Source organism: Lepidochelys olivacea, assembly GCF_965140295.1.
Source record: "Lepidochelys olivacea isolate rLepOli2 genome assembly, chromosome: 17".
Lineage (NCBI taxonomy): Eukaryota > Metazoa > Chordata > Testudines > Cheloniidae > Lepidochelys > Lepidochelys olivacea.
Window position 1 is genome coordinate 17,094,414 of NC_140427.1, and position 244,887 is coordinate 17,339,300.

At 41.9% G+C, this 244,887-nt stretch overlaps 4 protein-coding genes and 2 long non-coding RNA genes across 9 annotated transcripts; 4 read left to right on the plus strand and 2 right to left on the minus strand.

Annotated features, from left to right (window-relative positions):
- Positions 1-15,298: 15,298 nt before the first annotated feature.
- LOC311532608 lies at positions 15,299-28,795 on the minus strand. Its single transcript, XR_014714413.1, has 3 exons — positions 28,331-28,795; positions 16,071-16,148; positions 15,299-15,651 (listed from the first exon to the last, which is right to left on the minus strand). It is a non-coding gene; the product is annotated as an uncharacterized lncRNA (long non-coding RNA).
- Positions 28,796-28,956: 161 nt separating this feature from the next.
- UBE2G1 (ubiquitin conjugating enzyme E2 G1) lies at positions 28,957-70,291 on the plus strand. 2 transcript variants are annotated; one of them, XM_084650632.1, is made up of 6 exons: positions 28,957-29,252; positions 52,188-52,290; positions 60,489-60,586; positions 61,807-61,985; positions 66,313-66,437; positions 69,203-70,289. In XM_084650632.1, the coding sequence occupies exons 1-5, from the start codon at positions 29,207-29,209 to the stop codon at positions 66,397-66,399; spliced, it is 513 nt and encodes a 170-aa protein (XP_084506758.1). In that variant the 5' UTR covers positions 28,957-29,206; the 3' UTR covers positions 66,400-66,437; positions 69,203-70,289. The 2 variants fall into 2 exon arrangements, with proteins under 2 accessions (XP_084506758.1, XP_084506757.1); XM_084650631.1 differs by lacking the exon at positions 28,957-29,252 and having other exon boundaries at positions 60,494-60,586; positions 69,203-70,291.
- An 8,139-nt stretch (positions 70,292-78,430) lies between these two features.
- ANKFY1 (ankyrin repeat and FYVE domain containing 1) lies at positions 78,431-135,125 on the plus strand. Of its 2 annotated transcripts, none has more exons than XM_084651146.1 (25): positions 78,431-78,463; positions 92,687-92,879; positions 94,592-94,710; positions 99,460-99,595; positions 101,591-101,714; positions 103,671-103,820; positions 104,912-105,077; positions 107,900-108,104; positions 108,981-109,049; positions 110,129-110,328; positions 111,244-111,341; positions 111,768-111,993; positions 113,408-113,506; positions 115,526-115,679; positions 116,868-117,036; positions 119,802-119,920; positions 120,835-120,991; positions 122,240-122,440; positions 124,394-124,570; positions 125,544-125,691; positions 125,937-126,027; positions 126,469-126,593; positions 127,510-127,656; positions 128,325-128,415; positions 130,236-135,125. In XM_084651146.1, exons 1-25 carry the CDS (start codon positions 78,454-78,456, stop codon positions 130,366-130,368), a joined length of 3,507 nt encoding a protein of 1,168 aa, XP_084507272.1. In that variant the 5' UTR covers positions 78,431-78,453; the 3' UTR covers positions 130,369-135,125. The 2 variants fall into 2 exon arrangements, with proteins under 2 accessions (XP_084507272.1, XP_084507273.1); XM_084651147.1 differs by lacking the exon at positions 78,431-78,463 and adding an exon at positions 80,959-81,198.
- Positions 129,061-149,202, minus strand: CYB5D2 (cytochrome b5 domain containing 2). Of its 2 annotated transcripts, XM_084651149.1 has the most exons (5): positions 148,937-149,202; positions 148,459-148,599; positions 146,837-147,020; positions 138,797-138,930; positions 129,061-129,665 (listed from the first exon to the last, which is right to left on the minus strand). In XM_084651149.1, exons 1-5 carry the CDS (start codon positions 149,196-149,198, stop codon positions 129,625-129,627), a joined length of 762 nt encoding a protein of 253 aa, XP_084507275.1. In that variant the 5' UTR covers positions 149,199-149,202; the 3' UTR covers positions 129,061-129,624. The 2 variants fall into 2 exon arrangements, with proteins under 2 accessions (XP_084507275.1, XP_084507274.1); XM_084651148.1 differs by lacking the exon at positions 129,061-129,665 and having other exon boundaries at positions 137,604-138,930.
- Positions 149,203-149,208: 6 nt separating this feature from the next.
- Positions 149,209-229,863, plus strand: ZZEF1 (zinc finger ZZ-type and EF-hand domain containing 1). Its single transcript, XM_084651145.1, has 55 exons — positions 149,209-150,009; positions 156,542-156,686; positions 158,460-158,654; positions 159,493-159,664; positions 160,583-160,782; positions 161,952-162,162; positions 166,043-166,159; positions 167,464-167,642; positions 169,211-169,309; positions 171,347-171,438; positions 174,566-174,714; positions 175,225-175,336; positions 176,564-176,776; positions 177,459-177,559; positions 179,153-179,322; positions 180,490-180,623; positions 181,563-181,633; positions 182,119-182,233; positions 182,925-183,084; positions 184,131-184,252; positions 184,355-184,477; positions 186,253-186,419; positions 187,040-187,121; positions 187,822-188,023; positions 189,748-189,896; positions 190,181-190,421; positions 191,829-191,908; positions 193,282-193,375; positions 193,856-194,372; positions 195,112-195,276; positions 196,443-196,562; positions 197,495-197,656; positions 198,453-198,582; positions 198,881-199,019; positions 199,968-200,133; positions 200,684-200,943; positions 201,917-202,089; positions 202,661-202,823; positions 205,398-205,534; positions 206,530-206,807; positions 207,978-208,152; positions 208,720-208,852; positions 210,950-211,146; positions 211,761-211,880; positions 212,895-213,080; positions 213,417-213,517; positions 214,105-214,240; positions 217,059-217,418; positions 219,105-219,248; positions 220,367-220,535; positions 222,608-222,706; positions 223,567-223,732; positions 225,290-225,443; positions 227,285-227,356; positions 228,719-229,863. Exons 1-55 carry the CDS (start codon positions 149,650-149,652, stop codon positions 228,791-228,793), a joined length of 8,952 nt encoding a protein of 2,983 aa, XP_084507271.1. The 5' UTR covers positions 149,209-149,649; the 3' UTR covers positions 228,794-229,863.
- Positions 229,864-233,362: 3,499 nt separating this feature from the next.
- On the plus strand, positions 233,363-237,919 carry LOC311532576. The gene is made up of 3 exons (XR_014714409.1): positions 233,363-236,132; positions 236,234-236,779; positions 237,426-237,919. It is a non-coding gene; the product is annotated as an uncharacterized lncRNA (long non-coding RNA).
- The last annotated feature ends 6,968 nt before the right edge of the window (positions 237,920-244,887 follow it).

A 244,887-nucleotide genomic window follows, 5' to 3' on the forward strand; every position in this document is an offset into this window, starting at 1 on the left:
AGCAGTGTAGTGTCTGGCCCGATGTGCAACAGTGAGGCAGACACTTAACCTCTATTCCAGGAGGAATAGCTAATGACATCATTGGTGAGCTGTGCGTAGAGACAGAGCAATAGGGTCACATTTTTAAGCGTTCAGTATCTCCCACTTGGGGCCAGATTTCTTTTGACAATCAGCACCTAGCATGCTGAATTCCTTTGACACTCTGGCCCCAATTGCAAGTGGACAAAAACTGCAATATTATGGTCTTGCTTTCTTGAAGATCTGGCTCTCTGTGAACCAGAGGGTTTGATTCTGCCCCTGGTGAAATGTAAGCAAGATTTTAGTTTTGCAAAAACTAAAGGAAGAACATTTTAATTACAAACTAAACATCTTTTCAATAGATATACTCTAAAAACTCATTTGTTCATAGTTCTTCCAAAACCTAATTCATAACATTTCTCCAGTACTGTCTCTCTGTACCAATTGCATATGACAATTAGAATAGCTTAATTTTGCCACAAGTATTCTGCTTCACATGTCACCCAACGCGGTTCGGAGGATATTTAGTCCAGTAACTAAAGGATTAACTATATTTTAGTGCATACAAGTGGTCACATTCCTTTTGGCTACAAATACCTGGGAAAAATAAAGGGTGAGAGAACCTTGTTGCAATTAAAGTAAGCTACCATTGTTGGTAATTAGGCTGGAGATAGCAATTCTTAAACTGAGCTTGCATATCTAAGTATTCCTAATCTAGACAGACTGCTGTTTTGATTTCAGTAATTAATCTTTCAACACAGTTAAGTTTTAAGGAAATTGAAGGGGGTGCTCTGATTTCAATCCTGAATACGTGTGAATGAACACCAATATACTTTTAGTTTGTTTGTTTTCCTAGGAAATAGCTATTTGGCATAATTAGTGTAGTTTAAGTCAACAGGATAGTGGGCCACCAGATGTCACTGAAGTACGAAAAAGCAGCATAAGATATGGAATGCCTTGTCCAATGTTCCTGTTGTATTTCATATCACGTTCACGCTTCAGTCACACAATGGGCTGCTGTGGGCCAGCTTCACTACTAATAAGTAATACACTTTTTAAAGAGTGTAACACTCAGAAACATTGACTGTTAATCTGCCCTAGCATTATTCAACTAAACTCAGACACTGAATATTACGGCCAGTGAAACAGTATCTCTGGGAGTGTTAGAAGTTTGGATGCAGCCATGGTTATGTTTTCAATAGCTAAGTTTCTCCTTTAAAGTAACACTTTAGTAATTTAGGTTTCAGTAGGTTTTGTTTTTTAAGGCAGCTTATGTTTCGGCCTAATATTACAAGTTAGTTTAAGGGTTTTCAAAAGTGTTAGTAAAAATATTGTCCTAGGGTGTTGGAAAGTCAAAAAGCACCATTGTTCTAGTGCTTAACCAGAAAGTGAGGCTGATTGTAAACAGGAAGTGAAACAGACCAGTTGAGTTTCACTGTTTAAGCTAAGCAAAACAAAGAATATATGCAGTTAACCAAAATTTAAAAATGAAAATTCCTTCATAGTTTTAGCTATCCATTGTTTTTATTTTAAGCATCCCTTCAAAACAAGGGCAAGATGGATCTATTGCTCTATTAATTGTATAGAGACACTGCCCCACCCTACCCAATTCATTACCTAATCGAGTCGTCTGTGCTTCAGGAGCAGGCATTAATGGAAGGCTACTCAGGACCCACCTCCACTTCTGATAGTCTAAATCCCCTCTTCCTCCCACACTCACACAACTTCAGGTTCTGTTGGCTCCAGGGTTTGTCCCGCATTGTCACAAGATTCTGAACATCAGCTACTGCACTTGTTGTCAAGTACCTCGTGTAAGAGATATATAGAACAGATATGCCTTGAAGGACCAATAACTACTAACTCCTTCTGGCCCTCAAAAGAAATTAGAAATGCTGTCCATCTCTACTTATTCCAAAATAGGAGCCAGAGCCACCTAGAAGTAAATAAAAAATGGTTCACACCATGTGAGACACAAGCTAGGGACCCACAAATCAGCCAAGGTCATAAATTCCTCTCCCCAAGAATAGAAACTAAAATGGCTAAATGAGAGTATTGTTAATCAGCAAGGCAAGAAATCACTCATAATCTGCATATTGATAAAACCTCTTTCTCCCTCCCAACCTAGCTAGAAAAAACTCCAAGTTACCAAGCAAGGGTAACATCCTGCTCTCCCATGGAAAGTAGCCCATAGCACATTGGGCCCATAATCTAAGGGTCATCTTTGACACTGCCCTCTCATTAGGTTCACACATCCAGGCCATATCTAATTCTTATTACTTATTTCTATTAAAATTCTATGGATCTGGCCTTTCCTCTCTCCACTCCACCAAAATCTCTCATCCTGGCCCTCATCTTGCATCTCAACTCTGCTATCTTCCACTGAAATTGCTGCCATTCGGATCTCACATGCCCTCAGATCCCTCCATCCACTCCTCTTTTCCAATGTCAGCCCTAAGTTTGTGGCCCTTCAAGGTTTAGCCTCACCCTATCAGTTTTTCTGGACATGACAGCCATCATCATTGCTCTACCAAAGATGCCAGCCTATACTGCCCATTAGTATTTCTCCCACAAAGACGTTTATGTTCTCACATGCTCCCATTAGGCATGGGGAAAACTCCATTAAAAAAAAAAATCCCCAAATTAAACTATCACCTCATGACTGATCTCTGCTATGACGCCTACAAAATGCTGCCATCTGATAATGGCTACGCAATACAACTGCTTGTTATACAACAGATTCACTTGTACCTAGTCATGCCCTCTCCTTATTTGTCTCTCTCATTCACACATCTCACTTAATCACAAATACAGAGTGAAAGTTCTGGAACAGATTCTCGACTATGTTTGTGCATTGCCTGACACAACAAGATGCCTAGGTATTAATACAATGCAAATACATAGTTCCTGACCCAATATCATACCTGCCCCCTTTGTTTTACTCTCCATTTGGGAGTTAAAACTTAAATAGCTGTGTCACGCAAAAGAGTCACCAACCATTAAATCCTTCTATGGCAGCAGAGAGTTAGAAACTGTTTATTCTAGGCTGTAGGCATTAATCCACACCTGCAGCTAGATATTTTCTTACAGTATTTTGAACCCGGGAGACACAACTGAGAATCTCCAGAAGAATATATGCAATATGTGGTAATAGCTAGACCAGGTCTCCTGCTACTCAGCTGGCCAAGCCGTAGAAGCTTTATGCATTTAGGAAGTGGGTTTGTTTTACCTGGGGTGATTAAATGACTGAGTTCAGCTTGGATACTGCTCACTGAAAAAGTGTCCTACCCACCCTGGCATCCACTTAACACCTGACCAGCAGTTCTGTTGGATCTTTGTGTTGCACCTTCTCAGAGTACCAAGCTACACAGCCTGAGACCTTCAAGTCCCTATCCGCACCTGACCACAACACTCGACTGCACAGCCACCCGTGTTAGGAAGAAACAGAACACCGGTGTAACAGGAGGCAGCTGATGCAGAGGTGGCAAGCCCACCAAAGCAATGCTAAGTTAGCCAGCTAAGATTTGTGGAAGACTCACACTATAGCAACTAGCAGTGTATTTCTGTCAGCTTCATTAAATCCAGTTAAAAGGCTGCTCTCAGACATGACGTGCCTAGAGACCTAGAGAGGAGAGTTTATAGACAACTGATGTAAAGACACCAGTTTTGCTTGAAATGATTTTCCACCATTTACTATCAATGCTTTTGAATATATTTTTGTCTACTTTTACCTTCTTAGGGCCAAATACTCTGCAATATTAGTTTGAGGCTTGCTGTTTTTGTGAGCAGTCTGGAAGGTAAGCCAGTTTGCCAGGACAGTCTCAGAAAGGTAACCCAAAAAAGCCGAAAAGAAAAGGAGTACTTGTGGCACCTTAGAGACTAACCAATTTATTTGAGCAGGTGCCACAAGTACTCCTTTTCTTTTCGCAAATACAGATTAACACAGCTGCTTCTCTGAAACCAAAAGAGCCAGTTTGTTTCAAATCACAAACAAACTTGAGAGTTTTTGCTGTATTCACCTAGCTCCAAATCACCTCCACTACACAGATCCCAAGACAGAGGTTAATTGACTCACTCAGGATCAAGCAGCAAAATCTGTAGCAGAACTGGCACTGAAGGGCTAGGAATGGATCCATCTCTTCTGTTTGCAAGAGGAAAGAAGACATATGCTCCCTATAACCTCCTTCCCACAGCTACAGCAAGAAAAGTTAGAGCTGTGCATGTGAATCCAAGGGCAGACGAGAATCAAGCTTGCAGTACTGAGGTGTTTAATTTTACTACACATTTGATAACAATGGGATAGAAGCTTAATTGTGTAAAGAGATTACCTGATTTTTAAATCTGAATCTCAGTATTCTGCTGCAATTACCTGCAATATGGGTGGCAGTGTGACCAAACTCAAGAGTTCACTGCATGGCAAGAACTGAAGATGAGGTGAAATGCAACACGGGGGAAAAGGCAGCCTAGTACATGAGGTGAGTAGGGGGAACTAACATGAAAGGTTCAATAGGAAGGTGATATATGGAAAGCAGTAACAACCACAAGTGAGCCAAAGAGGCAGTGTTTGAATCTGATCCGATTTACATGAGGATTTGGGTTCCACAGCCAAGATTTTTGAGATGTCACCTTGATCTGTATTTGAACCACATTTAGAAAATAGAGTCCTTCCAATTTTGGATCCAACTCAGCACCAAGAACATTGGAGCTGTTTTGGATCCAGACATTAGAATCTGATGCATGTTTGAAGAGATGGAAATTTGATTTGCTATTTGAACCAACATCTAGCAATGACAGATGTGGCAATTAAGAGGGACAGAAAGTTACAGAAGTCTGCAATGTGAAATGGTATGAAAGTGACTGTGATTTGGGACTTCAGAAGCACTATAGTGCAGAATGCCAATAGCCTCTCTAATTCCAGCAAGAGACCATATTGTAATACTCCAAGGTAACCGGAGTAAATCTCCAAGGTGACTGGAGTACAATTTGTGTACATCTTTCTGGCATTCAGGTGTCCTTCTGACTTACGTACATCTTTCAGGATTTTAGTCACATTGGAATAGGTATTGTGAGGGATGTGGTCAGTGCCATCATGAAGGTGTGGCTACAAAAGTTTGAGAACCTCTGGACTCAAAGCTTGCCAAATTTACCCAGCACTGATATCTAACATTGGACTACTCACTGGTGATGAAATAATGGTTTCATCTAATAATTCTAATGGTAATTGCAGTAGTTGTTTACATGGAAAAGTAGTACTAGGAAAATATTTAACTTTTAAAAATGGAATTTAGCAGCTGAAAATTGAGAACCAGCACAACATGATTAGACTACCAGCAAGTACCCTGCAGACCAGGGGTGACATTTTGGGAACCACTGTTTCAGTTCATTCAAGTCTTGGTTGATTTGGCTCTGCTTTCCTGGGCTATCATAGCATGAAATGAAGATGTGTGAAGGTCTGAATTGTGCAAGCTAGCAGACTTATTTCAAGTTAGTCTTCTGAGTACAGTACACTTCACAAGTAACATCTTTTTATAAAAATGTTCTGATAATACAAGAAGTCAGACTGGTCTTTAGTACTGACATATATGGGGAAAATATCCTCGTCAAACCAACCTTCACATTTTGTGAGCACGATTACTAATTTTTAGCCATCCCATCCTTGTTTGTTTTCACCATGCTCTATTGTGGGACAATTTCTCCTCCATTAGATTCATCAATCCCGCTGACTTCACTGGCATTACACAAATGCCAGACGGAATGAGATTTGGTTCTGTATTTCCAGTAGATAATTTTTTTGTAAAATTTCTAGTGTGCATGAGTTATTTGTACATATCAAGGAGATGGGCCTAAACTACAGGTAGAGACAAGCTTCAACAGAGTTAAGGGGATGTTTAGATCAGAGGATTTATTTCAGACCCATCTACTATTGCCAACGGAAAGAGAACTAAAATGTGACTTTACCAAAACTTTATGCTGCCTTATCTGAATAAGCCACACACGATGTTTCTTAACTACACCCATACAACTCTGACTTCAGTGGAGTTACATGTGTTTAGCACTAAAAGTTGCTCTGAATTCCCTCCCATCCACATTTAACACAAGCAAGCTCCCAACACAATCCCACTAGCCTTTTTCCCCAACAAGAAAAATCTTGACTGATTTGCAGTGAGAGCATTTTGCCATAACTTCAGCTGAAGGAGTATGAAGCTGGAATTCTGCTTTCTGTTCTATCTGGGATTCATTCAAGCATAGAATAAGAGCAAATGATAATTTATGTAAGCTAGTAAAGGCCATTATCTACTATGCCTAAGGATATTATTTTGATAACCAATGTAGCTGGTCTTCATGGGTCTCCCCATTTTGCAAGACAGCACTGGTAACATTTTTCAGCCTAGGACCACCATTTATCTGGTATTCACGTATCTAGCTGAAATAAAAACAAATCCATTTCTGAAAACTGTAAGGACGCCCTCTCGTCACAAATCAAAGTTTCAAAATCTAGTTGTGAAACTCACGTGGAAAGCCACAGCATTGAACGTCTTAACAATACTGCTTAATCTTTGTTTTGACCATTTTTGTACCAGGTGAGAGACTAAACCCTGGAAGGACCATTTAGAGATCACTGCAGTCTTAGTCACTTATCCATTGGATTCTCTCTTAATTAAGATGCAACAACAGATAAGGAGTTACTTAACATGACTAATGATGAGTTACCAAATTATCATAAAAATACAGGCTGTCCTCTAGAACAGCGATTCTCAACCAGGGGTCCGCGAGCCCTTTCAAGGGAATTGTGGGGTCCCATGTCTGAAACCCAGACCCTGAGCCTTAGCAGCCCCGGCGGGGCTCAAGCTTGGAGGCGTGGGGTTCACACCCCAATCCCCAGCACCCCCCACAGGGCTCGAGCCAGGAGGCGTGGGGCTGAAGCCCCGATCCCCACCAGTGCCCCCATGGGGCTGAAGCCAGAACTCTCAGGAGGCGCAGGGCTGAAGCCCCAATCCCTGGTGCCTGCCATGGGGCTGAAGCCTGATCCATGGTGCCTCCCGTGGGGCTGAATCCGGGAGGCGCGGGGCTGAATCTCTGAGCCCTGGTATTCCCTGTGGGGCAGAAGCCCTGAGCCCATAGGTAGAGTTGGGGACATGGAGGGCATTGCTCCCCCCGAAATTGCAGTGCAAGAGCACGGCAGTCCAGGGGGCAACTCCACACCTCCCCCGCATCCTCTCCCCGGGGCAGTGAGTTGTATGGGCCCATGGAGCCATGCTCCAGCAAATTCAGGGCGCTGGGGGCCTGGCTCCACCAATGTTCGGGGCCGAGTCTTTCCCCCGGTCCCACCTGCTGCCCCTGTGCACCTCCCCCGGAGTGTCCCCCAGCCCCACCCGCACGCCTCCCCTGAGCATCCCTGCCTCACCTGTGCCCTGGGCGGCTGCCCCTTGCAGCTCCACGCTGCGCTCCCTTGCCGGCCACTGGCAGCTCCCTGTGGAGGGAAGAGGCGCAGCAGTATGGCAGCCTACCCCCTATGACAGGCGACTCCGAGGGGGCTTATCCTGTCTGGCTCTCCTGAGCAGCAGCCTGGGGCTTGGGTGAGTGTCAGGGGGTGGAGGGAGGAGAGGGGGACCCTCCCCTGGAGCTCACTACTGCCAGCAGGGAGAGGGCTGGGGGGAGTCCTCCTATCTGGCCCCAGCCCCAGGGCAGACTGTCTGCTGTACCCCAAAGTTTGAACTCCTCATCCCCGGTCCAGCCCCACCCCAGAGCCCGCACCCCCAGCCGGAGCCCTCACCCTCCTGACCCCAACCCTCTGCCCACTCCTGCACCGTGAACCCAACATCCCCGGTTCCACACTGCAGCCCTCACCCCCGCACCTCAACCCTCTGCCCTACCTGGAGCCTCTTCCCACACTCCAAACCCCTTGGCCCCACCCCATTCATTTTGTGTAATAATAATCAACAATGCATAAATTCTTAATAAAGTTACCCAGAGAAAAAGAACAAAAGGGTAATTCAGCAAGTGACGGCCTCATTTTCAACACTCAGCTTGCAAAATGAAATTAGACAAAAGAAAGATCCGGCAAATCTAAAAGATCAGAAAAGGAGTTTTCATCAGTGTTGGCTGTCAAGATTTACTTGGTTGGAGTACAATAGCGAATTAGACTGAGTGTTTTGCTTTTGAGGGTTATTGATCCAAGAGTGCTTGGTTGTTTCTGTATTCAAAAGAGTATAAATAAAGTTGATATTCTTAGTTAAATACATTTTTCTTACAATAGTGATATTGTGCAATATAGGGAAACTGTTAAACGCTTACTGTTTCCAGTCCATTTTTACATTATTTTTAAAAATATATATCAGCTTACAAGGCAGGTGTGGTGAGGGGGCGGGACTTGGACCCATTCTAGGCACCACCAAATATGATACAAACCTGCCGCCACTGCTCTCCCCACCCCCTGGCCAGGTCGGAGGTGGGAAGACAGAACCGATGTAGTGGCACAAACAGATCCCCATGGCAGAATTTCCTATCTAGGTTGTACTGAGCAATGCCCACCCAAACTGAGCAGGCTCAGTAGGTAACTGCTATTGGTGGAAAAATGAACCAGCTGCTGTTTTTGCTGTTACACTGCGCAAGACGGGGCAGCTGCTGCTCTGGCTGGTGCCATGGAGCAGGCAGCCGCAGCGTTCCCTCCTCTCCTGCTGCTGCCCCAGGTTGAAGCTGCTCCTCAGCTCTGGAGTCCCAGCCCCCCTTGCTCCTGCAGAGGCAGCTGGTAAGAGCTGCCAGGGTGGGGAGACCCGGCTCCGTGGCTGGCAGACCCCTCTGGGAACAGGGACCACAGGGGAGCTCTCCCAGCACACAGCCTCTAGTACTCCTCTCTTACACCCTCCCTGCACCCTGAGCTACCCCCTGCCTACACACAGCCCTTAGCTACCCCCTCCTTGCACCCGCAGCCACCCCATGTGCACACAGCCCCAGCTACCCCCCTGCCTGCACACAGCCCCTAGCTACCCCCTTCCTGCGTCCAAAGCTGTTTTCAAACTTTTTGAGGTAAGCCCCCCACCGTTGAGTTATAATTTTTGGTTGCACCCCCTCCCGCAACCCAGACAGGCGAGTGGCCTGCTGAGATGAGTCAGGGCGTGGAGGTGGCACTCCTTCCCTGGAGCGCTGGCCCCGGGCTCCCCCCAATAGAAGTCAAACTATGCCTATGCCCAAGACCCTTGCCTTGAAGCCCCCACCGGGCCCTGGACTTTTTATAGCACATTGAAGGGGGCCTCAGGGAGGAAAAGTTGAGAACCCCTGCTCTAGAATGTTAGGACGCTGCAAGGGTAGAGAATAGAGCCTTCTGTATAGAACTATGTAGGTAAGCAACTGAAAACAATGTTTGTTATAACCTAATTGTGGCAAGTATTTAAACCAACATTAATTATAACTGAAGTAAATGCAAGTATAAGGTAAGACCAATATCATGTAGTGTTCCCAAAATGTTTTAATCCCTAAAAAGGTTTTAATTTTCCAGGTACAGACCATTAAGTGGCAGAACTCCAAGCAAGAAAAACAGTGAAATGTCTGACAACATCCCTGAAGAGCTAGCCAACATGGAAGTGGTGTCATATACATGGCATCTATAGTTTCACCAAGGAAAGTTCTTCCGGCAGCTCTTCACCAGGCCTTCTTGTAACATTAGACGTAACCAACCACACCTGTATTAGGTATGATTCACCATTGCATACATCCACCTTTGGAGATTCTTTTACATTCATAAAGCCTTTTTCATCCCAAATTCATACACAAGCTATATACAGCATCACTGGAAGGCAGCCATATCCAGTATGGAGGGCAGCCTACAATTTACTGCTTGAGAGTGAAAAGGAAAGGGAAGTTCTGGCCAGTGATTAGTGTACTCTATGCTTACCATTATACTGACCATGATTATGCTCTTTTCTGAAGCGTCCATTTTCTACACCCAGGTCATTGATTGATAAAGTTTAGAAAAGCCACAGCCAGTTAGAACGCAGCTATTTATGGGTAGTATATATTTTATTCCATAAACACAAGAGCTGTCACTTATAGAGGGGAAGAATGGTCCAAAAGCTATGGTGCAAGCCTGAGAATCTGATTCAACTCCCTGCTTTGCCACAGACGTCGTCTGACCTTGGGCAAGTCACTTAGTCTCTGTGCCTCAGGTTCCCATCTGTGAAATGAGGATAACCGTACTACCCTCAGAGGGGTGAGGAGAGGATAAATACATTAAACTGTGACACACTCATATGGTCCCCACTACTGTCTTCATCTAGCAGACTCTAAGGTAGAGCATGTTTTTAGAATTCCTTGCGTGGTTCTTAGTGCTTTGTTTTGCCTGTTGTTCATAGAATCTCAAGGTTGGAAGGGACCTCAGGAGGTCATCTAGTCCAACCCCATGCTCAAAGCAGGACCAATCCCCAATTTTTACCCCAGATCCTGAAATGGCCCCCTCAAGGATTGAACTCACAACCCTGGGTTTAGCAGGCCAATGCTCAAACCACTGAGCTATCCTTCCCCCTTAATCATAGAATATCAGGGTTGGAAGGGACCTCAGGAGGTCATCTAGTCCAACCCCCTACTCAAAGCAGGACTAATCCCCCATAGTTGCCCCAGATCCCTAAATGGCCCCCTCAAGGATTGAACTCACAACCCTGGGTTTAGCAGGCCAATGCTCAAACCACTGAGCTATCCCTTTTTGTATGAATTGTTGTATTGATTCTTGAAGAAAATGGTCTGCAGTATAAACCACAGATACATATCTAGGTTTTCAGCATTGCTATCACTTGCAAGCAAACAATCATTAACATGAACGGTCTGTTGACATCATTCCAGATATAAATACGCATGTGGTATACATTCAAACTTTCTGAGTGCTTAAAGGAAGTCTTCCTTCATCTGTTTCTCCAGGGAGTTGAGAACTGTCTCTGAGGATGTGCTATTCTGACTGGAAACAAATCAACACCTTGGCTGCAATCCACATGCCTGAAACTTAACTCACTTTTCTATCTACAATATATTTTTGCGCCCCCATTTTCCCTTAGTTCAGGTCTGCACAGGAGGACATCACTAGAGGGACCTAAAAGCAATCCACGGTAACTAGTCTCATTTCTAGAGTACTGTATCATTCCAGGTTATCATACTGTTTGTCTGCATTTGTCATCTCATACAATCTCAGTATTTCTGTGGCTGTAGAATTTTAAATACAATAGTGATAAATAAGCATTGTTAGGGATTTACTAATGTGATATGCTACTACGCTGTCTGCTAGATTCTTGTTTTTATCTTTCAGTAGTAAAAACCTATTTTCATAGTGTAAGCAGGGTCTGAATGAATGCTTCCCGGACAACTAGCTGGGAGAGAGAGAGACTTGGGTGTGTTTATGTAAATACAGTTTGCTCCTGCTCTGCTTAGATATTCAGCACATAGAGCAGTGTCAAAGTAATCAGTTTTGGTGGGTGTTGGTTACAAATCACTTTAGTACTGAATGCAGGGGTAGTGAAATGCTGTTACCAAAATGTTGTAATTATTGGGGGAGTACAGGGAAGCAGGACTGTGCTTAACCTGTCCCAAATGAGGGGGGTCACCTTCAGCTGAAAGGATGTCGTTAAGCCAGGGGCTCCAATGCCAGAGCCCTGTGAAAGTAAGAGGATGGTGTCAGGGATGATTCCCCACTCTGGCACTTTGAGTGCAGAAAGTGGGCACCTGCAAGGATTCTAAAATTTAATACTGACCACTCCAGACTTGTATTAAACCCCCAAAGGTTACAGCTTCTCTCTGACCTTGTAGGGGTAGATGCTGCCACCACCCAAGTACAAAAACCCCTTTTTGGCATCGAGGAAGGCATACTTGCAAATTCTTTCCTGTGTGATACCTCAAGTCCTTTCACCCACCCCCTACCGGGAAGAACTGAGAAAGAAAACAAAGAAAATCAGCTGTTGCCACCAGCTAATTAAACATCATATGCACAAACCTCTTAGGACACAAAAATCCAATCCTGTTCTTTAAAAAAAAAAAAAAGTAAATTTTATTAAAAACAAAAAAGAAAGAAAATACATTTGGAATTTAGGCTTTTTGCTAGATTAAAAAAAACAATTACAAGGATTAAGCATTAAGATCGCTCTTGATGTCCAATTTAAAGGTTACCAGCAAAACAAAAGCACCTGGGGTTAGCACAGAGGAGTCCACAAGCCATAAAGAAATAAAAGAGAGAAAACTAATCGTGTCTTCCTAGACATTTCCTGATCTACTTACATATCTGGGGTTTCAAATAAGTAGTTTCTAGGTATGATTTGATTATTTTCATACCTGGCACAAGCTTTTTACAGCATAGTTCCTGCCCTGTCACCTCTCTCTGGAGAACAACAGACAGACAAAGGGGAATTTTCCCCCCCCCCCCAATTTTTAGGAAGTTCTAGCCTTCCCATTGGCTCTTTTGGTCAGGTGCCTACTCCCTTCCCTTTATCTATGGACTTTTTAAACTCTTTTTAGGTAAACCAAGTAGAGAACAGCTACGAACAAGGATTTTATAGCTAACTGGCTGGCTGGGTGTTCATAAAAGGGAGCTACCCCCCTCCTTCATTTATCACAGGTGGGGACAGGAATCCCCACCCAGGAGGCTGCACACCCTCATCAAGGGTCCTACCTAGACTGGTTTAACCTGTTACTCCATACTGTTCAAAGAACAGAGCTAAATAGGCTTCAGTAGGAACCTCTTTCTTATGTTAAATGCCCTATCAAAGCTGAAATCAGTTGTGGTAGGACTGTGTTTTGGCTCTGCCTGCTAAGAGATAAAAATCACTGAGAGCTGAAATAACTTGAGAAAGGGCAGTGTTTCTGCCCAGCTTGCAGAAAATTACTAAGAGATTGATGTGCAGAGGTCACAGCAGAGAGGCAGGTGGCAGCAGAAGGTGACTGACAGTCAGCTGGTGAACGGGAGTGGCTGGTGCAGTGGAGGGGCACGATGGGGGCGGCTGATGGAGAGGTGTGGTGAGCAGGCAGCCAGCAGGGCGCAGGTGGACAGCTGCGCTGAGCAGCCAGCAGAGTGGCTGACAGAGAGGGGCAGCAAATGAGTGCTTGAGCAGTGGAGCAAATAAGGTCTCTCTTTACCCCACCCAGGGGGGGAGGTGAACTCTGTAGATACACCTCTGAACTCTGGGTCTGTACTGACCAGGGACAGCAACTGTGAGTGGGGTGCAGAGAAGTGTCGGGCATGTGAAAGGGACTTTTGGGTTGCTGGATTTAAGAATCTGAGGGGAAAAGACACTGCCCAACCTATTTGAGGGTGGGTCTTTTACTCGTGGTTTATGTTTATGAACTCTGTTTGCCTCGTTTTCCCAAATTAACACCCAGTTACTTCCCTCCTTTTATGAAAAGTTTCTTTTCTACACTCAGACTCTGTGCTTGCGAATGGGGAAGTATTGCCTCTCAGAGGCATCCAGGGGTGGTGTGTACATTTCCCAGATTATTGGGTAGGGGCTTGAGCCGGTTCTGTGTTGTATGAATGTTTCCATGGTTCTATTAGAAAGGAACCCCTAGATATAGAACCTGACCCTGGTTACTGCCGGCTCCATCTGGCAGAAGGGTTACAATAGCATAAGGAATCAGAGTGAGATATTGAGTAACTCATGATTATGGCTGCAGGACTGTCACAGTGGTGGGGGATGGGGGAGTCATGAATAGTATGGATTTTCCTATTTATCCATGGTGTGTGTGTGTGTGAATGTGAGAGACAGAGACTGACTCACCCTGCAGCAGTGGCTCCTATCCTGTGGGCTGGGCATTGTGACCAGGAATGCAGGACTGCAGCAACACTCAGGTTTGGCCTGGCTATCCCTCCATCAGGAGCTGGCCCTGTCTGTGCCCAAGGTGACTCTGGGGCAGCTCACTCTCAACCCCAGGGCCTAGCCCTGTGGAACACAGGAGCTGCTGCTGCTTGAGGTGAATGTGGGGCAGGCGCACTCTCCAGCTGTGCCCTCACCCCCACAACCCTTGGCCCCACCGAGGCCATGATTGGGGTTGCGATGCCAGGATGGAGGATGCTGTTTCAGGTAGGCAGTACCCCCCTCATTTGCCAGTGCATTTTTTCATAAAAAAATCACTGAGCAGTCACTAAACCCATGACTTTCATTAAATTTACCACAACTTCTCTGTACAAGTTTTTTCATGCAGTTGATAGATTTCCACTCCATACGGCTAAATGCAGTGCCTTGCATAATGACAGGTTTCAGAGTAACAGCCGTGTTAGTCTGTATTCGCAAAAAGAAAAGGAGGACTTGTGGCACCTTAGAGACTAACCAATTTATTTGAGCATGAGCTTTCGTGAGCTACAGCTGTATCTCACGAAAGCTCATGCTCAAATAAATTGGTTAGTCTCTAAGGTGCCACAAGTCCTCCTTTTCTTTTCACAACTTCTCTGTGATTTTTTATTTTAAAAAAATGATGTGACAAATCTGCCGTCCTACTCGTCATGAAACATCAGGCATGATCCCAGACTCAGATTGCTAGAATAGGAGCATGATCAGGCCCAGGATAATCTGCTGTTATGAGTCTCTGGTGGTCACAAGATATTATGTAGCAGGTCTTTGGGGTCAGCATACTAACCAAATAAAGAAGGAGGCCCACTGAATAGGGCACTAGCTGAGGACTCCAGATACCTGGGTTCAAGTCTCTGCTCTGTCACAGTCTCCCTATGTATCATAGGCAAGTCTCTGTGCCTCAGTTCTACATCTGTAAAACGTGGGTGTTGTGAGGCTAAACATATGAAGGACTGTGAAGTGCTCAGATACTATGGTGATGGGGGCAATATAAACACCTAAGATAGACAGACAAACCACAAAGAAAGACCTGCTGAGATTCTTATTTTGAGTGAGCTCTCATTTGGCCTTATTTTTAAAACATTTCTGAAAATATCTCACTCTCTTGGAACAGTGGCTTTTGCAGTGTGTGTCAACCAGAAATCAAAGTCAGAACACCTTGACAGCCCTGCCCACATGGCCTATGGTCAACTACTTGCAGGATCACTAAATACTCATAGGATTGGCTACCAAAGCAGACACTCCTTTTTTAATTTTTTCCACTTCCATCTAGCATCCATATCCAAATATAAATAAGTGTGAACATGGCCTCTGAAGGCACACTGTACTTAACACAAGATTACATACGATTACAGAAATTTAGGCATTGTTTTCTTCCCTACCCAAAGACATGTTGGCTGTTCCCCACCTTGAAACTGCACCAGACAATTGTTTTGTCACTGTTTTATTTCACGTTCCTGAAACAAAGGGTCAAGATGCCAATACCAGAATTTTATTGTCATGGTGTTTCTGCTACTTTGTCTCTAGCAGAGTAGTCTGCTAGAGTTTGTCAGGACAGAGTTGTGACCTGTAGTCTCTTTCAAGCATATAGAAGAAACCCGCATCCAAGTAAATTGGAAAGGCAGGTATAATAGTGTGGCTTACTTGTATTTTAAATGGAGTATTAGCAGGTACTTGCCTGCTTTGTTCTTGTGAGCAGGCAGCATACTGAGGTTTATGAGTGTAGAATGGTATATTTTCTTTTGGTGAAAAATGATGGTCTCTGCTACTGTTCTGACTCATTTAGGAATAGGCAGTTATGGTCTCCCTCTTTATTCCGTTTCTGTAAGGAAGGTCAGAAAACAGGCCTTATAAATAATCTACTCAATCACTGTCTCTAATATACCCGATTGGCTTCCAATGTAGTAATCCTTAGTTTTCAGCCATGCTACCTTGTGAAGCAACCTTGTTGTTTCATAAGCTAAAGATGTTCTAAAGCTGAAAGCGATCCATATGCTTGATCCTACAGCTTTACATAGTGACTACGGTATTGACTACAGTGGGACTACCTTTCTGAATAAAAGCTATAAGGATTTACCAATGTAAATGACATGTTAAATGGAGTTGAGTAGGACTTCGTTTATAAAGCCCTGGACAGTCACAGAAGATGAAAATTCCAATTTAGGAATACTCTGATCCTGGGTAAGTCACTTGGCCTCCATGCTTCAATATTCCAGTCTGTAATATAGTGATTTTCCTTACCTTACAGGGCTTGTACTCCTGTGGCTTACTTCACTTGTGTTGGTGAAATGTGTTCAGGCCCATTGCATGAAGATGCTCCTGGAAAAAACAGAAGTTAAGGAAACAAGTGTAAGCTGGTGGAGTGATTCAACTGGTTGAACAGACAAATATAACTCAAGCCACCTGTGTTTCTCTTCCCCCTTCAGAGCACAATAGCTGCGAAAACAAAAACACTAATTTTACATGACCAGAAATCAAGCCAAGAAGAACCCAACACTTGAGCATGACCTGAGCACCAAAGTGGCCAGATAGCAAACCTTCCTCCACAAGGCATTCTCCCTTTAGTTCAGCCCCCCGCACTCTCCCCAGTAGCTGACTTTATAGCGTTTCCTTCCCTCGGGCATCTGTGAAAACTGAGTCAGGAGTTACTAGGTCTCGTCTACACTAGAAAAATTTATACTGATTTAACCTTTGGTTAGGGATGCAATTTTTTACCTATATAGTTATACCAACGTAAGTGCAAGAGTGGAAGCAGTTAAACTAGTGTAGCTTATTTTGCTTCCCAGCCTGAAATAAGCACTTTTATGCTGGTATAACTGCATCCACAGTAGGGGGCTTTGCAGATTTAACTATACCAGTATTGTTAAAGTGCAAAATCTTTTCTAGCATAGACAAGGCCTCACTGCTTGCTGATGACCTCTTAGGGCTCTGCTATACAAAGTCATACCCAGAGCCATTGCTCCCATTGGTCTCTGTAGGAATACTCCTTGGTTACAGATTGAAAGATACTAACAAATACCAGGGAAAAAAGTTACTTGCCATGGATAGAAGCTGGCTTTTGTTTTGTGCACCAAGTTTGAGATAAACTGTTGACAATAATGTGTGTACTTTTTAAAAATATTTTTGTTTCTCCAAGGCTCTGTGCTACTGCAATAGAAGATGCAACTCATATTACTGTTTTTTAGTGTTATGTAGTCAAATGTCATTCAGACAGAAGATTCTCTATCACTGCAGTTAATTTTGGCCATCTATCATTTTAAAAGGTTCACAAGTTATGCCTGTAATGTACAAGGAAGACAAGCACTAGGGCTGTAAGTACAGTTATCTCTAGAGTGCATTTTTGGAGGAGATAATGGGTAACAAATTAATTCAGATTAAAAGAGGACAACAGTCCTAACTACCTAGCGCACTAGTATAGTCTTCCCTTTCTATAACTTTTCCACTTATGACATTTACAGGGAACTACTGCCTCAAATTTGGTGTCTTTCCTGATCACATGAATATACAGCAACATCCCCATTCTACAGAGACTTGAAGAATGCAAAATATTTTAACAAAAGTGCTTTAATCTACACAAAACCCCCACGAGCTAGATAATAATCCCATTATACAGTTGAGGAAACTGAGGAAGAGCTGTTAAGTGAACAGCCAATGACCAGAAAAGGAGTCAGTACCAAAGCCAGTATTTTAACTCCTGGCTCCCGGCCCTCTCGTCAAATCATGAGACCATGTCATATTCTCATTTACAGAAGTGTAGCCTCTTATTTTCTTCAAATGAGAATACTTAAATTTGTGTCCTTCTGACAACATAGCAACCTCAGACAAGCCAAATCTAAACACTGACTACTCCATATTTCTTCTCCTGAAATTCACTTGATAGATTGCAAAGTGCTACAAAACTGGATTTCTTTTGAGTTAGACCAGACTCTGTAAGTGAGGAAGCAAAAATCTTCCAACTCACCTAAAAAAAAAAAAAATCACAAGGTTACACCCATTGATTAATTAATTCTCACAACACTCTTTAGTACCCCCTTTTAGACATGAGGATATGATGAGATGTAATGGCAGGTCCAAGGACATCAAAAGAGTCAAACACAAAATTTCTTGTGGCTATTCCCCTCTAATGTACCCCAGTTTTACACTGATATAACCACTAACTTCAGTGGCATTATACTAGGGTTGTCGATTAATCACAGTTAACTCACACGATTAACTCAAAAAAATTAATCGCGATAAAAATTTAATCACGATTAATTGCACTGTTGAACAATAGAATACCAAATGGAACTGGGGACACAGCATTTCTGAAGAATCAAGACCAGGCTGTATCAAGTTGGACATCTGTCACACTGTCAGCTTATCCTGGTCCTGACATTCCTGGGTGGACCATGTCTCAGTTTCCCCATCTGTTAGTGCTTTTGGTGTAATTGCACAAACTTACCAGTTTCAAGGTAAGATCATTCTGGTTTAATGAAGTCTCAAACAAAGCTACCGCTCTTAGAGTGTGATTCACCACCACCCGGGGTGAAAATAACTTGAAGGATTTAACGGTAAATTGGAGTCCTGAGAGGGCGTGGCCTCAACTGAAAGAAGCGGGGCCTTTAAATCAAGATTTAAAGGCCCCGTCTCTTCCAGTTGAGGCCAATCAAGATTTAAAGGCCCCGTGGCTCCGGCTGTGGCTGGGAGCCCCCGGGCCTTTAAATCACCCCGGAGCTACCAGCTGCAGAGGTGGCTGAGAGCCCCAGGGCTCAGGGGCGAATTAAAGGGCCTAGGGCTTTAGCTGCCACAGAGCTTTGGGCCCTTTAAATCACCACAGGAGCCCTGCCGCCGCTACCCCGGGGCTCTGGCAGCCGGGCTCTGGCAGGGATTTAAAGCCCCGCTGTCAGAGCTCCGGCGGCACTTTAAAGGGCCCAGGGCTCCTGACAGCAGCTGGAGCCAACTGGCCCTTTAAATCACCGCTGGAGCCCAGCTGCCAGAGCCCCGGGGCCTTTAAATCACAGCTGGGGAAGCTGGTCCGGTCCGGCACAGCATACTGGACCGGCTTACTTTCACCTCTGCCACCACCATAAAATCTCTAGCAGTTCTTCAGACTATCTTCCAATTACCTTACAGTTCTTCCCCTCAAGGCTCCTTCTCACCAGGAATCTGTCCACAAAGCCTAAGCCCAAGGCTACATTTGCACATCATTTACTCCTTCTTGGAATTCTTCTCCAGACTATATTTATGCCTCTTTTTCCTCAGCTCCAAAAATCACTGCTCCTTCCAAGGCATTCTCCATAGATTAACCCAAACACAACACCTATTCTATCCAAGTCTCTCCCAGAGTAAGCATCAGGTTTTTCCTTTTATATCTGGCCTTGCTCACATGATCAGTAATATAACTCCAAGACTACATTCCCCAGAATTACTGGCCTTAAAGAGATAAGGCTTCACGGCCCATGCCTCAAGCACCTAGCACCCAAATATCGATGCACCCAAAATACGGCAGCTTTTGAAACATTTTGCATCAGTTTCCAGGAATACAATGGACTTTCCCCCTTTCACCAACTTTAAAATTATGTTTTTCCTAAGGGCACATTTACAGTTACATCAGCCTTTTAAAGGGCTTTAGGCTGCTTAAAACCAAATGGTTGTTTAAGATTCAGATGTTTAATTGATTCCTATCTGTTTTGAAACTGTTTCTCTGTAGAACAGCTCATCTGTAGTTACTGTTACATACTTACCAACATTTTTCAAACCTCATCAAAACAAGGATCAGAGGAACAGAAGAAAAGCTAAAATTCTAAAGCGATAGCTGCTTTGGTTATACCTCGTATATAGACAGGAGTACATATGAAAACAAATTTATCCCCCAAGAAATGTTGAATTCAGTGGAGTTATGCTGCAGATTCAGAGCTCAATCCTGCTTCACTGAAGTCAGTAAAGTTTTTCCATTGACTTCAGACAGAAGCAAGATTAAGCCCCATTTTGCCATACAGAATTTCAGGCCAGAATAGTTCTTTGTTGTAAGTGCTTTTATTGTCAAAAATAATCTTGTAGACTGGGAAAGGAAGGGCCAAAATGCTCTAGGTTTTATACTTTTCTCCATGTAAGGGCATGAGCAGGTTTTTAAATAAGTCTAGTGGAAGTAGCAACAAAAACCCACTCACAAGGCCAAATCCTCCAGAAGACAATAGAGTTCACTGGTAACTGAGAGGAGAATCGGGTCCACAGCTACTGATGACTCCCAAATCTATCTGTTTTGCTAATTCAGCAGGTCTGCCAACCATAATCACATAATACATCCATAATTTCCATAACACATCCCACACATTCAGCTATTTGCCAGCAATCGTGCTTAGATGTTCCCCAGAATCTTATGTAGAGGCTTCCATGGCTCTTTGAAGTAGGTAAGAGCCCTGCAAATCTGTCGATATCCGCAGACCATGTTTGCAGATTACGAATGGATAAATTTTATAGCCAGAGCCCTGCAAATCTCCAGGTATCCGCTTTATATCTGTGGATGCAGATGCGGCTATCCACAGACCATGTTTGGGGATCATGGATCAGACGCGGATACAGATTTTGTATCTGCGCAGGGCTCTAGAACAGGGATGGGCAAACTACAACCCATGCACCACATCCGGCCCGTCAGCCATTTTAATCTGGCCCTTGAGCTCCCGCTGGGGAGTGTGGTCTGGGGCTTGCCCCGCTCCGGCGCTCCAGCCGGGGAGCAGGGTCTCAGAAGCAGCGGCATGTCCCCCCTCTGGCTCTTACGCATAGGGGCAGCCAGCGGACTCCACTCCGCATGCCACCCCGCCCCAAGCACCGCCCCAACAGCTCCCATTGGCTGGGAACCACAGCCAATGACAGCTGCAGGGGCAGTGCCTGTGGACTGGTCAGCGCGCAGCAGAGCCACCAGGCCGCACCTCCGTGTAGGAGCCAGAGGGGGGACATGCCGCTGCTCTGGGAGCCGCTTGAGGTAAGCGCCGCCTGGAGCCTGCACCCCTGAGACACTCCCCACTCCAGCCCTGATCCCCCTCCCACCCTCCGAACCCCTCGGTCCAGCCAGGAGCACCCTTCTGCACCCCAAACTCCTCATCCCCAGCCCCACCCCCGTGTCCCAACCCCCTGCTGTAGCCCTGATCCGCCTCCCACACCCTGAACTCCTCATTTCTGGCCCCATCCCGGATCCTGCACCCCCAGCCAGTGCCCTCACCCCCTCCAACACCCCAACCCCCAATTTTGTGAGAATTCATGGCCTGCCATACAATTTCCATATGCAGATGTGGCCCTCGGGCCAAAACGTTTGCCAACCCCTGCTCTGAAAGTTCAGACTCCCACTTCAAAGGGGGCACTTCAAGAATCTGTGAAATGGTTCACTTCTGGCATCAGATAAGGACCTTGTTATAAGTGGCTGAGTAATTTTGCTTTAGCAGAATACTAGACGGCAGGGCTGGGAGCCAGACAAATACTGATAATCCCTTTGTGGGTTGTGGCCACAGGAGCAATAGAGAGAAGATTGCTTTAATTATGACCTAATCCTACACTCCTTTCTTATTGATTGCAATGGAAATTTTATGAAAGGACTAAGACTGCTGTATTGCCTCCCTCCCAACCCATCATCATCTTGTTGCTCTTCCTCCCAACCCAAGTCACTCCACTCTACTCTTCCCCTCCCCCCAAATGTTATTCTGCCAGAGAACCAGAAGAACTTGAGCAGTATGGAACACTGCTATGCTCATTAAGGCATAACAGACTGGTGCCAATTACATTAAATGCAAGACAGAAGTCAATATTCCGTGGGTATGTCTACACAGCAAAAAAACCTGTGAGTCTCAGAGCCCGGGTCAACTGGCTCAGGCTCTTAGAGCTTGTGCTGTGGGGCTAAAAAGAGCAGTGTAAACATTCGGGCTCAGGCTGGAGTCAGTGTCTGAAACTTGGCAAGGGGGAGAGTCTTGAAGCCCAGGCTCCAGCCTGAGCCCAAACATCTACACTTCTATTTTTAGCCCCACAATGTGAGCTTGAGTCAATTGAACCAGACTCTGAGACTTGCTGCCACAGGATTGTTTTTTGTTATTGTGTAGATGTGCCCTGTGTGTGTTAAGGCCCGGGCGTAAGACAAGAGCCAGTGGGGCACTGGATTGGGAGTCAGACCCAGCTTCTATTTCTTGCTCCAACACAGGCTGCTGTAAGATCTTGGGCAAATCGCTTCAGCACATTGTGATTGTTTCTCTTCCCACCCTTTGTCTATAAAAAGAAAAGGAGTACTTGTGGCACCTTAGAGACTAACCAATTTATTTGAGCATAAGCTTTCGTAAGCTACAGCTCACTTCATCCGATGCATACTGTGGAAACTGCAAAAGACATTATATACACAGAGACCATGAAACAATACCTCCTCTCACCCCACTCTCCTGCTGGTAATAGCTTATCTAAAGTGACCACTCTCCTTACTTATTATGCTCTAATAAATTGGTTAGTCTCTAAGGTGCCACAAGTCCTCCTTTTCTTTTTGCATGCTCTAATAAATTGGTTAGTCTCTAAGGTGCCACAAGTCCTCCTTTTCTTTTTGCGAATACAGACTAACACGGCTGCTACTCTGAAACCTCTCCTTACAATGTGTATGATAATCAAGTTGGGCCATTTCCAGCACAAATCCAGGTTTTCTCACCCTCCGCCCCTCCACCCCCACAAACTCACTCTTCCGCTGGTAATAGCCCATTCAAAGTGACCACTCTCTTTACAATGTGTATGATAATCAAGGTGGGCCATTTCCAGCACAAATCCAGGTTTTCTCACCCGCCTGCTTTTTTTTTTTTTTTTTTTCAAAAACCACACACACAAACTCACTCTCCTGCTGGTAATAGCTTATCCAAAGTGACCACTCTCCTTACAATGTGTATGAAAATCAAGGTGGGCCATTTCCAGCACAAATCCAGGTTTTCTCACCCCCCGCCCCCATACACACACAAACTCACTCTCCTGTCGGTAATAGTTCATCCAAAGTGACCACTCTCCCTACAATGTGCATGATAATCAAGGTGGGCCATTTCCAGCACAAATCCAGGTTTTCTCAACCCCCCCCCCCCCCCACACACACAAACTCACTCTCCTGCTGGTAATAGCTCATCCAAACTGACCACTCTCCTTACAATGTGTATGATAATCAAGGTGGGCCATTTCCAGCATAAATCCAAGTTTAACCAGAACGTTGGGGGGGGGGGTGTAGGAAAAAACAAGGGGAAATAGGCTACCTTGCATAATGACTTAGCCACTCCCAGTCTCTATTTAAGCCTAAATTAATAGTATCTAATTTGCAAATGAATTCCAATTCAGCAGTTTCTCGCTGGAGTCTGGATTTGAAGTTTTTTTGTTTTAAGATAGCGACCTTCATGTCTGTAATTGCGTGACCAGAGAGATTGAAGTGTTCTCCGACTGGTTTATGAATGTTATAATTCTTGACATCTGATTTGTGTCCATTTATTCTTTTACGTAGAGACTGTCCAGTTTGACCAATGTACATGGCAGAGGGGCATTGCTGGCACATGATAGCATATATCACATTGGCGGATGTGCAGGTGAACGAGCCTCTGATAGTGTGGCTGATGTTATTAGGCCCTATGATGGTGTCCCCTGATATTGGCACAATTGGCAACGGGCTTTGTTGCAAGGATAGGTTCCTGGGTTAGTGGTTCTGTTGTGTGGTATGTGGTTGCTGGTGAGTATTTGCTTCAGGTTGGGGGGCTGTCTGTAGGCAAGGACTGGCCTGTCTCCCAAGATTTGTGAGAGTGTTGGGTCATCCTTCAGGATAGGTTGTAGATCCTTAATAATGTGTTGGAGGGGTTTTAGTTGGGGGCTGAAGGTGACGGCTAGTGGCATTCTGTTATTTTCTTTGTTTGTAACTAAAGCTATGTTCTAAACTAAAGCATGCTCAAATAAATTGGTTAGTCTCTAAGGTGCCACAAGTACTCCTTTTCTTTTTGCGAATACAGACTAACACGGCTGTTACTCTGAAACCCTTTGTCTATGTCATCTGTTAGGACTCTAAACTCTACAGGGAAACGTCTTAGTACATGTTTATGCAGGATTAGCTCAACAGGGCTCTGATCTTAGTTGGGGCATCTAAGCACTAGGGTGATACAAATAAACAACAGATATTTCAGTGAGGTTCACTCTATTAAGGGATGTGCTGTGGTAGATGCACAGTTTTTTCCCTTACAGTTTGCCACTGTGCCTGCTCTCTGCTCTATTTTTCATTGGATACTTCTCCTGCTCTTCCCAGTGGAACATGAACCCAGCAACATTTGAGTAGGAGTTGAACTTTTGAACCTGTTATGCAGGAGTGGGTTTGAACTTAGATAAAATAGTTCTGACCATACTTAGTACTGGTCCTAGGGTCCAGCTTCCCACTTTATTTATAGATCAAGTTTAAGCAGAAAAATAACACAGCTTTTAGACCTTGCTGTGCTGTTATTCAAGCCATTGTATAAATCCCTGAAACAGAGTGTTGTATATGGAAGAACCCAGTGCTTGGCTATATTCTTTTCCCCTGAGCCCTCACTGACTGAAGAGTTTGCAGAATACTTGCTTTTGGCATGAAGCTGAGTATGCTTGCAAGGTTGAGGCCAAATGCTGCCCTCATACTATCTCTCAGAAGAAAATTTGGCCCTTATCACACACACAAGCTCATTCAGGTTTAGTCACTCAGATACCAGTGCTAAGGAATGCACTATAAAAAGGTAAAGGCTTAGAGTGGGTTTGCTTACAGCAGTGCAGCAAAATGGTCCTTTCCCTGGTGACTGCTTGGGTACGAGAACCTAAGCCTTTCTAACCATAAGGACTACAGGGGTTTTTTGTTTGTTTGTTTACTATTTATGTAACAAAAACTTCAGATTGTGAGCTGATGTAAACTGACGCAGTGGTGACTCCTCAAATCTGCAAACAGTCTGAAACAATAAGAGGTATGACATCCTCTCATTTGTCTTAGTGGGATTAAGTTTTAAGCCTAATTATAGTTATCAATTATGCAATTTAAATTTCATTTAATTGATCTCAGCATGCATGAAATACATTTGCATTACAGAGATCTATGCTATCTACTAAGAGTAGACTGTCATTTGGTGTCATGAGTATACAGAAGTTAGGTGTGGTAAGCACACCACTTTTCCCTAATCTGCCCCCTGCAGATAGTTATCATGGTCCTATTGGGAAAGATCATTACCCTCAGCTTCTGACCAAACAATCCTTGTTACTTCTACTAAGGCCAGGTCTATATTACAGTGGGCCATCTTGATTATCACTACAAAAGATTTTTTTTCTCCTGCTGCTAATAGCTCATCTTAATTAATTAGCCTCTTACAGTTTGTATGGCATCTTCTTACTATATGTTCCATTCTATGCATCCAATGAAGTGGGCTGTAGCCCACGAAAGCTTATGCTCTAATAAATTTGTTAGTACTCCTGTTCTTATTACAGAGCTAGGTCGACGTAAGGCAGCTGAGGTCGACCCAAGTCGAGGTATCTACACTACAGCATTGCTTCCAGCAGTGTAAGTCCCCCACTATACCGACCTAATAAGTCCACCTCCACGAGAGGTATAGTGTTTAGGTCAATGTAGTTAGGGTGGCGCAGAGCCTGTGTAGGCACTGTGCTGCCCGGCACTGAGAGCCCGTATCACAAGTCACCCCCATGAAACTCCCCATGGTTAAGAAAGAACACTTTGCCAACAACTGACCTCATGGCTAGGTACAGTATGATTTGGGTTATATTGTCATAGGCTACAGAACTGTTCTTGGAACTGCAATCTAGTAATAGACTTGTCAGAAATATGTACTCATGTCTGGATTGACAGCTAGAACAGAAACTTGAATTAATTTAGTACTGGCTTGACTGGCACTGAGAATTAAAGCTTTCTTTTATGCACAGAACATATATAGAATCCATACAAGCTTCACTTATGCTCCCCACAAACATGCCCTATCTCTGAGTTGGAGTGACCACTTCTCAGTGCGAGTGGGTAGTTCACAACACACTGTCTCCAAGTCTGCTAACAACAGTGTCAGTATGTGCTCACTGTGGTGATGGTTTCTCATGATAAGGACAGCTGAAATTTGAACTGCTCTCACACCACCAACTCATTTTGCATGTTGTGTACCACCAGCCATCATAATGCTAACTCAAACCGAGTTTAAAAACAACCACCTGTTGGGTAAAAGCACCATCTCCTATTACCACTCACCTGAGCCATCCAGCCACCCCACCCCCCCGAAATCCAGCAACATTTAACATCAAGCAAAAGGTTTCCCATACACACTGCTTTGGGTCAAACCACTGGTGTTTGTGTATGAGACAAGTTCTGACTTTTGTCTTTATCTTCTTGTCAGAATCTTGAAATTCTGTTTCAATTAACTTTATGACATGAATTATATAACTAAAATTTAGAATAGCCCTGACTATTATTGACATATTTCTGATCTACTCTATCAAAAATCCTCCTTACCTTTAGAGTTTGAAATTTTTTCATTAAAGATTTAATACATATCTTACCACATTTTTAACTATTAACCCACTGACCTGAGAAACATTCAATACCTCAGTCTGGATTGGCTAGTCTGGAGTAAGCCTACAACAATGGTCCTGCTTAATAATGGGTTTGCTGAAGTCCTTTCTACATTTAAGAATTATACCAGCACATCCACATTACCTATTATGTTTCAGGGTTACCAGTATAGCAGGCTCATAAAAAGTATTCCCTGCAACTGTTGCAGTATCACTGCATTCTGGATCCCTATCCCAAGTCCCATCATAGCTCCTCAAAAGTATCTCATTGCTTAGCACTATAAAGTGCAAAATGAACTCCCACACTAGAGACTTTTAACATAAAAATTAAAAAGAACTGAATGAAACTGACAAAGCGTTGCAGGTTGGGAGCTGTGTGAAATAAGTTTTGGAATCAGAGTCTACATCCCAATGAATGGGTGGCCATTTCCACCCCTCACAATAGGTCTCAGCTCTCTATCCCCTCAGTGTGATTCCCTCTAGTGATAACAATATTGGTGAAGGGAAGAAAGAGGGTATATTTCATCTGTGTTGGAAATTCTTGTGTTATCTCAGTTGAACTACATAAGAGGACCAAGCCTTGATCAAAATGATCAGTAGAGCGATAGCAGAAGTAACAGGGGGAGGAGGGGTAGTGCTAGAATGACCAATGCATTAGAGCAGCTGAATTGCCAGCTTTCAGGCCACATGTGGGGTTAGCTTCACTGCAGCATTAGCTTGAGGAGTAAGTCCAGGAATGCCCCTAACCAGACTCCCATCCACACACACAGACATTTCTAGCTCAACTGAAGAGGTGCTTTAAATTTGCTCTAACTGGCTCACTGGGGGCATGGGTTGAAGTTTGAATGCTTCTGAATCTTGAGCTCGTAAAGCAGCCAGGATTCAGCTACTCTGTGCAGATAATATAACCACTCTGTGAAATTTGACTGGTCTCACTAGGCTACCTCAAGAGAAGTTACCTTGGATATAGATGATTTCAGCTAATGCCACATAAGCCTTAGAACTTCAGTGAGGCAGAGTGATGAGATAGGAAGCAATAGTAATGAAACTCGCTGCACGCCTTTCCACTTTCAGAACTCAATGCAAGATCTCCCCCTCTGATGTGGCTTTCCCTTAGTAAATTACTGATTCACACTCTGTGGCCAACCCCAATTCTAGTGCCCTTCCATCAATAAGAAAAGTATTTTCCATAGTACTAGGAGACTTTTTTTGGGGGAAAAGGACCTATTTATTTATTTTAGAGAGCCATCACAAAGTAAAGCCCTTTGCAAATGTAGTTTGCCTTATCTTTGTAGAAAGACAGCTACTCTCTCAGTTTCTCCTCATTAGTTGTGTAATTCAGAAGTGAGCTGTAGCTCACGAAAGCTCATGCTCAAATAAATTGGTTAGTCTCTAAGGTGCCACAAGTCCTCCTTTTCTTTTAACCAAAGACTCTACTTCTTACAGGATTAAATAAACAATATAAATAATAAGAATCCAACAAAACATTTCACTATTCAGCATAGAGGCCTGCACCTCTTCTAAGGGCTCAAACAACCCTTTGAGACAATCACACAAGCAGCTCTTACTTTTTCCAGATTATTTACTGGATTTCTAGCTTAAATCACTTCCCTTCAGACAATTTCCATACTCCCAAGGCCCTTTCCTCAGCCCTTTAATTGTTGTTTTAAATCTGTTCCTAGATGTTTCATATAGAGACCCTACAACCATCCCCATTCCCTTCAACTACAAAGCAACACAATAGATTTTATTTCAGAGTAGCAGCCATGTTAGTCTGTATTCGCAAAAAGAAAAGGCGTACTCGTGGCACCTTAGAGACTAACAAATTTATCTGAGCATACGCTTTTGTGTAGCTCAGAGAGAACCAGAGCCGGTGACTGAGCTTGTCCTGTGCTACTTCATTTCCTTGAGCTCATTCAGAGAAAGCTCACATCACACAATCAATAAGCGAAAGTACATACACTTTGCAGCGCTCCCACACAGGGTAGAGAGGAAGAAGAGTTTTCTTCTAGCCGCAGCCATTTCCCTAGGCGTTGGCCCTCGCCTGGCCTCACGTTGAATACCCATGTTATTTTCTGGGGCTTTGGAGGAGGTGGTACTTGGGTAGGCCGAGGGCTGCAGGGGTTTGGTGGATAATTATCTAGGGGCAGCCCTTTTTTGCTGCACCCCTTTGAATAAATCAGTGCTTGTGGAAATGCAGAGTAACTGTCCTGCCCCGTTCCCTTGAGCTGCTGAGGTAGCTCCGCTGGGACCCCGTTCCCCATCGCCAGGCACACATGGCCTCAGGAGGCTGCTGGGCCAGGCTTCACTCGGGAGAGTTGTGTCCCCCAGACGTACTATCAGGAAGATGCAGGAGCGAAAGACCCCGCTCCACGAGGGGAGGAACTGGGAGTCCTCCTGGCTGCGGGCCACTGCCAAGGCCAACAGCAGCACCAAGCGTGGGCCTCCTCCTTCTTCAGGTTACAGTGAGGGCCATCGCCTGACCTTCTCAAAATGGCGGCGGGGGTGGATCCACCTGGACCCCCTCCCCAAGATGGCGACGCGGGGCGGCCGGCCGCCGGAGCCCGGTTGTGGGGAGTGCGCTTGCGCGCCGGGGCCTGGAGTGCAGTGAAATTCCGGGAGGGCGGGGGGAGGTGGCGAGTGAGCGGCAGACACGGAGCGACGGGCTTAAGCCCCGGTTAGGGACCCTGTGTGCTACGGCGGCGCCCGACGCGGAGCCAGACCCCGGGGGGGCCAGGAGCGGGCGGCGTGAGGGGGACTCGCCGCCGCCGGCCAGTTCGTTCGCCGCCGCAGCCTCGCCGCCGCTCGGACTCCCTCCCCGGGCAGAGAGGGGGAGAATGACGGAGCTCCAGTCCGCCCTGTTACTGCGGAGGCAACTAGCAGGTAGCCGGGCTGGGGGCTGGGGCCCGGGCTGGGGGCGGCGGGCCGGGAGCGCTGCTCAGGGGGGCAAGCTGCGTCGGGCCTGGGGCGGACGGGAGCTGGCCGTGGGGGGCGGGAGCATGAGGGCGGCGGGTGAGGAGGGGAGGGGTAAGTTACGGGCCGCCTGTGTGGACAGGCGTGGGGAGGGGGAGGAGGGCAGATTGGGGCACCCCTTCCCCCCCCCCCCACGCCGGGAGCTGCGGGAAGTAGGCCGCCGGGGGGAGGAGGGGAGCTGCGTGGGGATCCAGCGGAGGGGAGCTGCGTGGTGGAAGCGGGGGAGGGGCTCAGACTGGGGTGCTTGGGGGGGCTGGGGGTCGCTGTCGGGCGCGTTGGAATCTTTCTCCCCCCCCCAGGTGGTAGGCGGATGGGGGGGGGTGTCTCCTTGTGCTCTCTCGGGGCGGGGCCTAAAGAGGGTTTGAGGGATTCCCTTCTGCTCCCCCCTGTGAACGTACCCAGGGTCTCCCCCCCCGCTAGGTTGGGGTGCTGCTCGGCAACAAAGCTCCAGGAGGCGATCGCTTGGCTTGTCTGTGTGGGGCTGAGTCCCCGTTCCCCCCCCTTACGGGGAGGATCTGAGGGGCTGCAGCTGTCACAGCCCCTCTTTCCCCCGGAGCAGCGGGCATGGCTCTCCCCCCGCTTCGGGGAAGGGTGGGCATCTTCCTCCTCCCTTCTTTTGTCTTAAGCTCTAAAGTAGGAGGCTCGGGGGAAAGCGGGGGGGGGGGGGAGATGGATCTGACAAGCCGGGGTCTGGGCTGGAGGCGTGTGGGTGCCAAGTGAGGGTTGGGGGCGCGGGATGGAAGAAGATAGCGAGATCCGGCTCTGCCCCAGGTGTCTTGGGGGAGGGGAGACGATAGAAAAGGTCGGGGTCGCTGCTTGATTCACTTTCTGACTCGCGTCTGGATCTCCCCTCCCCCTTCCTTTGTCCCTGGCCTGACCAGCCTTGCATGGCTAGCCCAGTGTGCCTCAGCCACTGCTGCTGATACAAGGGGACCTGGCTCGGCTCGGCCTGTCCCGGCGGCAGCGCCGAGCATGCGCGGGGCCGCCCGGGCGGCTGGCCTCACAATGCAGCTCCATGTGCAGCTCGCTGCCAGATTTAAAGAGAAATGATCCAGCAGTTGTGGCTGTGTCGGCTGCAGCAAGCAGCGTGTCATTTTCGCTCTTCTCCCTCCCCTACGGAGCACAGGCTCCCCCTTTCTAGTTTCCTGCTACCAGAATGAAGTAATCATCTTTAAAAACAGATTTACCCGGTATTTGACTAAGGTGTTAGTCAGACCTAATGGCCTTCCTCTTGTCTTGTGCAAAAAAAAAAAAAATTGCTTCACATCATAAGGAAATATATGGCACTAAGTATAACTAAACTCTGACAAAGGAGGCTTTAGAGAGTGGAGGAGTCGCACAGGGGAAGGAGTCATTCAGTGACAATGGAAACCAAAGTGTAGCTCTAGTGTCAGAGGAATTACTGGAATTAGACTTGGGGGAGAAAAAGCAGTAGAAATCATAGTGTACCAGGGCAGTCCTTCTTTAGCAGAATGAGGAAGCAAGATGACCTGTAGCTTTCTTCCAGTATTAATGCCTAGCTTGTGACATTAAACAATTTTTAGAATGTTTTATATAAAATTTTTTAAAATGCAACTTCCTGCTTAGTGTGTCTAGCTTTTAGTGGGTATGTCTAAGTTGCAAAAGAATGCATGAATTTGGGTTAGCTAATGTGAACTAAAACTAGGGTGACCAGATAGCAAGTGTGGAAAATCGGGCAACTTTTTTTGGGGATGGGCCGGAGGGGTTTAGTTGCATGTATGACAAAGCCCCTAATATTGGGAGAGTCCCAATAATATTGGCATGTCTGGTCATCCAAGTTAAAATAACAGTGAAAACCAGGCTTTTAATTCAGGTTAGCAACTAGAGTTCAACCCCTGGCTCCTCTAAAGTTTGAACTCCAGCTGCTAAGCAGATTAAAAACCAAGTTCCTGTGTGTTCACTGATTTAATGAATCCTGTCTGTCTGGTAAACTACACATGTGTAACAGTGTAAACTAGTATATAATTTCTAAAAGATGGCGTGATAAAAAAGTTGTAAGGAAGGTGTCCAGTGCATAATGTGGCTAAAACTAAGTGTTAGCAATAGCAATGTTAAATGTGTATCTGTTCCCTTTCGTGGTACTGAAAATCTTACGGTGTCTACACTCAGTGTGAGTGCCTGCTGAGATACATTAATCTTGATAGGTATAGACTTGTCCAGAAATCCTATAGCTCCTTAGAAGGGCTTAGTAGTTACTATCTTTTTGTGTATAGACATTGAGTGTATGCAGTGAAAGTGGTCTATTTTGTAGTAATTGCGAAGCTCAGTAACTGCAATAAAGACTTGTTAGGTTGAGAATTCTCCAACTTTCTGCTTCGAGTCACTGATGCTTATCTGACAAAATGAATAATCAAATGCCTCAAAAACATGGCTTATGATCACAAACCAAAATTTCTTGGTTCTATATTATGTAACTTAAGAGTTACAAGACCAAATGATGGCCTAAATCAATAGACACAGTACCTTACTATTTTGATGGCATTACTCCTGAAGATTGCATAATTTGATATTGGATTTCTTGAAAGAATGGTAAAGAAACTATGTAGATTTGATTTCTGTAAGGAGTGTCTCTGAAATCCTGGGTCGCTCCAGCATAAGGCTAACAAGAAAAAGTTTGGGTAACTTCAGAGAATGGGCACTTGAGCATACAGGTAGAATTGGTTTCAGTGCTTTGGGCTTTGCTTTTATGCCCTTTCTGTTGATGAACTCCTGCTTATTTGAAACTTCCGTCTTTAAAAAGATGGCTAGGGAGACAACTTTAAAACTTGTCACCATTGCCATCACTAATTGAACAGTATTGGGAGTAACTGCAAATTCTCTGTAATAGTACTTGGAACAGATCTAACCCACAGTGTTATATGATACAGCTGGTAGCTCTTCCCCACATGGGTTCCCATTGTAGGATTCTGTGGTGCTGAACCTATGGTAAATGTCTAAACGTTTGGGAGGTAGAAGGGGCAGGGTAAAGGAACCTTGGAGTCTTCAAAGTACTACTACTTTGGGTGATTATCATTTTGACAAGTAGGACACTTCTCCACATTTTGATAGCATGGATGGGATTTCTAAAAAGCAAATTGAGCAGAAACCTGAGACTCTCAGACAGTGCTCTCTTTGATAGCAGGCCACTTGAAATCCTAATGCAGAGAGGTTGGACTTTATTTGTCTGTCATCTGACCCACTGTTGGCTGCCTCCTTCCAAGTCTCAGTTTCATTTTTTCACACCACAATATTTGCTGTACCTCCAAACAAAATGTAACAAACTAATGTTCTGATATTACTGTTTGCTTCTGGTGGGACTAATACTTCACACTCAGTGCTATGCATAGTAGGAAGGCTGGTGAGTCACAGGATGGGATTAAGGGCAGGGGCTGAGTAAAGACAGCAAATACATGTCTGAGATGCTTTTTGTGATCAAAGTTTGATTAAAATAGCTCTAGATCATACTCATATCCTTTTAAGTAGTGGTACCTGAGCACAGGAGGTCTGAATCAGAGCTGTTAGACTTGGAGCAAGGGGTGAGTGAGGTAGGAGAACTGAAGGTAGAGAAACAATTAGTGGATCTAAGAGCCATTAGTCGGGCAAGGAGTGGGATAGAGATTAACTGTATTCTCCAATGTAGTTAGGCGAGAGAGAAGTGAGGTCCTAGATAGCAATTATAAGCCCCTAGGATTCTTCTTAGTACCCATCCCATTTTCCTTCTACTGGCAGCAAAGTACTTGGTGTATATGAAATTGTTTCCCTCCTCCCACCCCCCGATCTGTGGCAAAGTACCATAGACTGCAACAGAAGCTGGTTCATGCTGTATGTATCCAAGAGCTGCTTTAGACAAGGGTATCACTAGCTTTAAAGTAAGCCATCTTCCCCACCAGCTAGAAATGTAACTTTTTCTAAAAGAAAATACAAACTTGAGCAGAACCTTTAATTAAATCTTTAACCATGGCGATGTAAGGACAATAGGGAAAGCTGTAGGCACTCTTCACGTACAATTGGCAAAATATACTACCCTGGTTATCTTTTGCGTTGTGGGAAGTCTAGCTACCAGAATGCTGGTTCCCAGTAGTGCTGTAACTTGAGCTGCTGTCAATGCTCCTGTCAGCTGAAAGGGCGATCCTCTTGCCTGTATGAAAGTAGTAGTCGTAGTCCAAGTGCTAACCCTTTTCTTGTCCTGGATAACACTAACATCTAAAGCTATATATGTGTTGTAATTTCTCAACCTGACTTTGGATGTGAATATATCTGATTTCATATCCAACTTTCTTATCTAAGATGCTAATAGATCTTCTCTGTCTCTCTTCAATGTGGACTAGACAGTCCTGTTTTTTGTAAAGGATGCATTGACAGAAGGAATATAACTTTTCACATATCAAATCACAGACACTGTCAGTGTTATCAAGTGCATGTACTTTCAGTATATCAACTAGATCCTGGACTAATACAAGAAGCTGTCAAATCTTGACTAAAGGAGTCCTGTTGTGTAACAGAATATTAATAGTCAAACTTAACATGAAAAGCCTTACTTTAGATGGGACAGTCAGATATAAGATTCACATTTAGCTGGTAATTAGTTGGTGGTGTCCAACTTTGATTTTGTTTTTTGAAGGGGAAGCATTAATTACTATCGTCACCAGAGCAGCAGTATTTCTGGGACAGCTGTACCAGAGAGCAAGTAGTGACAAAATAGGAACAAAACTTTAGTGGATGGGCTTTTTGACTCCAGTGGCCTTTCCTCCCCAGCAAATCCTTTGTCTGGGAATATAACTTAATTAACACTAGTAATTTACCTTGTTGGAAGGAGAGGAAGGGGAAGCTAAGTGGCCAGACATCAACACAGCCAACTCAACAATGTTCTGGTTGGATTTTCTAATTTCTGGTGGTGACAGTAACCAAGGTGACCATTAAGAACTCTTTTTCTCTTCCTCTTCACACCACAAAAAACTGTCAGAAGCAGTTTACCCTTTTCTTTTGAGTTGTAATACCTGAAGTATGAATAACTCTAGATTTCTGATGGTGGTGATGTCTTTACCTCTCCTGGAGAATAGCAGAAAGTTGGAAAACTACATGACTAGATGGAAAAATATGACAGTATCTAAGGCTTGTACAAGACATCTCACTAAGAACATACCGGGCGTACTGGGTCAGACCAAAGGTCATTTAGCCCAGTATCCTGTCTTCTGTTTGTTCCCTCTGGAGCACCTGGCATTGGCCACTGTCAGAACAGGTAATCATCAAGTGATGAAGTAGTAACAAGGGATACTGTGGAATGAGGAACAATCATAGTGCCTTCTCGGTGCCCACAATGAAAACTTTTTGTTTTGATACTATTAGGTAGATCAATTTTGGGGTGTGTTTTCACCCAAATTCCTTGAGGAGAGAGCCTGACTTCCAGGTACCTACCTGTTCATGTTGATGGCAAAAATTCAGTCTCCTCTTTATTTCTAAAACAGCTAACTGATTCAGAAATGTGCTTCACAGGAAATAGGCTAACTTGTATCATAGTTTCTTTTTGAATATAACTTCATTGTACTTGGTCCATCTTTCCTTAATCTTCATTTGAAAAAAAGCTACTTTTTTATAACTAACCAAGACTGCCTTCTGCTTGTGCTGTCTTGTGTCTTTCTAATGGAAAACATAACTACATCTCCAGTTCAGAAAGGATTAAATAGGCATTTGTTTTAAGCTTTTTTTCTTTCAAAGCTGTAGTTCTACAGCTGTAAACATCCCAACTGAAAATAACTGTTCCTCATAAATTAAACTCTTCTCTGCCAGAAATACCAGTGTTCTGGATCATTTTCCTTTTTGTAGAATGGCTACTTCAAACTCTCATCTCTTGATCTAGGCACCCTTGCTGGGACATTTTCAGGGTCTTAACTTAGCCTTGAAATCATGGTTCTAAAGCATGTCAGAACTATTTCTGCAGGAATAACACTAACTTTTTATGCACTCATCTTAACTCATGCCAGATCCTCTTGATGCAACTTTGTCACTATTGCTGGTATTGAGGACCCAGTATAGTTAAATTGAAACTGGAAGAAGTAACTTTTGCTTGCCGCTCTGAAAGGCCTTTCAGAGTGGCAGGGTTAGTGGGATAATACAAATGTCAAACAGACTAAATATGAAAATAAGTAAAAATCTAGAAAATAGTGGGAAGGAGAATTCTCATCTTATGCTTGATCTTAGAATTGATGTGTAAACTAATTATGTTTAACCAGTTTGTGTAGCGATTTAATATCAGTCCTACCGATCTATCTCCACTGCTTTTTTTTTTCATACTGTAACTTTGCTTCCACTTGTACATCCTTTCAGGTAATGGTAGGAATAGGCTACCATGCCAGTGGAATTCATGCTTTCTTAGGGCAGGTCTACACTAGAAGCACTACATTGGTGCAGCTTCAGCATGTCTGGTGAAGATGCTCTATACTGACGGGAGAGCATCTCCTGCTGACATTGCGCTGGTGCAGACAGCACTTAAGTCACTAGCTTTTGTCACGCAGGGGTGTCTTTCCTCCTCTTCTTCACCCCCCTCCCCCCGTGCCCCACACACCTAGGTGATATAAATTAGATCAACTTAAAGTGGTAATGTAGACCTTCCCTCAGACTGAGCTTTGGCAAGATCCATTTGATATTGCCAAAGGCAGGACCTTCTGATTTGGTGATCTAAGCCACCCTGCAACACTCATGCTTATTAGGCATAAACTTCCCTGTGCTCTTTGAGTCCAGGGTAGATCAACTGGAGCACTGATCAGATGTCTAGCCTCTGTAAGAATGCTAAGTATAGCTATCTAAATGTAATAGGATTCCATAGAAATAACTGGATCTCCTAATAACAAATTACTCAAATGATAGTAATGCTTTTCCTGGCCTTGGTAGAACTGGTAAAGGTAGTTTATATCTTCTGAACAAGAAGGCTGTAATGTGATTTCCTGTAGGAAATCAACTAAATACTTGAGAGCTAAAACTGGATAGTCAAGCTAGCTGCAGTGACTCAAACCTGGTATTCACAAACTGTATTCTGAAGAGTTGCTTGAAGAGAGAACCAACTTGTCTTACAGCAGTTCTGAATAACAATGCAGCCTAGAACTATGAATAACAGGTTTAGTGTTTTGCTGTTAGCAAGGGAAAAGAAGCTGAAAAGGTGCCTTTGAGTTCTCTTGTGCATGTTATGGGAAATGTTGCTGGTGCTATGGTTGTGTGGCTTTTGTTTTTGGTATTTTGGGGCAGAGTGCTAGACTGTTAACATCTCTATATGGCATATTCCTGTGTGCTGTCATCCCGCTTCTGGTGGGTGGATTCCCTGGAATGCATGCTGCTATTATGTAGAACAGCATAAAGCGATGCTGGCTCAAGTTTCATACTCTGAAAATCAGTGGGTTCGACCACTTTCATAACGAGTATGTTATGGGTTCATACCAAAGACCTCAGATAATCTGAGATAGATAGTAAGCGAGACAATTACTTTTGCAACTTCTAAGGATTTGAATTTGTGACTACCTTAATCTGTTTCCTAAATGTACCAGTAGCAATTTGCCATAACTTGTGCCTGTTTCCTCCTTGCAGGCAAATGAACTAAAATGTCAGACTTGGTTATTACTGGTAGTAAACCTTGTGGAAATGATGTGTTCAAGTGAATTATCTTGCTTTCTGGGAAAACAAGACCAGATAGTTCAAATGGCTGTTTTGAACCTAGAATGCTTACATGTGATGAAGGCCTTCAGAGATTCATGGGTATCCTAACTCTTTTGCTAATCCCCCAGTTTGCTCTCTGATTTGGGGGGGCATACATCTGTCAACTTGTACTCCTTCCAAGATGGAAGGGAGGGGGTAATTATAAAATCTCCCCTTTAATTTTTGATGCTATTTTCTCTTAAAGGAAGATAGAAGAGGAAACTCAACAGTAGTGGTCCTATGCCATTCTTCACACTTAAAGGATTTTCTCAAATAAGAAATATAAGATGATGGGGTGTGTGTGTATTGAGGATGGAAATATAAAGAGCAGTGCTTCAAGGCAACCTTTACAACAGCCTGATCATTTAGCTGTTTTGGGACTTGACTAGACTAAGCCACAGAAAAGTATCACCATAACAGGACGTTTAGGATTAGTTGAAAGCTTTCTTGGCCACATTTCCGCATTCAGAAACTAGTACTGTACAGAAACACAAACTAAATGCAGTGAGGTAAAACCAAGGTTGGCTTAAGTCTTCAACTTGTGCAGTAGGTGCTACATTAACTAATTTACTGTGATAATACTACCTTTCCTTTGTCATACAGTGGATCAGTTCTGTTCTGTTCTGGATTCCACTGCTTGTCTTCTAACATGGGTCTGTCTTATCTACTAGTACACTCAAAGAACATTACAGTGTTTATTGGGTGGCTCTTGGCCTGCAAGCCTTCTGTGTTCCTGAGTTACTCAAGGAATCTTCTAACTGCCCCTTTGTAGATCAACTTAAGGCATGGCTACACTTGCAGCTGTAGAATGCTTTGAGTTAAACCAGTCTTCGGAGAGCGCAGTAGAGAAAGCGCTGCAGTCTGTCCACACTGACCGCTTCAAGTGCACTGGTGTGGCCACACTTGCAGCACTTCCAGTAGCATTGGGAGCAGTGCATTGTGGGCAGGTATCTCAGCATGCAAGTGACTGCAAGGTGCTTCCCAAATAGGGGTGGGGTGGAGTGTGACAGGAGTGTGTTGTATGTATGTGGGGGAGAGTAGGTTTTTGGAGGGCTGAGAGTATGTGAGCATGCTGTCTTCTAAGTTCAGACAGCAGCAGACCCCCCCCCCCAGCATTCCACAGTAATGGTTACTTTGTCTCCAAGCAGATAAGCAGCCGACTGTCAGAAATTGATTTAAATCACTAGTCGGGGAGCCTCGATTTTTAATCATGGAATTTTTTTTTAAATACACCCTGGTCTTGCATGAGTTGCTTGTGTTGTGATGAGAGCACCTACCAGCTAATTGCTTGCCTGGTGGCTTTAGGTTAAAGCTGCTCCTCCCAACTAGTGAAATAAGGGTTGTGCAATACAGTGTTGTAGCCTAGTTTGTATCATTAAAATGGTCCTGCGTCTTTCCCAAAAAATCTCCTCAAGCCCTATACCCCCTTTCCTGGGGAAGGCTTGATGATAATCCTCACCAATTCATACAGGTGAACACAGACCCAAACCGTTGGATCTTAAGAACAATGAAAAATCTATCAGGTTCTTAAAAGAAGGGTTTTATTTTAAAAAAAAAGAAAATCATCTCTAAAATCAGGATGGAAAATATTTTAGAGTATTCAGATTCAAAACAGAGGATCCCCCTCTGGGCAAAACCTAAAAGTTACAGAAAACAGGAATAAACCTGCCTCTTAACACAGGGAAAAATCACATAAAACAAAAAATAAACTAATCTGCCTTGCCTGGCTTACCTATACTGGTTGCAATATTGGAGACTTGCATTAGGATGGGTTGGAGAAGATGGATTTCTCTGGCCTATCTCTGTCCCAAGAGAACAAAACTTAAAGAGCACAAATCAAAGCCTCCACCCTGTGCCCCCCCCCCCCCCCCCCATTGGTCCTTTAGGTCAGGTGCCAGCCAGGTTAGCTGAGCTTCTTAATCCTTTGCAAGTAACAGGATGTTGCCTCTGGCCAGGAGGGATTTTATAGCACTGTATACAGAAAGGTGGTTACCCTTCCCTTTATGACAGGCATATATGTAGAGCATTATAATATACCTGTTTTGTGACTTAATTGGGAACTATCTGAATTTTTATTAGTGAATCGGTAATAACTTGTCTAGCATCTTACCAATTGAAGAACAGTGAGCTTGAAAGAGCTCAGGTCTTCCAAGCTCAAGTCTCTTTACAGATAAAATCTCACTTAAACCAAACAGATTACTGATAGTGTAGGAATAGTGGTGTACCTAAATCTAAACCTGCATAAGGACTTGCTTACTGAAGTAAAACCTGATACGATCTGCTGTTGAACCAACTATATTTTGCAGAAACAGAGTGTAGAAAGGGGTATGAGAAGAGTCTGAAGTAACTTCTTCAAAGCAGTATAAAACCACTTATTCATAAATGTACATTTGCACCACCGTTGGCTTGAACTTTCAATTGCTGGTCAAATAAAATTCAAATATCTTGAAGAATCCGGGGATTAAAAGTACTAATCAAATCTGAGTACGAGAACTCAAAACACTCTACTGAGGCAGATAAACATTATTCCAATCCCTGAATCGAGGAGTGAGGCACTGGAAGGGACTCCCAAGCAAGCAACTAGCTTAAGGTAAACTCCTCAAGCGGAGGACCAGGTCAGAAAAGGTTCCCAGGACAGTGGGTAGCACACACTGTTCCAAAAGGCTATATTTAACGGGACCATGTTGACTGGACCAGATCTCTGCAATCTGTGGGTTGAGCCAGCACAAGGTGGATATAGACAGTCTGGCATGTTCCAGGAACGCTTTAGTGGCAGCAGGAAACTACGTAAGCGTGTGGCACTGAAGAATCTAAAGCTACTCAGAATGAGAACCAGTAGCTGTGTCATTGGGGGGGAGAGACAAAGAAGGGATGCAACAGAAGACTCAACTCTTAGTTATATCCTACTGTAATTGAGAACTACTCTGGTAATAGTCACAGCTTGATATGGGAAATACAAGCTGCTAGAAAATGAGACTTCAGTAGTCTGAGCCCTAGTCTTCAACAGTGCTGTATAGGTGGCTGTAGACTGGTATCTCTCACCCTGGGTTTAATCCACTGAACCTCTTAATGAGATCTTAAGACCACTTGTTCAATAATCAAACTACACTCTTAAATCTAGTATTAAGCAGAGTAATGACTCTTTAACGTAGTGCAGAGTACTCTGACTGAAGTATTCATGTGCAGTGGTGGGTTGTCTGAGTAGAAGTTAAAAAGTTTAAATACCATACATAGCTGCTGCATTTAGCCATGGGGCTCTTTCTGCTTAGTCACTTTGATACCTCTGCCTTGCTTTTGGTTTTGTCTAAAGGGCTCTATGCCTGTCTAAAGGGCTCTAGGCCTATATAAAGGAAGGGGAATGCTTGTAGTTTGGTGTGCATTTAATTAACACTTGAACTAAAGCCACAGCCCATGTAATACTTGTATTAAAGGCTTCTTTCTGGCTGATTCCATAGGTGCAGCACAAACCAAAAACACTTTGTACTGCGGAACTGAAGGCTGAGATACCGACAAAAGACTTAAATTGCATCTTAATTGAGGCATAAAGATTATGAATATAGTTAAAACAGAATTGCAAACTTTAATTTCAGAAACTTAAATACAGAAAACTAATCAAATCAAGAGGCCAAGGAAGACAAGTGAGGTGCTTAAAACCAATTATTGGTTGACTCCTGCTGCCTAGTGGTACAGGGAGGCTTCAGGCATTGGAGCCCTCTTTTTTTTTTTTTTTTTTTTTCTTCTTCTTAATTTGTTCATGTCACTACTGGGCCATGTTTCATGGGAGTTCCTCTAACTCCCATGCATCTATACTTAGGAACAGTTTACCCCATCTGTAAGCAGTAACTACTTCAGGTGGGAATTGACATACTTATAAATCACTGTAAAACAGGTATGTTGTCTTCATCTGGCGCCTTTAAATGCGGAGTCCTTCAATCACTAAAGGTTCCAGCCAGTACAAGACACAGCAGCCCATATGCATAGCATTAGAGCTTGCTATGAACACTCTGTGCATGCTCCCTTCTCCTTGCAGTTGCTTTGCTCTGTTCAGTGGGGAGTTAATTCAGAGATGAGTCAAGAGAGCCTGATACTCAAAGTCCTTCATGGGACTGGCTCTAGCTATCTGGGACTGCCTAGTCCTCCATGATGGCTCACAAGTGTTGGAGCCAGCTCTTCTAACTGGTTATAGACTAGACCAGGGGTCAGCAACCTTTCAGAAGTGGTGTGCCAAGTATTCATTTATTCACTCTTAATATAAGGTTTTGCATGCCAGTAATACATTTTTAACATTTTAGAAGGTCTTTCTAAAAGTCTGTAATATATAACTAAACTACTGTGTGTAAAGTAAAGTTTTTAAAATGTTTAAGAAGCTTCATTTAAAATTAAAATAAAATGCAGAGCTTCCTGGACCGGTGGCCAGGACCCAGGCAGTGTGAGTACCCCTCAAAATCGGCTTGCGCGCCGCCTTTTGCGTGTGGGCTACAGGTTGCCTACCCCGGACTAGACATTGGACTCCTGCAAAGTGAGTGACTAAGGACAACACCACTTCCAGAACCAAACACAATTAAATTTTTCTGACTTGCTCTCCCTCAGTCTCATCGTGCACAACACATCCACCCACTCACTGATAAATAAAATCAAGCTATTGCTTCCATAGCCTGTAACTTCAGGACCAAAGTTAATGCCTGAAGAAAAGGTTAGACCAAGGACTTGTCTCTACTGCAGAGTTAGCTCAGGCTAGCTTAACTAGAGAGAGTGATCACAGTGCAGAATAACACCTGATCAGCACAGTAGCTGAATTAGCAGAAAAGAGGTGGTGTATCCCCACTGCATTACTAGCTTAAGCAACAGCAGTGCTCAAGGCTCACCTGAAAGGAAAGGAGTCTGAATCTGATGCTTAAAGAGAGTCGGGGAGGGGGAATAGGATGTTGGTAGGGTAGATTGATAAAGGCTTGAGAGGAGTCCAGTAGGTCACATGAGACCCATGACATGAAGCATCTCATCAATGAGGATGTAGAGATGCAAGTGCTTGATTGTGAAAGAATGAATAAGTTTTAAGCTTGTAAGCCTAAGGGCCTGATAGTTCAGAAATGCTGAGCCCTTGTAGTTCGTTTAGGCAGTTCATGGGGACATTAATTTAAATCTCCAATTTGAATAATTTAAATTAGTAGAAAACCTTGATTTTAAATCTATTTTAATTGTTTTGTTTTGTACGTGGTCTTCGGGGGGTGGGGGCAAAGTTGATTCTCATTGGCTTTGAACTATTAAGACACCTTGATTTGCAAATAAACATAACCTTTAGACGAAAGTTGTATTTTTGTTTTGCTAATCAGGAGGATACAGTATATCTATACACACTTATTTAAACAATTCTATAGCTTCACTTGCGTTTATATTCAGATAGGTGAACTATGCATTATTTATTGGATGGTTTAACTAATTGTGTTCAGCACTATTTGTATACAGATCCAAATTCAGTTAAATACAAACTTATATATATTCTACTGTGAATGTGCTGGATACTTGAGTCTACTAAAACCATTTTGTGTTTTGAAACAGCTGTATTTATAGTGAATTGTACTTATTGTGTCTGGTCACAAACTTCAGTATTTTTGAACTAGTTATCTCAGTCTCTTATCTCCTTTTTCTTCATAGATTGGAAAAGAAAAACCAGCTTTTCTGCCTTTTTAACTCCCACTTGTTTTCGTAACTTTAACTAGTCATTGAACCAAACTAGACGAATAGACTAAAATGAAGAAAATATTCTCTCTGCACCTGCAGAAGAGGCTACTGCTATCAAAAACATTTCAACACACTGGTTCCAGGTGCCTATCCAGTGACTTCCACTAGTTTAAAACTTTAGCAGGAAACATGCTGCCTTGTGGGTTTCTATACTGAGTTTAAATTTTTTTTATTAAGTTTAGGCCCATCATAGGCTGATCCCTATTTTAATTTAATAGGGTTTTTCTAAAATCTGTTTAAAATCTTTTTTTGGTCTAAAACTTTTTTAAAAATCCATCCTGCCTAGATTTCAGTTAGAGTTGTCTTCAGTACCTCCTAAAAATCAATCCATAAGCAGTTGGGAGGATAGAAATGTCAATGTCTCAGAAAAGGAGAGAGTAGGAAATAGGAGAGAATTCCTTAATTTACTTCTACTTGGTCCATCTCTGCCTTACAATAAAAGAGGTGATATAGGAAAGAAGCTAGGATGGAGAAGTCATCCTCCTAAGAAGTGATAAACAATGGAAGTGGATGACACCACATGCAGAAAGGAGAGTAATACACACATTCCTACTTAATATGGCAGTTTCTATAATGCCTAACACTGAAGACAAATCTCTAATAGTGAGGTGGATGAGATTGCTGTGAAGCAGTTTACTGCTTGCTTGCTTCAGGGAATTCTGCATGACTTTGCAATGCAGAATTTGTGCAGAATTAATGATCTGCATAGAATTTCATTTTCCTATGCATAATTGGTGCTGCAGAGCTGCTGGCTGCCACTAGGGGCCACTGGACCCAGCAGGGCCCAGCTCTTCAGCTTGCAAATATAGGACACTTGGCCGGAGGAGGGGGGAGAAAGATGGGGAGCTGAGGGTTCTGGGCAGCTGCAGTTCCCAGCATGTTCTGAAGGAAAGAGGTGGTGTGCAGGAAACTCCATACAAGCCCAGGACCCAGCCTCAGTCAGTTTCTCTATCTGAATCCCTGGACTTTGGGCAGTGGAGGGGGAGAGCATGGCTGGGCTCTGGGGAGTGAGGGTGCCTGAGACTGGAGGGATAGTTTGTTTTTTTTTTCCCCAAGACATGGCCAGCTGGCACATGTGACACACCCAGACTGAAGGGACCAACAAAAGCATAACAGAGGAAAGAGGAACTGGGTTGTCTTAAGTGTTTCTTTTAACTCTCTACTCCTGGGGGAATCTTTTTGTTGTCTGTATTGTTAGACATACTTGCTGACAGGTATTTTGAAATTTACCGAAATAATTGGAAACTGGTGTGATGATATGACAAATAAAATATGCAGAACTCTAAAACACTCTGTACAGAATTCCCTGAGGAGTACTAACAGTATCTTTGGGATAAGTAATGGAGGAAAAGCCATTTTGGTATGTTGGTCCCAATGAATTTGGTTATGACCACACCTTTCACATTATCGTACTGCCCATGAACATGCTGGGACTACTAGGTCTAAAGCCCTTTTTGAGACAGCTTTTCACAAGCACATTAAAAATATGTCATGATGTTGTTACCTATTAATGCAGCATAATTTCTTGGCTTAGTATCCTGGTTTGATTATTTGGGGAACAGTTCTGAATTTAATCAGCCCATGCTTGAGTTGTGGTGGTGGCAGTGTTACTGACTCCTCTGTAAAGGAAGTTAGTCCTCTGTAATACTGGTGCCAAACCACATCTTGTCCATCCCTTCTACGTTTGAATCCTGCGGCTTCTTTGTGCTAGTGGAAGGCAATAAAGAAACTGAAGCTGCATGTGGCTTTTATGGGCTGGAGGTCCAAACATCTAGAACTGTAACTTGATGCTCAAGAAGACCCTTTTGCAACATCTCTAGAATTGTTGTAGGTTTGGCACTGGACATGCAATCCCGCAAGCCTCCAGAGATACAATGGACTAATATTTACAGAAAAGCTGTAATCACAACTTCATTTAAGATACTCCACTACACATAATGGAATCCTAAAGATGACCTTGAAAGGAAGAGAAATTGGGGTTGACCTCTTCTGTAGAAGTCAAAGGTGTGAATATCCTTATTTAAAATCCTTCTTGGCTTTTTACATTGGACTTACATGATTTTTTTTTTTTTTTCCTACCTTGGAAAATACTAAGCCTTGCATCAGATATCTAGGAAGCAACTCCTGGTTAGCAAAAAATATTTAAATTTGATAGCCGCCTCTTTCTTCCAAGGAAAGGTTAAGGCCTTGTTCATACAACACAAAACGAAGGACGTAAATCCAACTTTGTGTCTCCATTATTTTTAAGAGATGCAGGCATTTCAGTTCATGCAGTAAGCTTTAAGGAACTGCCTTTTTAAGTATCCACATAGATTCCCACCCCCGGTGCATACGCACATGATGTGCATGAGTTCAGAATGTATCTAACCAGCAGTATCTGTGAAGGCAGTAGCTGTACCTTACACACCCTCATGCCTCTCAAGGGCATAAAGGGTGGAGCCATCCAGATGCCACTCAGTTTCTTGCCACCCATGACAATGAGATGGAACAGTCTTGGTGTTCTCCTTCCAAGTACACTCAGTTTGAGGTGAATTTAAAAAAGCTTATGAAGGGACCATTTGACTCAAACTGTTCCACAAGTCTGTTGTGCACTCCTTAAACAGTCAGCAAATGCTCCAGATATTAGAGGTAACCCCAGGCTGTGGGGATTAGAGACTTTAAGCATCAAAAGAGCTATGCCTCAGTGTTTTTCGTTCGTTTTACCCTCCATGTCCTGATCCTCAACTTGAGCGACTTTAGGTTGAGGTAGCTGAATTGTTTTGAGGTTCCGGTGACATAAGGGATTTATGCATAGGAGCAAGATGTCCCAAGCTATATGGAACTACAAAGTGAGAATGAGATGCCCAAGGTGGCCAGGATTGCATCCTATATTGAGGCACGTTGGGTGAAGGAGGAGGCATCCACAGGAGTTGAGCTCTGTCCACCTCATGCTTATGATTAGATAGAATGGGATGTCACTTTTCCTCAGCTCCTCCGTGTGTGTGTTGGGTGATAAAGTAGCAGCTTCTAGAAGATGCAGGTTAAGATAAACAATAAAACTTGCCTATGGGTGGTGCTAAGTCCTATGGAGTAGCAGGACTCCATGAGAAGTCAGTTCCAGCAAAGAGGGGTGTAACTCAACTGGATTTAGAGCCTACAGATAGGAGTGAAACATCTAGCAAAGGAGACAGGGCTCAGAAGAGATCCTCAAAGCCTAGATGTTGTAAAGGTGGGTGGAAATGAGGTGATTTGTGCCAGGGTAGAGTGATACTGCAGACTCGTGCAGTAATGTCAAAAGTAGCAGAAAGGAAATTCTCCTCTGTTCAGTACCAAGCCAGATGCAATAGAGGGTACCAGGATTGATGGTACCACAGGTTGTCAACTGTCAGCAAATGACGGGGGCAGAGTTGATGCCAAACTAGAAGTGATACCTACTTAGGTGTACATTCCCACCCAGTTAGTGGAGCTCATAGGAGCAATCACTTACTCAACAGTGGCAAAAGCTTTTCTTTTGACAAGGTGGTTTTTTTTTTTTTTTTTTTTTTTTTGACAAATCATCAGATCTCCAGGCTCATCCAATAACTTAAGTCTGCCTCAAATAACTCAGGCACATGGCTTTCTTGACATCAAATGTCTGAGTTCACTTCAGACCACTGTTGTCTTTCAACCAAGCAGATACAGTATGAAATTATAGGGGGTTGTAGGAGTTTGACTCCTGAAGGAAAAATTGGGGAGCAAATGTGCACCTCTCTCTGACTCAGGCTATGGGGTCCCCTGTGGACTCAGTCTTACAAATATCTTTTGAAATAAGACCTGCAGATAGCTTCTACCCATTGTGAAGGGAGCAACTATTCAGATCCTGACGGGCAATACTGCAGCAGTGTATATCAACAGGTGAGGAGTATGCTTTTAAAATTGGCAGATGACCCTAAACTGGGAGGGGCTGCAAGCACTTTAGAGGACAGGATTAGAATTCAGCAGGCTCCTGACAAATTGGAGACCTGGTCTTAATTCAACAAGATAAAATTGAACAAAAACAAGCACAAAGTACTTCACTTCAGAAAGGAAAAATCAACTGCACTACTACAAAATGGGGAATAACTTATGAAAAGGATCTGGGGGTTATAGTGGATCACAACTTGAATAAGAGTCAATGTGGTGCACTTGACAAAGAATACTAGTCTTTTTTCACATGTTAACAGGAGTGCTGTATGTAAGACACAGGAGGTAATCGTCCTGCTCTGCTCAGCACTGATGAGACCTCAGTTTGAGGTACTGTGGTGCCCAGAATTGTCTTCAAATTTGTCCACATTTTTCCTAAAGTGTAAAGTCCAGAGGACAGCAACACACAACAAAAGGTTTAGAAAACCTAATGTATGAGGGAAGGCTAAAAAAAGTGTCATGTTCTGTCTCAAGACAGAACTGGTGGGAGGGGAGAACCCAGGTTAATATATTAAGGGTGGCTGTAAAGAGGTCTGTGAACAGTTATTTGGCATGTCCACTGAAAGTAGGACAAGAAGTAGTGGGCTTAATTTGCAGTAAAGGAGACTTACAACTTTCTAACTATAAGGCTAGTTAAGCTCTGGAATAGGCTTCCAAGGGAGGCTGTGGAATCCCTAACATTGGGTTTTAAGAACAAGTTAGACAAACACCTGTCAGGGATGGTCCAGGCATACCTGGTGTTGCCTTAGCATTGGGGGCTGGAGTAGATGACCTCTGAGGTCCCTTCCAGCCCTACATTTCTATGATGCTAAGGAGGGGCATGATCAACACCTGTCAGGAAGCAATTCTTCTGTAGGAACAGTGTCTTCAGAACTACATCAACCTTTTAGCTCTATATATTGGGGGACACAACAATCTGGTTCATATCAGAAGAAATAGCTTCTCTAATGCACAAATGGACTTGAGAGCCATATCCTATTGGGGTTCCCACTCATGGATATCTTTGACCATCTAGAAGGCAAAATATGACCTCTTCTGCTTGGATGAATGAGTCAAGCTCCAGCTAAGATGCTCTTCTGATTCACTGGGACAGCCACTTCATATAGGCCTTCCCACCATCTCCACTAATTCCCAGAGTCCTTTGGCAGGATGAGATGAGGGAACCATTTGATACTCCTAGCATCAGGTTGGCAACACCAGTTTTTACTTATTTTTATTTTGGAACTCTTCCATCTTGTAGTTAACCACCTATTGTTACCACCTCTTCTGGACCTGGTTTCACAAAACTATCATCTAATCCTTCATCCAAATTTGCAGTCTGTATCCAAGTTCCCTCTAAGCTGCATGGCTGCACAGCAGCCTATTAAGCACCGCTCAAGCTGCAGCGGGGGGAGATGCCCCTCCCTCTGCCCAATCCCAGACCTGCCATGGCCAGGGGAGAGAGCTTGCGGGGAGAGGGGGAGAATTCTCTCACCCCCCCCCCCCACCACCACCACCAGCCCTGAGGCAGCTGACACCCCTGCATCTCAACCCTCAGCCCCACCCCCACCATATGAATTTTATGTGCACCAATATGGAGGTTGTGTCCCACACAATTAATTCTGCACATGTGTCTGAAAATTACAGGGAACGTTGGGCTGAATCTAACAACTTGAATGCTGGTTGGTTGACCTACATGGGTAGAAGCTGCTTGGTATAGTTTCAGGACTTTCTGATTCAGAGCAGGTAAGTATCCATCAGGTTAAGATAGAGAAATGTTTCCTTTTGTGCCTGAGTGGACTAGTAAACATTGCCTTCATCCGCTGGAGACGTCCATTCCTGACACCTTGAGCTATAAACTGGTTTGAGTCCACTTGGCCACAATATCAGCCTCTCATCCTCTCATACAAGATTTCTCAGTCTGTTTTCCAACAGTACCTTGATTTCTGAAACTGCAAATGTATTTCCTCTGTCTAGCCATTCTGTATGGGATTCCATTATTGTCCTTTCTTCTGATAGAACTGCCTTTCAAATAGCATCAGATTGTTTTACCTATCGAGTAAGACTGCTTTCTGAGTGGCCACCAGTTCAGCTTGCAGGAATGAGTGAGATTCAAGCCGTGGTGGTGGTGATCATTCTGCTCTGTGTGTTGCAAGGACAACTTTGAAACAACCTTTAGGCAAGGTCTTATGCTTTCACCTGAGCAATACATATTTATGCTTTCATTTCAAGGGGCAAAACTTCATATATGGATAGTGATTTCTTTAATATTAAAGGAATACTTTGGGGAATTATGCCATAATGGGAGACCCTAATTTCCTGGATAGGGATGGAGAATAAATGCTACCAGCACTGGTAGGGCCCCTTTACCTGTGGGTGTGATAGATGACCATCTTTTCTTTACCAAGCTGTCACTGAAGTAACGAGGTGGTGCCATTTTAGACCTGGTTTTAGTAAGTAGTGACAGGTTTCAGAGTGAGAATATCTTAGAGCTGGCTGTCAGAAATAACCTTGGATCAAGAGCCAATTTGGTAAGAATGAAATAGAAGGCTAATCAAAACCATGTCATCAACTGGTGGTTCTTTTTTTTACTTCAAAAGAGCAGACTTGGGGAAATCAAGGGAATGAATTAAAGAAGTCAATTGGGCTGAAGAGCTCAGTGACTTAAATGTGAAGGAGGCTTAGTTTTTGTATATCTGGTTTGAAGAAACTCGATCTGAAATTTTCATCCCAAGCAAGAGGGGAAATTTGTAGGGAAAGGCTCCAGACCCCACTGAATGAATGACCACCTCAGAAGTTTAGGAGTAAGCAGAGAGCCCATAGGGAACAGAAAATAATTGATCTGCAAAGAAAACTACATTGCAGAAGCTAGAAAATGTGGGAATAAAGTAAGGTTTGCTAAAAGTCAAGATGGATTAGTGTTTATCGAGGAAATTAAAATGGTGGTGGCTTTTTTTTTAGTTGTATGAACAAGGATGGAGGAGGTTAAGTTGCTATGCTGTGTGGATGAGAAGGAGATTAAAGATAAACTAGATGTGGTCCAAAACCTAAATGTGTCAGTTTTCAATAATATGGAGCATGAAGGCAGTGCAGCTGATGGAAATGAGTGTCTAGAAATGGAAACCAAGCTCTTTTTTATATATATATATTTTTTTTTCTTCCACCTCCCAGAATACTGAAATCTGGCATGTTAGACTGATGGTCAGTAGTAGTGGAGTTCCTCAAGTACTGATCTTTAGTGAAAATACTTATGACCTTGGCACAAAAAGTAGGTGTGCTAATGAAACTTGCTGATACCCAGTTGGGAGGCATTGTCAGTACAGAGGAGGATGGGAATATTATACAGGAAGATCTGGATGACATCAAAACTTCACCCCATTTCTCTCCAGTCCACAATAGACACACCTGGATATGTAGGTCAATATCAAATAACCATGAGCAACCAGTGTGGCTGAAAAGGCAAGTGCAGTTTTAGGATTGCATTAGGAAAGGCATTTCCAGTAGAGAAAAGTATGAATGCTGTTGTACAAGACATTGGGAAGACCTCATTTGAAATACTGTGTAAAATTCTGGTCATCCATGTTCAAGGGAAAAACAAATGAACTGGTACAGAAAGCTAGTAGGATGATTAGGTGAATGGAGGACCTATCGAGGAAGACTGGAAGAGTTTGGCTTGTTTAGGTTGGCAGAAAGAATGCTGAGAGGGGATGTGATTGTTCTTAATAAATATATTAAGAGGGGTAAGTACCAGGGAGGGTGAAGAGCTGCTTAAGCTAAAGGACAGTATGACCACAAGAACAAATGAGTATAAACTGGCCATGAATATATTAAGGCTGGAATTTAACAGAAGGTTTCTAACTACAAAAGAGGGGTGAGGTTCTGGAACAGACTCCCAGTAAGTTGTGGGGGCAGACAACTTGCTTAGCTTTTTAAGGTCACTGGACAAATAAGATTCAATTGAATTACAGGGTTGCTTGTGATGGTAGAGGGCAGGGCTCAACAGCCTTGGGGCTCACTTCTAGTTTCTTACATTCCTAAAGTTCAGGCTCTGGGGTTTCGATCAGGAAGGGCTTCTTTCTTCCCCCTCCAAAATAAGTTCTGGGAAGCTTATCTCCTTGCCCTGAAGCATCAGGAATGGCCATGGCTGGAGATAGAGCTCTGGCCCACCCCACCTAGAGCCCTATCTGTGTCATACACTTAGTTTGTTGGTTTGTGCTCTCATGTTTGGGTCAAATTGATCACGATTTCGGGTTGGGGAAGGAATTTTTCCCCTAGGTCAGATGGGCAGTGACATTGAGGTTTTCACCTTCTCTGCAGAATGTGGGTACAGGTCACTTGCCAGGGTTATCTGAATGTACTTCACTTAACCATTTCTCTGGAAACAAGGGGGCTTTGAGCATCCTCCTGCACCCCCAACCTCCTTCTGACAACATAAATTACTATAGGTTCAGTTCTCCTGCCTGGGGTCATGAGTCTGTCAGACTCCCACTGCCCTGGGTGGGGAGCCAAAGCCCAAGCCCCACTGCTGTGGGTAGGGAAGGGGTCAAAGCCCAAGGGCTTCAGCCCCAGCCAGGGGGCCTGTAAACTGACAGCTGAATCCCTCAGGCTTCAGCTTCCACCCTGGGCGGTGGGGCTTGGGATTCAGCCCTGAGCCCCAGCAAGTGTAAGCCAGCCCTGGCAACCCCATTTAAATGGGGCCATGACCCACTTTCGGGTTCTGACCCACAGTTTGAGAACTGCTGCCATAATGTATATGGCCAGCCTGGAAGCACAACAAGCAAGATACAAATAGCCTCCCAGTCGATGAGGGGGACATAAAATAGAACCCCTGGCACTAGTTTCTTCTAGTCTTTTTCCCAACCCTAATCCCACTAGACTACCTTTGGTCCTTGTGAACCACTACCTTGTGACTAAGTTGTAGGGACACTGACTTGTTTCTGCTACTCTTCTGGATCCTGAAAGACTTTTCAGTTCCTTCAAAAGAAAAAATACTGGTTAGAAATACTGACTTTTCAAATACAGCAAGAATAGTCTCCCCATCTTGCTCCTGTGCTCTGACTCATAAGACTAAAATATACCCTCCAACACTCAGGATACCACACTACATAGTAAGTACCCTTGCTATTGTGTCAATTTTGAGGTCTGCAAGACTGACTACTAAATTACAAGTCCTCTGGCATTGCCTGTTGAGCCTCAAACTTGTTCTGGCACTTACCTTCTCAGGATTTCCCTCCTGGATCTTTGGCTTCTCTTCTGAAGCAGGCAGATTAGGGATCATGATAGGAATTTAGTCCCTACTAGATACTGGACTGAGCCTAGGGACATACGACATATAAAGTGAGTTGTAAAATTTTTTTGCAGGTGGTGATGAGGATGATGAGTTAAGGGACACCAGACCCTGACCAGTGACTATTTATTTTTATAACCAGTCCTCCTCCCAACCTCTGTATGCTAGTTAAGTATGCAGATTATATTAAAGTGCACAAAGGTTCACAAGTTTTTCTTTTCTTTTTTTTTAAACAGAGCTCAACAAAAATCCAGTGGAAGGTTTTTCAGCAGGTTTAATAGACGACAATGATCTTTACCGATGGGAAGTCCTCATTATTGGTCCTCCAGATACATTGTAGTAAGTACTAGCAATCCTAGTAAAACAGCATACCCTGGCTTGTTAAAACTTCTTGCTGAGATTTTAATCGCAATGTGTAGTTAGAGAGCCTATTCCTTCACCCTCTCTCTTCCCTGGTCCTTCTCGCATGAACAGAGAGCAGCAATACCCAAAGGTGCAAACAATTCAGTGTTTGTTGGGATGAACTTCCAACAAGCAACAATTCCAATTTCCTTCCTCAGTGTTCCCCTTCCCAGCTCTGATGCCACAGAGCCTTGCATGTGTCCCTGTTCCCATTCTCCCCTCCTTAGCAAAATATGATTCCAATTTCCCCCACCCCTGTTACACTATAGTCTGCAGTCTATCAGGAAGTAACTTGAATTCTGCTTAGCTATACTTAAATTTCAGTAAAATGATTTGTTAAACTAACCAATCCTAACATTGTAACATGATTATCTAACTAATTATATCCCACCACTTTAATTGGTTTAAACCCAACAAAACTAATTATACAGCAGACAGAAACAATCCCAGAACCAGACAGATTATACAGACAAACAATAGGGAAATGGGGATGACCGTGATGGAACAACAAAGAAATGAGGATTTCACACCCCAGCTATTGATAAGTGAGTTCCTGCCAGACAGGATGCTATCAAACTAAATTTTATTTAAATCTTCTAGGCTCTTCTTTCTCTGAAGGTGATAGATTGGATCACTTTTTTTAACAGTCCAAAACTGCCTTATTTCAGTGTGACTGGTGAAGACATGATCATTCGCTTCCTAGCTTATGGCTACCTCTGCTGCTTAGCCAAAGATCTTAGCCTAAGAACAAGGCCTCAGACTATCCTAGGGAGAGAAGGCCTATAAGCAGGCAGAGTGATTTTGATTCTTGTTTAGTACATCTAACTGAGAATTTAGGTACATACGTTTATCATTGAGCTAAAGTATAGGCCTTTGCAGACAGACCTGAATATCTATATCCTAACAGTAGTGTTCACATTAACCCTAATTTAAGAGTAAGGCTTTAATGACTTGGTGCTCTTTTTACAGCAGACATAGCTGCATTACTGAATGTGTGCTGCATCTTACATTGCAAATACCTCTCATAGCAAAACTATTTGCAAGTTCTAAACAGGTTATTTTCTCTGTGGAACATGAAAAATGATCCTTCGTTGTGCATTTATTTGACCCCTCTTTGGGGAGGGAATAGAGGAACTTCTGGAATCCTCTACTTGCTCATAAGAATGGTCATACTGGGTCAAACCAAAGGTCCATCAAGCCCAGTATCCTGTCTTCCGTCAGTGGCCAGTGCCAGGTGCCCCAGAGGGAACGAACAGAACAGGTAGTCAAGTGATCCATCCCCTGTCACCCATTCCCAGCTTCTGGCAAACAAACTTATGATTACCATCTATGCCCAAGCTGGCTAATAGCTGTTGATGGACCTATCCTTCATGAATTTATCTAGTTCTTTTTTGAACCCTGTTAGTCTTGTCCTTCACAACATCCTCTGGCAAAGAGTTCCACAGGTTGACTGTGCATTGTGTGAAGAAATACTTTTAAAAAAAAAAAAAACACAAAAACCTGCTGTCTATAATGTCATTTGGTGATGCCTAGATCTTGTGTTATGAGAAGGAGTAAATAACATGTCCTTATTTACTTTCTCCACATCCATCATGATTTTATAGACTTTATCATATTTCCCCAGTCATCTTTTTCCAAGCTGAAAACTCCCAGTCTTATTAACTGCTTCTCATATGGAAGCTGTTCCATACCTTAATCATTTTTGTTGCCCTTTTTCTGAACCTTTTCCAGTTCCAATATCTTTTTTTTGAGATGGGGTGATCACATCTGCATGCAGTATTAAAGATGTGGGCATACTATGGATTTATATAGAAGCAATATGATATGTTCTGTCGTCTTACCTATCCCTTTCTTAATGGTTCCCAACATTATCCTTTTTTGGCTGCTGCTGCACGTTGAGTGGATGCTTTCAGAGAACTATCTGCAATGACTCAAAAATCTTCCTTGAGTGGTAACAGCTAATTTAGACCCTCATTTTATAATTCTAGTTGGAATTGTTTTCTAGTGTGCATTCCTTTGCATTTATCAAGATTGAATTTCATCTGCAATTTTGTTGCCCAGTCACCCATGTGCACGTAGCCCTTCGTCTACAGCAGATCTCTCAAGCTATATGTTCCCTCCCTCCAATGCCCAACAGGGCTCCAAATAACTCACTTAAGGATTCGGGGGTGGGGCTAGAGGACAGTTGACTTGTGTAATGCAAGGTGCTCCCTGCCCATGAATCTTGGGACCCAAATTTAAAATACTTATTCCTCTTTCCAGTGCCTGGAATCGCTCAACCTAGAACATGCTTATAAAGTAACACTTAGAAGCAGTCTGAATGTACTGATATAAATGGATGGGTAACAGTTGTCAAGATAGTCAAGCCTTTACCCTGAAGACTACTAAGATGCCCTTATGGCAAGTCCTAAATCTTTGTTTATGGAAGTAGAAGCTGTATTGAAGAATTAAACCACTGTCTTGCCATTACTCTTGCTTCAAAGGGTTATTGGAGCATGCACTTTTAATTGATGGTACTTCATTTAACCAAGTGAAATTTTGACCAGATAAATTAAGCAATGTCAATAGCTGACTGAAACCTTTTGAGTGCTACAAAAATTACTTGGCTCTAATCGTAGTAAGTATATCATTCATAGAATATCAAAGACCAGTGGCACAAAAGGTTGAGACAACTGGTAACTTGGTTAGCTGCAGCAGATAGCCACTGATGTCCTTTGTGCCTTGTCAAGCCTTATGTATTTCATACTGTATTTAGTGTCTTTCCAAAGTCTGCTAAAGAAGACTTAGTATGTTTGAGATAGGCATTTCCCCGCATGGCAACCCTGTACCTGGTTTAGCCTGCCAGTTGAACCAGTGTCATGGGGCATGACTGCTACTGCTGCCTACTGGCAGCTACTTGGGGTGTAAAAGAGGTAGTACCTCAAAGTCAGGACAGTCACATTTTTCATTTATTTATTTATTTATTTTTTTGCACCAAGCTCTGACATAAAAATGGTCATAATGGGTCAGTATCCCATCTTCTGACAGTAGCTACTGTCCTATGCCTCAGGAAAATGAACAGAACAAGGCAGTTATTGAGAGATCCATCCACTGAGCCACAACCGTAGTGGTGGGGTTGCATGCCTGACCATCTTGGTCAATAGCCATTGATGGACCTGTCCTCCATGTATTTATCTAATTCTTAGACCTTCACAACATCCGCTGGCAAAGAGTTCTATAGGTTGACTGCATGTTGTGGTAAGTACACACAGTGATTATTAGCCAAGATGGTCAGGGATGCACACCCCATGTTTTGGACATCCCTTAAACCTCTGACCTCCAGAATCTGAGACTGGATGACAGGAGATGGATTGCTCAATAAATTGCCCTGTTCTGTTCATTCCCTCTGAAGCATCTGGCACTAGTCACTTTCAGAAGATGTAATAGTGGGCTAAATGGGCCATTGGTCTGACCCAGTGTGGCCATTATTATGTGAGAGCTGGCTGCAAAGTGAGGATCAGTTTAAAAAGAAACTCGGAGTGCAACTGCCCTGATTTTCAGAAGTACTGCTTCTCCTTCTATACCCATAAAATCAAAATCTGATAGTGGCCTCTCAAACCATTTGCCCCCCATATCTAATGGGGTGAAACCAGCTGCATGCTGGCATCAGTCCTCTTGAGTCTCCTTCATAGCCATTCTGAATTATGCAACGGACAACCTGCAAAGGGGCATTTACGTAAGTAGGGCCCTACCAAATTCACAGCCATGGAATAATGTGTCCTAGTTAATGAAAGTTGGCCTCCCCCTGTGGTCTTTTTGTGTGCTTTTACCCTACTTGGGGGCGGGAGACCAGTGTTTCTCAAACTGGGGGTCCTGATCCAAAAGGAAGTTGCAGGAAGATTACAAGGTTATTTTATAGGGGTCATGGTATTGCCACCCTTACTTCTACACTTCCTTCAGAGCTGGGCAGCCAAAGAGTGGTGGCTGTTGGCTGGGCACCCAGCTCTGAAGGCAGCACCCCACCAGCAGCAGTGCAGAAGTAAGGGTGGCAATACCAGACAAGGCCACCTTACTTCTGTGTTGCTGTTTTCAGAGCTGGGCAGCCAGAGAGTAGCAGCTGCTGAGGGCCCAGCTCTGCAGGCAGAAGTAAGGGCGGTAATGCCATATCATGCCATCCTTATTTCTGTGCTGCTGCTGGCAGTTGGTCTGTCTTCAGAGCTGCGCTCCCAACCAGCAGCCACCGCTCTCTAGCGGCCAGACTGTAAAGGCAGCACCGCTGCTAGCAGCAGCACAGAAATAAGAGTAGCAGTATTGTAACCCCCCTTACAGTGCCCTTGTGAACCCCCATCTCCTTTGTGGGTCAGGACCCCTACAATTGCAACACTGGGAAATTCCACATTTAAATAGCTGAAATGATGAAATTTACAATTTTTGAGATTGACCAAAATGGACGATGAATTGGGTAGGGCCCTGTACATAAGGCAAAACTGATAGAAAACTCTTCAGTCTCAAAAAGCTTACAACAAAAGTCATTGAGGAACTAGTATGTTTAAGTCCTTTTTGTGGATCATTGTGCTCTACTTAGTCATAGTGTAAGTGATCTACAGCTTATTCTGGACAGGTTTTCAGAGGCAGCTAAACAAAGCTTGTGCTCAAATTGGTTAGTCTCTAAGGTGCCACAAGTACTCCTTTTTTCTTTTTGCGAATACAGACTACAATGGCTGCTACTCTGAAACCTAAACAATTTGAATTCACCATCAACCGGGGGCAAAAAATGAAATCCTTTTCTAACCAGTCCCATCAACCACTGCGCAAACATCCTCCTCAATGGTATAAAAAGCATGTCAAACGCTTCACATTGTGGTAGTACCATCTCAAGTGATAGTTCCCTGATTCAAAAAGCCTGGCTTGCCTTTATTTTGTGTTTGGTATTTCTTGAATCATTCATCATAGGATACTCTATCAGCAGATCATCACTGTTGTCAAAACTGATATTCAGTGTAGCATCCCTTTATACAGGTGAGAGAAATGCTGTCTTTGCTCTCTTCTGAAGGTCTGCTGGCAAGACCAAGTATCAAACTTTTCATCCGGGGGGGGAGGGGAATGGAACAAACCACACTGAGACAATGGTTATCAGAAGCTCAGCTTTGATTGACAGGTCACATCAGAAGTGGGGGTGCTGGACTTTTTGGGGGCATATAAGATGAGCTGAAACTCAAACGCAGCAAGGGGTGGTCAGTGTAACTGCCTCTGCCACCCTTGAGCACCATCTCAACTCGTGTGGCATAAGTATTTCTCTTGGCAAACAGAGCCAGGGACAGACCTGAATGGGGGACAACTATTAAAGGTTGTAAACATTTTGAGTGACTGTTGGGGGGGCGGGGGGGAGGTGAGAAAGAAGGACCAAGCATCGTGCTTTGTCTCCAGTGGGAGCATGCCAGTAGGACATCTGTTAGCAATCTTGCTGCTTGCAAATCAAATTACACAGATGTGAGAGTGCACAAGATGCCATGACCTAATCTTCACAGTAGCAAACAGCCATATGTAAATCATAGTTCAGGGTGGCACTCTGTAGCTGTTGATTTGCTTATAACTACCATTAGGGCAGAAATCTGGGAGCTGTAACTTGTTAGGGTCTCACCTTTTGTTTTCTTTCCTCCTTCTCCAGTGGGAGAAGGGTAACCACCTTCTGCTGGATATTCCCTAGGCCAGGGGTTCTCAAACTTTTTTGCTGGGGTCCCCTTTGGAAATATTTCAGGCAGTTGACACCTCCAATATCAGGCCACCCTTACTTCTGGCAGTGGCACTGCCTTTAAAGCTGGGCACCTAGCCAGCAGCTGCTGATCTCTGATTGCCCAGCTCTAAAGGCAGCACAAAAGTAATGGTGGCAATACTGTAATTCCCACACACACACACACAGGCTTTGTGACCCCCTTTTGAGTCAGGATCCACAGTTTGAGAAATGCTGCCTTATGCTCAAGCAGATTCAAACGAAGTGGTGTCCTGCTTTCTCTGAGATGCTTCCTGCCCCCATCCCAGCCTAGCAGTGGAGCCGCCAGGACTAATCCCTTGCCTATAGTACTGATTTGCCTGCTGCAAGGGACTGCTGAGCATCTGCAGCAGGGAGAGGATAGTAGCTGCTTCAGTGAGGGAGGCATTGCCCCTACTTGACTGATTCAAGCAACTCTCTAAATTTCAGGGCTCAGAATGATGAGCTTACAATAAGATTCTGTCTCTTTGCAACTTAACACCCAGGTTGGACGCCACTGGCTTAATTTCACTGCTGCACTCGATTCAATTTCCTGATCTCCAGAAATGTCCTATTCTGACTCAACTCGGCTGACTTCAGATGGGAACTGAACAGCTTGTTTAAGGTCTAAGTGAGTCTGTCTGGATCAAACTAAGTGAACCCTGGGTGCTTGACTCATTCTTCTGCTATAATCATTAGACTGCAACTTATGTTCTGTATGAGCAAAGTCATTATCTTTCTAGCTTGCTCCTGTAAGCATCTGGATTCAGCAGCCAGAGTCCTGTCTTGTCAGGGCTGTTCACTATGCCCAGTATGAAATGGGAAACTCCTATTATGAGTCACAACATTTAACAGGGCAATAAGTATAAACTGCAAAGGTGTAGTTTATAAAGGTACATCAGCTTGTATATGGCAATAGCCTTTCTAATTGAAAGGATTAAAGGCTTATTGTTGGCTTAGTGTATGACTCAAAATACTGCATTCTCCTTTAGGGACTTCCGTTCTAGATATATAACTCTTTTTTTTTTTTTCTTTTAAACCATCAATGTTGCAAAAAATTTACTGAGGGTATTGAGCTTTAAAAGGCTCTACAATTTACAGTACCCAAGCCCCTAATTCAATTTTCTTTTCCTCTCAGGATTTGGGATTTCTTGATGCCTCTGCACTAGTTTTATATTAGCGTGCTATCAAGTATTTAGCCATCTCTTCCTGAACACCACTCTGCTACTTCAGTCTGTCTTTCTTATATTGAGGCAGTAACTTGCCTATCATGAGTGTCCAACATCCAATCAATGTCTCAATTGTAGTGTGTCGTCGTCTTTGTTAGAAGTCCAAGCCTCTTTAAGCTGTAGCTGACGGCGATGGCAAACTCCTCTGCAGTTGCCATAGTATTCTACTCATAGCACTAGAGTCTCCACAACCTCTCTCCCAACTTCCAATGCCAGGCCTTCTCTACTGAAACTCTACATCTACTCCATGAAGTAGTAGGAATAAGGGCAGTGTGTGGTAAGAGGGGAAATGAACTTTTTAACATGACATGTTTGCTTGTTTCTTGCTTTTCTATCTATATAGGGATTCACACTTACCAAGACTGTATCTTCCTTGGCTTCAAACTGCCATACTTAAACCTCCAGATCAGTTAAGTTTTGAGTCTAGGTGCATTTGTACCTAATCTATGCTAAATGGGACCTCTCTCCTGTTTAACTCCAACCCAGTTAGATTGGTCAAAATATAATTATCTCTGTTAATGCTAGAAAACAACTTGGCTGGGCTGGTAATGAGCCCCTTGATATCAGTGCAGAAATCTGATATTGGAAGTATTGGTCAAGAATGATGGTACTAAGGGTCCTGAGAACACTGTTTAGACTATTGATTTGGCAAGCATTCCTGAGATTCCTTGACTTAATAGGTACTCCTAAATCTAGTACTGCACCAGTAAACCTAGCTATAGAGCAAGCCTGTCAACTGATGAGGTGACCCACATGTGGAACATGAACAGGTATCTGGGTTGTGTGCTTGCTTTTCTTCTGGGAGTTGAACTGGGGGTGTTGATGGGATCCCCAGTCATGAGAAGGCAGTGGGAGCCTGGCAGGTGACTTCTAAGCAGTGAGTCTAAATGTTCAGTTGTTCACTTAGCTAGCTGAGAGCTCTGTGGAATTTTGAGTTAAAATGACACTTTGTCCTCTGGAAAAATAAAATCTCCTAAACATTGTAGTCTGAGTATTTGGAGGGGATGGCAAGTAGCTTGTAAAAAGTTCTTATCCATCCATTGTGTAAGCTAATGCTATTACCATGAGTGCCAGTGTTACAAAATGTTTAAGCCTAATATAGGTTAGTGTCATCTGACTCAATTTTCTAGTGTTGGCCTTGCAAAGAACTACTTACTGATAAGTCTTTAATTCCCCAGTGAAGGTGGCGTCTTCAAGGCTCATCTCACTTTTCCAAAAGACTATCCTCTCAGGCCGCCGAAAATGAAGTTCATCACAGAAATCTGGCATCCAAATGGTAAGAATTGCTACAGTTTTAGTTTTCTGTAATTGTAAATGAAATTGAAGGTGTGGCTAAAAAAAGCCAGAGTTGAGACATCCTGATATAAGAAACCTGTAACAACCCCACTGTTTAGCTAACTGCCAGATCTTGTTATATACTATTTCTCCTCTCCATACTTGACACTTCAGGGGTTTAGAGGTCTGCTCTCCAAGCATCTGCATCAGCCCTCCCAGGGTTTAGGCAGCATGTATTGATGGGCTGTGTCTGACCCAGAGAAACAGGTGGGGCCTTCTCCTTAATGTAAGTCTTTGGTCTGGGAAAAGAAAAAAAACTGGGTCCTTGGGTTAACTTTACATCACTGGCTTGGCAGATACAAGCTGGAAGGTGAAAAGAAGTGACTTTGTCTTCAGAAGACGGAAGGGAAGTTTCTATAGTCACACCTATATTGGGCTGAAGAACTTTACTGAGTTCCATAAATCTGTAGTAAAGCTTAGCAGCAAACCAGCACAAAGTGCTTCCGTAATAGGGGAGGAGGGGGAAGAGACGGAGGCCTAATAGTGACATCAAGTCAAATCCCAACTTTCACATACATTGACTGACATCCACAGGGAAGACACAGCTTTATACCTATTCCTTAAGGTACTGATCACCTGCCCTGCCAGGGGGGCTTGCTGGCTGTACATCGAAGACTCTCTGAACTCAGATTTATGCATTCACAAGTGTGTGTGGGGGGGAAATAGCCACTAAACTGAAAATGGAGGTATCAAAATGGTCCACAGGACCATTAGTTTTCCATGTGTTTCATGGATGGATCAGATCAGTGATGTGAATAGTCTACAGTTCTACTGTAACCTTTTTGGTATGAAAAAGGTGAAGATCTGATTTTGTAGAAATATGAAAGGGCTACAATTAAACTGAACACTTAAACTGTCAAAGTACTCAACGTACCCATATTAAGGCAGATATTTGCTTTAAATTAAAGTAGACTAGGGCAAGCCTGCTGTCTTGCAAATTTCAGTTTTTGCAGTTTCTTTGTAAAGTCCTTGAACAGTGATATAAACTTGACAGTGTCTTGAAAGAAAGTGTCTTCCCTGAAACTTCCCACAGCTAACTGTTTTGAAGGTACTTGGATAGAACGCTTGTTTGGATGGAGAATAGCATCCCCATATAATACCTTGAAGCCAGCAATTTAATCAACACTAAAATATACCTAATGTGACTGCTTGACTTTGTAGTTGACAAGAACGGTGATGTCTGCATTTCCATTCTTCATGAGCCTGGAGAAGACAAATATGGCTATGAAAAACCTGAGGAACGCTGGCTTCCCATCCACACAGTGGAAACTATAATGATTAGTGTCATTTCTATGCTGGCAGATCCCAATGGTGACTCTCCTGCTAATGTTGATGCAGCGGTAAGACTCCTGGTTCGTAAATACAGTGGTGCTATGTGTAGCAGATAGCTTATTTATTGTAAAGGCAAAAACCTGAAGGACCTATTTTATGACTTGGTAAGCATGGTATTAGATGACTGGTAAGCAAAGACTGTACTCTTGCCCAATAAAAATGTACGTGTAATGAAGCTTAAGAGCTAGCCTTAAAGGCTAGCGTCTGAAATTCACCCCAGACTTGCTTTGTGGATTACTTTTTCTTGGTAAACAAGTATTTGTTGCTAACTACAGACAAAATCCTCCTGCTTCATAGGCTGAACAAGGCAGACGCTGAAGCCGACTTGTCAGATAGCAACTTATACAGGAAACAGAAACAGGCAGGGTAGAGACTTTCTGCATTAAATTTTGAGGTTTGGTTGCTCAAATGTAATAGCAAAATTTCAGCTGTCTCCATAGACATGAAACTTGATGTAAGTGGCTATGGCTATGACTAGATACAACTTGCCAACCAGTGTCAACCAGTGATCTGAAGATGTAAAATACAACTCTTGTAGCTCACAACTCCTGTGTCTTTGTCTATGCTGGAAACCCTTTCTGATGGTTCATATGCTACTTAGCATGTAGTGCAGAAAAGGTTTGTTTAGGGAATCTTTAGTGTCTTGGATGAGACTAACCATAGAAACTGATGCAGGGATCTCAGCAGGAAAAGTTAGTGATAAAAATGTATCTGTTCTTCCTCTTGCCCCTAAAACGTCAGCCTATGAGTATAGAGTTAAACAGCATATACATGGGAGTTAATGCCTTCTTTTACAGACTTTAAATAGTGGAGGAATTGCCACTTAAAGTTGGGAGAGGTGGAGGGGGAGAAAGGACTACCCAGGAGGGTGCAGAAGATATCTAAATTAAGATGAGAAGGTCTTTAATAATGCAGGAGGCTGTAGGGATGTGTGTCCAGTGTCACTCTGCTGAAGTGGGAGCTCAGCTTTCCCAGACTTGGTACAGTATGAGGGTCAGTCTTGATTAGTAGACTTGTTCTCATATCAGTGGTGGAAACAGTCTTTTCCCAATACAAAATAGTTATCAAAGAAAGCAGTTCTTGGTTATTTTTCTGTACACATCCAACCACTCATGCTGTGCATGCTGGAGACTTGAGTATCCATTGGAGACTTGAGTATCGAGGAGACACAGATCTTTCATACAGCAAACTTGAATCCTATGGAGGAGCAAACTGGGCTTTAAATGCCCAATAGTGTGTGGTACATTTTAACACTCATCTGTAGCTGACTTTTTCTGGTTTCTACATACTTATCTTTACACACTACATCTGGTGATCTTTCACCAAAACTTCCAGTAACTCGCTTCTTTGAAAAGTGTGCTACTGCTTTCCCAGTAGGTATTTTGTGAAAGGGACACTCCTTTTGCATATCTATAAAAGCACATGCTAGACTAAATGTCCAAACTTGTGAAAGTTATTCCAAAGGTAGGGAGAAAATTGCTGGCAAGAAGTTGAAAGGCTTCAAGTTTCATCCTGTGGTATGCTTCATATTAATTTCCACACAAGTAGTGTGGGTTTGTCAGGTCTCTTAACTCTTTGAGCTGGGTTTGTAAACATGCTGTGTCTCTAGAAAATACCCTCCTGGAGTCTAGTCCTTAAATATAGGCATTTTGCATGGCCTAGTGTAATAGGACCAAATGCTACTGCTATGCAATACCCTGAATTCCCATCCACACACAAACATGCAAAACTTTAGTGCATAGTCAAAATACTCATTGATGTGAAACTTCTCCCCTCCCCTCCCATCAAGATAGTGGGATTTTATTGTGCTGTCCAGGAAGCCCAGTATTTCTCACTGGATCTTGTCTCACTTTCTTTGCTTTTACCCCTTGGCCAGTGTGCCCCAGAGAAGGGAGCTTATAGATCGCTTTAAACAGCTCATCTCCTTAGGTCTCTGCTACACTGGTGTCTTCTGTTTAACTTCTGCTTTTGGTTTGCCCAGCTTACTGGCTACAGGCAAGACTCAACATCTGGCTCCCTGATTTCCTGATCACTAGATTAGTGTATCTTCCTATTGGGGAATCTAGAGAACAGATGGCTACAGACAAGAGATGGCTGATGGCTGGCATGGTGGGAATGAAAAAGCAGTGTCTGAAATCCATGTTGCATTTGTTGCTTAATTTGCCACACATCTGGGGGAGGTGAGGAGGAGTCCAAAGGGACCTGCCTGCTATGTTTGAGGCAGTTGATGCCTTTCAGAGCTCTTGTTTCAGGTCCTCTGACTTTGGAAGGCATTCCTGCTTCAGTTGATGCTCTAATGTTTGAGGTCTCTGCACCCATAAGGATTAGAAAACACTTTTTTTAGCTAAGATTTTGGAGCACAACTCCTTAGAAAGATGGAATTCTGTGTCTAATTCTGCAGTTGAACGCACAGGAGGCCATACAGCAAATGCCTGCCTCCTTGGGAGTGTGCATTTGCTGTACAGTCTATTGCTTGTCATCTCTTCATTCTGGGTCTTAATTTCAATTCCTCTATGTCATATTTAACAGCTCTTACGTTTTTGTTTCTCTTTCTTACCCCAAAAGGGAGGGAAACATGAAGCCCCTTCAAAGAGCCACTAGCTGATGGCTTGACCAGCTGGAGTGCAGTAACAGTAGTGAGACTTCATAAATATCTTACACAGAAATACCCCAAACACTTGCTACTGGAAAGAATGGAGAGGTCTCCTGCATGCATGGCCTACATGGTGTCTGTACAGAGCAGTTATCAACACTGTACACATGCAGTATAAGCAAGGCTTGGAAATCTAAACTAACCCCTCTCCACAGACTCAAACTTATGAGGGAGTGGGCCATTCAATATTGATCACTCACTAATTAGTGTCCAATTATAAGTCAAGTTTCTGCTCTCTTCACCTTCTATGAAACTAGCAACCCATGGTGCCTTGCTCCCCTGTATCTAACTCTTTTTTTCTGTTTTTTTAAAACGTGTGTGGCTTTTCTTCATAAAAAGCACTTTCCAAATAGGCACAAGATCAAGCCAGTAACGATGCATTTGTACATATGTTTGCAGTGGCATCATGCTGTACAAATACCAGGCTCAAACTTCTTGCTTACCTAACTTCCTCTTTACCTCTTGTCTTGGAAAGGGCTGCATAGGTGAGGAATAGAGTTGTCCTGGTCACCTTGCCACCTTAGGATGCTCAGATTTCTAATGGAATTTTGTATGTGCGCACTCTTGTCCATGTCTGGCTATTAAGTATCTCTTAACTTCCTGCATCCTCTAAATGCCATAAGGAAATAGGCTTTTTCCTTTCCTTACTATACCCCTTGAGTATCCCTTTAAGTGGCAGGATAATGGGCATAACTTCCATGTGGATATCGATAGTATCAGCTTCGGCCTGTAGTTTTTTGCTAAGCACCATTGGACAACTGACTTATTTCACAACTGCCCATGAGATTCTGAATAGCAAGTGTGGTGTTGACACCAGAACTGGAAGACTGAAGTTAATAACTCGGGGAATTTTTGATAAATTGGAGAGGGTTCAGAGAAGAGCTATGAGAGGGAGTGAAGAATTGGGAAAACTTGTCTTAAAGCAGCTTAGTCTCTTCAGCTTGAAGAGAGATTAAGGGCCGACTTGATCATTCTGTAAGTACTTACATGGAAAACAGAAATTTGAGAAGCCCTGTATCAATCTAACAAATGTTTAATGAGCTAATGGCAGGAAGTTGAAGCAAGACCAACTCACAATTTCATAATAAAAAAGCAAATTTCCAACAGTGAGGGTAACTGTAAGGGTTGTAGTGGATTCTCCATCATGAGCAATTAAATTAAGATTCTATTTTTCTAAAAGATATAGCTATGCTCTAGTTGAAACAAGAATGAATTCAGGGAAATCCTATAGCCTATGTTAAGCAGGAGATCAGGTGAGATGATCATAATGGTCTTTCTGGCCTTCTCTATGAATCTGCTGTTGCTTTGCAGATGCTTTGGAACAGACCAAACAACTCACTCTAGTCTCTTGGAATCTGGCTCCTGTTTGGAAGAAACTAGGTGGAGAGAAGGGTTTGCAACCACAAGGGCTAAAAACTTCTACTGATGAAAGCTCAGACTGTAGAATGGCCTAGGTGTCCATAGTTTTAGGGACAAGCTTTCCAGGAGCCTAGGGTGATCTTGCATTCTCCAAGCCTTGAATGCCACGACTACTTCCAGGAACAGGTTCGCTAGCTTTAAACACCTTTTAAGAAAATCTCTTGGACTCAGAACACCTAGGTACTGAAAACTTAAATATGAAACTTCTTGCTAGAATAAGCTTATCGCAGCGCTAAACTCAAAGTTGTCCTACTTCTTTACAGAAAGAATGGAGAGAAGACAGAAACGGAGAATTCAAAAGGAAAGTTGCCCGCTGTGTAAGAAAAAGCCAAGAGACTGCTTTTGAGTGACACTTATTCAGCAGCTAGTAGCTTCACTTTTTTTCAGGGTAAGTAGTAATTTCTTCAAAGAAAGACCCTTCACCTCCATTAGTAGGAGGCTTGAAGGACAAACTAACAGTACAACACAGTCTGGATTCAGGCATAAATACCTTCCCCCTCATCTTTCCAAAAAACTTGGCTCTTTTTCTCCCAATTACTCTCCGTTGCAGTGGCAATATCTCCACAGCCTCATGTCTGTAGACCAGCACTGCCAAAGACTACAAGGCTATGGAGACACTGAATGTAACTTTTTTTTTCCTTCATGCATTACTGTCTACCAACCCAGACAAAGAATTTAGTAAACTTGCATTATTTTATTAGCATGTCTTCAATACACTGCCCAAAGCCTGAGATTAGATTTGGTTTAGCAGTATTTTATACCAGTTCACTAATCTCATTAGTGGCAACAAATACACTTGTAATATATTTAGCATCAAAAGTGGACATCCACTATAGCTTCCTGCCCAAGCAGGCTTCCCAACAAGCTTTAAAATTCAGATGTCCGTTGCCAGCCCAAAACTGCAAATGTTGATGTACATGTGGTGTCAATCTGTGCACAGATGCTGATAGCAAGGCCACTTGCAGGCTCCATCTATTTTTAGGGTCTTAGGATCAGTCAGTGGTTGGGAAGACATGTCAGCCTTTTTTAAGCTTTCTCTTGAGTTAAAGATCTTATAATACTTCTAGGATTGATGGAGATACATATACAAAAATTTTTCCCCCTAGTCAATCTCAACATATGGCACCAAGAAAGTGTCTTGCATTGCCCCATAGTAGTAATACAAGATGCTTAATTTTAGTAGCTCCTCAGGGAAAATAAATCCACTTGACAACTCCTCGTGGTAGTCGGCAGTAATTCTGCTTGGGAGCTGAACTTTATAACACCCTTGAATTTCTCTCCAAGCTTTAACTCTGGGATTAATACCACTTGTCAAATATTTATTGCCAACAACCACAGGCTGAAGACTGAAAAAAGTCTCTTTCCACACACACCCCCAACAACTTTTGATTTTTGACTTGAGTTCTTCAGTGTAACTTGAAACAAAGAATTCTAATGCTTTTAGAGATGTCTCACAATGATTTTTACTCCTACAGTAACTTCTCTGCAGAACAGAGGCTAGACTTCTGAGTACCAAATGAGTTGTTTTTTAAGACCTTTTCCTTCTGTAACTCTTACGCCCTGAGATCAGAAACCTCAGGATGGAGAGGTAGTTAAACCATTGCCCTTAAGCAACCTACTTCTGATACAAGGGGGATGCTGAACTGGAAGCTTCCATTTAAAATGTAAACTGTGGCAGGCTGCAAGACCTAATGCTATAAAAGGACAAATTGTGTTACAACTTATATAACCATGACTAATTGTCAAAGTACTATACTCTTAGTACTTTGTAACTAGTCTCTAGGTCAGTAAGGTGACTAAAACTTTCCTGTTTAGTGTTCTTCACTGCTGTTGAATTGTATCTTCACCTGAAAAGGGTTTTAAGCCTTTTAACTTGAATTGCAGCATGCTCAGGAGTAACTTCTGCATTCAGCTAGGTCAGTTGATTTCCAGAGTGAGATGTCACTTAGAAGTCTTGTGTTTAAATGGCTGATTTGGCACAAATATTCCTTCCAGTCTGTAAGCCACATCTTATCCACCACAATACACCTGTATTCCTTGCATTCAGTACCCTGAACAAAGTTGCATGGAAAAATAGAGCTGCTGAATGCCCTCACTATGGGAAGGAATTGTCTTAACTAACTGACCTTTCAAGGAAGCTTTCACAACTTGGAACAACTTGTGCTAGTTTTTGTTTCTTGACCTACTGCTTTTAACATTAGCAAATCTTTTCTAAAGGTTTCATGTACTCTAGCTTCACAATTACTCAAGTCAGTCCCACTTGATACTGGTGCTGTCCATAGCAAACCATCAGACAGGATTGACTTTAAATTTTGAAGTGTGTGCTTAAGAGCAAGTGGACTGTTCCTTCTAGTAAAATCTAAAGGAGATAGATGGGAAACATATCAATAACTTACACTGATATATTTCTCCCTCAGGAGATAAGGGGAACAGACCTAGAGCATGGGAATTCTCTAACTGGAGTGGGTATAGCAAACAAGGTAGTGTGCTGCTTTCAAGGTACCATAGTAGCCCCAATTCACTTTAAGAGCATGTTGCCATATTGAACAAGTGCAGTAGTGCAACTTGGCATGAATGATGTCCAAGAGTAGAAGGAAATAGTAAGCTGGCCATCTTGCTTATGGAAGGCAAGTTCTTTAACATTGAGTTATAGCACTGTGATGACTAAGAGCCTGGCTCCAATGATGGACCTAAAATAAGCGCACTCACTTTTATAACAGTGATGCTTTATGCTGTAGCTCATGCTCCGTTCTGTAAAATACTACTATACTGGACTTCGGTCATTCAATAGCTAAAATGTTTGCTATACGAAATACTCAACTATAGCCTAGTCCTGGATGCATATGAGAAACCTACATATATAATGTATGCACATGCTTAAGACATTTTTATTAAAATCTGACAGAGGTTTTGGGCTCAAATTTACCACCAGTGTTACAGCATTGCACTGGTTAGACTCCTCTCCTTGAGATGACTGCATAGTTAATGCTAAACACCAAGCAAAAGACATACACATTCAAGTAAACTGGCTTTGAGCACAGACAGCCATAAATAACTTTCTGTTGGGCTACAAACACTGTTTCCCGTCTTGGATGAAATGTAAGATCTTTAGTTGCTCAATATGGTAATACGGCTTTATCTTCTGTATTGTAGGTCTCCAGTTGAGAAACATGGCACTGTTTTTTCCTGCACTCTACCCACCTATTGCTGGACTTCTGTTGTAACATGTTGGCAAACACTGGCTGGAACTGGGCTGCAATAAAACATGCCAGTTATCAATGCTGACAAGCCTAACAAGTGCCAACATAAAAAGATGATTACGCATTTTGAAATCTAATGAACTGCTTTAACCTTCAGGAAGAATTGTAAAGATGTGTACATAGCACAACATGATCCGGATAATATATATACTGTTCATGTACATCCACAAATACACATTGTACCAAATAATGCTGTCTTGTAGTTAGGATAAGAATCGTGTACATTCTAAAAGATTTTAGCAAATTCTTTCCCTATTCATTGTTTTTTCTTATCAGTTTTTTAAAAACAAAACCTCTTTAAGCATGTCAAACTAAAACCGATTAGAATTAAAGCTTTTTCCATTTTATTTTTCTTTGAACAATTGAGGCTTAATTAAAAATTTTCACTTATTAAAGATTAGTATCTGTTTGGAAAAAACACTCCCTCCTTACCCTGTATCTCTTCAAAGGTTCAGATTTTTCCTAATCAAACACTGAAAGGATCTATAAGCAAGTATCTGACTCTAATGACTTTTGACAACGAAAGTCATTTTCCTGCTCTCTTTTTCTCCCCCCCCCCCCTTTTTTTTTTTTTTTTGGACTCCGTTGCACACAGTTCCTGGATTGGGTGTAGCAATAAAACTTCTGGCTATGGAGCACCCTTGAGCCTGCTATTTTTTCAAAGGGCTGAGAGCTTTGGTTTGAAAGTGATCAGTTAACTAAGCTCAAGATAGGATAAGCTGCTTTCTCTGGTTTTTTGCCTCTTGCCTTTGTTTTTAAGTTTTGGATTTAAAAGGTATGCACACTTGTAAGCTTTCAAATTAGTAAATTCTGGGTTTGGTATTGGAAATACCATTTCCCTTCTTATCCCTATTCTCTCTCCTGTGGTCCTTCATATTTTTGCCTTCTATTCTTCTACTGCAGATTTTCCTCACCTAATGTACAAAGAGAATTGCGATGTATATTTTCATGTAATTTGATTTTGGAATTCTGTCACCTTCTGTAGTGAGTTCTTCCAAAATATAATTTTTTCCAATAATTCTGTGTCAAGTTGGCTTTTTTTAGTATTTGAGAAGTGTAGTTAGAGAAGCTTCAAACAGGTCATGGCCTGAGTAGGTGCTTTACTTCCGTTGTAATGAGATCGTGTTTTTTCTTCTTTTTTTTTTAAAGACCATATTGGGTGCTGTCTATATTCTACTGAATGTTTGTAGTAGAACCCAAAAGCCATCATACAGCCCAGTGGGCGTGGCATCTGCTCTGAAGATTCAATACTAGCATGGACAATCTCAAAGAAGCAAAAAATAGGTTCTGCTTCAAGGTTCAGAGCACTCAGTGCATCCTCCAGTAAGGAGAGACTTGTTACTATCAAATTATTAAAACCACGGAGAGGAAACTAACATTAGAGATTCAGTAAAGGAGGAAATGTAACAAGGCACTAGAACTTCAAAGCCAGTTCCTCTCTAATCCCTTACAGAAGGATAGTAAGTAGAAGGTGTGTGATGGGTGGAGGGAGACGTGCACAGAAGGCTCTATACTGTGAGGTATACGCTGTAAGACATAGAATATGTTCCCTAGATACAGTTGGCTGAGGTCTGGTGCCAAAGTGGTGTTAGTTCAGAGCCTTTTAGTTAGACTTTACTAGATCAGAAAGGGAAGAATTTCCAAGTCAAACTATGGAACCCTGTGACCCTCTTCAGAGGTGATAGGTCTTTTCATATGCTCTGTCACATGTGACCTAAGGTGCAACGAAGCATGCTTTATAAACTGAAGTAAAAAATGCAATCTCTCCTTTTATACAGCCAATTGTAGGCCTCCGATGAGCAGTAATACATACTACCACACAATGTTACTTAAATATCTCTCTACCAAGATAAACCTTTAGTATTTAAGATGTGACAGCAGAGTAAAAGTGTTGGCACACTCTTTCCACTAGAAGTCTTTCTAGTACAATAGCTGTGATGTGTTAATTGATAAGCCACACTTTCAGTTTGACTAGTAGTCATCCTGCAACAACTCCTTGAATAATCATTGGACTGAACAGTTGGCTGGACTTAATTCTAGATTGTAGCTTCACAAAAGCAAGCACCAAAAAAAGCATATGGCAAGCTTCTGGAGAGGAGATGGAGGTCAGGGGGTAGTTACTGCACTAATTAGTAGTGCTACAGCAACCACACTGTAAAAAGCCAATTAGCAAACACTAATTAAAACGTAAAATGGAAGGTTCTTCCTATGGCTTTAGATAAATGTAGAAGTACTTACTGTATTATCTACGTTTCTATATTTGGTCTTTAAAAATACTTTAGCAAAGCATGAATTCAACTGTTTTTAATTAAGTGGCCTCTTCTCGTAGGAAGACAGATGTATCTGGTGCTTCAGAGCTGTTAGTGCCCAGACACAATAGCTGATTTTTAGACATAAGCAAATGAGAACCAAAATTGCTTGGCTCCTGCTGAGGAGGATGAGGCTTCATGCCAGCCAGCTGGCTACCATTTGCTCCCTTTCACTTACATAAGAAGGCTCAGGATTGTACTGCATCCCAGCAGCATGGTGCCATCTATTCCATAATTAAAGCATTAAGAAAAATCCACTGTTTCTAGGACAACTATTGTGACCTAAAAGAGAGGTGTCTCCAGAAAGCCAGCTGCACCCAGAATTAGCCAAATAGCTGCTGTTATAGCAGGTTGAGCTCTGTGTTCCTACAAGGCGGTTGCCCATTTAAAAACAAATGCGTACATATAATCATAACTACGTTCACAAATAACTGAGTCAATCAGTTTAAGCTCAAGCTAACTTTTAGAACCTATGCTCCACATACCAGAGCTACTTGCTTTTTGAAGAGGGAGAGCTAGGACAACCTTGCCTTGGGTAGCTGGCATGTTGAACCATTGTAATATCCAGCAACATCAGAAAGAGAAACAAGACAATGAATTCTTTTGTGGATTATAGTGCATAAGTGCAAAAAACATGAACAGGGGCCAAGTAGAATGTTTGTGTACATCTATTATCTGCCCAGAAAAACAACTTTTATCTTTAAATGACTTAAAAAAAGAGAGTCTGCCCTCACCCCTATTGGAGCTAAGAAGGTCATCCATACTTGGTAAAATATGAGTTAAATGCTTAAGTAAGCTATCCTACCACAATTAAAAGAGAAATTAAATGTCCCTTGCAATTTAGAGGCTGCACTATATGGCAATAGTTCTCAGTTTTACTGGCCTAGAGCAAGGTTGCACGGAAATCTGGATAACTGCTAAGTTTCTGGGAGGTTGGCCTTGTGTGGGGTGATGTTAGTTAATTACTAGAGATAACACTGCCCTTATCTCAATAAATATTTCAAATATGAAATTTCCAATAGTTGGTTCATCCAGCTTCTTGTATGGCTCTCTCAAAGGTAGCATCTGAGCACTTACCTTGGGCTACTTAATCTAGCAAATACCAAGACTGGTACTAGGAGCTTGTTGGGAATCCTGGTAATGCTCTTGTTACGTTCTGGGGCATCCAGAATTTTTAAACTAGTGATCCACCATAGGTTTTATTCTATTACTACTGTGACATCTGCTGCTGTGTAGATGTGAGACACTACAGCAGATGTGCATCCCAATGATGTATCCGAGTTAAGAAGTTATTAGTAAGGTGGGTCACTATGTATATTTTGAATAAAAATCAATATTTGCTTGTACTTGAGTCTGCCTTGATAGGTGAATGGAAATGGTCAGTTTGACCTGGTCAAGAGCAGTAAAAACTTACTCCCTCAGCTTTGTCTTCCACCTACACTCGCAGGGAGAAGTTGTAGACACTGCTGCCAGATCTAGTGAGTATCACTGATGTAGATGCCAGTGGGTGACCTTGTGACACCATGTCCTACTGTAAGCAGCTACAGTAATTACAAACATTGTCATCTTCACAGAATAATGCCATGCTATCAGTGAGCGCAAGGTGAATTACTAAAGTAATCTGTGGCTCACAGTTATTGCCACTTGTGAAATCTGGCAACCAGTACAAATTTTACATGGATCTCCACTGAATTAGGCATTTGTTATTTAACTACACCTTTCTTTGGGTTTTGGAGTGGGAAAGACTCCTAGTTATTTATAGTGCTTCTGTTTCCTTTCTAATGAGATGTAGAGACATGACTGAAAAATACAAAAAGCATGAGCATTGGGGACATTTTAATAGGTATTTTAACTGTTTCGATTTCCTCAAAATGTGGTAACCACACTTATCAATGTCCTTTACACTTTCCACCAGGCTGCCCCTTAGGCATCAGAGGAGCTTGCTGTAAAAATCTCTGAGGCCACTGCACTGCTCTCCTATAAATCTGTCCTTTGCTGCAATGCCTAGAAAATGCTCACCAAGGGCTAGGCAATTGGTAAATAGTGGCTGGAGAATAGTAACAGGGAGATAGTTAGGATAAGTATACTGTGTTGTATCCACCTCTGGTCTACACTGGGAACTTACAGGAGAATAGCTATGTCTCAGGGTGAATCTGCAGCCCTGAGAGACATAGTTATGCTGACTTTACCTCCAGCATAAAACAACACTAGGATGATAGAAGAATTCTTCTGTTAACCTAGCTATCACCTCTGGGGGAGGTGAATTACCTATGCTGACAGGAGAACCCCTCCTGTCGCATAAGGAGCATCTGTACTGAAGTGCTACAGTGGCACAGCTATTTCACTGCAGCTGTGCCTTTGTACTTGTTTAAGTGTAGATGTACCCTTAGCATGTAAAAAAAAAAAAAGAGTACTTGTGGCATCTTAGAGACTGACAAATTTGTTAGTCTCTAAGGTGCCACAAGTCCTCCTTTTCTTTTTGCGGATACAGACTAACACGGCTGCTACTCTAAAACCTTAGAATGTAAGTTTCCCTAGAAAAGGGACTGGTCTTCGTTGTATGTGTAAAGTGCTTGGCATAATAGGGCTGAAGCACATAGGTGCGATTGCAATACAAATAGTGCAGCGTCCCATGTCGTGTGATATTGTATCTCCATAGAGGGTTGCACTGGTGGTGCACTCCAAAAAGGGAAGGACCTTGGGATTTCAGGAATGAGGAAATCTAAAATACAAATATTTCTCCTATCTCCCTGCATTGTGCCCTGTGAAAGCGAAGAGACAGGATTGCTGACCGCACTCCTTCCTAATGTATAACATATAATCATGCACAACCAAAGTGACCTGTTTAGTGATTATTAATAAACTAATGAGACCAAAAGTGGCCACATAGTGACCATTTTTCACAGCTACATCAACCAATCAGTTAGTGATATGCATAAAGCAGGGTGATGTATGTTGTGTGCATTGTAAATTATGTAAATAGCAAAGCTGTGTAACCTGCACCTCTTTGGCATACAATTGGGGTGTAAAACAAGTGTAACTTACACCCAGAGAACCAAAGGAGATGTAGCAAGGAAAGTCACTTGGATATCACCATATAGATGACAGACCTTCTCTGTTATTCTCTGGATACTTATATATCCCTTGTCATAAGCACCTCACACTTATGAATGGATTTTATCACATCATTCATGTGATGTAGAGAAGTACTACAGTATTCCTATTTTTACATATGGGAAACTGAAGTACAGGGTAGCTTAAGTGACATGCCCAAAATCACACACAGGAAGTCTGTGGCTGAGCAGGGAATTGAATCCAGTCCTCAAGTCCAATTCCAATGCCTATCTACTAGTCTAGACCTCCTCCCTTAAATAGATAATACAGAGTGGGAGGGGAAACAAAGGCAGAGAGGTGAAGTGACTTACCAAAGGTCAGCCAGCAGATCAGTCGCTGAGCCACAAAGAAAACCCATAACACCCAATATCCAGTACAGGGGCCTATCCACTAGATCAGGCTGCTCTCTCCAGGTGGACTGCCCTGACAGTGGAGATCAGGAAAGGTGCTCTTGCTACCAGTCTCTAGAAGTTAGGATCTGAAGATTGAAGCCCATGTCCTGAGTCCTCACTTCTAGAATTAGCCTCCTAACATAGCCTGAGACTGCTGACCTCCAGGGCAGCATATACAACAGTGGAAAGTATAAAGTATTTGGAAAGTATACACATCGTGTCCTAAACTAAACTGTGATGTTTACTGGTCCTATGCACTATTAAATTGTTGTCATGTTACATCCCAGACATGGATGGATTTCATTATGTCTGGAAAAATTACTTTATAAAACCATTGTATCAGTTTGTCAGATTTCTAAAGGATTTTCAAATCTTTGCAGATGAAATGCTCTCTGTATAGATGTAAACTGTTATTATGTGCCTGGATTTTTATCAGCATCTTTGGGTGACATGTATAATCTCAGGCTATGTCTGCATTAGAAACATTGCTGAAAAATTCTTCTGTCAACCTCGCACTGTCTACACTGGGGGTTAGGTCAGCTTAATTACATTGCTAAAGGGTATGGATTTTTCACACCCCTGGTATAGCTGGGTCAACCTAACTTTTTAGTGTAGACCTGGGCTCAGTGAGCTTCCTTCCATATTATCACCAGAAGCCATCAGTATTAAAAACAGTCTTCTCTTGTGCAGGTGGGTTGAGCTCATTCTCTCAATAGAATGTTGTGTAGCATTGCCAGAGTTGTCATATTCCAACCCCAGTAGTTATCTGTAGTGATACCTGTACATATAGTAAAGAAGTAAAGGCATAGGGAGTGTGGGGGTCTGGAGATTTGATTTGTATGCCCAACCTCACCACACAATTTTCCTGTATGACCCTGGGCAGGTCACTTACTCTTTCTGTGCCTCCATTTCCCTATCTGTAAAGCAAAGACAATACTAATAGGGTGTTGTGAATCTTAATTATTTGCAAAGTGCTTTGAAATCAGTGGATAGAAGGTGCCATACATGCACAACGTATTATATTATCATTCTGGAGGCTGCAAAGACCTGTAGAAATGTTATTTTATTTCCAAATGATCCTTTGGAAATAAAAAGGGAAAGGTAGCGAGCTAGAGTTGCATTGCTCATCTGCTCAAAAACATGTTCATATTACTGTTACCTCATCCTCCCTGTCTTCGACTCTCAGACATTTGTTTATTTCACCCATCTGTTGTGTCTTGTCATTTACCAGGATTATAAGATCCCTGAGATAGGAGCTGCATTTTTACTCAATGTTTGTTCAGCATCTGAAACAATGACACTGCTGGAATACAAATACATATTGTTGCCCCTTTTCAATCAGGGCGGCTAGTTAAAGTTCAAGGCCTGGGGGCACGTTCCACTAGGAAGTAACTGATGGAGTCTGGTATTTTCTTTGATGCTGTCTTTTAAAGAAATGTACAAAGTCTTGTGTCTCCAAATGCAGCAGGAACCAAGAACACAAGAAGCATTTTCTAAGGCCTTGTCTACACTGGCAAGTTTCTGCGCTGTCACTCCTGAGGTGTACACACGGCCAAGCCACTCTGTGTGCAGAAACTGCGCAGTTGTAGTGCTCTAAAAAAACCATCCCAAGGAGAGGAGTACAGCCTTCTGCGCTGGGGCTACAGTACTGCGGTGCCAGTGTAGACACCGTGGCAATTACAGCGCTGCGATTGGACTCCGGGAGGTGTCCCACAATGCCCGTTCTCGCCTCTCTGGTCATTGGTTTGAATTCTACTGCCCTGCCCTCAGGTGACCAACTGTCTTCCTCACCCCGTACATTCCTTTGCAAATTTGCAAGTCCCCTTCCTGTTTGCTTGGTGATGCATGCAGTGATCTCAGTGCATCTTTCCAGGTGGCCATGGGGAGTGTCCCCCAGGGGGGGATGGGGATAGTGCCCGAGGTGGGGGATGGGGAGTGTCCCCCCCGGAGAGGGATGGGGATAGTGAGCCCCCGCATGGGGGGATGGGGAGTGTCGTCCCCCCCCCCCCGGGAAGATGGGGATAGTGCCCGAGATGGGGGATGGGGAGTGTCCCTGGAGGGGGGATGAGTGGAGTGTCCCCCCGGAGGGGGATAGTGCCCGAGGTGGGGGATGGGGATAGTGCCCGAGGTGGGGGATGAGGAGAGTCCCCCCAGCAGGGGGGGATGGGGATAGTGCCCGAGGTGGGGGATGAGGAGAGTCCCCCCAGCAGGGGGGATGGGGATAGTGCCCGAGGTGGGGGATGAGGAGAGTCCCCCCAGCAGGGGGGGATGGGGATAGTGCCCGAGGTGGGGGATGAGGAGAGTCCCCCCAGCAGGGGGGATGGGGATAGTGCCCGAGGTGGGGGATGAGGAGAGTCCCCCCAGCAGGGGGGATGGGGATAGTGCCCGTGGTGGGGGATGAGGAGAGTCCCCCCAGCAGGGGGGATGGGGATAGTGCCCGAGGTGGGGGATGAGGAGAGTCCCCCCAGCAGGGGGGGATGGGGATAGTGCCCGAGGTGGGGGATGAGGAGAGTCCCCCCAGCAGGGGGGGATGGGGATAGTGCCCGAGGTGGGGGATGAGGAGAGTCCCCCCAGCAGGGGGGGATGGGGATAGTGCCCGAGGTGGGGGATGAGGAGAGTCCCCCCAGCAGGGGGGGATGGGGATAGTGCCCGAGGTGGGGGATGAGGAGAGTCCCCCCAGCAGGGGGGGATGGGGATAGTGCCCGAGGTGGGGGATGAGGAGAGTCCCCCCAGCAGGGGGGGATGGGGATAGTGCCCGAGGTGGGGGATGAGGAGAGTCCCCCCAGCAGGGGGGATGGGGATAGTGCCCGAGGTGGGGGATGAGGAGAGTCCCCCCAGCAGGGGGGGATGGGGATAGTGCCCGAGGTGGGGGATGAGGAGAGTCCCCCCAGCAGGGGGGGATGGGGATAGTGCCCGAGGTGGGGGATGAGGAGAGTCCCCCCAGCAGGGGGGGATGGGGATAGTGCCCGAGGTGGGGGATGAGGAGAGTCCCCCCAGCAGGGGGGGATGGGGATAGTGCCCGAGGTGGGGGATGTGGGGTGTGTCCCCCGAGGGGGAAAGGGGATAGTGCCCCCCCGCAGGGGGGGTGGGGAGGGGGATGGGCAGTGTCCCTGGAGGTTCCCTTCGGTCCCCCGGCGACGCTGCAGCGCCCGCTGCATAAAGGGGCAGGCCGGGAGCTGCCCAGCCCCAGCGGCCTCTAGACGCCAGACGTAGGCTCCCGGCCCGCGCGGGGAGGGCGAGGTCGGGTCGGGTCTCAGTCTCGCGAGAGTGCCTGGCCAAGGGGCCCTGCGTGGCGGCTCTCGCGAGAAGCGCAGGCGGCCGGACCCAACATGGCGGAAGGTAGGCGCGGGGGAGGGGGGCGGAAGCCCTGGGCTGGGGCTGCCGCCGCTTGCCCCGCGACTGGCCTGTGCCCTGCCCGCTCCCGGCCGTTACGTGGGGAGAGGACGCGGCTTCTCCCGAGGGGGAGGGGGCGTCTCCTCTGCGGTGGGCTCCCGCCAGCCTGGGGGGCGTCCCTGTCCGCCCAGAGGGGCGAAGTCTCTCCTCAGCCTGGAGGGGGGCCGCTTTCCCCAGCCGTGTCCGGGGAGGGGGGAGCAAGCAGGTGTCCCCCCCCTTCCCGTCTCTCTGGGTGGAGGGAGTATCTCGCCAGCCGGGAAGGAGGGGGGCTCCTTCCCCTGTCTCTATGTGGGGGGGGGGCGGTGTACACGTCTGGCTGGTGCTTTGCCAGCCCCTGCTCTGCATCCTAGCTCCTCATTCGGGCTGAGCTGCTCTTTCCCTCCACCTGGTAGTGAGGAAGAGACTGTCGTCTCCCCCCCCCCGTGCCTTGGGGACCGTCAAGTCACTTCTAAAGTGAGAGGGGGGTGGGTGGGAAGGGATTAGGATTAGAAACCTCTCTGCTGTGTGTCTGCCTCACACTGCTTCCATTGAGCTGTTACAGGGGTTCAGTCGCCTTCTCTGTCTTATTTCCATTTGCTCTGTGTGTCAGGCAACTGTGGCGTGCCTCTCCCTAGTCCCTTCCTCCAACACTTGGATGGTAACTAGCATTGCCTTACCTTGCTCCTTTCCCTTCTCCAAGGAAGGAGAGAATACAGGATAGTGTCAGTTTCCTGGTTTTCTTTTCCTCCCTCTCTGGAGGAGGTGGCGGTGATACTGGGGTTCGCGTGCATCTCTCTTTTCCTGAGTCAGGGTGTGTGATATCGACACAGTTGATTCTGGTTGGGAAGCTTTCCACAGATGTAAGATTCAGATAATTTAATGTGGTGGCTGCTGGCATGGTACAGGTGAGATGGTGTTGTGAAAGGCACCCAGTTTCAAACTCACTGATGAATCATTTATACCAAAAAGTGTGCAGTTATAACAAATTCAGTAAAACTTAATGGAGTGGTGCTCTCACTTATCAGGCCTTCTGTGGAAAGAGAAGTTTGATATGATCTTTTAGAGCCACAAAACAATCCACAATTATTTTATTTTTATTGGAAGAAAATCTAATCTTGGGAGAGGCAGTAGAGTAGCCTCAAATTTAGCCCTTGTTAGGCTTTGCAATTTCTAAAAACAGAGTGTTAATTTTTTGCGAGCCTAGTTAAAAATTCAGTCTTGTTCTTTTAGTATTTAAAGACACAACCTGATACTTTTAGAACTTTAACTTTTAATAAAATCCACTTTGAGAGCACCTTTAAATAGTGTATCCTGAAACTTTTTATTTAAAAATATTTATAAGGGTTCTACTGATCTTACGTTGGTGTTTAGGGATTTTGCTGATGTTTTCAGCAAGGGAGAACCTTTCTGTATTCCTACATACAGAAAACTGACTCAGTACAAAGAGCTGTTAAGTGCACAAAGCAAACTGAATAAAGATTCTTTTGGTTAACTTTTCGGTTTTGATAAACTTAGGTTTGTTTCAGAAAAGTAAGCACTATTTTCAGACAAATGTGGGTGTTTTAAAATAGTCCTGGGGAACAAATTCCTATCTTTTATCTATGGGCAGCTAAGACTTCCAATTTGGTTTGTGACTTAAATGGTAGGCAAGTGTATTTTTTTTTTTTTTTGAAGCAATTGTTATTACACCACCTGAAGGTAATTGATTTGAGTGTGTCCAGCCTACCAACCCTTGTTCTTTGTTAGGTGTGTCCCCAGTAGGGCTGCCTTTTGTGGAGTCAGGTGAAGTGGTTGCCAAAGATACAGTTGCTTAGTTGTCCAAGCGAGTGCTGCCATGATACCATGTCCCCAGTAGGCTCTGAAATGCCTCTTCTGTGCTTCAGGTTTTTTGACCAGTGAGCCGGATGTGTATTGTTGGCTGAGACTGCACTCACTAGTTTCTGCTAGTAAGGAGAGATTCATGCTCCTCAAAGGACCTCCCTGAATGAGTGAATTCCCTTTAGCTTTGACCCAAAAGCACAAAGCCAGTGATTTGCAATTGGATTGCAGTCAGTTTATAATAAGGTAAAGCAAGGGCCATGGTGCAGGCTGATGGTAGGGGGCAGACTGGCTCCATTACCCTAAGTGTGCCCTCTACAAGGCCAGATTAAGAGACTCACTTTGCCTCATTAGGGTGATGCTCTGTTGGAGCAACACCTCCCACTTGATTGTCAGTGGGTTTCTAGCATTTCAAGACTCAGCTGGCAATTTAAGGAGACTTGTTGACTGAGGGGGCTATCAGCTAGCACATAGTCATCTGAGCAGAAGCTGATCAACACTTTTCCCTACAGGTTATTGGTAACTTCAGTTGATTGCATCCACATGAAAGATTATTTCAAGGTGCAGTCCAGTTGATTGAGATGCTACAATCCATGTCTCTAATGTAGACAAGACTTACACTTGGTTCTGTGGCTGCTCTGTCAAAGAAATGTGTTGTCCCCTTTGATAGAACCCAGCACCACCAGAGGGAGCTAGATGAGACATGAGGATGTGCAACACTACAGCTGCTGTTGGACTAGCACATGAGGGTGGAGAAATCCTGGATAAAGAGGAGATGGGAATAGGAGGAAGGAGTACTGGACAAAGGATGGCGGAGTGGGAACCCGGATAACAATGCAAATGAGAACAAGCCTTGTGTAGAGAGCTGAGTTTTGAGGGAAGAGGTAACTGATACTCAGTTCAGTTTCAAGTCTATCCGCAAATAGTACAAGTTTGCCAATCCTACTCAGATGTACACAGATTCTTGTTGGGTTACAGATTTATCAGTCCCTTCATCAGAGAGCATAGTAATAAGTCTAGCTTTCTGTGAGCATTTGAGATGCTACTCTAAGAAACCTGCCTTGGGAAGGTCTTCCACTCCATGAGTGATAAAATTGATCCATGATTAAAGCCACTTTTTCCTCCTGCAAGCTGTAGAGTTACCAATGTCTCTGCAATCCAGTTTAGCAAATGGGAGCACTGGTAAAACTTTGCTCCATAAGACAATACAAGGAGATCTAATTTAGTGATATCACCCTTGTGGGCAAGGGACACATGGTTTCTGTCCTTCTTTACATGTACGTGATTGCTCTGCTCTTATGTGAAAATTGGTTCTCACAAAAGAACTGGCCTTATCCAAGACTTCTTGTACTTCCTGTGACTTAAACAGCTTCATCTGTCATGAAAACTATTGATATTTAGGTTACCATGAATCTTGGAAAATATTAGTGCATTTCTTGTGTTGTATGGTACCACGTGCTTTGTGCTTGCTTGTCCCCATGGTCTTTAATAATGCCGTCTGCTGATTCAAGGATTGGGATACAAAAACAGGGTGGCTTGTGTTCTATACACTTTCAAAATATTTTTATTCAATCAAGATACAATCTTCCTCCTGAAATCAAATTGTTCTGAAACAAGAAGTAATCAAATTATAGCTTACTTTTGTAAGGCTACTGTGACTTATCTGGAAAATTAAACTGCTTGCTTTTCTATCAGAAATGATTGCCTTTGAGATAGTTGACTAGCTGACCAGCCCAAACTTTTCCTCTCCCCGAACAGAACGTACTTGGAATGAGGCTTGACCTCAGCCATGCTCAGGAGTGAATTTCTTGGTCCCACTTGCTTCTCCCAAGGAGTTACTTCTATGGCTGATACCAACTAGGTCCTTCCCCCTCACTGTCTGAATTACAGTTCAGCTCTATTGCACTAAGCTTTATTGCTTACTGTGGTAGTAACAGCTAATCATTCCTTAAATTTCAGTTTTGACAGTGTAATTTGAAGCTCCCTTACTGGAAATTTTCCTTTAATTTCTGGCTTCATGCTTAAATATCAGTGTGCTGTGTTTTAGGCATACTTAAAAGGACATGGTCAACTCAGAGCTGGCTGAAACATCAAGTTTTTTTTATACAATTGGTGTTTTTTAAACCAAAGAGTAATAGAAATTTTCCTGACTTCACACATTCCAGGTGAAAGCTTTCTAAACAAGTTTTCCCTGTCATGTTTAAAGCCTGAACAATTGAACCATTCAGAATCTGAAAGTGAAGCTTGCTTACATTTTCATTATCCAAGCACCAAACACCAGACTCCGAGTAGTCTAAGAATCATAGTATCCTTTGTTACATCTCAACAAAAGGGCCAGAAATGCGCACAGTATCAACATTAGTATTAAAATGTTCACGTAACTCTAGTTAATGTTTTTCTATAGGTCCTTAAATGTATCTGTGAAACTCAGTAGTACTCTTCTTGCTTTCTTATTGTGACTTTGACTGTCCTGCTTCTGCAAAATGGTACTAACCATAAATTGTATGAAAGCGTGTTCCACAACTATCCTGGAAATCGGATGCAGGAGAAACTTCATACTAATGTATAGCTGTAAGGAGATTAATGTACAGAGTTGATGCTGTCAACATTTGAATGCTACTATGTGCTTTCTGAAAAATTACTAGTGAAATAACTATATGGTGGAAATTGGCAGTCTCACCATGGACCAAAGTAGCATTTTTGTGACAAACTTTTGTGAAGTTTATATTTCTAGATTGCCATTATCATTAGTGGCTGGATATTCAGGGCTTCATTTTCATATTAAAAGCAGCTGTGTACTACTCCATACAACTCACAAGATTAATACTGTGTATGCCTGTGAATGTGCAGTAGCTGACTTTTACAAACATATAGGGTGCACACACCCATGCATGCAAGATAAGTGAATGCCTAGCTTTTGCTGTGCAAATATTCTGGTGAATTTGAAGCAAACAATGAGAAATAATAGTGGCCTGTCAAGGCTTGACTAGTTCTCTTGTCCCTGGTGAGTGAGGAGATATAAACTGTTGATTTATAAGAATAAGGTTTCAGTTTAAAAACACAAACCAAACCCTTTTTTAGGGTGTGAAAATAACTAACCAGTGTAAGCCACGGGTAGAGTGGTCTCCCAAGCTGAGGGAGACTAGAAAGACTCTGGTCAGTTTCAGGTTTTATTCAGAATCTTGTGGACAATGGTGACTGTATCAAGCTTACTAATTTCATGCTTCTGTTGGGGCGGGGGGGATGCCCTGAGCTGCATGAAAGTATCAATTAAATTATTCAAAGGGGAGGAGAATTGGGCATGTGTGTTTGGGAAGGGGGAGGTAGAGGAAGTAGCAAATGTTGGGTTTCCCTTCTCCTGGTGATGGTCAGGGAAATCCTGGGATTTCTTTCCCCATCCCTCCTAGTCTCCTGATTGCAGAGGGTTTGTGTGTGTGTGTGGGGAGAGAGAAAAGATGATACAAAAAAATATCAGCAGCTAGAAGGAGGTGGAGTGCATTTGACACTTATGACCACCAGCCAGAAGTCAATATGAAAGATGGCCCTCATGTATAGTTCAGGGACAACATTGTAGTAAACAGTATCTTTCTTGGCAGCCAGACATGGCAAGGGGGTGGGTTTTTCACAAATGTGTTGCCCTTGAACCTAAAAAAGGGCAATCTCCATCCCTCAGTCTCTAGCTTGGCCTAGTAGTCTCAGATAAACTTTCAAAAGCTGCCAGTAGTAACTGTTATGGCAGTCTCTCCTTGTATTGTATACTTATCCAAGTTCAATCTATCTTTGAGTTTGATTTTAAGAGACTTCAGGTAGGAGAGAAGGACAAGTTTTGATTATTGTATATAGAAGTCTTTACCTGTTAATATACCATACTAGTTTGAGGTGGTTTGCTTTTGACATGAGGCTTTTTTTAGGTAATAGTAGCAACTTAATGCTTAAGCACTCCTCCTCCTCTAAGTGGTTCTGCAAACATCTATTAGTCAGTTTATTGAGACGTGTTTGTCAATAAGTGTTTCAATTTATAGGTGATGAATTTGAGGTAGATAGGGTAAATGACTTCTCCAAGGCCAGAGAAATCTGTCAAACAGGATGTGAAGAGATTCCTGGCTTCTGTGTCTGTCTGCCCTTCATAAAAATTTAGGCCATACTTGAAAAATGAAAGTATGTGTGTGCTGTTTTTGAAACTTACCTCATGGTGAGAGGGGTTATAAATAGAATATGTGCTAGGAGGTGTCAAACATTTGAAGAACTCTTGTTTGTACTCTTGCCTTTTAATACTTCCGGTTCAGTCTTTTCTTGCTCCTAACACGACTACTGTAGACATTGTAATGTCTAGTCTTATTTTTAACTGACCTAAAATGACTGACATACATTGCTTCCTACCTAATTCTGCTGTCCTGTGGTTTAAGTAATCAATAGGTCTCTTGTTGCCTGTGGATGTGTCAGTGTCAATAGATTCCAAAGCCAGAAGGGACTGCTGTGGTGATCTGATCTATATAACACAGGCCATAGAAATTACCCAAGATAATTCCTAGCATGAATCTTTTAGAAAAGCATTCAATCTTGATTTTTAAAATGGTCAGTGATGGAGAATCCACCATGATCATTAGTATGTTGTTGCAATGGCTAATTACACTGTTAAAAAAATTATGCCTTAATTCAGACTGGAAAATAAGTTCAGTGGCTGGAAGCTGAAGCTTGACAGTTGCTCTCTTCAGTCTAGCAGAGAGAGATGTTAAATATTTATATCCCATGTACCTATTTATAGACTGTAATAAAGTCACCCCTTAACCGTCTCTTTATTAGGCTCCAGGAGCCTAATCCATTTAGCTTATCACTATAGGGCATATTTTCTAATCCTTGGGTCATTCTCGAGGCTCTCCTGGAAACCAATGTCCTTATCTCTTATCCACATCCTTCTTGAGTGTGGACACCATATTCCAGCAACGTTAGCAGTACTAAATACAGAGGGAAAATAACCTCTATCCCTACTTGAGATTCCCTTGTTTATGCATCCAAGGATTCCATTAGCCCTTTTGGCTGCAGTCTCTCACACAAGAAGTTCATGTTCAGCTGACTATCTGCCATGCCCCCGAGATCTTTTTCAGTCACTGCTTTCCAGGATTAAAGTCCCTCATCCTATAAGTATGGCCTACATTCTTTGTCCCTAGATGTATACACTTTACATTTAGCCATATTTAAAATGCATATTGTTGGGTTATCCCCAGATTACCAAGCAATTCAGATTGCTCTGGATCAGAGAACTGTTGTCTTTTGTTATTTACTACTCGCCCCATTTTTGTCATCTGCAAACTTTATCAGCAATTGTTTTTCTCCAGGTCATTAATATCTTTAAATAGTGTAGGGCCAAGAACTGACGATTGCAGGAACCCACTAGAAACACCCATTTGATTCCCCATTTACAATTATATTTTGAGACCTATCCATTAGCCAGCTTTTAATCTATGGCACACATTACATGTTAGTTTTATATCTTTAGTTTTTAACCACTGTCCTGCAGTACCAAGTCAAATGCCTTGTGAAAGTGTTACTGTAATACAATTATCTTTATCAGCCAAACCTCTTATACAAAAAAAAAGTTAGTAATCCTTTTTACCCTTTTTAAACTTTGTCACATCAGCTTTATTCCAGTCTTCTGGAACTTACTGAAAATCAACATTAACTGTCCATGAGCTCCTCAGCTAGCTCTTTTAAAAATGTTGGACACAGGTTATCTGGGCCTGCTGACTTAAGTGTCTGACTTTAGTAACTGCTGTTCAGCATCCTCCTGAGATACTAGAGGAAATGAAAGTGTTATGTTTTTTTCCCTGAAATACTATTGAACACTTCTGCCTTTTGTGCATTATTAAGTCTGCCATTTCCATCTAGTAACAGACCAATACAGTCATGTTTCCCGACAACACACAAACTGCTTGCTTATGAATTACATGCAAAGATGATCCAAAAAAGGCTGGAAGCTTGTTCTTAATGATACATCCTTAAGGATGTGAGTGTAGGTTGCAGCTTTCTGAAAGACCTTAATACATTCCAGTTCAATCTACTTCAACAAAACAAAGGAAGATCCACTGAAAGTAACTAATGAAGTAAAATAGCTAACATATTGAAGTACAGCAACATAGGTAGCTGCTGCCTGTGTTGTGAAATGAGCTTTCCTTGTTAAAGAATAAAACAATTTATGATCCTCTTTAAAGAAAGGTCACTCCAGATACTGCTTGTTACCTAGCAGACACTTAAGCTTGTACTGTACTTTGTAAAACAAGTGATCGTAAAGGCTAAGGTTTTTCGTTAAGCTCCAAATCTCACTCTACCTAGTTCTAATGGCATAGCTAAACTTGGCAGTGCCCCCAGTGAGCCTGCTCTGTAGTTTGTGTTTTACTCTTCATGGCAAAATATTGGTGTAAACAATTGCCTTATTGGATGAAAGGTTATGTCCTATTTAAAGAACTCTTAAAGCAGCATTAGTCACAGGGTCCCTGGGCAAAGACTGAATGTTGACATGATCTCTAAATGGTGCATTCTATCTGTAGTCAAACTAGATAGGGGGATGATTTGCCCTAAGGGCCGTGCCTTGCAGGATTCTCAAAAGCTCAGCTGAGTTCCTGTCTGTCTAGGTCTAAATACTACGTAATAGAATTCAGTTCTGTTGATCCCTGCTTGTAGCGATAACTTAGATATTGATGAAACAGTATTTCCAAAACACACTTCCTCTTGATGCTAATTGTCCCTTTGTACTGATCGATGGCTCTGCGGTTGTAAGGGATAGAGTAAAAGTGAATTCCTGTTATCTTCTAGGCTGAAAACATTTGGCATCTTTGAGTGTGACTCGTTGTCCTCTAAAGAACGTTAAAGCTTGTAGAAGTACTAAAATCCATTTAACAGTTTCTTTGGCATTTATGCAATGGAAAATATACTGTATATCCTCAAAAGATGGAGTGTTATGCATGTACCTTATTTGGAAACAAGTTTCAGAGTGGTAGCTGTGTTAGTCTGTATCAGCAAAAAGAATGAGGAGTACTTGCGGCACCTTAAAGACTAAAATTTATTTGGGCATAAGCTTTCATGGGCTAAAACCCATTTTATCAGATGCATGGAGTGGAAAATACAGTAGGAAGATATAGATAGAGAACATGAAAAGTTGTGGGTTGCCGGACCAACTCTAACAAGACAAATCAATTAAGGTGGGCTATTATCAGCAGGAGGGAAAATAACTTTTGTAGTGATAATCAGGATGGCCCATTTCAAGCAGTTGACAAGGTGTGAGTAACATGTGGGGGGGGGGGGGGGAACTAGCACTCTCTCAGATCTTGGGAGACAGGCCAGTCTTTGCTTACAGACAACCTGAAGCAAATACTCACCAGCAACACCACACCACACAACAAAAACACTAACCCAGGAACCTATCCTTGCAACAAAGCCTGTTGTCAGCTGTTCCCACATATCTATTCAGGGGACACCATCATAGGGCCTAATCACGTCAGCCACACTATCAGAGGCTTGTTCACCTGCACATCTACCAATGTAATATATGCCAGCAACGCCCTTCTGCCATGTACATTGGCCAAACTGGACAGTCTCTACGCAAAAGAATAAATAGACACAAATCTGACATCAGGAATTGTAACATTCAAAAACCAGTCGGAGAAGACTTCAATCTCTCTGGTCACTTGATTACAGACCTAAAAGTTGCAATATTACAACAAAAAAACTTCAAAAACAGACTCCAATGAGAGACAGCTGAATTGGAATTAATTTGCAAACTGGACACCATTACATTAGGCTTGAATGAAGACTGGGGATGGATGTCATTACACAAAGTAAAACTATTTCTGCATGTTTATTTTTCCCCCTTACTGTTCCTCACACGTTCTTGTCAACTGCTGGAAATGGCCCACCTCGATTATTGCTACAAAAGGCTTTTTTTCCCCTCTCCTGCTGGTAATAGCTCACTTTACCTGATCACTGTCATTTGAGTGTGTATGGTAACACCCATTGTTTCATGGTCTCTGTGGATACAAAATCCCCCACTGTATTTTCCACTGCATGCATCCGATGAAGTGAGCTCAAATTTATTAATCTCTAAGGTGCCACAAGTACTACTTTTTTTAGGTACTACTGTAACAGATGTATGTTTGGTAGGAATCTTTGGTCTGCTAGATAAATGGTTCTGTGTATTTATGCTTTTTTAAAAAAAAGCATGCATTTCTCTGTGGGTAATGGCTGCATTGTGCAATGCCAATGCACAAAATCTACTTTCAAAACTAAGTATACATCCTTGCTAAGGCAAATATAAGAGCTGTAAAGCTCTCAGACATTGCTGATAGGCACTGTCTTACCACAGAGCGACAGGGCAATGGAAATTGAAGACTTTTCTTGGAATATCTCGTGATGTGCTTTCGAGAACAAAGCTGTCACAGTGAACATCCGCGCCTCCTCATGTTTAAAATCAAATCCAAGTAGAGCAAACAGTCTTGTATTATCCTCCATAGTATAAGGGTCGGCGTTATTCTTGTTCTTTCCATGCGTTCTATTAAGCGACTTCTGCTCTCCATGTAAGATATCTACATATTAGAGGAGAAAATGGCATTTTTGGAAATTTTTTTTCTATCTGTATTCTTGGAGAAGTTTTGTCTAGTGATTGGAGCTGGTAACTCTGGAAACAGAACCCAAATTCGTGCTTGGCTATGTGACTTTGGGCAAGTCACTTATCTCTATTTACCCAACTGTACAGAACATTAAGTCTTGCATCTCTTCTAGGTTTATGTCACGTGAGACTGTCTCATGGAAGGCTCTATATTAAACGCACAGTAAGGCTATTTAGACTTTATTAAAAAAAAAAAACAGCTCTGCTTTTATCTAAACTTTACATGGCAAGTGAGAGCAAGTAATGTGAGCCTGTGGCTGATCAGACAGAGGTAAGGTTGAACAGATAAGAGCATCTAGCCCGGGGTGGCTAACCTGAGCCTGAGGAGGAGCCAGAATTTACCAATGTACACTGGAAAAAGCCCCAGGAGTACATCAGCAGCCCATCAGCTCTCCCACCCACCGGCAGCCCTGCTGATCAGTGCCTCCCCATCGGCTGTTTTGTGGTGTGCAGGAAGTTCTGTGTGGGGAGCAAGGGCATGGCAGGCTCAGGTGAAGGGGTGGAGTGCAGGCAGGGCCTGAGACAGAGCCAGGGGTTGAGCAGTGAGCACCCCCAGACGCACTGGAAAGTTGGCGCCTGTAACTCCAGCCCCAGAGTTGGTGCTTATACAAGGAGCCGCATATTAACCTCTGAAGAGCTCCATGTGGCGCTGGAGCCTCAGGTTGACCACCCCTGAACTAGTGTGATCAAAGGAAACTTCCTAAAGTTGTCCCAGGTTCGTTAACAAGTATATTAATGATTAACCCACCTGTCTTTTCGTTCATTAAAAAGGAATGTTCTCTTTAGGACAAGGATCATGGGGACCATTCAAGCCATGGTGCTTGTTAAAAGCTATTTAGAATATTTGTACGAAAGTGTCAATATCTGCATGTTTGTCCATGCAAACTAGTCTGAGTGAAATGCTATTGTAGCATCTTAAACTATAATTAGAGAAGACCTCGGTCATCTAATCTCTTCCCCTGTCAGTATGGGATGGATTGTTTCTCATTTTTTTTTTATGTTTGGTTTATAATGTCTTTGTCAGTGCTCCATCCAGACACGGAAGAGACATAGTAGTCTTTTTAATTCCAGAAACCACATACATGGTCTTAAAATACAGAATCCCATTAAAAAAATGGCCTTAGCTAGAAACTTTCTGGATGTATTTCAGAGTAACAGCTGTGTTAGTCTGTATTTGCAAAAAGAAAAGGAGAACTTGTGGCACCTTAGAGACTAACCAATTTATTTGAGCATAACCTTTCGTGAGCTACAGCTCACTTCATCGGATGCATACTGTGGAACTTATGCTCAAATAAATTGATTAGTCTCTAAGGTGCCACAAGTACTCCTTTTCTTTCTGGATATAGGCACATTCACAATCTAACTCCTCCATTTTGCCCATGCTGGGAGATGGGACTTCTGTTAAGTTAAATTATAATAGCTGACGGGCGGGGAACAAAATTTCGGCCTTCTGTTCCTAGGCAATTAGGTGATAGTAACTCTGGAGAAGTTTTAAAGTGGGATATATGCATCCTTTAGTGACTTCTGTTTTTGTGCAATACTCCCTCAGCATGATTGATTGTGGGATCCTGAAGAAAGGTACTATTGAGCCTTTTTTAGTCTCATATCATGGTGACTGCAGTAGAAACATCTAGATCTTTGGCTTTTGGGGGGGAGATAAGGGGAAGGTTTGAACCACTAATCTCCCGTAGGGGAGAAGTGATCAAACTGAGCTTGTACTAACCCCAGTGCTCCCCAGAGCATCAGACTTGCAAAAATTTCAAATGTCTGCTTTTGCTTTCTGTCTGTAAAAGATGTGGTATAGTTTTGTTTTGTGGTTTTTTTTTGTTTTTTTTTAAGCTTGTTGATGCTTGGGGATTTTGTCTAATTAGTGTTTAACCAATTGAACTATTGTTTTGGAAAGTGTTACCCAGGGTGGATTTGATTTAAATTAATTTGATTTAAATCACTAGTCAGGAAGACTCTATTTAAGCATGGATTTCTACATAAAAGTGCATTCTTGTTGGTTGTTATAACCTTAATACATATTCTTCACAACTCGGAGATAGATGAGACACAAACTGGGGGTCTCTTACAACCTGCTGCCATGATAGATTTTTCCCTTCTCATGAGAGAAAGATATGGTAGATCTCCTCCAGTCAATGAAGGCTACGCTCAGAAAGACCTCAAGACTTCTGGAATATGCTGCTCAAACAGTTTCACTTCCGTTTCTGCTGCCTGTCCCTCCCTTCTCACATTTCTCTCCAGACTCCTTCCCCTTGTCGAGATCTCTTCCACCCCCAACAATTCATTGAACTTTTTGAAAATTTGCACTTTTAGAGAGAGGTCAGGGACTGACTGTACACAAATTTGCAGAGGGAAAATAGGGTTGAGGTCTTATTTCTCATCTCTTTATATTTTTAAAATATTTTTGCTGTTAACAAGCATGTTATCTCTGGAGACACACACATCCACCGTTTTTGAGAACTGCAAAACTAAGCATCTCGGATGGTACCTTCTAGACTGAGCACTGAGTCCCATTGGGTAGATAGAAGGATTAGCCTAAAGCTATACAGAAGCTCCTGGAACCCCATAAGATTAGGTCCCTAATCCATGAACTATTGGAACTCCTTTACATTATATAATTATAACATTATATAAACATTACATGAATATACAGTCTCCTACTCTAGAATTAGGATTTATAATCCCTATTCCATGACGAGCTATCTTTGAGCTATATAATGTATCTTGATCTAAAACTATCTTTAGATAGGTGTCTTCCTTTAAAAGCATTTTATCAAAAACTTCTGACTTAAATAAAAATTGATTTTAAAAAAAGCATTTTTATCCACCCTGGTATTACCATTAAATTGGTATAACACTGTGTAGGCCAGTGGTTCTCAATTTTTTTTTTTTCCCCATGGACCACTTGAAAGTTGGTGAGGGTCTCAGCGGACCACTTAATCTTTCCAAATGTTTGTACTGTTGGATAACTATTGTAAAGTGCTTTGGATAAAAGCACTATATTAAAAGAACACTTAACTTTTTTGTTCTACAAATAAAAGCACACAACTCATATTTTAATATTAGTAGTCTTACCTTTCTAGTGCGATGGGTGTGCCCTCTCCCCTGCCACAGCAGCCCCAAGCTGGGGCTGGGAAGGAGGGCCGGCAGCCGCAGCCCTGGAGCTGGGGAAAGTTGCCTCTTTTCTCTGGCTGCCACAGCCCTGCATGTCCCAAATTCCCCTCACCCCACTGCCGTCTCCCACCTATCCCCTATTTTCCCCCACAAGGCCACCAACTCATCTTACATGTCTTCTCCAGGGTCCAGGCACCTAATTAGTGGAGTCACGCCTGTGTGGTTCCACTAATTAGGTGGGTGGCCCTTCATTCTCTTGTTTGCAGCCACTCAGGCACGCACCTTAGAAGGAACTATCCCCAGACCACCTGAATGGAGCAGTGGTCTGCTGACCATAGTTTGAGAACCTCTGGTGTAAGCATTCACTCTAAGGGACAGGGCATGACTGGTAAACTTCCATTTGACCAGCCGTATAAAAATGAGTTTAGTGATGATTACAGGTAGATAATGCTAGTGAGCAAATTAAGGCGAACAGATTTGCTGAAATAGAAATAGTAAATTGGGGGAGGGGATATCATCACAGAATTTCCAAAAGAAGTGTATTAAGGCTTTTGTTCAGCCTTTCAACTGAACTGCATGTTTCTATTTTGCAGAGGAGGTGGCCAAATTGGAGAAGCACCTAATGCTTCTCCGCCAGGAGTATGTAAAACTGCAGAAGAAGCTAGCCGATACAGAGAGGAGGTGTACTCTGTTGGCTGCCCAGTCTAACAAAGAGAATGCCAGTGACTCCTTCATCAGTCGACTTCTCACCATTGTAGCTGAGCTTTATGAGCAGGAACAGTATAGGTAAGAAATGCATCCTGGAAATAGAAGCTATATTGATGAAATTATAAATCTCTTCCTCACCAGCTATTTCAGATTCTGAGCTCTAAGGGGGAGAGACTGTCTGTACTTAGTATGTGGCTTTTTTTTTTTGGTGTGGCTAAAATTAAGTATAGTATCAGCCTGTCTTTTATTTTTTTTCCTGCCAATTTTGGTGACACAGCTAAATCTAATCAACCAGTTGTCTTCAAACATGGTATGCTTCAGGATAATTTAATGGGGAACTTACTGTGTGAAGTTTGATGCTGGCATCTCTTATTTTTGTTCAGATAACACCTGCTTTATTTTTACAAAGTGTTCTTAAAACCAACCATCTCTCTTTTTAGGCTTGTCTACATGGCATAGCAATGCAAAAGGAGTGTGATTTTGTAAAGCACCTGAATGTGGTGTGCTTTAACTGTTCTTCCCCGCCCCCCTCCCCCTGTTTTACCCCACCATTGACCCTGCTGGTGTCCTTTGGCCCTCCGTAAATGGTATCTAATTTGACCATTAATGTGAAAATACCCTTTTAGAGGGAGCCAACAGGATTTACACAGGGCAGTTAGAGCATTTCACAAATCACATCCCTCTAGTGCGCTTTGCTGGCACTTGGTAGACAGTCTCTTATCTGAGACTTGGGTGATCCTGAGAGAGCATTCCTTGCCGGTTTTTTGGGGGGGAGGGGGGGTGTTTTTTGTGTGTTGTGGGTTTTTTTTAAAGACAGTATGGGGAAACTAGTAGAATCAAATTTGCAAAGTAGTATTTATTATTTCTTGCCATGTATATTGTACAAATTTATGCAAGTGTGATAGCCAAAAGAGTTTGTATGAAAGCACTGATACACAAAAAAGAATCTGAACCTAGATCTGCTCTGCTTTGAGTGTTCAGGATTTCATAGCCTTTTTTTACATAGGAATAGGGTAGTGGTCCAAATATTAGCTCCAAAAAGAAATGGTTTCTTTTGGGAATAAGCATTTAAGTTCCCAAGTAAGGCTTTGTTTGTTTTGGGGTGGGGTGGGGAGTAATGGTGGTGAAGGTTAAAGTATATAGCTTTAGTTAGCAAGAACAAGTGGATGAAAAATAATCCAACGTGTTTAAGAACATAACACCTTAACTATATAATGTTAGATGGAGGAAAATGATCAGTCTGTGTACTGTTTCTGAATAAAAAGAATGCTCTGACTAAAAATGATCTGTGCGATCAGTGTTCCCTGACAGCAGCTGTACTGGAAATGGGGTATTTCTGGGTTTTTACTTTTATACAGGTTGACTGTTCTGTCAAATGTGCTTTGATAGTCCTTTAAGTAATCTTGCCTGAGCCTGTCTCTGGGCTGAATTGTGGGTCTACACACTCCCCATCTTGTCAATTACTGATGTTGGTCTGTGCTGTATGAACTACTTACTGAATGAATATATTTTTTAATGAACGTTCATCACAGGGCTGAGCTTGCATTATCCTTGTGGTGATAACAGTTGGGTTACTCTTGAAAATTTCTTTAACTCATTGAAAGAATGAACCTACTGTTTTGTCTTTAATATATTAATGCAAGAGACTTTTACCTAATAGTAAACAATTCAGTGTAAAATTAGATACTTAAATGTTATTACATTGTAGATATTTGAGAGATGCAGAGTCCATAAGTGCCTAAGCACAAGGGATATGTTTGTATATACATGTGTGCTTTTTCATCTATCAGTGATCTGAAGATAAAGGTTGGGAACAAGCACATCAGAGCTCACAAATTTGTGTTGGCAGCCCGCAGTGAGACTTGGAGTCTAGCCAGCCTAGTGTCAACTGAGGAACTGGATCTGTCAGGTTAGTTGCTGCTTGTCGGTGTGTGATGCTTTGAATGTCTGTGAAACAACTAATGAAAAGGCCCTTTGGGAAAAGGTTACATCTCATCATTCACAATACTATTCTGACTACAGAGTTTTTTTCCATTAATTATGAAGCCTTGACTCTCTGTAACAGACTTGCAAATTTAATGTTAGTTAAATCAATAACCCATCCTCTCCATTTTAATGATGTGGAAGGTAAGTGCAGTGATTCACTCCCTTTCTTGATAGGGAATTAAATATAGTGCGGGGGTGGGGTGAAACAAAGCTGTCTGAAAGAGCCAGATTACTCCTTTGCTTTAAGTATTCTATTAATTTAGCCTGTTTGATATCTTTGAGGACGTGTGCCCTTGCACATTGTCTTTAGAGACCTATGGTCAAATAGCTTACCCAGGCTGAAAAAACAGCACTTACTGCTCAACCCAAATGGCATGTGAATTTTCTCTGCGATGCACTCTCCCTAGTTCTGGTTAAAAAGGGAGTAATCACCTTGCCATTCACAATAACATTTCTGAGTTTAAGGCTGGATATAGCATCGACTTCCGGAGCGTTGCACTGTGGGTGGCTATCCCACAGTTCCTGCAGTGTCCGCTGCCCATTGGAATTCTGGGTTGAGATCCCAATGCCTGATGGGGCTAAAACATTGTCACGGGTGGTTCTGGGTACATATCGTCAGGCCTCCCTCCCTCTCTCCGTGAAAGGAAGGGCAGACAATCGTTTTGCGCCCTTTTTTCCTGAATTACCTGTGCAGACGCCATACCACGGCAAGCATGGAGCCCGCTCAGGTAACTGTCACCGTATGTCTCCTGGGTGCTGGTAGACGCGGTACAGCATTGCTACACAGTAGCAGCAACCCATTGCCTTCTGGCAGCAGACGGTGCAATACGACTGGTAGCCGTCCTCGTCGTGTCCGAGGTGCTCCTGGCCACATCGGCTGGGAGAGCCTGGGCAGACATGGGCACAGGGACTAAATTTGGAGTGACTTGACCAGGTCATTCTCTTTAGTCCTGCAGTCAGTCCTATTGAACCGTCTTATGGTGAGCAGGCAGGCAATATGGATTGCTAGCAGTCGTACTGTACCATCTTCTGCCGAGCAGCCATGAGATGTGGATGGCATGCAGTCCTTCTGCACCGTCTGCTGCCAGCCAAAGATGTAAAAGATAGATGGAGTGGATCAAAACAAGAAATAGACCAGACTTGTTTTGTACTCATTTGCTTCCCCCCCTCCCCTCTCTAGGGGACTCATTCCTCTAGGTCACACTGCAGTCACTCACAGAGAAGGTGCAGCAAGGTAAATCTAGCCATGTATCAATCAGAGGCCAGGCTAACCTCCTTGTTCCAATAAGAACAATAACTTAGGTGCACCATTTCTTACTGGAATCCTCCGTGAAGTCCTGCCTGAAATACTCCTTGATGTAAAGCCACCCCCTTTGTTGATTTTAGCTCCCTGAAGCCAACCCTGTAAGCTGTGTCCTCAATCGCCCCTCCCTGCGTCAGAGCAATGGCAAACAATTGTGCATCTGAGTTGAGAGTGCTGTCCAGCGTGGTCACAATGGAGCACTCTGGGATATCTCCCGGAGGCCAATACCGTCGAATTGCGTCCACAGTACCCCAAATTCGAGCCAGCAAGGCCGATTTAAGCGCTAATCCACTTGTCAGGGGTGGAGTAAGGAAATAAATTTTAAGAGCCCTTTAAGTCAAAATAAAGGGCTTCATCGTGTGGACGGGTGCAGGTTTACATCGATTTAATGCTGCTAAATTCGACCTAAAGTCCTAGTGTAGACCAGGGCTGAGAGTGAACATTGGGAATTAGCTCCTTGAAAACTTCCTTCCTCTGCTGTTTTGCTTTCAATATCTGAAGAACTAATATTGATCAAGTAGGTTTTTAGGTGTTTCATCAAAACACTAGAAACTTGTTTGACTACCTCTTTGTGATGCTCAGTGACAGTGTTGCATGAAACCACTTTTCAGCAACACTGGTACAATCAACGCAAGTCTTGGAATTGCCAACTGACACAAGCTTTCTTAAATGTAGCTTTCACATGATGAAAGTGCTTTATATTCAATGCTGGACTGAGTAAGTAATTTTCTTAACTTCTAGCTTACTAACTGGATGAAAACGTTGATAAACTCTCTAGAGAACTGAAACTTAAGGGAAGGCTGGGCAGTGTCCATTTCACAGTATGAGTAGATGTGACTAGAATGATACCACATCTATTGAACTAATCTTACCTGTTAAAGATAGTACCTTGGTTCAGGGATTGTACATAGTTCCTCTGTTCTGTTGCCATGGTGGTCCCTGATAGCTGTTTAGAAAAGTTTGTGCACTTCTTACCAGGATGTCTTGGCCCCAACCTGATCTAGTAGAAGGAAGGATAATTTTATCCTTTGAGCAAGAGCAACTTGCAGATGGAAATGAGAGAAAAATTTAAAGTATGGCTTGTCAGTCTGCAAGACTAAACTTCAGGCACTGCTATCAAAGCCTTTGATTAATCATGAATCCTAGAAACAATCCATATTTTGGGAAGAAGCAAGCCATAGCAAATAAGCTTCTTTGCAGAAGCTTCACTTCAGAAAAGTTACCACACCTTCCTGCTATTCAAACAGCCCGAAGATCACTGATGCCAAGAAATAGGTCAGAAGATATTGTATTACATAAACTGCTCTTCATGCCAGTTACTGTACTTCTGGTTGTGAGAACCTTAGTGGGTGTTCCAAAGCTCCTGATACAAAGTGTTAGGATAACTTGCGTTAACACTTTATTGGGAAGTCTCAAATTTAGCCACTGAGAGATTAAGGCATAGCAGTTTTATATCCTCACTTCAAGAATTGTAACATTCAAATACGGAATATCCAGTTAACATTTAAGTTGAAACTGTAATAAAAGGAAGCGCTTTCCCTCTGGACAGAGTCCTCTTTATTAAGTGTCTTGAGTCAATTGTACATGGTCATGATGCTCATTAGGACTATTACACTAGGTGATCCAGAATCTTTGTTAGTCTGTCTTTGAGAGCGAGAGAGAGACTTATGCACCCAGTGGTTGGAATGTGCATGTTAAATTAGTCTCATCTGTTTCTGAGCCTATTGGCTAAATTTCATAAAAGCCTACTGAACTTGTCTAAATAGTACAGTTCCATAGTCTATATGGTAAATATCTGGAAAACCTCAAGATGAAATATTGAGACTTAAACATAGTTTAGGTTTTCCTTTTTTGGAAAAGGAGATGCTAAATGACAATGTCCAAACTAAAGAGCTGTATAAAACTTACTCACTAGCTGCTTGCTATGTTGGTCCCAGGATGTTAGAGACACAAGGTGGATGAGATAATACCTTTTTATGGACCAGCTTCTGTTGGTGATAGAGAGAAGCTTTTGAACTTGTGCAGTTCTGTGTAAGGTTGAAAGCTTCTCTCTCAGCTCAAAAGCTTCTCTCTCTCCAGCAGAAGCTGGTCCATGAAAAGATACATTACCTCATCCTCCTTGTGTCTTCAGCTACTTTAAAATAGCTTGGCCTGTTCTGCTTGAGGTGTTTACCTTACTGTTCTGGCACAGAGCACTGTTGCTTAGAGAGTTCTGTACCAGGTGGCATCTGGAAGAATACTTAATGCATGGCCTGTAAATACAACTTGGGTCTACAGGATACATCTATTTAAAACTTCCTATGTGAAAATCTTAACACTGTATGGAAACTCTGGGATTTCCCTACTTATGCCCAACAAACCTGATTTTTAAAACATTTGCTTATTCAACACAGAAGTAATTTATTAAGTGTCTTGCCTAGTTTTTTTAAAAGCCACTCAGTTGATGGAACATTGCTAATAGTATCTTTATTACTCCAATTATGAGGGCATGCATGTTACTACTCACCAAGCTCCTGTCTACACCTGTATTAATGTCTTGTTATCGGGAGCAAGTTTAAACCTAGCTTAGACAGCTTCCTATTACAACTCTTTTTAGAATAGGTAGCAGTTTGCAGTGTTACAAGAATTGATACCTCTGGCCTCTTGTGGCAATGGGTTTCATATACTGGAGTGCACGCACTGTAAGAGTCCTGCAGAGTTAAGAAATTTAAATCAAATGTCTTCTACTAATCTAACCATTTAAAGATAGATTAAAATATCTTGCCTTTCTCAAGCACCTTTCTTATGGAAGGATCACAAACAGCATTGTAAACTAGATATAAGAATAGCTGCAACCACCTCTGGGTGGTAATAAGCAGCTATTAATAGCATGCAGCAACACTATAGCACAGTATGGGGCAGGAAGAGCAATTTATACAAGTGAAACTGCCATGTGGGGACATAAGTTGGCAGAAAGTAATTATTCATGTTGGAATTTGACTAGGACATCAGGGCTAATATCCTCTTTCAGAGAAGAGATGTTGGCTCTCTTGCAGTAAGGTCAACTGCTGTCTTAATAGGGTAACTTTGAGCGATAGTATCACATAACATTGAGTTGGATCAGTACTGACAAGGAAGGAAGCGTGCCACCTTCTGACTTGCAATAACACTGCTTACAGCACCTTGGGTTTTCTTTGATCCCTCAGGTAACTGTTGACCTACCTTTTTCCTGCATAGTTGGAGGTCTAAGATAGATGGTATGACAACAGACCTATTGTGTCCTTTAAGAAACTTGATTTTGGGTGGTAAAATTACAGTGATTTCTGTTGAACTGCAAATATTGGAGACTTAAGTAGCTGGATTTTTCACCTGGTCACATTTTTTCACCAGATGCTGACCCTGAGGTGACCATGGCAATGTTGCGTTGGATCTACACAGATGAGCTAGAACTGAGAGAAGATGATGTATTCTTGACAGAACTGATGAAATTAGCTAATCGGTTTCAACTACAACTCCTCAGGGAAAGGCAAGTTGCTGTGAATACGTTCAAGCTTCTAGAATGTTGTGGCTGGGCTCTAATTAGCCAGGCTCTTGGAAATCTATTTGTGCTAATGTAAATAACTGTTACATAACATTCTATTGCTAGCAGATATTAACTCATGGATGTGAGTTAAGATGAGAGGTATAATTAAAAGAAAATGATTTTGTTTTTAAATTGTAGAACAAGAATTTCAGCTGGTCATAAGCAGAAAAATCAAGCTTGTCCATATACTGTTACACACAAGCCACTCCCTTGATTAAAGAGTAAACTATTCCTGTATATTCCCCCTAACTCACCAATTACCCATAAGCCCATGCCTCTAATGTGACATGACTAGAAAACCTGAGTGAGTGTTACTGTTGAGTTAGTTACCTTTCCTGACATTTTTTTCCTATAACAAAGCAAATCTGTTACAGTATTGACAAGAAATGGCTTTTGAGTTACTAGACATGAAAGCTTCACTCTTTAGCTCTTTTTTTTTTCTTTCTGCTGGTTCAGTGACTGGCTAAAATGAAAATGCAACCTTATCAATAGTAGCAATATATCTTGAACATATTGGCTATTTTAAATGCCAAGTTTGGGTCATCCTCTTAATTATAAATTTCTTCAGATTTTTAAAACTAAAAATAATATTGCTAAATGACATGCTTGGGGAGAATGGAGAGTAGGAGGGAGGCAGGGCAAAATGACCACAGGGATTAATGTTGTTCCTCACCCACTCTTCCAAAGACTATATAAAGAGGTCTGGACCTTCCTTATGAAATGACCCTAAAGGTCAGTAAATAAAGCATAGTCTTATTCTGGACTTCTGTCAGTTATTGCTGAAATGGCCTCTCAGTTTCTTCCTTTTTTTTTTTAACCTGCTAGCAGGCATTGGCAGCATACGGTGAACATTTTCCTGGAAAACAGAGATCACTGGCTCAATCCACAGGAGCAATCTTCCCTGATCTAACTTCTAAGTCGTATATCCTGTCAATTAACAAACTGCAGTTTTGTACCTAGTGATCTTCCATTGCTTTTGGCCCTGTTACTGAGTGGTGTCTTAAGTCTAGCACTTAACTTCATCTTGGCACTTTTTTCTTCATTGCGGTGAACACAAGCCAAAATTTTAAACATTTAAGCCTTTTATTGTAATTGGGTTTTTTATAGTACTAAAAAAAATCCAGTATACTAATGATTGATATCCAGTGTCTTACTACAGCCTTAGCAGAACTGCAGGTACTTTCTGGTGTCTTCTACCATGCTTCTCCATTTTTGCTAGGTAAACTTTCAGTAACTGATGGGAGGCAATGGTATAATTATACAAGTATGCTGATAGCCATTAATGGTGGGTCCAAAATAACTAGATCTCTTGACTATGTGAAAACTACTTTCAGTCTCCTTAGTGTATACAACATGCTATTTTGTAAGTTTGTAGGATTTGCAAACATGCATGTTCTTGTACGCCCAAAAAGTGTGAAGGGAATGACCTCTTCCCAAGGATAAGTCTTCACTTTCCTGTCTTCCTCACAAATCTGCATTTTACAGTACTTTTTACAGTGTTCATTCTTAAGTGTGAAAGCTGGAGCAGCTCCACTGGGTGTCAAACTCGGTAATGTGAGACTGTTGCAACTACTGTCCTTACAACAGCAAATGTATTTCAGCCTACCTCAATGGGAAGATTGAGGGTGTCCTCCCTTACTTTGGAGGGAACTCTTTAACATGCTGCTCTCTCCACAGTGCTGTGAAATACACTATTATGGGAGTCTCTAGGTTGGTCCGTTTCATAAAGCCATTTCTGTTGAAGCTTTTCTAAGGAGGCAGTTGTATAAATAACAAGAATTTGTATACTACTGGTAAACATGACATTGCTTCACTGCTAGCCTTCAGATGTTCCTGTATCTGAGTGACCAGCTTTTGTTGGAAATGGGAATCTGACCTTTCAGGAAAAATCTTTCTTTCCTGATAACTGATGCAAACTCCATTTTTTCATTCTGGCAGGTGTGAAAAAGGAGTCATGTCACTAGTAAACGTCAGGAACTGCATTCGTTTCTATCAGACTGCGGAGGAGCTAAATGCTAGCACTTTATTGAACTACTGTGCTGAAATAATAGCTAGTCACTGGGTAAGTACTGTAATAGAACGGACATGGGAAAGAATAGCCTGTAGGCTGAAAAACTTTGTAAAGATTTGAAACTTTAAATTTTAGTGTTGGATTGTATTGATCTATACCACTTTCAAACTTCATAATAGCATTAAATGCTAGTACTGTGTTAATGGATCCAAACCCACACTGTTTTAAGACTTGCTTTTCTGTCTCGGAAAAGATTGCCTCTTTATCACATCCAGTGCCTCCCTGGAACAGGCATACCTTGTTGTGGGGGAGAAGGGGAAGAGAGGAGACGGACCCTCTTTGTGCCTTTGTTTTCAACCAAACCTCTTCCCTGAAAGTTTGACCGTTTGTAGAAAGCAACCCAAACAATGCTTTCCAGTTTTTATCTTCCTGTGCCTGTTCTCTTCTGGGATCAAAAGTGCTGAAACTGACTTAGTAGAAATGAAACTATGGCAAGAAGTTAGCTATTGAAATGGCTTTCCAGCAAGATTCAGTTTTCAGCCAAGTTTAATGGGTCCCACCAGTTCAGACTGGTATAAGTATAGCGAATTCTGAACAGTCTGAGGTTTGCCCATCGTTGGACTGTGGGGAATTTGGGATTCTTGCTTTTACATAAACAGATTTCCCCTCTTAAAATTGCCATCAGAAGTAGTAGCCAAGCCATAAAAAGCTACATACTTCGCTTCCAATTTCTTTTCCAACACAGGAGTTCTAGGCAATTTTGCATTTTTGATATACAAACTTCTACTTCTCTCCAAGGTCAGGTTATGAAAGTTTGTCTAACCAAGTGACAAAGGCTTGTTCATAACTGGAAGTCTTATTTTATCTGCTAACAGCAAGCTCCTATATATGGATTTACAAGACTTACAGTAACCTTCAGTGTAACTTCTGGAAATCAGATTTATCTGGATTTTTATTTTCTGTCTGAAAATACCATCAATAGTGAGTGCATTTTTGGCAGAGGTTAATCTTCACTACCTTAGATGCTGAAGGCTTTTGTATTTAACCATGCAGTACAGCTGTTGGCAGCATCTATGGGCCAGAAACAAAGAGCAACTCTTGATACATAATATTATCTGAGCTTCAGGGTGGCACTTCTTTCATCCTAGAACACACTGGGCTGTTCACTATTACTTTCCAAAAGTGAACTGTTCACCTCTGCTTTCAAGTAAATAGACTTGCTTATCAATCCTGAGGGCAGGATCCGAATCTCTCCATGAAAACCATCATTCTTCAGTGGCCAAATGGACCTGTGTCTTTAGAACAGTCCCAGTTACTAGAAAGACCTTCTGGTATTTAGATTTCAGGGTATATACTTTCTCCAAATATTAAATACAGAAAAGGAGTGATGTTTATTCATTATCTACTTTGGAAAAATGAGTGTTTTACAATTGTGTGAGTAGATGGGAAGTGTGAAGTAGCAAACTATGCTCCACTAGATAGGTGTGCAAAGGCTGTCTTAAGCAGACAAACTTTTTGGAGGAAGGCCTCTAACAATTGTGGAACTCTTACTAGTTCAATCTGTAATACCTTTACATGTTTTGGTGTGTGTGTTTTTTTTTTTTTATAAAGTGCCCTTATTTCTCAGAAGGAGGATTTAAAAATGCATTTTTCAGGTCTTTCTGTAAGTGTGCAAATTTAAGCAACTTCCATTAGAACTAATAGTTGAAATTTCAAAGTAGGTAGATGTAAAATCAGAACATTCACAACTATCTCTTCCCAGATTTACAGACTTGTTGGATTACCACTGGATGGCAGAAATCTGTTAAGACAATTCCCGTGAGCCCTTTGTACATGTCACACACCTCTCCAAAGCAGAGCCAAATGGAGCATTGAAATCAGTTATCTTCAGCGTTCCGTACTACATTACTGTGAAGGGCAAACAACCAAAACGCTGCTTAATACAAAGTACGAGCATCAATATGGAAACAAGCCAATTTCACTTTGATTTCTTCTTGTTACTCACAGGATGACTTGCGGAAAGAAGACTTCAGCAGTATGAGTGCTCAGCTGTTGTATAAAATGTTCAAATCCAAGACTGAATATCCTTTACATAAAGCTATTAAAGTGGAGAGAGAAGATGTTGTTTTCCTGTATCTTATTGAAATGGATTCACAGGTATGGTGAGCTTTACTGTATCTGTTTGAAATGGAGTGAACTAGACCTATTTTTCTTTGCTAGGTATGTGCTTGGGCATTTTAACTGTCAACTTGAAGGACTGGAGAGTGACATACTGTGAAGGAAGTCATAGAAGTTTTAAGAAAAGAAACATACTGAGAGTTGTTTAGAAAGCACATAATGTTTAGCTACCTATCTCAAAGGTACTGAATTCACTAGTTAATGTTTGCAAAGTGCTGTATAAAAATACCATGTATTAATAGGAATGAGGATGGAGTGTGCTTGTCTGGCATGATACAAGCACTTCAGCTACAGGTGTTGAAATGACATCCATGGACAAAACCAGTATAAATCCAGTACCTTTAATATCCTTTACACGATAATATAACTTGTATTTTTCTTGCCATTATGACTATGGTAATAGTGTGACCTACCTTTTAGTTAATTTTTTTAAATGCTTGCTCAGTTCCTTCTATTTTTCTTGCCATTACGACGACTATGGTAATAGTGTGACCTACCTTTTAGTTAATTTTTTTAAATGCTTGCTCAGTTCCTTTCTATTGTATATTTGCCACTTTCTTTGAAACCATTATTTCTGAAGAAATAACATGTACTGCTAAGTCTCTTCTGAAGTCACAAAACACATTAGTTTCCTTATGTGATTCAGTATAAATGTATGGCTTGAGAGCTGTTGAAAATCTAATTCAGTATCTCCACTTACACAGCTCTGACTAGTAGAGAATCCCTGAGGGACAGATTCTGCCTTCTCATAAACTTGAAGACCAAATTTCAAAACTAATTGTTTCAAAACTAACTTCAGGATCAGCTTTCCAATTAGAGAGGACTTGCTCTCAGTTGTGCTTTAATTCAGTCTCAAGATAGTCTTTGTTTACTCTGTGTATGTAAGATAAGTCTCTAAAGAGATTTAATTAGATATAGTACTAGCATTTGTTACATTGAAACTTTCCTTTAACAGTAATCATCGTTATCCAATATGCAACTTTAAGTTGCATATTCTGAATGCTCCCCTGCATATATTTGTCAGCCCACTAAATTGTGGGGTGTTTTTTGTTTGTGGGTTTTTTTGGTAGCTGCCTGGGAAGCTCAATGAACTGGATCACAATGGAGACCTTGCTTTAGATTTAGCCCTCTCTCGAAGATTGGAAAGTATTGCAACCACACTGGTCAATTACAAGGCTGATGTGGATATGGTGGACAAGAAAGGCTGGAGTCTGTTACACAAAGCCATCCAAAGAGGTAAGGATATTGAATACAAAAGTTATCCTATACTGTAATGGTAACTTGCTTTTGCAACTTTTTCCAGTAGTAAGTATATCCTAATTGAGACTGGTGTGTGTTTGCTTTTTTTTAATGCATCTCTTAATATCTTCTGCCAATGACTCAATTTTAGTTTCAAAAGTTCCTTGGCAAAAGAAGGCAGGTGAAGTCCCAGGCTTAGGTTAATATAAATATATTAACATGAATAAAATGACAACATTAAGCTTCATGAAAAGGATTCTTTTTGGAAGCAAACACCTTGCTTGCTGGGTTGGCAACTGAAATGAAACTGCTAGTTTCTCATACAAACTACTTTGGTGTTGTCCTAGAAATAGTGGGGTGGGGTTGAGGGGGCAGAGAATTCCAAACCTGGATGTTCAAATCCTAATTCCATTTAATGGAGGAGTGACTCTCAGTGCCTAGTAAGTTGTTTAGACTGGCTAAAACCTCAATAGCTCATGCAGATATATCTAGGAGAGGTGAGAAGAGTCTCTTCCCTATTTTTTTAAATTTTTTTTTAAATTTAAAAAAAATTTTTCCCTCCCCCGCCACCCCCCTTTCAGGATTGCATAGCTAATAGGGAGAGTAGCTTCTCACCCTTTCTGCAGACAGTAGTGGCCTGCCCCCCAATCAGCTGGTTAGAGGAGGACCCTAGTCTTTTATGACAGTCAATAGTAGGAAGACATTTGTATAGGTGATTAACTTCAAGTTCCAGTGGGCAATAAAGTATCATTGGTACTTGAAGACTCTTGAGCTGCTATCAACGCGAGAAGAAGGAAAGCAGATATATGTGAGTATTCACAGAACCCAGTAGGAAGCAGTTGCCATGGCAGTAATGCTCAGGAGGCTTAAGAACAGAGAAACACCTTCTTGGCTTACATCTTTCCTGACCAGATAGGGCTGCATGAGTCTCCAGTATAAACCCTAGTGACCTCATTGTATGTTACTTAGCCTTTTGTTGTTGCAGTCATTATTTCTTTGCTTTGACTGGCTGCAGTAGGATGCTGCTGTTGCTGCTTGCGTGTTCACTTGGTGAACAGTAAATTAATGCTTCCCACAGGGATGTTCCTCAGGTTTCGTATAAACAGCTTATCTACATCTGAAGTAGTTTAGGAGCTCAAAAGGCCAAGCAAAGCTCCTTCATTAACTAACTACAATTAACCTAAGGCTAGTCACACTAACTCTACCAGTAGAGCATGGCGGGGAGGCATGATCCTAGGAAATGCCAAGCATGACTTGCAAGAGAGCTGATTACTCTTGACTCCCACTGCCAAGGCCTTCTAGGAACTGGCTTTTTGTGATTTTATTAAATGCTGCCTTCCCACGTGTAAACCTTGCAGAAGGGTAACTCTCTCAGGGCTTCACCACTGTCAAACTTCTTAATTTTAGCATTTAAACATGAATACTTAAGTTGTATTTTCTTGCCAGTTACTTTGAAACCGATCTTTCAGTCTTGCAGTTGACTACTTCCTGGTACTTGAAGATGCAATCAAGTAGTTACTGTTTTATTTGTATTACTATAGCATCCTGTTTTGACTTTAGTTGTATTCTGGTGGAACAGACTGTGAGTCAAACCAATGATCTGACTTTATTTCCAGGATCAGCCTAACTTCTCCTGACTGAGAGGGAAGTTACTCAGATTCCTGAAAAATTACACTTTTTTAATGGGACCTTAACTATAGAGAGAGCATACAAAGCTGCTGATGTAAGATTCGCTGCCATATCAAAACTGCTACCTGTGAACCCTTTTTAGAAGCATGCAGAGGAAAAATGTTTTTAAAGACAAGTAACTTCTGGAAGTGCGTTCTTGTACTTAACCAAACATGGCAGGGGAAGGAAGGATGGTTTTAAGGCACTGGACTGGGACCTGGTATTTATGGGTCAATTCCCAGGTCTCACACAAATAGTCTCTGACTGTGGAAAGTTACTTCATCTCTCTGTAAAATGGGGATACTACTTTTCTCTGGCTTGTCTGGGCAGTTTTTAAATTCTTTGGGCAGGAAATCTCTTAAAATGTTTAGGTACAGTACCTACCATGATAGGGCCCTGATTTCTGTAGGCACTACAGTGTAATGTAAATACCTTAAATAACTAGAGTAGTGGCTCAAGCTGTTCCACATACCCAGACTCTCTCCAGTTTAGCAACATGATGCTAGCAGCCTCTGATACCTGTCGGTGTCACCCAGACTGATAGCTTCTGAACTAGAGGGAAGTGTGAACCAAAATGACCTATAGCCTGTCATACAGACTTACACTCTGAAAAGCTTAAGAATAGCTAGAATGAGACTTTCCTATTGCTTTATATAACAAACTTTAACTTGTGTGAACCACTCCTATCTGTTGCTGTTGTCCTATGACTCCATAAAGGATCATTGCCATAGCAGGACAATGGGGAGAAGAACCTTTTTCTCTAACTGACACGACACAATTTTGGCATAGGAACTAAGGAACTCGCTCCAGTATACCCTAAAACGTTTTGGCCAAGTAATTACGTTCTAGTTCAAACAGACTTAAGTTAACCTTCCAGTAGCAAACACTGGCTTTCTAAGGAAGCCCCTTACATTTTCCCCCTTAGTATCTTTTGGAGGGGCCAGCCTGACATAAGCTTTACAGTGTACATTGCAGCTGTTGGCTTCTAGCAGGGAGGAACTTAATATCAAGCAGCACTTTTATACAAGAACACATTTCATGATGCCTATGGAACTAATGCAGATTGCAACCTGCTGAAAATAGCTTATGTAGAGCATATAATGAATCTTAAAATCAGATGTGTAATCTATCCCTTTTGCCCGTCCCAAAAGGAGATAAGTTTGCTGCCAATTTTCTCATTAAAAATGGTGCCCGTGTGAATGCTGCTACGCTGGGAGACCAGGAGACTCCTCTACACCTTGTTGCATCGTATAGCCCCAAGAAGCACTTGCCAGATGTGATGTCAGAGATGGCACAGATTGCAGAGTCCCTCTTACAGGCTGGAGCCAATCCAAACATGCAAGACTGCAAAGGAAGGTGAATATATTGGTAGCAGTGTCTAGCTTTGGTAACCATGTCTATCTAATCAGTGTGCTGCAGCTTACTGAGAAGGCTCTGTACCTTCAAGGGAATAGACCAGGAGATGTCTCAAAAAAGATCAAGCTGGATTATTTCAATGGGAGACCTGCAGATACCCTCATCTCACTGGTAGACAGTGGTATTTTAGTAAGTAGCATTCTTCTGTCAGGCGTTACCGAACGGGAGGCAATGCCTTGGAAAGGAGGTGAAGGGGGGAACTGGCTGGTGAAATACATGGAGAACAATTGTACACTTTACTGACTATCAGCAATATATAGTCAAGCAATGGAAATAAGAGGTGAGACAAAACAGCGAACAGTTGTCACAAAGTGTTTGGGATCCCCTGGATATCAGCTTAGCTTGCTAACAAAGATACAGTTTTTGCTAGGTACTCTGGGCACAGCCACACTTTTGAGTCCTATATGCAAAAACATTTTTGAAGCTTTCTTTTGGTAAGGTAACAAATGTCATATCAAAGAACGGTAGTAGGCTGTGGAATGTGAAAGACTGCTAGATCTGAGTACTAGGAAATGGACTAAGGTAACAGTCTGAAAGACCCAAATTTACCATTAGGGGAAGTTAAATCTTCAGGGTGCTGCCTAAGATTGACAGAGCTAAACTGCTTGGGTCTTCACCAATCCAAACAGGCTTCTGGTACCTCTTTTCTGTTGAGACATATTTGTACTTGCCCTTTGACTTTGAAAGTCAGTGGGCAGGTGCTGGAGGAGCAAAGTCTGACCTGAGTCTCCAAACTTGTATGGAAATGTGAAATTAGATCTTGATGTCAGAAAAATGTCTTCCTAACTGTAGTTGTCTCTCTCTCTCTCTCTGCAGGACCCCATTACATGCATCAATTGTTGTTAGGAATGATCCTGTATTCAGTCAGCTTCTCCAGTGCAAACAGTAAGTCTGTTTATTTTTTAGGTTTTAATTTGAATAGGGTACTCCAAACCACATCATACAGTGGAGAGGAATGTATAGCTGTAAGCTATTTCTTTTGTTAAACAATAATCCCAGCCATTCAGCATTCCTTAGATGCCAGATTCTGTGGATGCGAAATTGTGCAAGTCTGCATGAGGTAATGAGGCCTATGACACTTTGGTTCTATTTCTAGCTTTGTTGCTGGGTGACCTTAGGCAAGTCACTTCACCTTTTCTGTGCCTTCATTTTCCCCATCTGTAAAAATGGGGATATTCTTACTGACCTCCTTCTGGAAGGCGTTATGGAGGTCTACTGATAAGAGCTATGTAAGAGCTAGCTATTACAAAGTTTCAAATGGAAACTTGTATTGCTAAGGAAGTTGGTCTTCTGGCTTGGTATAGAGGAGGCAAAAAAGCTTTTTCCCCCTCTAATACTACCTTAGTTTGCAAAGAAGTGAAGTGCACAGCAATGTCTTTGGGGGTAGGTAAAATAAAGCAGTACTACTCTGAACTAGAATTGCAAAATGGATGAGCAATTATCAAGCTCTTGAAATAGCTAGTCTGAAATCCTTCTTGAGTCCAGTTCAACTCCATGGGGAGTGACTCCCATTAACCTTGGGAGACTAATAGGGCCCTTCAGATGCCTTAGGGAGAGCGGTCCCTTCATGCATGCTCTAGGTAAAATGTGTAGTTACATGTGTATAGAATCTACAACTGAGTCTTTAGTGCTATATCTCCAACAGAAACCTGCCCCTTTTAAGTGACTATCTTAGAGTGGTCATAAGACAGGCTTCACTGTAGCCTCAGAATTTTTTTCCTTTGTGCAGTTTAATTTCACCATTCGTTTTAAAAGCCTGTAAATACAGGTCTAAGGAATAGTGGTCTTAGTAAGACCTTAGCAGTTGTGGTTATAAAACTATGTAATGGTGGTTCTTTTTAATGGAGTCTTACTTATCAGATTCTTGGAAGGTGTTCCTTGGTGCAGTGTGTGTGTGTGTGTGTGGGGGGACTTTACAATTTTTTTAGAGGCTATCTAAAAATCTAACTTTTTTTATTTGTTAGATTAGACTTAGAATTGAAGGATCATGAGGGAAGCACAGCTCTGTGGCTTGCAGTTCAGTATATCAAAGTGTCTTCTGACCTGTCTATAAACCCTTTTGACGATGTCCCTGTTGTAAATGGAACCTCCTTTGATGAGAATAGCTTTGCAGCAAGACTAATCCAGCGAGGCAGCAATACAGATGCACCTGACATAGTAACAGGTAAAAGAGAGGTTTGTATTCATGGTTAGGCAAAAGGTTTGGATGACCAGATCACAAATGCAGCAATTAGAATAAAAGCTCGTTTAATAAGAACATAAGAGTGGCCTTACTGGGTCAGACCAAAGGTCCATCTAGCCCAGTATCTTGTCTTCCAGCAGTGGCCAGTGCCAGGTGCCCCAGAGGGAATGAACAGAACAGGTAATCATCAAGTGATTCATCCCCTGTCGCTCATTCCTAGTTTCTGGCAAACAGAGGATAGGGATACCCTCTATGCCCATCCTGGCTAATAGCCATTGATGGACCTATCCTCCATGAATTTATCTATAGCATCTTGCTTCAAAGTAAGGTGGGGGGGAAAGGGGGGGGGTTGGTTCTACTGAGGTCTGAAGTGCCACAGGCCCTATTACTGTAACCTTAATAGGGTAGAATTGGTCCAAGATCTTTAGAGGATAGACTTGGAAGGCACAGTGACTCTAAACCCTGCTATATATTGTCTAGAATGCAAATTCATAGCTGCACACTTAAGCTAAAATAACTTAAACCATAAATGGCTAAATAAAACTTTGTAAGGAGTTCATGTATATGCTCCCTGATGAGAATTAGATGCTGTCACAGGGGGAGGCTTATAGAATGGGTGGAAAATACTGAGATGGTGCATGAAGTCAGGAATATTCCATGCTGTTAAAGTCCTGGAGTTGTCCTCCCTTTCCAAAATGTGTCGCTTATTCTTTAGTGGCAGCTTGGAAACAAATGTAATGTTGAAGGGGCTGATCAGACATGCATATCCTTCAATAAGTAGCATCTCTGCTACAGGTCTTCCAAGTTCTAAATCTCTTGGGGGTAGGATACTAGAGATGTTCCAAATTATAACTTTAAATCAGTGGATAGTACATGCATTTTCATATTCCCTTTTAGGAAATTGCTTATTGCAGAGAGCAGCTGGAGCAGGAAATGAGGCAGCTGCTCTCTTCCTGGCAACCCATGGGGCAAAAGTGAACCATAGAAACAAATGGGTAAGAGAAATGTAGATTTTTATTGCCCTCCCCCCCCCCCCCCCCCCGCCACGCAGAATCCAGGTGTAACTAACCCCACCATACTGTATGTGGTGTGTGGGTGGTTTTTTAAACCAATTGATGAAAATCTGGAATGCTAGAGTGATGATGACCACATTATGGTGTACGGACAATTGTGCTCTGTTCCCATGGCATTACATACTGCAGTGATGTGTTAACACGTCTCTCCTAATAATGCCTGTCAACAGTCCATGTTGAGAAATGCTGAAATTCAGTTAAAATTAGGCTAGTTGAGTATAGTGTTTACTAGTACACAATAAACAGAAAGCAGTCTTGGAAGCTGCTGTACACCATTCTAATTGAGGGGGGCTTCCTGTTTTAACGGTTGGTTTCAGAACTCCTAAACCTTTTTTTTTCTGTTTAAAGGGAGAAACTCCATTGCATACATCTTGTCGGCATGGCCTATCAAATCTTACGGCAGAGCTTCTACAACAAGGAGCCAATCCTAATATCCAGACTGAAGAAGCAGTGTCTAGTCAGAAGGATGCATCCTCACCACCTGCATCAGAGAATGTGTATCTGCAAACTCCCCTTCATATGGCTATAGCATATAACCACCCTGATGTGGTGTCAGTCATACTGGAGCAAAAAGGTAGGCCTTTGTTCAAACTGTACTGCTGCTACTAGATGGAGTGATTACGGCAACCTGCATACCATGGCAAGCTATGAGTCCTATTACATGAGTCTTCTCTATCTCCCTGTAGGCTGAGTTATATTTAGCTTCACTGTTTTACAAGAGTAACTTCTCAGTAACTTCTAATAGGGCCCTTCAGATGCCTTAGGGAGAGCGGTCCCTTCATGCATGCTCTAGGTAAAATGTGTAGTTACATGTGTATAGAATCTACAACGGATGAAACTTTGGAATGTCTAGTTCTGTATTTTCCCATAATTTAATATATTCCCCTGCTGTGTAAAGGGAGTGCCAGGATAGATCTGTAGTCTTGGAGGCTGGACTTAGAATGTGGGAGGTGGAAGACACCCACACAAATACTGACTCCTTCAGTTTCTTTCTTGCCCTGTGTTTCAGACTAACAATAGAAAATTGTAAACTCGTGTCACCAAGAAGAAAAATGTTCAGTTCAGGTGGATGGCAGGACTCCAGGCTAGGATCTTTGTAACTACGTATCACGGGGGTGTGCAAACTTTTTGGCCCAAGGGCCACTTTGGGATTGCAAAACTTTTTATGGCGGTCCGGGTAGGGAAGGCTGTGCCTCCCCAAACAGCCTGGAGCCCGCCCCTTATCTGCCCCATCCAACCCCCCCCCGCTCCTTTTCACCTGACTGCCCCCCATGGTACTCCTGCCCCAACTGTCCCCCAGGACCTCACCCCCTATCCAACCTCCCTGCTCCCTGACTGCCCCGACCTCTAACTGCCACCCCCCCAACCTCTGCCCCATCCAACCGCTCCCTGTCCCCTGACTGCCCCCTGGGATCCCCTGCCCCTTATCCAACCCCTCCCCGCCCCCTTACCACGCCACTCAGGTTGGCAGGAGCTCACAGCCATGCTGCTGCCCTGCCCGGCAGGAGCAGCAGGCCAGAGCACCGGTGGCACAGCATGCTGAGGCTGCAGGGGAGGGGGCGGGGGCTAGCCTCCCTGGCCGGGAGCTCAGGGGCTGGGCAGGAATGTGGCCCGCAGGCTGTAGTTTGCTCACCTTTGACTTACGTCTAGATGTCTAATTGTAGCAAATACATAAGGACAGTGGATGGATATTTCTGCTCTTCCTTGGGAGGCAGGACTTGATTAAAATCCTGGAAAGTTATTGGCATCATATTATTTTTTACATTATGGGTGAAGGATGTCGAGCATTGAGAATTGCCAACAAATTTCCCTTAAATATCCTAAGAGCTACTTAACTTGGGGAAAATTTTTGTAACGCTTCCAAAAAGTGACTTGGTCATTTGGGTCCGTTGAAATCCAAGTATAGCAAACAGGTTTTGAGATTGATGCTTAAAAATACAGGAACGCATTTTTAACCTTGGTTCAAATTCTGTGGTGTTGTCTTTCAGCTAATGCCCTTCATGCTACCAACAACTTGCAAATCATTCCTGACTTCAGTCTCAAGGACTCTAGAGACCAGACAGTATTGGGACTGGCATTATGGACTGGTAAGGATTTATAAATTCTCAGTCTTTGTGGGAAAAATAATTGAGACTTAATGTGAATCCTACACACAAGTCAGGAGGGGAACCGTATTGACAATCACTCTTTTCCGTTTATGGAACTACTGTATAGTCAAGGCCCTTTGTGTTTTTGTTCATTTTGTTTAAAACTTTGCAGGAATGGATAGAAAAGTGGGTAAAACTGGTGCAAAACATTTCAGTTTTCTGAGTAAATATCAGGGTTAACATTGGGACAAGGAGACAGAAAGAAAAAACTAACAAAACTACATGTTGAAAGTAAAAGCAGTTTAATGCTCTGGTTTTAATTCTTGAACTGTTCATTAATAGTGCACGTATACATGCACGGATATCTTCCACTACACTAACTTATTTAACACTTACATTTATATTGCATTTACACTTAACCTAATTTTTTAAGGGGAGTAAACCTAACATATTGGATTTTCTTAACATAATATTGTCATTTACTCGAGTGGCCCAAAATTTGGGTGAAAAATCAGTAACAAACAACAAACGGCTTTTGTAAAACTGAGGAATACTTTGGGTAAAAACTAAGGGCCTTATAGTACAGTAACTGTCCAACTCCAGGCTTCAGAGACTTAGTATATTCTTCATTGTTGGGGGAGGAAGGGTGTTTTTTTTAAGAAACCTTGTTTAAGATTTTATTTCCTTTAGTTTATCCGAGGAATTAATGGAAATTCACTGTAGTTCCATGGTGCAAAGTTCAGAGAACACTTAGGGTTAAGTTTATAGCCACTTTTTAAAGCCTTGTATCTACTTTGCATGACACATCTGTCTTTTGGCTTGCTTCGTACACTGAGAGTAATGAGCCAGCAGATGGAAAGACTACCCCCTCCCCCCTTTTCAGGCACATGGAAGGCATAGTGCTGTACATGTAAAAAGGAATACTTACCCTTTCCTCAATCTAGGGGTGGATATGTAGATATGTTCCCTTTCCTCTTTTTCCAAAGCTACTTTCCCCTTAAATGAATCCGACAAGTCCATAACTCCTGGCTCTGACACTTGTATATAGCCATCACTTCGTTTGTGTTGCCTCCGTGTACTGTAAGATAGCTTTCTGGCTCTTTGTCAGTGAGATCTGAACTTCATCAAAGACAAGCCAATATGCTTAATTTTCCTTGCAGTCAGACATTTTGGTACACAGCCACTTGAGACCATGTAATAGCTGGGATATTTATGCATTATATTGAGTGTCCTATTTTGGATCAATTTAATTATCTTAAAAGCAAAAGGGTGATAGCCAAATAGATTCTATGTATCTTTCTTCTAGCTTGGCATTTTTAAGTGCAGTTCTGGAACTATGGCAGTGCAATAGGTTAGGCACCTAAATACTATAGTGACGGACACGTAGGATTCTAGGAGTGCCAAAGATGAAATGTCAAAGTGAGATGTAAAGCTGGTGCACTAAGCTTTTTTTAGCCAAATTCAAATCCTGTCTTCAGTTAGAGGGAAAAACAATGGTCTCATTCTAGCTACATTTTTATTCACAACATAAATCATTACAGTTTAGCTGTTGTCACCCTCTGATCAGGAGAGGCCTAGAGTTAGACTAGCCATGGTGATGAAGGTCAAGCTAAAGAAGTATCGTCAGAGCTATGCTGGAAGCCCCTGGCTCTACCTGGCTCCAAGTGTTCTAATATTCATGAATACTAAATCCACTTTCCATTTAAGACAGACAACCAACCTTAAACAGGGGTGGCTGATGGAAAAATTAACCACCTCACGTACTTGTGAAGATAATTGTACTAATGTTAAAATTAGCTAGTGATGGTTTACAGGTAGAGACTGAGTTTTTTACCTATTGCTTTATATCAAAATAAAGATTTTCATTTCAATTTGAAGCAAGTTTCAGGCTAATTTTTTCACTATATTAAAAATTGAAAGGTCTTGATACTAATATCTTCATGGGTAAAGCTTTACAGAGGATCCTTATTGTAACTCAGTTTCTGTTGGGATAAATATTAACAAGCTGTCACTTTCCAGGCATGCACACGATAGCAGCTCAGCTACTTGGGTCTGGTGCATCCATCAATGACACCATGTCAGATGGACAGACTCTGTTACATATGGCAATACAGAGACAGGATAGCAAGAGTGCTCTCTTCTTGCTGGAACATCAAGCAGATATAAATGTCAGGTAAGATGATTTTTTTTTTTTTATTTTTTATATCTGTTGATGTAGCTCTGAATTGGAAGAATGCATGGGAAAAGTGGTTGAATTAAGCTGCCTCTAAATGAACAGCTCAAGAGTAAGAAGTACCTAATTCTTGATCTCAATTCAAAGATATTGGGAGTTTCTCATTGTGGGAGAAGCTGTTATATTTTTAATTATGGTTGATGGACAACCTACAAAGTTGGTAACACATACTATCCTCTATCCATGTCAGATTTCCTACAGATAGCAAAGGGAGGCTTGCCCAAAGATAAGGGTTAGAACATGACCTTAGCATTAACTCAACTTTTTAGTTACTATCGGTGTTTGTACTTTGAGTCACTCAGTGTAGTGATATGGGGAGAGAGGGTCATGAAATTCTTTCAGTGCTATATCTGCTCTCTGTTGAAACTTGTGTGTGCAGGTGCCCAGGTCTAGTAACTTTACAAAATCGTGTGAATCCTTAAATCTGAGAATCCAGTCTTCAGCAATAGGTTTCAAAATTTTCACCCCAGTAAGAGGAATGGAAGCACCTCAGGTCTTTAGAGCTGTTAATGTCTGCATACTCGGGAAGACCACTTAGCATTGGTTTACACTTGATTCATCCTTGGAAGACATTCTTCCAAATCATTATGGCCAGAAACATAAAATAATGAAATGTAAGATAAACACCTCATGGGTGGGAGCCAGTCAACAGGCCAAGTGACATGGCTGGACTAATGCCAAACCTCCCTGTCAATCCAGTGCCTCTGGTTCACCTTTGCTCTGACGTAGTGGTTCATTATGGATGACTCTGCTCCCTGGCAGTAACTTCCCTAAAAAGCAATCTTTGGTTTCAACAGATCTTGTTATCTAAGTGTACAGGAGACAGACATGCCCAACAGCATCTTGATGCTGTTCATTAATAGAGCAATTTTAACATTATGGCAGTGATGATTTGTTGCAAAAAACAATGAAAAGACACAGTAAGCTTGTGGATAGTGACTAAATGTGTTGATATGCCCTTCCTAAGTGTTTTAATCTAGATGTTTTTTTTTTAAACCAAGGAGTTTAAAACCCAAGTATATGAATCAAGAGCTGATACTCATTGGTCTGCCAATAAATCATTGCAACAGAATGTCTATTTTTAATGAGGTAACAATAGACCTTATACAGCAACTGTGCATATTACAGAACTCAGGATGGAGAGACAGCTCTTCAGCTAGCTATAAAAAACCAGCTTCCCCTTGTGGTTGATGCTATTTGTACCAGAGGGGCAGACATGTCTGTGCCAGATGAGAAAGGGAATCCTCCACTATGGCTTGCCCTGGAAAATAATTTGGAAGACATTGCATCGACTCTGGTAAGACAAGCATTTTCACTGTGTCCTTAAATTGTTTACGTTTGTCAGATTTTGTGGTTCACAAGTCATCAAATGCTGTTGAGAAGCCAAATTAATTTCTAGTATGCTAATGGTATAAGAATCAGTAGCAACATATGGCTTCTATAGCATTGTCAAATCTGGTACCGAAGTAAGCTTTTAAACTTTTTTGGAAGACTTCTTCTTCAAACTCTTGGTTTTGTTTTTAGTCAAAACTTAAATGCCCCCTACCAGCACACACCTCCCAAGCTTTCATGACTCTTGAATCTATATCATCCTTTGCCCTCCCTAGTGTTTTTAGGTTCCTTGAACTTGTTGGAAAATGTCAAGAACCAACAAAAATGTGGTACTGCAGGAATTAAGTATTTGCTGGACCACATGCTCATCTTTCTGTATGGGATCTAGTCTGTAAAGGTGCACTAAAGCTTATACATACTCTCATGTAACTCTTACTGCTGCATCAGGTTTTTAACATGTTTGGTGTTTTATAAAGTTTAACAGGCTTCAACTTGTCATTCCCCGCCCCCCCCCGCTGACAAGATTTCATGCAACCATTAGGGGATCTAGCAATGCTCTCATTGCTATTAGGTCCTCTTTGTTGGAGACATGAGGGTATTTCAGAGGTTACTTCCGCAAGGGACCTGTAAATAGAAAGAGGAAAAGAACTGTAACTCTAAATTAGAGGGTTTTTTAAAAAGCTGACAAGTTGAGAAATTTTGGCTTCATAACTGTTCTCCATAAGGATGCTTCTTTTAAGTCTATAATTTTTTGTGTGGGACCAATACATACTGTATTAAGATGGGAAGACTAACTTTCAAATAAGTAAAATACTTGGTTATTACTGTAGAGAATGGCCTAAACATAAGGCATATGATGAAATGGCAGTGAGTATTAACGAATATATCTGCAGTACAGCACTACTAAAATCAATGCAACTTATCTGGAAGGATCTAAAAGCTTGTTCTAAAGGGTTCCAGTATATGAAGATAAAATGTAGAACCATAAATATATGGGTCAAAACTGGAAATGTAAAATTTTCAAAACTCTGAAATGCAAGTGGCCTGACCATCAAAGGTGTTGACCCCTCCAACTCTCATTACTTTCCTGATAGAGTGAGCACCCCCAACTCTAAGGGAAGCTAATGTCACTTTTTAAGTCCCTACATTTGAAAATTTAAAATTTTCTATCCGCCTCCTTCAGATTATGAGAGATGTGATTTTTCTGAAATTTAAGCATTGTCTTGTGTTCATGCTTGCCTAGCAGAGCAAGATTCCAAATACCTATTAATATATGGTAAATGGTCACTGAAATTTAATTAGTCCTGTTTTTACTATTTTCTTGGGGAAAACAATGCCCTAAATGTGCATGGAATTTGAGGCTATATTAGGAATATTCAGCTGCAGCTTTTTTAGAATTATTCCTGCAAGTCAATTAGTTACTCTCATTACTGACCCAATGATACAATGGGGAACTTTGGACCAGTTTTTATGCCAGTCGTCTTGCTGTATATGTATGTGAAGTTAGGAAAGGTAAATATTCTGCAAGTTTTTATGCAGCCAGTTGTTAAATAGCAATGTCTCCAAGTTGTCTCAATTGCCAGAACTATTCTTTAGACACCTTTGTAGTTGCATAACTTGATCGCTTTTGCTACAATATTACTTAACAAGCAGATCACTTTTAATAAATCATAATAGCCATTTAATTTAAAAATTACTTATGTCAAACTCCAGCTTGAAGCAATTTTTATAGCCAAAGTTAACTCCTTAACAAATGGAAGTGCAACAACATTATTCATAACAAGACTACATTATTCCAGTGAGCTTACTTTAATTTTAGCTTAGGTATGTTCCTGTGGTGTTAAAAAGGCTTTCTTGCTTCTTGTTGAAAGCTTATGAGCACTTAATACATCTCAAAACACCTCCTGAGAGAACTGGCTGGCCAGCTTCTCTCCTCCTCTTCCCCCCTTACACTTTTTTTTTGAATTTTTTTAAGCCACAGGTTCAAAGGAGCTTTATCTTCAAGTTTTTTCCCCCTATTCCAGAAGATCTTGTTCCCAAACAAATGGGGTTTGATGTAGCGATTTTAAGTTCAGACAGAATTGTAGATTACTTTCTACATGCATAAAAGAGTTGGGGCAGAGTGATGTCATCTTTCTGTAAAGAATGAGTGTCCTCTAGCAATGTCATTTATAGTTCCGAATGATTTTTAACTGACCACTTCTTCCATTCTTGCATAGAAGGGTGCACTTACATTTGGTTCCTCATCCTGCTCTAGGTCCCTTTTCATTGAGCATGACTAGTAAAGTTTGACGTACAGCTAATTTCCTTGTGAATGGGGTTATAGGAAGTGGTATTAGATGTCTTGGATCTCCCACTTACTGCTGTGTGTGGTGAGAGTTACCATGGATCTGATGAGCTGGAGTTACAAACCATCTTCCGCTTACTGGATGGATGACCCATCTGGTCTCAAACAAATCTGAAACTTGTTCCCCTTATGGCAGTCTCCTACAAATATTTCACAAGACTAGAGACAGCAGTTCCTAATCCACCTTTTCACAAGGGAAATATATTACAAAAGCCAAGAACTAATGAAGGAATAAAAAAATTTAAAAAACCTATATTGTGATAGCACCATCATGGTGGGGAGGGAGGCGTTTCATTGCTACTCTTTTAAAAAAAAAAATAGCCAAGTGACTGTATAACTGAGATGCAGGCATCTTAGCTTATTGTGCTTCATTGTTAATTCAGGTAAGACATGGCTGTGATGCAACTTGCTGGGGCCCGGGACCAGGTGGATGCTTACAGACCCTTCTGCACAGAGCTATTGATGAAAACAGTGAACAAATAGCATGCTTCCTTATTCGCAGGTCAGATATGAGTCTGTTTTACAAAGTGGTGTAGCCATGTCAGTCCCGGGATATTAGACAAGGTGGGTGAGGGCAATATCTTTTATTGGACCAACTTCTGTTGGTGAGACAGACAAGTTTTTGAGCCACACAGAGTTCTTCAGGTTGGTGTAGCTCAGAAGCATGTATCTCTCTCCAACAGAAGTTAGTCCAATAAAAGATTACCTCACTCACCTTATTGCGCTGCGAAGGAAACTTTTTGTTTGTGTACACATTTCTTGTTTAGAACCTTCAGACAGCACTGTCCATCATACTGGAGAGTGGTGCTTTCCCAGTGGATGCTGTGTTCGGCATTACCCAATGTATCAGTTTGGTAACTTTTTTTAATGTACTCCAGAAAAGATGCTTTTAATGTCTGCAAACAAAGCATAGGTGCACTGGCAGAGGGTAACTGTACATCTTAATTTTGTTTCGAGCTAACAGTGGGTATGCACATGTCACTAATCTTAATGAATTGATCATTCTCATTAAACTGTCTTTCTTTTGTTTAGATCTTACTCTTTAGTGTGGAACAGGCTTTATTTATGAAGCACTGATCAAAGCTACCAGGTACACACTGCATGGTAGCTCGCACAGTTGCTGTTTTGAATTGTCAGTTTCCTTCAGTAGTCAAACAATGAAAAGCTCAACACTTTTGTAGTAAAAGTGCTTTTCCCCAAGATGAATGTTAATGTATAAATTCTCACTATTGTTGCTACTGTAACCATAGATGAGGGTAAAATGAACTCTTGCGAGAGGTTCGTTAACACATGCACATGCAATAGCTGCTAGTGAAGGGCTTGTAAGGAAAGAGCTTTCCATATTGGTTCGGAGCTGCTAGTATCAATTCATCCATGGAAGTATATTTGATGGGTACGTTGCTGCTTTCCTTCTAGTGGTTGTGATGTAAATAGTCCTAGACAGCCAGGTGCTAATGGAGAAGGAGAAGAGGAAGCTCGTGATGGACAGACACCTCTGCATTTGGCAGCTTGCTGGGGGCTGGAAGAGGTGGTACAGTGCCTTCTAGAGTTTGGTGCCAATGTAAATGCACAGGTATGTAGAAATGTGTAGGTTTTATTCCAAAAAGTAAAAACACTCTATTGTAAGCTCTCTCTTCAGTTAGCTTGAGACTTTTGATTTAACATGGATCTTTTTTGTCATTATTTTGCATCTTTAAAATAAAACAGAATATTCAGTGCTCAGCCTTCCAAATGTATGGGTAGGAAGGGATTTTGTCTGATTGGACTGGGGAGATCTACTCAACTGTCATACGTGTGTGTTCAACTTCATAACAGAGATGTTTATCTCTTTCCATATATTGTCATCCCTCTCTGGATTATAGAAACTGACTTTTTAAAAAATAATAAACCATTAAGAATTCTTTTAAAAAACAAAAAACAAAACCCTTAACTTAGAGTGCACATATGCCCTAAAGGTCCTGCCTGACTATCCAAAATGTTCTGTTTGACTAGATGTGTGGCATTGGTTTGTTAGAACTGCAATCCCATATGTACCTACATGCATGTAGGTAGTGATCCATTCCAAAACTTCCACCAATCTGAAAACGCATCATAGTATGCATGTCAGGTAATCCTGAAAGTATCTGTTTATATGTTGCATCAATTAAGACCCTTTTAGATCAACTTTTTAAAGCATTGTTTGCTTGATCCATGGAATTTTCTGTTATTTCAGTGCTTATTTCTCCTCCAGAAACGAAGTCCTAAATGCCTCAATATCTAACACAAATAGAGTAGATAAAAATAACAGGTAACTAAGACCCTAAAGTAATTATCAATGTGCTTGCATGATGCAGGAAGTGCAAAGAAACCACTTTTTAACTTGAAATAGGCAGGTGGGAGGTGTGGGGAGGGGAATGTTCAAGTAGTCCATAGCTGAAATAGTAAGTCTTACTGATATTTGCTTGATGGTTTCTTTAGTGGCCACATATTGTGGACACAACTGCTAAATACTCATTACTCCAAAAATGTGTGGCTCTTAGGGGAGAGGGAGAAGCAGTATTTGAGAATCTGAATTGGTTTGTTTGAACAGATAGTCCAGATTATTAAGGTCTATTTCCCAAGGACAAAGCCAAATAACAAATAAGACTCAATCTGTGTTGCTGTTAAAATAACAGAGGCTTTAACTGTTTTCTTAAATCATTTAGTACCTTTAAATCTCCCCATCAGGAGGCTCTATATCCCACTCTTGCTGTACTGCTTTTGTCTGCTTGGAGACAAGAGGAAACTTCTGCCTATTACTGTATCTTTGATATGCAATGTGAACTTGATGGTCTCTTTGTAGGATGCAGAGGGAAGGACTCCAATCCACGTTGCCATTAGCAACCAGCATAATGTCATCATTCAGCTGCTGATTTCACATCCAGAAATCAGATTGAATATGCGTGATCGGCAGGGCATGACGCCATTTGCATGTGCTATGACCTACAAGAATAACAAAGCAGCAGAGGCAATCCTGAAGCGGGAGGCAGGAGCTGCTGAGCAGGTAAGGTGGGGACATGATATTCATACTGGGTTCTTTAAACTGTACTAGATGCACAGGTGTGTTCATGCTTTATTTTGCTCTTAACTGGTTTATTCCAGATATTAATCCAGTGTGGCATGCAAGCAAGGTCTGCTGGGAAACCAAAGGCTGCTTGTGTTGAAGTGGTGTGCTGAGCCTTGGTGTCCACATTGTTCTGTATAGTGTCTTGTCAGTTCCTATAGCCATGTTATCTCAACATCTTCCTCAGCATAAATTGAAGGGTGAGCTCAGACAGATGAAGAAAAAAAAAAAAAAAGCCAAGAGAAGCAGTGCGTTAAGTCTTTGTAGTGAAATAAAACTTGTTTCAAGCTGTCTTTTATGTTATGGACTTCTACTGAAGTAAACATGCTAGAACAGTGTTATAAATGATTCTTAAAATTAAACTCTTTTGTTGGTCAAGTACTGGCATTTGGACAGCTTGTTCTGAAGCAGGAAAACACCACTCTTAATTATGACTTAGCAATGCAATGTAAAACTGTGGAACCTTCACCTGTATTGTCAGGCTTCTTGGTGGAAATTTCGGACATCTGTTCAGCAGTCTTCTCCTTCTACCTTGTGTAAGTTAACTACCTATTAAGTATTTTGGGTGCACAGTTAAATCTGTTACCTGCACTATCTAAAACCCTTGTTTTCTGTGAAGTATAACCTCATCCTAAAATCTGTGGTGCACTACTTAATTCTGCCTTTAAGGCACATGTAAACAGTGGTTTTCCCCTCTGCCCCACGAAGAATAATCATGTAAGCACATCTTGCATTAGTGTGCGAGGATTGTATGTTGCCTTCCCTTGCATTAACGGTTATACTCCTGTAAATACATTTAACCAAAATAATTTTGTGTTCCACAAATAACAGAACTGTTAACCTGTTTTGCCTATTTCATTAAAATATTATCCATCTTGCAATTACACCTAGAAATTACAAGATATGAGATGTAGAAAGATACAAAAATATGAAAGAATACAAGCTTGTAAAATACTGGTTTGAAAATGGAGGACCTTTTTAAGAGCTAGCAAATGCATTCAACCATATTTCTTGGCAACTTTGTATCAGTTGCAGGGAATTGATCTATCCAGTAGGTCTCCTCCATCTCTAACTTCTGATTTAATAGTGGAAAGAATGAGAACTGGCTCTGTGCTTGCAGGTAATGACTGAGATGAGGGCAGCAGGTTGCTTGTATTTGTATTATTGTAACATCTAGGAGCTCTGATTGTTGACCACGTTCTGTACAAACAGAACAAAGACAGTCCCTTTTCTCTGTGGAGCTTAGTCTAAATATAAGACCAGAGAAAAGATGTGGATATAGACAGACAACACAAGGAAACAATGGGGCATTATTGGTGAACATGATGGGCAGATGTCTCAGTACACCAGCAGCCTAAAAGATTGTCAAGTTTTATCTGTGGGCAGCACAGCTCAGTTCTCTTTAAGGAGAGATATGAAGAAGGATAATGAGTTTTTGTAAATGTTTACAGGGAACTCCAGCATGGGAGAAAACCGTTCTTGTTTGGAAGCTTAACAAGTGGGCAATGGAGGCTGGCATCACTGGCCATTTCAGGGAGAGGCTGACAGGCTGTGAAGGGCCTCGTAGGTGAAAACAGGTAGCTTGTGTTTGGTATGATAGAAAGGGAACCAGTAGAGGGATGCATAGAGAAGGGTGATGTGGTCAAAGTGACAGGGTAGGAAAATGATCTTTGCCATAGCATTCTGAAAGGACGTGAGTGGGGCAAGACTGCATTTCTCAAAGCCAGAGAAAAGGATGATTCAATAATTGAGACATTGTGCCTTGGAACATACGTCTAGTTAAAAACAGAGCTCAGTGATCATCCAACAATAAACTTGGTCTGTCCTGCTCTTCAGGAAGGCCTTTATGTAAAGCTTCATTGTATACGTGCATGCGCTCTCTCACTGCTTCAGGTGGATAACAAAGGTCGGAACTTCCTCCATGTAGCTGTTCAGAACTCTGATATTGAGAGTGTGCTCTTCCTGATCAGTGTCCAAGCAAATGTGAATTCTAGAGTCCAGGATGCTTCTAAGCTGACACCTTTACATCTAGCTGTACAAGCGGGCTCAGAAATCATTGTGCGCAATCTGGTATGTACTCGAGAGGATTCAAATGATAGAAGCTTTATGTACTTGACTTTCTTCAAGTGTCTCAATGCAGATTATAAACCTTTCTAAAATAGCTCAAGAGTCACCTAGAGTCTACAGCAGAGGTGGGCAAACTACAGCCCGTGGCCTACATCTGGCCCGTGGGACCATTCTGCCCGGCCCCTGAGCTCCTGGCTAGGGAGGCTAGCCCCTGGCCCCTCCCCTGCTGTTCCCCCTCCCCCACAGCCTCAGCTCACTGCACCACCGGCGTAATTCTCTGGGTATCAGGGCTGTGAGCTCCTGGGGTGGGGCAGCACAGCAGCCTGACCCAGTCGTCTGTGTGGTGTGGCTGCCTGTTGGGGGGCAGGGAGGGCGGTGCGGCTGCCTGTTGGGGGGGCAGGGAGGGTTGGATAGAGAGAAGGGAAGTTCGTGGGGTGGCCAGAGGGCAGGGAACGGGGGTGAATGGGGGTGGTCAGGAAGGAGGGGGGGTGGGATGGGGCGGCAGTTAGGCAGGGGTTCTGGGGGCGGTCAGGGGACAGAGCCGGGGCGAGGGGCATGGATAGGGCAGGGGTCCTGGGGGGAGAGATGCAGCGGGGGTTGAATAGGGGGTGGGGGCTGGGCCACACCTGGCTGTTTGGGGAGACACAGCCTCCTCTAACTGGCCCCCCCCATACAATTTCAGAAACCCAATGCGGCCCTTAGGCCAAAAAGTTTGCCCGCCCCAGTCTACAACATTAAACTGGGAGTTGAGATCCATGTGTCATAGTACTAAGTCTTGGTCAAACTTCATATGACCACTTAATCTCTGCCTCAGTTCATCTCTGTATAATATTTGCCTCACACCTAGAGGTGGTGTAAGAACTAATTGGAAAGCATTTATGTAATACATTGAAGTGGAAATTATCTAGTGTACTGGCTGCTAATGTTCTCAAAGGAGACATTTTAGGGATCTCTTCATTCTCATGTTTTCTAACAGCTTCTTGCAGGTGCAAAGGTGAATGAGCTGACTAAGCACCGCCAGACTGCTCTCCACCTAGCGGCTCAGCAGGACCTGCCCACAATTTGCTCTGTCCTTCTAGAGAATGGAGTGGACTTCGCAGCTGTGGATGAAAATGGAAATAATGGTAAATGTATCTACTTCTAAACGTTTGCAAATCTTTGCAGTTTAGCAATCCAGCTCTTGGTATCCTCTGGTTTGGGAGCTGGCTGCTGAGTGGATTCCAATTTTTTCAAGGGTATGAAAGGGACAGGCTAAGTCCTAGAAATACAACTTAAAAAGTGTGGGTATGTGACTTTGCCAGGCTTCCTAACTATTCTGGGATGTCAGGAATGCCACTTGAACCTTGGATTTGTCTTTCCCCCTCCCCAGCTCTTCATCTGGCCGTGATGCATGGTCGTCTAAACAATATCCGTATCCTCCTGACGGAATGTAATGTGGATGCCGAAGCCTTTAATCTTCGGTAAATACTGCTGTTGCATACTACTCTGCATGAACACAGACTTTTTAAAAGTTGCTTATGATCTAATAATTGCATATATATAAATGACTGCATCAAAACTTTTAATTCTGTAGATCTAGCTTAGAAGTTGACAATTGATGCACTTTGAAAGTGCACAAAGCAAATGTTCAAAATTCACTTTATTCAAACACCTCTTAATTCTTTCACTATCTTTTCTCAGCATGAATTAACCACTTAAATCACATGCATTGAACTCTAAATCACTGATTCAAGAAAACAATGTAAACTTTATTTACCCATGATGTGCTTTAAAACTGGCTCCCACACTGCTTTATGGACAAGTCAGTCTGACGCTGACTGAAGTAAATATAGTATAAACACATCTTGGTCTGCATTACATGCAGATCTGTTCCAATATCTGAGTGTCTTTTGTGTTGTCAGAGGTCAGTCACCAATGCACATTCTGGGACATTATGGGAAAGATAATGCAGCAGCCATCTGTGAGCTCTTCTTAGAATGTATGCCAGAATATCCCCTAGACAAACCTGATGCTGAAGGAAACACAGGTAACCAGAATGCAGTATGTCTAGAATCTGAATGTTGCTGTTTTAAATACTATACAATGGATGTGAACTGAGAAAAGCAAAACTAGTTAGCATTACACTTGTAAAACTGAGATGCACATATTCAGTTAATAAATTTTAAATCTACTACTTTGCAAGACCAAACTAAAGGTTGTCACAGTTTCAAGGTAACTGTACCTGTGATCACTTTATGGGCTCTTACAGGGTGCCTCCCTTACACTCCAGACCTTTAGCTATCAGGACCACCTCTCTCCAGAGATTTAGGCTGCAAACTCCTGCAATTCATTGATTATATCAGCAGGTATGACTTCAGTTCTGCACCAGTACTCCTGGGCTTTCAAGGATAATGACAGGGTTAACCAGTGACCACCCCAGTTTCATAAAGTGAAATACTATTTGTAAAGATCCATCTTCTCTGTAAATACTTTTCTCTGAATAAAGAGCAGGCCTAGCTTATCAGCCAGTTACCTGTCTTCTTCCTAGGGATTCTGATAGGATTAAAGTAGTGCAAGGTTTGTCTCTCTTGGTCATAGTTCCATATCAGTTCTTGGATGCAGTGTATGTGACCTCTCTATGTCATACATTTGTTCTTTGCTTGCCGGGCCTCTTGAACCAGGTAAAACTAGTCTCTCCAATTTTCCCCCAAGGATTGAGACTTTTTTTCTCCAGAGTTGTTACCTGTCTAGGGATTTGCACTAATTTATTCCCTAGTAACTTCAGTTCCTGTAGGAAACCCTGTATCTCCCCCATTGAGTTAAGTGTTATATGGGCTAGTGATTGTATTCTTAAGTTGACACAGTAGTCCTTGAATATTCCATGTGTCCATACTGTCTGTTACACAAGTATCTCCACATGTTGCATCTGTAAGTGTGGGAAAATGTCTGCCTCTGCTTTTCAGTGCTTCTGTTGGCCTATATGAAGGGAAATGCGAACTTGTGCCGTGCTATTGTGAGAGCTGGGGCTCGTCTTGGGGTTAACAATAACCAAGGAGTCAATATCTTCAACTACCAAGTTGCTACAAAACAGCTTCTCTTTAGACTCTTGGGTAAGTACATTTGGCACTCAAGGCATAACAAAAGCCTAGGCCTTTTTTTATCAGTGAGACCTGCTTAAAGTTGAGACCCTAAATTAGTGGTCTGACTTTGAGGGGACCTGGGCTCATACAGATTTCACTGAGAGTTGCAAGTGCTCATATCTTTGCTCAACCTCTTCAGTGGATCTGTGCTTCACTTCAGGCACTTGGGCTTAAACTGTGGCCATAACTCTTTACCTTCCCTTTCTTAAAAGGGGGATATTTTATCTACTAACATCACATTGGTTTTCAAAATGGAACATTTGTTAAATATACCCCTTGACCACTTGCAGCATGCTCTTTGCACATGTCTTGGACAATGAGAACTGTCTTTCTGGTTCTCATTTAATGTTGCACTCTAGTTGCAAACATTTTCAGGAGGGTCCAGCTTCCATTTACTTCAGAAAATTCTACTAAACATTCTGAACTTTGGCACCAAATATGCTAAATACAGTTTCATTAAGGTTGGTGGGCAATTGTTCAGCTGTTTGAGTCTGTGATGGCAGCGATCTAAGCTCTGAAAGCAGGGGCAAGGTGACCATTCTAAATGTAGTCATAAAAATGTTTGAGCTATGAAGGGGGAGAGACTTGTTTCAAGGGACATACAGGTACTTTAAGGATTTATCTTGCCTTCCTTACAGATATGCTGTCAAAAGAACCTCCCTGGTGTGATGGCTCCAACTGCTATGAATGCACTGCCAAGTTTGGAGTCACAACAAGGAAGCATCATTGGTAACTAAATGTATTAAACATATTACTACAGAAGTAGCGCTGCTCCGCTCCCCCCCCCCCCCAAAAAAAAAGAGAAGCCACAAAAACCAAAAAAAAAAACCCAGCTAATTTTCAGAATATAACTGGCTTGGTTTAAGCAATCTTGGAAGAAGCATAATCTTCTGTAGTGCTATAAAATACATGTGGATAAATGAGTACTTGATCCCTCTGAATTAAAGCCCTCTTCCATCTCCTACTTCAATTGCTAGGTAGAAGAGGGCTTTTTCAGAGCCCCGTGGCCTGGCTGAAACAGCTCTCAGGTGCAGGTTACCATCTGAATGACTAGCTGCTGGGCAGTAAGCTGCCTGGAGTTGCATGTAAGGAAGGAGGTTGCCTGTCAAGGGAACTCCTTTTTCATTGGGGCAAGAAGCCACTTGCTGTGTTTGTTGGAGAGGGAAATCTGCTGTAAGATGTGTAGTTGTAGCCATGGTGGTCCCAGGATATGAGACCAGGTAGGTGAGGAATATCTTTTACTGGAACAACTTCTTGTCCCTCACCAACAGAGGTTGGGCCAATAAAAGATATTACCTCACCCACACTGCCTTGGGAACCTGCTGTCAGTTACAGCAGGGCTCACAAGCTGTACCAAAGAAGGAAAACCATAGGGACTCTGAAAGCAGTCTGACAGTTTATTGGATTGTGGTCCCGTACACATTTTTGTAGAACCTCAGTTACGAACTTTCCCATCAACCACACACCGCATTTGGAACCGGAAGTATACAATCAGGCAGCAGCAGAGACGAGTGGGGAGGGGGGAAAGCAAATACAGTACAGTACTGTGTTCAATGTAAACTCTAAAGAACAAAGGGAAAGCAGCATTTTTCTTCTAAACTGTGAACAAAACGTTTATGGTTCTTTCAAGAGCTACAAACATTTCAGTTACAACCTCCTTTCTCAAGATGTTTGTAACTTTTCGACTGTGTGAAAAGTGCTTGAAATGCAGGTGTTTCTAGCAGGAGTCTACCACGGTTTCTTTGACCTATGTGGCCATAGATGCTTTTTCTGAACTAATCTGCAAAGCTGATGTAGGCTGCTCTTGGCTAATATTTTTCATTGGGTTCAAAGTGAGAGCTTCTATGTCCATGCTCATCAGGGAAGCTGTAGTAGAAACCCAATCGTAATCCAGGCTTGCATAGGTTGGCTGCTATTAGGCCTTTCAGTAGGGACTGATCAGTCATACAGCCAAGATGCATGTGAGGGACAAACGTCACCTAGATGGGGAGATGAAAAGTTGGTGTTAACAGCTGTAGCTCTCTCGGTGGGACTAGCAGAACGGTTTCCAGTGTTTAAGGATCAATATCCGTGATCTCAGGAATTAGGAACAGACTCCAAAAATGGGAGGACTTCCTCACTCACTTAGTATTCACTCTCCTCCGATTAGGCTGGAATGTTTCTCTAAGATAGAACTGATTCTAGTTCGTGTTTCATACAGAAGATGCAATTGGATTCTAGAACAGTATTGGTATGGGAAGACCTGGAGCTATTAACTCTGCTCATGTAATAAGTGTTTTTAGCAGGAGGATGGCTCCAAAATCCACCCGTGGTTGGTAAATAACTATAGTGGAAGCAGTTTTCTGCCACCAGACACTGGGGTTGCTTTTTTTAATAAAAGAACTGCCACTTACTATGAAGGATGACTCTTCTTTTTGTAACCTCTCAAACACTAAAATATTGACTCTTCACTCTCACCAGGGTATCTGAGCATACAACATGGTCTTCATTGTTTGATGTTGAGATTATAAACAACTAACTCTCTCATGCTTTTCTCCCTTCCCCCGCAGCCGGCACTGTGGACGTCTGCTCTGCCATAGATGCTCAACAAAGGAGATTCCCATCATAAAATTTGACTTAAACAAGCCTGTTAGAGTTTGCAACATCTGCTTTGATGTCTTGACTCTGGGAGGAGTCTCCTAGTATGTTGTGGGATTAGGGGGATTCTCGGTCAGTGCTCTTCAGACAGCAGCTCTGCTAGCAAGCCCTGTACACAGGAAAGGGGGGGCCTATACATGCCTTCCTTTGGCAATAGACTGAACTAATTAAGGACCATGTTATGATATATTCCAGTGTAAATGATTTTGTATGACTATAAATGTGTTGGGCTGTGATAGACTTCACTGGTAAATGAATTGGAGCGGATCAGCTAAAATTGTGATAAACCTGAATTGAGTTAGACCCTCCTAGTTGCCACAGGCATGGACATTAAAATTGCATCAGCCTGCTGTCCAGTGCTGATCAAAATAACACAGGTCTGTGCTTGCCCTGATGTATTGCATTGAGTGACTCTAAAGTCTTGCCATTTTAGGCTATTAAGAAATGGCACTAAGCTTCAGGGGTAAATAGTAACTTTTTGCATTGTCTTCAAAGATAGGTGTTCCCTTTCTCCATAGAAGGCTCTTTTTATAAAACTAGACTGTGCTGTGACAGCCGTGACCCATTTTGAGTTAAATCTTTAAACAGGGTTTAAAGGGGCATAGCTGAAGAATCGTGGCCTTACAAGAGAGAGCTTTACAATATCTCTGATTATAAAGGACTCAGAATTGCAGTTCCGCATATTGATACCTCCTTAGTAAATGTCTCATTAGCGCCAGCATGTTCAAGAGGAAATGCAGGATCCTTTTAATTGGCAGACCTTCTTCATGGCTGCTAGAACTGATTAAGTCCACTTTTTTGTTGTACTATTTGCATCAGTGGTCTTTCTGGCTTCAAAACAATTCTTGTGTAATTTAAGTGCTCCAAGAACAGATCTAAGCTTACACTAATTGAAGACACACTAAAGGAGAACAGATTGGGTCGCTGTACTTCCAGCAGAGGAATAGTGCTGGGGCTGCGTTGTGAATCCTACAAGAGACGCTGGTTACTAGTAGCATTTTTTCTTGGCTCTAAAGACTGTGGTTAATCAGGGCACGAGGGAACCAGCCACTCCACTGATACAAAGCGTGGTGCTTCTGCACTTCTAGACTGTCAGAACAGGACTCCAAATCCAGCAGAATGGTCAGTTACTGGCAGTATTTGGAGGTTCACTATCAAATGGTAGGCGGTTGGGGTTGCAGGGAGTTCTGACTGCACTGTGAAACAGCCTGACCTTGGCACACTTTAACTGCAGTGGGTTTTTTCTGGCCTGGCTACGGTCCCCTCTTAAATAGGTTGAACCTATGAAACAATGACACAGGTCCCCCCCCATCCTCCTCTGCCCCCAAAGTAGCCCATAAATCACTTAGCTGCTAGTAAGCACTTACTTACTCTGGTGAACTGACTGTTGTATGATAGGCAAAGATGTCAGTCAGTTTAATTTGTACTTAATTAAAATGTCTTGCCTTGTTAGTTTTTTTTAAGCCCTGGGAGATAAATGTAGATCAGACTAAATGCAGCATTCCCATCTCTGCTCCACAAACAAATCAGTTGTGTATATATTTTTTCAGTGTTCATTAACCACTACTTTTACGTGATACAGTGTGTGCAATAGGGGTGCAGATATTCATAACTTCAGTTTCCCTGTCTTCTGGACTAGTGACATGTCCAGTACCTATTGCCTATATATGTAAAATGAGCTGATAAACCAGAGTGCTACTTTTTATATTTGTTATTTATAGGATATTTGCTTTGCTAGGCAAAATCCGGGCTTGTGCATTAAAACAAAGACCTGACACCCATCTAGTACATTTTAGATGGAATCTTAGTTCACTGATCAGTCTTCCAACATATGGGGCAAAAACTGGAACCCTGAACTTAGTAACACTAGAGTGAAATAATGGACCAACTTAATTTTCATTCTCTATCAGTGCAAATCATGTTGGTTGTAATGTCAGTAGCCCTGTTCTTTCAAGAAATGACAAGTACTAGCACTTTCTTAGAAGGTGGTATTCTTCTCTAATGTAAAGAGCATGTACCTTCAGCATAACTAACTTTTTGAATATCAACTTGCAGCAGACTTGTTCTGAGACACTTGAGAGGGATGGCATGAATGAGTCTCCAAAAGCACTTAATTACAAAACATGATAGTTTAAACTATCAAAAGAAATCCTGGACAATCTAAGAATAATCATGTATCACTTCTGATCATGTTTTAAAATGTCAGTCAGTCCATCATGGGTTTGCATAAGTTAAATTCCCATTTACTGTGGTAAAATTGCAAATGGATAAAAGAAATGATTGTCTTGTTAGTTTAACTGGTTGACTAACCACATCCAGTGATGAAGTGTAACTTTTCACGTTTGCTTGCTGTCTTTCCCACTTAAAACCTGTCCAGAGGAGGAAAGATGCAGCACTAGAGGATAGGAGTGGTTATTCCAGAGTCATTTGCATAGTGATTCATAAATGGACTTTGTTAGAAAGCTGACAAGACTTGATCTGTCTAGTGCTTTACAGCAATTAGTCTCAAGGATTAGAATATTTGACTTGTAGAATTGAGTTTTGGCCCTGTACCATTATCAACAGTCTTTTTTTTTAATCCACTAAGGCAGATTTGACTTCCAGTTTTACTTCACTTTGGGAAGGCCTCTGAGAAGTGCTTGGCAGTCTTTAGAGTAGATCCAGAGCAGGTTCAGTTTCTTATACTAGCCTATGCTACTGTGTTGCAAACTCACTTTCAAGGGGTGGAATAGAAATTAATGGTGGCTTTAAAAATGCAACAATCCTAAATCCACTGATAAATCCTACCTAGCACTTTTAAATTACACCAGCATTCGTTCTGAAACTGTCCTCTATTCCTCATTGGAATTTAAAGGTAGGTATGAGTATTAATAGCCCTTACATGTACAACCTGAAATATGCATCTGAGAGCAAATTCAAAGTAACTACATTCTCAACGGAAATTTGACAAATTTAAAGTGCCTTTGCTGTGAGTTTTCTTGGCAACTAGCTTAGAAATTATTAAACAAATTTATAAACATTGTTCTCTGTCAGATTAACGCCCCACAAAAACAGTTGAGCAAAAGCCAGCCCAAACTACCTAGTATCCCCCCCATCTTTTACCTCATAAGTAAAACCCTGTTTACAATCTTTTTTTTTAAGGGGGTGTTTACCACACCTCAGCTTCAATTCCTGTGAACCCGATCTACCTGGTGTGCATTTTTTTCCTCACAGCTCTTCGTGTTAGGGTTGGTAGTAATACTCTGAAAGGGCACAAATCAAGTTAAAGCTCCTGAAGATCTCTGGTGGTAGTCAGTACATTTCTAACTTGGCAAACAAATAATGCACTTCTTCCTTTATGTGGTATATTTATGACTGTGACCAAAAACACCCTGCCACCCCTGCTGTTTTTGGATACTCACAACTTAGAAAATGTTAAATCCAGTCTGCTTGCAGATGTCAAGGGTTTGGTGAGCATGAGATTGAACTCCCTTCTTGGCCCTACATGCAATTTTTTGTTAGGTTAGAGTTTCAGGCACTTATGGCTGAATGGGGAAAATTTGTGGTGCCTGTTCTGTAGTGAAGAGGAATTCAGTCTCCAGCATAGTCAATCCAGCCCCTCATCCACGCACAAAACTCATTCTAATTTAAAATTAGCAATCGAAGTAAAAGTCTGGGGGGTGGGGAATAACCTGTTTCACTCTAGTAAATGAGAATGTGTTTTGTAATTACTGGTGTTAAAGGTACTAACAAAGCATTACTAATTAACTTGCTACAAGTTTACAGATGCCTTAAAGACTTCCTGTATGGAGACCAGTGGCTTCTACAACTTCCTTGTCACGTAGCATATATAAGATCCGCAGTATAACAAATGAACATGGGGAGTTTTTTGTAGACCAAGTGTAGTTTATATTTTGATGAATTTCCCCTCTTAACAATTTGCTGCAGACCTGGATATTGCAACAAATTTACTGTTGCGTGTCTTACTGAGGTGTAAAAGTAAAATCATTCGAAGTTTACTGGTGGTCAAACTATAATGTGAAACTTTTTGCTGTTTCTGAAATAAAGTCTTAGAACAATGGCATTTTCTGTTCAGTCCATTCTAAAAATGTATCTTTGCAATATTCCTACTCTAATGAATCCTTGTAGTAAACTGAGGATAACTAGATAAAATACATCCAGGGCTATAAACCTGGATACAAAAATACATCCTCTATTGCATCAGTAATGACAAAGTGTAGTAAGAGAAGTCTTATACCCTAAGTCAGTTTCCAAGCAAGAAGGAAAATGTTTATTACCAGTAAACCCTGGGAGAAAGATTTAATTATATTTCCACTTACCTTCTGTTTTGTAAATGATTATCTTAACCAAATAGTGATTATTCCAGACATCATGTATTGTAAAATTCTTGTATAATTGCTTAACTAGCATTATTTTGGCAGACTTACTCTGCTGTACTCCTAACTGATACCAAATTATGCACTCATCAAACCCCTTTCAATAGGCTTGGCTGCAGTCATTCCTGTGTAGTTCTGATTTCCTGTACTGCCCAGGTCTGGACCTTCAATCAACCTCCCAAACCAATTTTTAACTTCAGATGCATTAAATGTAGTAGAGTTGGAAGTTAATTGAAAGGAAATAAGCAAAACCATGAGTGCAAAGTCCTGTTACACTTGGCAGATGCCACTTTTAAGTGTCGTCTAATCTGTGCAGCTTTACTTCAAAAAGGGAAGCTCCGGAGTACCTGTAAAACCAGCCAAAAGCATTTTGCTAGGATTATTTGTGATGCATATGTTTTAACAATAAATATTTGCTAAAAATCACTAATTGAGATGTTATGAACTTCATTGAAGAACTATACCTTGTTACCATTGATCCATCTGATTATGGAAGTAATTCCCTGAACTATATGCTACCCTGCAGAATAATATAATATAGAGTGTATCTAAGTGCTCCTTGCTTTATCATCCTGATGAATTCCCATTATCCTTCCTGGAATGTTAACCAAGCCCTCAGCTGTAGAATGCAACAGCCTCCATGGAAGTAACCTGTTAAGCTAACTTTGTTTGCTGTAGTCCAAGCATCAGGCTAGATAATTCAGGTGGGTAGAACACTGCAAATACTAAACCCTCCTTGTTGTAAATAGTATGTGCATAACTGAAGTGAAAGTGCTATTCTTAATACCTCCCTCTTCCTCTCCCCACCCCCGAGAGTGGAGGATATTCAATGACTACTAACCACCTTCATCTAGTGAATTCTTGCTCACTGTTGGTGTTCTGTCACTTTACAGTAGCTGAGCATTAGTTCCCAAGAGTATAGTATCACTCCTTTCACCTCCAATATGAACACTCTCTTGAATGGATATCTGATTTTTGGTATGTATCATTAGGGTTGCCAACTTTCTGACTGACACCTTTGCCCTACCCCACTCACTCCATCCCCTCCCTCTGTTGCTCACTCTCCCCCACCTGTGCTCACTTTCACCAGGCTGGGGGAGGGTCCCTTTTAGACCAAGAAGTCTGGTTGAAAACCAGATGTCTGATTCATGATGCAATTTCTAAGCTAGCTATTATGGATTTCATAGTGCACTCAGCAGCCTCCAACCTACACTCAGATGAAATGTCTGTCTGTCTCTAGTTAAAATCTGTGGGTTTTTTGTTTGATCAACTCAGCCTTAGGCCACAGTTTTCCCCTGAAGAACTATTGCACAAGTACTTGAAAGGATCTTACTGCTTCCTTTCTTTATACAATTCCTGTTCTTTTGTGGCACTTAATTAACTGGTTATTAATCTCACTCCTGTCCTCAGTTGTCACTAGGATATAATACTAAGGCTCTTAAGGAATCTCTGATTATTTCTGCTCTCTAAAAGCAGGAAGGGCTGTACAGCTGAGGACTCCTACAGTAATGTGTAGGTTTCAAGGTTTAGTCAGGTGTTCAGCATTAGGGATTTACTGTCTGCCTTGTTCATTTTGTTGAACAGATCTGTCCTCTAGCTGTACCTTTTTGGAAGCCTGCTTTCACACTATCTCCAGTCCTGTTTCTTGTTAGTTGCCCCTGGGGCTGGGGCAAAGATTAACACAGTTCTACTGGGGTGTAAGAAGTGGCTTTCTGCTGCAAACCAACTCCCCTCCCCCCCTTTTTTGGGGGGGCAATGATATAATGAAATGCCATAGGCTTCCTAGCATGCAATTATACTGCACTGGGTTAATAACCTAGTCTCCATTGGGACCTGCTGCTATCAGTCAACCCAGGGAGAGGCTTGCAGGTTTATTTCACCCCATCAGCTTGAGCTGCTTATCTTCTGCAAAACATTTCCTTGAGACTGAAATGAAAATCTCAGAACAGTGTGCCATTAGACACCTCGGTACAGCTACCATGAAAAAGGCAAGCAATGTAAGTAACTCACTGTTACAGTATGTAATGTTTTGGATAGCCTGTCTGTATTTCAGTTGTCCACTATATACAGTTCACATTCTGTGGGTCATGGGAGAAAATGAATTACCCTTATCTGGACATTACAATCTAAAGTTACCTTCAGCCCCCCAATATCTGAAGTGTCCTTTGTTTGAAATGTGCACCAGAAATCTTGTATCACAAATGGCAGAAAATGCAAAATGTGGAAATTCCTTTTGAAGCATTTTGTTTTCATTTTGCGTTACTGTCCTAGGCCAAGTAAAGAGGATTATCCTGCTTCAAGGGGACAATGGCAATCTTTTTTTCCAATGGTAGACTGCCATTTTCAGGGAGTCTGCATCATAGTACTCATCACTACAAGGACCATGACTGTCTATTGTCATTTGCAGTTTAGTGAAGATTTTGCAAAGCTTGTTATACTGAAGTCTAATTTGGGCACATCATAAGATGTTTCAGAGCCATATCCTAAGAGTTTTGCCCCTGTAACAGATAAACAAGGTAGTTTCAGCTACTTGTTTCCAGTCCAGCAGACTGAAGGTGTAGTAACTTCAGTTTCCCCATAGAAGCTTTGGTTGGGGGCAAGAAGCTTATTGGAAGCTTCAAGTCTAGGAGACAGAAGTACCATAAAACTTAGAGGCAACACACCTAGAAAAACAACCTTTAATAAATTTATAAACCACAACCATATTTGTTGCTGTACACCATTTAAAAAAGCCAGCCTATAGTGAACCTGGTGTGCTAGCTCTAAATCTTGGGGGGTACATAGCATGTTCCTTAAGTGAGTTTTTGAATACTGCTTTGCTGTCTTCTGCTCAGGCAGGAGTGACTTGCACTAGTTAACTATTTTGTGGTGGAGGGGAAAGAACTGGGCAAGGGAGACAGGAAGTTTTCTTCTTTTGTAAAACAGTTTAATGCACTAATTTGTACAGAGTAGCCCTGCACAGAATAACAGTAATTTGCATTAGTATTTAGGCAACACACAACACTATTGGATTTTGCAAATTAGAACACTACATGGGTTGGGTTTTTTCAAAGACCTGATTTTTGCCCTAAAGACTTTACAATCTAATTAGAGACAATGCACCATGTAGAGGTAGTAAATGAGAGTAAGGGAGGAGGAGGAGGAGGAAAGATGGATTATAGTAGTAAAATCAGTTACCTGCCTGTGGATCACTTTCATGGCTCAGTTAGAACAGGTGACTCATGGCTTGTAAGTATTATGGAAATAGCAAGTCATAAGAAGCATTTGGAGGGAGAGGATAGAGAAGGTCTGGGTATACCTTAATGTTTCCTATACCCAAAGAATGGTGGAAACACTAATGGAAGAAACACTGATAACACATCACCTAGTGTCCTGGGTTCATTTGACAAGTGTAGCTTTTGGATAGTTTAAATCATACAGGCTAGTAGATGTTTAATAGCATGACTACAGAAGTAACTGAAGCCTTTACAGTGCTAAGTCATTTCTCAGCAAGTTGGTGGTGGTACGTGAAGATTGGTGAGCATTAGCACAACTCTGTAAGAGCAGCCACGTTGTGATGGGACAGAAGAGGTGGGCTGGTTTGTCTGCTTGTCAGTGACAATGGGTCTGCAGTGTTGTGGTGTGCTAGCTCAGAACTCTCCCCACATGAGCTAGTATACCCACCAGCACCCTTCCATACATATGTCTACTTCTTGATTGCAGAAGAAAAATTTCCTTGACAAAAGTACCAATGCACCACCAACAAGCTACAGAAACAGCTATCAGCAAAGATGATTTTCTGCTTTAACATTTTCCTTACCATACTCCCCCTCTCATTTCCATTGCTTATACTGGCATTTTTGCATGGTGTTTATATATACAAGTATAATTTATACAAACTGATTCCTGTTTAAGTATCCCCAGTCTTAGATACTAGAGAATCCACTGTGAAGCTCAAAACATGCATTTTTTTTATTGTACCTAATCAACTGTTTCATTTTAGGACAATAAATGCATATCCAGTCCAACCTGGCTATTCCCTTAATCTTTTAACACACACCACTCAGCTAGTGTATAGCATCCCTTGTATTCTTGCAAGTTAGGATTGTCCAAGTCACCTCTGTCACTGTGCTCAGAATCCAATTGTCCAGAGGGAGGTCCAGTAGTTCTTACACACACACACTGACTGTCCCTGGAACCAGGCTTGTACAGCTTCCTGGGGACTCCAATCCAGTCTCTGTTCACTCCCCCACTAGGGACAGAAGAGTATGATCAAATACAAGTTAACAGTTTAAATCAACCTATATTTCCCACCCTCAGTTGAGTGGGAGACCCTTCTGAAGGAGGGGTGGGGGGCAATTACACATACAGTGAAACCTGGGCTAAGCGTTTCTAGAAGCCAGCAACCTTATTATCCAGCATCCACAAGCTTTCTGGTAACTTTTGTTGGACCTACTGAGCAACAAGTTGTTGGCTGGGCCCTGTAAAGTAAGTTTCACTCTGGGTACTCTCACCCAGCGAAGAGCAAATGACTAACATTCATCCTTTATTTCTCCATTTCTTAAAATCCCCCCAAACACCACAAGAATAGCCATACTGGGTCAGACCAAAGGTCCATCCAGCCCAGTATCCTGTCTCCTGACAGTGGCCAATGCCAGGTGCCCCAGAGGGAGTGAACTTAACAAGTAATGATCTAGTGATCTCTCTCCTGCCATCCATCTCCACCCTCTGACAAACAGAGGCTAGGGATACCATTCCTTACCTATCCTGGCTAATAGCCATTAATGGACTTAACCTCCATGAATTTATCCAGTTCTCTTTTAAACCCATTATAGTCCTAGCCGTCACAATCTCCTCCTGCAAGACATTCCACAGGTTGAGTGCAGAACTTCTTTAGTTGTTTTAAACCTGCTACCCATTAATTTCATTTGGTGGCCCCTAGTTATATTATGGGAACGAGTACATAACTTTTCCTTATTCATTTTTGCCGCACCACTTAAGATTTTATATACTTCTATCATATCATAAACAGCAGACACCCCTCCCCACCTTTCATATTCTTGTGGATAAACTCTCTTGCAATAAAACAATGCCTTTTATTATGTATACCATGGACTCCTGTAGGACTAGTGCTGAAGTTACTAAAGAAAAGGTCAACTTAATATACTATTGCCTCTTCTCAGGCCTGGTACTGCAAGATGCATAGTTCCTTAACAGCTGTGTTTTTTTAACCAGGAGCTGAATGCACTGTACACCATCAGTATTGTGTCTAAACATTACCCACAGGAAAATGCTATGGGCCTCAATTCAACAGCACACTGGAATATAGAGAATCCTAGAAATGTAGGATGGGGAAAGAACCTCAATAGGTCATCTAGTTCAGGCCCCAGCACTAATATGGGACTGAAGCCTACTCTACACTCCAGAGCTAGGTCAACATAAGGCAGCTTACATCTACCTAACTGTCTACACTACAATGGTGCTCCTGCTACTGTAAGTCACCCAGAACATCAACATGACTCCACTTCTGAAAGAGTTCTATGACTTAGGCCAATGGAATTAGGGCAACAGGGTCCACGTATTCCCTGTGTTACTTCCATTGCTTGTTAGCTGTCAGTCCCCAGGTAGGGCTCCGGCTGTCAGTGCCCCACAATGCCCCACTTCAGTCAGTGGAAGCACTCCTGGTGGGGATGCACACAGCTGACAGAAGCAGCACAGTGTGCACAAGCCATGGTTTTAATTACTGTGGTAGCTGTATATCAACTTAAGTTGACTTAATTTTTAGTGTAGACAGGCCTGAAGTATTAGACAAACAAACACTCATCCAGGATGATCTAGATAACATGTTCTTAAAAATCTCCAGTGTGACTGAGATTACATAACATCCCTAGGTAATATGTTCTAGTTCTTAACTACCCTTACAGTTAGGAAGTTTTCCCTAATGTCTACGTTAAATCTCCCTTGCTGCAATTTAAGCCTATTACTTCTTGTTTTCCTTGACTACTGAGGACAGGACAAGTACCCTCCTCTTGATAAAAACTTTTACATACTTGAAGACTTATGTCCTCCTCAGTCTTCTCTCCTCCAGGCTAAACAAACCCCTTCTTTTCAATATTTCCTCATATAGACCTCTAATCATTTTTGTGGCTCTCCATAGAACTTTCTCCAATTTGTCCATTTTTTCTGAACTGGACTTAGTACTCCAGTTGAGGCCTTATCAGTGTGGAGTAAAGCAGAAGAATTACTTCTTATGTCTTGCTAAAGACACTGCTGCTAATACATCCCAGAATTATAGTTTTTTTTCCCCCCAACCCTGTTACATTGTTGATTTATATTTAGTTTAATCTACTGTAACCACCAGACTCTTTTCTACAATACTCTTTCCTAGGCAGTCATTTCCCATTTTGTATTTGTGCAATTGATAATTATGTGGAGTACTTTGCATTTGTCCTTACTGAATTTCATCCTATTTAATTCAGACATTTCTCCAGTTTGTCGAGATGATTTTGAATGCTAATCCTATTTTCTGAAGTGCTTGCAACTTCTCCTAGCTTAACTTTTAAGCATACAACCTATTCTACTGAAGTCTCAAACTACTCCATGCATGGATAAGACACGATGGTATAGGGAGGAAGGGTTTAGATTTAATAGGAACTGAGGGAAATGTTGGGAAAGGGAGAGCTGATACAAGAAGAATAGGCTCTACCTAAACCAAAAGGGAACCAGATTGCTGGCACTTAATTAAAAAGCTTGTAAAACAGTTTTTAAACTAAGGGCTGGGAGAAAGCCAAGAGGTGTGGAGCAGGCACATGGTTCAGACAGAGACATCCCTTAGGGGAGGTTCTAGAATGGAGATTCTTTGTGTCCTAGGAAGGAGGAGAGGATGGAAGATGATAAAATATGGGTAGGATCTGATGAGAAATAGTCAAATTAAAGAGAACCCCGTTCAATATCATCATGTAATGGCAGACAGCTAAAAAGTGACAAGTTTTTAAAGTGCATATATACAAATGGTAGAAGTCTAAATACCAAGATGGGTGAACTAGAGTACCTCCTATTAAATGAGGATATTGATCTAATAGGCATCACAGAAACTTGGTGGAATGAGGATAATCCATGGGACACAGTAATACCAAGGTACAAAATACATCAGGAGGACAGAACAGGTTGTGCTGGTGGGGGAGTGGCACTATATGTGAAAGAAAGCGTAGAATCACATGAAGTAATCTTAAATGAACCGAACTGTACCACAGAATCTCTATGGATAGTAATTCCATGCTCTAATAATAAGAATATAGCAGTAGAGCTATATTACTGACCACCTGACCAGGATGGTGATAGTGACTGTGAAATGCTCAGGGAGATGAGAGAGGCTATAAATTTAAAAAAAAAAAAATCAACTATCCCATATTGCCTGCATACATGTCATCTCAGGACAGGATGCAGATAAAGTTTCTTGACACCTTAAATGACTGCTTCTTGGAGCAGCTAGTCCTGGAGCCCACAAGAGAGGCAATTCTTGATTAAGTCTTTAGTGGAGCACAGGATCTGATCCAAGAGGTGAATATAGCTGGACTATAATATAATTAAATTTAACATCCTTGTGGCAGGGAAAACACCACAGCAACTCAACACTAGCATTTATTTTCAGAAAGGGGGACTACACAAAAATGAGGAAGTTAGTGAAACAGAAATTAAAAGGTAAAGTGCCAAAAGTGAAATCCCTACAGGTTGAATGGAAACTTTTTAAAGACACCATAGTAGAGGCTCAACTTCAATAAATACCCCAAATTAAAAAACATAGTAAGAGAACCAAAAAAGTGCCACCGTGGCTAAACATCAGAGTAAAAGAAGCAGTGAGGCAAAAAGGCATCCTTTAAAAAGTGGAAATTAAATCCTAGTGAGGAAAATAGAAAGGAGCATAAACTCTGGCAAATGAAGTGTAAAAATATAATTAGGAAGGCCAAAAAAGAATTTGAAGAACAGCTAGCCAAAGACTCAAAAAGTAATAGCAGGGTTTTTTTAAAAAAAATACAGCAGAAGCAGGAAACCTGCTAAACAACCAGTAGGGCCACTGGACCATCAAGATGCTAAAGGAGCACTCAAGGACAATAAGGCCATTGTGGAGAAAATAAATCAATTCTTCGCATCCGTCTTCACAGATGAGGCTGTGAGGAAGATTCCTAAACCTGAGCCATTCTTTTTGGTGACAAATCTGAGGAACTGTCCCAGACTGAAGTGTCAGAGGAGTTTTGGAACAAATTGATGAACTAAACACTAATAAGTCACCAGGACGAGATGGTATTCACCCAAGAGTTCTGAAGGAACCCAAATGTGAAATTGCAGAACTACTAACTAGTTTGTAACTAAAGCTATGTTCTAAACTAAAGCATGCTCAAATAAATTGGTTAATCTCTAAGGTGCCACAAGTACTCCTTTTCTTTTTGCGAATACAGACTAACACGGCTGTTACTCTGAAACCAGGTATTTTTAGTAAAAGTCACAGACAGATCACGGGCAGTAAACAAAAATTCCTGGCCCGTGACTTATCTATGACTTTTACTAAAAATACCAATGAATAAAAATTGGGGGCAGGAATAGCTTCCCAGGGGCCCAGCGGGTGCTGGGGGACGATGGGCAGCAGCGCATAGCCAGGGTCCCCCCCACTAGTGCTAGGGCAAGGATGGCAGGCCCAGCAGGCTCCCTACCTAGCTCCATGCCTCCCCACTGCAGCAGCAACAGAGTTTGGGTGTGGGAGGGGCAGAGGGTTGGGGCATGGGACCAGGTGAGGTGGGCTCTAGGCGGTGCTTACCTGAGGGGCTCTCCAGAAGGGGTGACATCCCCCACGCTCAACTGCTAGGCAGAGGCATGGCCAAGCAGCTCTGTGTGCTGCCTCTACCTGCAGGCACCACCCCAGCAATTCCCATTGGTTCTGGTTCCTGGCCAGTGGGAGCTGCGAAGCCAGCGCTTTGGGCAGAGGCAGCTCACAGCTGAGCGAGGGGGATGTCGCTGCTTCTGAGGAGCTCCCCCTTGCCCCCAGGTAAGCACCACCAAGAGCCCACCTCACCCTGTCCTGTGCTCCAACCCCCTGCCTCCTCCCACACCTAAACTCCGCTGCTGGCTGAGGGGGTGGGCGCTGGGGGCACGAGACTGCCCCAGCAGCGGCTAGCGCGCCTGGCACAGGGGCTGCCTGAGCTTCCCCTGAGCCAGGTACGCCGCCCGCTGCAGAAGTCACGGAAAGGTACAGAACCCGTGATCTCCGTGACAAACTTGTAGCCTTATTTGTAACCTATCATTTAAATCAGCTTCTGTACCGAATGACTGGATGCTAGCTAATGTGATGCCAATTTTTTAAAAGGGCTCCAGAGATGATCCCCAATTACAGGCCGGTAAGCCTCACTTCAGTACTGGGCAAACTGTAAAGAACAAAAGTAAAGAACAAAATTGTCAGACACGTAGATGAACATAATTTGTTGGGGAGGAGATAACAGTTTTTGTAAAGGGAAATCATGCCTCATCAATCTACTAGAATTCTTTGAGGGGGTCAACAAGCATCTGGACAAGGGGGATCCAGTGTACTTAGATTTTCAGAAAGCCTTTGACGAGGTCCTTCAACAAAGGCTGTTAAGCAAAGTAAGCTGTCATGGGATAAGAGGGAAGGTCCTCTCATGAACTGGTAACTGGTTAAGAGATAGGAAACAAAGAGTAGGAAGAAATGGTCCAGTTTTCAGAATGGAGAGAGGTAAATAGTGGTGTCCCCTATGGGTCTGTACTGGGACCAGTCTTATTCAATATATTCATAAGTGATCTGGAAAAAGGGGTAAATAGTGAGGGGGTAAAATCTGCAGATGATACAAAACTACTCAAGATAGTTAAGTCCCAAGTAGACTGTGAAGAGTTACAGAAGGATCTCACAAAACTGGGTGAATGGGCAACAAAATGGCAGATGACATTCAATGTTGATAAATGCAAAGGAATGCACATTGGAAAACATAATCCCAACTATACATATAAAATGATGGTCTAAATTAGCTGTTACCACTCAAGAAAGATCTTGGAGTTATTGTGGATAGTTCTCTGAAATCATCCACTCAATGTGCAATCAAAAAAGCAGACAGAATGTTGGGAACCATTAAGAAAGGGATAGATAATAAGACAGAAAATATCATATTGCTGCTATATAAATCCATGGTACGCCCACATCTTGAATATTGCATGCAGATGTGGTCACCACATCTCAAAAAAAAAGGTAGATTGGAATTGGAAAAGGTTCAGAAAAGGGGCAACAAAAATGATTAGGGGTATGGAATGGCTTCCATATGAGGACAGATTAATAAGACTGGGACTTTTCAGTGTGGAAAAGACGACGACTAAGGGGGGGAATAGGATAGAGGTCTATAAAAGCATGACTGGTGTGGAGAAAGTAAATTTAAAAGAAAAAGTGTTATTTACTCTCTCATAACACAAAAACTAGGGGTCACCCAATGAAATTAACAGGCAGCAGGTTTAAAACAAAACTAAGTAGTTTTTCACACAACACACAGTCAATCTGTGAAACTACTTGCCAGAGGATGTTGCGTAGGCCAAGACTATAACAGGGTTCAAAAAAGAACTAGATAAATTCATGGAGGATAGGTCCATCAATAGCTATGAGCCAGGATGGGCAGGGATGCTGTCCCTAACCTCTGTTTGCCAGAAGCTGGAAATGGGTGACAGGAGATGGATCACTTGATGATTACCCATTCTATTCATTCCATCTCAGGCACCTGGCATTGGCCATTGTCAGAAGACAGGATACTGGGCTAGATGGACCTTTGGTCTGACCTAGTATGGCCATTCTTATGTTCTCATATGCTTAAAGTTAAGCACGTACTTAAATGTGCTGTTGGATCAGGGCCATAGTAGAGTACTGTCACCAACTAAGAATTGTTTTTTTTTGTTGTTTTTTTTAATTTAAAAATCAAGTGCTTAAGGGCCATGTGTACATTTCTGTAAATAGAGAAAAATGTGTCTTGCCCTTGGGCTCTGGTATCTGTGGCAGTGTTTGTTTCTCTGCTGATTTTTATTAGAATGCAGTTCATGCTGGTTACATCTGCCAAACTTCAAATGAATTTTATCAGACAGATACTGTCTCCAACATTCACTACATGGGCAGAACTGCTGGGAAACTGCAACCTTCATTTTGTACTAATGCTTCCATCAGATCCTTGCAACTGGTTTCAGTTGTCGGAATTGCTGCACACGCACAGGTATCAACTCGCCTACTTAGACTGCTATCTTTAGGTAAAAAGCCCCAACAGAATAGTAGTTAGTATAAACAGCATTTTACATACTACACAGTAGAATCTTAAGGTTAGCTTCTGTACTTTCTAAGTTTATGGTTTCTGAAGATACCACTTCCCAGGCTATGTTAATGCTAATACAGAATTCCTACCCATTCTACTAAGCTGAGGCTTGCCAGAGTGAGCAAGTACTTAGAAGGCTCCGACTTCCACAGTGCTGTACGAGGGCCTTGCTGAGCAATACTTGCAACACTCCTGCGTGTTAGATATAATTCACTGACAAAAAAGCTTTGCTACAATTGGGCACCCTTAATTCTGTGTTATCTCAGCCCATCCAGAATGGGAGTTCAGCAAAACTCAAAAACTTCTTAGAATTAGGAATGGACGAGTTAAGCTATTTCAAGTTTCAAGGAAAGAAGCTCAGCCCATTTCCCCAAGAGGCACAGGGACCCGCTGGTCTCAACTCACATGAAGGGAGCAGGGAAAGGGGCTCAGACCCCCCACCTCAAGGAACAGGGGAGGGGAGAATGTAGGGAGGATCCAAGTAACCCCTTGCAGGTTTTAGAGCACTTAGCATCAACCTGCAAACAGAAAGGAGTTCTTAGCTATAGCAGAGTTCTCCCTCTGCTATAGTTTACTTAGCTATCTCATCTGTCGGATGGGGATAAGAGGTTAAGTGGCTTACCCAAGGCCACACACTTATACAAAACAATCATCTTTGCTGCCTGGCCAAACTACACCAAAAATGATTTCCGCTGGATCTGTGCCAAAACTGTCTATGGTACTTAGACCAGCATGGATAAGATCTCAGATCAGAGATGTGAAAGTGCTTGGCGCTGCAGAGTCCGACCACACCAGCAGGAAGGCAATGTTTACCTTTGTTTGGAACACCAGAATCTGCTGCCACTGGTTGAGCTCCATTCAGAGTTACAGGGAGGGAACTGCTTCTTCTCATCGTTTTGTCCATTGAACTTCAGCACTTCTTCGATGACAGCCTTGGCCTGTTCCAGAGCTTTTGTGGGGGCCCCATTTTCACCATAGAATCTTCCTACCAGTTTGCCTTTTGAGGGAACAAAAAGAGCCACTAAGACCGTAGCATTTTTTTTAAAAATGCCTCAAAAAGCTCTAGGAACCCTATCAAAACCAGCATACTGTATTATGTAAGTGCTGCTTTGGGAAATCCCACATATATTGTTTTAGAAATAACATAATTAAGTGTCCACAACTTAGTCCCTTCTGAGCAGGAATCTCAAAACATTTTACAAACATTAACATATAGACATGATGGAGATGATGAATTAAGCCTATTTTACAGATGGAGAAACTGGCACAGATGTTAAATCACACACTGAAGATCAGCAATAGAATCCAAGAGTCTTAACAATCAGTCCTCTTATCTAACCACTAGACAACACTGCTTCCCACATTATACAGTGTTTTCTCACAATACTGCTCCTGAAATGCCAAATAGATTTCTGTCAGACTATTCTTATGGTTGCAATTTTATCACATTTGTGTAGCAGTAGAAAATAAAATTTACACTCCTCATTTAATTCCCCTCTTGTTGCAATGCTCCCCAAACCCAATTACTTGGCTAATGTACAGAGTAAGATGGATGTACACATAGTGGATCCTGGTGTCAATGGGACAAATTTCTGGAACACAGGAAATTTCAGATACTTTGAGAACATTAGTCACTATGTCCAGTGTGAAAAAAGATTAATTGATCAGAAATAAAAACCAGGTTTACAATTGTTGTGTGTGAAGGTAAGGTTACAGAAGTCAGTCTACATTTTCAGCCAACAGCTCAGGGAAGCTCTAGTTTATCTAAATGAAAAGGTCAATCCTCTTGCCTAATTCCTTTAGTCACAAATACAAGAGTCACGGTTGAGTTCCATCATGTATTCCTGGCTAAGTGTAAACAGGTCTGAGATAAAATATGTTTGCTGTGAGCAAACAGTCTCACTGAACTCAACAGGATTATTCAGATGCATGTTTATAAGACTGGGACTCAAACATACCCATTTTCCTTCAACTCTCTCCCCCACCTGTTACAAGCTTCTTAGGAGGAATAATCAGCAAATTTGGTATATTCTTCTAAACTACAAACAGACTTTTGGTACATCACTCTCTTCTACTTTCAGTGGCATGTTACAATTCAGGAATTAAAAGAGTTTGGTGCAGCTTTTAGCTCTCTGTATTCACTACTGATATGGACCACATTACCGTCCTACCTGCTTCAAAAGGAATTTTTTGTTGCTTTGCATGTGGTAGCCCAAACTGTAACTTTGCAATACTAAAAGAATGCTTTCCTTGGAATAACAACACAGCTAGAGAAGCGAGACAATTGGCCGGCCCATTACTGTATGGATGCAAGTGTGTCCCTGCTCATCTGCTACAGTATTAAGCGTTGATTATATAAACCAAACAAGGCTTCTGAGGATTAAGCCAGGTATGCTGCTATATTACTTTACTCTGCTATGCTACAGATCACGTACCAACACAAACGTAGTTCTTGCCGTAGAAAGAGAGCCAGTTTTGTATCGTCAACATTTCTGATGGAGATAACCCAGAAACATCATCCACAAGGCCGGTGGGGGTGAAATCTCCCGTCACAAAAGCCCTGGAGGCATCTTTCCCTGTAGGACAGGCATGATGAGCATCCAGCTGGGATAGGCTTCGGCTCGTGGGTGCGCAGACGGACCCCCCCCGAGACTAGCTAAGGATCCGCTCTGTAATCCACAGCGCGCCCCTTGCCCCCCGTTTCAGCCAAAGAGGCCAACAACCTACCTGCCCCCGGCTACGGGATCCACACGGGACTGCGGGGGGTGAGCTGGCTCCAACCCTGCCGCCAGCAGGAGCAGCGGGGCTCTGGCCCTGCCCCACGGGGGACGCGGGGGGGGGGGACGGGACGACGGGGACAAAACCCAGTGGCATGGGGTGCTCTCCCCGGGATCCCGCGCCGACAGGGGATACCTGCGAAGACACTGTAGGCCCCCCCCGGCCCGTAGTGCTTGTGCCCCCGGCGCACGTCGAACACCTGCCCCAGCACCGCCAGGTAGAGGCCGGGGCCGCCCTGCGCGCCCGTGTAACGCGCGAGCTCGGCGGGGCTCAGCAGCCGGCCCCGCCCGGAGAAGAAAGGGAGCGGCCAGGAGCTGGGATCGAGCCCGAGAGCTAGCAGCCAGGCGGCAGCCGCAGCCACGCCCAACGCGGGAACCACGAGCCCCCCTAGCCCCATCGCAGCCTGCCTTAAAAGGGCTGTAGCCGCCCGTAATCAAAATGGCGGGAATGGCAGCTGGCCTCACCCCGTTTCTTCAAGGGTGCGTTCAGCCGCCATTTTGCCCGCGGGCCAGTACTTTTTGCCTTAGCTTTTACGACGCTTGTGTCGCTTTACGGCAGCGCGTTGTCGCTGGTTATGTCACGACGACCGCACTCGTCAAATTACGGCAGCGTGGCAACGGCGCCGCCTTCACCCCGAGGACGCCCCTCGCTTTACGGTAATTTGGTAAAAACGCCGACGGGGTGGTGGCTTTACGACGCCGACTGTCGCTTGGCGGCTGTGTGACTCCCCTCCCTCCGGGATTGACAGGTGTCGGGCGGCCGGGGGAGGTTGCTGACTAAGCCGGGTCGGTCGGAGGCGGCGGCTGCGCGAGGCCTGAGGGCGCCGCCGGCAACAGCGCTCCTGGTCCATGGGGAACGTGGCGAGCCACAGCAGCGAGATGGGGGAGGAGGCGGCCGAGGAGGAGATGGAAGGGACGGCGGCAGCCGAGCAGCCCGGGGCTGCCTCCTGGGCTGGGCTGGGCCCGCACCCTCCGCTGCCGCCGGCCACGGTGCTGCTGGAGCAGGCCCGGCTGCGGGAGGCCACGGCCCGGCTGCGGGAGGCCGCCCTGCCCGAGTCGCTGGTGTCCCGCCGCCACAGCACCCTGGTGCGCTGGCTGGAGGAGCGGCTGGGCCGCGGCGAGGAGGCCGTCAGCCTGGAGCAGTTCTGCGAGGTGCTGGAGAGCCGCGCCTCGGGGCCGGCGGCCGGGGCCCGCAGCGAGAGCGAGGAGGTGAGGGCGGGGAGGGGCGGGATGAGGGGGTAGGTGGGGAGGGAGATCGGGGGGGGAGGGGTGGGGTGGGAAGGCAGGGACGGGTGTGGGGGCGGGATGAGGGGGGATGGAGTGACTGGGGGGGCGGGATGAGGGGGTAGGTGGGGAGGGAGATCGGGGGGCAGGGGTGGGGTGGGAAGGTAGGGATGGGTGTGGGGGCGGGATGAGGGGGGATGGAGTGACTGGGGGGGCGGGATGAGGGGGTAGGTGGGGAGGGAGTGACTGAGCGGGGGGGTGGCAAGGCAGGGGGGTGAGGGAGGGGTGGGGTGGGAAGGCAGGGACGGATGTGGGGGTAGGTTGAGGGGGGAGGGAGTGACTGATCGGGGGGAGGGGTGGGGTGGGAAGGCAGGGACGGATGTGGGGGTAGGATGAGGGGGGAGGGAGTGACTGATCGGGGGGAGGGGTGGGATGGGAAGGCAGGGATGGATGTGGGGGTGGGATGAGGGGGGACGGAGTGACTGATTGGAGGGGCGGGATGAGGGGGTAGCTGGGGAGGGAGTGACTGATCCGGGGTGGGTGGGAAGGCAGGGACGGGTGAGGAGGGTGCGGGAGGGGTGCGGTGGGAAGGCAGGGACGGATGTGGGGGTGGGATGAGGGAGGGGTGGGGAGGGAGTGACTGATGGGGGGGGTCTGAAGTAACCAGATGGAGATCAGTGTTGAGGGTGCTGCAGTGGGGGAGATGAGCTCGAGAGATGTGCAGGCAGTGGGAGGATCAGGATAGGCTGAGAGAAATAGGAATGGAGGAAGGCTGAAGAGGTTTATGTAACAAAGTGGTGCTTGGGGCATTGGGAGCTAGCTGAGTGCACAGGAGTGGGGATGGGAGTTGTATGGGGATGGGGGGGGAGTCATGTGATGATTGGGGTTAGTGAGGGAAACGGGGAAGTTGTGGTGACACTGGGGATACAGAGGATGTTAGCTGAGTGGAGGTTGTGGTGAGCAGAAGGACTGGGGCTGAGGAATAGGAGTTGAAGGGATTAAAGGCAGTGAAAGAGTTCGGACAATGGGGGATTGTAGGAACATTAGGGTAACTATGGGGGCCAGTAGGATTAGAGGTAGTTCCAGGGGCTAGGGATCATCAGATGCATTTGGGGGTTATGTGTGGGCTAGAGGAGCTGTGATGGGAGGGAACAGGTGGGACAATGAGGGCACTGGGATGAGGGAGAAGAATCGGAGGAGCATATAAGGAACTATGGAGTGTAGGGATTGGGAGGATTAGAAGAGGCCAGAGAAGAATAGGAAGTGGTATAAGAGGAAATGCTGCACAGAGATTTGTAGCACCACCTTTATAATCTAGCCAGCTGTGTAGTAGGTGGGTCTGCCAAGCACTCACTGTGGCCTTTCTTCCTGATGTTGTCATGCTTTCTCTCCACCCAAAATGGCAAAACAATTATATCATATGATTTTTTTTTAGAAATGATGGTTTCTCTTAGGCTATGGAAACTAGCTAGTCTTTCTAGTCTGTACAGCTGAAGGCACATCTCTGGAGTTTTAACTGGAAAGTATTGTATGTTCTAAATGTAAATGAACTGACAGAGGGCTTGAGAAATATAATTACTAACCAATAGTGAAATTTATCTGGTGAGTAACAGAGACCTCTTCGGCAGTTGCTCCATTCTTAGGCCTTGTTTACACTAAGTTTTTTTTGTTTGTTTTTTGCAAATATATAAATCTGGTATTGTTATCAATGATGGTAGCACTAGTGTAGACAGGCTGTCATGATATTTTCCCTTTTTTTTAGACCTGTATTGAGCAATGTTAGATGGATGATATTTAAATCACTTACGACTGCTGGGTACTCTACTTACACTAGGACTTTCGTTGCTGCTATCTCTAGTGGAGAGGAATTGGTGGTAGCAAAGATAGGAAATTATTGGAAGAATGCCTAGTGCTATTCCTGTGGGAATTCTGCACCACTGCGCACGCACAGAATTCATGTCCCCCAAAGATATTTTTTTGTTTGTTTGTTTCCTTGCAAAATAATAGATTCTGATGGGGAAGCAAAGATAAGCCACGAGAGGAGTCTTGCGCCTCTCCCTGGTAGCCATTCTGAGTGGGCATGTCGGTTCGGGCAGCTGGGAGAGATGTAAATCACTGTCTGAGGAGGAGGCAGGGCTGGGCGTGCGTGCAAGACTTTGTCCCTCTTGCTTGCTATCGCGGTGCACCTGCTGTGGAGGGGCAGGCCCCGGGGTGTTACTGGGATAGGCAGGTCAGATGCAGCCTCACTGCCAAGTCTGTGTCCCAGGGGGTGGGCAACAGGGTGGTCTCCCACCTCTGTGCAGCCGGTTGCCTGCACTCCCCACTGGGAGGCAGTTTCAGTGCACACCCCTTGCCTCCATTGCTATGCACACCCTGCAGAGGCATGGGGCTGACACAAACAGCAGTGGGGAAGCCGCTGTGAGCCTTGGCCAGGGTGCCATTTAGAGAGGGCAGGGGGGCACCTACCCCCCTCCAGTTTTGTACCAGAGGTCTTCTCGTGGCGCATGCCCCAGGCAGAGTTCTTACTTGCAGCACTGCACAGGCAGGTTCCTCTCCTCCAGGGGCCGGGGTTCTCTGACTATGTCTCTCATGGTTAGTTTCCTCTGCTGTGTTAGGGCCTCTGGGGGAGGGGCAGGCAAGGATTCAGGGTGAGAGGGGGGAACATAGGGTACCCTCTAGTGGGTGGGGGAAGCATAGGGTAACCTGTGCTTGTGGTGGGTCACAAGGGAGCACAGGAGCCCCAATGGTTGGTGGGGCGGGGGGGGGGAGAAGCAGAGGGTCCCCAGTGGTGGGAGGTATTGGAGCCTGGGGGTGCCAGTGTGATGGGAAAGGGAGCCAGTTTCCAGGGGAAGGGAGAGGTGTGGGCATAGGGCTATGCCCTGAGGGAGGGGTCAGTGAGTGTGGGAGGAGCAGCTGAGGGGGCACAGTTCCTGGGGCAAGGGTCCCAAGGGAGGGGGAGCTGAAGAAGGATGGGAAGCTAGGAGCAACTAAGTGAGTCTTGGGGTCTGTTTGCCCTCAGAGAAGTAGGGAGCACCCTCACCTCTCCCTGAGAAAAGACCAGGGACAGATTAAGTTAATGCATACTCTCAACTGACTAATCTGCTCTCTGCCTTCTTTCCCATCTCTCCTACTTCAGGGTACTTATACCTTGATCCTGAAATGAGGATCCATGTGGATGCAGAAGGTTGCTTTAACTCTACTCCTGGGGGAATCTTTTTTGTTGTCTGTATGGAAATAAATTACCTGACCGCAGGATGTAAAAAAAAAAAAAAATCAGAGCGTCAAGAAATATATTTAAAAATCTCACCTATATATTGTTACCTGAAGCAATTAAGATAGAATAGCTGTCAGGAGATCAAGCCTATTACTCTCAGGAGCTGTAAGTGTCTTCTTAAACAGTAGTGGGCTAAACATATTCTTATATGGGATTCTGGAAGCTACAAATATAATTCCAGGTTTACTGCTGGGTGGAAGAGTCATTAAGTGATTTCAGGGTGTGTGTTTGATTCTTCATATTCAGGGCATGCCCTGTTAACAGCATAAAAACTGCTTGCTCCCAGTATTAATAAGGATACACTATCTTTTGACTTCAAAGGTCAGGAGAAAAAGTCTTATTAAGATAACAGTTGGTTGACTCTGAACTGTACTTTGAACTCTGTTTTGACAACCTGAGTAATGTTTGATAAAGTTAATTCCCACTGTATTGTTCCACTCAGCAACAAAGTTCTAAGTTTCTTGCTTTGCTGTTGCACTTACTGCCATAACCTCACTACCACTGAAACTGTGCTAGCAACAGTGTTTGATCATTGTTGCTAACACATTCTCAGCTGTAGGAAAAACTGAAATCTCTAACACTCCAACTGAAACTGGGCTATGTGCCATAGAGATGCTGTCAAGGCTTTTAGGCTCCTTATTTTAGGCTTCGTCTTCTGGAGTCTACCTAGTTTAATGACAGGTTTCAGAGTAACAGCAGTGTTAGTCAGTATTCGCAAAAAGAAAAGGAGTACTTGTGGCACCTTAGAGACTAACCAATTTATTTGAGTGAACTTTATGCATCCGATGAAGTGAGCTGTAGCTCACGAAAGCTTATGCTCAAATAAATTGGTTAGTCTCCAAGGTGCCACAAGTACTCCTTTTCTTTTTACCTAGTTTAAGTAGGTAATGGTTACTTGGCTAGCTATCTTGAGCTAACTAGTTATTTCAAGTGACCTCTCTCTAATGCAGTGGTCTCCAACATTTTTACACTCAAGATCACTTTTTGAATTTAAGATCAACCCAGGATCTACCCTGCCCCCTCTCCGAGGCCCCACTCCACTCACTCCATTCCCCCCTCACTCACTTTCACCAGGCTGGGGCAGGTGGTTAGGGTGCGGGAGGGGGTGCAGACTCTGGGCTGGGGCCAAGGGGTTTGGAGTGTGGGCAGGGAACTCTCAGCTGAGCCTGGGGCAGTGGGTTGGAGTGCAAGCTCTGGGAGGGAGTTTGGGTGCAGGGGTCATATGGTCACACTGCACCTAATCTCATAGAATCCATTGGACATTTCATGAGTTTTACTTTTTATTAGTGTCATTTCTGGTTTATAGATCCGAAATCCTTCAGGGATTGGTCACAAATCACTGTAATGGTCTCAACTGTTGGGTGTGCATTGGCTGAGCCTGGGGCAGGGGATTGGGGTGCAGGAGTGAGGGGTGCAAGCTCTGGGAGGGAGTTTGGGTGCAGGAGGGGGCTCCAGGCTGGGACAGAGTGTTGGGGTGCAGGAGAAGGTGAGGGGTGTGGGCTCTGGGAGGAAGTTTGGTGCAGGAGGGGGTTCCGGGCTGGGGAGGGGGTTAGGGTCCATGAGGGGGTGTGGGCTCTGGGAGGGAATTTGATGCAGGAGGGGGCTCTGGACTGGGGCTGAGGGTTGGGATGCAGGAGAGGGGTACGAGGTGCAGGCTCCGGCTGGGAGGCACTTACTACAGGTGGCTCCCAGTTTGCCTGCCCTGGTCCCGGCATCATGCCGCTCCTGAAAGCAGCTGGCTGATGGCATGCTTCTGCGGCCCCTTGGGGGAATGGGGCCATCGGGTCTCCATGCTCTGCCTGCGCCCACAAGTGCCTCCCCCGCAGTTCCCATTGGCCAGTTCCTGGCTAGAGCCCCGCTGTGCTGTCGAACTTTTAGCGGCCGGAGATCAAGATCGACTGGCAGAGGCTCCAGGATCGACCAGTCAATTTTGATGGATGGGTTGGTGACCACTGCTCTAATGTTATTTTTAAAGGCATATTAAGTTTGATATTCAAACAACAAAACAAGGGATTCATACACAAACATCCTCTCCCCCATTAAATTTGATTTCTTGTATTTCCTACACTGTAAAAATAAGACAAGCACCTGGAGACTTGTGTAAACTGGCTTTGACTGACTTTGAAATATGTAGGTCTCCCAGCTAAGTTCTTCATAGTTAAGGTTAGGGTAATCCTCTACATATTTCAAGAGAAACAGATCTTCCTGACATTTTGCATGCTGCATTTCCAGTCATAGTAGTTGGGTTTTATTTTTGTTTAGTTCTTTTGGGGGGCAGTTAGATAAAAGTTAGAGTTCTAAAGCTCTAATTTTATGAAAATGCAACTATAGTTTGGATTTTTGCAGAGGGAGAGAACTTTTTTTTTTTTTTTTTTGGTTTGTTATGTCTCTAAAATGGCTTAGTTTAGACATTCCGCATTTGTTATTTTTTATAGGCCGCCTTCTTGAACACAACTGCTTTTTGGTGTTTTGGGGAAGAATAAAAGCTGGAGATGAGCGTTTAATATGTTATAAAGATTTAAGTGTATAAAGAACAGTATTTAATATAAACATTTATAATTTGCATACATATACACTAAGGTCAACATACTGGGAGACTGGAAGTCGCTTGAATAAGAAATGGAATCTTCTAAACACCTGTTATCTTCTTGTTTGTGGATATTTTTGCGAACTTTATTTGGATGTAATGCTTAGTTTAGGAGCACAGTGTATAGTGGAAGTTTAAAAAGTTTCTTCTGGTTCTAATAATATTTCCCTTCTTAAATATAGGGAACATCTCTGAGACCTTTACTATCGCAAGAAGTTCCTTCTGGTTTGAAGGGCACCAACTGTAAATTGGGTGTGGTGATAGTGAGTGATGGATTTTTGTGGCAGTGGGGAGCTGACTTGATCTCCTATTCGTAACAGATTGACAGAGTTTTCCTGTGAACCCACCCTATTAGGAGGAGATGCTGGGAGATGTTAAATTGTCCTGCTGACTCTCTGTTGCAAATGGCCTGTTATCGCCCTAAGATATAACTCATTAATTGATTTTGTGGGAGAGGCGCACACATGCCATAGAGTTAATTGACATCTGTAATCAGCTAAGTTACATTTCCTGTTGCCATGAATTTAGTTTTGCAGGAAATGTTGATTTTTTTTTAAAATCCTTTTAGAATGTTCTTTTGTTCAGTATATCGCATACGGCCATTCTTTTTCTGTTTGGAATAAATACCAGTCTTGCTTCATTCTTCTTTCTTGCAGGCCTTTGCACAGTTTGATGCTGAGGGAGATGGCACTGTGGATGTGGAGAACATGCTGGAGGTCCTCAAGAATTCCAGTGGAGCCAATCTTCAAGGGGAACTTAGTCATGTAATCAGACAGCTGCAGGCTTGCTCTCTTGTTCCAGGTGAGTGGTTTCCTCATCCTCTTATGTCCTCCCCATTTCCCCGCTGCCACCACCACCACCACGGAGGCTATTGCAATAAACAATGTAATTTAGTGGTTTTCGTCCTAAATCCTTCTCCCTGAACTGTTTTCACTCCAAGTAGTTAACATTTCCTCAAATGAGAAATGGAAGTGAAGTTTTTGAAGACTCATGATTTCCCAGAATTACCAGCAAGCTAGCTTGCATTAATACATTTTTTTCCTCATTGTGAGTGGGAAATTTCTTTATTTATATGGTTTAAATCACAGAGAGAAAACAAGTTCCTCATTGAACTTGGCCATCACAGAGTGATTTTTCTGACTAATGTCATGTAGTTGGCAATGCCAGCATCACACTTGGTAATTGAGATATCCTCATCTATCACTCCATCTGACTAGGTCCGCAGTCATGTCATCCATGCTTTCACCACCCAACCCTCTTTGTATAACAGGCAGTAAAAGGACCCATTAACTACTATCATTGACTCTCTGATTTTTGTTTTCAGTCCTGATTGATGTGCATCATTTGCATACAGTAGAACCTCAGAGTTACGAACATCTCAGGAATGGAGGTTGTTCGTAATTCTGAAATGTTCGGAACTCCGAACAAAACGTTATGGTGGTTGTTTCAAAAGTTTACAATTGAACGTTGACCTAATACAGCTTGAAACTTGACTATATAGAGGAAAAAATGCTGCTTTCCCTTTTTTTAGTAGTTTACATTAAACGCAGTACTGTATTTGCTTTTTTTTGTGTGTCTTTGCTGCTGCCTGATTGTGTACTTGCAGTTCCAAATGAGGTGTATGGTTAACTGATGAGTTCGGAACTCTGCAGTTCATAACTCTGAGGTTCTACTTTGTTTTATTTTCCTGAGTTACTTCAAAGATAATCATGACTCATGAGTAATTTTAGCTTTCATACTGCTTATAGTAGCTCAGTTTGTACACACCTAAAGTAAATATAGTAAAGGTATTAGAGAGAGATAGAACTCAAACTGCCATATCCTGTTAAGTGTCTAAGAAATTGAACTATTCATTATAAACTTTAATATGCAAGAGTTTGGAGTTCTGGTAGTTAATGTTCTAATGTGTAATCCAAAGAATAACGTATATCACAATTTCTTCTGCATATCTTCCAAATTTCAGATGTTTGAAACATCTGTCACTTTCCAGACTTTAGCCTCCTAAGGCTTTAATGGAATATGTATCAGTCACTTAATTTTCTTCATAATTGTAATTATCCTTCTCAGGAAGTGCTCAATGTAGATGTAATTAATAGGACTAGACAAGCGGCTTTTCATGCTGGCTAACAGAAGAGTGAGAGTGTCTGATTCTGTCCACCAATGTAGCACACTGTTCAAGTCAAGTTAGCATTCGAATCTGATAGATCAGTATTAAAATAAATGCACTGGAGCCCTGTTAAAGTCATAATGCTGGTCACTGAATAACTTTTTAACTGTTCTTTTTAATCTGAGACATCAAAATAGAGAATTTAGAATCATAACACTTGTCAACCCATCCAAATCGTTCCAGTGACTGGAAACATATTTGTGTGTTTATGCTTTTCCTAGTCAAGTTTTAAATGTCTTAAGCTTGCACCATTTCTTTTGGAAAACTCTTCTACAAGCTGATTCATTAGCTGATTTAAATGCAGCTGGTCGTGATAAGATATTGTGGTGAGGGAGAGGGTGATGTTTGGTTGCTGTAGGGTGAGGTAGGTGGTACAGGAAACAGAAGTAACTTTTATGTCTCTTCAGGTTTTATTGACATATTTTCTGAATCGAAAGAGCACCTTGGTCTTCATGCTTCAATGATACTGAGATTCTTGCATCGGAACCGCATTTCCAGTACTGTCATCCCATACCCAGTGTTGGAGTACTTCAATAATATTTGTACTATGCGGTCTTCAGTACTGAAGGATTCTTTAGATAGGCTTCTACTAAAAGAAAAGGGTATGTGAACTTGCTAAAATATCTCTAATGATGTGGTTGGTGTAACTAGGGCTTGAAGTAGGAATTAAAAACAACAGCAGCAACAAATCCCCCTAAGCTGTTTCTAAACTTCTACTGGAAGTGACTTCTGAGGCTGACACACATGGAAATGTGCGTCAATGTTTTCTAAAGCAAATTGTCAAGTAGAAAAGAAGTCTGTTAACTTGTTGGCTACGTGTTTTCTGTGGTTACACAAGTGGCATATTGTATGAGAATTTGAGTAAGACTGGCACTATGTTAATAGGTGTTTGACATTTTAAATAAAAAGCTTACTTCACTTCCTAAATTTTTGTCTTGACTTTGTACATTTTCTAGTCTTCCATACTTGATTATTTTCTCCAAGTTGAAAAAATCAGGTAGAATTTGTGCAGGGAAGCAATGAGCTCCGTTCCCTCTCTAGAATGACTGGCTAGGTTTTCCTCATTTTGTTAGTTTGCTTTTTTCTCACCATTTGCAATCATGTGTAATAATAAAAAAAAATCTGACCATTTTTATTTCAGTGTAAAAGACTATGGTAAAAGGTAATGCCTGCAGATCTCCAGGCAAAATATAGAAATACTTCACATCGAGAATGGTAGATTAAGATTAAGCCTTGGAGCACACTCAGTGTACTACTAAAGTGTAATGGTGCTTTGCTATCTTCTGTTTAAATATGGAACACACTTGCAGAGAATGTTTTACAGGAGCTGTGAATTATACCCTCAATACTACCTGTTTTGGGATATTTGATTTCTTTTTGTGCACAGTATTTGTTTTTAAAAGTTCTTATCAGTGACTTATTTTTTCCGTGTCTTTACAGAATGCCCTAGTGATCTGAATGGTAACCAAGAAATGGACAAACTCAAAATTGTCACAAAGTGCTATATTCACATAGAAAGCTCATCAAACTCTGCTGACATTGACAAGATGACGAATGGAGAAACCTCATCCTTCTGGCAGTCAGATGGGAGTGCTCGCTCACATTGGATACGGTGAGTAGCATAGTAGTAGGCCCCTGGATTTTAGGGTTTCAGCCCTTAGGATTTACAGTGGGAAGAGATTATTTTGCTGTTACTGGACTGTAACTTTGAGTAGTCTGGCGCAAACACATGATTTTTGGAGATCGGCTACATCATCTTAATCTTTACGCTGGGATGAAAAGCATTCACTTTGATTTCAACTGGCTAAAAAGACCTGAAGTTAAACCTTAGGGTTTTATATGTATTCCCTATTTGTTTTTGGGTATGCAGGAATGGGCTGGGGGGAAGAGGGGTTGTTGCTTTTTAAATTTTTTTTGCATCTCTGGGATTTTTTAAAAGTTTTTGAGCTGTAATATGAATGTTAATATACCTGTACTTGTTAGTGCTTAAAGGTAACCTCATTATGTCACAGTCTTGAAGTAAAATGTAACGCTGCTTCTGTAAACATGGACATGACATTTAATATAGAGTGGAAGATAAGTTTTTATAAGAACAAATATCATCCATGTTGAACTGTCGTGTAAGTCAGTAATTACATTCTATTTGGTACTAGTGTACTGTGGAAACAAAACCTGACAGTCCTATTATCGTGCTGTTCTGCTTTCACACTCCTGTGATGGCCAAGATAGCACAGTAAAGATTGTGCTGAATGATGTAAAGTTTCAGGACCTGATTCTCAGAGGTGACTTTTTTGTATTTACGGGCTCAAATAGTAGAAGTTAAACAATACCTGATTGCACCTGCAGTTGAAGCACTCACATGCTATGGTGATGAGGTACGAGTACCTAGACAGATAAATGCCATTGCAGTTGCTTATGCTTGTAGAAGTGGAGGTTGGCAGAGGCTAGGCTGAAAGTTGAGCCCTTAGCTCCTAAAGAGAAGAAAATATATATGTCTTTCTCTCTCTCTCTCTCTCTCTCCATCTTACAGTTTAAAGATGAAACCAGATGTTGTTCTGAGACATCTGTCCATTGCAGTGGCAGCTAATGACCAGAGTTATATGCCGCAGCAGGTTACGGTAGCAGTTGGAAGGAATGCCAACAGTCTCCGGGAGGTCCGAGATGTTCACATTCCCAGCAATATCACTGGCTACGTGACATTGTTGGAAAACGCTAACATTAGTCAGATGTGTGAGTCAATAAAGACACAATTGGTGTTTTCTTTTTTGGTTTTCTGAAAGTGAAAGGCTGGGTAGCTTGCTGAAATTTGTGTTGTTCATGCTGAGGCTTCTGGCTAAGCCCATGATTCCAAAAGAGTTTTGATTGTGGTTCCTGGCTCGCTTTGCAAAATCTTTTTGCATAGCATCTGGTTTTAATTTTTGTTAAAGGTAGACTACTGAAATAATTCTGGATGCAGTTCCAGCATCTCACTTTGAAGATATGAGGGCATGCTGAAATATATATTTCCTTTTATGCAGTGCCACAATATGCTAGATGCTAGCATGTAGCAAAAATCCCACTTCTGCTTAAAAAACATACCCAAAAAATAAATTAACGTAATTCAAGTGTTATATCTCACACCTATGTCAGTACAGGAGTGAGATGACTTTTGTAAAGTGTTAAACAAAAAGTCAAATATTTTTATGTTAACAAACTATATTTAGTGTTGTCATCTTAAGCATGACAGATCTGTGGCTGCCTTTTTGGAGTAGACCCCAATGACAATTTCTGAAGCTTTAAAATCTTAGCTGAACAATGGTTTTGTTCAAATGGGTGTTTTCCATTTTTAAAAAAATAATTTTTTATAGCTTTCTGACGTGCCCACAGAGGGACCTCCTTTCTCAAAACTAACTCTGAAAGTATATTGTCTATGCAAAGGAACTAAGACAGCATGTTTAAATACTTATATTCTGATTTTGAAATAATTAGCATTTCACGGTCATATGATGGAAGTGCCAGAGAGTCTCCATTTTCCTTCGAGGTATAGCTATTTGGTAAAATACATTGATTATTTGCGTTTTGGGGAGTATTTTGTTTACTTTTTTCACTTATAATTTGTGAGCCCAGGTAACCTCACGTTTTGTGTGACAGAAGCTACTGTTTCAGGTAGTTGGTCATGCGAGTCCACGGAAGCCTAAATTTTCCAAATCGGTCTGTTCATATGTACGCTCACGAGTGCGATAGTATTGCACACACGGTCACATTCATACTAGGTTCTTGAGTTATACATTTTTGTAATGCAGATAGATCTTTAGGAAGTTCTTCTTTTGAACTTAGTGATTCTCTTATGTCTATTATTATTGTTAGTAGTGGCTGGAAGAAATTACCTATTTTTTTTTCTTGTTTGATCTTACCAACAGATGTACAGATAAACATCAAGCGTTGCCTTAGTGATGGATGTGATACTAGAATACATGGGCTCAGGGCTGTTGGCTGTCAAAGAGTTAAGAAAGTTGGCATCTCAGTGTGTGATGCTTCAGCTATCTGGTACTGGTCTTTGCTGACCTCATTGGTAACGGCTTCCATGGAAACCAATCCAGCATTTGTTCACACTATCCTACAAAATACTCAGTAAGTACCAAACTTTCATTGCTTTTTGATATAAAAAGTTTATAAATGACAGAAACACAGTCTTGTATAACTGGTTTCCAGTCCCTCCATTAGGATATTTAAACATCCCCTTGGTTACCAGTTTGTTAAATTTACAAATGGTCATTCCTGTGCACTGTAATACATGGCCAGTACCCAGACGTAATCTGCTTAGCCCAGCGTTTCTCCAATGCGGCCACCAGGGACCTTTCTTGTGGACGCAGCCTTCTGGGCTGTGACAGTGGGGGGAGGAGCAGTAGCCCCTTCCCCTCCCTGGTGCTCCTAAATGCACTGCCTTGGTTGCTGGGGCCGCCAGCAGGGGATGGGCCCTGCCCCCCTCTGGAGACATCTGGGGCACAACACTGAAGGAGCAGGCAGACAGTGAGTTCCCTACCTTCCCAGGGGTGGTGGAGCTCAGGGTTGGGGCTTCAGCCCTGGGGTGGGGCGTTGGGGCTTCAGCCCTGGGCTATGGCTGTGCAGTGGCAGGCCCCAGGCTCCGACTGCATGGATTCGGGCTATGTCCCCCAGCTGTGGGGCTTCAGGTTCCAGCCTCCTGCTGCCTCCCCAGGCCATGAACCCCCTCCGTGCCTCCCCCCTTCCCCCATCGTCCCTGGCGCCTGCTGCCTCCCCCCAACCCCCTATCTAAGGCTTAATTTGTCCCCTGGCTTGCTGGGCTGAGTTAGTCTGCTGTGAAAAGTGATAGTTGTATATTTATTATCACTTTTCCAACAGACTTATTGCTAGCAATAAATAAATTAAAAGGATTTGGATGTATATCTGTGCATATTTATTTGTTGCATTTTCTTTATGAATGGAGCTTAATTTAGTTTAGTTGTTGTTTTTTTTTAATAACCCTCAGTCATGTAGAGCCATATCATGCCAAAATGTCTGTTTATGCACCAGCAATTAATGCCAGCACAGCTTTGGGAATTGCATTTGCAAGTAAAAGTCTGCTTTCAAGCCAACAGAGTTGTAATTTCTCAGGAACGGAGTAGTTCTTAAAATAAAAGAATACAGTTAAAATCCCAGGGATTTTTTCCATTGGATTGTAATTTGTAGTATAGAATAGGTGAGATATTTGGACTCTCATTCCTGACAGTATCCTTTCAGTCCACTCAAGCTAATAATTATTCACGGACATGTTAGCTTAAAAAGTACAGTAGAAAGTTAGTTAGGATCACTTCGGGAATGGAGGTTGTTCGTAACTCTGAAATGTTTGTAATTCTGAACAAAATTTTACCGTGGTTCTTTCAAAAGTTTACAACTGAACATTGACTTAATACAGCTTTGAAACTTTGCCATGCAGAAGAAAAATGCTGCTTTAACCATCTTAATTTAAATGAAACAAGCACAGAAACAGTTTCCTTACCTTTTCAAATCTTTTGTTAAACTTATTTTTAGTAGTTTACACAGTACAGTACTGGGTTAAATGTACTGTATTTGCTCTTTTGGGGGGGGGGGTGTCTGCTGTCTGGTTACGTACTTCTGGTTCCAGATGAGGTGTGTGGTTGACTGGTCAGTTTGTTACTTTTGTGTTCATAACTCTGAGATTCTATTGTAGTCTCAAAGAGCATATAGTGGTTGCTTCACATCATTCAAATATTTTTGTAGCTTTTAACTGTGTTAATGTAGACTGCTTAACTCTACAAGTATATTCTTTTTCTTTCTTATATTCTTAATTTCCCTAATACCCAGTGCATGTTGATATATTAATTATTCTCAAAATAGCCAATACCTATATAAGATTTTAATAGTTTATTAAAGCATCTCCTTTCATGGGAGAAAAGGCTTCCAAATTTTTATGCCTTTACTATCCTAATAGCCATTAAAAATCTTGAATATTCTTTGAACATATCCAGATATTTCAGGCACTAAAAAGGCACTGCGACCCATGTGGTATATGGAATGAGCAGTCTGCAGTTATGCCATTTTCATGGATAGATGGTATCTGCTCTGATGTGTAAGTGTCTACGTAAATGCCTTGATCCCATGAGTGAAAATATGTGGAGAAGACCCCCTGAAACACTGCAGTTAGTGATAAGCAGCCCCTCCATCCCTGCTCTCATATCAAAGAGGCAACATAGCAAAGTATTAAAATTCTTCCGTGCTGATGAACAGGTTTTTATACAGTGGCAAAAAGGAACTAAACACATTTTGCCAGGCACGTGACAGGCAAAAATCTGTAAGTGCCTTGTTTCTCATCAGTGTGGTGGCCTGTCCCACCTTATCTTCAGGAATGATTTTCAGTTTTGTTTCTCCTCCAAATGCCTATCTCCCAAAAAAGGTTTCTTTCCATTAATATAGTGCAGAATATTTCTGGGCTGTGGTAGGGTATTTACAGTATTTCAGTGCAGGCATTCCTTTTGTGGTGACTGGTTGTTTTGCTGCATAATGTTTCCTTGAATAACTGTCAAACTGTCATCTGCTCAATGACTTCACAAAGTTTGAAATCTTCCTAAAATCATAACACAACCACAACAGCGTTATGGTATTCAATTTTCATGTGTTTTTTAAAAAACACCACTACTTCACATGACAAAATCCTTGAAAACTTTACCTCTAATTTGCCTAGTTTATCCTATGCACAGACTTTGAAAGCTGTGTTATACATCTGAGTAACTTTTATGCATGTCAGCAGTTCCATTGAAGAAATTCCTCGAGCACAAACATTTCTGGGATTGGAGCCTTGCGTTTACTACCTTTTAGATATTCAGAAAATGACACCCTGTGAAGTGTTTTGTACAAAACGACTTTTCTGTGTAGCATAAACCCTGAGCTAGATACTGTACAATCAGAAAATAATTCTATATAAAAATAAAATGATCATGAAACTAAGGCCTATTCTACACTTAAAAGTTAAGTCAACCTAGCAACTTAGGTAAGAGGTGTGGGAAAAAAAACTCAACCCTGACCCAAATAGCTATGCCAACCTACCTTCCAGTTTAGATACAGCTATGCTTTCATCAACGTAGTTACGGTCATTCAGGGAAGTGGTGTTCCTATACCAATAGGGAAAAAAACCCTTCCATCAGTGAAGGCTGAGTCTACACTTCAGGGTTATGCCATAATTAGCACAACATAGTTACACCAGTATAGTTTTGATAGTGTAGACAAACCCTAAGTACTTAGAAGTTTTAGTATAGTATTAATAATTAAGACTCTGGCAGCCTGTCCTTTCTAAACTTCCAATTTTCAGGGTCTTATAACTCTGCCATAAGAATTCATTTTGGCCTGGACCAGAAAGTGCTCCTTTTGTGTGGAACTAGAGAGTAAGCAGAAAAAATTATCCTCACTGGTGTGGAAGCTTGACTTATGGAAGCAAGTAAATAGATTTTTATTAAAGTTTTGAAGGGTTATTTTGTATTGCTGTTTTGAAAGAGAGAAGCTATTTTTACATTTTTAAATGAATGCGTGCACATCATTAGTTCTTAATAAGGGACTGCTACTTTGTTTTAAAATATGTTTCAAACAAGGAATTACTTAGTGTAAGACTTCTTTTTAGGTAGAAGTTCATAGAATTTTCATCAAATGGTTTTGTTGTGCTCTATCTCACTAAACTAGAGTCTGCCTGCAAGTATTCAATTGCATGGTTGAGGTTTGTGTGATATTTGCACAGCCTCTTTTATTAAAAAAAATTCCATGCCCTACTTTCTCCATCTAGAAGCCAAATGCTTTGCATTTCTAATGCAGGAAGAGCATTAATAATGCACCTCACACAGTAGAGAACATCTACCCTAAACACAGAGATCCAGCCACATAAGCATAAAGATTCTGAGTGGTTCTTCCTTTTTTGAAGCTTGTGTCTCTTCAGTTCTGTCTGACTTGAGTTTATTTCTAATGTCTTGCTCTTTTCCCTTTGTAGGAAGGCATTGCAGCACATGCCGCCACTGTCTTTGACGTCGGGTTCTACAGACTTCTCAAGGTTCTTATCTCCCAATGTTTTGGAGGAAGTAGATAGTTTTCTTATAAGAATAACCAGGTAAATTTCATTAGTGTTCTTGTATGGTAAGCAAATGATAGAGTAAATGGGTACTGCAAAAATAGATTCCATTTGTCATAGTCCTTATTTGTTGTTGTTGTTGTTTGTTCATACATTGACAAATTCAAAGATAAATATGAAAAATTGTTTCCTCAGCTCTTCAATTTAAGCATTTAGCTGACCTAGAAGCCAAAAGCTCATTCCTCCATCTTTGGCATAGTGCTGAGGTATATTTAATGTTAAGTTGGCGTGACATTAGATCTGCAGTGAAAACTGTTTATGGACCTTCGGAGGAGATAATAACATTTTTCTCCTTTCTTCCATTGAGAATAAATTCTAAGCGATTAATCCAAAATGTGTGCGCTAGAAATAGTGAAAATCTAGTCCCAAAAGCAGTCATGAGGTACCATCGTTCAGCCTATTTTTTTTTTTTTGTACCTTAACTGCTGTTGTAATAAGGAAGTATATTGCCCTCATGAATAGCTTTTAAGGAATTACTTTGGTATACAGACTAATGTGACTGGCCCTATCCTGCTCCCACTGCAATCAATTTGAAGTTTTGCTACTGGCTTCCTTTTGTTTAATGTACTTTACTTTATTAGAAATGTTTTCATGTGATCAGGGACTAGTCAACCAGGTCTTAAGTTATAAAGAAAAAGATCGAATAAATAATATGTTTGCAATATATTTACATAAAAACCCCTCAACTGTTAGGTATAAACACATTTCCCATACGAGTGTACTTAGAGACATAGTAAAACAAAACTTCAGGTTATCGGGTCTGCCTACACCAGGTTATTGGGATGTGAACTTTTTTGTGCTTCCTAGCTATGTGGGTGTACAGAAAGTAGAGAGAACTATTGGAAGAAATAAAGAGAGAAAATATAAGGGAATGAAATAAGGGTGCCAAATGGAGGCTCTAGACTGATAAAGTTTGTAGTAGCGTGTACTAGTAGGAGCATACTCCTTTAAAAGAACTATATCCCAAAACCTCAAATACTGAACTCCTGTGATAAAGCTAAATTGCCTTTTTTATCTTCTAGCTTTTAACTAGATAATAAAACATTTTCAATGATTCTGTATAAAAGAGTGGATGATTCATCCAGTGTTGATTTCAGCAAGTGGAACAGGATGATTTAGCTATCAAGTTTTTATAAACAGATGGCTTAAATTGCTGTATAAATAGGCCATATCATAAGTCACTGGTATTAATTGAAATTATTGATGTAACATTTCATGTACTTGATTATGAAACTGCAGGTTTCCTTTCTTATATATTTATACATGGTCTTTTTATCTCCTAGTTGTTGTGCCACTCCAGAGGTTGAACTTACATTGTTGGCTTTTGCCCTAGCCAGAGGGAGTGTTGCTAAAGTGATAAGTTCACTTTGTACTATCGCTGATCATCTGGACACACTATACAAGGCTTCTTCGCTCATCTCTTCCATGGCAACTGTTAGACGAAACCTGCTTTATAAATACGGTAAATATTTCAGGGACATCTTTAAAGCTACTCAGATGAATAGTTACTGCATCCTTCAGAGAATGAGAGAGAGAGTGTGTGTGCGCGCACGCAAGAGAGAGAAATCAATCCATCACAGACAGCTTTCCAAATTGTCTTTGTTTGTAAAGTGGTTGTTTGATCTTTTAATCAGGGTATAAAAGGATTTTATTTTAATGAATATTACCAAGCTGAAAAGAAAGGTATGTCTCCTAAAACAGTACTTGCATCAGAGCAGTGCTAGCAGTAGAATTTGAGATCCTTGTGATCCTTCCAAGAACCAAAGGTGATGTCACCTTGGAGAAGGAATTCTGTAATCCTGCGCTCAAGAACTGCATGGGCAGTTGGCTCTTTAGTAAAATAGTAAAGGTGTTTGCATCTTTATTAAGTTTATCTAGTGGTATTAGTCTTTTTCTTCCTACAAAAAGTTCCTGAATTTTTTTCTGTCCAGTTTTACTGAGAGTAGAATGACATTTTTAATTTTTGTTAATGTTTTTGTCATAGCTGTATCATGTAGTGTAACTCAGACCTAGGTCTAATTCTTTTGTTTTCGCTTTCAATAAATAAACTTGTCTGGATGTTGTTTGTAGGTTTAAACATGAACCTGGTCTAGCATAAGGCAGTAAAATGTCTTTCTGTGGGTATCAACTTAAGCTTTACTTCTGTCAGACATGTTTTAGCCTCTGTAGCTACAAATAAGGTTAATATGACTGAAAGTGATGGTTTTTTGTTTTTTTTTGGAGTTTTCAGTTTGTATACTTTGCTCATTCAACAGTATTTTGTGTATGGTCAATATCACCATTTCCTTCTGTGTAGTCAGGTTCCATTTTGTTTGTTTGTTTGGATTTTCACTCAGCAACATAGGAAAAAAATTTTTAAATAGGAAAATGTGATTGCAAAACCAAAATTAGCATGCAGACTTAGTAACAGGTGTAGTACCAAAAATAATTTTTAATCAGTTTTTTAAAATTGACTTCATCTCAGGTTGATGGTATCACTTTAACCATTTTTTTCCAGTCCTGAATTACTGGACATTCGTAGCAGGCATGTGGGTGTGAACCTAATGTAGAGAAATACATTTACCAGACTCAACCGCTGGTTCTGGTGTGTGACAAATGTAAATATGTTATGCATAAAATATTGTTTCTACAACATTATGCTCAGAATTCTGGAAAGTCACTTCTGTTTCCCACAGCAACTGTAACTCTGGCTCCTCATAATAAAAGTGGTATTTAGTATTATTTCATGGACTGTGAACTCTTTAATTCAAAATGTGTGTATTTTGACAGTTATGGGTCCTTCAGCTGTAACAATTCTTAATTTCTTGTCTTTGTACACTTAAAATTTCAACTGTAATGTTGCAGTAACATGGATTTTGCATTTGTTTCCTTTATACAAGGTAAAAAGATCCTGTGGTGGTGTGATTCTCTAATTTTTTTTTCTTAATTTTTTACCTTCTCTCTGTGTAAAGAATTTAGAATGCCATTGGCAAACAGGCTCTATATTGTTTGTTTTATAGTTCTGATAAACCTGTTGATTTGCTTGTTCAGGAAAGCCGCTACAGCTGACCCTTCAGGCATGTGACGTAAAAGGAAAGGAAGATAAATCAGGGCCTGAAAACCTCCTGGTTGAGCCATGGACAGGGGATGGTAAGTGTATAGTCTTTTGTTTATGGTTTCTTGTAGTGGTTCAGATCTGTACATTTTCACACTGCTTGACAGCTAGAAAAAAGGAACTACGGTGGACATAGCGCTTCTAAATTGTAATTCTCACTCACAGGGAATTTCTCTTAGGAACTGTTCCTTCTCCTAAAACAAGTTTCAGAGTAACAGCCGTGTTGGTCTGTATTCGCAAAAAGAAAAGGAGTACTTGTGACGCCTCAGAGACTAACCAATTTATTTGAGCATAAGCTTTCGTGAGCTACAGGTCACTTCATCGGATGCATACTGTGGAAAATACAGAAGATGTTCTTATACATACAAACCATGAAAAAATGGGCGTTTACCACTACAAAAGGTTTTCTCTCCCCCCACCCCGCTCTCCTGCTGGTAATTATTTACTGCCTCATTTATACTGTTGTTTCTGATTTTTAAGAATATTTTGACTAAGAGACATCAACAATTAAAGGATTGTTGACTCTTGAAAGCAAATATTCAGCCACCCAAGGATATTCTATATCATTTTCTCTTCCATCCCTCCATCAGTGTTTGGGAAGCCCCTAGTGATTCAGAGCAAAATGCTGCTCTGCTGTGCACTTCTTCACACCAGCTTGCTATTCACTTTCAGCCAATGCACCAATAACCCGACCTAAGATACCAAACTTGTTTTACAAAAAGAAAAGGAGTACTTGTGGCACCTTAGAGACTAACCAATTTATTTGAGCTACAGCTCACTTCATCGGATGCATACTGTGCAAAAGGCTATTACCAGCAGGAAAGTGGGGTGGGGGGAGAGAAAACCTTTTGTAGTGGTAAACACCCATTTTTTTTCATGGCTTGTATGTATAAGAACATCTTCTGTATTTTCCACAGTATGCATCCGATGAAGTGAGCTGTAGCTCACGAAAGCTTATGCTCAAATAAATTGGTTAGTCTCTGAGGCGTCACAAGTACTCCTTTTCTTTTTGTAAAACAAGTTTGGTATCTTAGGTCGGGTTATTGGTGCATTGGCTGAAAGTGAATAGCAGGCTGGTGTGAAGAATTGCATAGCAGAGCAGCATTTTGCTCTGAATCACTAGGGGCTTCCCAAACACTGATGGAGGGATGGAAGAGAATATGATATAGAATATCCTTGGGTGGCTGAATATTTGCTTTCAAGAGTCAACAATCCTTTTAATTGTTGATGTCTCTTAGTCAAAATATTCTTAAAAATCAGAAATAACAGTATAAATGAGGCAGTAAATAATGGCTCTGCAAGTCAAAGCAACGTGCACTTTTCTAGAACGCCTTTTGAGGGGCTTAGCACACAACATACTGGGGGGCATGTAAGTTGTGCATTGCAGAGGTGGCATGCACACTGGAAATTGGTTTGTCTTTCTTGGGTAGTTTGCAGTCAAAGTTTGGGGGTGTTTGCATTGAAAAGTTTTGTTTCTTCAGCTTCTCGCTGAAGTAAACAGGTAACATTGTCCTGGTATTTTGCTCTTGATGCCACAGATTAAAATTCAGGATATTGTAACAAAAGGAGTGATTTATAGCTCATGTTCTTCTGAGGTTTTTCTTTCATTTAAGAGGAAAGGGAGGAGGTAGAATGGTCTTGACAGTGTTATTCTGGCTTCAGAAAAGCTGTCATTTAGATAAGTAAACACGGTCATTCAGTGATCCCAGTAACATTCAATGGGAGTGACTTCTCACTAAACTTAGCAGTTGTAAGAATTTTCCTGTTACTAATAGTACAGTCCCAGGAGAGACTGTGGCTGTGAAGACAGGGTCCTGAGGAAGGATATACTAACACAACACTGTGTTGTATGGACACCTTTTGATAGAGCATCATCTTTTATAAGCAGAATTACGAATGCCAGCATTATAATTTACTATTTCATTTGGACTCTCAAGTCTCATTCACTGGCTGAATCTTTGTTATAGAACAGAATGCTGGGTTTTGTTTTACTCCTCTCATTATAATTCTGTATCCATTTACTTTAAGGTGACAGTCCTCTAAACCTCATCCTATTTTCATTGTTCCTTTAGGTTTCCTTACTGAGACTGGAAAGACCAGAGCAAGTATCATTCTTTCTGCAGGAACTGAATCTACATTCCAGGTGACACAAATTAAAATAAAGGTAAGGAACTTGTTTGCATTATTCGAGCAGATTCTTGGATTAATGCTTTTTTCTTGGTGGTGGAATTTAGACAATTATTCACCTTTGATTGAATGTACAGCTTTGTGATTAATTTGCAAGAAATTTGAGCCGCCTCATGGAGTGACAGCAGTTTGGGTTTTGTTTTGTGTTTGCATGAGTCACAGGAAACTGCAGAAAAAGGAAAATAGAAATTTCATCTGGTTACAGAATGCTGCCACAAGTGTACTCTGTAGAGCATTCCGTCTATTTTATGTTGCTTTTGTCTATATCTTATTCAGGCCAATGAGGTATTTCTAGTTCTTGTGCACGTAGTATAATGCTTGCCATGTATTTAAACAGCAACATTACTTTGGTGTGGAATTAAAATCTTATGCCCCAAACGTTGGTAGAATCTCATAGCAGGACAGAAGCTGTGATGAGGTTTCTACAGCTTGCTTTTCCATTGTTTAATTTTTTTTATTAGCTTTTTAAAAAAACCTGTAGCTTACTTTACCAAAGCATGTATACATGCTTTGTAGTGCCCACCTGAATTGAGGTTGACTAGACTCTTGTGCTTATACGTTCTCATCAGTTGGGGATGGAGGAGAGGCCAATATCTCAACTGTTTAAAAATTATAGTGCAATGATACCTGGTTATAATTTAAAAAAAAAAAAAATTTGCCACCACTTTTTGTATAAAACAGCAGAAAAGCAAATTGACTCAAAGTTAAGTTGGAGGTTCTTATTTCTTGCTTGGCTCCAGGCGAGATGGTGGCTAAAATGAAACTTCGCTGTGAATTTGATCCTTATTCTTTCAGAGATGTTTAATCTTTCTGAAACATTTCTTCTTCAAGTGCTTGTTCATGTCTATTCCAATCAGGCGGGTACGTAAATGATGGCTGGAAGATTTTCCCTTAGCAGCATCCGTTGGGTCGGCCTGGGTGCCCCCTGGAGTTGTGCCCTTATGGCACCTAATATATAGCCCTGCTGACCCACCACCCCTTCAGTTCCTTCTTACCACCAGGGACAGTGGCTGGAACTTCCCTTGGCTCTTGCTCAGCAAGTTTTCTTTGACATTCTGTCATTTGTCATTCTTTGTCATTCTGTTATATTTAGTTGTTAGTAGTACCAGTTTAAAGTTTAGTATAGCATAGTTGTTGGCGGTTCCCCCCATTCCGGCCCCGGTGTCGTGGCATGGGATTTAAGAACTGTGTGGCTTGCGCCAAGTGCATGCCTAAGAGTGATCCCCACTCATCGTGTCTTCAGTGCCCGGAGAAGACTGATCAGAAAGATCGTTGCAAGATCTGCCACGAGTTCTGCCAGAGAACTTAAAGACTGGGAACCGCGGCTGAAGGTGATCCTCATGGAGGCAGCCTTGCGCCCCCACTCTGGTATGGGCTTGAGAGATCCAAACCCGATGGTGTCGTCCTCGACGCGGAGCACCCCGCGCCTTCAGCGACCCTGCCGCTTTTCCCGGACCTTCTCATGCAGGATCATGGGCAGCTCCAGCACCCAAACCTGCAGTCGCTACATCTCACAGCATGGAGGCTCTATGGCTGAATCAGAACAAGTCAGACAGGTTCTCCTGGGAAGCAGGAAACCCTCCATTAAAACCACGTACTTGGCCAAGTGGAAGATATTTTCAATCTGGTCAACTCAGCGCGACTTTCCCCCAGCGCTAGCCTCAGTGCCCCAGATTTTGGATTATCTTTTCCACCTAAAGCAAGAAGGTCTCTCCTTGTCTTCTATAAGAGTACACCTGGGTGCCATCTCAGCTTTCCACCCAGGGGTACAGGGCCGCTCAGTTTTCACTAACCCCCTGATCAGTTGCTTCCTGAAGGGCCTTGACAGATTGTACCCCCACATCCGCCAACCGGTTCCTGCTTGGGACCTTAACCTGGTCCTCTCTAAGCTTATGGGAAATCCCTTTTAGCCTCTAGCAACATGCTCCCTGCTCTACCTCTCCTACAAGGTCGTGTTCTTGGTGGCGATAACTTCAGCCCGGAGGGTGTCTGAGCTTAGGGCTCTAACGTCAGAGCTGCCCTACACAGTGTTTTTTTAAGGGCAAGGTGCAGCTCAGACCCCATCTGGCCTTCCTCCCGAAGGTGGTATTGCAGTTCCACATCAACCAGGACATTTTTCCTCCCAGTGTTTTACCCCAAGTCTCATGCAAGTAGCAGGGAGTAGAGACTCCATGCTCACAACATCCTCAGAGTGCTGGCCTTTTACATAGAAAGGACGAAACCGTTCAGGAAGTTGGTACAGCTTTTTGTCGCAGTACTGGACAGAACGAAGGGCCAGCCTGTTTCGGCACAGCGCATTTCATCATGGATTGTGGCCTGCATTACCGAGTGCTATATTCTAGCAGGGCTCCCAGCGCCCCCGATAATGGTGCACTCTACAAGAGCACAAGCTTCATCAACAGCCTTCCTGGTCCAAGTCCCTACCCAGGAAATCTGCAGGGCAGCGACCTGGTCATTGATACACACTTTCACCGCACACTATGGAATTACTAGACAGGCCAGAGATGATGCAGCCTTTGGTAGAGCAGTACTCCAGTCAGTGGACAGGTCTTACCACACCGCCTCCTAATTTTGCTTGGGAGTCACCTGATTGGAATCAATATGAACAAGCACTCAAAGAAGAAAAAACGGTTACTCACCTTCTCGTAACTGTTGTTCTTCGAGATGTGGTGTTCATATCCATTCCAATACCCGCCCTCCTACCCCTCTGTCGGAGTAGCTGGCAAGAAGGAACTGAACAGGTGACGGATTGGCAGGGCTGTACATTAGGCGCCATAAGGGCGTGACTCCATAGGGTGCCCAGGCCGACCTGACGGATGCTGCTAAGGAAAAATCTTCCGGCCATCGTGCATGTGCGTGCGCACACACCTGATTGGAATGGACATGAGCATCACATCTCGAAGAACAAGAGTTACGAGAAGATGGGTAACCGTTTTCTGTGTCATGTTCCTTTAAATAAATACATAATATGATTCCAAAGAATCACAGATCAATTTTGCCAGTCTCTGGTTCGATTTGAGTAACTCTTCCTTACAAGGAGAAACATTGTTTTGTCATTATCCTCATTTTCTCTGTGTTGCTCTAGCATTACATTCTCCTTTCAGGTTCGGAAAGGTGCTATTGGAGCCCAGTGTGGGTTGGTGTTTGCTTATAACAGCTCTTCAGAAAAATTTCATGCAGAGGAACATTTTAAAAAATTTGAAAGCTATGACAAGTGGAAGCTACAAGAATTCAGGCAATTTTTAAAAAACAGGTAAAGGTGGGCAGGGTGGCAATGAAAATTTTTTAAGATTAATGTTGCAGCAAACCTTTTCTACCCTGTTATGAAATTCAGAGTGTGGATGAGGTGGGAGAAGTAGTCTTTAAGTAATATTTCTTTGTGCCTTCTGCTGTAGCTGCAAATAAAGTCACTTGCCTCTGATCACCTAAAGGTCTACATTTAAAACTTAATCATGATCAGCCCAGTCTGAATGAAAATCTCAATTTGATGTTTTTGAGAAGCTGTGTCTATACAGAGTGCTGATTTCTAGTAGCTGTATTGTTGCCTTTCTCTACAAGTATGCTATAAAATTATTGACTTTAAAAATAAAATAAATTTATGGCAGATATGCATTTGCTGGAGTCTGTGCATGTAAAATGTTTCTGCTGCCTTTTCCTGAATCTTTAATTTTTCTAACAGGTAAAAATAGTTGGGTAACATAGCAGTGGGGCAATCCCTATGTTTTTTTAATTATAACTTTGGTTAATCTGCTTTTATCTGCAGAAATGATTGTTCATGTGATGAGCTGGGAGAGGATGATCCTGTTGGCTGGTTTGAGATGGAAGAAGATTGGGATGAAGTGGCTATCAAAATGCAGCAGTGCAGAATTTCCCAAGTAAGAAATAATTAGAACAGACTGACTCAGGTGTGAATGAGGAAATGATTATCTTCCTGCTTTCTTGAAGACCAGCTAAATAATTATCTGGTTTCTGTTACCCAAGAAGAGGCCTTGACTAGAGCTAAAAAGTCAGTGAAAGCCATGTGTGCTAAGGCCACAGTTTATATATATTTAGCATGGACATTACTGTCTAAAAAGTATAGAAAGTTTCCACTCACTTTATTGTGTCAAGAGGATGAGTTCCACTGTAAGCCTAATGATTAGAACATGAAACAAGCTGTGCAATCACAGTTCTTCTGTATTCTAATTTGCTCACTTTTAATTACTACAGAATAAAGACTAGATTCTGCAACCGTTATTCATGATAAGTAGCACCTTGTTCCTTGAGTAATTCCATGGATTTGAATGGAACTAATTGAGTACTGCACTACTCAACATCTTAATTTGCAGCAATTAAAAGTGAAACTTGTTGTCTTCCAGTTGTTTTGGGTTCAATTTTAATTTGGTTTCAGGATCCCAAATCTCTTCTTCCAGGGGGGAGAAAATACCAGAGGTGCCTGCCCAGGGACAAAAGTGAAAAGTCCTCATTGCATAATGGAATCCGGAACATGCCATTTCCTTATTCAGTAGCTGTCTAAACTGTTATGCATGTACTGTACATATTCGTTCCCCAAATTTTGTGATAACAGGATTAAAAAAATACCTTTTGGACTCTGGGGATGCATTCCTTAATGGATACTCTCGGCTTCAGGTTCTTTATACTAATGTGGAAAGAATTGCAAGTTAAATGTGTGTGCATGTGTATATGTATATGTGTGTATATTATTTATATAAATTAAATAAATATAATTTACATTGAATGTTTATCCTCTACTTGGTTTTTATATTAAGCTAATGATTTTCCACTTGCAAGGAAACCTGGCGCTATAAGATTAAGAAATAGAACACGGTTTACAAAATGAGTTAGATTGGTAATGAAATGACTGAGTTTGCAGGTGAACATGGCAGTCACAGAACCTCCTAGTATGTAGCTCATATAAAACCTTGATATTCTGTAATGCTGTTCTAACTGTGGATTTTGCTAATGTTGGCCTTTAATAATGAAGCGGTGCTGCATGGGCAAGCAAAGTATGGAGGAAAATACACATAACCTGCACAAGATGTGAGACTCTTGAAATCAGGATTTATGAACAGCACTTGTGCTATTTTTATGTCTCTATCCAGTATTTAATGGTGAAGTTCTTGTGCACAAGGCAAGACACAGCAGAGCGCCTAGGAGTTCAAGGCCTGAATGTTCTGGGGTATCTTCGGCCTGTGGTAGGGGAGCCCAACAGAAGCATGAACTGTCTGAAATGCAAAGCAACAGATGATGGCATTTGTGGAACAACCCTTCTCCTGAAGACGCTTCATTTCATCCAACAAGTTGCACAGGACCTGGTATGTTTCTCTCCACATTTGTTTACTTCTTTAAAGCATGTGGTCATGTTACAAAAATAAATGGTGGTACGCTAAAGATAAACCTAAGAGGCATTATAAAATAATGTAGTGGCCAAAGAAGCAAGCTGAAACTACATTCAGTGGTAATAATATGCAAGTCATGAAACTTGAAGTGTCTGGAAAATGACTTTTAGTATACTATGATGCCTTCTAAGAGGGCACTTTAAGTTAGGAATATGTCTTCTTTAGGGAAACCAGAACTGAACTGCATTTCCATATCTCACACATTATGATAAAGTGCTTAGTGTGATTAATGCAACATATATAAAAGTTGTGCAGCCTTTTAAATAGCCCTGCTGCATCTCTTGGAAGCATACAGGAGGATTATAACAGGTGTATAGACTAGAACTTGTTCTCCACTATTTGAGTGAGATAGGTCTGTGAGAAAGTTGAAACGTACAAAAGGAAGTGAAAATTGTTAGTCTGACTCAACAAAAAGAAGATCTAGTTGGTTCATCCTAATGGGAGTCTGACCATGTTGTGTCCTGAGCTGCAGTGGCATTTCAGATGCAGCTTGATATTTCTTTCATACTCCCATATGTTGCAGTTTTCACTGTGTTTTTGTAAACATGCATTGTGTAGAGTGAATTCTTTAATCCTATATGTTCTTTGCCTCTTTTAGGTTCATCAAAAAGAAAGTGGATTAAAGTACAGATCATTCTTGGACTTCACAGGCCTTGACTTGCAGCTTTTCTGGAATTTTTACAATAAACTACACCAAAAGTAGGGCCCTCCTCCATCACAAAGTTAGCCATAAATATGTTTACAAAAAGTGCATTTTATTCAGCTGATGTTTTCTGCCATTAAGCTGAAGTAGTCGATATTTTCCCTTCTCTCTGTTTTTTGTCTGGTTTTTTTAGATATAACATTAATGATGTTTGTAACCTTTAAGTTCCGGTACAGTGAGTTTGATTCCTGTTTAGGTGTTAGGGGTTGTTCTTTTTGAGTTCTGGGCTGTGTTTTCTTTACTCAGAGGATCTCTTAGTGCAGAGGTGGGCAAACTACGGCCTGTGGGCCACATCTGGCCTGCAGGACCGTCCTGCCCGGCCCCTGAGCTCCCAGCCGGGGAGGCTGGTCCCCGGCCCCTCCCCTACAGTTATGTTGTTGCTGCGCAGGCAGCATGGCATGTGCGTGCCCGCCCACCTCCCAGGCTTTCCAATAAGCCTGTCCTGCGGCTCTGAGCAGCATGGTAAGGGGGTGGTGGGGAGGGTGGGTTGGATAAGGGGCAGGAGGTCCCGGGGGGCAGTCTGCGGACAGGGGGCGATTGGATGGGGCAGAGGTTCGGGGGGGGGTCAGGAGACAGAGAGCATGGGGGCTGGATAGGGGGTGGAGTCCCAGGGGGTCGGGTAGGAACAGGGAGCGGGGGGGTTGGATAGGAGGTGGGGTCCTGGGGGGGAGGTAGTTAGGGACGGGGGTCCCGGGAGGGAGCGGTGGGGGGGAGGGAGCGTGGAAGGGACGGGGGTCCCGGGAGGGAGCGGTGGGGGGGAGGGAGCGTGGAAGGGACGGGGGTCCCGGGAGGGAGCGGTGGGGGGGAGGGAGCGTGGAAGGGACGGGGGTCCCGGGAGGGAGCGGTGGGGGGGAGGGAGCGTGGAAGGGACGGGGGTCCCGGGAGGGAGCGGTGGGGGGGAGGGAGCGTGGAAGGGACGGGGGTCCCGGGAGGGAGCGGTGGGGGGGAGGGAGCGTGGATGGGACGGGGGTCCCGGGAGGGAGCGGTGGGGGGGAGGGAGCGTGGATGGGACGGGGCAGTCAGGGGACAGGGAGCGGTGGGGGGGAGGGAGCGTGGATGGGACGGGGGTCCCGGGAGGGAGCGGTGGGGGGGAGGGAGCGTGGATGGGACGGGGCAGTCAGGGGACAGGGAGCGGTGCGGGGGAGGGAGCGTGGATGGGACGGGGCAGTCAGGGGACAGGGAGCAGGGGCGCCGGGGGCCGTGGATAAGGGTCGGGGCAGTCAGGGGACAGGGAGCAGGGGCACGGGGGGGTTAGGGGCAGAGGGTCCCGGGAGCAGGGGGGTTGGATGGGTCAGGGGTTCTGAGGGGGGCAGTCAAGGGGCAGGAAGTGGGAGGGGGCGGATAGGGGGCAGAGGCTAGGCTGTTTGGGGAGGCACAGCCTTCCCTACCCAGCTCTCCATACCCAGCTCTCCATACCGTTTTGCACCCCAATGTGGCGCTCGGGCCAAAAAGTTTGCTCACCCCTGTCTTAGTGTCAGTGTCTCGTAGAATAGAGACAGTGATGCTTGCTTTAGCATAGCACTGTGTGCTGGAAATGAGCTCTTCCTGTGAAGATTTTACTCCTGTTTGTTTTTTTGTTTTCCTTTTAGCCCAAGGGAAGAGTGTCTCTCTGCCCAGACTGTGCTACTGCAGCTTCTTCAAAGCTGCTTCTCTGTACTTACTGGAAACAATAAATCTATTCAATCTCAGGAAGTTTCTCAAAGCAAAACTTCTGGCCAAACAGAAGCTGCAGTACAGCTCTACAAGCATTTGTGTGAAGGTTCGTTAATATTATGCTGTCACTTACTAACTTTGTTATTATTGTTTTGTTTTAAAGAAGGAGTTTATACTAGTGTGAACTTGGAAAATTTTTTTTCCAAAACCCAAGCCAGCTGCTGTTTCAGATTGTTGTGCTTTATTGCTATTTTAGATCAATGGGTTTAGCTGAGAGCTTGCTTCTGTACTTTCTTTGAGCCTCTGAAGAAGTGATCTTGAATCTGTCCTGTTAATATGTTGCCTGAAAGTGGTTGCAATGGCAAATTTTATTTCAGTGGAGCTGTATCTACTTGCACCAGTGGAGAATTTGGTCCTTTGACTTCAGTATTGGAATAAGTAGAAGGATTAGATTGGTTTATATTGAGTGTTTCTAACCTCATCACTGTGCTAGAATGAATCCACATGGTCGGAAAAGTACAAGTGAAATCCTGGCCTCATTGAAGTCGATGGGAATATTATCATAGATTTCTTTGGAGCCAGTATTTTGCCTTGTATATTTAAGAACAATGTTTTCAGTAACTAGTATACGTAGTAAGAAATTATGAAAAACAAGGAATAGATGAATGACTTTGTACTGAGTGTGGTACGTTTCGGAAGTCCGTCCCCCCCCCCCCAGTTTTGATAGTTGGTCTTATAAATAAATATAACATTGAAGGTCCTGAAGTGAATCAAGTCATTTGAATCAGAGGTCTTCTCGTCATAAGATCTTTCTTGCTAGAATTCAAAAGGCTTTCTCACATGTTTGTGTAGACAAGCCTTAAGTAACATTTAGTTTGCAGTAAGCTGGGTTGAAATCTGTCCTTTTTGAGTGTGCTGTCCATGTGGACTCTGCTGATACACACTAATAGTTCCTCACTGCGCCTTTTGATCCTACTCCCTTATCAAAGTGGGGTAGATCAGAGTGGACTAAGGAACTGTTAGAGCATGTTAACAGGGTCCATATGGACAGTTGTTGTGCAGCAGACTACCTCAATGTAAATTTACATCCCAGCATGTTGCAAGATTAATGTTCTTGAAGATCAATCCTTACGTGTGTGTGTGTGACGAGTATTTTATGTGCTTTGGAAAGACTAGTGTCATGGAAAAGAAATGAAATTGTATAGTGTATTAAAGATATATACTTGGTTACTGATTTGAAATTGTAACACAGTTTCCTTTTTTTTATGAACAGTAGTGGACATGAGTGATAGCAACTTCACATCCATGACAACGCTAAAGCAGGAAGTTAAGAACACATTGCTCAACGGAGCAGCTATCTTTTTCCCAGATAGACAGACCAGACAGGACCAGCTCTTCGCCATGATGGTAAACCATGCAATGAGAAATGATTGCTTTTGGTTTTGTTAGAATTATTTTCTAAGGTATCTTATCTTCATGCAGAAAAGAAAGCAGGTATCTGTTTATTCCTCTCTTTTTCTCCACAATCACTTCATTCCAGATGAGGAGAGCTTGCCTTTAGCTTTCCATAAAGTAGTAGTTTCAGTTCAGATGGTCTGTCTTAGAATGTCAGCCGTCAAAGGAAGGCTCTCTTATAGTCTCAAAAGTTAACCAGGGAACACGGCATTGTGAAGTTACATATTCGTGGTCTTTAAGTGATAGGCTCTGCTCACTTTACAAATAAATCTTGTACATATAATAACCCCTATTTTATATAGGAGGAAACCAGAGGCACAGAATGCAGTGACTTTACATATGTTCTAGTGTCCAAGTCTGTGTGAGAACTTAAAAGAAGACTGTTAAAATATTTTATGTCCTATTTTTCCTCATGATTTAGCACCTATTGGAATACTGACAGTATAAAATTCACGTGCTGTGTTTTTTTTAACTCTTGCGTGTGCATATGGATCTGTAGGATTTCTTATGTGTGATGGGATACTACATTTATGGTATAAAAATAAAATTTTGGGTAAGCACAGTAGCATTTAGAAAAGACACAATTAGGAGATGCGAGGAAAAGTGATTTAAATGCCATTTTAAAATCAAGATTTGCTTAGTGGCAGAGAACTTACAGATCCAATTTCAATGGTGACTGAATTTTGTTTAAAACATTTTTACAAACCAAGGATAAAACTCAGAAAATGGGTATTTTTCATAATGAAAATGCAGACCAAACATCTCTTGGAGTTGTGTAAATACTAATCCTTCTGTAGTCCACAAAAAGTATTTCCTGGTCCTGTCATTCTTTGTAATTCTTTGCTATTATAAAAAATGGTTTTTTAAACATAAACCTCTTCCATTTCCTAGAAAAACATCACAGAACAGGAACATAAGCAATCTGTGCATCTCACCTTCAGATCCCTGTGTATATACTTCAGGTAAGGCTCTTTGATATTGAAAAATAACTTTTTTCTCTGATTATCTTCATCCTACTGATCCTTTTCAATAATTCCACATTCTTCTGAAAAAAGAGATGCAAGTCAGCAAAATTGTTAATGCACTTTCTCTTTCAGAGAATAAAAATCTATACATCTTACTAATATTGACTGGCTCAAAAGGCAATAACAAAAGATTGCCCAAGGGTAAAAATAATTACTGAGGTTATGGTATATTGCCCAGAGTCTCTGAGCAGCATTGTTTACTGTTTTATCCTTGATCAATTTTTTTCAAACTACTGTTGTCCTTGTAAACAGTTGGTATTGTTTATATCTTTAAATTTATCAGTGTGGAGGTATTTTATAGAACATTTGATTTTTCCTTCAGAAATGATGTGCAAATGATCTCTGCAGATTATCATCACAACAGGGCGTCTGTTTCAGACTTCTGTCATTAGCTGTTACTCAGTAAGCTCTATTTTTTGTAGTGATCAGGATCCAGGTGGACTTTTATTGTTGCCAGATAAGGAAGTTTCTGAGGACTTTGACATCAGCCAAGTGCTGTCAGTCATGGATACCCTTCTGTTGGTGGCGGCGAGAGAGGTAGCTATCTTTTGAGATTGTCTGTTCTCACTTCTCCTTTTCTAAAGTATGTGGTATGCTCTCAAAGGCATGTTGCACATGAAGAGCTTGAAGCCAGTAGTTAACAGGACTATTCATATGAGTAAAATTAATTATGTATGATTGTAGGATCGGGCCCCCACTAATTTAAATATTATATGTTAAGCAGTAACAACGTTTTAATATTAAGAAGCAAGGCAACATACTGAATAGGTTGCCTTAGGGAGTTTTTCCATAGAGTTCCATAGTAACTGCCTTGAAGCTGTAAAAGAATTGAGCTAATTAAACCAGATTGAAGGGTGGGAACCATTCATGGTACCATAGGGTAAAGACTTGTGCTTGGGAAAGTAAGGACTTTTCACATGTGAAAATAATTAGCCTATGTTACAGAATGTGCTGAAAGCCTTAATTGATTGCCCCCAATGTAGTTGTAATGACTTAGACCTGTTTGCCGTTCATCTTACTGAGTTACTGAAACAGCTTTCAAATATTGCTTCTTTATGAATTTTTTTAATCACTAGCAGTTCATATATGACTGGTCTCTTGCTTTTCATCTTTTTTTGTGGCTGGTGGTGTGCGGTGGGGAGGAGGGTGGTGTATCGCATAATCTGTCACACTGCAGTGCTGTGTGTTGTATTATTGTAACAATCATTGTTGTATTATTTCTTTTCAGTGTGAAATGATGATGCTGGATGTTGCCCAGCAAGAGAGTGGCACAGTACTGTCATCCTTATTCTGGTCTGTACAGGGAAGCCTCCTTTCATGGTGCTACATACAACTTAAGGGCAATGATAATACAGCCAAGAGTCTTGCCATAGAAATACTTAAAAAATGTAAGTTCCAGAGTGGAGTCAGTGCCTAGTGTACACAATATTACATGACTTTAAAATATGATCTCAAGAAGCTGATTCGCATTTTTATCTCCAGACACTTATCATGGTATCTGAAGCATCCTTATAATTCTAGTGCTCCGAACAAATTTCAAAATTTGGCCCAGAGCCGTCTGGACCAATTTACAGTAATCACTATGGTTAAAGTTGTTGGATTATTGTTATGCAGGAGAAACTAATTTGAACCAAAAATTTCACTGGCTATTGAACCTATGAAGAAACAAAATTTAGTTACAGGCTTCCATTTTCGATATTTTTCTTTAGTTGTCTGTTATTAGGGCATCTTCCCTCCATCTCCCTCAAAAGTAATACCCCCCCCCGGCTGAGGCAGCATGTGGTTTTGGTAAATCTGGGTTATCACAAGAAAAGCTGAACTCATTTTGTCTGTAGTACGACCTATTAATGTAGGTATTTTTCAGGCGCATATCACCATAGCATGCTTTGTCTCAGCACAGCATCCCAAAGTTACTTGAATAATTACTTGGGCCATAAATGTAATGGTTGAGTGGTATTAAATTTGTATTTTGTAATGTTGAGCTATTTCTAAATTCAAACCTGGATTATATTCTATAGTTTTTATTTTTATACTAGTTAACTGAACACTTTAGATTGACTGACTGAATACCTAAAAGTTGCTGGCCTTGCTCATAATTCATGTTTCATTCCTTAGTGTAACAATAATCCAGGAAATCAGAGTAGGGTTATTGAAACAGGGGTTTTAGCTCAAGGAGATGTAGTTTGATTACAGTGCTAGCTTCTCTATGAATTGTGCTTTTGGTGGTGTTAGTGACAGAGTGTCCTATTGCCAGCAGTGGATATGTGCATAAAATTGTGTCCCAACTGCCTTGTTTTGGGGCAACACCCGTCTTTCTCTATTTTGCACAACATCAATCCCACTAGAGCTGCACAGTAAAAACACAGACTCCCAGTAGTGAATCCTCCATTTGGCTAACTTTCTATTACCTAATGTTTTTCTCTTTCTTTTTTAGATGTGGGCCAGTTCCTGTCAAATATCAGAACAATTTTAGAATCACTTTTGTCCCAATACAATGGAAAATATATAGTAGAAAAATTAAGTAACTCTGTTTTTGCCATGGCAACCCGTCAACTGGTAGGTGAATGACTGGAATGTCCTACCATTTTCCTTCTATGTGAATATATTTAAGAAGGCTTTGTAACTTTTAGGTTGTTTGTTTTTTTTCCCCCCCCTTAGGTGACTTTCTTGTTGGATTTCTGCACTTTAGACATTCCACACTGTACCCTACTTCAGGGTTTCAGTACCCTGACACAACTGCTGAAGAACCTTTGTAGTGAACCTGGAGAAAGTCTTAATAAGGTAGCCTAAGATAGATATAGATACTTTACACCTCTGATTCTCTGTAACCTTTTGAATTCTGCATCTCCTTTGCCCACCATCAGTGTATCCGATGAGCTCCTGTCCCTTCAGGATCTCTCTAAAGTGATTTTTGAGCAGTTTTTTCGCTGAGAAGTCACATCTACAAGTATGCAACCAGGTTACGTAAGAAAATTGTTCAGAACATACTACCCTTAAAGGGACTATGCATTCACATCACCTTATTTCAAAAGATCACATTTACTTACGTAAAATGTGTTGTAGATCAAATGAAAATGCTATGGTCACTTAGTTCAGTGGTTCTCAACCTTTTGCAGACTATTGCACCCCTTTCAGGAGTCTGATTTGTCTTGTGTACCTCAAGTTTCACCTCACTTAAAAACTACTTGCTTACAAAATCAGACATAAAAATACAAAAGTGTCACAGCTCACTATTACTGAAGAATTGCTTACTTTCTCATTTTTGCCATATAATTATAAAATAAATCGATTGGAATATAAATACTGTACTTAAATTTCAGAATATAGTATATAGAACAGTATAAAACAAGTCACTCTGTATGAAATTTTACTTTGTATTGACTTTGCTAGTGCTTTTTATGTAACCTGTTGTAAAACTAGGTAGCTATTTAGATGAGTTTATGTACTCCCTGGAAGACCTCTGTGTGCCCCCAGGGGTATGCATATCCCTGGTTGAGAACCACTGACTTAGAATTTAACAATGTGATAAAAATAGAATCGCTTCCTAGATTAAGAAGTTAATGTGAATTAATACTGTGGATTGCATCATAAATATATAACAAAAGAGAGGACTCTTGTCCTGGGAGCTTACAATATAACACATAGCTCTATGTTGGGAAAATTAATGGGATACATTGGTTTAAAGGAGAGAGTGGAAGTTTTTTAAAGGTTACTGTAAAGTTTGAAACAAGGTTGGGACCCTACTTCCAAGTATATGGAGCTGCATGATGAAACGCAGAGCCAAGAGTGGGAAATGTATATCTGTTCTGGTTCTTATACCACACCAGTCATTGCGGTATGTGAGTTTATGAAAGTGGAGAAAGGGAAGGGGAGAGTGGACTGCAAGGGATGGAGTTGGAGGAGAGTAAGAGGAAAAATACGAGCAAAAATATATTTAAGGGTGAAAATATGCTTTTGTTCTGAAGGTGGGAATGAAGAGCTTGCACGTGATTTAGTTAAACAAGGTGGTGAAAGATTTTGAGGAGTAGTGATGCAATTGATATGGCAACAGAGGAAGATTGTTTCAGTGTCAGCATTCTGGATAGACTGATTCTGGAAGAGATGAGTGACTGGGAGTCCAGAGAAGAGATGATTTATAGTTAACCAAAGCTTGAATAGATAGGAAAGACTGGGTTTTGGAGGTGATAAAAAGGAAGGGGAGATAAGGTTTCTTGAGAGCCTGGGTATGGGAGGAGGAGAGATAAGTAGATGATGACACTGAGATGATGAGCCTGTAAAATACATAGGACAGTGGAGAAGGATTGAAGACAGGAGAGAGATAAAAGAGGAAAAATAAAAAGTTAATAAAATTCTACTACATGCTTCATAATCTTATTTAGCGTCATTCTTTATAGTGATGTAAGTAGAGGGATAAGTGCTTATGGTACATGTATGTGTGTATATGGCTACTTTAAGCCATGGACTCAAGTGTGAAATAATGTAGTGCTGTAATCCTCCTTCTGAATGCTTTGCATTTGTACCCTGTAAGGTGAAAGTTGTTGTATTTAATTATACAGGTGGCCATGGAAAGCTGGCAGCAAGAACAACCCGTGGTGCTGCGAACATGGACAATGGAATCTCCTCACAACTATGAAAATAATTGCCATGAGGTCTCCGTCTTCCTTTGTCCTGGGGCAACTTACTTTGAGGTGGAATTTGATGAAAAATGTGAAACAGAAAGGAGGTAACTTAATAGTGTGCCATCTCTGACTCCAAAAACTATTCACAAAGGGGCAAATCCTGCACTGTGTGCAGAGAATCATTACCTACTGCACCAACTCTTCTTTGCACCAGTGCTTAAAGATTCTTGATGCAGCTGAGCTCCGACTTGAAAGGGTGCAGGCAAACTCTTTGCACAGGCCCTGAGTGTCAAGGCTCTGCTCCCTCAGGCAGTGGAACTGTGCTTTCCGTTGATTGATCTGGTATTAGCGCTTGAAAAACCTGTGGCTATCATTGCATGTTCCCAGCATTCACTTTACCTTACTTGAGCACAACTATGCCAAAGTTCAGTCCTTTCTGTAAGTTACCTCTGTTTCTTTCGAGCTTGCCACTTAGAAATGCTTAATATTTTAACTTGATATTAAGGATCAGGGAGCTCTGTTGTAGAAATGACCGTATGTGCTGTATGAAGTAATGAAATGTTTATATAATCCTCTAAAGCAGTAAATGTCTCTGAAGGGAATGTGTCTACATTGCTGAGTCTCCAGAGTGGGGTGGTTAGGGAAGTATGAGAAATTCCAAAGTAAACTAGCCCCAAAATTTTAAAAATAAAAATGAGTAAGTAATGAGTTGCACTCTCCACAGATATGATTACCTGGAGTTTACTGATGCCAGAGGTGCAAAAACTCGTTATGATACAAAGGTTGGCACTGAGAAGTGGCCCAAGGTGAGTGACTTTAAAATATTGTGCAAAATAAACATATGTTAATATTAGGGTATCCTGGAACTCTGTGGTGTTTTAGCTTCATAGGTAAGAGGTTCTGCAGAGACCTTGTAATCTGATAACTTCTTATCTTTGGTGGGGTGTGTGCCCACACCTGCCTCTAATTCTCAGAGGGAGGGGGGTGGTGGTGGTGGGAAATCCTGTAATTCCACAGTGATGCAAATGAATAGAATGAATGACCCAGAAGGTCCTTTCCAGTACTATTATGATTAACTCCCTACCTGTTAGTATGTAGAAAACCATGTTTCACTGTAGTTAAACATACAGTTGAAATTGTTCTCTGATCCCCTTGTACCTCATTAATTTTAAATAAATCTTGAGATGGCAAGTTGAATTCATTTATTATTTTCTTGTGGCCACTCAGGTGCTACTTCATAGCTACCCCAGTGTAATCTTTCTCTGCCATTATATTTTTTTTAAAATCAAAAGCTGTTTTGTGGGCTGAAACTTTCAATTATTCTTGTGAATAGAAAGTTGAAACTTTAATTGCTGTAGGCTTTTGAGTCATCTGATGGGATGCTAGCGCATATTACAGAGAAAACATGAGAATATTGACAAACACAATTGCTGAAGGAAATTCATGACCCCGAAATGTCTTCCTGTCATGTACATTTGGCAAAATGATTGTTTTGTTGCTCTGTAGAAAGTGACCTTTCAGGCTGGCCCACGGCTGCAGTTTCTCTTTCACTCTGACAGCAGTAATAATGAGTGGGGCTACAAGTTCTCCATCACTGCTTATGGCCTACCCGATGTCGCAGTTACTTGGGGCTTGGATTTGCAGCTTCTTGTGTCCAGGTTGATGGGGCGCTTGGCTTCGCGGAGTATGGCACTGAAATCCCAACTGGGTAAGTTTTTGAATTAGTTTCTCTAGCAGTCATGTTTCCATGATAGGGACGAGGTGCAAGAATCTAATATATTATATTCTTAAAAGGAATACAGATTGTTCCAGCCCACTCATATTTGAAAACAGAATGTCCTAACAAGGTTGCCAGTTACAGACCAAGTTGGTAATAACCAAATTTATAACTCTTTAACCTTTTCTCTGGGAACGTTACAAAAAAACTCCATCACTACTGGCACCCTTTGCAGTCTTAAGAGGCCAGGAGTAGAATGGACTTGGAGACATAACTACTCTGACCCCTGGCGGTGGTCATGTTAAGTGTTAAAGCACATTGTGGAGGGGGAAGTTTTCATTGCCATTGCATATGCTGTGTCTTTTCTCTGGATTTCATGAGGATTTCGTTCTCCATGGTTTGGCAGCATTACATTTACACCAGAAAACGGAAAAAGTAAAAATTTATAGCACATAATTTATGCTGACTTTAAAATGTTCCGTTTGATCATTTGGAATTTCTTAAATCTAAAAGCAGCTGGGGGAACACTTATTTCAGTTCTTGTACTGGAGCACCATATGTCACCATAATCTATAGTTTATTTACTAGACCTCTGAACCATAATGCAAAATTCATTCTGATATTAACTTCTGCTTGTGTGTGTTGAGGGGTCAGTATGAAACTTCATGAGTGCTTTGTAGTGTAGAATCTGTCCATGTGATTTGGCCAGATTTCTGTTCTGTCTACCTAAACTTTCCCTGAAGTTTTCAGTCACAATTCTATGTTTGATTGTTTACATGTATTCTGGTATCACCCACAATATATTAAGCTCTGTCTACACACACAGGGAAGTGCAATCCCTGCCCCAGAGAGCTTGCTATTTAAGGCCCTGGTGCCACAATCTCTTATGCACATATTTAACTTTAGTCATATGAGCAGTGAATTCAATCGGGCTACACACATAAGTAAAGCTAAGAATGTATGTGTTTGCGGGGATTTAGGCCTGTGAAGATAGACAGCATGCAAAGGGTTGGCCACAGGTATTAAAATCGTATATGTATGTTTCATATATGAATTAAGATTTTCAAAAAATGGAGCCCAAAGATAGGAACCCATGTCTGTATTTAGACATGTGCTTTATTTTTCAAAAGTGCTGAGCATCCTGTAGTTCTCATTGAGGTCAACAGGAGCTTTTAAGTTGTCAGGACTCCAGAAAGTCAGGCAGAGGCCTAGCTTTCGGTTTGGGAACTTACGTTTAGGGTTTCTATTTTTGAAAATCTGTACCTCAATGTATATGTTTTAATGCATTTTGTTGCATGCTAGGGCTTATGGCAAGTCAGTGATGGATGAAGTAATAACCCTGTGTCTGTAGCTTGTAAAGTGCTTTGAGAACCTTTTTTAATGAGTAGTTCGATACTGTGGTCATGAGTACAGTATAGATGGGATACATACATTCAGGGCCTTTTACAATAGTAACATGCTGTAGCATTGCATTGGTTAATCTGCATTAATGCCAGCAGTAAGACGGTACAGGAGCAGTGTGATGTCTGTTGCGTATGTGGCACTAAACAACATGAGTAACTGTTAATCTAAGACTTTTTTGTTCAACATGCCATTTCCTTTTTTTTTCCTTTTGTGGCAGGTTTTTAAAATTGTGCATTTTTGCAATCATATAAAATTGAACAAAAATATTTAGTATTGAACATAAATCCACATCTGTCTTGCTGTTTTTGCAGAGCTAGGTAGTGAAGCAGAGTTGCCTCCCTCAAAAGTGACATCAGTTCTTAATTCTCCTTTATGGAAACCTGTCTTCAGGCATCAGATGTGTCCTGAGGCGACTTTGGAAGCAAATGAACCCAGACAAGTGCACCAAAATAAAAAAGAGGTATTTAGGCCACTGTTTCTGTTTTATGGGTAGGAAAACACTATGCATGAGAGTGGTTTTGTTCAGGCTTAATGAGCTGACACATCTCTAACTGTACACTGCTAGGCTGAGGCTGCCATCTCATGGGCTGTTGAATTGTCAAATAAGAGAAATTTTTGTTCTGTACTCTTTATATTGTCATTTTGACTGTAATGTCTTTCTGAGGTGTGGGTTGTTCAAATATATAAATGAGATGTGAGCGTTTTTAAACCGATATTAAGTAAATGCTTAAATACTCTTTCCAGATGAAGAACTCTCATGCAGATGACTGCCGTAACTTTCTTCTCGACTTTGCAAAATCAGATCCTTCCCAGGATTTTTGTGGGCAAAATTCTGAGCTTTTCAAAGGACTTATACAGGCATGTAAAAAACAGGCCCCAAAGACAGATATAGTTGCTGGTTCCACTGTTGATCAAGCTGTGAACGCCACATTTGCTGCTTTGGTGTATCTCACTCCAGATTTATACGGGAAGCTACAAAAATATGGTAACTCTTCTATTAGTGAATATATCAATAATGAAGGCTGATACTTTGTAAGAAATCCTATTATAATTCAGTTGTAAAACTTGAAAAATGTATTTAGTTTCATAAATATTCAGAAGGTTAGAGGTTTCATCCTGTACAAAGAAGATATTACAGTGCTGCACTCACCAACTAGGCAGACCTTGCCACAATAGACTGTAATAAGATTATAATGCTTTGTTAGTGTTTTTCATCATCACAGCTCTTTACAAAGGTTAGCTAATCATCACAAATCCTCTGAGTAGGATAGGCAAATAAGGTTATCCTTGTTTTAAACATGAGTAAACTAAGTCTTTTCATAGAACAAGGAGTAATGGTCTCTAGTTGCAGTGGGAGAGATTGAGGTTGAATATTAGGAAAAACTTTTTCACTGGCAGGGTGGTGAAGCACTGGAATGGATTACCTGGGGAGGTGGTGGAATCTCCCTCCTAAGGTCAGGCTTGACAAAGCCCTGGCTGGGATGATTTGGTTGAGGATTAGGTCCTGCTTTGAGCAGGGAGTTGGACTCGATGACCTCCTGAGGTCGCTTCCAACCCTCATATTCTATGATTCTAAGCCAGAGATGTTGTGATTTAACCAAGTCCACAGGGACATTGGTTTTTGCACGGGGATTGTAACTCAAAGGTATCTATCTTCCCACCAGTTGTGCCACTAGAACACAACTCTCTAATTCAGCCATTTTTAGCTCTCGTTAAATGTTTCCTAAACAGCAAGGAACAAAGTATTTATATTTTAACAATACTGTTTGGGGAGGAAATGCAAATTAATCCGCTAAATATTGTCACGCTATGGAAAGTGAGCTTGCAACCCACTGTGGTTTTTAAGTTAATATTCTGCTCCTAACTCATGCAGTTGGCTCTCGGTATTTCAACTTGTACCTTTCCAGAGAGTAGGGTTGCCAACTTTTCTTTCTAATGTGCAATACATTACTTCTATGTCACAACATGCTATCTGAAGTAAGTTCTCATCTGTTGAATAAAAATGTGCTATTTGGACTCTCAGGGCCTGATTCTGAGGGGTACTGAGCACATGCAACTCCCATTGAAGTCCTAGGAATAGCCTCTGTTTGTCCTGCCTGTACATTTGCAGGACCCATATGTATTGACCGTAACTGTACATACTCATTCATTATTCAACTTTGCAAATAGGTCTGCAGTCAGGGTACAATAGATGGTTTTAATGCATTACCAGCCTTTATAGTATATCTGTAAGAACAACAGGGAACAAAACCTGCCTGGCATCGCCTTAAGAGGTAGTTGATAGGGTCTATCACAGCCTTTTGCAGGTATCTTATTTTATTTTAAATCCTTAAGTGATGTGAAACTGAAGCAGTGAATAAAAGGACTTTCCTCTTTCTTTTTGTTTTTACAGTCATCAGTGGAGGCAAGATGCCTCTGAATGAAGAGTTTGCACAAGTATATTCTCTGGCTGATGGGATTAGAATATGGATGGTAAGGTTATTCAGGATGATTATTTCTATTTGGGTTTTCTTCTTTCACATATATTTTTGCTCCTGTGTCCCAGTGCAGAGTCTGTGTCACTGTACCTTGAAATGCCTTTTAAAAATGGTTTTGTTGTGGGGAGGGGTCTGTTTTTATTTTCTCTCAATGATTGCAGATCAGATTTGTTCATCTTAAAAGTAAAAACATATTTTTCCTGACTGCCAGCCCTGCAGTCAATTTTGGCTTTAATAGTCCAGCTTTTAGGCCTTTCATGTCATGCATCATTACCAGTCTTTAAAGATTCTGCAAGCCAAGCTCTTCCCTAGGCTTTTCAATGAAGGTGCAGGGGTAGAATTTTGACTGGCAATTGGAATTTTTGATTATAGTATCCTAGAAATGGAGGGCTGGAATGCACCTCGAGAAGTTATCAGGTTCAGCCTGTTGTGCTGAGGCAGAGTTTCCATAATGACAGCCCTACATTTCTATGATATTGACAGGTATTTGTCTAACCTGTTCTTAAAAACCTACAATGACAATCACCCCTGGAAGCCTATTCCAGAGCTTATGAATCAGCCAGAAAGAAATATCTCCCTCACATAGTTATTTTGGCTCTATTGTGCTAAACGGAGGAGAGGAAAGAGTAGTAAAATAATTGTGGGTTTTTTGTCATTTAAATCACCAGCTGTGGTTGAAGATATGCACAGGGATCAGATCTCTTCACTGAAAAGAGAAGACACACACCCACACCCACACAGTTACTTTTACCTGATTTAACGCTTGTGCACAACATGTCTGAAAGAACTGGGATCATCAGCTTAGCTTTCTTTTGGCTTGAAAGAGTCAAGCTTTTCAGTGGATTTCACTGGGTTGTGCCACAGGCTGACCAGCAAGACATTCTAGACCAAGGGTAGGCAACCTTTGGCACGCGTGCCAAAGGCGGGGCGCAAGCGGATTTTCAGTGGCACTCTCACTGCCCGGGTCCTGGCCACCGGGCCGGGGGGCTCTGCATTTTAATTTAATTTTAAATGAATCTTCTTAAACATTTTAAAAACCTTACTTACTTTACATACAACAATAGTTTAGTTATATATTACAGACTTATAGAAAGAGACCTTCTAAAAACATTTAAGGTTTCGCGTGCCAGTAATACATTTTAATTAGAGTGAATAAATGAAGACACGGCGCACCACTTCTGAAAGGCTGCCAACCCCTGTGCTAGACCATAAAGGACTAGTCCTGTATTGGAGGCTTAGCATGTCTTAAGAATCTCAGGAGTGGACTAATGAGATTCTCTAATTGTGGTGCAGTCTTTGTGCTGCCATGCCATCTGGATAGGCAGGATTTCACGTCTTTAATTAATTTAATTAATATCCTGTCTACAGTTAGAAATGAAGCAGAAGTTCCTGATGGGTAAAGCAAATGATACAGCAGAGAAACAGAATGTAGAAATAAGTGAAGTGAACCCAGAAATCCTTGGTAAGTGTCTTTCCTGATGGCTTAGCCTAACTTTCTTATGTAGCTCTTCTCATTTTTTCTGTGCACAAGGAAATTAATTAGCAATTTAGGCTATCTTATGTTTAAAACTTTGTGGACCGGGATAAATTAGCTGATTTAATGTGCACTGTCTCCAGAGATTTTTCCTAAAGAATGAGAAAACAACCAGTGCACTGGATCGTCTGACTGATGATTGAACTGTCATTTTAAAAACTTTTTGTAATGACACTTCACATGTCGCTGCTTTGTATAGTTGGTGTGAATATTTTGAATAGGCACTTGATGTTGGGTGATCCAGACTCACTATCAAGGGGCAGGAAACCATACTTTCAGGACTTTCTGGCCAGAAGATAAAAAATTAAGAGCCAATTTTTACTTAAATTACATAAGAAAGGTATTACACAATATGTGATATGGTGATTCTACTAACTTGCCTTTTCCCCCTCAATTTTTATGCTGCAGCAAAACACTGTATTCAGAAGAGCTTATTGTTGTTAAAATTTTTGCCTGTGAGAGCAAAGGCAAAAGATCTTGCTTCTGATAACTGGGTTGCTTCAGAAGTAGAGGATGTCCAACAGTACCACGATGGTAAACGTCAAAGGACTAGTTCTATCGTAGAAGCAGATTTTCAAGCAGCAAACTCATTGTCTTCGAATGGAGTAACTCATCCTGCTTCTGCAGAAAGGGGTCAAGTGGTAGACTCTGACACAAAGATTAAGCAAGTGCCAGACCCACCCCAATCCGAAGTAGCCTCTGAATCTCAAAGTAAGCTCCTTGAAAATACAGTTTCACAGCAAGAGGACACAGCATCTCCTCCCTCCACTCCAACTCGCAAATCTCAGTTCAGCCGTGGAAGACTAAGGCTGTTATCTTTTAGATCAATAGAAGAGCCTAAATCAGTGCCCACTGTGAAGGAGAAATATCCTGTACTGAAAAATATATTAGACTTTATTAAGGATCAATCACTTTCTCATGAAAGGTGAGCAAACTTGAAAATTTGCAGTCTGTCATATTTAAGGTTGAGAGATTTCAAAGGTTTCAGATGATGGGATAAAGCATATTTTTATCTTACTTTAGTAATATTTCTCTAATTTCAGGTTCTTGAAAAACAGTCCATTATATTTTGATATCAAAGCATCAAACTTATGGCTCACAACCTACTTTAGGCTCCCAAAGAATATTTAATCTGACTCATTTAACTCACATAGAATTTCAGGATTATGAATAGTGATTACATTCCCTTGCTGTCCCTATGCTGCAGTTTGCCCTGCTTCATCAAATCTGCTTGTGAGGTGGTGTTGCGTCCTGTCTGTGGTTGAATGGGGAAAGAACTGCTTCTGGAAATAACAACTGCCTAGCTGAGTTAGTGGGTCTTGGATAACAGATCTAGAACAGTTAGAGAAGGGATCTTCAAAGGGCCAATATGCAAATTTTAACTGGAGGACATTCTTCCAGAACCAGCCCAAGGTTTAGAGGTTGGAACAGGGAGTTGGGAATCCTGGGTTCTGTTCCTGGCTCTGCCACTCACCCTGCGACTTTGGGTAAAATATTTGTAAATAACCCATTATTATTACCAAGGTGTTCAAGGCAATATACAGTACAGTTAATTTAGGTGCCAACTCATCAAACTTGTTTAACTTCTCAAGTGTTGATTGCATTATGAGGTACTGAAGAACGGGTGTTTTGAAGTCGTCATTGGGAGTTTGTGTTTTTCCTAGTATTTTAAAGGTCCTTGTTTTGAGAAAAGCTCAAGCCCAAAGTATCCTAGAAGTGCTGAAGACAATCCGCCAGTGTTTAGAATCTCTTGGGCAGCCTCACTGTTTCCATCCACCCTGTGTACTCTTTCTCTTGGAACTTCTGGCCTGCCAGAAAGATTTTACAAAGTAAGTATCTTTCTTAGAAAATTGGAGCTAACACTATTCTGTATAACATGTCTGCACGCCCTGACTCAATACTGATTACCCAGGGTGAAAAGAATATGAGAAGTGATGCTCTTGTGAATACAGATACAAGAGCAAGTGCATATTTTGTGCTGAGATCAATATTTAAGTTTGTGTGCACACTTCCTATGGTGCATTTTGATCGTTTACATTTTCATCGTGGTACTTGGAGAATTAGTTGCGGTATTCCTATTTATACCAACAGGGGCCAGCAGCTTACCCGCAGCATATAGCTATTAAAATGTTCCCAGTTATCTAACTGGATGACCGAAAACACAGAAAATGAGACTAGACTAGTCTTCAGACATTCACACTCTTCAGCTTTGTTTATTATTTCAGTTTAAACTGTTGCCTAAATAGGATCAGTTATCTTATTCCTTCTATAAGAATTTAAGCTGGAGCTCGGCTAGCTGGGTTAGATTAATTTTAGTTGCTCTGTCAGCAATACTTGTTTGGGAGAGTTCTTTTCCCTTTTGTGACTTTTCTCCATAAATTAATGTATTAGCTAATCTGCAGTTAGATACTTTGTTATGGAACTAGCTTCCTCTGGCAATGTCCTGTGACTAGTATTTTACCAACTCTCGAGGAGTCAAGTAAGGCACATTTTTTAGCCATACAGTTGCTTTGCCATGAATGTTGGGATTTGAAAAGATACATTTATTTTAAATATGACTGATAGGTGTTCAACATAACTCTTAAAAGATAGTGGTTATAATGTTAGTCTACATAGATTCTGAAGCTGATTGCCTGTGACTTGCTGCCCAAATGAGTTCTCATTATAGAGTGTAAGAACTGTTAGCTGCTTTCTTGCTTTTTTAAATTTATTTGAGTTGGGCTTTTCAGGCCCCAGTGGCCAAATGTTATGAGTCATCTTGATACTTTTGACAGTTCCATAGGAACAATCTGCATTTGGTGTCCTGTTTTGCACCTCACTTCTAACTCTTTTTTTGGAATAGCGCATCATCTGTTTTGTGGTTTTTAAAACTGAGCTAAAGTCCTCTTTATTCATGATGGTTTTTATTAAATTGCTACTTGTATTTGAACAAAGCGTGCTATGTGAAGTAAAGTGGTGGATTCTACATCTGCTAAACTGACTTTTTAACTTTTAGTTATTTTGGACACTTGGAAGGTTGTGGTGCTGAACTGCACAAAGAAATTCGAGAGTCCTACTATCAGCTTGTTCTCTTTTTGGTCAATGCCGTGAAGGGATTTAACAGCATTAATGACAGGTACAGAAAATAGCCTACCTATATAACATGGAATGTTATTTTTGTTACCTTTGTCCTCCCTCACACCTTCCCTCCTATTATTAGTTACTTTTATTGTCTTGCATCAAAGAAGAGTGTAAATTCCTCTGTTTGTATGTAGCTCTAATTAGGGCTACGATTTTGTCACGGAGGTCACGGGGTCCATGACTTCCAGAGATCTCTCTGACTTGAGCCCTGCAGCGCTTGGGAGCTGTAGGGTCCCCCGCCACCCCTGGTAGCTGGGAACTGCAGGGACTGAGCTCCGGGCCTCCGCGGGAACCCCCCTGGGTGGTGTGGGGAGCCTATAGCTCCCCATTTTGTCATGCATATCTTTAGTAAAAGTCACAGATAGGTCACAGGCTTCTGTGAATTTTTCCTTATTGCTCGTGACCTGTCCCTGATTTTTACTTAAAATATGTGTGACAAAATCTTAGCCTTAGCTGTAATTATTATTGGGGCCTTTTGGTGCTACTGTAATACAGAAAATCACTTTTTACTTAATTTTGCTAATTAAAAAGGACAAGGATAAAATTCAACAGTACTGGATCACTTTGTTCGTTTATTTTGATATATGTAATGTAACTTTTGCCTCTTAGTATACACTTTGAAGTATCGGTAATAGTAAATGTACTGTAGCATATTTGGCAAGAACAACAAAGCATTAGTGACAGGAGACAGCACCACAGCACACACTGCTGTTAAAACTGCACAGTGAGACAATCAACTTTTTGACGAGAACTATTGGAATTTTGAAAGCTTGTGGGTTAGTAAAGTAAGGTTCTACTGTTCATTTAATTTAACACACAATAACTTATTATTTAAGGCTTTAGTCATAAATCCTTTATTCTTTTCCCCCAAAATCATACTGTTTCAACTTCAGATTAAAGCTGTCATGGTTTTCCCAATTTGTTTAGATCATTGCTCCCTGCCTTATCCTGCGTGCAGACATCCCTCCTTCACCTCTTGGATATGAGCTGGGAACCAAGTGATCTTTCCTTTTTTGTTGATATACAGTTACCACTTCTCCTTATGACTATGTCACAAGAAAACATAAGTGTTCATGACAGTGTGATTTGGTAAGTCAGTAAGACTATCATTTTTATATAGAACTAAGTTTTTGTACAGTTTTTGGCAAGAATGAACTCTGAACTTTGAAACAAGTAGTGAAGATGCTGAAGACAGGTGAGGAAAAATTTTCAAAAGCACCTATGTCCCATTTTTCAAAAGCTTCAAAATCATTTAGGCTCCTAAGTCGCATTGTCTTAAGTGCTTTTGAAAACTTTACAGAGATGTGAAGAGTAGTAATTTCTGCACTAGCAGAAAGTTGTTTTTAAACTGACTATTGCCAAGCAGTGTCACGCTACTGGCAAGTTACCAGCAAGATAGTCATCATCTTACTCCTCTGGCCGGGAGCATCACATCTGCATGTCTCCCAGAGTGCGTTCAATTTAACCTTACCCTTTTGCCCGTGGCTTGTTTGTTCTATAAGGAAATAATCTTCATATGCCTATATTCTGTCATAGTTACCCAACAGCAGTTCTATGAGCTTGGATTTCCCAGGTGATGTGCGTTCTCCCCAGTGTGTGCACACTTGTTTGTTTGTTTGTTTGTTTGTTTGTTTGTTTGTTTGTTTGTTTGTTTGTTTGTTTGTTTGTTTGTTTGTTTTAAACAAAACAAAAAAACCAACAACCTCCTTTGTGTGGGGGAAAGGTCTCTGGAATATTGTGGCAGTGTTTTAATTTTTAGGTGAAATACATAGTCTTGTTTTATTAGCACATTGTGTCTGAGTTTTAGTTTTTAAAATAAACTATCCCAAAGTGCATTATTAGGAAGCCTGTTTGCATTCAAACTTTAATTTTGAGCTTTTTTTAGTCAGTGGAGTGAAGAAGATGAAATTGCAGACTACAAGCAAAACTCCGAGTGGATGGATGAATGTCAGGATGTAATGTTTGAGACCTGGTATGAAAAGATAGCCCAAGCTGATCCAGAGAAGCAGAGAAAGGTGACCTCATGATTTGTTTTTTATTTTTTCATGCTCCTTGCTTGTTTGAGGAAGGGGTTAAACAGGAGATTTTTTTTCAAAGGCACAAAGAAAGAGACTAGGAGCTCCCACTGGTTTTCTGGGAGTTGGGCACCAAACTCCCCTTTGTGCCTTTGAAAATCTCCTTGGAAATGCACATGTAGATATCTCATCATACTTTCTTGCAGAAGGGAACATTCTGCTTTGTGTTTAGAAAGGGCTTTCTCAAAACCAAGGAAGATTCAACATGTAAGTTTTTTGTGTCCATTTATTGTTTCAGATGCACATGTTTGTTGCTCGTTACTGTGACCTATTGAATGTGGACATATCATGTGATGGTTGTGATGAGATTGCACCCTGGCATCGCTACCGTTGTTTGCAGTGCAATGACATGGATCTATGTAAAACTTGTTTCCTAGGTAAGGATCTTGTCAGAAAATACTTCTGGAGCCAAAACAGTGTCTTTCCAGATCGTACATTAGAAAGCTTTCTATGAAATGAGTGAAGGGAAAGATTTTTCTTTTGGAAACTTCCCAAGATCTTAACACTTCTAGTTTTTCCTTTGTTTTCTAATCTGAATGTCACCTGCCTACATTTTAATATATATCTGAATCATGTGCTTTTTAATGGACACGCTAACATAAGTACAACTAGAGAAGTGATTTTGAATTCACAAGTGCTTGTAAGATTCAAACTTGCAAGTTGCCAGTGTCATCTGAACTTGAATTTGGCATGGAATTCTGAACATAAAATTTCTCCTTTGTCTTTTCTCCTTCCTTTTATCTTTGATTTTTTTGTCTCCCAAACAAAAATGTAACCATATTTGATTAGTGTGGATTTCTTTTGGAGTTAATTCAATGGGTTGTACTGGAACTAGTCATATTGCAATATTCTACAAAAGGATCATGGTGAGCTGGAAAAGAGAGAATATAAGTGTTGTGAATGACATTGATCATTCAGTTCATAAAGCACAATATACTGTAGATCCTATGGTAAGGTTAATTTATATAGTAAAATAGGTTTCTCTAATATGGCATATCTGATCACTGGCTGCAACTTGTACATACCTTCACAACTCCTAGAGACTCTTTTTTCAGCGAACTGCTAGCAGAACTTTGGTGTCCAGAACTTAAAAATTAGGTGTTGACGACCATTGAGTATCTAATGCTGCTTGTAGATCAAGCTCTCTACTTAGAGGGTTAGAGTTCTCTAGTCATACGTACTCCTCTAATCAATAACCATAAAAGAACAGAAAAATGACATAATCATATACTGGCATTACATTATGAAAAGAATAGGAAGATACAGATACTGTACCTAAAGGTCATTGCAGATGCAAACTTTTTTATTTTTTTAATTCTGCATAGGTGGCGTTAAACCTAAAGGTCATGAGGATGACCATGAAATGGTTAACATGGAATATGCCTGTGATCATTGCCAAGGGGTTATTATAGGTCGCCGGATGAACTGCAATGTGTGTGATGACTTTGATCTTTGCTATGGGTGTTATTCTGCAAAGAAATACTCTGACAGGTATTGGTCTACGATTCCATACTCACCAGCTTGTAGGCAAGAACAACAGTAATTAACACCTCCTACAGACAGTCGCTCTAATGTCACTCCTTGGGAGCCTGTGTCTGACTCCAGAACATCTAATTACCATCCTTAGGAGAAAAGTAGCAAATGTTCAGCAAAAGTTTTCAGCTCTAAATCCTACCCCAACCTTCATAGTAGCTTGGTTATAAATCTTTCACACCTTTTAGTCATAAGTGTTCACTGCCCAGAAGTATGAGAATATTGAGATAGAGTTGGTGAGCATGAAAGACCCTCCTTACACATATGAATATTTACTTTCTTATTACCTCCACTACTCCAAGTTTGCTACCAATGTTGTTCACATAAACTTGATTTGTAGAGCTGGAGTTCTAGGGGCAGATCTTCAACTAGTGTAATCATCAGCGCTCCTTTGAGCCTTGTAAGGATCTGCAGTTTGGAAGTTTGAAACATGCTTTCTATTCTTCCTTTTTCAGAAAGAAAACTTGCATTTAAACTTAAGTTCTAAACTGTAAACACTTTCTTTCAGTCACCTTCCCACGCACAGCATCACAATATATCCGATGGTGACCATTCGAATCAGTGACCGACAGAGACTCATCCAGCCTTATATCCACAACTATTCTTGGCTACTGTTTGCTGCCTTGACTCTCTACTGTGCAGACTTGGCAAGTGGGGATGAAGTAGGAGAGAAACTTGATTCGCAGATTCTCAGTCATGCTAGAGTTCTGCAACATCAATGTATACAGCTCATTGGAGACTGCCTGATGAAAGCACAGCATGGAAAAGGTGACCCAAATCCTCTCTTTATTGAAACACAATAGTTGTTAGAGTGACCCTGGTGCAAAGCCTCTGATTAATCACTTTGCAGTTTTCCAAGGAAAGAAAAGCCTAGCGTAATATCAGAGGGAAGCTACATTTCACTAATAGTACAGAGAATGTTTTATAACTGACCATTTAGAAGTCCTATTATTAGAGTAACAATATTCTCAGTGATAATGGAACATGTGATGGAAAAACAGAAGACTTAAGAAAATTAGAGTAATATACTGGGACAACTTCTCATAAATTTTCAGTTTAAGACGACACACTGTCCCTAGATGTGGAAGCAGTTATCTTGTTTACAGGGGCCCTGAGGAAGAAAAAAAACGACATGGTTAAAAGTGTTTCTTGACCTTCACTGTTGGCCAGATAGTTTTAATCTTATTCATGATGTGGAATAAGGTGCTGCAGAAACAGTCCCATTGACTTCACTGAGACTTTCTCGCAGAGTAAGATTCTACTCTGTGTGACATAGGATGGCAGAATACAGCTCTATGTAAAATGTGTTTTGAAAGTTAAAGGTTTTCTTTAAAAGTTGGAAAAAGCTTGTTCTGTCATGCAGGTCTAATTTATAAAGTTTAAAAAAGCCGGAAATGGCTGAGAACCTAAATTGGATGGTAACAGACTGTGAGTACCAGTGATGAGTGAACCTGGTGATATTCTAAGCTCTCAACTGTGCTTGTAGCTGGTTCTGGCCACTTCAGGGTTACAATCCTGGAATCAGAGTAGCAGCCGTGTTAATCTGTATCCGCAAAAAGAAAAGGAGTACTTGTGGCACCTTAGAGACTAACAAATTTATTTGAGCATAAGCTTTCGTGAACTACAGCTCACTTCATCAAAATCTGAGTCTCTTGCTAGCAGCTACCAAATTTTGGTTGTGAAACGCCACATGTCTTAGTATTCAATCCTTAAATAGATGTTTGTAATCTTTTCCCCTCAGGTTTGAAAGCTTTAGCTCTCCTCTGCATGTTGCCAGAAGGTGAATCTTTCTCAGGGAATGAGACCACTTCTGTGAGCCCTCCAAAAGGTGGCGCTATTGAGGGCCATGCTGGTGATAAAGCAGCCAACAGAATGAATAAAAAGCCAAGGACAGGCTCTTTTGTATATTGCAATGTAAGTACTGCTTTACGAAATTCCAAAGTACAGTTCAGTTGATGCCCATTCTTGTATGATCCTCAACAGTGATAAATATTTCCATTCTTTGCTCCAGTGATCTGGGGTACAGTAAGTGAACTGGCACGTTATACCTGCATTGCTGGGTCACCTCACATTTCTAAAGTTGACTTTGATTCTGAAAGCTGTGTGTGAGAAAGACAAAACAACATTTTCCCTCTGAATGGGCCGTGGGTGCCTAAATTAGTTTTCAGGGATGTAGTGCCCCTCCCCAGGGCTTCCAATTCTGTTACAATTCGATTTCATAGGCCAAATAGTTTCTCATGTAAGAGAAACTTGTTTGTGGATGTAATATTACATATAACATAGGAAAAAGTGTAATTTTCATTTTGTATATGGAATCTTAAGGCCTGAACATAGCGTGAAATATATCAATGAAGGGTTTTTGTAATTTAAAATAACCTTTTTTGTCAAGTGAAAATTTATTGACTCAGTTTCTTTCTGTGGCTTTTTAACTCGGTGAATTAAATTCTTCAGTCTCTTGGTATGTATATTTTTGTTTTATTTTTAGGGGAAAGGAGATGTTTGTGATGAAATTCAGTCTTCTATAGAAAAACAAGATAGCCAAAGCAATCCTCCTAGTGCTCCTTTATCAAAGAAAGATGTTTTGAGCCAGGATTCAGAGACACTGACTCTTAATTCTGTAGATGATAGCATATCTTCACATCTTCCAGGTAAGAGATTTCCCATTTCATCCAACATACACATACTCCAAACATATACACAGCTGTATTTTTGTGTCCATCCTTATCTTGTACATGTGTAAATAGATTCCGTTTCAGTAAACAGTCTACTACATCAAGACCTGATCATCTTATTGCTTTGGAATACCCATACATAGAGCATTTTACCTGGATTTCAATTTGTACAGATTGCCACACAGCTAGCAGTAGGTTTGAAAGATCAACCTGAATTGCATACGTTATGTGATTTCGGTGAAGTATATTACCAATTATAGTGCTATTAGATCTAATACATTACAAAGATTAAGCATGCTTTCTTGCTTAGTAAATTTCTCCCTGGCATTTCAAACCCATTTCTCTACATTACTCAAGTGAATATAGTCAATATAATCATTATCTGCTTGCCGTGTATTAAGTTGCAGAGATGATTTAAATCTTTTTCTCTTCCTTCCCCTCTCTGTGTTCTTCGTTTTCATTTTTCTACTATTTTAAAGTCCATTCCTTCCGTTTGTGTTCTCTTCAAAGTGTATGTCAAAAGTTGTGCTGTGCCTATGATCTTGTCTTTTTTTAAATTTTTCGTATAAAATTGGAGGTTTTATAGAGATGTCTTTATTGATTAAGGTATATAATAGAAAGTACTGCTTACATTTTTAAAAAACTAAATAGTGGTTAGTAAAATGACATAATGGTTTAATAATACCCTTGCATAATACAAGTTATTTGTTAGACATAATTTTAATGATATTTAAACAAGATTTAAGATCCCATGCACAGTATTATCCATGTGTGGCTGTATTCACAAGGGACTGGAGAATCTAATTACAAGCCAATGTTCTCATAATGTCAGTTTTTCCTCCCTAAGCCAGAAATGAAGGGTTTCCTAGGGTGAAAATATGTAGAGGCAATTCTCAAAAGAGAAAGAAAGATGACTTAACAGTACTGTAACTTCATTTATCTCTGCAAACCCATTTCTCACTCCTTTTGGATTGCTGTTGACATCTTTGCATCAGTGAGAAGGAAATGGGGACAATTGTGGAATCAAGTCTGCCCATAGATGACAAGTTGGGAGACCACCATATCATGGATTAACAGGCTTAGTGCTACACCCCAGCTTTTAAACAGTGTCTCTTGGAGGAACCTCTTCAGTGTGGCAGATCCCCAGAGAGTCCCACTTCTTCCTTCAGGGTAGGCTCCCAGTCTCCTTGCCTCCCCGACTCAAGTCTCTGAGCTCCGGTACTCCTGCTTCAATACTGTGAGCTCTGCCCAGCAAGTCCCATTGAGGTAGACTCCTGTAGAGATTTGTGTACGCTTCAAGAATGCACCTCGGCAAGTATTTGCAGTGGCACCCAAGCTACATTTTCAAAACAGAGCAGAGTAGGATTTATTAGTCAACTGGAACACAGTATTGGAAGTCCTTGGGTTAGCCTAGAGAAATAAAGGATGAAATGTAGTGCATTCTGGTCAATACTAAGCAGTTCACTAGCCATGCTGTAGTGAACTCCATGTCAGGCTCTGTCTCTCTCAGACCTCCTGAGTCAGTTCCAGGGGAGAGCAGCCAGCCACCTCCAGAAACCAACTCTTTGTCTCCTGGAGGTCATCTCTGTGCTTTGTTCTTTGGGCAGGGCCATAAGGAGTTCACAGACCCTGCTGAAAGGCAGAGAAAAGCTCCTTCCTCTGGGTTATTGGTTGCTAGGTGTCAAATGTTCTGGTGATTGGGGCTTTCCATTGTCTTCTAGGGTTTTCCGTTTATATGGGCTGGCCTTGGTAAATCCTTTTAGTGACCCATTCAGTCCACTCAGATAGTTAGACACACATCTGTCTCTCTCCTGTGTCTCTCGGTCTGCCCTGAAAGCAGTCTTAATCATATTTCCTACACTGGGTAGCAGTGCACAGTATAGGGGGAAACTGAAGCACACAGAGGATACATAAAAATACTTCCAAAAAAATCATGCTTCATCACAACCCATGCCTTAAAAGCAAAGCTTTTTGATTTAGTCTGTCTTTTCTAGCTATACTCACCCACTCATTTCAAATCACGTATAGGTTTAGCAGTCAGTATTTCTGAGAACCCATGAAGTGGGAAGTTAAATGTTTTTTGCAGTATTTAAAAGCTGGGATTCCACCCATTCATATTGTATATGCAGCAGTGATTCTAATTCTAGTAGTCCGAGACACACAAGCTTCTGAAATAAGGTTTGATAAAGTTGGAAGAGGAGACACAAGATGGTAATCAGAATGATGTGACTTTAAATTATGTGAGCCAGCTTACTAGGTGTAGGGTTTGTTATAAAGATGCATTAATGTAGTATTGTTTGAAATGAGACTATATGTTAACGCACACTAAGGAACTTGTAGTGCAAGCCAGCAGGGTCCACGGAGGGTGCACCTCATGCTAGTGTGGTCTAGAATTGACAGCCTGCTGGTGTGCACTAACACACTGTGTAGACAAGCCCATCATCTTTATATTTGTCTATTTATACTTACTGTTTCAGACTTTAAATGTCAAATTTTCACTTATGTTCTACAGTTTTACTGTTTTTAAATTCATATTTATTTAAAACACAGATGTTGAAAATTCGGAAGATTCATCCCAAAAGCAGGCAGAGAAGGCTCTAATGCCTAGCCAGGAGCAAGTCTTTGCTGAATGCTCTCAGAAGAGGATTCTTGGCTTGCTGGCAGCTATGTTACCACCTTTCAGATCTGTAAGAATGAAGTACAACCCCTTCTACCCTACCCCTCAGGAAACTAGTTGATTGTGACACACACTGATGAGAAAAATGGGGAAAATTCAAGCTGAAACAAATGATGTAATGGGAGAAGGAGAGGCTGGGAAGGTGCGGGCAGGGAAGAGCTACTCTTGTTCTTCCTTTTTGCTAGCTTATGTCAAAATGCTAATGTTGAAGTGTTTTATTACATTATGTAGTTACATTATTAATTAACCACCAACCATCAGGTAAAGTTCACATTTGTTTGTTGTCTAACTTTAAATCAGCCCAACTAAATGTGATACTAACATTTTTGCTCTGGGCTTATGCACCAGGTTTTACCACAGAGTAAATTCCTCTCCTTGCCACCCCCCCATCCTATTTTATGGGAAAAGTATTTCCAATATAAAAGAAACATAACTGAAAGCAGCTTGAAAAGGCCACAGGCCCTCTTCCCCCATCTTCTAAACACCTTGCAAGGGCAACAGGAGTTGTTTTCCCTCAGTTCTGGTTGTCCCTATTGATTTGCACCAATGAGTAGGCTTATCACTATGCAGTTAATTTGTGTCTCAGTTCTTTTCTGGGTGCACACTTGGTAAGCTTAGCTAGAAAAAATTCACTGTATCCAGTATGACTTTTACGGGCGCTTATCTCTCAAATCAAAAGCAATTTTTTCTTTAGCAATGGATGTATCTTCTCAGCCAGAGCTATTTCCATGCCAGACTTCACTTTCTACATGCCAGAAGTTCTTAAACTTTTTTAAAAATTGTGTTTTTGTTTACTCCCTCATGCTGAGAAGTGGTTGAATAATTTTCCCTCACATTTTCCACCTTTATGTAGATACAAGGCTGGAAAAGTTCAGCCAAAAAGGTGAAGGTTTCTGAGCATTGAGTAACTAATAAGTTACTCGAACCCTCATTATACTGTACAACTATGACTAAAGGCTTTGCTATATTTTCTGTTCTAATGAGATTTTTCTTTCTTATTTATAGGGATGCACAATGTCTTTGATTAACCTGGAACAGATCCTCCCACTGATGTTTCAGGTTGTAATCTCCAATGCTGGCCACTTAAATGAAACCTATCATTTAACCCTGGGTCTTCTGGGCCAGTTAATTCTGAGACTTATGCCTGCAGAAGTCGATGCTGCAGTGACAAAGGTCCTTTCAGCCAAACACAGCCTGTTTGCAGCAGGAGATGGGTCTACAGTGCCAGAAGGCTGGAAGACTACTCATCTTTTGTTCAGTCTGGGAGCTGTATGCTTAGACAGGTGCTTTTTTTAATGTTAATCTTTAAGAGAATTCTTGATTTTATATGCTCAACAGGAGGAGGGGAGGAGTGTAACCTGATTTGGGTTAATTCTTGAGCCCAGTCCTGTGAAGTGCATATTAGCCATAGCTCCCATTGAAGTCAACATCTCTTAGGGTCATGCCACGTGATGCTATCAACTGGGAGATGGGTAATTTTCAGAGGCTTATATAGGACACTGTTGTGGAAGAGGTAGGATTTTGGGGTTTAGAGAAGAGCAAGGGCCAGTCCTACTACCTAAACGTTTGATGTGACCTGTTTCCCTATCCTCCTAATTCCAACATGTACCTCAGTCCAGGAGAAGGTAGATCATATCAAAAGGTCAAGCTGGAAAGAACCAACATGGGGAGGCAAGGCCTATAGTGAAGGATAGAGGGAGCTGTCTTTGCAGAGGAGTCTAGAAAGGTAGAAAGAAGTCTTGCATTCAGGGAGAGATAATAAAGTTGCTTTGAAGGTACAGTCTTCAGTACCTTAAGTGGAAGTAGAACACTCTCTTGAAGAGTGAAGGTTAATAGCATGCTTTGTTAAATACTGTGTTAAGTATTATTCTTCACTCTAGGTTTTTTTTATTTGGGAAGAGGGATTAGACAGGTTAATAAACCGATTAGAAAAGCATGCAGATATAAAGATAGAATACACAGAGAATCTACTGGTCTTATAAAGAGATTCATGAATCAAGGAAATACACAATCCTTTGTATTATGTGAAGCTATTTTGGCATCCAATTATATCAAAATATTGTCAGCAAATTAAATCTCTAAAACAGATTTCCCAAGCCTGTCTTACTCATCTGCAAGGAGAAGCAAAGGAAGGAAAGAAAATTTCCAGTCCTAAACTAAAGTGAGCGAGACCATGTGTTGCCTTGAATTTCTATCAACTTTTTTTATTCATTGTGGCCTTCAGTCCTATTTAAGATGGCAGGCCAATGTGATTTTTTTTTTTTAATGATTTAATGATGAGTGGAATTAATAGCATTCATATATCTGAATTCAAATCCTCAAGCGATGCTATGAAAAAGTAAGATCTTCTGACATTTGGAAATAATGTAATAATGATTTTGTGTTTTGAGGGAAAATAGTTGTGTAACAGTGTGTAGTCAAACCACCTAATACAGTCGAACCTTGTTTTCCAGCCGCATAGGTCTGGACTGGGCATGCTCCATGGCGGATATTCTTCGAGCTTTGAACTCCTCTGCACAGTGGCATAGTGTGATTGCAGCTTTCACAGACCATTGTATTAAGCAGCTGCCCTTCCAGTTAAAACACACCAATATCTTCACCTTATTGGTACTTGTTGGATTTCCAGAGGTAATTGGAATACTGATCAATACATAATGATTTGAGCTATGATAATTACAAATTCTACTTTTAAACACTAAACACTACACTTTCATGCCATAAATTGACAAAAGCCACAAAACTCAAGAGATATGTCTGAGACTTCATCCTTCGTCTCTTGCACAGTTGGTTGTAGTCTTTGTCTAATGGAAAACAATATAATTACATTTCATTGTGGGCAACTTGTAACCAGCAACTTGAAATCCAGAATAGCATAACATTGAACATCAAAAAAGGGCTTTATACCAGTATAAAACAAGCCATTATTCTTAATATTGGTATCTCTGATATATCACCAGAGTACCATTAAGTTGTTAATATGCACCTGAGGTATTTTGTTACAAAAATCTACTTCATATGTCTAAATACCAGCATATATTTGGCAATGGACAATTGTTTAAATAACAAGTATGGTATTAACTGTAACCAAAATGCAGCCACATATATAAGATAATGTAAAAAATAAAAGTTCTAAGTATTATACGAAGTTAGACTGGTAACTGAAGTCCTTTGTCTCCCTTTGTTTTGCTAATGCAGGTGCTGTGTATGGGAACTCGCTCCGTGTACATGGATAATGCCAATGAGCCTCATAATGTTATCATTCTAAAGCACTTTACTGAGAAAAACAGGGCGGTTGTTGTAGACATCAAAACCCGGAAAAGGAAAACAGGTTCCTTGACATTCTTATATCTAAGAATCATGTGATATTTCCTTACAGTATCTCTTATGAGTACCCAAAACCTGAAGTTTTAGTAAATGATTTTATACAGAGCTTTATGAGCTGGATTCCTTATAGAAAATATATCTGATTTCCACCCATAAAGCAGAACAAATTTTTTAGGTTTCTGCTAAACTAATATAACATCACTTGGTACAAGAATTTTTGCTTTTATAAATGTACTCAGAATATGACACTTCCTATTGTAGTTGCAGAGACTTCACAAAACAGTCCTTGTATCTGAAGTTAACATGACAGTTGTTTATTTGGTCATTGCTGCTGTCTTGTCCTTTTTTTGTGAGCGTTTAAAAGGTTTTAATTAATTGCAAATTTAAAAATACTTACTCCTCCAGCATATACTTAACCCCGCCACCCAAAGGAGCATGCACAGCATAAATATATGCTGGTCAGTTCACTCTGCTGCCCAGAAATGAATCTTCAAATATCTTAATGGCCATTCTGACAGTAAATATGACATGAGCACCTACTAGCAGATGGAGTCTGGGGGGTGGGGGAGAAAGGCCCTATGAAATATGCTAATTGTCAATAAAGGGACCAGTGTTAGCTGTGACCCAACCAGGTTTTTCCTGTCCCATTGCAAAGAATGAGGCTATGTAGTCAGATAAACCCTACTTTTTTAATACTACACAATTTCAAGTCTGTGAAATCTCCCCTGAAAGTTATGAAATAAGACTAAACAAGAAACTTTGACAGTCATGCTACATTCAATGCAAAAATGATTGTCCTGTACCAGATGTGCTGATCTGTAGTCTAGGGAGGATGTGTTATCTCTGACATCTTAGAATGATGCATTCTGGGGCATGGCAGTAGAATGGGCTTGCTAGTGTAACCTTTAAATTTGCTTTAAAGGGTGTCTTTTGTTTGTACTGGACACTCTGCATACTGTAGTTGTATTGCAAGCAAAATCCAAAATAAAGACTTTTTAAAATTTAATTTTACCTTGTTCAGAAAAATCACAAGGTAAAGCCCAAATAGAAATTGCATAGTAAACAAAACAAATTATGAAAGTTGATCTTTTCAGTCTTAGCATATAGTGTTTAGTGGCAACACATAACTCTACCAGTGCACTAAGATTTTGAAACTAATAAAACAAATACTATTATGCATGCCAGTAACATTGAAAGTATTGTAGTACTTAAAAGTAGGTGGAAAGCAAAGGATTATCTAGTTAAGAAGCTTCACTTTGATAATCAGGAAGGTTCAGACATATAGGTGTGGACTCTCTTGTTTTCTCATTGGTTGAGTCAAAAATGGATCAGGCATTAGCAGGAATAGTGAAAGGAGGACATAATAATTTAATTCACCAGATCAGTTTTGGGTCATTAGTTTTCCCTCATTTTGTCTGTTCCGTGAGATAACACTTGTACTTCTGTGCCCACTGACTCTCTGTCTAGTGCTAAACAGAAGTATGTGCTATTTTTAACTATACTTGCGATTATTTTCAGTACAAAGGAAGTGGTAAGAAGACAACTCACTATCCAAGCATTTTTATTCTGTACTAAAAGGGAAGAGAACATTTTTATCAATACGCTCCAACAAAAATGAGGAAAATGTGTAGCTGTAGCAAAACTGTATGCCCTCGTGAAGGAATTCATGTCACCAGTTTTAAATGTGATTCTGCTTTATTGGAATTTAATTCCCACATTAATTATTGACTTGAATATACTTGTCTAGTTTTAACTTAATGCTTAGTGTTAGGAGAGGACTTGCCAGCATCTCTTTTGCTGTGGTTCCTATAAAAAACTTAACAGTTAGGCTGCTAGTGTGCTTAGACCGCGGCGTATCCTACTGATCTGTATTGTCTCCCTTGTACTCTCTTGCTGGTCTGTGTGTCTGGCCACATGTTGCCTTTTGTTTTATACTTTAGATTATAAATTCTTTGGGGGCAGGTTCTGTGTTTGTGCAGCCTGGCACAATTGGACCCTGGTCCATGACTGGGTCTCCCAGACGCTACATTAATACAAATGATAAGTATAATAAACTGAGCCTAGAGGAAAATTCCAACATGACAGGTTTTTTTTCTTCTAGTAAAAGACTACCAGTTGGCTCAGAAATGTGAACAAGAGAGCACTGAATCCCAAACCCAGCTGAGACAGTATCTCCAGCATTTTGCTTTTATAACCAGCCACCTTTTGCAGACCAGCATGGACAGTAGCTATGCAGAGGCAGTGGAAGCCACCTGGGTCTTGTCTCTTGCTCTGAAAGGATTGTACAGAACACTTAAGGTGATTTTTTTTTTTTTAAATGTCTTACTAGCTACATAAAAGTTTGGAGTGAAGACTGTGAGCTGTCTGGGTCAGGGGCCATCCTATGTATGCAGCACCTCACGTCATGGGGACCTGATCCTTGAGGGGTTCTTGTAATAGCCAAGGTCATTTGTGAGACCTGGCCCCTTGCATCCTCTGCATAAAGAGTCTGAGAGCGTAGCTCAAAAGAGTAGATTAAGGAATATTGTTGACATGTGTTTGATCAATTTTCCTCTGTGATAAGGCTGACTGTGAAGATGCTGGACCATAATGGTAGATTTTGGTCAGAGTGGAGGAAATATGGGTGGGGGAATTCTCAAAACTCTGAGGAAAAAATTATGCATTTGAGTTCATCTGGCCTTTTTTGTTGTGCGGAGTACAATTAGTTTTACTCTAACAACAACGAGGTAGTAGTGGTATTACACATCTCATTGCGAGTACTGTTAAAGACTTGAGTAGTGAGAAACTCTATAGTTTTGCTGGAATTTAAAAAAAATAAAGGAGAATTATTTTTCTCATAAAGAAGGTCCTGCTCAGTTAGAATTGTGTATTGTCAGGCAGCTCTCACAGTAACTTTTCTCTCTCTTTGACAGACTCATCGTTTTGAGGAAATCCAAGCAGCCTTTCTTCAGTCGGGCTTACTTAAGCTGCTGGTGAAGAAGTGCAGCAAAGGAACTGGTTTCAGTAAGACATGGCTTCTCAGAGACTTGGAAGTAAGAGAATAATAACATTTTGTGACAGTCAGTGTAGCCATTGGCATAAAAGCTCAAGGCTTCGCATTTTCACCGCACGTTAAACTTTTGAAGCATTATTGTTTACGTATTAAATATATTTACCATTTTGTTCCCAGAACATGATGGAGAATGCCTTTTGAGTACTGCTAGTGTTGAACTGATATAATCTGAGATTTTTGAAGGGGCTTATTGGGGGTCGGAGCCAAAGTCTCCCTGCAATTTTTTTTTCCAATTCCTTTTAGCCCTTTTGAAAATCCCAGCTTTTAACTTCAAAAATCGTATCCGTAGATCTCCAAGAGACCTATTCGATACTGATGCTGTACACAGTACTTAAGCAGATACACATGAATCATTACAATAGTGTAACTGGTGGGAGATCCAACATACACTTGGACACTTCGTTCTTTTGAACATCTGTTATTGCAGGGAGAATTGGCAGTGTGCTTTTCTATGTTATGGCAACAGACAAAGCTCTATGAGGTTTTTCTCATGGTGTCTGTACTGGCCTTGATGCTTACAGTTGATCTAAATTGGCAAGACCAAGGTGATGTGTTACCCTGCTGCTCTTCCTAATAATGAGTAGTTAATGTTACTGGGCATACTGGAGCCAAATATCTAACTTATTTATTTTTCAGGAAAGGAACTGGTGGCTAAAAAACACCATTTTGCCTGTAGATGATGATTACAGCTAACTCTATTATGTTCCCATCTTGGAGTGCTTGAATATTAATATACTCAAACTTGTTTAAGAATTAATGTTTTTTCTCTGTTTTTTTTAAATGTATGGTTAATTATTTGAGACGTCTTCATAGAAGCCTGTAAAATGTAAAGCACTTATGGAATGGGAAATGCTGTTTAAGTGCTGTTCCTCTTTAGAAAAGCATGCGTTAATAAACGTAGTCCCGGTGTTTATAATGTTCTTACAAGTGCCAGTTGCAGCTACACTAATACTACCTACAGGTGTTATACCATATGTTGCCTTTCTCCATGCAGGTTTTGTCAATAATGCTGTACTCCTCAAAGAAGGAGATCAGCTCCCTGGCTGAACGTGAGGATACAGAACTAGAGGAAAGGGACCGAGATCAGAACGTGGACCCATCCATCAGTCCCATTGATCTGGATCAGAGCAAACTTGATCCTCTAGAGGGCTTGGATGAAGCAACCAAAATATGTTTCTTGGTACTTATTAGACTAACTGTTTTTCCCATTTCTGAAGATACTGTGCCTCATTTGGATTACACAAAATTGTTTCCATATGTTGGTCTTTAATACAGATTTTACTTTTAATTTTTAGTTATTCATAAACTGATTCTGGTATTATTGCTTAGATTAAGTATAATTTTATGCTTGGACTGCAATAATAAATATTTCTAATGTTTTTAGTAAATTATTGCTGTAGAGATTATGAAATTCATAAGTCCTTTATTCATGTGCTGAACAGGAAAAATGTGTGTGTAGATAACCCCAATTGAAATTCATCTTTCCTCGCCTAACCTTACCTCAGTTTTATTTCAGATGACGCATGACGCACTCAATGCACCATTGCATATTCTTCGTGCCATGTATGAGCTGCAGATGAAAAGAACAGATTCTTTCTTTTTGGAAGTTCAAAAGAGGTAAGTGAACTATTGAATCCAGCAGAAAAAGTCATTGAATGTGAAAGGTAACTTTTACTCAGTTAACAGGGAAGCTAAGCAGAAACTGCTGTAAAGAAAAGGATATGGAGCTGCTTTGTAGTGTTTCCTAAAATGTAATTGGAAAATTGACTCCTGTTACATTTGGAACTGTAGATGTGAGGACAGAAGCTAACATTTTTGAAGTATGTTGTATGTTCCTTTGGATAACTTTACTCACATGCACAGTATATCTCTGTAGAAGAAACTGCTTTTATGGATGGAAAGTCAGCAAGATACCAGTATTTCTCAAGTGTCCTCCTAACTGAGGAAGAGTGATGTGCATAGACTTACTGGCACTCAGAGCAGCTTCTGGTACCATCTGCTTCTTACCAAATCAAGTTGGAAGACATGAACGTATTTTTCAGTTAATAAGATCAAACAAGAATGTTATTTGATCTGACCTCACAAAAGAGTAAGGCAGTACTTGGATAAGAGCTTTCTAAATGCAAGTCAGGGAAGCTTTACATGCAAATATATCTTTTTTTTTTTTTTAAAGTTTATTGACTGCAAAATTTGTCGCTTTTAAGGTTTGATGGAGATGTAATTACAACAGATGAAAGGATCCGAACACTGGCCCAGAAATGGCAACCCAGCAAGCGTTTGAGATTGGAAGAGCAGAGTTCGAAAGCAGTGGATACAGACATGATCATCTTGCCATGTTTGGTGTGTGCTCTCTTTTAAAAAAAAAAAAAAAAAAAAAAAAAGAAAGAAAAAGGGGGAGGGGAAGAAAAGAAAATTTGATATCACAAGACTTGGTAAAAAGAAAAGCAGTACTTGTGGCACCTTAGAGACTAACCAGTTTATTTGGACATAAGCTTTCGTGAGCTACAGCTCACTTCATCGGATGCATGTGAGCTACAGCTCACGAAAGCTTATGCTCAAATAAATTGGTTAGTCTCTAAGGTGCCACAAGTACTCCTTTTCTTTTTGCGAATACAGACTAACATGGCTGCTACTCTGAAACAAGACTTAGTGATTCAAATAATTTAGAAGGTCTGAATTTAAGATTGTTGTTAAAGCTCCTGAGATTAATCTGTTTTATTGTGTTAAAAAGAATAGGCAAGATATCAGCAAGAACTTAGCTTTCTTCTCTGCAGCTTCTCTCTTGAAGATTTAGAAGAACTAGATTTTCGATCAGGAGAACAAATTATGGCTTTATTGGAATGCTATGAATTCCTTATCTCATACAAGAGAGATTTGACCTAATATACAACCATAAACATGTACACTGACCACCTCACTGCAATGTAACCATGCTTCAGTAATACCAAAGAATGGTGAATCTGTTTTGCCAAAATGGACAGCATGACTCTAGTAGCAAAAGAGAAGTTAAGTGAATATATAACTAGGTAGCAAGTGTCAATTAACCGTATATTGGGATGCAACTAAAATGCAGGAAATCTTGAATCTAAAATGCAGGCCCAACATGGATCCATGGAGAAGCTCAGGTATTTATGGGCATCACTAATCTTCACTTACAGGAAACATATATTTAAAACATTAATTTCTTTTAAAAAACAGCTTATTTAATACTTACTGGCTTCTACAAATGGATAATGATCTGGAGGATGGTGTGGATTGCACCCTCAGCAAGTTTGCGGATGACACTAAACTGGGAGGAGTGGTAGATACGCTGGAGGGTAGGGATAGGATACAGAGGGACCTAGACAAATTGGAGGATTGGGCCAAAAGAAATCTGATGAGGTTCAACAAGGACAAGTGCAGATTCCTGCACTTAGGACAGAAGAATCCCATGCACCGCTACAGATTAGGGACCGAATGGCTAGGCAGCAGTTCTGCAGAGAAGGACTTAGGGGTGCTAGTGGACGAGAAGCTGGATATGAGTCAGCAGTGTGCCCTTGTTGCCAAAAAGGCCAATGGCATTTTGGGGTATATAAGTAGGGGCATTGCCAGCAGATCGAGGGACGTGATCGTTGCCCTCTATTCGACATTGGTGAGACCTCATCTGGAGTACTGCGTCCAGTTTTGGGCTCCAAAAGGATATGGAGAAGAAGGCTACAAGAAGGATGTGGAGAAATTGGAGAGAGTCCAGCGAAGGGCAACAAAAATGATTAGGGGTTTGGAACACATGACTTATGAGGAGAGGCTGAGGGAACTGGGATTGTTTAGTCTACGGAAGAGAAGAATGAGGGGGGATTTGATAGCTGCTTTTAACTACCTAAAAGGTGGAACCAAAGAGGATGGATCTAGACTATTCTCAGTAATAGCAGATGACAGAACAAGGAGTAATGGTCTCAAGTTGCAGTGGAGGAGATTTAGGTTGGATATTAGGAAAAACTTTTTCCCTAGGAGGGTGGTGAAACACTGGAATGCGTTACCTAGGGAGGTGGTGGAATCCCCTTCCTTAGAAGTTTTTAAGGTCAGGCTTGACAAAGCCCTAGCTGGGATGATTTAGTTGGGATTGGTCCTGCTCTGGGCAGGGGGTTGGACTAGATGACCTCCTGAGGTCCCTTCCAACTCTGATATTCTATGATAAATCTGTATTTGATATTGCGAAGATCTACAATATAGTGTCGTGGTAATTTATGGATGTTCTCATTTAATGACCATCCACAAAAAGATTAAGCATGGATTCATAGTATTTTAAGGCCTGAGGACATATCATAATCTAGTATGACTTTTCGCATTGTATGGGTCATAGAATTTCATCCAGTCATTCCAGTATCTACCCCACTGATTTGTGCTTGAAGTGCACGTATCTTTTAGAAAAACATCCAGTCTTGATTTTAAAGACTCCAAGGAATGGAGAATTAACCACATATATTGGTAATCTGTTCCAGTACTAAACTTACCTTCAGTTTAAAAAAAAAAAAAGAAAGAAATTGCATCTTTGTATTCTTTGCATATTTGATACCTTAGTACATTTATGGCTTATCTAAAATGACATTGAAAAATGGGCCCATTTTCCACTAAACAAGAATGAAGATAGATCCATGTTTGGTACTGGGCATTTGAGTTCCTTAGTAGACTAGCATGGCTTGTGGAACACCGTGGTATTTGACAGAAATGCCAGCTAGATCTTCACCAAAGGGTCAGGAAGGAAATAAAGCTGCTAATTTCTTAGTCCCTCTTCAGTGGCTGTGATTACTGGGATAATCAGTAGTTACAATACATCTAACAGGAGAACCACAAAAAAGGTGTGGAGCATTATCACTAGTGCTTCACCTGTACAATTCAGCTTAAGTTTAAGCTCTCAGTGTTCAGAATCAGTTGGTTCTTGCCTGCATTTAATATCAGTGGTATATAATTTGTAATGATATACATTAATACCAGGGGCAAACTTAAGGTAAATTGTCCACAGGCAGACTTAGTTGTGTTCTCTATGAAAGATTGGATCTTGTAATTTTTGATGAGTCTATCAACCTGTAAACAGCTAATTAAACTTTTGGTCATAGATTTGTAGACATGAAGAAGTAAATTGCTCTGAATCTGTTTTCAGGCTTGTGCTTGTCTTTTACAGTCAAAACCTGTACTCTGTGATAAAGCCACTGAGGAATCCAATCCCATTACCCAGAAACTGATAACCAACACGGAGAGTGATCTCCAGCTTAGCTATGCCAAACAGCGTCGTACCAAGAGTTCCATACTCTTACACAAAGAGCTGGATTCCAGGAGCAAAAAAGCTGTGCGGGATTACCTGTATCGGGTGAACGAGGCTACTGCTGTTCTTTATGCCAGGCATGTACTTGCCTCGTTGTTGGCTGAATGGCCTGATGACATGGCAGTAAATGAAGAAATCCTGGAGCTCAGTGGCCCAGCGCACATGACTTACATTTTGGACATGCTTATGCAGCTAGAGGAGAAGCAGCGATGGGAGAAGGTAATTGGGCTGCATTTGTATGTCTGAGTCAATCCGATATGTACATAAACTTCCAGCTGATTAGCAAACTCCCAGAGATACTTGTGATTCTTTTTAAAAAAAATAAATACAAAACCTTCAAAGACTTTAAGCTTCAAATAATATATTTCTTCTATAATAAAAACTCCGTTCTCAGCCAGAAACAATGGGGTTTGACAATATTTTTACAAAAGGACTTTGTGACCAACAGAAAACTGAAAAACATACTTCTTTTGGATGCAGCATTTCAAATAAATGAGCAATTAGGATGGGGAAAATTCTGTTCTGCATAGAAGTCAATGGGATAAGGAGCCAAATTTGAGTGCTGTTTTTAGCTTGGTTTCAGTATGTATTTTAAAAATCTTCTGTGTATTAAAAAATAAAAGTTTGTTACCAGCAAACAGGGTCTCAGAATTGTAGCTGAAGACAAGTAATAACTACCTAGCTATCCATACAGCACCTAACATAGTTGTGTCTCCAGATTAGGGCTTTTGGACACTACTGGAATATAACTAATAAAGTGTGTGTGCATATCCAGGAAACAAATACTCCTCCAATATCTTTTCTTGCATTATTCAGCTGGCTGTTTCACCATGCCTCATCTCAGCCCTGGCCTCTGTTGCACACATGCTTAGAGCTTAGGTTAAGAACTGGTTGTTAATCAAAAAGAAAATTGAAATATCCGGACTTCCTCATTAATTTACGTACAGGAATTTGAGTCCATTTTGTCCTCACGTATTCTTAATTTTTGGCTTCCTGAGTTAAGTCAGAATCATCCATTGCCATAGATATGTTCAGACTTCCCAGATACTGGAAGAAAGAAGTAGCGTTTTAAACTTTGTCTTTATTTTTTTTTAAAGTAAACATATATATTTTTCTAAAACCAAAGGTTGTTTGCTAGTAAACATCCTGGTTATATCAATATGGTTTTAAATATCAACTTTGAGTATCCTAGTCTTAAAAATCCAAACAAATACCATTTAGTCTAGAGTCTGCATTTCAGACTCTGCTTCCACTATCACCACTTTGTTTATGGATAGGACCTATATTAATTGTGACATTCATTACAGCAGAAGACTAATTTTAAAATAAAACACTAGTACTTTTATAACCATGGTAGGGGGATATTTGATGAGACTCATTTTTGTAGGTAGGATTGTGCAATATGAAACCTGAAGTATTTGACATTGTTGCTTAAAACTGAAACTCCTTGCAGATATGGAAGGTAAAGGGTCTATCTGGTATGTTAACAAAATTCTCTGGATCAAAATTACTTGCCTTATTTGTCTTAGGCTTTATTTACCTATCTCAATCTATTGTGGGATTAGCCTTTTATGCCAACATCTGTGCAGTGAGGTTAGACAATTTCTGGCCTTCCAAAGTTGTCTCAATACACAAGAATCTCTTTAAAGTAACACGCAGGATTTGAAACGCAGTCCAAGGACTAAATTAAACCTTCCACATTTACAGGAGACAATACACACACCTAGTAAGGCCAGTTGGCAATTTCATTTATGAGTTTCTCTTTTACTTCCTATCAGTGGCTTGTTTTCCCTCTTCTGAGGGCCGTGTTGCTAAAACAACTTTTTTGTCAATCCTTGTCAAATCCGACTACAAATGCTGATTTGATAGCAAATTGACCTTGCATGATGTGTTGTATTTCCTCAGATCTTGCAGAAAGTGCTGCAGGGATGCAGTGAGAGCATGTTGGGAACAATGGCACTGACTGCCTGTCAGTTTATGGAGGAACCTGGAATGGCAATCCAAGTGCGGGAATCCAAACATCCTTATAACAACAATACTAACTTTGAGGTAATTTACGTATGTTACAGTGCAGTGAGTGTGCATGGGTTGTGCATGAATTGAATAGATTGGGTGGGATTCTCAAAAGCACCTTGGTGGCTTATGGAGCCCAAGTCCTGTTGCCTTCCACTGGGTTCAGACAATGGTACTTGTGTTCCTAACCTGTTGAGGCACTCCCTGGAAAAATCTCACTCGTGACCTTTCAGTTAGCAGGACGTTCCCGATAATTGAAGTTTCACCTTGTACAAGAATATATAAGTAAGGGTCCCACTCAATGAGGTACTTAAGTGTGCGCCTCATTTAAGCATGCGAGTAGTCCCATTAACTTCATTGGGACTACTCATGTGTTTAAAACTAAACCTATGCTGAAGTACCTGGCTGAATTTTATGGGTTTAATAGGCAACAAATTGTACTTTCATCCAAGGGCCTGTTTCAACAAGCATCTCAAATTCTTGAGACATCAGTGGAAAATTAAGTATGAAACTTCTTACTGTATTTTTAGTTTTGGGCTACCTTTCCTCTACACATAGTCTTAATGATTCTCTTTTCCTGATATTAGTTGGCAGCACCGTACTAGTTTAGAGAGTAAAAGGCAGTCATCTGTTCTAGGAGAGCACTCAACAGCACCATGAGTGACATCTCCCCAGTGTCCCATATTGGGCAAAGAGATGAAGCAAAGAAAGGGGGCATGTGGATAGAATAAAGAGGAATGTCCCCTGGAACCAGAAATTCTCATGGCAACCCTGGGAGTTTTCTTAGCTTTTGTATGTAGTAGGAATTCTGTTGTGAGGGTTTTTTAGTATACGCAATACTATCGTTTAAGATGTGCCCTGGAGGTCAGTATCTTGGAAACTGGCTTTCTGGATTAGTGCATCAGTTTACAGGCATACAGGATTACTGTGCTCATTTAAACATGAGCACTTCTAGAAATTAGATTTTGCAGACTCTTTTATGTGTAGTTGGCAGTGTCGACAGCACTCTTTGAACTAGCCCACAACCAAACTAATGAAGACTCTTAAATAGAAATGTCTTAATCTTTGTTATACCTTATTTGAAATCTGCCTTTTGAGTATTTGTATACAGATACAGTGCAATGGTGTGGGTGTTATCTGTTTGCCTTCCTCAGGATAAAGTTCACATCCCTGGTGCTATCTATCTCTCAATCAAATTTGACTCTCAGTGTAATACAGAAGAAGGTTGTGATGAATTAATCATGTCCAGCAGCAGTGATTTTCAACAGGATCGGCACAGTTTCAGTGGGTCTCTGCAGAAGTGGACTGATTTTGAGCTTCCAGGTAAGTGGACCATGTAGATCTACAATGAATGTGAGTACAAACAAGTGTAGAGAGCTACTGATAGCCTGTGATGTGAGAGACTGAGATCTTAGTGTCAGTTATTCCCCTGATGTTTGGCAAAACTTCTGCTCTTACCCCATCTCCTCTTTGCTCAAATACATTTTGTGTTCTCCATTTGCTTTGTAGAACTAGCCTGAAAGCAACAGGGATGAAATTCAATAAAGACAAGTGCAAAGTACTACACTTAAGAAGGAAAAATAAAATATGCAAATACAAAATGTGTAATAACTGGCTAAGCATAGTACTGCTGAGAAAGATTTGGGGGTTACAATGAATCACAAATTCAATACAAGCCCACAATGTAATACAGTTGTGCCAAAGACTAATATCGTTCTGGGGTGTATTAACAGAAGCATTGTGTAAAATGCAGGAGGTAATTGTTCCACTCTGCTTGGCACTGGTGAGGTCTCAGCTGGAATACTGTGTCCAAATCTGGGCTCCCACAAATTGGTTGGAGTCCAGAGGAGAGCAACAAAAATTTAAAAAAAGGTTTTAAAAAACTGATCTATGTGGAAAGGTTTAAAAAAAAGTGGGGAGGAGGGCATGTTTAGTGTTGAGAAAAGAAGACTGAGAGGGGACTTAATTATAGTCTTCAGATATGTTAAGAGCTGTTACAAAGAGGACAGTGATAAATTATTCTGTGTCTGCTGAAGGTAGGACAAGAAGTAATTGACTTAATCTGCAGCAAGGGAGATTTAGGTTAGATATTAGGAAAAACTTTCTAACTAGAAGTATAGTTAAACACTAGAACAGGTTACCAAGGGAGGTTGTGGAATTCCCATCACTAGAGGTTTCCAAGAACAAGTTAGACCAACACCTGTCAAGGATGGTCTAGGTATATTTGACCCGTCTCAGTACACAGGGCTGGACTAAATGACCTCTCTCGAGGTCCGTTCCAGTCCCATTTCTATGATTCTGTGATTGGACTCATTTTGCAAGTTATGCACTAACTTGACTATTAACTTATTGCATGTCCTAGCATAGACTTCTGAGGCAGCATTGCAAGGGCTTTCTGATTTGGAGCGCTGGTGGCAGCTATAAGTAACCAAGTGGATAGAGGTATTTTGTGTTTTGGAATTATAGTTTGATAGCTACCTTGCCCTTTCAGAAAGTCATAGCTTGAATATAAAAACAGCAAGGACTTCTTGGATTGCTCCACAGCCTGATCATAAAACTGTTAAACTTTTTGAAAACTCTTCTTGAATTGAAGGGTTTACTTGTCACCAATGTTGAGTGACCAGATACAACAGTTTAATTCCTGTAGTGGAAGTCTGCAATTCTGCACTGCTTTTCTGACAAGTCATTTCAGAGCATCATCCCAGAAGTTACGTGAATAGCTAAGTGTCACGTGCCAGCTTATGGACATGCCATGGAAACAAGGGCTACTGACATTGAAATGAACAGCCATAGACATGTTGTTTTATGTACTGCCTTCCATAGGCAGTACACAAAAGAGAAGGAAAAAAGAGAGCTTCCTGGAAAGGAGCCTCTTGAAAAACATCCTTTGTACAGAAAAGAGGTTTCAGAAGCTTAAGGACTCCCATCTGGTAATTAAAAGCAGTGATCCCTGCTTTAGTAACTTACTATGTTTTCTTGTTAATGTACTGGAAATTCTGCTGGACATATAAGGGTTTTGGTTATCTCATAAATATCTCCTAAATCATTAATCGTTCTCAGTACAGTCAGAAAAAAAGGTTTATTAATGTGCACTACAGTTTCCTTTATAATCTCCCCACTTGTCTGAAGCAACTATCTGACAAAAAATATAGAAAGCATTAATCTCTGTGTGTGTATTTTTATACACTGGTGGCAGCTGTTTTGCATTGTGGATCAGTCTCCCATTTGTCTTATGTTCTGTTCACTTTGGAATTACCAGAAGAATAAAAGATGATCTCATCTAGAAGCAAATTATTTTAATAATCTTTTCTGCTGTATTCTATTCTTTGTTATAGTACCTTATTGAGTTATTGTTTTTTCTAATGTGGATGGTTTTTTCCTTCCCTGCTGCACAGGAGATACACTGTATTATCGGTTTACCTCTGACATGAGTAATACTGAATGGGGTTACAAGTTTACAGTGACAGCAGGTCACCTTGGAAGGTTCCAGACAGGTAAGCTCCGTTCAGAGTGTGACTAAAGGGACTTATTGTAATTATTTTGATCCATGCTTTCACAATTTTTTTTGTATAAATATTCCTTGGCATATACTTTTTTAGGTTGCTTAGCGTAGGCTTTTTTTTCCCCTCAAGTGTTCTTAAAAGACGATCTAGCGTTGTGACTTGATTCATTGTGTGACTTGGGTTTTGATGAGTGACTTCTAGTCACACTGGCTTAACACTGACAGCAGTATCTAAATGCTGAAGCTTGAAAACACAGAGACCAGTCACACACACAATCTCCAGGATACTTGCCATAATTTATGCCCTGGGTTTAACAGGCCACTTCAGAGTTGTCATAATAATGATAAACGTAAATGGAGGTAATTTAAGTTGTGTTTAAAGAATAATTATATCGGTTATGATGGACTGCTTCTGGTTTTCATTTGCAGATGCAGTGTGAAAGGCTTTGCTGGTTTATTTAACAGATTAATGATATTTTTAATAGTCTTTTGAAATATGCATCTGGATTGTGAATGCTTTGCAGTTATCTTAGGCCTACTGTCCCGCCGATATTAACTAGGGCTCAAATTCTGTTGTCCTTCCCTGGGCAAAACTCTCATTGCAAATATTAGGATTAGGATTTTCAAATATAGGTGTAAGGAATTTAGCCACGTAACTCCCATTAATTTTTGCCCAAGAAAGGACTAAGGATGACAGGAGTTGGCCCTTATTCTCTTTCTACAGATCAAGTTTTGGTTTTTATATCTTTATCTTTGTTTGTGTAACAATTCTAAATCTATGGGGAGAAGACAGTTTTGCAGGTGAGTAGAATGTCTACCTCCAGAAATAACAACAATTCTCTTCAATTCCAGGGTTTGAGATTCTGAAGCAAATGCTGTCGAAGGAAAGGGTGGTTCCACATCTCCCACTAGCCAAAATCTGGGAATGGCAGGTAGGAGTCGCATGCTGCCAGATTGGGCATCAGCGTTTAAAGGCCATCCACCTACTCCTGAAGATAGTGCAAGGCAGCAGCCACAGGTAAGCTCATTGCTCCACATTGTCCACTACACCTGCCTCTGTGGAGAGGCAGAGAATCATAATTTAAAGCAGGCACTATAGTGGCTTGCTGATGGATATTCGCAGTGGCTTGCTAGCCAAAACCTGTTGAAGTAGTGATGTTCTGAAAATCATTTTTTTTCTTTTTCTAGATGGCTTTTTAAAAAGATTCTATGGAACAAATCCTGTAGTCAGAATAAGTCAGATTCCATGTTGATTCTATTAAAATAAATTTAAGGATCCAAGGGTGAGTCTCCTCCTCTTAGTTAAAATGAGGAGCTCAAGAAAAAAGTGCAGACAAAACATTGCCGGATTCAATATTGCAATAAGGGTGGTAACTTTCTTTGACTTGTGTCAGGGCAAGCTTTATAAACGGAGCTATAGCTTACGGTGAGTTAATGCTTGATTCTGGGTGGCAGAGGTGATTGTGCTGGGCAGAAGTAGACAGTTGGTCAATATATGGACCCTCACTTCAGTTACAATGTTCAGTTCAGTAAAATCCTCACGGCGTCAGCAACCTCCTGCTTTTTCTAGCTCAAAGGATGTAGAAGCGTTGTATTGATCTGTATATATAAAAATATTTTTGCAGCAATTTCAGACAATGGCATACAAAATGCTTATGAACCATTGTGAATTTTGATACTTTAGCCCACATTCAAGTCTGAACAGCTGCAACTTTGCTAAAAGGTACATAGCCATTGTTCAGAGTTATTTATTACTGAATGTGTATCTAATTTCTTCTTACATTTTGTGCTTAAAAACACTTGTGCCTTTGTCTGTGGGCAACAATTTAACATAGGGTAAAATCTTCATTTTGGAAATAATGTCCTAATAATACTTCAAATTTTCTTCTGTAGTACTCTGATCAAGGCCTCTGAAGTGGAGTTCTCTTTTGATGATGCCTACTTTACGTATGTGTAGAAGAGACTATACAATACAGCAATGTTTGAATGGGAATGTGAAGAGAAGCAGGGTTGGAAACCCTGTTACTTGGAAAGTGATACTAATTACCTATACCTATGTAAAAAAAATTAGGATACCCTTTCTGTTTATAGCTTAGACTTGCAAAGTTCTAACCAGTGGAATCAAGACATTTAATGAAGTGCTGCATTCATTTATTTCAAAGACCTCAATTCGGCAATTCAGCCTTATTCAGCAAGTGCTTTGGACTTGCTTAAGTCCATGAAAATGCCTAATGTGATGCAGGGGCATAAGTGCGTTGCTGCATAGGGGAAAGAAATTAGGCATGTGCTTAAATGTTTTGACCTTGGATCAAAAAAAGTTAGGGGCCCTGCAAGCTTTTAGGATAGAGTTTTAATTATGCTGCTACATTTCTGTAACCAAGTACTTTGAAACCCAAGTCTACCTTCGTAATCAGCTTCTTGTTACATGCTTCATAGCGCTGTCGGGCAATTATCATTAGGTTTCTGCTCCCTTGAAAATATTGTTCTTTTAGTCAGAAATGGGGTCATTAATATGAGTTACCCTCATTCTGCTTAAATGACTGTTGGTGGTTTGTTTGTTTGTTTGTTTTTTAAGAGACTGTGACCTCACCTTGTTAAAGCCACTCTGGCAGCTTTTAACCCACATGGAAAATAACCTGTGCTATGACATGACCAAGCCTGGTGTTCTTCTTCTTCCTCTTCATCGTGCACTTACGGAACTTTTCTTCGTTACAGAGAACAGAGTGAATGTAAGCAATCCATTTACTCGTATGTTACCCTTTCTCCAGCAATGGGCATAGCATATAGAATGCACTGTTAGACTGCTTTCTGGCTCCTCAGCACAAATAGGTCAGGATTTCATAGGCATCAGATAGGTTGGGAGCATTTTCTCTTGTGGAGTTCAATGTCAGATTCTAATACAGGGACATATACCTATATTATGCTACCTCCTTATTAATTATACAACCTTAAATAATGGGCATATTTCTTCCTAAGGTACTAAAAGAGGCATATTCTAAGCCTCTGCCTATGCTCAGGGGAGAGCTGGGTTTGATAACCATTTGAAAACATGGTTTAAATGTGACACTCTCTGAGCTGGATTGCTATCAGTATAGACGAGGCCAATCTACACTGAAACACAGAGTCAAAATTGTACTCAAATCCTGTAACCTTGAGCATAACTATAGACCAACTGGGGGAGCTATAGACCTATCAACTGAACTTCAATATCTGGAAAGATACTGGAACAAATTATTGAACAATCAATTTGTAAGCCCCTAGAGGATAATAGGGTTATAAGTAATAGCCAATACGAATTTGTTGAGAACAAATCAAGCCATGCCAAACCAACCTAACTTCCTTCTTGGGCAGGGTTCCTGGCCTAGTGAATAGGTAGATGTGATTCTATCTTGACTTTAGTAAGTCTTGTGGCACAGTCCCATGTGACATTCTCCTAAGCAAACTAGGGAAATGTGGTCTAGTGAAAGGCTGCACTCAAAGAATAGTTATCAGTGGTTTGCTGTCCAAACTGGAGAGACGTATCTAGTGAGGTCTAGCACAAGTTTGTTCTGGGTCCAGTGCTATTCAATGTCTTAATTAATGACTTGGATAATGAAATGGAGACTGTGCTTATAAAATGTGCAGATGACACTAAGCAGGGTGGGGTTTCTAGTTCTTTGGAGGATAGAATGAGAATTCACAACGGCCTTGACAAATTGGAGAATTGGTCTGAAAACAAGATGAAATTCCATAAAGACAAGTATAAAGGATTTGAGAAGGAAAAATCAATTGCACAACTCCAAACTGGAGAACAACTGGCTAGGCAGTAGTACTGTCAAAGAGGATTTAGGGATATAGTGCATCACAAATGTAATGTGAATCAACAACATGATGCAGGTGCAAAAAAAAATAAAATGTTCTGGGGTGGATTGATAGGGTTGTAGTATGTAAGAAATGGAAGGTAATTGTCCAACTCTGGTTGGCACTGGTGAGGCTCAGCTGGAGTATTATGTTCTGTTCTGGGCGTCACTCTTTAACAAATAAATAAAAATTGATAAATGTGAAGAGTCCAGAAAAGAGGAGTAAAAATTATAAGAGGTTTAGGAAACCTGATCTGTGAGGAAAAAGAAACTGGACATGTTTAGTCTTGAGAAAAGAAGACTGAGGGGAGACTTGATGACAGTTGTCAAATATTTTAAGTGCTGTTATAAAAATTTCTCTCCATATCCGCTGAAGGTAGGACAAGAAGTAAATAAAGAAGCAAGGGAGTTAGATATTAAGAAAAAGTTTCTAACTACGATAGTAGTTAAGCTCTGGGATAGTCTTCCAAGGAAGGTTGTGGAATCGCCATCATTTGAGATTGTAAGAATAGGTTGACAAACACTTGTCAGGGATAGTCTGTGTATGTGCAGAAGGCTGTACTAGATAACTTTTCAACGTCCCTTTTAGCCCTATATTTCTATGGGTTTGTAAAAATGTTGATGAATTGGCTCTATCCTATGGAGAGTGGAATGGTAATGCTGATCTGTAGAATAACGTGGTTAAAAACACCTTGCTAAAGCAATCTCACTGAGCATGTTTCTGGCTTCAGGAGCTTGGATCTCTGCAGGACTACTTGCTTGCCTTAAATACTGAAGAGCATCTTCATCGTTGCACAGCACAGGTAAAAAAACAAAAAATCCCTGTCAGAAGTATCTCCTCTGCCCCATCCTGCAGGAGACAGCCAGTCATTCCTGATTGCGGGATAAGCTTTTTGTCAGATATATAGTCACTGCTGATTAGCACAAGATCCCAAAATTCAATTTCACTGGTTTGAATAATGATTCCTTAGATGTGAAAGGCTAGTGCCCTGATCCATACACCATCTGTTCCCTCTTCACACCCACCCCAATCTGACGTTCATATTTCAATGTAGTTGGTTACAAAAAAGAGTTTATAGTTTCAGATTATGGCACTACAGCCCCAGTGCATGAAACACAAAATCAATATAAAATAGCCGGGGGAGGAAATGGCAGCTACAAACTGACTCAAGTCACCTAACTTAGTGTTGTCTGTCAAGTGAGTGGTCTACCCTGTGAATTTAATCAGCAAGAAAACTGCCCTGTAAGTTTTTGCATCAATCTTGCAAAACTGATGGAAATTTACAAGCCCACGCATAAAATTTAGTTGTCTGCTTATTAGTATAGTGGTTGGCAATGGAAAAAAAAGTACTCTCCTATTTAAAGTTGTTTTACCTTCCCCAGATGATTTGAGTAGTCTTGCAAGATTGGTGTAGATCCAGCACTATCTGTATCTTCCTTCCTGACACCATGGTTTGGGTCCCTTTGCGCTCCTGCTGAATGAAACTACTCACAAATGGTGTCCTCCTTTATTGATAGCCACCCAAGAATAATATTACAGATAATGGCAGTTGAGTGGATGAGAGTTATCAAAACCAAAACTCATGTCCCAAATCAGGCTTTCTGCATTCCTTTTCCTATCACTTAAGTCATAGAGCCCGATTCTGCTCCCACTGAATTCAGGGGAGATTCCCTACTGAATTCAATATTAGCAGCCTTTGACCCCGAAAGAGTTATTTTTTCCAGACACTTCCTGAGTTCAGTTTTGCGCTCCCAACATCTCTGTTGCATCACCAGCTTCCTTCTTAACTGTCAACTCATTTGATATGAGACTCCTTCTTCTTCATCATAGTAAAACCCACTGTCCATTTAGAAGTGATACTACAATGGGCTTTGCCTGGTGCATCCACCTTAACTGACTTGTCCTCTACATAAGCAAAGATTTAGCAGATGGAGGCATCTGGGCAATCGGAAATGCAGTTGCTTTTTTGTTAAGCATCCAGAGCTTGTTGGATGCATGACCGTTTACTTCATTGCCAGAAGATAATCAGATGGATAGAGAACAGACTATTCCTATGTCTGTTAAACTGACACAACAGAGGGTGGCTTTTTAGAACTTAAAGTAACCATTACTTGATGGTGATAATGTTTGTGATGCTAAACTTCCTTTTCTTCCTCCCCTCCAGGCCTTGAAAAACATTGCTGCTATCAGCCTTGCCATTAACTATCCAAACAAATCAACAAGTCTCTGGAATGTTTAATACTGGCTCATGGCTGGAGTGCATGGGATAAAATAGTTTGTCCATAGAAACCTTGGAACAAACATCTTCACTCCGTTCAGGAAAAGTTACTTCAGCTTCAGCATATGGGTACTCTGCAGCCTTCCTTCCTTCCACTTTGATGTAGAATTTGTAAAAGTAAAAGCGCACTTCAAAGAAAAAGCACATTTTGGAGTAACTCACGCGTCACCTACAGTTACATACGCACATATTGTAGCATGTTAGAGTAAACAGAAAAGTATTTTTTTATTCAGAGAGTGAACGGGCGAAGATTTCTGAAGTATGAGAATGGAGAAGGCCCAGTTCTTGTATTATCTGCTCCCAGTAAAACCGAGTGACTATATCTGGAAGGGACAGCTTGAAAAGTTTTGCTGAACTTACGCTGGTACCACCAGTAGCATCCATTTTTCACTGGAAGTAAAATTAGTGAAGAAGAATCTTGGTGGACTGTGTAAGAGTAAAAATGGCTCCCACTTGAAACCTTCCATGTTTCACTTTGCTTTGAAAGCCGCTACCCATGGAGAAAAACCTGCAGCAACTAACTCAGTACTAAACTTTTAGGTTTTAAAACAAATATAGAGATTCAAAGAGCAGTTAAAAGATTCCGATGGCAGAGCACCCTTGTGAGAGGTGAAAGCCTCTACTGTTCTTTTTGGTTTGATCGATTGATCTTACCCTACTTTGTCTTAAATATGTACAATGCATTGTTCTGGTTTAGTGCAAAAACCACAATGGCTCCCTTGGAGTAGCTTTCGAAGATGTGGTATGAGAAGCTGAGGCGCACTGGCTGTGATGCATAACTTGTATGTTTCTCAAAGATGGCATCTTTCCAAGAAATTATTCATGGCATAATTTTTTCTTAACTCTTTGTTACTGGTGGCCCAGGAGCTCCTTCTGGTGAACATTGGGAAACCCTGATTCCCAGCATCAAGGGATGATGGGGGGGTTAGTGATTAACCCAATTTATCTCATATAGCAATAACTGCATTACTCCTGCTGAATGTGGAATAAATAGCAGACCCCTGTGTTGAAATAAATTGGCTTTAATCTTGCCCAAATTTGCTGGTTATTCCGTTTCCAAAGAAGATTGCAAAGAGCTTAAAGGGTTGTGGGGCTACATTTTGTGTGTGCTAATTGCCTGGTTGGTTTTGTTGAATGTAAAATCTGCAAAATTTCTATTCTGCTTAGATTTTTTTTTTCCAGAATGAAACTATGAAGAAAGCAGAGCCAGATGCATCTGTAGTGGAGACTGGAAAGCTGATCAAAATGGCATAAGGACAATGACTGTGTTGGAACGGAGTGTTGTGTTCACTGGTCTTATTTGTCCAAAAAGGCCAGTGGGTAGCACTGTCATGTGTATAGGAGCCCTGCATTTGGGAATAGTTTGTGGAATGGTGCTCTTCCAGCCACCTGGGACTGGGAGTATCTTAAAGGCGGTGCTATTTCCCTCTGGGAGGGAAATGTGCAACGTGCTTTAGTGCCCCCATTTTTTGGGTGGTCATTGGTGCTGCAGCCTTGGAAGTAGCAAGTTGGCTCCTATTCCATTAGGAGAATGGAAGGCCAGTACTGTTGTGGGAGGGAAGTGTAAACTGGAAGGGGTTAAAAACTGAAGACCCTCATTGGCACCAGAAGTTGCAATCACCTTCTTCAGGGGATGGGATGGCTCTCTTAGTCAAAGCAAATCCTAGAGTGGAGGAAGAACTTGTCCTCTGCCCAAGTTTGGAAAGAGGCAGAGAAATGCATACTCCTCTGAAAACACGCCTGCAATATTACATAATGAAAGTTCGTTCCCTCTCCCTTTCCAGGATGAGAGACTTTTGAGTACTAAACATGAGATTTACTTGTCATACCTTTAACTCCTAGATAAAGGAATTTGCAGTCTTTTGCTTTGGTTCCCTCTTCATGATGCCTTTAAACTTGTCAGCTGACTGCAGGAGAGGCTAGGAGCTTCCCTGATCAACCAAATGCATGTCTCTTTCTGACAGTGTGAACTCCTACTGGAGAATCTGGGGTGGGGCAAGGGTTATTACACCAAAACTATGGTCCTCTTCTGAAGTCCACTTCAATGAACAGTGTGTATTGTATCAAAGGGTCAGATGAGCATTTTAAAACTGCTGCTCTGGGACAATGTGGATTTCCTACCCACTGTCTCGGAACGAGTCCCTGGCTAATTGGTAAAGTTATACGATTGATTGTGCTGTATGTAAGGTATGTGATGCGCTGTTGAGATCTGCCTATGTTTATTTACAGAAGGTTTTTTCCTCTTTTTACATCAGGATTACAGACTGTACAGAGATCTGTCACTGATCCTATCATGGCGTTTCCTCATTCTCGTTCTTTTTCTGTTGCACTGCATTTTTACTTTCTATATAACAATATGCATAAAGGCTGTAAGAATGACACAGGAGTGGCCAAAATTACTATCTAGGTGTACCACTTACTACCCTTATCAGCAGGTCTGCCAGTCAGCCATCTTGCTCTCAAAGGGCTGCAAGTGGCATTAGCTGCTAAATATTCTTTCCAACCACTAGATGGAACTGAAGGGCTGTCACCTGGCTTGACACTGAGTCAGTCTTTCACTGCCTTACAACATGCTGGTTCATTGTGGGTTTTTAGGGGTGCAAGAAATATTGATTTTTTTTTTCTATCATGTAAAAAGGGGAGGAGGAGTAATTATGACCAATAGCTCTCTGAAATCCTGCAGCAGTTCCAAGTGGATGCAGATGATACTGTGGAATAGTACAAAGCTGGCTGGAAAACAGGTATGCTGAAGAAAAAAATGTGCCTAATTAAAAAACGATTGTGTCCTGATTCACAGATGATGTATTTAAAACAAATCACATTGTTCCTAATGATACATGTGACTTGCTTTCATTAAACACTTTAAGAGGTTTTTAATTTTTTTTTCTTACGGGTTTACTACTTTGCAATTTTTATCGTTTTTGGTTGTTTGAAATAGATCAGACCTTTAGATTTATTCCAGTTCAGCTCAACATGTAACAAGAAAGTTATAGATGTGGGTAAAATATGCAAACGAAGAGAAATATATTGTAAAAATTCTATAAAAAGTACAACACGGTGTCTGTAGTTTTCTGTTTTTCTTTCCCTCACTGAAGATTAAATATTGAATTTGCAGCAAGAGCTAGAGGTTTACTTTGAGTGTTAATCATTAGGGGCAGGATGACTGTAAGTAAGCCTGCTTGTCCTCCATAGTATTTTATAGCTGATATCACACTCTGCCACACAAACATCACATGAGGCTTGGCTCCCATCCTGCAATTGGTTCCATGTGGACTGACCCCTGTGCCTATATAGAGGCCCATTGACTTCAGTGGGGGTCTGTCTGTGTGGATCCAGTTGTAGGGTTGGGCCACAATTTGTTTCATGGTGGTGGTTCACACCTATAGAGTTCCTGTACAAGTGTGAATCTTGGCTACATTGAGAGACACTTCTGTGCCATAGCCACTCCCATACTGTAAATAGGAGGAGGTTGCTGGCAAGGGTGATTCTCCCCACTGGTCCATTAGAGCTGTAGTTTGTTGGCCTTCTAAGCATGCTACAAAGCCTATTTATTTACACAGGCTTTTTCCTGAGAGGCTGGTTAGTGGGAACATGAGGGTTTTTCCTTGGAGTGGCAAGTTGGCAGTCTCTGGCATTTGGCCAGTCCGGAAGTTGGTTTCCCCTTTTGTACAAGGCCAAAGAGATTTGTCATGAGTGTGTTTACTAAATACGTATTGATAACCTGAACTGTAGGATGCACTATACTCGAGTGATCCTCTAAGGGCAAGGAGAATCTAGGACAGGGATGTTCCTCTCACATTATTGTGAGCAGGATCAGGCTGTAAACTAGCTGTTTTCATTCATTTATTGTGGGATGCACTACTTTTTCCACCCCTGCTGCTTTTAAGAGCAAAACTCAATGGCATGCTTAAAGCAAAATAAGCAAATACCATTGACCTTTCCTGCCCCTCCCACGCATCTGTACCTACACGCTCTTAGTCTGTTGCCACAACCCCTTCCAGTTAATAGCATCCGAGCTTCTTCTGTCTAATCCTTTAAGAAACTAAATCCTTTTAATATGTTAGACTGACTTTAGAAGTCGTGTCCACAAAAATTTGGTCTGCTAAACCGGTCCAAATCTCTGGGTACATGCTTATTTTGGTTTTAAGTGATTTCTATAGATTTAGCTTATGTCTGTTCCTAATAAATTTAAGATAAACCAGAAAAAGCCTGCGCACTGGTTTAACTAAATTAGTTTAAAATCACACTCTAAGTGAAAGTGAGACAACTCTGCGTGCAGACAAACCCTGATAATATAGAAGCTGCCAGTGGAGAATTGCTAGTAAAATGGAGCAGTGCCTCTCTTCCCCCCCCCATCCCCTCCTGCCAGTTTTGCCTGTCTTCAATTTGCAGACATGGATTTTCTGGTTTCTAATGGAGCAGAAGTCATTAAGGCTGCCTTACTTCTGTAAATTCATTACACATCATTGAGGAAGCTGATGCGACAGTACACAGGTCTGGAAGCTGGTAGGTGCTTGCTGCGAAAGTGAAAGAGGGATTGGGGTCATTTTGAGGGGGTGGTTGTAGGTTACACATTAGCTTAAAACGTTGGCAGTGGAATGCTGCATTTAAAATATGTTTAATGTATGTAGGGGTAGTGTAGTGGTTAAAATATAGGACTGAGAACTGGCTCTGGGTTTGTAGTTGAGGCTCTGCTGCTGTCTGGGAGCGATCTTGTTGGCTCAATTTCTCCATTGGTGAAATGGGGCAATATTCATCTAATTCAGATGAATTGTGGTTGGCTTAATGTTTGTGAAGTGCTTTGAGCTCCTGGGTCACAGGTGCTATATAAAGGCAATGTATTTTCCTTGGTGGTGAATAACAGCCTTTGTAGTCTGAATCAAATATAAAGACCCTTTGACATGTTTTGGACAACTTGCACAGAATTCTAGTTGTAGACCTTGAGCCTAAATCTGCTGTCTGTTATAACAGCATAAATTAGGAATGACTCCATTTTAAATCACTGGAACTGCCCTGGTGTAAAACCTGAGCACATCTACAACAGTCTAGCCCAGTGCTCTGATCCTATACTTTCGTTTCCCTTGTTTGTTATGAACAGCGTATTTCATACAATCAGGATTGTGCTGCTTTGTGACACAACTGAACTATCACAAGGGACTCTTTTAAAGGTCTGTCACAAGTGGCGGGTTGTCTTCAGGTGACAGGCAAGTACCGCAATCACATGAAGTCCTAAACAGCACAAGTTTGGTTTTAGGCAAAAGGCTTCAACAAACCTTTTAAATAAAAACAAACACACAATGACATGTTCCTGAAGAGGATGCTTTTCAAAGTTCCTCTGCTGACACCAGCCAGTCATTGAAAGGCCAGTCTCAGTTGGGAGGCTGATAACTGTGTCTAAGGCCTTGTCTACACTGCCACTTACAGCACCGAAACTTCCTTTGAACACACACACACACACACACACACACACACACACACACACACACACACGATGCAAGTTTCTGTGCTGGAAAGTGGCAGTGTAGACAGTGCACTTGAAAAACTGTAGTGCTTGGTTTCAATGGTTGGTGTTAGTGAATAGAGATTTCCCTACCCTGTGCCCTACTTAATCAAATCTGTGGGATGTTCTCCTGGTGCTGTTTTTCTCCCCTGCTCTTCCTGCCTCACTTCATTCCTCCTCCCTCCCCTGGTTTCTTGTTCCATTTCCCCATGGTACAGCTTGTCCTTCCATCAATGCTTCAGCCTTTTTTTTACATCTTCCGTGCAAGTAAGAGGAAAGACTTAACCTGTATAGTGTGCAACAAGAGCAGAAAGTGTTAGTAAACTGACGAAGGGTGAGATTGAAGCTACTTGAAATCTTTGTCAGTGGTCCGTTCTCTCTTGTGGCTTATGTCTACACGGGCACTTCGTCGGCAAAACTTTTGTCGTTCAGGGGTGTTAAAAAACCACACACGCCGAACGACAAAAGTTTTACCGACAAAAAGCACCAGCGTGAACAGCGCTTTGTCGGCAGGAGTGCTTTCCTGCCGATAAAGCTGCTGCTGCCCGTGTTGGGGTGGAAGTTTTCTGTCGGCAGGAGAGCTCTCTCCTGCCAAAAACAGCAGTTTCACTGTGTGGCTTTTAGCTGCCCGGCTGTAGCAGCACTGCTCTCTTGCTAAAAGCTGCGTAGTGTAGCCATAGCCTCAGACACCAAAATGTGTGTGTAACTTCCAAGGCCTCTGGTTTAGCAGTGCCTAGGATTGCCAACTCTGACTGGCAAGCTATTCTGGGAGATTTTTCCCCCCAACATGATGTAATGACAGTTTCTTAAAATATCTTATTAAAATCTCCCGGATTGCTTTCAACAGTCACCGGGAGATCAATGCCGATTCCGGGAGACTCTGGCCAATCCTGAAGGGTTGGCAACCTTAGCAATCCCTCTCTGTTCATGAAAGCATTTAAACACATGCTTAACTTTAGGTACATGCTTAAGGCATGGCCTTATGCAAATACCTAAAGTTAATTGAATACTTAAGTGCTTGTCTTGGAGATGGACCTAACCATGTGCTTAAACGTTTTGATTGGCCTGCTATTGTAAGCAGGAATATTCCTATATAAAAGAGCAGAGAGGCATGGAATTCTCAGTTCTTATCAAAATGCTTAAGAATAGGTCCTCTCTCTTACATTCTTACCGTTTTCCATTACATAAACCAGCTACAGTAAAACTCATATTAACCAAAATGTAACTGAGCTAATTCTGTTTTTCAACTTTTTATTTGTTTAAGAGACACAAGGTGGATGAGGTAATATCTTTTATTAGACCAATTTCAAGAAGGGAGAAGCTTTTGAGCTTCACAGAGCACTTCCTCCGGGCTGGAGAAGGAAACAAGAGTCCAAGCTAAATACAAGATGGTACAGATTAAGCATTAGGGGTTCACACATGTTGCAGGAGAAACACTTAAAATGAAGTGGAGAATGGAGAGTTAGTAGGTGACGGGGTGTGTTACAATGAGGCATAAAACCCAGCTGTCTGTTAAATCCATATTTTTAGGTCTTGTCTACACTACAGGGTTTTGTCGACAAAAAAGTGGATATGTACACACTGCATTGTGACTTTTGGCCTCAAATGCCCTGGTTTGGCGACAAAATAAAACCACTCCAATGAGAGACATCGGCTTTTTGTGCAAAATTTTTGTCGACAAAGTGCTGGTGTAGGCACCACACTTCATTTTATCGCTTTAATTCGCCTCCAGGAGGTGTCCCACAATGCCCATCCTGACTGCTCTGGTGAGGGGTTTGAACTCCACTGCCCTGCAGCCAGGTAAACAACCATCCACCCCTCCCCCTTAGAAGCCCTGGGAATTTTTGAAATTCTCATTTCCTGTTTGCTCCACATGGAGAGGTCTCATTGCATTTTCACAGGTGACCATGGCAGGTTATCGCAGCAGACGCTCTCCCACTTGGTCCACTGTGGAGCTGCTGGAGCTGCTCAGTATATGGGGACAGGAGGCTGTGCAGTTCCAGCTGCGCTTAAGGAATTTTGATACCTACGGGCAGATTTCTCGAGGCTTGTGCGAAAAGGGCCATGATCAGGACACATTGCAGTGCAGACCGAAGATAAAGGAGCTGAGGCAGGCCTACCATAAGGCAAGGAAGGTGAACCGTTGCTCTGGTGCTACACCTAAGACCTGCTGGTTCTAAAGGAGCTGGACACTATCTTCTGTGGCGACTCTACCTCCACCATCAAGAACCCTGTGGATACTTTGGGGGGTCTGGAGGTGGCGGAAAGAGGACCAAACCCAGAGGATGAAGTCATTGATGAAGAGGTGGAGTTAGATGAGGATATGCAGCTCCTGGCAGGGTCGCCCGGTGGGGCAGGCAGCCAGGAACTGTTCACCACTCCAGAGATGTTTAGCCAGTCTCAGCAGTTGCTCTCCAGCAAGTAAGAAGCAGGAGAGGAGACGCCTGGTAAGTGGCTGTGGTTTGTGTAGTACGGAGCTGGGTTCAGGGTATAGAAATGTACAAGGTTGGCTGTTTTTCTGTGAGCTGGACATTTCCCTGTCTAGCTAATCAGTATGGTGGAACAGGGTGTTGATGCATGCCGAGATCTCATGGGAATCCTCCAGAGAGATCTCCAGGAAAGTTTCCTGGAGGTACTCGGTAATCCTCTGCCGAAGGTTCCTTGGCAGAGCTGCTTTGTTCCTTCCCCCATTGAAAGAAACTTTCCCACGCCATTCGTCAATCACTTGTGCAGGGACCAAAGCGGCATGCAGGCAAAAGCCACAAACGTGTAATAGATGAATCCTCGCTTCCCTGCTTACCCTCAGCAATGACCCCTGCCTGTGGAAAAGTGTGGGAGAATTTTAGAATTTTTTTTCCCTAGTTGGCTGCACTGTAACCCTTGCAAAGTGCTTTTTTCCCCCATGTAGAGCGCCCCCCCACTCCCCAGCCAACACTTACCATGCTTTGGGTGTTTGCAGAGATGTGTGCTTGCCAAGGGTCAGTGAGAAAGTGATTTGTTATGTTACAAAAGGTGTGATTTGCTGAAATGTTTCAATGCTGTGTGTGAATTTAACAGTCATGCTTCTGTGTATTGTTCCTTCTGCTTTGGCAGATGTGGCCTTCGTGAACAACCCGTACATACTGGCCAAGCGTCTCCACTAGATAAGAAAGTGCCCAAGACTGAGTAAAGAAGACGTGTTCTGTGCGGTACTGCACTTCTCCAATGCAGAGAAGAGGGAATGCAAGGAGTGGAGGGAAGCCGAAAGGCAGGACAGAAAAGAAAATCAGGAGGTTTGTTAAGGATGCTACTAAGCAGATGTTTAAAGTCATGGAGGAGCAAACACAGATTCTGAAGTCTTTAATGATGTAGACTGAGCAGATGCGTGCCTGCTGTCCCCTGCAGGATATTCAGAACTCTTTTCCATGTCCCCCGAAACTCCGCCCGCACAGTCCTTTCTGCTTTCTGGAACTTCTCGGTTTCACCTTCACTCCATCCCCTCGGACAACTTTCAAAATAATAGCTGGACCTACACAGAACTCTGAAAGTCTGCGCTTCCTGGATACCTCCTTTCCCATCAATCATCTTTGTGTGGCTTCTTGTGCAATAAAAGCAAATTTTTGAATGGTAACTCATCTTTATTTGCTCTCTACAAATTGAGATAGCAGGCAGTTTAATCATTTGCTTACTGGAATGTAAAGCCCCAAATGTCACCATTTTTCCTAGGAAAACTACATGTAATGTAACTTCGCAGTACCCATCAGAGATATATATTACTGGTTCTCATTTTCAAAGTTTTGCCTCAAAGCCTCCCTGATTCAAATTGCCCCCCTCTGATAGCCCTGGTATCTGGCTGCTCAAAATCAGCAGCCAAGCAGTCTGCCTCAACACTCCACCCCTGAGCAAGCCTTTCACCCTTAGCTTCACAGAGATTATGCAATATACAGCACGCAGCTATAACCATGGGAATATTATCCTCATTGAGGTCTAACCTCCCAAAATGGATCGCCAGCACACCTTTAATCTGCCAAAGACACATTCCACTGTCATTCGGCATCTACTCAGCCTATTGTTGAACCACTCCTTACTGCTGTCCAGGTTTCCTGTGTAAGGTTTCATGAGCCATGGTTGTAATGAGTACACTGGGTCTCCCAGGATCACTCTTGACATTTCAACATCCCCCACTATAATCTGATCTGGAAAGAAAGTCCCTGCTTGTAGCTTTCTGTACAGGCCGGTGTTCCTGAAGATGCGTGTGTCATGCACCTTCCTGGACCACCCCATGTTGATGTCAGTGAAACACCCAGGGTGATCCACAAGCACCTGTGCAACAGCATGGACAAGTATCCCTTCCTATTGATGTACTTTGTCGCAAGGCAGTCTGGTGCCAAAATTGGAATGTGTGTGCCATCTATCGCCCCTCCACAGTTAGGGAAACCAATTTCTGCAAAGCGGTCCACTATTTCATAGAATCATAGAATATCACGGTTGGAAGGGACCTCAGGAGGTCATCTAGTCCAACCCCCTGCCCAGAGCAGGACCAATCCCAACTAAATCATCCCAGCTAGGGCTTTGTCAAGCCTGACCTTAAAAACTTCTAAGGAAGGGGATTCCACCACCTCCCTAGGTAACGCATTCCAGTGTTTCACCACCCTCCTAGGGAAAAAGTTTTTCCTAATATCCAACCTAAATCTCCCCCACTGCAACTTGAGACCATTACTCCTTGTTCTGTCATCTGCTACCACTGAGAACAGTCAAGAGCCATCCTCTTTGGAACCCCCTTTCAGGTAGCTGAAAGCAGCTATCAAATCCCCCCTCATTCTTCTCTTCCATAGACTAAACATCCCCAGTTCCCTCAGCCTCTCCTCATAACTCATGTGTTCCAGACCCCTAATCATTTTTGTTGCCCTCCTCTGGGCTCTTTCAATTTTTCCACATCCTTCTTGAAGTGTGGGGCCCAAAACTGGACACAGTACTCCAGATGAGGCCTCACCAGTGTCGAATAGAGGGGAACGATCACGTCCCTTGATCTGCTGGCAATGCCCCTACTTATACATCCCAAAATGCCATTGGTCTTCTTGGCAACAAGGGCACACTGTTGATTCATATCCAGCTTCTCGTCCACTGTAACCCCTAGGTCCTTTTCTGCAGAACTGCTGCCAAGCCATTCGGTCCCTAGTCTGTAGTCGTGCATTGGATTCTTTAGTCCTAAGTGCAGGACTCTGCACTTGTCCTTGTTGAACCTCATCAGATTTCTTTTGGCCCAATCCTCCAATTTGTCTAGGTCCCTCTGTATCCTATCCCTACCCTCCAGCGTATCTACCTCTCCTCCCAGTTTAGTGTCATCTGCAAACTTGCTGAGGGTGCAATCCACACCATCCTCCAGATCATTTATGAAGATATTGAACAAAACCGGCCCCAGGACCGACCCTTGGGGCACTCCACTTGATACCGGCTGCCAACTTGGCCGTTGAGCCCAACAATCTAGCCAGCTTTCTATCCACCTTATAGTCCATTCATCCAGCCCATATTTCTTTAACTTGCTGGCAAGAATACTGTGGGAGACAGTGTCAAAAGCTTTGCTAAAGTCAAGGAACAATACGTCCACCGCTTTCCCTTCATCCACAGAGCCAGTTATCTCGTCATAGAAGGCAATTAGATTAGTCAGGCATGACTTGCCCTTGGTGAATCCATGCTGACTGTTCCTGATTACTTTCCTCTCCTCTAAGTGCTTCAGAATTGATTCCTTGAGGACCTGCTCCGTGATTTTTCTGGGGACTGAGGTGAGGCTGACTGGCCTGTAGTTCCCAGGATCCTCCTTCTTCCCTTTTTTAAAGATTGGCACTACATTAGCCTTTTTCCTGTCGTCCAGGAGTTCCCCCGATTGCCATGATTTTTCAAAGATAACGGCCAATGGCTCTGCAATCACATCCGCCAACTCCTTTAGCACTCTCGGATGCAACGCATCCGGCCCCATGGACTTGTGCACGTCCAGCTTTTCTAAATAGTCCCGAACCACTTCTTTCTCCACAGAGGGCTGGTCACGTGCTGCCCAGTGCAGTAGTCTGGGAGCTGACCTTGTTTGTGAAGACAGAGGCAAAAAAAGCATTGAGTACATCCTCTGTCACTAGGTGACCTTCAATTCTCCTCTCTGGTCCTGTGCTTTTCCTTTCCCATCCTTGTCTGCCTTGTCTGTTTAGCTCACAGTGGAGGGACTTTCTCTTAGGAAATGTATGTATAGCACCAATCCCAACTGAGGCTTCTAGGTTGTACTGCCATATAAATAATAAGGGGCCTGCTCTCAAGGAATTAGAAACCTAACTGCAGGGCCCCTGGCAAGCTCCTTAACTCGGGCTTAACTTGTGTGATTGAAGTGCATAGGCTACTGTCAAAAGCACCGTTTTTCTTTGTGTGATCTTTCATTTTTGCTGCCAAATATTGCAACTCAAAGGGCTGGAGATGGTGCCCGTTTGGCATGTTAGCTCTCTGCTGGTTCCATATATTCCTAGAGAATCTTTGTCTGTTCTCCATTTTTTGTGTATGCTTGATGCAGTGGTCGTCTCTGAATGTCCACAGTGCTAGCACTGTTCTCTCAAAACAATGAATGCTAGACGTGATTAGGTATCGTCCTGGCCATTAGTAGACTGTTATGTATATTGCCTTAGCTTGAGACTTTATGCTACTCTTACCTGGAAACTGCCTGAATCTTGAAGCACAGACAAGAGTAAATACGTTAGCTCAAGTGTGTCCAAATTTCTATCAAGGCAGCTGAATGCCATGACTTGCTAGTGAAGAACACTCTGTCCTGATGCAGAGACTGGGAATGCCTGTTCTCAGAATTTCAACGAATGTGACATACAGCCTCAGTGCAGCGGAGAGGGTTCCCACCCACAGAGCTGCTGTCTGTGAGCCTCCGAGAGAAGGTTGTGTGTATATTGCCGTTCTCTCTGCCCTTGTTTGTGGGAGCTACTTTCCGCATGCATTGGGGAGGCTTATTCTCACATTGCTCAGGAGTTTGGTCAGCGTGGTCAGTTCAAGAAGAGACTTTGTGCTCATTGACTTGAGACGTGGCTGACTTTTGGGGGGGCCTAGAGAGCTTCTGCGGTGTCTACAGAAAACTGGGCTAGACGGCAATTGTTACTGTTTGTAACCTTCCTGCCCCCAAACCTGGCCAGCACTCAGTGGGTTAATAGTGCTCCAGGGCAGGAGAGCTAAGTCTGCTGGAGCTGAATTCTCTGCCTGTCTTGCTTGGATACTTTCTAGGTGTGTGTGTGCCCTGGGAAGTGACCTGGTAATGCATGCCTGTCCCTGTGGGGAGGAGGGAGAGAGGGAGTCAGACAGAAGCTTGCAGAAAGTTGTCAGCCCTTTTTATTCAACAACCTGCTAAGAAACAGACAGCGACAGTAACAATGATCTCTCCAAAGTACACTGAGCTGCGGCTCTCAGCAGTCTCCTCCAAACTGAGTCTTGGCCTTTCCCTGTCCTGTGTGATCTGAGATCTTCCCAAGATTGGGACTCTGTGTCTCTCCTGAGGATTTGCAGCTCTCTCAAGTCCCAAAGAAAGGCAGCAGAGTCCTCGCCACACTTTGCCAGTCCCTGAGCCAGCACATGGCACTATAGAGTGAAGAAGGGAAGCATCCAGGTGAAATGAACTGAACAAATCTCAACAGGGCTGGGCAAATACGTAACTTTAAAAACTTTCTGGCACTTGATTTCCCCTCTCCCACCTCCACAAGACTCTTTTGAAGTTATGCTCCTGGCAGAGGGTGAATCCCTGCCTCATCCCCCTGTTAAAGCTTCACACAGTGGCCTCTTTATTTTGGGGATTGTTTCTCTTGACATTCGTCTGGTAGCCCATACATCAGGAATGTTGGCACAGAATCCTCTTCCATCTGAACTACTGCTTCGTCCAGCTGGACAGCGTGTTGACTACTGCCCAGCTCCACTAAATTATTTGGTCTCCACCTCCCTGGGGCTGGCCTTGCTGCTTTTTCATTTGCTGAAGTATCGGTGCTGGCTCAAACACCAGCTCCGTGATAGTAAACATGCTTGACATTGAAGTGTTGAATCCGCTTACCCAAGGCTGCTTGAAGTTGCCAGCATAGTAATGAGTTTACGTATGCAGACTACCCCAGTTGTCAGCCCTGATCCGTGACTTCCATTACAAATGAGTCAGGTCAAAGTTGATCATTGTAGCTCAAGCCCAGCTAGTGAGCAGTGTGATTCATTATCCATATGGTGGGGTTTCACCGCCAGCAAAACTCAGATGCTTTCCTTCCATGTATCTCTATTGTTGTTGACATATTTATATCGAGAGGGAAAACTTTTGGTTTAGGCTACGTCTAAGCAGCAAAAAAACACGTGAAGCAGTGAGTCTCCAAGCCTGGGTCAGCGGATTCCGGCTCACACTGTGAGGCTAAAAGTAGCAGTGTAGACATTCCTGCTCAGGCTGGAGCCCGGGCTATGAAACCTGGCCAGGGAGGAGAGTCTCAGAGCCTGTGCTCCAGCCCAAGCCCCAGCATCTACACTGCTATTCTGAGCCCGCAGCGTGAGCCCGAGCCAGTTAATTCAGAGACTTGTTGCTGCCGGGTTTTGGGGGTTTTTTTTGTTTTTTTTTTGCGCTGTAGATGAACCCTCAGAGCCATGTATACCCTGCCTAAGCTCATATTCAGAGGGTCGGATTCTGCTCTCAGCTGTGCTGCTGTGAACCCACGCTAATTCCACTGACTCTGGTAACCTTACTCCTGCTATGACAGAGAATAGAGCCTGGCCCTCTAATGTTTTCGACTGTGGAGTGAAGGGATGTCAAGCAGGATTATCGAATGCCTCGTGCTGGCTTCTCCAGCCTGGCTGCAGCAGATGTTCCCACCTGATTTTTTCGGTGAGCTGAAACTGCACAGAGTGGGCCAAACCATGTGGACTTTGGAAATACTGAGGAAAAGTGATTGAACTTGGAAAAATGCTAGTTTAATACTCCTGGAACACAGAAATTCAAAAGGAGGGCGACTCATAGAAAGCAGTAATGGCAAAACACCCAAACAAACCCTAAAGTTAACACTGGGCTATGAACTAAATGGAGGAGGCAGCAAGGTCCAGTGTTAAGAGGATTGGACTGGGACTTAGGAGACATCTGGGTTCTATTCCTCCCCTGCCACTGACCTCCTGGGTGACCTTGGCCAAGTCACTTCCCCGCTCTGTGTCTGTTTCCCTTTCCACTCTGTCTTGTCTATTTAGATTTGTAAACTCTTTGGGACTGTCTGTTATAATGTGTCTATGCGGTGCCTGGCCCAATAGGGCCTTGATCTCCCGGTCTATAGGCAGTAATACAAATAATAAAAACGGGATAGAGCTATTGCGATGGTTGGCATAAGGGAGCTGCATCCTTTGAGACGCATTAATATAAGGTTTCAGAGTAACAGCCGTGTTAGTCTGTATTCGCAAAAAGAAAAGGAGTACTTGTGGCACCTTAGAGACTAACCAATTTATTTGAGCATAAGCTTTCGTGAGCTACAGCTCACTTCATCAGATGCATACTGTGGAAAGTGTAGAAGATCTTTTTATATACACACAAAGCATGAAAAAATACCTCCTCCCACCCCACTCTCCTGCTGGTAATAGCTTATCTAAAGTGACCACTCTCCTTACAATGTGTATGATAATCAAGGTGGGCCATTTCCAGCACAAATCCAGTGTTTAACAAGAACGTTGGGTGGGGGGAGGGTAGGAAAAAACAAGGGGAAATAGATTACCTTGCATAATGACTTAGCCACTCCCAGTCTCTATTCAAGCCTAAGTTAATTGTATCCAATTTGCAAATGAATTCCAATTCAACAGTTTCTCGCTGGAGTCTGGATTTGAATTTTTTTTTGTTGTAATATAGCAACTTTCATGTCTGTAATCGCGTGACCAGAGAGATTGAAGTGTTCTCTGACTGGTTTATGAATGTTATAATGCTTGACATCTGATTTGTGTCCGTTTATTCTTTTACGTAGAGACTGTCCAGTTTGACCAATGTACATGGCAGAGGGGCATTGCTGGCACATGATGGCATATATCACATTGGTGGATGTGCAGGTGAACGAGCCTCTGATAGTGTGGCTGATGTTATTAGGCCCTGTGATGGTGTCCCCTGAATAGATATGTGGGCACAGTTGGCAATGGGCTTTGTTGCAAGGATAGGTTCCTGGGTTAGCGGTTCTGTTGTGTGGTATGTGGTTGCTGATGAGTATTAGCTTCAGGTTGGGGGGCTGTCTGTAGGCAAGGACTGGCCTGTCTCCCAAGATTTGAGAGTGTTGGGTCATCCTTCAGGATAGGTTGTAGATCCTTAATAATGCGTTGGAGGGGTTTTAGTTGGGGGCTGAAGGTGACGGCTAGTGGCATTCTGTTATTTTCTTTGTTAGGCCTGTCCTACAGTAGGTGACTTCTGGGAACTCTTCTGGCTCTATCAATCTGTTTCTTCACTTCCGCAGGTGGGTATTGTAGTTGTAAGAATGCTTGAGAGAGATCTTGTAGGTGTTTGCCTCTGTCTGAGGGGTTGGAGCAAATGCGGTTGTATCGCAGAGCTTGGCTGTAGACA

Excerpts from the sequence above, each read along its gene's own strand:
- ANKFY1 (XM_084651146.1), top strand. Across the intron at positions 103,821-104,911 it reads TTATTGAAATGGATTCACAG|CTGCCTGGGAAGCTCAATGA; the intron begins GTATGGTGAGCT and ends TTTTTTTGGTAG. Across the intron at positions 124,571-125,543 it reads AAATCATTGTGCGCAATCTG|CTTCTTGCAGGTGCAAAGGT; the intron begins GTATGTACTCGA and ends GTTTTCTAACAG.
- ZZEF1 (XM_084651145.1), top strand. The coding sequence starts at position 149,650 with ATGGGGAACGTGGCGAGCCACAGCAGCGAGATGGGGGAGGAGGCGGCC. Across the intron at positions 177,560-179,152 it reads TACAATAAACTACACCAAAA|CCCAAGGGAAGAGTGTCTCT; the intron begins GTAGGGCCCTCC and ends TTTTCCTTTTAG. Across the intron at positions 196,563-197,494 it reads TTTAACAGCATTAATGACAG|ATCATTGCTCCCTGCCTTAT; the intron begins GTACAGAAAATA and ends CAATTTGTTTAG.
- CYB5D2 (XM_084651148.1), bottom strand. The coding sequence starts at position 149,198 with ATGGGGCTAGGGGGGCTCGTGGTTCCCGCGTTGGGCGTGGCTGCGGCT. Across the intron at positions 148,600-148,936 it reads GGCCTACAGTGTCTTCGCAG|GGAAAGATGCCTCCAGGGCT; the intron begins GTATCCCCTGTC and ends CCTGTCCTACAG. Across the intron at positions 147,021-148,458 it reads CAAGAACTACGTTTGTGTTG|GCAAACTGGTAGGAAGATTC; the intron begins GTACGTGATCTG and ends TTCCCTCAAAAG.
- UBE2G1 (XM_084650632.1), top strand. The coding sequence starts at position 29,207 with ATGACGGAGCTCCAGTCCGCCCTGTTACTGCGGAGGCAACTAGCAG. Across the intron at positions 29,253-52,187 it reads ACTGCGGAGGCAACTAGCAG|AGCTCAACAAAAATCCAGTG; the intron begins GTAGCCGGGCTG and ends TTTTTTAAACAG. Across the intron at positions 52,291-60,488 it reads GGTCCTCCAGATACATTGTA|TGAAGGTGGCGTCTTCAAGG; the intron begins GTAAGTACTAGC and ends TTAATTCCCCAG.